A 217,115-nucleotide genomic window follows, 5' to 3' on the forward strand; every position below is an offset into this window, starting at 1 on the left:
CTCCCCAGGTACACTCGTGTGCTCCCCAGGTACACTCGTGTGCTCCCCAGGTACACTCGTGTGCTCCCAGGTACACTCGTGTGCTCCCCAGGTACACTCGTGTGCTCCCCAGGTACACTCGTGTGCTCCCCAGGTACACTCGTGTGCTCCCCAGGTACACTCGTGTGCTCCCCAGGTACACTCGTGTGCTCCCCAGGTACACTCGTGTGCTCCCCAGGTACACTCGTGTGCTCCCCAGGTACACTCGTGGGCTCCCCAGGTACACTCATGTGCTCCCCAGGTACACTCGTGTGCTCCCCAGGTACACTCGTGTGCTCCCAAGGTACACTCATGTGCTCCCCAGGTACACTCGTGGGCTCCCCAGATACACTCGTGGGCTCCCCAGGTACACTCGTGTGCTCCCCAGGTACACTCGTGTGCTCCCAGGTACACTCGTGTGCTCCCCTGATACACTCGTGTGCTCCCCAGGTACACTCGTGTGCTCCCCAGATACACTCGTGGGCTCCCCAGGTACACTCGTGGGCTCCCCAGGTACACTCGTGTGCTCCCCAGGTACACTCGTGTGCTCCCCAGGTACACTTGTGTGCTCCCCAGGTACACTCGTGTGCTCCCCAGATACACTCGTGTGCTCCCCTGATACACTCGTGTGCTCCCCAGATACACTCGTGTGCTCCCCAGGTACACTCGTGGGCTCCCCAGGTACACTCGTGGGCTCCCCAGGTACACTCGTGTGCTCCCCAGGTACACTCGTGTGCTCCCCAGGTACACTCGTGTGCTCCCCAGGTACACTCGTGTGCTCCCCAGGTACACTCGTGTGCTCCCCAGGTACACTCGTGTGCTCCCCAGGTACACTCGTGTGCTCCCCAGGTACACTCGTGTGCTCCCCAGGTACACTCGTGTGCTCCCCAGGTACACTCGTGTGCTCCCCAGGTACACTCGTGTGCTCCCCAGGTACACTCGTGTGCTCCCCAGGTACACTCGTGTGCTCCCCAGGTACACTCGTGTGCTCCCCAGGTACACTCGTGTGCTCCCCAGGTACACTCGTGTGCTCCCCTGATACACTCGTGTGCTCCCCAGGTACACTCGTGGGCTCCCCAGGTACACTCGTGTGCTCCCCTGATACACTCGTGTGCTCCCCAGGTACACTCGTGTGCTCCCCTGATACACTCGTGGGCTCCCCAGGTACACTCGTGTGCTCCCCAGGTACACTCGTGTGCTCCCCAGGTACACTCGTGTGCTCCCCAGGTACACTCGTGTGCTCCCAGGTACACTCGTGTGCTCCCCAGGTACACTCGTGTGCTCCCCAGGTACACTCGTGTGCTCCCCAGGTACACTCGTGTGCTCCCCAGGTACACTCGTGTGCTCCCCAGGTACACTCGTGTGCTCCCCAGGTACACTCGTGTGCTCCCCAGGTACACTCGTGTGCTCCCCAGGTACACTCGTGTGCTCCCCAGGTACACTCGTGTGCTCCCCAGGTACACTCGTGGGCTCCCCAGATACACTCGTGTGCTCCCCAGGTACACTCGTGTGCTCCCCAGATACACTCGTGTGCTCCCCAGTACACTCGTGTGCTCCCAGGTACACTCGTGTGGCTCCCCAGATACACTCGTGTGCTCCCCAGGTACACTCGTGTGCTCCCCAGCTACACTCGTGGGCTCCCCAGGTACACTCGTGGGCTCCCCAGATACACTCGTGTGCTCCCCAGATACACTCGTGTGCTCCCCAGGTACACTCGTGTGCTCCCAGGTACACTCGTGTGCTCCCAGGTACACTCGTGGGCACCCCAGGTACACTCGTGGGCACCCCAGGTACACTCGTGTGCTCCCCAGGTACACTCGTGTGCTCCCAGGTACACTCGTGGGCACCCCAGGTACACTCGTGGGCACCCCAGGTACACTCGTGTGCTCCCCAGGTACACTCGTGTGCTCCCCAGATACACTCGTGTGCTCCCAGGTACACTCGTGGCACCCCAGGTACACTCGTGTGCTCCCCAGGTACACTCGTGTGCTCCCCAGGTACACTCGTGTGCTCCCCAGGTACACTCGTGTGCTCCCCAGGTACACTCGTGGGCACCCCAGGTACACTCGTGTGCTCCCCAGGTACACTCGTGTGCTCCCCAGGTACACTCGTGGGCTCCCCAGGTACACTCGTGGCTCACCTCCGGTACACTCGTGGGCTCCCAGGTACACTCGTGTGCTCCCCAGGTACACTCGTGGGCACCCAGGTACTCGTGGGCTCCCCAGGTACACTCGTGTGCTCCCCAGGTACACTCGTGTGCTCCCAGGTACACTCGTGTGCTCCCCAGGTACACTCGTGGGCTCCCCAGGTACACTCGTGGGCTCCCCAGGTACACTCGTGTGCTCCCCTGATACACTCGTGTGCTCCCAGGTACACTCGTGTGCTCCCCAGGTACACTCGTGTGCTCCCCAGGTACACTCGTGTGCTCCCCAGGTACACTCGTGGGCTCCCCAGGTACACTCGTGGGCTCCCCAGGTACACTCGTGGGCTCCCCAGGTACACTCGTGTGCTCCCAGGTACACTCGTGTGCTCCCCAGGTACACTCGTGTGCTCCCCAGGTACACTCGTGTGCTCCCCAGGTACACTCGTGTGCTCCCCAGGTACACTCGTGTGCTCCCCAGGTACACTCGTGTGCTCCCCAGGTACACTCGTGTGCTCCCAGGTACACTCGTGTGCTCCCCAGGTACACTCGTGTGCTCCCCAGGTACACTCGTGTGTTCCCCAGGTACACTCGTGTGCTCCACCAGGTACACTCGTGGGCTCCCCAGGTACACTCCCCAGGTACACTCGTGGGCTCCCCAGGTACACTCGTGTGCTCCCCAGATACACTCGTGTGCTCCCCAGGTACACTCGTGTGCTCCCCAGATACACTCGTGGGCTCCCCAGGTACACTCGTGTGCTCCCCAGGTACACTCGTGTGCTCCCCAGGTACACTCGTGGGCTCCCCAGGTACACTCGTGTGCTCCCCAGGTACACTCATGTGCTCCCCAGGTACACTCATGTGCTCCCCAGGTACACTCGTGTGCTCCCCAGGTACACTCGTGTGCTCCCCAGGTACACTCATGTGCTCCCCAGGTACACTCATGTGCTCCCCAGGTACACTCGTGTGCTCCCCAGGTACACTAGTGTGCTCCCCAGGTACACTCGTGTGCTCCCCAGGTACACTCGTGTGCTCCCCAGGTACACTCGTGTGCTCCCCAGGTACACTCGTGTGCTCCCCAGGTACACTCGTGTGCTCCCCAGGTACACTCGTGTGCTCCCCAGGTACACTCGTGTGCTCCCCAGGTACACTCGTGGGCTCCCCAGGTACACTCATGTGCTCCCCAGGTACACTCGTGTGCTCCCCAGGTACACTCGTGTGCTCCCCAGGTACACTCGTGTGCTCCCCAGGTACACTCGTGTGCTCCCCAGGTACACTCGTGGGCTCCCCAGGTACACTCGTGTGCTCCCCAGATACACTCGTGTGCTCCCCAGGTACACTCGTGTGCTCCCCAGGTACACTCGTGCTCCCCAGGTACACTCGTGGGCTCCCCAGGTACACTCGTGGGCTCCCCAGGTACACTCGTGTGCTCCCCAGGTACACTCGTGTGCTCCCCAGATACACTCGTGTGCTCCCCAGATACACTCGTGTGCTCCCCAGGTACACTCGTGTGCTCCCCAGGTACACTCGTGTGCTCCCCAGGTACACTCGTGGGCTCCCCAGGTACACTCGTGGGCTCCCCAGGTACACTCGTGTGCTCCCCAGGTACACTCGTGTGCTCCCCAGGTATACTCGTGTGCTCCCCAGGTACACTCGTGGGCTCCCCAGGTACACTCGTGTGCTCCCCAGATACACTCGTGTGCTCCCCAGGTACACTCGTGTGCTCCCCAGGTACACTCGTGTGCTCCCCAGGTACACTCGTGTGCTCCCCAGGTACACTCGTGGGCTCCCCAGGTACACTCGTGGGCTCCCCAGGTACACTCGTGTGCTCCCCAGGTACACTCGTGTGCTCCCCAGGTATACTCGTGTGCTCCCCAGGTACACTCGTGGGCTCCCCAGGTACACTCGTGTGCTCCCCAGGTACACTCGTGTGCTCCCCAGATACACGCGTGTGCTCCCCAGGTACACTCGTGGGCTCCCCAGGTACACTCGTGTGCTCCCCAGGTACACTCGTGTGCTCCCCAGGTACACTCATGTGCTCCCCAGGTACACTCGTGTGCTCCCCAGGTACACTCGTGTGCTCCCCAGGTACACTCGTGCGCTCCCCAGGTACACTCGTGTGTGTGTGTGTGTGTGTGTGTGTATGTGTGTGTGTGTGTGTGTGTGTGTGTGTGTGTGTGTGCAGAGAGTGCAGGTCAATTCAAGTAACATTCACTCAAGAACAATACGAGAGATTGCAATGTAGAAACATCATTAATTCCCCCCTAACTACCTACGTAATTACGACAGAGAGCACATTAATCTTAATTATATAACCAAGATCATAAATTCAAAAGCATGCATATATGTACAGTTAATAAATATCAATAAATTACTAGGAATTATCAATATTGAACACTTGATAATTTTGCACATATCCATTTACAGGCTCTAGGGAATAATAATGTCTTACACTCGGGAGTATTTCAATAAAGCATAATTTTACCTAAAATATATATATATTTTATTATACTAAATAAAGTTTTTAACAAGTCAAAAAGGAACTACATGTTTACCACCCACCTGGATACATATTTCATATCTATTATATGTGTGTGTGTGTGTGTGTGTGTGTGTGTGTGAGAGAGAGAGAGAGAGAGAGAGAGAGAGAGAGAGTCTATAGTTGTATCCTTACCTAAACGTAAAATGTGTGTTCACCATATTGTGTGTTACTGAAATTCTGACCACTTAAAATTTTAAACAATTAAAACAACTATTAGATTGCAAGCCAATATGACTTCCTCAAAACAACTTTAAATTGGTATAAAATAATTTTCTTAAATTTGAACATAAATATATATGTAAAATCAACTTTTTAGTAGGTGGTTTCCCATTTTCTTTATGCACGATCGACAGGCTATAATGTATTAATTTCTGGATTTATCAATGTTAATACAAATGTACAATTATAGTGACATTCCAAGACTGGAATGGAGAGTACATATTTTGTACTATCTCTCTCTCTCTCTCTCTCTCTCTCTCTCTCTCTCTCTCTCTCTCTCTCTCTCTCTCTCTCTCTCTCTCTCTCTCTCTCTCTCTCTAGGAAACCCCAAGAGTTGATATGCTGGCCTTCTGTTCCATATGTGACCATACATCACCTCCTTCCCAATACCCTTGCCTCAAATATATATATATATATACATATATATATATATATATATATATATATATATATATATATATATATTGGAAAACTTTGCATGGTTTGCCTCAGACGCTTCAAATGCCCTGATTCAATCCATTGACAGCACGTCGACCCCGGTATACCAAATCGTTCCAATTCACTCTCTTCGTTGCACGCCTTTCACCCTCCTGCATGTTCAGGCCCCGATCACTCAAAATCTTTTTCACTCCATCTTTCCACCTCCAATTAGGTCTCCCACTTCTCCTCGTTCCCTCCACCTCTGACACTTATATCCTCTTTATATATATATATATATATATATATATATATATATATATATATATATATATATATATATATATATATTCCTATGAGTCCACGTGGAAAATGAAACACGATAAGTTGCCAAGTGTACTTTCGTGTAATAACCACATCATCAGGGGAGATGTGATTATTACACGAAAGCGCACTTGGGAACTTATCGTGTTTCATTTTCCCGTGGAACTCTTAGGAATATACTTGATCACGTGCAATGCATATGTGCGTATGTGGACGTGTATGTATATACATGTGTATGTGGGTGGGTTGGGCCATTCTTTCGTCTGTTTCCTTGCGCTACCTCGCTAACGCGGGAGACAGCGACAAAGCATAATAATAATGAAAAATAAATATATATGTATATACAGAAGTCATTAAATCTTTAAGGTCAACAGCATTTACGACGGCAATCATACGAACACACACACACACAACACACACACACACAACACACACATACACACACACACACAATAAACACACACACACACACACACACACACACACACACACAATAAACACACACACACATAACACACACACACACATACACACACACACACACACACACACACACACATACACACACAACACACACACACACATAACACACACACACACAACACAAACACACACACAACCTAACCAAATCTTTTGTGGCAGCTGGTGGTGGAAGAGAGTTCTACAATTTTTAGGAATCTATAAATGAATCTCTTTGATACATAATATCCTACATATAAGAACACATTTACAGGAATTTAACAACATACCAGCCAGAGTTCGCCTTTGACCTTATAATTTATGTTCCATGGTACAACCTGCGCTTATTTCTGGGTCAGAGTGGGACACTTAAATACGACTAATGAATGAAAAAAAAATAACAATATGGTCATTCAAGCACTTCACCTCATTCAAACATAACCAACCATACTACATAGTTATCTACAACACAGGAAGAGAAATATAACACCGGGCAGATAATAATGTTGTGTTTATATCAACCAGTGTCATGTAGTGTTCATTCATTAGACCAATATAGTATGACCTTGCCCTGCCTTCATTTGTCCACCTTCCGCCATATTGTGTGACCTTGCATCATTCCCAGAAACCATTACAATCATGAAAAAAGAAAAATAATGAGAGTGTTTCTGCGAACCCGCTGATAAAGTTCATGTCTGATGTGTTCCATCAAAACAAAGCCAGACTGCCTTCATACATATCTCATGACATAATAACCTAAGTACCCCATGACGAAGACAGCGACTGGGACGTTTTCTGTTATCAAATTGAATGAAACGTTTTCTTTCAGCAAGGGGACTTACACGTTTTCTATATCAGGTTTGGCCACTCTAACTCCTAACTTACTGACCTAAATTTTTTCCCCCAAATCTTTTTTTTTAGGTTATCAAGGTAGATGAAAAATACCACAGAGGAGTGTTGTCAACCGTAGGGACATATTCCTAAACCTTGGGACTTTTGACTTATTTTCAAAGAAGTAGGGACGCCTAGGCAACATTCTTAAAAACCTGGGGACTTTAAACTTTCATTGATAATTAGCATATTTTTCTGTAAAAGAAAAAAAAGTAGCAAATAAAAGAAATTTCATTTACTTTATGCAATTATAAAGTCCCTCCTTCACTTACTCGTTTTCTTTGACGAAAAATCCAGAACATTCTGTCTCAATCATATAAATGCGTTATTTCAAGTGTATAAGCACATTGATTACTGCCCTACAAGATGAATATATCAGAATAACAAGATTAATTATGAAATAATTTCATCCAGCCAGAGTTTGTATATTTAACAAAGACTGAACATGATAATACAAGCCATCTTCTTCCTCTTTAGCAAGTTGGTTTGGGAAGCGTGTGAATGAATCCATTTTGTTTTCACTTGATGATGAAAATAATAATAATAATAATAGCCATTTCAGGATGAGATGTCTTATCTTTATCAAACAGTATTTGTTGAGCTAAAAAAAAATATAAAGATAAAAAGGCTGCCTCTCTTTGATCCTTTGTTAAATGAAATGAAATTCATATATCTAAGATTGAATTGGATTTTGAGGCGAAAGGAAGAAAACTCAAAGCTGAACAAATTGACGTAGAATCTCAAGAATATGATAATTAGAAAATGGGAGGAATTACCAGCATAACTCAATGCTGATGAACGTGATAATCTGTGTCTTAGGAAAAGTTATGAAGAACTTTACTTTTATCTTTCCAAACTAAGAAACTTTTCAGCCCAGTATGTTTTTTAGGAACCTCGCCCCTCGAGCAAAGTTCAACCTAACTTTGCCACACTCCAATGGCAGAAACTGAGAGGGAATGAGTTATTAAATTCCTTAATATTAATCAATTCTAAAATGAAATCCAAGGATAAAAAAACTGCCTTGATTTTGCAAAGGGACCAACCAATGTAGGATCACAAAGAGCAAAGTTTTTCCTATTATCTTTCCATTTAGGTCTTACGTTAGACATATTGCTATGTTGATTAAATATGAATGAAATCTGATTATTAAATGCTACAAGTGTTATTATAAATTGGATAAATATCCACATCCATTATCGTGGCAGAAAATATGGCATCGCTCTATCTATTAACTATCTATCAACTATTTCATAAAACATATACCATGTATTTTCCCGCTGGTATGATCATTATGAATAATTAATAGACTTACCTAAGCAATGAAATATATTATTGAAAACAAGCTATGTGAACTTTATATATTTTCCTAAATCAATTCATGAATAAAATTTAGAAAACTGAATGTTAAAAAAAAAAAAATATATAAACTTTTCTGATAAAAAATAAATGTCATTACGTTCATTATTTGGTTCTTCTCCATAAAGCTTATTAATTACTTAAGAGACATTTTAAGTTAAATTCATGTTGGGACAGGCAAAGGGACTTTGATTATGTACATAGGCACATAGGAACATTATGTACATAGGAACTTCTCATAACTTCTTTCGGGATATTTGGATCAAAAACTAAATCTTCTGAAAAACCCACCAAACCTTGCATATATATATATCAGCTAACTACACATTTAGACAAAATTACTGAAATTTTATATGAAATTTGAAGATAAGAAGTTACCAATAATATTATTATGTGTCCACAGACGTGAGTTGGTTGACAAGAGGCACAAACATGGCGACAATACACTCAGCAGAAGTGTCCACACAGGTCAAAAAAAACATGTCAAGTTTACCTTATCTGATGATGGTCCCAGCTCGCGGGGCGCTACGCGCACTCCTTCCCGACCAACTTCTTCGTTGACACACTGCCAAGAAATGTTGACGCACTTCCATGACGAAATTAGTCACAAAATCAAGAGTAAACAACCAGCGACCTCTCCTCCTGACGGGCCATGTTCTTCTGAGTGACAATTGTCCCTCCAAAAGCATGACGGGAAATGCACTGCATGACAGTGCGATAATTACAATTATTGCAATATTGAAAAATTAATCATTGTAAACATGAACATATTAAAACTTGTAGATTTTGCCGATATAAAACCACTGCTTTATGTGTCGTCAACGCGTGTGTAGTTACGAAGGTGTATTAACATGTTTTTGAAGGTTCATCATGGCGGCATTTGGAATAAATTTGAGGTGGGAGGAGCAGAGATGGGAGCGCTTCATTCGCTGCCTTTTAGATAATGTAATGAAGAAATTTACTCCTTATAATTGAAAAATATATAGATTGATTTGTAATAATGGTATTACAATGAAAACATTTTTTAATTCCAGAACAAAGGTTACATCTAAAAATTTAATTCTACTTTCAATGCACCAAAGATTCCACTTCATTATTCATACAAAGGCATATGCCTGACTAAATTTAGTACGATAATCTTTTCCTCATCCCCAAAATGGAAAAGTTCCACATAACTGGAAAGTAAATAAATGATACAGGGCTTGTTTTGTTAGCTACTTAATAGCAGCAATCTTGAAGTACACATTTCCATATCTTCTACACTATACCTTGACCAATGCCCTGGGATATTTCTGACCTGTCATATCTGATGATGAAGCCCATACCTTATGACCTTACCTAACATTACCCTCATCTACTGGCTTCACCATCATTCATGGACCTGACTTGTTTTTCGTTAATTTTGTTTTACTAAATAACAACTTTATTAAGTACTCTACCTACCCATGCTGTAATAACACTGTTTACATGCACGCCATCCCTACCAAGCAGGTTCCTATCATAATCAAAGCCATCCCATATTTATTTACTTTACCTCCTGACTCTTCCAAATACCCTTACCTCTACCGTATATTCCTGACACTCTGCTTAAAACTACAGATCCCACATCATATCTATATGATAGTCCCACTTCCAGGACCTTCTTGTAAGGTCTCTTTGAGGTCCTTCTTGCTCCAAATGTGTCTTATCATTTCCCTGTTTCTGCATGGAGTGTAGCCTTCAAGCTAAAGGATCCCATAAAACTGGTCCTAGGGATATAATGTATCAAATCGTCGAGCTTAGCTCCTAGGCACCATAGGCTCTTCCTATTGACGTTCATAATGCAAAACAGAAGCAAGACCCATCCTCGATTGGTGTCTTTCATTAACTGGAACATATTTCTAGTAATTGTCATCATATCTTTACTAACTGGATTCTTTACTCCTATCAACTTGAAAACTGTTCCTTCTTTCTTGTGTCATTTCTGCTTTAACCATCTTAATTTTCCTTAGTCTTATTCTGAGGATGAGACAGTTGAATGTCTTGTTGATCAGTTAGGATTTTCAATATATAGTGAGGTTAGGCGCCTAAGGATTGTAGGAATGCACATTGTACAAAGGCACGAAAAATAGAAAAGTGTTCGAACTACAAAGGTATGAAATTTTTTAAATGTACCTGGTAAGTTGTATGAAAGGATAGTGATTGAGAGGGTGAAGGGATGTATAGAGAATCAGAATGCAGAGGAACAGTGTGGTATCAGAAGTGGTAGAGGATGTGTGATTAGGTGTTTGCTTTGAGGAATGAGCGAGAAATAATTTTTGAGAAACAAATGTATTTGTATGTGGCATATATGGATCTGTGAAAGCATATGACAGGAATGACAGAGATGCTTTGCAGAAGGTCTTAAGAATATATGGTGTGGGAGGAAAGCAACTAGAAGCAGAGAAGTTTTTAGCAAAGGTGTCAGGCATATCTACAAATAGAGATAGGAGAGAGAATGGTTTCAAGTGAAGGTTGGTCTGTGGTTGTTTAATTTGTTTATGGATGGGATGGTGAGGAAGGTAAATGCAAGAGTCTTGGGAGAGAGGGGTGAGTATGTAGTGTGTGGGGGATGAGAGGGCCTAGAAAAAGCATCAGTTTTTGTTTGCTGATGATAAAGCACACGGAAGATTCGAATGAGCAACTGCAGAAGTTGGTGACTGAGTTTGGAAAGGTGAGTGAAAGAACAAAATCGAGAGTAAATGTGAATAAAAGCAAGGTTATTTGGTTTAGCAGAGTTGAGGGGCCATGGGAGTGGAAGCAAGTCTTATAATGGAGGGGGAAGCAAAGGTTAAAGGAGCAATGAAGAATGTGTTGGGTTACATAAATACACAGATCATATAGACCCAAGGTCCAAGCGAAATGCTCTGGCCTAAAAAAGTCTTTAAAACAGTAAAAGAAAATAATAGAAAAGCAAAGGCTCTCTCCCCACCCTCTGGCAACACACTGGACAGAAAACAGGTAGAAAAAATGTATTGCAGGATTGATATTCCTAAAGCAAATTTTTGTGGTAAAGTCATAAGGTAGAATGAACATGAATATATCATGCATCCCATCACCAACAATGTGCATCCCTTCGTTTTTTGTTATAAAGACAATGGTAAGGATAATCTTGAGCTTTTTTCTTGACTTACTATGTCTAGATTATTCTTGATGTTGAAGAATGATAGTCATTCTTACTTGCTCAAAGCAGATGACACAGGTTAATCAATTTTGGTATGTTACCACAGCATGACCAGGGACATAGCGGAGGTTGAGAAGGTAGCATAATATACGACATTATGTTGACATTAAATGAATTATTCAATACTGGAGATTAACAAGTGATGACGATGCCTGATTTTGAAGAAATGAAGGGTATTGCACTGAATGGTATTTTCTAGGAGCTTTTTCCTCACCAACAATGTCATTGATAAAGAAATATTTTCCACAGTTCACTTCCCCTTGTCAGTGGTGCTGGCACCACTGTGTAGAAAGTTTAAATATAGATTTTGTTGAACTCTTTATTCTAAAACATTCTATTAATTTGCCTCAGAGATGTCTCTTGCTTAGGTAAAACATGTTTTATTCTCAATGTGTCATCATATGGTTTATAAAAGAAATGAATTAGTTTAGTTGCTTTTCTCTGTACTGCTTACAACTTAAAGAATATCCTTGCTTCAGTATTGGACCTAAAACTACAATCCATGTTCATGATGGTCATTCTTACTTGCTCAATCCTAATATCCTAATTGCTTTCTTGGCAGCTTCTTTAGAGAATTTGAAGTTGTTGGAGACAGTAACCCCTTAGACCCTCACACGAGGGGTCTTTTATATTGAGGCCAGTCTGTTCATAAAAATTTGTTGAGGTTTCCTACATGTAACATCTGACATTTGTTTTTTGTTAAATTGCATTTGCTATTTTCTAGACCACTTAGAATTTTATCTAGATCCTTTTGTAATCTTAGCCTAACTTCTTCACTTAATGTGGCATTGCCAATCTTTATGTTATCTGCAAATTTGAACACCTAAGTTATTCACCCCTGCATCAATATTGTTAGTATGAACAAAGAGAGGTAATTATCTGGGGGGAGGGGGGGGGGATGGATGTTTAAAGGTACAGTTTTCTATCTATATCTCTGATTCCTGTTCCACCTGGAACTCCCTCAAGAAGGTAACCCTCTCCATGACCAGTGATCTTCAGTGCAGCTTCTTAGCATTTAGTGCCTCATCCTTAACAGGCCACTGGCAGATGGCAGTGTCTGAAGAGGCTCCTATGTAATGTTCCTACTACTTCTACCTAATGCTCCTGCCTAAATGTTCCCAACTATTGCTGCTATTCATTGCTCCTACCATCTTGCCAAAAGTCAGGACTAACACATAGTTCTCATCACAAGAAAATCTAGTTACAAAGAATAAACTCTGTTACATGCTGTCAAGTGTTACATATGACAAGGAGACATTGAAATTTTTTTGATGTTGAAGGCTCCAGTCATGGACAAAAATCCACATCAAGGCCAGGACTTAATTGAAATACAGAGAAATATGACACTTCTACATAATGCTCGTACCTAAATGTTCCTAACTACTACTGCTGCTATCTATTGCACCTACCATTTTGCCAAAAGGCAGTGCTAACACATAGTCTAGTTACGAAGAACAAACTGTATTTGAAAAGTGTTGTCAAGTGTTACGTAAGCAAAAGAAATGACAGCTAGTTGGGTCAGAGGAATGCAACTTGACAACCACTAAAGTGCTGGCTCACTACACAGCCATCACTAACCCTTCCGATACCCAGGTGGGTGGCGCTGATAATATACATCCTTGGACAGTGGCTGCCTACCAACTACTACCTACCACAGTTGTCCCGGCATTATCATTTATATGTGAGGCATGGACTGTAGACAAGACTGTAGAGGAGGGTGGGTGTGCTGGAAATTAAATGTTTGAAGACAATATGTGGTACGAGGTGGTTTGATCAAGTAATGTAAAGTTATGAGAGGCAAAGTAAAAAAAAAAAAAAAAATGTTGAGAACTGAAGAGGGTGTGCTGAAATGATTTGGAACTATGGAAAGAATAAGTGAGAAAAGGTTGACAAAGGATATATGTCAGAGGTGGAAGGAAGAAGCAGAATGAGGAGATTAAATTGGCAACAGAAGGATGGAGTGAAAAAGATTTTGAGTGACTGGAGCCTGAACATACAAGAGGGTGCAAGGCTTGCTGGGGATAGAATGAATCAGGACAACGTGGTATACAGGGGTCAATGTGCTGTCAAGGGAATGAACTAGGGCAAGTGGAGTGTTGGGAAAAAAGCATTTACTGGGCCTGGTTGTTGACAGGGAGCTTAGGTTTCAGTATGTTATTCATAACAAGTAGTGCTATCTTACTAACACAGAAAATGGCATTCAAGTATGAAAAAAATAACTGCTGAGATGGCATGGGCAACTGAAGCCTTAACAAAGGCTATCTCATTAATGCTCTATACATATACATACACACACAAAGGCTATCTCATTAATTCTCTATATATATACATGCACAAACAAAGGCTATCTCATTAATGTTCTACACATATACATGCACACACACAAAAGGTAAGAGCAAATGATGTGAGGGGAGTGAGTGAGGAATGGGACATATTCAGGGAAGCAGTGACGGCATGGGCAAGAAATGCATGTGGTAAGCAAAAGGAAGGAGGTAGGCAGATTAGAAAGGGTAGTGAGTGGTGGGATGAAGAAGTAAAGTTGTTAGTAAAAGAGAGGCATTTGAATGATACTCACAAGGAAGGAGTGCAAATGACTGGGAGATGTATAAAAGAAAGTGGCAAGAGTTCATGAGGAAGGTGCAAGGGTTGAAAAAGAGGGCAAATGAGAGCTGGGGTGAGAGAGTATCATTAAACTTTAGGGAAAATAAAAAGATGTTTTGGAAGGAGGTGAATAACATGCATAATACGAGAACAATTGGGAACTTCAATGAAGGGGGCAAGGGGGAAGTAATAACAAGTATTGATGAGGTGAGGAGATGGAGTGAGTATTTTGAAGGTTTGTTGAATATGTCTGATGATAAACTGACAGATGTAGGGTGTTTTGGTTGGGGTGGTGTGCAAAGCAAGAGGGTCAGGGAGAGTGGTATGGTTAAGAGAGAAAAGGTGGTGAAAGCTTTGCAGATGAAATTTGCAAGACAGTGGGTTTGGATGGTATTGCAGTGGAATTTATTAGGGAAGGGGATGGCAGTGTTGTTGATTGGTTGGTAAGGATATTCAATGTATGTATGGATCATGGTGAAGTGCCTGAGGATTGGTGGAGTGCCATTGTACAAAGGCAAACAGGATAAAGGTGAGTATTCAAACTACAGAGGCATAAGTCTGTTGAGTATTCCTGGGAGATTATATGGAAAGGTGCTGATTGAGGCTGAAGGTATGTACAGAACATCAGACTGGGGAAGAGCAGTGTGGTTTCAGAAGTTGTAGAGGATGTGTGGATCAGGTATTTGCTTTGAAGAATGTGTGAGAAATACTTAGAAAAACAGATGGATTTGTATGTAGCATTTATGGATCTGGAGAAGGCATATGATAGAGTTGATAGAGATGCTTTGTGGAAAATCTTATGAGTATATGGTGTGGGAGGTTAGCTGCTAGAAGCAGTGAAATGTTTTTACCAAGGATGTAGGGCATGTGCACAAGTGATTGGTTCCCAGTGAAGGTCGGTTTGTGGCAGGGGATGTGATGTCCCAGTGGTTGTTTAACTTGTTTATGGATGGGGTGGTTAGGGGGGTAAATGCAAAATTTTAGAGAGAGGGGAGAGGTTGCAGTCTGTTGGGGACAAGAGGGCCTGGACAGTGAGTCAGTTGTTGCTGTTTGGCGATGATACAGCTTTGGTGGCTGATTCGAGTGAGAAACTGCAGAAGTTGGTGACTGAGTTTGGAATAGTGTGTGAAAGGAGAAAGTTGAGAGTAAATGTGAATAAGAGCAAGGTATTAGGTTCAGTAGGGTTGAGGAGCAAGTTAACTGGGATATAAGTTTGAATGGAGAAAAATTGGATGAAGTGGTGTTTAATATATCTGAGATAGGGCTTAGCAGCAGAGGGTGGGGGAGGGAACAAAGGTTTTGGGGAGCAATGAAGAATGTAAGGATGGAGAGAACATTATCTCGGAGAGCAAAATGGGTGTTTGAAGGAACAGTGGTTCCAACAATGTTATATGGTTGTGTGGAGGAGGGTGGATGTGTTGAAAATGAAATGTTTGCCGATACACTTTACCACACTCAGTCACGAACCTCTGCAGTTTCTCACCTGAATCAGCCACCAGTGCCTTATCATCAGCAAACAACAACTGACTCACTTCCCAAGCCCTCTCATCCACAACAGACTGCATACTTGCACCTCTCTCCAAAACTCATGTATTCACTTCCCTAACCATCCCATTTTTAAACAAATTAAACAATCATGGAGACATCACATACATACATATATAATTTTTTTCATACATATTTGACAATTCCCACACCAGCAAGGTAGCTCCAAGAACAGAGGACTGAGGCTTAAAGGGAAAATCCTCACTTAGCCCCCTTCTTTGTTCCTTCTTTTGGAAAAGTAAAAACTGAAGGGGAGGACTTCCAGCCCCCTGCTTCCACCCTTTTAGTTGCCCTCTACAACACACAGGGAATACATGGGAAGTATTCTTTCTCCCCTAGCCTAAGCCAGGTACCCATTCTACTGACCAAACCTTAGGAGTTGATGAACAGCTTGGTTGAATGTAGACTGATTACTGCTACCAAGATTCAAACATAAGCATTTCAGGTTTCCCATCTTTTTCTTACAGCCTGTGAGACATTTACAGTAGCATCAAAGCTATATTCTGTTGGCAAAGGGATAGCATGCTGAAATTTAACATTCTTTTTACAGATATCTGACAGTGTACCCTAAGTCTAACCGTAAGAGTACTGTGGTTTTTTTTTTTTTTTTTTTTTTTTTATACCTCGTCGCTGTCTCCCGCGGTTGCGAGGTAGCGCAAGGAAACAGACGAAAGAAATGGCCCAACCCCCCCCATACACATGTACATACACACGTCCACACACGCAAATATACATACCTACACAGCTTTCCATGGTTTACCCCGGACGCTTCACATGCCTTGATTCAATCCACTGACAGCACGTCAACCCCTGTATACCACATCGCTCCAATTCACTCTATTCCTTGCCCTCCTTTCACCCTCCTGCATGTTCAGGCCCCGATCACACAAAATCCTTTTCACTCCATCTTTCCACTTCCAATTTGGTCTCCCTCTTCTCCTCGTTCCCTCCACCTCCGACACATATATCCTCTTGGTCAATCTTTCCTCACTCATTCTCTCCATGTGCCCAAACCATTTCAAAACACCCTCTTCTGCTCTCTCAACCACGCTCTTTTACTGTGGTATTCGTATATTACCTAAACCTCTATCTTTTCCCTGGGCCTTATAACATCTTCACTTCGCAACCATGTCAACACGATCTATTCACAGATACATTTAATGTGTGCATGAAAGCTTATACACCGAAATATAAGTATCAAGATTGTAATTGTGAGAGAAAAACACTGTCACAGCATAGTTTATTTTGAATTGCATCATGTACAAAGAACAATAATTGGCTGACTCTGATCTTTCATCACAAACTTCATTCAAACAGCCAAATCTGAAAATCATGCTGATTGAAATACCTTCCCTCACAATCTGAAGTAGAAAAAACAGTAACTCTACCTACTGTCTAAATCTTGTGTGCATTTCTGTTTGTTCTTAATAAAATACTTCTTTCATCAGAAGTAAATGTATCCCTAACACAATTAGCCTAGTTGTTTTACAAAGATAAATTTGTCATGAGTTGTAGTACATTGAAAGTACTGTAGTATGTCCAAGGGTCAATATCAATTTGAAAAATGTACCGTGCAACATCCCAGGATTGATAGAAATTTGAAAAATACTATTGGGTACCATAATGGGTGGTTAATTCACCTTCAACCTGTTTAAATTCCTAATAGATTTATAAAACTCTGATATCCAAACTTTAAAACATTAAAGTTTTTAACCTAAAAAAATATAGTAATTGGGACTCGGTGATTAAAGAATTTTTTCTATCAGCTGGATGAACGCTGTCAAGACAAGAATCTTTATAATTCTTTTTCTTTTACTACTTTCAAACTTACTGAAATTAAGATTTAAACATTGCAACTTACATTTCAGCATGTCTCCCTTGCACTCCTCTTCCCACATCTGAAAATTACATGACCAGCACAATTCTGATCAACTACACAAAAATATCAAAATTCATTATATCTCAACAAATAACGTTTCCCTATTTCTCATCTTTTTTCATTCCTAATATCTTCCTTATTTCCTTTGTGGACATTACTCACGTCACAAGATATTACAACTCTTTTTCTTTTAGCACAAAGGATCAACTTGCAATGCAAGCACCTAACTATTTCATTTATTCACCTTCACTTATCAAACAGCCAAAATGAAAAAAAAGTTTTTGGCATATATATATTAGGCATTTCATTGGTCTTTAACACTTGAAGCTGTGGATATGGTCAACAAAGGAAGTGTTAAGAAAAGGTTCTCCTTATACTGCCCAGCTCTGAATGGTAAACACAATATAGTCTACTTTCTGACATAAATGTGTCTGTTGACAGAAACCAATTCCAGACTGCAGTCTGAAACTCACATCAATAAGCGAATCTCTTCTTCCTTCACACAATCAAGCACTGATGAATATCAGCAGCTATAAAACTGCCTGTTAATGAGTACTAAACATTATCTTAATATTCACAGCTTTAGTGTACTTACAAGCATCTACTAAAAGTCATATAATGGTCCCAAGAATATTCCATCATATACAAACAAACCATTAAACAAAACAGCACATACACCAACTTCTATAGAAGATCATCCAGTATAATGAATTTAGGTATTGCTACAAAGAGATACAAGTTTATGACCCAAGTTGCTCTATAAGAATGCAATGCATCAAAATAATTAGGAATACTATGGAAGATTTACATTATTTTAATACAAATTATGCTTATCCAGTGTTATGCTTAAAAACCATACAATCAACATTGGTTTGTTTAAACCTAGGTTATCACAAAGACTTGTGTCCTGATGAGATTAAATCAGCAATAATCTCAGATTCACAAATCAAAGCTTTGTATCTGAATATTTCTGATACAACCTGCTTGTTGAGGTATCATTTCATATCTAAGAAAAGTTGATTGTAACTGTTTTGACTGATGTAAGTACAAATATCACATTATAACAAAGGGAAAAATTTTGAAAGAAATACTTAAGTACATCACAATTATTCTCAATGCAAAAGAGAAATTCACTTTTTCTTTAATCAAATATGCCAGAAAAAAAAAAGCTAATGGGTACAGCAAAGCATGTTGATCACCACCAGTACATTCAGTGTATTATTCATTTTTGGTTTACATTATTCTACATATGTCTGATTGACTAAGATCTTCACCTGGTATCAGTTAATATCTTTTGATATCTTGGTATGTGAATCTTAGTTTTGCAATGCCAGATTCTGGTTTAGGCTAGTCTTTGAAAGGATATAAAGATCAGTCTAAATCTATTTGTGACCAACATCTTAAAACCTTTCAGAAGAGAAATTCTCACCACTCTCTCGTTAAGAAACTTGGTTGCATGACTTGTCAAATTTGTTCATAGAGAAAGACTACCATCTGAATATTTATAATATCAGCTATGAGAACTGTTCTGGCCATAGAGCCAGTGATTCATTTCAGTGCTTGCAACTTGATGTGTTGTTGAACACTTTAAAAATCTTACACTGGATGTTTGGCTCAGAATAAATGAATCTTTTTTTTACTGTGGTATGGGTATAAAATACACTTGATACACTTTCTTAGGTTATGATCAGTAGGATCTATTTTTTAGAAACTCTTTTGTAGAGATACTGCACTCCTCTGTAGCTGCATGAGCTATGGTAATGTTTATAAAAAAAAGTATATTAAGCAAAACTTTGCCTATGATCACACTGTTCTAAATGTACCTCTAGAACATTGTACTGATACAATCAGGCAGCTGATTAAAGTGTAGCATACCCAATGATGAAAGGACATACTACGATTCAAAAATTACCATTTCAGATATAATTAAAGATGGGAATCATAAATACTAGTGTACTCATGCAAGGCTGTTTTTCTATCAAAATAACTCATGGTAATGCAATCTTTCTGTGCTATACCTCAGAACAGCCATTCTATGATATTCAGTTAAACATAATTTCTGTGAATCATGTACAAATGAAAACATGAAATGGAAACATTAGGCACCAAAACAGAAATAATACTACGGTTAAATCAGCAACATATGGTGATGTACAAAAATAAAAGCAGAAAGTACCATCAAAAGTTTTCAAATTATCTTATTACTTGCAAATAACTTTGTCCATATCCACGACACTTTTTTGTGTCATCACTTAAAACAAGACTATCACTACTGGCACTAAAAATATTTTTTGTCTTCCAACACAGCATGCCAGGCACTGGCATAACATTTCATGTTAAGCTTGAGAACAGACAAAGTATTATAAGGAACAGCTGATGGTGACATTAATGCACCCAAAAATTTCAATGCCTCCTGAATGTTAATAAAAAAAAAAGGACAAACACAAAATATCTATTCAGGGAGTTTTAATTATATATCTATTGCAGTTTGCTTAATATTTGCAATGTTAAAACTGCATCTGTGCATATATGCTTTTTCAAAAATATTTCTTTGTAATATAGATAAAGTATCATGATGATTGAATTTTCTATTCCTGACAGTATGTAGTTACAAAACTGACAAAATATGATCAGAGCCAAGGAATGTCTTAAGCCACCTCAATACAGGTATGTAATCTTTTTTGCTATCAAGTGTGTTTGGGGAAAATAGTTTAATAACCATACCACTAAATTGTAAAAACAAACCCAGATTTCCATCTTCAATATGGATTAAATTCTGCTAACTGATAAACTTCTCACTTCACACCCTCTAATCTTATATTACAAAAGTAAACTAAAAGATCATATTGAAATACAACCTTTCTAATGAATGGAATGGCAGGTTCCTAAGTGGATAGGGAAGGTCTTCTGGTAGGGACTGAAACAACAGGCATGTCCTGCACCAGATTAAGGAACATCTAGCCGACACAGCCTGCTTCCAGGACTGAGCCTAAGTACTTCGAACAGACTAGAAATGCTTCATAGTGTATCCAGCTACACAAACAAGGGTAAAATTATGTCAACCCTTCAAACATGAATAGCACAAAGTTGGTAATGAAAACAGATGTGGTTATTTAACCATATGAACAAAAAAATCTGACCTAATACATATCCAAGAGGGTGTCCTCTACAAAAGCACTCCAGCACTGAAGATTATCATGTTTGTAGGGAGTTTTCATAAAGCAGTCATACTGAGTTATAACTGTACTTTAATTAAAAATACACAGAACTCTTTAGAAATGAAGACAAACTGCATATCAGTACACTGATGCCAATAACATCACCTGACTAGAATACAATATTGAAAATATTAAATGTTCCGAGAAAAAATGCAATGAACAAATAATTGAGCATAATCTTGTGACATATATTATGCCATGCATCAATTCAACAAAATGCAAGAATAAGTACCTCTCTGGGTGTAATCTTTATGCACATCAAGACTAATCAAGTATAAAAGTTCTATCAAAACAGGTTACTTTTAACAACAGGAATTTGTCTAGCAAGGGAGAATGGATCACTACTGATAATTTCTCTTTAACATAAATATCTATGATAATATTTCATTGGGTAGTTGTGGAGAAACAAAAAAAATATAAATAAAGATCTTAGGTGGGGTGGGAGGAAAAGTGACATGTGAAAACTGAAAGAGAAATGTCCTGAAATGTGTAAAGACTGTTTTGTTTTATAAGGTTCTATATGATATGTCCTCCATTAAAGCAAGGAAAGTACTAAGGACTCAGACAAATATCTACACAGATAGATGTAGAAAGACAGTTAAACAAATAGTCAGAATCAAAAGTCATCACACTATCAAGTGTTCTCATTCAAAGGAGTGTGAACTTTAGTGCACTCAACATGAAGATATGTAAGACTTTTATTTGTGAGTATAATTTACCTTAGCTAAGTCTTAATCTGATGAATACAAAGTTACAGGTGAATCTATTTTATTGCATTTAAGGTTAAACCATTTTGTGCAGATAATCCATCCTACAGAAAAGGAGTAAGAAAAAAAGAAAGAAACTCTAATGTCTTACAAAGAATATGAATGGAGTAAACATTAGATTTTCACCTGAGATTTGACTCCAGAGGGATTTCCCTCCTCCTGAAATCCTATTCAGAACATATACTAAAAAACAACAAAAAAAAGATACACATCTGGCAATAAGTCCAGCTCCTGTTCTAAGCAGGAATAATACACAGGAATTTGGGACACATAAGTCAAATGCTGCTCAAAGGTGATAGATTTCCTGAATAATATGCTCCGTTAGGAAATCAATACCACACTATGAACATGTTTAAATGTAAAGGAAAAGGAAGAGGAGAAAACAAAAGAGAACGAAGAAAACAAAGCTTCCCACTATCTGAAGGTGGTAGCCTACAGGCTGTCTGAAAAAAAAGTCTGAGTTTGATTATTAAGAAAATTTCAAAATAAAAATTGGCAACTTAACTTCTATCATTTAAGTTCTTTTTAATGTACAAAAGACTGCAATATTAAATCTTAAAGAGACCTCTTTCTCCAGGATCTGTAAGAGACATTGACTTTCTAATTAACAAGAAAAATTCATTTCTGCATTCTTGTACCATAGGAACTAACCTGGTACAAGAGGTAAGTCTCTGCAAGTGGTAAAAAATATATCTATATGACTGATCTTTGTTAAATAAAGTACATGAGATGCAACAAATTCAACTATCAGTTTTTAACCCATTCACCTTTGCCTACCTAAGTCTAGGTCATATTCAACCTGAAGGTTGATAAATGCAGTCACACTAAAAAAGAAAGAAAAAAATATTTCAAGGTAAAGTTTAAACAAGATTTACCTAATTATAGGTATAATGCTAAACACAACAAATCTAGGATAAATATAACTTATCAAATAAATACTATACATAATTAAAAAAAATGTAATATAGCATACAGTATAAAAATAAAGAAATCCTCAGAACCACCTAGCTAAATAATCCACACATTTCTGATTTATACAATGAAATATGTAATGTATGTACATAAGATACCACAGTCATGAATATCAAGAGAAAATATAACTGATGGTGCCTATATTTATATAGACACTAATGTGACCTTTACAAAGTAACCTCAAGTAATGTAACAAACATTTACTTTAGTACTGTTACTTCATTTACATCATCACAGCCCAATTTTTGAAAAATGATCTACAAACATTATATAAGGTATCTTCAGAATAATATCAAACAAAATCAAGACCGAAGTTTCAGTTATTACAAGGATTCAAATACATTCCTTAGAAAACTTTCTGTCTTCCCAACAGCAGGCTAAATTTGCTGCATGCTAAACACCAGAAATAAAGTATGAAGCTCCACAAATTTAAGATATTAATTCCCTTTAGCTAGTGCTCTGCACACAATAAACCTCAAAACTATGAAAAATGGATCATTCATACTACAATGGGTGCACATTTTGATGATGAAATGTAATAAAATGTTAAGTGGCGTTCAGGAGTGAAATCATGTGATCTTATACAATATTCATCCTATGTTTTAATGCTGACAGCTGGGAAAGATTCCAAATCTAAGGCTAGAATTAGTCTTGGAAAAGCTAGAAGTCAAGAAATACAGTATGTAAAGTAATTCAGATGTTAGCAATGCGTCAATTATGAATAAAAGCATATATGGCTCCCTGTTGGGTCATGCTGTGTTGCTTCCATTTTCACTATTCCTTACTCATCCCCTAACATAAATATTTCCCATTCTCAATAAGGATCACTGTGATGTGGCATCATATGCTCATTAAAATTCAGCATGCTTTAATCTTCCTCTGTCACTTAGCTGCTCATCATTTTTTGACCTATTCTACAAACGTTCAGTACAAATGCATATAAGAATTTTTTGAGTTGAAGCAAGCTATAAATTCACAGCTACTCAGGTTTAAACATCCAAATAAATTATGTTAAATTAAAGCTGCATAACAAATAAAAAATACAGTATTTTACAATAAAAACCCTTCATTAAAAACACATCACTGCAACACTTCAACTAAATGCTCAGCTCCTTGTATCCCATCAAGGCAAATTAGATGATTTCTAATTTGGCTACGTTGAGGATGAGGAAATCCAACGAGAGCAGCATGCAAATTCAGAACGTGTCTCCCTTGTTGGTGGAAGAGTGACATTTGACACGTCTTGTGGTGAGAGATCTCCAACCTTGCTATCCTGTACATCAGAAAAATACAAAATTAAATGACAGAGGGAAACAAAGTGGATATGCAACTGAAATAGAGAAATGATAAATGATACTTGCAACATCTGTAACCATGCTATCCTAAATCTTTTGTATCCATCCATAAGTGAAAAGAATTCATGGAAGAACAGAAATGGAAATCAAAGGATGCCCTTCCTAGATAGTTTAACTACTATATGACTTTTGGTTTAATTTTTCAATCAAAAAGCAAAGTGAAAGAATAAATATAGTGATAAGACAACACAGTTCAACATATACCAAGTGAGTTAACATTTAATGGTGTTTATGTCTGTTAATAGTTACCAGCCAATACCCTACACCTTCCTACCCACTAAAGTACTTGGATAATCTGTACACAGATGTCAGCGTTCATCACTTCCAGAAAAACTAGCAGATAACTGCAATGAATTAAAAAACAATGATCCTAAATATGAAGGCAAAAAAGGGGTTCCCATTCATAATACATCTTATTTCTATATTTGTTTATGGATGGGGTTGTTAGGGAGGTGAATGCAAGAGTTTTGGAAAGAGGGGCAAGTATGAAGTCTGTTGGGGATGAGAGAGCTTGGGAAGTGAGTCAGTTGTTGTTCGCTGATGATACAGCGCTGGTGGCTGATTCATGTGAGAAACTGCAGGTGACTGGTGACTGAGTTTGGTAAAGTGTGTGAAAGAAGAAAGTTAAGAGTAAATGTGAATAAGAGCAAGGTTATTAGGTACAGTAGGGTTGAGGGTCAAGTCAATTGGGAGGTAAGTTTGAATGGAGAAAAACTGGAGGAAGTAAAGTGTTTTAGATATCTGGGAGTGGATCTGGCAGCGGATGGAACCATGGAAGCGGAAGTGGATCATAGGGTGGGGGAGGGGGCGAAAATTCTGGGAGCCTTGAAGAATGTGTGGAAGTCGAGAACATTATCTCGGAAAGCAAAAATGGGTATGTTTGAAGGAACAGTGGTTCCAACAATGTTGTATGGGTACGAGGCGTGGGCTATGGATAGAGTTGTGCGCAGGAGGATGGATGTGCTGGAAATGAGATGTTTGAGGACAATGTGTGGTGTGAGGTGGTTTTATCGAGTAAGTAACGTAAGGGTAAGAGAGATGTGTGGAAATAAAAAGAGCGTGGTTGAGAGAGCAGAAGAGGGTGTTCTGAAATGGTTTGGGCACATGGAGAGAATGAGTGAGGAAAGATTGAGCAAGAGGATATATGTGTCGGAGGTGGAGGGAACGAGGAGAAGTGGGAGACCAAATTGGAGGTGGAAAGATGGAGTGAAAAAGATTTTGAGTGATCGGGGCCTGAACATGCAGGAGGGTGAAAGGAGGGCAAGGAATAGAGTGAATTGGATCGATGTGGTATACTGGGGTTGACGTGCTGTCAGTGGATTGAATCAGGGCATGTGAAGCGTCTGGGGTAAACCATGGAAAGCTGTGTAGGTATGTATATTTGCGTGTGTGGACGTATGTATATACATGTGTATGGGGGTGGGTTGGGCCATTTCTTTCGTCTGTTTCCTTGCGCTACCTTGCAAACGCGGGAGACAGCGATAAAGCAAAAAAAAAAAAAAATAAATAAATAAATTTCTATATCATACATAATCACAAATTCTTCCATTTTTAATGGTAAGGAAAAGACTGTAAAAGAGTATGAAATCAAAATACCCATAAATATCAATTTTTAACCATACTACAAACTGAGAAACCAGGTTTAAATAGCTTAAATATTCTTTTACAATATTTCAAATATCATCCATAATCCTTAACCTGGGAAGACAACTTCAGCATGTCTAAGACTGAAAGAGTCAATACTACAACAGGACCATGAAAAACTTTTACTAATGGAATGAAGACATCAAAACTGGAAATATATAACTGCCAACATAAAGTGACACCACAAAAGCTGTTGTACCTCTAGTCTAACATCAAAGTAAAATTCCTTTATATAATGTAGTTTACTTAACACATTGCTAAATCAAAACATTCTTAAAAGAGAGCAAAATAAAGATATCTGACACAGGCTGATAAGGTTTTCACACCAATGTTCTGACTATAAGGTACAACACTGCCATACATTTATGTAAACATTTTCAGCAAGACTTTAATATCATACTGTATCACAATACCAGTAAACATCCTTCAGAAATGACATCACCTTAAATATTGACTTTTAAACTTCTGAAGGGTATAATATATTAACTTTTAAACTTCTGAAGGATATAAAGTCAGTTTGAGATTGTTATAAGAATATCTTTGAGCCAAAACCACCATGGCTGATTCGGGTGAGAAACTGCAGAAGCTGGTGACTGAGTTTGGTAAAGTGTGTGAAAAAAGAAAGTTGAGAGTAAATGTGAATAATAGCAAGATTAGGGACAATAGGATTGAGGGACAAGTCAATTGGGAGGTAAGTTTGAATGGAGAAAAACTGGAGGAAGTGAAGTGTTTTAGATATCTGGCAGCAGATGGAACCATGGAAGCAGAAGTGAATCATAGGGTGGGGGAGGGGGCGAAAGTTCTGAGGGCGTTGAAGAATGTGTTGAAGTCGACAACATTATCTTAGAAAGCAAAAATGGGTATGTTTGAAGGAATAGTGGTTCCAACAATGTTATATGGTTGCGAGGTGTGGGCTATAGATGGAGTTGTGCGGAGGAGGGTGGATGTGCTGGACATGAGATGTTTCAGGACAATATGTGGTGTGAGGTGGTCTGATCGAGTAAGTAATGAAAGGGTAAGAGAGATGTGTGGTAATAAAAAGAGTGTGGTTGAGAGAGCAGAAGAGGGTGTTTTGAAATGGTTTGGTCACGTGAAGTGAATGAGTGAGGAAAGATTAACAAAGAGGATATATGTGTCAGAGGTGGAGGGAACGAGAAGTGGGAGACCAAATTGGAGGTGGAAAGATGGAGTGAAAAAGATTTTGAGTGATCGGGGCCTGAACATGCAGGGGATGAAAGGCGTGGAAGGAAAGTTTTGTGGGGCCTGGATGTGGAAAGGGAGCTGTAGTTTCGGTGCATTATACATGACAGCTAGAGACTGAGTGTGAATGAATGTGGCCTTTGTTGTCTTTCCCTAGTGCTACCTCGCGCACATGCAGGAAGAGTGGGTTGTTATTTCATGTGTGCTAGATGCCTCACATGCCCTGGTTCAATCCATTGACAACACATCGACCCCAGTATACCACATCATTCCAATTCACTTTATTCCTTGCACACCTTTCACCCTCCTGCATGTTCAGGCCCCAATCACTCAAAATCTTTTTCACTCCATCTTTCCACCTTCAATTTGGTCTCCCACTTCTCCTCGTTCCCTCCGCCTCTGAAACATATATCCTCTTTGTCAATCTTTCCTCACTCATTCTCTCCATGTGCCCAAACCATTTCAATACACCCTCTTCTGCTCTCTCAGCCACACTCATTTTATTACCATACATCTCTCTTACCCTTTCATTACTTACAAGATCATACCACCTCACACCACATATTGTCCTCAAACATCTCATTTCCAGCACATCCACTCTCCTCCACACAACTCTATCCATAGCCCACGCCTCGCAACCATAACATTTATGGAACCACTATTCCTTCAAACATATCCATTTTTGCTTTCCAAGATAACGTTATTGACTTCCACACATTCTTCAACGCTCTCAGAGCTTTTGCCCCCTCCCCCACCCTATGATTCACTTCCACTTCCATGGTTCCATCCGCTGCCAAATCCACTCCCAGATATATAAAACACTTCACTTCCTCCAGTTTTTCTCCATTCAAACTTACCTTCCAAATGACTTGTCCCTCAACCCTACTGTGCCTAATAACCTTGCTCTTATTCACATTTATTCTCAGCTTTCTTCTTTCACACACTTTACCAAACTCAGTCACCAGCTTCAGCAGTTTCTCACATGAATCAGCCACCAGCACGGTATCATCAGCGAACAACAACTGACTTCCCAAGCTCTCTCATCCACAACAGACTGCATACTTGCCCCTCTTTCCAAAACTCTTACATTCACCTCCCTAACAACCCCATCCATAAACAAATTAAACAACCATGGAGACATCACACAACCCTGCCACAAACCTACATTCACTGAGAACCAATCACTTTCCTCTCTTCCTACACGTACACATGCCTTACATCCTCGATAAAAACTTTTCACTGCTTCTAACAACTTGCCTCCCACACCATATATTCTTAATACCTTCCACAGAGCATCTCTATCAACTCTATCATATGCCTTCTCCAGATCCATAAATGCTACATACAAATCCATTTGCTTTTCTAAGTATTTCTCACATACATTCTTCAAAGCAAACACATGATCCACACATCCTCTACCACTTCTGAAACCACACTGCTCTTCCCCAGTCTGATGCTCTGTACATGCCTCCACCCTCTCAATCAATACCCTCCCATATAATTTCCTAGGAATACTCAACAAACTTATACCTCTGTAATTTGAGCACTCACTCTTATCCCCTTTGCCTTTGTACAATGGCACTATGCAAGCATTTCGCCAATCCTCAGGCACCTTACCATGAGTCATACATACATTAAATAACCTTACGAACCAGTCAACAATATACTCACCCCCTTTTTCAATAAATTCCACTGCAATACCATCCAAACCCGCTGCCTTGCCGGCTTTCATCTTCTGCAAAGCTTTTATTACCTCTTCTCTGTTTACCAAATCATTTTCCCTAACCCTCTCACTTTGCACACTACCTCCACCAAAACATCGTATATCTGCCACTCTATCATCTAACACATTCAACAAACCTTCAAAATACTCACTCCATCTCCTCACATCACCACTACTTGTTATCACCTCCCCATTAGCCCCCTTCACTGATGTTCCCATTTGTTCCCTTGTCTTATGCACTTTATTTACCTCCTTCCAAAACATCTTTTTATTCTCCCTAAAATTTAATGATACTCTCTCACCCCAACTCTCATTTGCCCTCTTTTTCACCTCTTGCACCTTTCTCTTGACCTCCTACCTCTTTCTTTTATACATCTCCCACTCATTTGCATTATTTCCCTGCAAAAATCGTCTAAATGCTTCTCTCTTATCTTTCACTAATAAACTTACTTCTTCATCCCACCACTCACTACCCTATCTAATCTGCCCACCTCCCACGCTTCTCATGCCACAAGCATCTTTTGTGCAAGCCATCACTACTTCCCTAAATACATCCCATTCCTCCCCCACTCCCCTTACCTGCTTTGTTCTCACCTCTTTCCATTCTGTACTCAGTCTCTCCTGGTACTTCCTCACGCAAGTCTTCTTCCCAAGCTCACTTACTCTCACCACTCTCTTCACCCCAACATTCTCTCTTCTTTTCTGAAAACCTCTACAAATCTTCACCTTCGCCTCCACAAAATAATGATCAGACATCCCTCTAGTTGCACCTCTCAGCACGTTAACATCCAAAAGTCTCTCTTTCGCAAGCCTATCAATTAATACGTAATCCAATAACGTTCTCTGGCCTTCTCTCCTTACATACGTATACTTATGTATGTCTCTCTTTTTAAACCAGGTATTCCCAATCACCAGTCCTTTTTCAGCACATAAATCTACAAGCTCTTCACCATTTCCATTTACAACACTGAACACCCCATGTATACCAATTATTCCCTCAACTGCCACATTACTCACCTTTGCATTCAAATCATCCATCACTATAACCTGATCTCGTGCTATCAAAACCACTAACACACTCATTCAGCTGCTCCCAAAACACTTGCCTCTCATGATCTTTCCTCTCATGCCCAGGTGCATATGCACCAATAATCACCCATCTCTCTCCATCAACTTTCAGTTTTACCCATATCAATCTCGAGTTTACTTTCTTACACTCTATCACATACTTCCACCACTCCATCCCTTGCTCTTGTCCCCTCACTAACCCCTGACTTTACTCCCAAGACATTCCCAAACCACTCTTCCCGTTTACCCTTGAGCTTCGTTTCACTCAGAGCCAAAACATCCAGGTTCCTTTCCTCAAACATACTACCTATCTCTCCTTTTTTCTGATCTTGGTTACATCCACACACATTTAGACATCCCAATCTGAGCCTTCAAGGAGGATGAGCACACATATATATACATATATACACATGTACATAATTCATAGCTGTCTCTAGCTGTCATGTATAATGCACTGAAACCACAGCTCCCTTTCCACATCCAGGCCCCACAAAACTTTAAATTATACTTAATCGCTGTCCCCCATGTCAACAAGGTAGTGCTAGGAAACAAATGAAGAAAGGCCCATTCACTCATATACACATATATATACATAAATGCCCATACACGTGTATATACTTTAATATACATATCAATATATACACATATACATACACATGCACAGACATATACACACATGTACATATTCATACTTGCTCCCTGCCCTAGGAGACCCTCTTTTACTTCTTATGAGTCTACCAGTTGGGACCACAGGTCATAAAGCATTGTAATGTTAGGCATACATCTGTATGCAGAAAGAGCAGGGCAAATGAGTATTTAGTGTGCAAATATACCCTAGCTTCAATCAGGTGCTTAGATTACAGACCAGTCCTAAAAGGTGGATGAACAGCTGGGTGAACTGTGGGTCAATTGCTGCACCCATGCTTTGAACCCTAGAAGGCCTGTGTGTGAAATCACAGGCAGTAATGTTGACCATAACACTGAGGAAGGCCATAAAATCATCTTGCTTGTTGAATTATAAAGTTTCCTTCTGCTGCCACTTACTTTCTGTAATTGTCAATTCTAAGTTTATCTGGGTTTGACTTAACCAATGAATTAGATCTTCTTTTAAATGTTTTACAGTCTTTCCATGCATATTGCACCTAATATCAAATCTCTTAGGCTCATTTGCTGTATATCCATTATTTCTGTCTGATATCTTTTTGTATTATCCCAATAGACGGGAGAAAGAATATCGCTCCTGCATCTATTGCACGTTGTAGCAGGTAACTAAGAGGGGATATGTCTGGCTAGAAATCCTCCCATCCTGTATTACTTTCCAAAACAAAGAAGAGAGCAAGGAACCAAGTGAGGGATTTTCCTTCTATGGCTCAGTCATCTGTTCTTGACACTACCTTGCTCACGTGGGAAATGACCAGCCTGAATGAAAAAATCTTATGTTCCCTGAAATCGCTCCCAATTTCATAGTCCTGAATTTTCCTTACTGAGATGCTTTTAGATTTAATGTGCTTTTCTTTATGCCTTCTATTTACTGACATGCATACATCACCACATATCTTTCTTAATTCTTGGATATATAATTCAAGTTCTTTATGCCTCACAAATTCTTGATCATTAATTTTATAGAAGTGTCTGTATTCTTTCCAACTTGTTTATTTCTGTCTGCATAAAGCTGGCAAAACAACACAGTATTTCATATTGCTTCTTATGTATCCTCTGAACATTGTCATCATTTGCTTTGTTTCTCATTGTGAAAGTGCTCATCATTGTACTACTTTGAAAGCATCACCACATCAAGGTGTTCCTTGAATTCAAGTCTCTCACTTATGGTAACTCCAAAGTGTTTGGCATTGTTCTTACTCTATTTCATTCCTTTTAGGGCCTTTCCAGAAGGGAAGTGACATATTGTTAATTGTTCCAAGAACCATTTGTTCAGAGTACCTACCAATAGCAAGATTTTGTCAGAATGGCAGTGCTTGTGCATACTGCTCACTGCAAGTTTAGCTTGCTGAATTATGTTGTTTCTCTTCAATGCCACACCTTTATTGCTGTTACTGATTCAGGGGTTCACCAAGCACTGACTTCCATTCAATATGCGTTTTTTAGTTCTCATGGTAGTCCATTTACATAATTACAGCTACAACCATACTGGTAGGCTCAGCATGGTAAATACAAGTGAATTCTTATGGGTTGCCTCTTGCCACCCTCACTGAAATCCAAAGGTGAGCTCTTTTGATATGCAGAAATGCCTTAAGTCAAAAGCCACTATAATTAACATAAAAATATTATGCTGTGTGAGCTAACCATATAACACAGGAGAAAAACTCTCCCGAGCATGTAAGCTTGCTACTTTCTGCAACAGCCATGAAGGTAATTCTAATCATGATAGGAAAATTATCTTACGGCATGTATGCTTGCTAATTTCTGCAACAGCCATGAAAGTAATTTTAATCATAACAGGAAAATGATCTCATGATGTAAAAGAAAAAATCACTGAAATATCCAAGAGCAAGTGAGAGCACGGACAGATGTAGTTGACTCGGTTCATTATGCAGTGAATAAAAATTCTGCATGCAAAACTATGAATAATGTATATATACGAAAATTATGTTCATGAAATGTAATGAATAAGTGGAGTACCTAAACACTATGCAAATAAGTCAAGTCTAAAAACTCTATGGTGCATTATGAAACATTTTATGTTATCATTATCTTCAAAATTGTAAAGTGTAAATCATTACAAAATTAAAACAAATATATGAGTAAATAAAGTGCGTAAGACAAGGGAACAAATGGGAACTTCAGTGAAGGGGGCTAATGGGGAAGTGATAACAAGTAGTGGTGATGTGAGAAGGAGATGGAGTGAGTATTTTAAAGGTTTGTTGAATGTGTTTGATGATAGAGTGGCAGATATAGGGTGTTTTGGTCGAGGTGGTGTGCAAAGTGAGAGGGTTAGGGAAAATGATTTGGTTAACAGAGAAGAGGTAGTAAAAAGCTTTGTGAAAGATGAAAGCCAGCAAGGCAGTGGGTTTGGATGGTATTGCAGTGGAATTTATTAAAAAAGGGGGTGAGTATATTGTTGACTGGTTGGTAAGGTTATTTAATGTATGTATGATTCATGGTGAGGTGCCTGAGGATTGGTGGAATGCTTGCATAGTGCCATTGTACAATGGCAAAGGGGATAAGAGTGAGTGCTCAAATTACAGAGGTATAAGTTTGTTGAGTATTCCTGGGAAATTATATGGGAGGGTATTGATTGAGAGGGTGAAGGCATGTACAGAGCATCAGACTGGGGAAGAGCAGTGTGGTTTCAGAAGTGGTAGAGGATGTGTGGATCAGGTGTTTGCTTTGAAGAATGTATGTGAGAAATACTTAGAAAAGCAAATGGATCTGTGTGTAGCATTTATGGATCTGGAGAAGACATATGATAGAGTTGATAGAGATGCTCTGTGGAAGGTATTGAGAATATATGGTGTGGGAGGCAAGGTGCTAGAAGCAGTGAAAAGTTTTTATCCAGGATGTAAGGCATGTGTACGTGTAGGAAGAGAGGAAAGTGATTGGTTCTCAGTGAATGTAGGTTTGTCGCAGGGGTGTGTGATGTCTCCATGGTTGTTTAATTTGTTTATGGATGGGGCTGTTAGGGAGGTGAATGCAAGAGTTTTGGAAAGAGGGGGAAGTATGCAGTCTGTTGTGGATGAGAGAGCTTGGGAAGTGAGTCAGTTGTTGTTCGCTGATGATACAGCGCTGGTGGCTGATTCATGTGAGAAACTGCAGAAGCTGGTGACTGAGTTTGGTAAAGTGTGTGAAAGAAGAAAGTTGAGAGTAAATGTGAATAAGAGTAAGGTTATTAGGTACAGTAGGGTTGAGGGTTAAGTCAAGTGGGAGGTAAGTTTGAATGGAGAAAAACTGGAGGAAGTGAAGTGTTTTAGATATCTGGGAGTGGATTTGGCAGCGGATGGAAACGGAAGTGAATCATAGGGTGGGGGAGGGGGCAAAAATTCTGGGAGCCTTGAAGAATGTGTGGGAGTCAAGAACATTATCTCGGAAAGCAAAAATGGGTATGTTTGAAGGAATAGTGGTTCCAACAATGTTGTATGGTTGCAAGGCATGGGCTATGGATAGAGTTGTGCACAGGAGGGTGGATGTGCTGGAAATGAGATGTTTGAGGACAATATGTGGTGTGAGGTGGTTTGATCGAGTAAGTAATAATAGGGTAAGAGAGATGTGTGGTAATAAAAAGTGTGTGGTTGAGAGAGCAGAAGAGGGTGTTTTGAAATGGTTTGGTCACATGGAAAGAATGAGTGAGGAAAGATTGACAAAGAGGATATATGTGTCAGAGGTGGAGGGACCAAGGAGAAGTGGGAGACCAAATTGGAGGTGGAAAGATGGAGTGAAAAAGATTTTGAGTGGTTGGGGCCTGAACATGCAGGAGGGTGAAAGGCGTGCAAGAAATAGAGTGAATTGGAACGATGTGGTATACCAGGGTCGATGTGCTGTCAATGAATTGAACCAGGGCATGTGAAGCATCTGGGGTAAACCATGGAAAGTTCTGTGGGGCCTGGATGTGGAAAGGGAGCTGTGGTTTCGGTGCATTATTTACATGACAGCTAGAGACTGAGTGTGAACGAATGTGGCTTTTGTTGTCTTTCCTAGCGCTACCTCGCACACATGAGGGGGGAGGGGGTTGTTATTTCATGTGTGGCGAGGTGGCAATGGGAATGAATAGAGGCACTCAGTATGAATTATGTACATGTGTATATATGTATATGTCTGTGTGTGTATATGTATGTATACGTTGAGATGTATAGGTATGTATATTTGCGTGTGTGGACGTGTATGTATATACATGTGTATGTGGGTGGGTTGGGCCATTCTTTCGTCTGTTTCCTTGCGCTACCTCACTAATGTGGGAGACAGCAACAAAGCAAAATAAATAAATAAATATATACCTTAAAATACTTAGTATGATGAAGGTTAGGCACCAAGGGCAATGAAAGAATCTGTTTAGTCTGCTTTGATAAACCAGCAAACACACAACCAGCTGGTAGAAAGCCTTTAAATGTCTGCTCAGCACTAAGCAAGACAAATCTACACAATTTTTAAAAAAATTATAGTTATTTCCCACTTCAAGTTAACTGTTTGAATTCATATACAAAACCACCATACTGAGGACTACCTAAATATATTACACTTCTCTGTTTGAGGGTTAAAAGCCATTCAGGTTTTCTTGTCAGATATTCATGTTTGTCTATCTTTTTATTATGTTCCTAAGTATTACTCCTGATATGACATTTCAGTATCTTCCTAGCTAAGTAGATGCCTTCTCTTCACTGTCAGGCATACCATGTTTCTCTTCCTCATTCTAGATTGCAGAGTTTAAGCTTTTTCCACTGATTTCAGTAGCTCATGTGCTCTAAGCCATCGACTGTTTGTAAAGTGTTTCTATGTTCTTTCTAATATGCTAATTTCTATCTACTTGGCTGGTGACCACATAACACAGCAGCCTTCAATTTTTCTTCCATACATTCCATCCTCTAAATATTCAAAATATATTCTTTCCACTCTTTCTTCTATATATTCTATTTTTCTTCAATATATATTGTGATCATCATTAGCTTTCTTTCTTGTTCTCTTATCAATGTGTTCCTTAAATTCAATTTTTTTACTTAAAGTAATTCCTAAATCTTATATGTTTACTTCACTCTCTATTTCCTTCTCCTGGAGAACCACCGTATGAAGGTGATATATCATTAATTGTTCCACAACTTATTTGCTTAAATTTCTCCATACAGAGTTCCATTAGGTTCTCTTCTGCCCATTTGTATGAAGTACATTTCCTGGTCTTGTACAATCTTCAGAGTTCTTCAATACCTACCATTTTGCTTACTCTCACTTATTCTGCAGTATACCTGATCATACTCTTTGGTACATCCTTAACTATGTCTGATATCAATATTAAAAAAAGAGTATTGAAGCTAACTACTGTTCCTTGTAGGACACCTGAAAGCACATCTTAATCAGACATGGCTTCTGTCAGAAATCTTAATTGACTTTCCAAACAGACAGAGAGAAACTACTGGTATCCATGACGAGATTTTGGCATGATGACAAGTCTAGCACACAACATTCATCACCTGTCTTGCTAGTGGATGGCACTGTCTCTCTTGACTGCCACTCAAATTAATTCTCTTTTCTTTAAGCACTTGTAAAACATGAAAACTATCATTTTCTGTGGCTGTTTATTCTAAGGTTATTTTCATTCCTTCAGGCACTGTTTTGAACTGCATGATCATTCACTCATTTTTCATATTATCACCCATTATTTTTCATTTCAATATTACCATTCAATTTGTATGTAATATGGTATTTCATGAAGCCTGTAAGACACATACCTGTCTTAAATATGAAATATTTAGAAAATGTTTATATCTACTTAAATCTTTTTCAACTCAGTCTCTTTCAAATAACCATTAGAGGGAGAGAGAGAGAGAGAGAGAGAGAGAGAGAGAGAGAGAGAGAGAGAGAGAGAGAGAGAGAGATAGAGAGAGAGAGAGAGAGAGAATGTGTGCATGTGTGAGAGGTATATCATGACTGACAAATGTTAACACAACTCTTTTTGTTATCCAAGATCATCCAGTATTCTTTAGCTTAAGAGATGTACTGTGCAGGTGTCTTTACTTGAATGTATCATTAATTACAACTGTGCTCAACGTGGTTATTATATTCCATGGCTCTCTTACATTTCCCCTCCCTTTCTTACCCAACTGTCTGTTCCTAATTTTCTCTAGAGAATTTCATTCTCATTCTTTTCTTCTTCACTAGATATTTACACATTTTAAACACCTCTTTTCACTGATTCATCATTCATTAATAGAAAAAAAATATATAACATTTATCAAATGATAAAATTTGCTCACCTTGTCAAAATGTCCACTACGAACAAGCTGCATTTCCATAGTGAAAAGAGGAGATACCATTAGCCAAGAAGTTATTAGTTGAATGCATGCATTAGAAAGAACACCTGTGAAGAGCATCTGTAACAACTAAAACAAGAAAAAAAGTATGGAAAAAGGTTAGCTAAAGCAAACAAAAGTGTGTGTGTGTGTGTGTGTGTGTGTGTACTCCACCTGCCTGAGGTCACACCACAAGAAGGAAGAGTGGCTAATGGGTGCACCCAGCTGTGACATACCAAGGACAAACTGCATGGAAAAATATGTCAGTAACCAGCTCCACCAAAACCAAAAGAAGCTGTGGCAATTGCCAGCCATCAAGGGACCCCATCCTACATCAGGCTTCTGCCCCAAAGCAGCCCTTTATTCCTAGCTCCTAAGTGAAGTGCACCCTTGATATGTCCCCAGGCACTGTGCTGGGCCAAGTGTCCCCAAAATATCTTACATGTTCACAAACTTTTTTTGCTACTGAAAGATGATGGCCTAATCATCATCTCACAACTACTAATGCACACAAGTGACATTAATCCTATCCCTGGACCACCAGTATACTTGTACTCAGTGCTAAACGCCCATCACTAAAAAGTAATACTCCATCAGAGGCTACACAGGCCTTCAGTGGCACCACCTCCATCGCAAATCACTTCTGTCCATAGAAGACTACTCGGAAAAGTGAGAGTGAAACAGCCACTCAGAGCAGAAAGTTACAAAGCCTCTTCACAGACCATCACACTCCTAGCCCAAACTCAGAACAGTGAGCATGAAACAGCCACCCAGAGCAGGAATTTACAAAGCATATTCACAAACCATCACACTCCTAGTCCAAACACCCAACAAACAACAGCACACAGCATATAATCTAACTTTTCACAAACAAATTCTACATCTTTACAGAACCCTAATCACAAACTAAACATTCTACAACTCTACACCTATAACATCAAAAACAAACGCACAAAAATATTCAACCAACCCAACAACATAACATCCATAAAACCCTCATTCAAAACACTTCACTCACATATGGATCCACCCCTAAAGAAAAATGGACGACATAAATACGAAGGAACTCTTTCTTAACACATCCTCCAACCCATACCATTTTCTGACACCAAATAAAGTACAAAACAGTTTACAGACATAAAAACACCAGAGAAGTACAATTCATAAGAATAAAACTTTACTAACTACATCTAAGCACCTGTACATATTTTTTACCACCATATGTCCTTCCAGATATACTTCCTAGCAGCAAAACCTGACCAACATACCCAATACCTACTGCTATGATTTCAATGTCTACCATACCACTTGGCTTAACACTCACTCCTAAGATTTCTAAGATAGACTATGTACTCATACATAAACTGCATCCTTTCAATATCCTCAACCGATGCAACCATCCAACCCATTACCTCCAGTAGGCAGCCTGTCCAGACATTACATCAGCACTGCACACAAAGGTCAGCTGAAGCATGCTACATACATTGTCCTCCACCTGGCCCATTCAACCACCAAAAAGACTTATACACACTAAGGGAAGCAGACTGGCTATCCTTCATGCAGTACAACCAATAAAAGATAGTGAACATTTCCCTTCCCTAAATCATGCATTCTCAATCTACATCAACATCAACAATGAATCCAGGAAATCTGACAGGCATATGGAAGAAATAAAATCAAACTTCTCCTCACAATGTGCAGGCCTCATGAAAAATAGAAAAAATCAAAAAATAATTTACATAAAGAAGTATCATAAATAAGAAATACTAAAAAAAAATCACATAAAATCACAGAGCAAATCTGAACTCTAAATAACACAATCACTAACCTAACCACTGAAAGGCAAACTGCAAAAAGGCATTCCAGTAAACAAAAAGGCCCACAACAACCAATTATGGAGCACATTAAAGATCGACACCTATCACATCAATCTAGCACCCATTCATAAAGCAACTTTGACCAAATCCAATGGAATTCCTTTTCTCAATGAACATACAAAATTACTGACAAGGAACTACTCAAGAATCAGGCTTGAACCAACCAAACCCCTGAACAGGAAAGGCTCAAAAAACCTACACAACATTTACGAAGAAACAAAGTCTCACCCATCTTTCAATTCCACTGATACAACCTTATTTATTTTATCTTATACTTTGTCGCTGTCTCCTGCGTTGGCGAGGTAGCACAAGGAAACAGACAAAAGAATGGCCCAACCCACCCACATACACATGTATATACATAAATGTCCACATATGCACACCTATACATTTCAACATATACATACACAGACATGTACATATATACATATGTACATATTCATACATGCTACCTTCATCCATTTCTGATGCCATCCTGCCACACATGAAATGACACCCCCCTCCCCCGCATGCGTGCGAGGTAGCACCAGGAAAAGACAACAAAGGCCACGTTCGCTCACACTCAGTCTCTAGCTGTCATGTATAATGCACCGAAACCACACCTCCCTTTCCACATCCAGGCCCCACAGAACTTTCCATGGTTTACCCCAGATGCTTCACACGCCCTGGTTCAATCCATTGACAGCGCGTCGACCCCAGTATACCACATCATTCCAATTCACTCTATTTCTTGCACACCTTTCACCCTCCTGCATGTTCAGGCCCCAATCACTCAAAATCTTTTTCACTCCATCTTTCCACCTCCAATTTGGTCTCCCACTTCTCGTTCCCTCCACCTCTGACACATATATCCTCTTGGTCAATCTTTCCTTGCTCATTCTCTCCATGTGACCAAAACCATTTCAAAACACCCTCTTCTGCTCTCTCAACCACACTCTTTTTATTACCACACATCTCTCTTACCCTTTCATTACTTACTCGATCAAACCACCTCACACCACATATTGCCCTCAAACATCTCATTTCCAGCACATCCACCCTCCTCTGCATAACTCTATCTATAGCCTACGCCTCGCAACCATATAACATTGTCGGAACCACTATTCCTTCAAACATATCCATTTTTGCTTTCCGAGATAACGTTCTCAACTTTCACACATTTTTTCAACGCTCCCAGAACTTGAGCCCCCTCCCCCACCCTATGATTCACTCCCGCTTCCATTGTTCCATCCACTGCCAAATCCATTCCCAGATATCTAAAACACTTCACTTCCTCCAGTTTTTCTCCATTCAAACTTACCTCCCAATTGACCTGTCCCTCAACCCTACTGTACCTAATAACCTTGCTCTTATTCACATTTACTCTCAGCTTTCTTCTTTCACACACTTTACCAAACTCAGTCACCAGCTCCTGCAGTTTCTCACGTGAATCAGCCACCAGCGCTGTATCATCAGCGAACAACAACTGACTTACTTCCCAAGCTCTCTTATCCACAACAGACTGCATACTTGCCCCTCTTTCAAAACCTCTTGCATTCACATCCCTAACAACCCCATCCATAAACAAATTAAACAACCATGGAGACATCATGCACCCCTGCCGCAAACCTACATTCACTGAGAACCAATTACTTTCCTCTCTTCCTACTCGTACACATGCCTTACATCCTGGATAAAAACTTTTCACTGCTTCTAACAACTTGCCTCCCACACCATCTATCCTAAATACCTTCCACAGAGCATCTCAATCAACTCTATCATATGCCTTCTCCAGATCCATAAATGCTACATACAAATCCATTTGCTTTTCTAAGTATTTCTCACATACATTCTTCAAAGCAAACACCTGATCTACACATCCTCTACCACTTCTGAAACCACAATGCTCTTCCCCTCTGATGCTCTGTACATGCCTTCACCCTCTCAATCAATACCCTCCTATATAATTTACCAGGAATACTCAACAAACTTATACCTCTGTAATTTGAGCACTCACTTTTATCCCCTTTGCCTTTGTACAATGGCACTATGCAAGCATTTCGCCAATCCTCAGGCACCTCACCATGAGTCATACATACATTAAATAACCTTACCAACCAGTCAACAATACAGTCACTCCCTTTTTTAATAAATTCCACTGCAATACTATCCAAACCCGCTGCCTTGCCGGCTTTCATCTTCTGCAAAGCTTTTACTACCTCTTCTCTGTTTACCAAATCATTCTCCCTAACCCTCTCACTTTGCACACCACCTCGACCAAAACACCGTATATCTGCCACTCTATCATCAAACACATTCAACAAACCTTCAAAATACTCACTCCATCTCATATCACCACTACTTGTTATCACCTCCCCATTAGCCCCCTTCACTGATGTTCCTATTTGTTCCCTTGTCTTATGCACTTTATTTACCTCCTTCCAAAACATCTTTTTATTCTCCCTAAAATTTAATGATACTCTCTCACCCCAACTTTCATTTGCCCTCTTTTTCACCTCTTGCACCTTTCTCTTGACCTCCTACCTCTTTCTTTTATACATTTCCCAGTCATTTTCATTATTTCCCTGCAAAAATCGTCCAAATGCCTCTCTCTTCTCTTTCACTAATAATCTTACTTATTCATCTCACCACTCACTACCCTTTCTAACATCCCACGCTTCTCATGCCACAAGCATCTTTTGCACAAGACATCACAGCTTCCATAAACACATCCCATTCCTCCCCACTCCCCTTACGTCCGTTGTTCTCACCTTTTTCCATTCTGTACTCAGTCTCTCCTGGTACTTCCTCACACAAGTCTCCTTCCCAAGCTTCATCCCAACCTATACAATTAAAACCTTAAGGAATTCTCCTCCAACAGGCCCTGACAAACAATAAAACTTTCATATAAAATACTTTGGCCATATATTAAACAAGTGCCCTCCTAACTCAAGTCTAATACTCCATTCCACCAGACATACCCCCGTCAGAAGCCACACTGCACATACAAGTCACCCATTCCAAAAACACTACAAACTCTATTTCAACATATCCTATGACCATTCCCACAATGCACCTACCATAATATGGATACAAAACTTGTAACTTCCTGCCCTATAATCTCTTCACATAGACACACGCACATCACTACACTTAATGACCTATGGTTCTGCAGGAACCTCATAAAGAGAAGAAACTCCTGGTGAGGAAGTTAGTGAATATACATACCTACATATATATATATATATATATATATATATATATATATATATATATATATATATATATATATATTCTTTTCTTTCTTTTAAACTATTCGCCATTTCCCGCGTTAGCGAGGTAGCGCTAAGAACAGAGGACTGGGCCTTTTTTGGAATATCCTCAACTGGCCCCCTCTGTTCCTTCTTTTGTCGACCCCGGTATACCACAGTGTTCCAATTCACTCTATTCCTTACACGCCTTTCACCCTCCTGTATGTTCAGGCTCTAATCGCACAAAATCTTTTCACTCCATCCTTCCACCTCCAATTTGGCCTCCCGCTTCTCCTTATTCCCTCCACCTCTGACACATATATCCTATTTGTCAATCTTTCCTCACTCATTCTCTCCATATGTCCAAACCACTTCAACATACCCTCTTCTGCTCTCTCAACTACACTCTTTATTTCCATACATCTCTCTTACCCTTTCATTACTTACCCAATCAAACCATCTCACACTGCTTAGTCCTCAAACATTTCATTTCCAACACATCCACCCTCCTCTGTACAACTGTATCTATAGCCCATGCCTTGCAACCATATAATACTGTTGGAACTACTATTCCTTCAAACATACCCATTTCTGTTCTCCGAGGTAATGTTCTCTAATACCACACATTCTTCACTGCTCCCAGAACCTTCACCCCCTCCCCGACCCTGGGACTCACTTTTGCTTCCATGGTTCCATCTGCTGCTAGGTCCACTCCTAAATATCTAAAACACTTCACTTGCTCCAATTTTTCTCCATTTAAACTTACATCCCAATTAACTTATCCCTTAACCCTACAGAACCTAATAACCTTGCTCATATTCACATTTACTTTCAACTTCCTCCTTTCACACACTTTTCTAAACTTAGAAACCAACTTCTGCAGTTTCTCATTCGAATCAGCAGCCAGATTTGTATCATCAGCGAACAACAAATAATTCACTTCCAAGGCCCTCTCATCCCTGACAGAATGGATACTCTCCCCTAGCTCCAAAACTCTTGCACTTACCTCCCTAACCACCCCATCTATTAACAAATTAAACAACAAGCATCAGCAAGGTAGCACCAGGAAACAGATGAAAAAAGACCCATCCACTCATATACATACAAGCCCATGCACATATATATACAAATACACAACCATATACATATATATACTTGCATGTATTCATGCCTGCCTCCATCCATTCCTGGAGCCGCCACACCCTGCGTCAGCGAGGTAGTGCCAGGAAAATTAAAAAAAAAACTACATTCTTTCCCACTCAGCTATTTTCCCCATTAGTGAGGTAGTGCCAGGAACAAATGAAGAAAGGCCAAACTTGCTCACATCCATTCCCCCAGCTGTCATGTAATGCACCAAAACCACAGCTCCCTAACCCAAAGACTTTCCCATGGTTTACCCTAGATGCTTCACATGCCCTGATTTAGTTCACTGACAGCAAATCATCCCAATTAACATATATATACAAATACACAACCATATACATATATATACATGCATGTATTCATGCCTGCATTCATCCATTCCTGGAGCCGCCACCCTCTGCGTCAGCGAGGTAGTGCCAGGAAAATTAAAAAAAAAAAAAAACTACATTTGTTCACACTCAGCTATTTTCCCCATTAGTGAGGTAGTGCCAGGAACAAATGAAGAAAGGCCAAACTTGCTCACATCCATTCCCCAGCAGTCATGTAATGCACCAAAACCACAGCTCCCTAACCCACAGACCTTTCCGTGGTTTACCCCAGACGTTTCACATGCACTGGTTCAGGTCACTGACAATACATCGACCCCAGTATAACACATCGTTCCAGTTCACCCTATTCCTTGCATGCCTCTCACCCTACTGTAAGTTCAGGCCCTGATTGCTCAAAATCTTTTTCACTCCATCCTTCCACCTCCAATTTGCCCTCATGCTTCTCTTTGTTCCCTCCACCTCTGACACATATATCTTCTTTGTCAATCTTTCCTCATTCATTCTCTCCATATGCCCAAACCATTTCAACACATCCTCCTCTGCTCTCTCTACCACACTCTTTCTACCACCACACATCTCTTACTTTTTCATTACTTACTCGATCAAACCACCTCACACCACATATTGTCCACAAACATTTAATTTCCAATACATCCACCCTCCTCCGTACAACCCTATCAATACCCCATGCTATATATGTGTATTTCATCCTTGTGGTATTGGAGAAAGAATTCTAAAGAATTCTACCTCCATATTCCCTGCATGTCGTGGAAGGTGAATAAATGAGGCTGGAAACATACCTTCTCGTATTTCAATTTTTAAAAAATGGAACTGAATGAGCCAAGTAGGGGATTGTTCATCCTCCTCAAAGGCTCAGGCTGGCATGTATAAATGTGTGGGGATGTAACCAAGTTGAATAGAGAGGAGATATACATATTATGTTTGAGGAGAGATACCTGAAATGTTCTGGTTCTGAGTAAAACAAAGCTTAAGGATAAAGGGGAAGAATAGTCTGGAAATTTCTAAAGGGTAAAGTCAGCGGTTGGTGGGAAGACAAGAGCTAAGGAGGAAGCAGCATTACTCCTGAAGCAGGAGTTGTGGGATTGTGTGAAAAGAGTGTAAGGACATAAATTCTAGACTGATATGGGTAAAAATGAGAGGAAAGTGAAAGACAGGTGACTGTTAGTGCATATGCAATTGGCCCTGAGAAGAAAAATGATGAGGCAATTGTTATGGAAGCACCTGAGAGTGTGTGTCAGCAGTTTTGATGTAAAAGACCAGTTATTAGCAATGGATGATTTGAATGTGAAGGTGAGTAGTGTGACAGTTGAAGGTATTCAATGTTATAAATGGAAATGGTGAACAGCTTGTGGAGCTGTGTGCTAAAATGGACTGGTAATTTGGAATAACTGGTTTAAAAAGAGGGACATACACAAGTATATGTATGTGCATGGGAGAGATGGTGAGCAGGCATTACTGGATTACATATTGATAGGCATGTAAAAGAGACACTTTTGGATGTAAATGTGCTGAGTGGGGCAGCTGGTCAGATGTCTGATCACTATCTTGAGAAGGTGAGGGTGTAAATTTGTAGAGGCTTTTGGAAATCAGGAAACAATGTTGGTGACAAGTGAGTAGAGAGAGTAAATGAGCTTAGAAAAAAGATTTGTATGAAGAAATAACAAGAGATTGAGTGTAGAATGGCAAAAGGCGAGAGTAAATGAAGTATGATGAGTGGGTGAGGAATGGAAGGTATTTGGGGAAGCAGTGTTGGCATGTGCAAGAGTTGTATGAGGAATGCAAAAGGTGGGGAGATTAAGAAGGGTAGTGGGTGGTGGGATTAAGTTGCTTGTGAAAAAGATGTTTGGGCAGTACTCACAGGTAAAGAGTACAATTGCTTGGGGGATATATAAGAAACAAGTCAAAGGCCACGGGAGTTGAAGAAGACGGCAAATGAGACTTGGGGTGAGCAAGTATTCGTAAACTTTGGGGAGAATAAGATGTTTTGAAAGGAGGTTAGTAATGTGCAAAAAAACAAGAGAACAAATAGGGACAATGATGAAAGGGGCAAAAGGGAAAGTGGTAACAGGTAGCGATGAAGTGAGTATTCTGAAGAACTGTTGAATGTGTTTATGGTAAAATGGAAGATGTAAGGTGTTTCAGTGAGAGAGAGTAAGAAGGTGGTGAAAGCCTTACTTAAGATGAAATGTGCTAGGTGGCTAAAGAGCATGTTACTGTAATTGAAGTCATTAAGAAAAAGGTGACTGTGTTGATTGGATGGTAAGGATTTTCAATCTACGTATGGATCATGGTGGGGTGTGTGAGGACTGTTAGAATGCATGTACAAAGGCAAGGGGAATAATGGTGAGTGTTGAAACTACAGAAGCATAAGTCTGTTGAGTGTACCTCTTAAGCTGTAAGGGTAGGGTACTGACTGAGAGGGTGAATGTATGTACAGAGCATCAAATTAGGGAGGAGCAGTGTGGTTTCTGAAGTGGTAGGGGATGTGTGAATTTGGTGTTTGCTTTAAAGAATGTTTATAAGAAATACAAAGAGAATGAGATGGATTTGTATGTGGCATTTATGGATCTGGAGAAGTGGGAGGGAAGGTGATACAAGCAGGGATAAGTATTATCAAGGTTTAAGGCATACGTATGAGTAGGATAAGAGGATAGTGAATGGTTCCAAGTAAAGGTTGGTCTGCAGCAGGGATGTGTGATGTCACCATGGTTGTTTAATTTGCTTATGGATGGGACAGTAAGGGAGGTAAAAGCAAATGCCTTGGAAAAAGGGGAAAGCACGCAGTCTGTGTGGGATGAGAAGTCCTGGAAAGTGAGTCAGTTGTTGTTTCCTGAGAATACAGCACTGGTGGCAGATTCGAGAGAAACTGCAGAACTAAGTGACTGAATTGGAAGAGTGTGTGAAAGCAGGAAGTTGACAGTAAATGTGAATAAACGCAAGATTATTAGGTCTTAGCAGGGTTGAGGGACAAGTAAGATGGGGTTGTGAGTTTGAATGAAATAAATTTGGAGGAAGTGAAGTGTTTTACATACCTGAAAGTGGACATGGCAACAAATGGAACCATGGAAACAGAAGCAAGTCATATCGAGGTGAAGGGGCAAAGGTTTTCGTTGCACTGAAGAATGTGTGTAAAGAGAGAATGTAATCTAGGAGGGCAAAAATAGGTATATCTGAAGACATAGTAGTCCCAATAATATCATACGGACGTAAAGCAAGGACTATAGGTAAAGATGTGAGGAGGAGGAGGATGGATGTGTTGGAATTGAAATATTTGAGGACAATACTGGTGAGAGGTGGTTTGATCATGATTAAAAGGTAAGAGAAATGTGTGGTAATGAGTGTGGCTGAGAAAGCAGGTGTGTTGATATGTTTGGACATATGAAGAGAATAAGTGAGGAAAGCTTGACAAATAGCTATTGATACATGTGTTAGAAATAGAGGAAACAAGGAGGGCAGGGAGACCACATTAGAGATGGAAGGATGAAGATAAAATGATTTTCAGTAACTGGGGTCTGAACATGCAAAAGGGTGAAAGCGTGCAAGGGATAGAGTGAACTGGAATGATATGGCATAATGTGGTTGGAGTGCTGTCAATGGACTGAACCAGGGCATATGAAGCATCTGAGGTAAACCATGGAAAGGTATGTGGGGACTAATTGTGGATAGGGAGCTGTGGTTTCGGTGCATTACACATAACAGAAAATGGTTGAGAGCCGATATGGCCTTTCTTCATCTGTTCCAGTCACTCTGTTGCTAACGCAGGAAATGGCAATCAAGTATGAAGAAAAAATATATTGCATTCGCACAATAAAACTTGGATGACTGTACTTTCAAACATGCCCCTCTTCAACTTCCTCTTTCCACATATTCCTCAAAGCTCCCTCGGCACCCTCACCCACCCTATAACTCACTTAGGCTTCTATGGTTTCATTCGCTGCCATGGCCACTCCCAGGTATCTGAAACACAATTCACTTTCTCCAAGTTCTGTCCACTCAAACTCACACCCTACTAACCTGTTCTGCACTGCTAAACCTAACCTTGCTGTTACTCAAATTTAGTCTCAATATTCTTTCACACACTCTCCCAAACTCACTCATCAACTTCACCAGTTCTTCCCTTGAATCTGCCATCAATGCAGAGTCATCAGCATACAACAAGTGACTCACCACAATCTCCTTTCCAAAAGGCTCCTACAGCCTAGTAAGTCCTTTGACGAGATATAGCCTCTCTAAAGTTAACTTTCCATTCATAGTGTAACCTTAAGCAGGTGTAGTCCAATAACACCTATCTATATCTACTAATTCATTTCAAATATATATATATGTGTGTGCGTATGTGTGTGTGCGTGTGTGTGTGTGTGTGTGTGTGTGTGTGTGTGTGTGTGTGTGTAAGACAACATTAAAAACACTGCTTTTTGGTAACTGTCTTAATTCATCTATCATAAACATAAATATATACATGCATAAATGAACACTTGATCTTTACATATATTTCTCTTTCCTAAATACTAGATTACTTAACAAATATGAGAAAAATTTACTTTTCTTAGAAACTTTACCCAAAGGAGTAGTGTAATAAATCTAAAATCTTACAGAAGAGCACCTCCAAATATATATGCTTAAACAGTTGTCATAACAATATAAAATCTACTTTACTGCAAAACTATGGATAATAAAAAAACAAGAAAATAGGGCATTGTTGAGTCTATCATCAAACTTGTTTGCAAATGAGCAAGTATCAAAAGCTAAATTACATAAAAAATAATCAATGGACTGCTCTTTGTAAAAGAATTCTATTTCAAAATCTTCAGCACACTAACACAAAGTTAACCATAAAAAATCTGGGTATCTAACAATAATACAGGTAATAAAAATGTCAATATGAACAATTCTGTTCTCCAAATAATGTTATAAGTGTTCAAAAGTGTACATAAAGTGAGTGTATGCAAGATTTAGCAGCAGACTCTGTGGACACAACGCAACTATGACTGCCATGTGCATGAGAGGATATGAAGGTATCAATCAAATTATATATGTAGGTGCTATTAATCATAAGGGAAAAAACATACAACCATGGGGCTCAGGGTGGAAGTTCTCCTGAAGAGGTGAATAAGAATAAGGTGGCAAAAACGCCAAGAGGAGTAACTAGAGGAAAAATGTCATAACTCCAAATTTTATCAGGTATGAAGCATTATAGTTACAGTAGAAATAATACACTCATATGAATGAAAATGTCTATGACAACAGATAAGGAAGCCTGCATAATTAGCTGAACTTCTTTCTTCTGAATTCACAATAAAAACTTTCATGGCATTTTAAAGTTTGTGGCAAGGTACAATTCAGTGAAATACATAATATAATTTCTATTTACTGTTTCAAGTCGTCAAGATTGATATTTTTCTGCTAACAATTCTCCAAATTTCTCCACTAAATAGCTGTAGAGAGGTACAGTATATAATCCTGAAGGCTTGATAATCTTAAGTCACCCTAAATAACATAAGTTCCCACCTTTATTTAAGAATATATCATAATAAACATGCATGGTTGCAATAATTACCAACTAACAAGTACCTATGATGAGATTTTGTCAAATGACAGGGCTACTGCAGCATCAAATATCATTCCTGATTGGACCTATTAACTTATAACTCAACACAAGAGTGTTTTCCTCCAATGAATTTGATTGTGAAAGATATACAAATTAGAAACCTTTACCAGTGAAATAGTGAACTCAAAATGTTGGAGATGTGGTCATGTCAGTTTAAATAATGGGTTAGGTCCCCTGACTGTTGGAGTTGTGACCCAGCTGACCACAGGAACTCCATAATGGCTTAAGTCCCCTGACTGTTCGTGTTGTGACCCAGCTGACCACAGGAACTCCATAATGACTTAGGTCCCCTGACTGTTGGAGTTGTGACCCAGCTGACCACAGGAACTCCATAATGGGTTAGGTCCCTTGACTGTTGGACTTGTGACCCAGCTGACCACAGGAACTCCATAATGGGTTAGGTCCCCTGACTGTTGGACTTGTGACCCACCTGACCACAGGAACTCCATAAATTTCCATGAGGGTCAGAGAGGCAATCTCCTGACTGATGTCCGTCACCACAATCTCCTTGTACCAACAGTGCTCGTACAGATACAAGAATTGTCCTATACCTACTTCCATAAATGTCATAAACAATCCATGAACAAGTGCAGAGGTAAGCAAGCAAACAGCTTAGTTCCCCTATATTATGTAACACAACCATGAAAATATTCATCACTTAATCTTCACCATTAAATATATATGTCAACAGAGTATTACTGCAGTTCAACAAGTATGTAACTTTAGATCACTTACTGTTCACCATTAAATACATAATGTGTGTAAACACAATACTACTACAACTCAACTGGTATGTAACCTTAAATGCATAATATCAACACAACAATACAGCAATTCAACCAGTATGTAACTTTAAATCAAGTAATGCTCAATGAATAAACACTAAATAAATAATGTATAATAAAATTTGCTCTGCCCAACTTTCTGTACTATGTAATGTAGACAGACTTCACTTATGTGCTTATCCAAAGTGTAGAAGTACCCAACACTACCTTGATCTTAAGTTCTTTTGTGATTAATTAAAGTTACTATTATGATCACCAACTATGTAATTCCTCAACTGTGTATCTTCGGCCGAATTGCTGCTTGAATCAATTAAACCGTTCTTTATTTATTTAGTTATTTCTTTATCTACCACATTTTTAAGAGGAAATTACACGGTAGTTACCACTCATCAAACAATTCTAATGAAAATAATAGGGAACAGAGCCATTCATCTGATAAACTATCCAAAACATTTTGTATATATTAAAAAAAATTCGTCAATATAATTCATGTTCCTGGCACTACATCACTAAGGTGAGAAAAGGCAAGTACGAGTGGATATAAAAAATACAAATAATGGAAGGCAAAGCAACACTAGCGTTGATTTCCCTTTGAACTACATAATGTGAACTTCTAATAGAGTAATACAAAGTGAAAGTTTATCACATTACAAATACATTTAAATAAATGATGATAATAATAACATCTGATAATCAAAATGGGATTATAAAGAATGGAGTTCTACTTCTTTAAAGCTAGAAAAGAATGGAAAATTTTGTTTTGAGACAAGGAGCTTCTTCTTGTGTGTATATGGTTAAATAAGTCAGAGCAAAGATACACTAAATGTAATTTCCCTTTCAAATATATACAATGTAAACTCTAAAGGCATATCCACAAATAGCTTGAGATAGATTTTTGAAATGTGCCTAAGTATCAAAGAAAGAAAACACATTTGAAAATTTAAGACAAATAGAAACAAATACAATAGGAATAATTACTAAAAGCACAGATGGGAAAAATAAACAGGATGATAATGATATCTAATAAACAAAGTGGATGACAAACAATGGAACTCTAATCACTAGAAGCTGTATGAGATGAAAAGATATAGTTCTGAGATGTACAGCCTCTTTTATTGTACAAACTCTACCATTTACATGTTTATTTAAATAACATTTTACATAAGGCTCTTGTTACAGCAACCATAAAAGGAGTTCATTTCAATAACATTTAGTTGTTTCATCTCACTATGAATCTATATCATCAATGAGCTAGTACCAGGTCCCCCCCTCTCATTTGAGATACAGTACTGCATTGCTTTTGAAATCCATCTTGCAGCTTGTGTCTTCGAAAAACTGCTGTTAATATGCCCTTTTCTGAATTTCAATTTTTTTGTTTTTTGCTAACAAACTTCAGATAAATAAATATCAAAATCACCCAAGATAACAGCAATGCAAGTGGACACCAGTGTATATGCATTATCTTCACAAATCTTAGGTAGAGTATACTGAGACTCACTAGCAAAATGCCTACCTACTCATTAATGTATGCTGCCAAATGTTATTGGGACCATTAAACAATGGATAAGTAAATTACCAAATCATACAACAGATTAAATAATGAGATAAATGTGGGAGGGTGCACATGTTGGCCACAGAGAAGAGTATGCCTGTGTAGTAGCAAGATATTCATATCAAGCTGAAACTCACCTAAGATTCCTTACATGGTGCTGCTGCTTTCTTGACACTTGTGAGATGTATGTCTTTAACTTTTAAATTTTTCATTACCTTCAATGATCTTTTCAAAAATTAATGAAAATCATACCACAGGGTCCACTTTAAAAATAAACCTTTCCCAAATTTTGTATGGGCCCAGAGTACATGGCTTCACTATGCATGATTCATCTTTTGACACCGACAAGTTCAAAAGTAAACTACATTTTGGCAATATTTACAGACCTCCTAAGCAAAAAGATGATGATAAGATGTTAAACAATGAAATCAATACTATACTAAATAGTAAAGAGGTTATAGTGGTAGGAGACTTCAACACTACAAACATAAACTGGAATATGTTAACAGGTGACCAAGAAGGAACAAGACTAACAGAGCTGATTGAAAATGCTTTTCTAAAACAGTTAAGTAAAAAAACAACTAAAGTAAAAACATTCTTGATCTTGTCCTCACCAGTGACACAACCTTAATCAACTCTTGCAAAATATGCGAGGGCTTCTCAAACAATGATCACAGCTTCATAAGATTAGAGATAAATTTAGATTATGAAATAAATAACAAACTTCTGATCCAAGATTACAGGCAAGCAAATTTTGAAAAAATTAGACAAGAAATTTGCAGTACCAATTGGACAAAATTTCTAGACATTTACACAATAGGGGAAATGTGAAAAAATTCTAAAAACACACTACTCAAGATTGAAAATGAACATATTCCATGAATTATGAAGAGAATATGCAGTATTTCAAAAACCTTCATGGATAATAGGAGAATAGAAGGACTAATATGCCAAAAGAAGAGTACATATAAGAAATTCAAATCAATGGGAACCAATGAAAATCACCAGGAATTGATCAAATCCAAAGAGAGTGTAAGAAGGTCATGAAACAGAGTAAACACGAGGAAGAAAACAGAATTTCCTAGAAAGTTAAGAATAATCTTAAGGAATTCTTCAAATATATAAGACAAAGGAAGACAGTAAAAGAAGGAAATGGACCATTATGAAACTAACATGACACACTAACTACTGATGATAAGGAAATGGCTACCAAACTAAATTATTCTTTTAATTCTATATTCACAATTGAAGAAACATCTTGAATACCACAACCAATGAACATGTTTCAAGGATCTGATGAAGAAGAGTTGAAAGTTAGGGAAATAAAGAGCTGAAGTACTTAAATACCTGGACCAATTAAATCCTAACAAATCCAATGGCCCAGATAACTTAGCTCCAAGATTCTTAAAAAGGGTCAGGCAACAGCTGATATAGCCAATAACAAAAATATTCAACAAATCTCTATTGAGTGGTGAGGTGCCAACAGACTGGAAACAGCATTTCTAGAACACAAAATCATATCAGACAACCAGCATGGTTTCCACAATAGAGGATCCTGCCTGACGAATTCGCTAGAATCTTTTAAGGTTATTTCTCAGAATTGGGACGATAAATTACCACCATAAGGCTTTCGATAAAGAACTTCACAAGAGACTTTTACATACTCTCAAAGCACAAGAACTGGTGAAGAACTGTATATAGATCAGAGACTGGCTTAGTGGAAGAAAGCAGCATGCAGTATTGACCGGCAAAGCCTCAGATTGGCTAGACATAACAAGTGGTGTGCCACAGGGGTCAGTCCTAAGCCCAATTCTATTCATAATATACATTAATGACCTAGAATTTGGTCTCATATCTAAGATTTCCAAATCTGCTGATGATACTAAAGTTAGAGGTAGAGCTGTAAACAGGTGGGACTGCGAAATGAATCAAAAAGATCTTAACTTACCAGCAGAGAGATCAGGCAGATGGCAAATGAAGTTTAATGTACACAAGTGAAAATTATGCACTTTGGATACAAGAATATAAATCATGACTACAAACTATTCAGAAACTCTCTAACTAAAGTAAATGAAGAAAAGGAGCTTAGAGTTGTCATTAGCAACAATTCGAAATACACTAAACAGTGTCAAAGAGCAAGCAAAAAAGACAACCAAATGTTAAGTTTCATAGCAAGAAATACAGATTACAAAAAACCAGAAACAATGCTCACACTTTATAATTGCAATCCAGTTTTGGTCACTAAACTATGAAAAAGAGAAGGAAAAATTATAGCAAAGACATGCAACAAAATTGATCCCATCCCTTAGAAGCCTGGCATATGAAGAGGCTAAAACAATTGGATTTCTCCCTTAAAACATGCAGACTTCGCAGAAACTTAATCCAAGAGTTCAAAGTTCTGAACACGTTTGATAAAGTAAATCACAAACATCTTTTCGAAATACAAGAAAATACAACTCCCAGTCCAGTTCTGGTCACCAAACTATAAAAAGAGACAAGGAAAACCAAAGCAAGTATAAAGATGTGCGACAAAATTGATCCCATCCCTTAGAAATCTGGCATTTAAAAAGAGGCTAAAACAACTGGATTTCTTCTCTCTTAAAAATGTAGACTTTGCAGCAACTTAATCCAAGTGTTCAAAATTCTGAACAAGTTTGATAAAGTAAATCACGAACATCTTTTCGAAATACAAGAAAATACAGTTACCAGGATAAATGGAATAAAACTCAAAGCGAAAAGATGTAGAACTGAAGTGGGAAAAGCTTTTTTTTCCTATAGGTGTACTGAGCACTGGAATAAGTTACCATCAGACGTAGTGAATGCTGAGACAATAAATACCTTCAAAAGTTGTTTAGACAAATATTTTACAAATTCAGGTATAATCTAAGAAAAATACCAGAAATAAACTGTATAAACAACAGCAGTAACGGGGACACTCAAAAGATAATGTGCAGCAGCAGGGAGTCAGTGATAGCTTAAAAAACTGCTGAACGGAAACAAATATTCTTTTCAAGCTTTTTTTTTTCTTTTTTTAATCAGACAGCCAAGTCATGGGCCAATCAGGCCTCCTGTTGTCTCTTTCTAATGTAAACCAGTTTCAAGAAATGGAGGATGGATTTCTCTTGTGCGTAGTTGCCTGCAAAGTAGACTGGATAAACAAGACAATTAATGGCCAGGTAAGCACAAGCCAGGAGAGGTGGAACACACTGCTCCAGCCTATGGTCCACCATAAAGACCAGGGAGAGGCATCTTAGGCCCTGCAGCTATTTTTGATTCCAGGCTCCATAGTCATTCCCTTCAGTTAACTCTTCTCCCATCCCTATACCCAATATATTCTTCCAATAAACTGTCCCCGTTTTCACACTTTGACTGCCATTCGAGTTCCGCCTAATTCTTCTACATGCCGAGGCCTACAACAATAGTCAAAACACCTGAGCGCAAGATGTCTTTCTTTCAAATCAAAATGGTTACATAAAAAGAGATAGTTATTTTGGCAAAAGTGAATTCAATCAAGAAAATAAAATTCTCTGGGTATAATTCAAGCAACTGAGATATGATATCTTGAAAAAATTAAAAAGTATGATTCATTTCTTGAAATGTTATTCTCAACATCTGCTTTTGGAGGCTCCAGTCATGGACAAAAGTCTACATCGAGGCCAGGCCTTAACTGCAATATAGAGGTAAATGAAAGGGAGAAAGAAGAGACAAGGAAAAGTATTGACAAATTTTGAAGAAATTGAAAAACCTGTCTTTTAAAATGTGCAGATATGAGAGGGTTGAGAATTCTAAAGTTTTGAGGCATAAGGAAAAAAGTTATAGACATGATACAAAACTACATGACTAGCAATTGTAGATCTGATCTGCTGTTCACTTGTCAGCAAAGAAACCAGGCTAAAAGGAAAATTATAATCATAGAAGTTCCATAAATTCATTAAGAGAAAACTTTCAGTTATTGAGCAGCTTCAGGATTCAGACAGAAGAGCTGTAGAGGATGATGTAGTGACCTCTGAGGAACTAAATAAATCTAAAAGTGTTTTAGCTCCAACATAAGCAAGATGAAATAAAGAACATGTTTTAGGAAGCAATGAAATACAGGGTAAAGACAAAAACATAATACAAAAGTGTCTTCACTCATACATGATTCAGGGTCCTGATAAAAGTTCTTCAAATATGCTGAGGATGTGTGCAGATACACAGTCAATTATCTGAAATTTTGTTCGCGATGCTGCTGGAGGAAGGTAAAATGTGAAAGAAGAGGGCAAGCATAATATAAGAAAGATTTTATCCCTAGGGATGGGGGAAAAAAATACTTCCGACCTATTCCCTGCATGTAACAAAAGACAACTAAAAGGGGTGGGAGCAGGAGGCTGGAAATCCCTCCAAATCCCTCCTGTTTGACTTTTCCAAAAGAAGGTACAGAAAACGGGGTCAAGTGAGGATTTTTTTTCCCTCTAAGGCTCAGTCATCTGTTCTTCATGCTACCTCACTGTTCTGGGGAATGGAGAGAGAGAGAGAGAGAGAGAGAGAGAGAGAGAGAGAGAGAGAGAGAGAGAGAGAGAGAGAGAGAGAGACTGGGTGGATGCACTGAACTGCAGACTATTTTCTCTGATAAGTATTATGTGTAAAGTACAGGAATAGAAAATCAGAAAGCAAATGAATGACTTCTTGCAAAGGAGAAACTACCTATGTGAGAGACAGCACAGATTCATGGAAAGGTCATGTGCAACAAACCTCTTACATTTCTATGAAAAAGTGAGCTCCATTATAGATAAAACAGAATGCTGTCTGTATCAGGACTGCCAGGAAGCATTTTGATGTTGTATAGCACGGGAGGCTCTTTAAAAGTTGGATTATAAGGCAGAATTAAGGGAGAGAGTACTTAAGCTTAATGAACAAGGACAGAGCCTTTTTGAAATGGGTTTAGGTTACCAGTGGTGTGCCACATGGGTCTCTACTGGGATTACTGCTCATCTTGATATATGCAAATGACTTGTTAGAAGGACTGGAATCCTACCTGAATATGTCTGCAATGATGTTAAAGTTGTAAGGGAAGTTAAAAGGAAGGAAGACTGCATCCATTTAGAAAGGGGCCTAGACAAGTTCCATAGTTGGTCTGACGTATGGTTGACAAATTCAAATAAAGTAAATGTAAGCTAACGTTGAAGAGATAAAATGAAAGAGGGCCTTCATCTCATATGAAATAAGCAGCATGAATCTTTATGTGACAAGAATTTGGGAGGTGAAAGTGTTCCCAACTTGTCATCAGGGTCCTACATTAGGAACAGTAAAGGAGATAATATACTTGCTCGCAAATCCCAGAATACCATTCAAATACATACATATATGGAAAAGCAAAGTATTCAGCCAACTATTCACATACTAAACTAAACCAAAATGAAAACATATTCCTCAACTTTGTTTATCTTACCTAAAGCAACACAGAGAACTAACAGAGAAGGTCCAGAAAAGGAAAAGAAAGATGATACTAGAATACAGAGCTCTGAGTTAGAGGGAAATGTTAGGTGCCTTAATTCTGTTCAAAATGAAAATAGAGCAAAGGGTAACCTTATTACACCTTTAAGTTTTTAAATCCAGCCTGATAATGGATACTGACAGTGAATAATTCTTTGAGAGATGCAGAGATACAACAACTTGAGGCCAAAATCTAAAACCAAAAGAGAAACTTATCAAAAAGGATGTAAAGAAGCATTTAAATTACCTGTAAATAATTTTGGTATATATCATTAATTGTTCCATGAAGTGGCCAGGATAAACCTGAGGGGGCTTGGTTGAGGATAGGGAACCATGGTTTCGTTGCATTACACGTGAAAGCTATAGAATGAATGCCAGTGAATGAGATCTTTCTTCATTTGTTCTTGGCACTATCAAGCTAACATGGGAAACAGTGATCAAGAACAGAAAAACAAAATATTCACATATTTTGAAAACAAATATAATCTGAACCTGCATTAAATATACACAACACTTAATATGTTTACACCATAAACTATAATCCATGTATTTCTAGAGTTCATAACATTCCAAAATTAGACAAACAACTAATCCTGAGGATTGTGGATATTAGACATTTCACCTATGCTACTTTTATTGTTTACAAGATCTGCAGTCTGCCATACTGTGCTTGTCTATTGGTAATTCATATTACTCATTAGTTTTGTCACTAACTTTTGTTCCTTTTCTTTTCAATTCTCAGGCAAAGATTACAGTTTTCATGTTTTGGATATTGTTACGAACCTGTGTTGTTCCATGTGTTGGTGGTCATAGGTAATCTTCATGTTGTAGGTAATGTTTGTGTAGGTTGGGTGGCACGTAATAGCCAGCGGTAGAAAAGTTGGGCTGAGCAAGCATTCCCCTTTCGCAACAATGGTATGGGCTCTCTCAACACTTCCTTGTCCTGTGCCAGGTCAGCCTTCCAAGCAAGGCCTCCGTTATCTTGGCTTGGAATTCATCACCCCTCACCACATTGTCCCTCAAGTTATGCCCAGCATTTAGGCCTGTCATTTTCCCCCTCATCTGCAGTGCCCAATGGCCAGAGTGGGCCAAGAGGTAATGCCTGGGAAAAATTGCCTCCTGAGTATCATTGTTTCACCGGTGAGATGGGGGCCGGGCCTTAGGCATCCAGCTAATCTGGAGTGGCACTATGGGTCACCCTCCTCCAATCAGAGTCACTATAAGGGTGTGTTCAATTTGGCCTTTGGCCAATCAGGACTAATTGTACATGGTCATTTCTACCAATCAAAGTTGAGATGAGGCAGGTCAGGGTGGGGCTAGCCGCTCCTGGCTGGCTCCCCCCTTAAATAAACGGCCCTAGCGACTGCATGGCCTTGATCCCTCTAGCTATCACGTGCCCAGCAGGTAATGTGGGTTTTCCTCATCTCAACCCCTTAGCCACTATAATCACTGTATTCGCACTGAGTGTTGTGGCACTACACTACACTCTACGGTGTTGGCCTGTGTCGTTTCGGTTCTGAGTGTAACAGTGTATTGTAACTTGTCTTATAGAATTGCCCACCAATAAAATGATTTTTGTGTTATGTTTTCATAGCTGAGTTTTGTAGAGGAAGAAATCTCATGGTTTGAAATCTCACCTGGGCCATTAAGTGTTAACATAAATATTTGTACCTGAGTAATGTGCTTCTTTTGCTTAGTATTCTTTGTTTCTTTTAATATAAGTAGTTTTAATCCTTCTGTTTAATTTCATCCCTTAACTTGAAAATAGTGTTATCTGCATTGCATAACAAGAAGCACTACACTGTACTGTATATCGAATGCTACCTCACTAATGGAGGAAACGGTGAATATGGATAAAAAAAAATTAGTATCATCATTATCATTGAAATACAAATTCACTATCATTACTTCTATTTGTCTTATTTCTAGCTTTTTTCATACTTGATTGCCAGGCTGCATTCGCTCAAATCCATTTTCTAGCTGTCATGTGCAATGCACTAAAACCCCAGCCCCCTATCCACAACTGCATACCACAGACCTTTCCCTGGTTTCCCCAGGTTGTATCACATGCACTGGTTCAGTCCACTGAAAGCATGTTAATCCCTGTAAGCCATGTCATTCCAGTTCACTGTATCCCATGCAAGCCTTTCACCTTTCTGCATGTTCAGGCCCCAATAGCTCAAAATCTTTTTCACTTCATCCTTCCATCTCCATTTTAGTCTAGCCCTTCTATTTGTCCCCTCCATTTCTGACATATATATCCTCTGTCAATCTCTCCTCACTCTCTCTCTCCATACGTCCAAACCATTTCAACACAGCTCTTCAGCTCTCTCAACCACACTCTTTTATTTACCAAACCTCTCTCTAACTCTTTTATCACTTACTTGATCAAACCATCTCACCACATATTGTCCTCAAACATTACACTTCCAACAAACTCAACCTCCTTCACACATCCTCATCCATAGCCAAAGCCTTACTTTCCTACATACATTGTTGGGATTACTATACCTTCAAAAATTCCCATTTTCACCCTCACTGATAATGATCTCTCTTTACATTCTTCAATGCTCCCAGAACTTTCACCCCCCCTCACCCACCCTGCTTCCTTGGTTCCATTTGCTGCCATATCCATTCCCAGGTATCTAAAACACTTCACTTTCTCCAAACTTTCTCCATTCAAACTCAAATCCCACTTAACTTGTCCCTCTACCCTTCTGAACATCACACTCATAACTTTACTTTTATTCTCATCTACTCTTAACTTCCTACTTTCACACACTCTTCCTAACTCAGCTACCAACTTCTGCACTTTCTCACTTGAATCTGCCACAAGTGCTGTGGCATCAGCAAACAACTGACTCACTTCCAAGGCCCCTTCATCCCCTATAGTCTGCATACACACTCTTCCTTCCGAAACCTTGGTATTTACCTCCCTCACCATATCATCCTATACACACAAATTAAGCAGCCATGGTGACATCCCATGCCCTTGCCACAGACCAAGCTTCATTTGAAACCATTTTCTCTCCTCTCTTCCTACTCGCAAACATACCCTAGACTGCTGACAAAAACTTCTCACAGCTTCAACCAGCTTTCCTCCGACACCAAATATTGTTAAGACCTTCCGTAAGGCATCTCTATCAACCCTTTCATAAAACACACATAAAAATCCTTGTTTCTCAAAGTATTCCTCAAACAAATTCTTTATAGTAAACACCTGATCCACACATCCTCATATCATTACTTGTACTATTTTCAATATTTCATTGTAACATCATTGTGGGTTTTCTATAATCTAAAGTTATTTCCTTCATATTTTGGGGCCACATTTCTTTTGCAGGAATACATTTCTAGCAACGTAATATGAGTATGTGGGAAAATGGGTTTCGTTACAAAGATTCCACTCATCAGACAACTTTTCTGAACTGCATTTATTGACTGGATTGTTACATTTTGCTGCAAAAGGCTTTGTACAGCTGTCAAATTTGGGATCATACAGAACTGTAGCTATTCATGTAATCCTCTTTTATGTGCTTTCTAAACTCACTCCAGGTATTTCTTCTATTTTGCTGGGCAGATCACTGGACTCTCACATATCATTGTTTGATGCCTGTCCAACATATTTCACATTTTTTTTGAGGAATTTATTACTCTTGTTTCTTCCCTATTATGAAATTTTTAGTCCTGGTGATCTCAAATCCTTCTACTGAATTTGTTGCTATGCATATATATTTCTCTTCTTTCTATGTAATCTATCTCAGGTTCTCTCAACCTTCTGGGATAGCCCACACGTGCCATTCCTTTAATCTACTTTGTAAAGGGATTCTGTATTTGTTCGTTTACTTTATGTATTGATCTACTACACACTTCTATAATTGCCTTCTGTCTATTGAAGTGAAAGTTCTTATCACACAATCACTCCACTAATTATTTGAATCACTAAAACTTGTTTTGCTATGTGGTCTCCAAATTCCAACTTTTCATTCATCATTACCCCATGGGCTTTTACTTTCTCTTTACTACCAGTTTCTTTTCCTACAATCCCCTTCTACAATGGAACCACTGTATTGTTATTCTTTAACTTAGGATTTCAGATTTTTCTTCATTAAATTCCCTTAGGTTCTCCTCTACCCATTTATACACACCTTATTCCGCAATTCTTTCTAATTTCTTTTAATCTTATCATTTCACTCTAGGATCATCAGTAATCCGCAATTCTTTCTAATTTCTTCTAATCTTATCATTTCACTCTTGGATCATCAGTAAAGTCTTTTAATATGCATTCTTAAACCTCCTGTATGTGTTGGACAATATCATCATAAACTGTACCGAAGCTAATGCCATTCTCTGAGTTACCTCCAGAAAGAACATCATCATACACAGTTCCCTTAACCAATATTTTGAACTTTCTGTTTATCAAAAATTCTTAGATACATCCTCCTTGCTTACTTCAAAAGTTGTTTAGCAACTTTAACAAAATTCTTTAGTTTACCTTGTCAGGTGCCTTCTCCAAGAAAAACAGTATCCTTTCTCAATAATTCATAAGTTATGAAACCGTAGGGTTTCTTTCATGAGACTCCTGCAGATTCAAGACTGCATTCTATGCAGGAGCAAGGTAAGGTGGGCTCCTTCAATCTGAGAAGATCCTCACAGTCACTCTACTCTTTTCCAGCTACTAATGATGGTATAACATCAATAAAGGTGACTTCTTGCATGCACTGGAACTACTTGTGAGCAGAGTCTACTAATACCAGTATTTCAAAGGTGTCCTTGTAGCACAATAACAGATGTGTTTGTGAAATTTCCTGGTACAAATACATGCTAACTCTTGTTAATACAGTCATATATATAGAGGTGTTTTAGTGAGTTTATTGATTACTCTCTTTCACACTTTTAGAACATATGGCATCAAACTTATATGGAGGTGTTCTAGTGTTTCTTGATTACTCTCTTGTACACTTTTAGCACATATGGCATCAAACTTATCAAGTTACGAAAGTGACAATCATTATGTCAGTGCAAAACATTATGCATGGAATATAACTGCTTTACAAGAAAATATTGATCAGTGAATGAGTTTCAAAGATGTACAATACTACAAAACTGAATTAAAATAAATCTAAGATCTTGAATTAACCTATAAAGAATACAGAACTTAGAGACATACTGATCCTTATAAATCTACGTACAGAATACTGGGCTTTACATAGCTTCCAGTACTTTTGTTAATATGGCTAAAATATAGAAAAAACTACTTAAAAAACTGTACATTTAACAAAGTAAAGACGATGTCATATCTATGGTGTCCATGAGACTGCTGCTGAAACTCAGAAGGATAGAGTTATAATGAGCAAGCTGCTAAGGAGATAAAGCATTTCTTTCAGGTGTCTCCCAGGCCAATTCAGTCTGACATGCAAATGGAGTCACAGATTTTTTTATATTCATTTAAGATACCATGGGAATGTTCAGGACCCAAAAGAACCTGTTAAGATCACTGAATTTCAGAATTTTCATGCTCTAGCCCTGATACATATGAATAATGACTGACAACACAGGCCTAAACTATTCTGTCTTTGAGATGGACATCATTAGAATAACTAACGAGTCAATGTTCGGTCATTTCAGAAGTGGTCTGCATAGGAATATGGCATGTGGACAGCTCTGCAGGACATATAGCGAAGAACTTGGGGCAGCTTCCTTTCTTCCTTACTAAAGAAAACAGTCCAGATAGCCTCTACAATGTACTAATAAGGACATCAGTTTTGACATAAATCACAAACAGGACAGACACTAGACCTGAAAGTGATGGTCTCTAAGAAGCTGTAAGATACTAAAAGGGAATGGGTATCTTTAACAGGCAATTTGCAAAGGAAATGGAATACAGATGAAAAGAGAGAAACAATTCTGCAGGTAGATAAAGCACCTGAGAAAAAAAAATGAGATGAAATGATTTGGTACATAAATACCTTATAGTGCAAGTTCTTGCATAAATTCTTAAATCAAAATGAAAGGGACACTATCAACATTCACAACTTGGTCTTGGACAAGCATCTAGAGATTAACATGGAGGGGGGGGAAAAGGGGGGGTTGGGGGCAAATATCCAATCATATGGTCTTCTACTCCAACCTGATATTTCTAGGTCCAATTCTTTGAAACATTTTGCAAAAAAAAAAAAAATTACTTTGCTTGTACAGAAAAAAATTAATGGCTGCAATTAGTGCGATTACCTGCGTAAGTTCCTTGGCGATTTCAATAAACAGTTTTTCTACATTGTCAGCTTCTTTAGCAGAAGTCTCAATGAAATACATGTTGTGGCGATGGGCAAATTCTTCACCTACATGTGTGGGAAGTTCTCGATCTTCCCGATCTGTTTTGTTTCCTAGTTTTGAGGAAATGTTAGTTGGTTAATAAGCTGATGTAAATTAAGCATTCCCTAGGTTATATAAAAACTTTACAGGATTTTCATCTCTGGAATAACTCAAGGTTTGAGCCCCCATAAAATTGTTACTACAAGCAAATGTCTACTATCCATACATTAACTTTCCACATAGGTATATTATCAAGGAGTAAAGGAGATGCTGGGGTATCTGACCCTGAACATCCAGATGGGAATAAGACATGCTGTGGATAAGTCTAATTGCATCAGTGTGGTATACAAGGAGGAACATGGTCATTAGGCTGAACAAGAGCATATGAAGCAATCTAGTTGAACTATGGAATACTGTGCGAGGATCATAAGCGGTAAGCCCAGGTTTTCTTACATAACCCATGATAGCTAAAGAATGAGCAATTTGACTTCAGGGGAGGTCAATGATGAGTGGACCATGTGCTTGCTAGGAAGAATCTGTGTGAGAAATATTTGGAAAAACTGGGGACTTGTATATGGCAATTACAGAGTAAAGATAGTATGAGAGGGTTGAGAGAGATGCCTGATTTTCATTCTCCAGCTCCTATCCTCTTAGTCACCTTTAACCAACATCTGCAGAGCCCTAAAAAATTTGTACTATCTTTTTCTTTTACTTTTTCCTTTCATCTAAGATGGCATTGATTGGGGCATGTTTCTGTCCATGCCATGTTGGTCACTGGAAATTTTTTTTTATTGTAACAAAGACCAGTATTGCTTCACCAGCCAGGGTGCCTCCAACTGTGCTGACCAAATAGCAGACACTATCTTGGTTGGAGAGGGGTCCCTTGTCTCTTTTTCTTTTAAATCTTTATCCCTCAATATTACTCTTGCTCTGATGTATAACACATCTGAGACACAGCTTTTCTGTCATAGTAATCTTTCTTTCTAACTTTTACAATGCTTTCAAGTTTGCTCAGAGTTGCTGCAAAACTGCTAACAATAGTCAAGCATACCTTCATAAAGAGGAATGCTAAAATGCCTCTCCACTTGAGTATACTGGTTATAGAGACTAGAGACTCTTTTGCCTTGGTCACCCCCTTGAGAGAGTTCCCAGAGGGAACAGGATTTAGAGATACAGGTATAGATAGACAGAATTTCCCTGTTTCCTCTGAAGATATATTTTTCTGATCATTACCCAAAAATGTCTCTAACAACTTCTGTAACTCAACCTTTCCTCCTCTCAACCTCATCAATTTACAGCTAGCTCTCCTATAGGCAACTCTAGCCGAGTGTTTTCAGAGGCTCCTAGCTAGAGTTCCTACAAACTACTTCTACCTAATGTGTCTATCTAACGTTCGAAACTATTACTTATACCTAATGCTCCCACCTAATATTCCTACTTACTACTACCTAATGCTCCTGAGTAATGCTCCATCTACTACTTCTATCTATACCTCCCAAACTTTGCTAAAAGGCAGGGCTAATGCACAGCACTCATCACAGGAATATCTAGAGTTATGAAGAATGAGCAGTGTGAGTTTGGTATTCTAAAAGGCAGGGATAATGCACAGCACCCACCACAGGAATAATCTAGAGTTATGAAGAATGAGCTGCAATAGTTTGGAGCTCTCAAGTGTTATGTGTGACAAGGAGAGATTGCATGTTTGTGGACAGAATGCCAGCAGTCTATGTATGGGTGAGGCAGAAAGAAACAACAGCTAACTAGGTCAGAGGAGTGCAACCTGACAACCACTGAAGTGCTAGCTCACCATGCAGCTGTCCGTAACCCTCCTGATACCCAGGCAAGTAGTATTGGTGATATATCTCCCTGGTTCATGGCTGCCTAACAACTAAAGCCTACTGATGGCATAACTCTTCATGTAATAGAGGAATGTGCCTCTGAACTAGCTCTAATCCATTCTAGCCTAATTAGTCTGTCAACAAACCTACTTGGTCTCTCAAAAAACTAAAAACTTTTCATCATTCTTGGAGGCATGCCTTGGTTCAGCCCATCCTTAAGAAAGCAAACAATTCGAACTCTTCCAGCTATTGTCTCTGCTTTCTGTTCTACTATCTTCATAGTTTTTGAAACAATCTTCAAGTCTCATTTTTGTAACAAAACACTTAGAATTCCATTACCTTCTTTCTCATCACCAATGAAACTCTTGCAATGCAAGGGCTACTGCTCACCTCTCCTTTATGACTCATCTCTGATTCTCCTACCTCAGGGACTCATGAATCTTGTCACTGCCCTCAATATCTTCAAAGCTTTGCATAAGTTTTTGCTTTCTAAATTCCTCTCCACTGAGCTTAATGATGGAAGAATCCTTCCACTAATCATAACAACATTGGTGTTCCTCAAGGTTCTGTTCCACTGCCTACTTTCCTCCTCTTCATTTACATTCTTCTTTTTCAATCTCTTATGTTGTTCAACAAATTTTCTCTACCTTCCCCATTCTAATACTTGTTCTTCCTTTCATACTAAGTGTACTTCCTCTCCACTACATAAAATTGCTCAGAATTCTGGAGTGGATAAGCAGTAACCTGGTCAAATTCAGTATTGCAAAAACCCAATTTCTCCCTATGTTCCTCTAAAGATATCACTCATTTCCCACTGTTAAGGTTCTAGCCACTAAATACCAACCCTGCAATAAACATCCAGAACAGGCATAACCTTATCCCACACTCTGTCTGGACACAACACTTCATGAATGTTACAAAACTTGCTTCCAGAAAGATGAGGATGCCTTTATCAATTCCCTTCAGAGCAGCTATTCTATATTCACTGGGGTTTTATTCATGCCAGGATGATGTACAGTTTACAAAACAGAGTGGACTTTTGCTCAACCTCTATCTTATCCAAAGATAAATCAAAAGCTATCGACCTTATCAATACTGCAGCTATCATTTCTCTTCAGCCATCCCTTTCTGTCTGTTGAAATCCTGCTGCCCTCTCCCTGTTCTACTGGTATCATTCAGCCAGTGTTATAGTGATCTGTCTGCATTAACCCCTGCTACTAAGGATTGGACTTGCAATTTATTCCAGGATGTTGTTTCCCAAAAATTGTGACAATAATGATACCTATTTCTCCCCAAAATTGTGGAATTCTCCTCTTTCATTTGTCTTTCCTTCTTCTCACAATGTTTCCATCTCTAAAAGCCAGGTCTACAAACACCAATATAGCTCTGCTCAATTTCCTACTTCTCTTTTATGCACTCTAATCTTCTTTCAACTGAGATTGTTTCAGGTCATGCCATGTTAATTACTATAGAAAAACTAACCAAATATTGCAGTTTAACATATCAAGCTGCTAAATCTCGAAAGATTAGTAAAGATGATGACTTTTTTCATATTTGATTGCTGTTTCCTATGTTAGCAAGGTAGCATCAGTGACAAACGAAGAAAGGCCGCATCTGCTCACATCCATTCTCTAGCTATCATGAGCAATGCACCAAACCACAGCTCCCTATCTACAACCAGGCCCAACAAACCTTTCCATGCTCTGATTCAGTCCCCTGACAGTACATTGACACATGTATACCATATTGTTCCAATCACTCTAACCCATGCATGCCTTTCACCCTCCTGCATATTCTGGCCCTGATGGTTCAAAATCTTTTTCACTACATCTTTCTATCTCCAATTTGCTATCCCTATTCTCCTTGCTCCCTCTACTTCGGACACAATTATCCTCTTTGTCAACCTTTCCTCTCTCTCTCTCTCTCTCTCTCTCTCTCCATAAGTCCAAACCATTCTAGTACACACTCTTCAGCTCACTCAACCACACACTTTATACCATCACACTTCACTCTTACCCTTTCATTACTTACTCGATCAAACCATCTCACACCACATATCGTCCTCAAACATTTTAATTCCGACACACTCACCCTCCTCCGTATGGTCTTATCAACGGTCCATGCCTTGCATCCATATAATAACATTGGAACATATCTTTAAACATACCCATTGTTGCCCGCCCAGATAACAATTTCTTTTTCCACACGTTCTTCAATACTCCCAGAACCTTTGCCCCCCTGCCCACCCTATGACTCATTTTCACAGTTACATTCATTGCCATGTCACTCCCAGGTATGCAAAACATTTCACTCCAATTTTTCTCCATTCAAACTCACAGTCCAACTAACCTGTCAACTCTGCTCAACCTAATAATCTTGCTTTTATTCACATTTACTCTCACCTACCTCCTATCACATACCCTTCCTAACTCAGTCACCAACTTCTGCAGTTTCTCAATTGAATCTGCCAACAGAGTGGTATCATTAACAAACAACAACAGACTCACATCCCAGGCCTCCTTATCCCTTACAGACTGCATCCTCGCCTGTCTCTCCAAGACTCGCATTTTTCTCCCTCACCACCCCATCCAGAAACAAATTAACAACTATGGTGACAGCCCACATCTCTGCTGCAGGCCAATCTTCACTTGGAAACATTCACTCTCCTCTTCCTACTCATTCACATGCCTTACACCCTTGATAAAAACTTCTCTGCTTTTTGCAGCTTTCCTCTCACATCGTATATTCTGAAGACCATTCAAAAGGCATCTCTACCAAACTCATCATGTGCTCTCTCCAGATCCATAAACGCCACATATGAATCCATCCATATATCTAAGTAATTCTCACACACATTCCTCAAAGCAAACACTTGATTCACACATCCTACACCATTTCTGAAACCAATAAGTACCCTCCCATACAACTTACCAGCTACACTCAACACACTTTTACCTCTACAGTTTGAGTACTCACCATTATACGCCTTGCCTTTATATAATGCCACTATACATGCATTCTGCCAATCCTCAGGTACCTCACCATGATCCATACATACAGTGAAAATCCTAAATAACCAATCAACACAGTCACTCCCTTTCTTATTAATTCAACAGCAATGCCATCCACTCCAGCTGTCTTGCCACATTTCATTCTATGTAAGTCTTTCACCACCTCATTTTTCTCCATAAAAAAACTCTCCTTGACTCTCTCACTTCCCATACCACCTCGACCTAAACATCCTACATCTGCCAACTTACATCAAACACGTTCAACATTCCTTTAAAATACTCACCCCTCTCCTCCTCACTTCATCAGTACTTGTTATCACTTCACCTTTTGCCTCCATCACTGACATTCCTATATGTTCTTTTGTCTTTCACAAATGCTTAAACTCCTTCCAATACATCTTATTCCCCCTAAGTTTACTGATAATCACTCATCCCAACTCTCATCTGCCATCTTTTCAACCGCTGTACCTTCCTCTTGACCTCCTACCACTTTTTCATATACATCTCCCAGTTATTTGCACTCCTTCCCGGTAAGTTCCATCTAAATGCCTCCCTTTTCTCCTTAACTAACAACTTTTTTCTTCATCCCGCCACACTGCCCTTTCTAATGTGCCCATTTTCTACGTCTCACATGCCAGCATTGCTTCCTTAAATACCTTCCAATCTTCACCCATTCTATATCTCTGATGCCCATTACCTTTGGTGTTTCCCTCAAAGAAAGATTATGGCAAAAGTCTCCATAACTGGTGAACTCCAGTGCTGCTTCTTAGCCTTTTAGTGCCTCACCCTTGACAGGCCACTAGCAGAAGGAAACTAGCAGTGTTTCCACAGCCTACTACCTAATTGTCCAACCTACTCCTACCTAATGCTCCCGACTAAATGTTCCTATCTACTACTTCTACCGTATTTCTTAAGTAGAAACCTGATTGCTACAACTTCTATGCACCTCCATTATGTTAGCATATGCACATGGCTATGGAGTGATGGAAAGTACATAAACAGAATATCCTTGATTAACAGGGAGTCACTGGCATAATTTTCTTGGTATACCTAAATTGTTATCCCTGGGGATAAGGGAGAAAGATAGCTTGCCACATAATCCCTGAGTGTCGTAGAAGGCGACTAAAAGGGGAGGGAGCGGGGAGCTGGAATTCCTCCCCTCTCATTTTTAATCTTCCAAAAGAAGGACCAGAGAAAGGGGCCAAGTGAACATATTTCCTCAAAGGCTCAGTTCTCTGTCCTTAACACTACCTCGCTAACAAAGAAAATGGCGGATAGTATGAAAAAAAAAATTACTTTGTATCTCTTACAATATGTTACACAGTTCAGGTGCATAATTCAGTTATATGGTGAAACAATTAATGCATGAAACTGACAAAGCATGGTGTAGACCTAAAGTTTAATACTCTCCATTTTCATATAATATACTTTGTGAATTCTTCTTTGCTGCTCTGTCCTTCATTTTAATTTAATGTTATCAGTTATCGTAACAATCCCAAAAATAGAAACTGAGAACATATAACTATTTCTGATCCATTCAGTACCATTCTGGAATCACACCCAGAAGATGGAATAATTGGGATAATGGCTAAGTTGTGACTGAATTTTTTAGTTTTTCTGAAAAATGCACATAAGACCAGCAGTAATGGACACAATAAATCGAACTGTATTTTCTCATACCACAGAGAATCCACTGAAAGAAGGATTATCTGTTCAATATGACGATACACCAATGATCAAGCTAGCCAGCTACCCGTCCAGCATCAAACCTCCAAGACTCATCTTCTGTGCTTCTAGGCAAATTTCCTTGCCAATCTTGTCACTCTAAATTTTTGGTTAAACTAATTGCTGAATAATGTATCCAATTCCAACACGTCTACTTCTTGAGTCTGGATTACTGGGGAGGGTGGCAATGGTTAGTACGTACATAATACAAAAATTAATCAACTCACTGATAAATAATTTCCTGCCAGCCATGACCTTCACATCATAATATGCCGTATATACACACTATGGTTTGGCCCTTTTGAATGTGGTGTTTTAATTAGTTAGTGCTGTTAATGCTCTGCAAGATGCCTGTACTACATATAAACTAAAGTGCTGTACTGTGGTAACCAAATGTCACAACAATATTATACAGTTGCGAGGCATAGGCTATAGATAAGGTTGTGTAGAGTGGGAGGATGTATTGGGGTGGAAATGATATATCTGAAGCAAATATGTAGCAGTTTGGTCAAACAAGTAATATAAAGGTATGAGAGAGGCGCTGTAATATAAAGAGTGTGGTTGAGAGAGGTGAAGAGGGTGTGCTGTAATGGCTTGGACATATGGAAAGAATGAGTGAGGAAAGGCTGGCAAAAAGAATGTATATGTCAAAAGTAGAGAGAACAGGAAAATGGGGGACCAAACTGGAGACTGAAGTTTGGAGTGAAAAAGATTTTGAGCATTGGAGGTCTGAACATGCAGGTGGATGAAATGCGTGCACAGGATTGAGTGAATTGGAGCGATGTGGTATCTGGGGACAACACGCTGTCAATGGACTGAACCAGGGAATGTGAAGCATCTGGAGTAAACCATAAGAAAGTCTGTGGGGCCTGTTTGTGTGGATAGGGAGCTGTGGTTTCAGTGCATTACACATGACAGCTAGAGAATGGATGACAGCAGATGCCACATTTCTTCATCTGTTCTTCGAGTGAACTCACTAATGCACAAAATGGCAGTCAAGTAAGAAAAAAATGAATAAATCATCATAATCAAAATGACAAACAACTTTAGCTTTAAATTCTAATGTTTGTATTTTAAGATTACAATAACTGTTAAAAGATACATATATCTTCACTGCATTTTAAATTTTCAGCATGGAACCAAGGTATAACCTGTGCATAGGGACTGGAGGGATGCGAGGAGGGGAAGTCTACAATAACTGGGAATGTGGTGCAGCAGAAAATCAGTATATGATGCTGAGGAAAAGACTAAAGGAGATATTAGCTAGAAAAGAATAATTTTTTATATAGTAACATGCATTCAAACCCCACCATAATGTGTAAACTCATTTGTACACAAACTATGCAGCTTGTAGGAAAAATCCAGTTATAGTCCATGGTAGTTTGAACTTACATGAACATAATATAATGATGCTCCTTCATACTGCTCAGCCTTAATTTTTTTGATATATTCGGGATAGGGTTGATGATCTATTATTTGTAAAACTGAACCATCTAGACAGGGTTTAAAACACAAGTGTGCAGACAGTTGACATTTGCCTGTGTAACCAAAACCAAAGACAGTTATTCTCTGTAATGGACCCTTGCAAGTTAAAGATCAGGTGGTCTTTTATCTTATGCTGCCATCTTTGGGGTAAAGCTAATCAGATGAACACATTGATATAAGTACAATATAAGTAATTTCTTTCCACTCATCTCTCTGGCTCACACATATCATTTCTGTATGCTTTAAACCCTTACACAGAAGACAAAATCATATAATGTTTCTTATCAGGTTAGAGGCCAGCAACATCCAGTTAAGGATGGAGGTGAACATTTTATGGTAATTAGGGATGGTAGCCAAGATAATGATGTTCAACTCGTCCTCTTTTTGGTCTTAGAACAAAGGCGAAGGAGTCTCTACAATACACCTGCTGTGTAAGGGTTAACAATCAATGTACCTTTCATTTATGAATTTCATTTCCTTACAATCCAACTCTTGCACAGTATTCAATCACAATACAATTATCACTAACAAAGGTTTTCAAGCACATTCGTTTAGCAGTTTAGAACAACAAGAACAAGTAAAAGATGGAATATGATTTTAAGGTCTGATACTAGTTCTATTACCTGTCTTTCTTTTCTGATTCATCATTTCCATGTATGCTCTCAGGGAGGATTATGTGAAACCATTTGTGAGGAAACAATGTACGGTAATTTGATTTATTCAATGTTACCAAATATAATCCTTTGATGAAATAAAAAGCATTACAAAATTGATCGTTTGCAAGACAATACCACTAAATGCAGAGAATGTACCATGCCCTAATAAATCTATAATTCAAAAAGATAGGAAAAAAAAGGGCTGGTAAATATTCATGATGATCCCAATTTGTTCCAGGTTTCTTTTGTACAAAAACCCATTTCATTAAAAAAGGTGCAATAATAGTGCATAAAACAAATAATGAAAAATATCAATATAGCAGACTAACAAAACTTTGAGGCAAGCTCTAATAATGGATCTCAGTAACATACTATACATGAGATTTTGGCTTATCTTAGAAATACATAATGTATTTCAAAGTACTGAGTGGAAAAAGCAGTTTTCTCTATACATAATCATATCTCCTGCCTTAACATCCTATAATCTGGAACAAATTAAATAACCTAAATGCACAGATTGCCTCTCTATTTCTTGTGTAAAATGAACTGAAACCAGAGTGTACTGTCTAGGCCAAGCAGCACAGTCTAGTCCAGAGTTTTATTTCACCCCTTAAGATGCCCAGGTTCAGCCCAATGATATTTACTATGACTGCCACTACACATGCCACCTCATCCCAAACAAACCACATCAGCCAACTTATCACCTAACATGTTCAACACTAATTCAAAATACTCATTCCATCTCATTTTGATTTCTTCTTTGCTTATCATCACTTCCCAATCTACTCTCCTCACTGTTAAACCCCATTCTCTTACTCTCCCCAAACTACTGACCTCCTCCCAAAACATTTTCTCATTCTCTTGAGTTTATTAATACATACAATATCTCATCTGCCCACTTTTTAAATGCTTGTCCTCTTCTCTTAACCTCCTCTCAGTTTCTCACGAACTTGTCTCAATCACTCGAAGTCCTCTGCAAATACTGTCCATTAATCTCCCTTCTCTCTTTCACTAGCAAATTGCTTTCATCATTCCCACACTCACTACCCACAAATTCATATCCCACCTTCAACATACCACACACTTCACTTGCCCACATTAGTACAACATCTAACATACCTCACACTATCCTTCTTTCATTTACTTTAAACCTAAGGTGATCTTAACTCAATCTCGCTTGGTATCTCTGCACCAAGCTTTTCACCAAGTTCATTCACTTTCACAATTTCTCTCAGACTTGTTATTTCCTCTTTTTCTACAACCACCTTAAACTTTCATAACCACCTCCAATGAGAAATGAGCAACCCATCCACCCCCTACTCTCAGGATGCACACATTCGACCTCTCTTTAGCACACATGTCAATTAGCATGTAATCCAACAATAGCCATTGACCCTAATCTCACTCACATAAGTATACCATTGTATGCACAACTAGACAAGCTCTTCCTCCATTTTCATTTACACAAGGATCCCCATGCTCTCCAATCATACTCGCATTTGCCAAAAAATTCAATCTTACAATCATATATAACAACTTCATGATTCAATCCATAGCATCATAAATGCCAAAGCACCTACTGAACACCTATAAAGCACTCCTTTCTTCACTCCTCTCACAGCAGGTATATGCTCATGACTTATTCTTAGTACGATAAAAATCTGGTTTTATGAAAAGCCTGTGCACTACAAAAGACCATGATATATACTTTAATCAAAAGACTTATTAATTCTGAGTTTCCTATTGACAAAGTATACTGTCCATATATTTCTAATATCATATACAACTAGGGGAATGCATAAGATTGAAAATCCTTCTCCCTAAATTATCACTTCCAAAACTGTGAAAAACAGTAGCTAAAAGAGAATGCTTTCCTGAAACTAGGTAATCTGTTCTTAATACAATCAAGACAAAAAGGCAAGGAGGAATAAATATGCAAAAATACTGTGCAGATTTTGATACTGAGTGCAAAGGTGTACCTTTCAAGGAAAGTATCATGACTTGATCAGTCATTCATTTATCTATATTCACATGATATGCCTTGTCCTGTAGATGGTGAGACTTAATTAACTTAGTGATTGAAGCAAACCCTTCTTATATCACTGAAATGCACAAACTACTGAAGGCATTACTTAAGTGTAAATGTGATTAAACTATAAAAAGAAAAGTTGCAAATAGTTTTTCAAATTTTCATTATAACATCTCACACTACTGCAGCACTATATTCACTCTATCTTTTCCATAAAATGTATGAAATAAAAGACAAAACTGATATACTAGGAATGGAAAATGCCATAAAAAATATGAACTGGTAAGGTTGCATAGCATGTTTATGTATATCAAAATCAATATCTGACGAGTGTTTCTTCACAACACTTATCAAACTATCTAAATTCTATGTACCTATATCTCTGATGCCCATTCCCTCCAGAGACTCTTTCACTATGTGATGGCCACAGCAAGTCTTCATAGCTCATGAACACCAGAGCCACTTCTTAGCCTTTAGTGCCTCACCATCAACAGGCCTAATGTTCAAGCTTATAGCTCCTACTTAATGCTTCTGCCTAATGTTCCTACTTACTAATTCTATCTAAAGTTATCACTGCTAAGAACAATTCATTGAGAACTTACAATGTAATGATTCCGGGAAAAGAAGGGCACATTTTCTATAATATCTACCATTTGTAAATTAACCAAAAAATCTATCATTCTACTTGCAATCTACAATTCTCTGCAACAGGTGTTGGTGAATGCCCATCTTACATTATGGTTGTTATCTGCTGACCTTTTTTATAGCACACAGGAAATCATAAGAAGGAAAGACAACACAGCTTCTCTTCACAATTCTGGTGACCCAGGCACACAAATGAACCCAATCACTCAAAATCACAAAATCAATTCTTGAAAACTTTGACATCTGAAGCTTTACTCCTTTACGAATCAAAAAACATTTCTTATGACTGTAAGTGCAAGGATCCAAAAGAACAGAGTAAAAGCAGATCAATACATCTAAAGTTAATGATACAGATAAGATATCTATATTAGTATATCATTATATAAAGTTAATGCTACAGATATCTATATTAGTATATCATTATAATCTTCCAAAGGATTATACCTGAAAAACATCAATTATTAGTAGTTCATTATTCACCATGAATGCTAATTGGTTTACTAATACTGACATTCATAGGCATTTCCAGCAACTAATGAAAAAAGGCATACTACATTTAATGTGCAGAAAGTAAATGAAAAGAAAATTCTATAAGTACTGTATTTTTTTTTTTTTTTTTTTTTTTTTTTTTTTTTTTTATACTTTGTCGCTGTCTCCCGCGTTTGCGAGGTAGCGCAAGGAAACAGACGAAAGAAATGGCCCAACCCCCCCCCCCCCATACACATGTACATACACACGTCCAGACACGCAAATATACATACCTACACAGCTTTCCATGGTTTACCCCAGACGCTTCACATGCCTTGCTTCAATCCACTGACAGCACGTCAACCCCTGTATACCACATGACTCCAATTCACTCTATTTCTTGCCCTCCTTTCACCCTCCTGCATGTTCAGGCCCCGATCACACAAAATCTTTTTCACTCCATCTTTCCACCTCCAATTTGGTCTCCCTCTTCTCCTCGTTCCCTCCACCTCCGACACATATATCCTCTTGGTCAATCTCTCCTCACTCATTCTCTCCATGTGCCCAAACCATTTCAAAACACCCTCTTCTGCTCTCTCGACCACGCTCTTTTTATTTCCACACATCTCTCTCACCCTTACGTTACTTACTCGATCAAACCACCTCACACCACACATTGTCCTCAAACATCTCATTTCCAGCACATCCATCCTCCTGCGCACAACTCTATCCATAGCCCACGCCTCGCAACCATACAGCATTGTTGGAACCACTATTCCCTCAAACATACCCATTTTTGCTTTCCGAGATAATGTTCTCGACTTCCACACATTTTTCAAGGCTCCCAAAATTTTCGCCCCCTCCCCCACCCTATGATCCACTTCCGCTTCCATGGTTCCATCCGCTGACAGATCCACTCCCAGATATCTAAAACACTTCACTTCCTCCAGTTTTTCTCCATTCAAACTCACCTCCCAATTGACTTGACCCTCACCCCTACTGTACCTAATAACCTTGCTCTTATTCACATTTACTCTCAACTTTCTTCTTCCACACACTTTACCAAACTCAGTCACCAGCTTCTGCAGTTTCTCACATGAATCAGCCACCAGCGCTGTATCATCAGCGAACAACAATTGACTCACTTCCCAAGCTCTCTCATCCCCAACAGACTTCATACTTGCCCCTCTTTCCAGGACTCTTGCATTTACCTCCTTTACAACCCCATCCATAAACAAATTAAACAACCATGGAGACATCACACACCCCTGCCGCAAACCTACATTCACTGAGAACCAATCACTTTCCTCTCTTCCTACACGTACACATGCCTTACATCCTCGATAAAAACTTTTCACTGCTTCTAACAACTTGCCTCCCACACCATATATTCTTAATACCTTCCACAGAGCATCTCTATCAACTCTATCATATGCCTTCTCCAGATCCATAAATGCTACATACAAATCCATTTGCTTTTCTAAGTATTTCTCACATACATTCTTCAAAGCAAACACCTGATCCACACATCCTCTACCACTTCTGAAACCGCACTGCTCTTCCCCAATCTGATGCTCTGTACATGCCTTCACCCTCTCAATCAATACCCTCCCATATAATTTACCAGGAATACTCAACAAACTTATACCTCTGTAATTTGAGCACTCACTCTTATCCCCTTTGCCTTTGTACAATGGCACTATGCACGCATTCCGCCAATCCTCAGGCACCTCACCATGAGTCATACATACATTAAATAACCTTACCAACCAGTCAACAATACAGCCACCCCCTTTCTTAATAAATTCCACTGCAATACCATCCAAACCTGCTGCCTTGCCGGCTTTCATCTTCCGCAAAGCTTTTACTACCTCTTCTCTGTTTATCAAATCATTTTCCCCAACCCTCTCACTTTGCACACCACCTCGACCAAAACACCCTATATCTGCCACTCTGTCATCAGACACATTCAACAAACCTTCAAAATACTCATTCCATCTCCTGTATATGTATCCCTAATGAAAGGCCATACTGCAAGACAATAGAAAAAGGAAGGCAAAATAATATAAAGTTTTGGTGGTCCCTTAAGTCCATACCTCTGCTGACTATACTAATTGTATGAATAATATAATTAGAATACTAAGGAAAAATATGGGCATAACAAGATCACCAATATGTGAATATATGTACCACTATTTCTGAACCAAAACAAAGGAGTAAACTGCCAGAATGGCACATTACTCTAATGTGCTTATGATGAGGATATGAAGAGTCTTTTATGGAGATGGGCGGCTGCACAGTCATATCAGTTTTATGGATGAAAGAATCTAAACTCTTAACAAGTTTTAGTATTTAGAAGTAACATAAAGATGGAAGTGGGAAAGCATAGTCTCAGGTTAAATTCATGCAAAGGAAAAAAAATTGAAATACACTGAAAGCTCCAGTAAATGGGGAGAATCTAAATATATTCTATGCAATTTTGCACAATGTTTAGTCAGTGTCTTGTGCATGGAAGTGAATCTTTACTTTATAAAGGTCCATAGATGTAAAAAAATACTAGGAGCATAAATAACTAACTTACTGCTTGTGTAGTACAATTAGAATTAGGAGAACAGATAGAGCAAAATACCATGTGAGGACACATGGTGATGCAAGAAATAAAATATTTAGTTGACAGTATGACAAAATGTGATGCAATGAACATAATATGTTGGTGAGGATAATATATAATATAATGGTTAAATGTAAACAGAGATGACAGCAAAACATATGGAATGATACTATTAAAGAACTTTTAATAAGTTTTTCAGATAAGGCGGTCAAAGGACTGGTCCCTCATCATGTACAGGTACACCATCAAATTTCCGGCCACTAATGGTTTGGCACCTTCTTTAGTCTGGACAAAATTACATAAGGGAACTTGAAATTACCACGGCCACTAGACTAGTTTACTGGGTGGCCACAGATGGCGTTGTGTGTACGGCAAGCTTACCTAAATTCTTTACACTGCACATGTTGGTGGTGATACCGCAATTCTGTGAGATTCTTAGCTTATTTTGCTTAAATTTTCCCTAGCTATGGCTTCTAAGACATATGAGAGTGTCAGTCATGGCATCAAATGTAAACACCAGTCCATATTGATCCAAGATAAATTAGAACTGTTGAAAAAAATGGACCGTGGTGTTTCGGTGTGTAAGCTGTAAGATATCTACAGTATTGACTCAACTGTTTATGATATAAAAAAGCAAAGGGAGAAAATATTGAAATTCTATGCAGACAGCGATTCCAAGAAGCAAAAGATGATTTAGAAAAACTATGAAAGATGGTAAGAGTACTGAGCACAATCAAGTGATGATGGAATGGTTTCGACAACATCGGAGTGATGGAGTGGACTTGTCAGGTAGCATGATAATGGACCAGGCTAAGTTGTTCCATAAAGAGCTTAAATAACAACATGAGCATGCCTATAGTGAAGGATGGCTTCAAAGATTCAAGATGCGTCATGAAATTTCCATGAATAAAGTGTGCGGAGAAAAGTGGTCTGCAAACCATGAAGGAGCTACCAAATATGTGGACAAATCTGCAAAACCTGTAGCTGACAAGCACCTCAGTCCTGAGCAGGAGTGTAATGCAGACAAAACTGCATTATTCTGGCGATGCATACCTAGGAAAACACTAACAACGGAAGACGAAGAAGATCCCACAGGATTCAAACAATCTAAGGCCAGATTTCCCAACTTAGGGTGCTCAAACATTTAATATTTGTTTAATCTAAATTTCCAGCAGTCCATGGTATACTATATACACATGGGAGATGTATAATTAGTGGGTTAGGGGTGTGTTGAATTATCATTAAGTGACCATGGTAGGTCCAGCAAAATGGATAATCTGGCAAGGCTTTGGAACCAAGTGTGCCGGAAAATCGGTGGTGTACCTGTATAATGATGCTTTAAGTATTTGGGTGGTGTGAATGAAAATGTTATGACAGTTTGATCCAAAGAATTAATATAGTCTACAGTGGGAAAAATCAAGGGGTGCTTAAATTTGACAGGAGGTCCTTTTTCACTTTATGTCACATTACAGGAGATGCTACATTTAAATGCTGTGAAAATATGGTACTTAAAAAACACAAAATCTATGATGGGTATTACCATAGTAAGAGATGTTAATTCCAATTCAATTAAACATCCACCAAAACATAAAGTCTGTGGATCACTAGTATGATTAAAGAACTTTTTCCATATGTTATTCCTATTTACCGCATTAGCGAGGTAGTACCAATGACAGAAGAAAGGCTACAATCGATCACATTCATTCTCTAGCTGTCATAAAAAATGCAGCAACACCACAGCTCCCTATTCACCAGGCTCCAAAGACCTTTCAATGATCCATCCTGGCCACTTCACATGTTCTGGTTCAGTCCAATTGCACTGAGTCAACCCCTGAATAGCACACCATTCTAATCCATTCTATCCTATGCACACTTATCACCCTCATACACGTTTAGGCACCATTCACTCAAAATCTTTTTCACTCCACTTCCATCTCCAGTTTAGTCCCCAATTTCTTTTCCCTATCACTTCTGACACATAAATCCTTTCTGACAACCCCTCCTCTTATTCTCTCCACCTATCTAGTTTCAAGTAAGAAGTTTCAAATTTATGAAATAGCGCATATATCACAGCAATTTAGCTCCATTTTCAAATCAGTGCTTAGCATTAATGCAATGAGCAATATCACAAAGTTTATCAAAATATCAGCACTCAAAAGAAGTCAAATATATCAAGCAAAATCAAATGACTGTTTGGCATGGATGCATAAATTCAGACTGGCTTGAAAACTAAGCCAGGTGTTGAAATAATTAATCTTAGTTAATCTGTATAAATTCAATGTAATTAATAAAGCTATTGATCATAAACTGCAGTGGTAGTTACAATGTTCACACCTTTCCTCTTCACTAACATACTAATTCTGATAGTAGCTACACTCTATGAGTGACAGAGAAGGATATAACTATACACGTCCTCACAAATCAAAGCACCTAAGTGACACTCTAGAGTCTATAAGCAGAATAAATGTCAGCAGTTATAGTATCATAAAAAAGTACATACTGTATGCAAAGGAAAGATGTTTATAAGTTTAATGGGAACACACAGAAAAGAATAAGAAATATAGCTGTGGAATCATCAGCTATGAAAAAAATTACTGTCTGTAAGTTGTAAATGAAAATACTAAGCTATGTAAGTTTTACTACACTAAACTATATACGTTTTATTACATTTAAAGCATGCTTTACACATACCAACAAGTACTCGAAGAACCTTGCAGCTAGCATACTGTTCAATTTCTCGCAGCCAGTCTGGTAAACAGTCAAACGTGGGCTGTGATGATATGTCATACACTAAAATTAGAGCATGAGCTGAACGATAATATGACTGTGTTATGGAACGAAATCTCTCCTGTCCAGCAGTATCCCAAATCTGAAGCTGGAAAAAAAGATCTTCATTACAACAAAATCTGAAAATGCAAATTAATCAGACAGAAATCCAACTATCAGAATGCACAGATCCATATTCAATACAGACACGAAAGCACTGCATATGTAAGTCAGGGGCAATGATGACAAGACTTTAAGAAAAGTCAATAAACTTATTCCAATATATGAATATCACTATATACACACCATATGAGTCATTCACATTCAGAGGAATGCAACCAATCATTGTACATGTCATCAAAATTTTCAGCCAATTGGAGAATGATTAAATTTTGCCATTATCAGCATCTAGTTTCTTGTGCACCCCAAGCTCATCCTGTGGATGGTAGCACAAATGGGTAGATAATCTCAAAAAAAATAAAGTTGGTTCATCACAAAAGTTTAAAATCTTTCCATGTAGCAACTCAGGTATATTACATTAACAATAAGGTGATTTGCCATTTCTTGATAGGTTAATTTAAACCAATCCATAAGGTTCTATTCATTTCACAACCAATGACAGTCCTTTAATGCATGTCCATACTTCTAACCACATATTTCATAATCAATAGAATTAACATAAAATATGTGCCAACAGCATCCACAGCCAAGCATTAATCTAGCTGTGACATCATGCTGTCCAATGATCTTCATAACTTTCTAAATAAATGTCTGTCTTACAAATTTCGTTATGATGGAAAAGTTATCTGCTCACGTCAATTTGCATAAATCTATTTGCTTTGGATTGATCTGTCAGTTCCTCCCTGATTACATTATTAGACTTCTAACTGACAACCCAATGATATGTGAGAGATCAGTTCACAACAGTTTGATCTGAATAGCTTTGTGATTTATGCACACATCTCCATCCTGCCTCAGATATAAGCATGTTACATTCTGGTCCCATTACATTCAGGGTAAGTAGTATGGACAGAGAATAAAAGACAACCAAACTGTTTGTATTTGTTGTTTTTGCATGCTTAAGAGCAATTAGTATGGTGAACATTCATTCTGATTTTGTTCTCTATCATCAACAAATGCTGCCATTCTAACATTCTTGTTTATCATCATTACAAAGGGCTAAAATGTCAGAATTATGAAAACCATCAAACCACATACACTAAGCAATCTTATCTTTAGGCTGGAGATTCTGCATGTGCTTAAGAGTACCGACTTTGGCAATACACTGAGGTGAAGATCATGAGTACTTAGTTTCTTGAGTGGATGAGTATGTACAACAATATCAAAGGGGGTTTTCTAAAATGTTGCCAGGAAATGCTGTCGATTCCAAATTTTGTATAACTGATGTACAGGAAGTCCTTGATTAACATCATTTTGAATATGATAAAAATGTCTAGCAATTATGTCATTACACAATTATAAACAATCCCTGATTGATGTTCTGTTGAGATTAAAGTATTTTAAAAAATGGCAGCTGCTTCACCTACTCATTTTCAGCCACTATTTTGAAATTAGGTCATTTCTATTATGAAGAGCTGATGCTGCACATTAATGTATTTACAATGGCAGATGAAACAAAAAGCAGTGCCTCTGAAATCATTTGAAAAAAAACTTTAGAAGCGTAATCAGACAGAATCAAATGTTCAGAAGCTGGCAAATGTGATGCCAACATTGTTGAAGCATACTCAATTCAAGCTACAATGGTAACAACCACATCAAATTTTTAAAGAGTAAAGACCTTTCAAATACTGCAGCTACTCTGCCTACTAATATGACTAGAAACAGAAGCAGATTAGCAACTAATATGGAAAAGCTATTTCACTACTGGATTAGTATCAACAATGGGTGCCTGTGAGTATGCCCTTTATCATGAAGCACACAAAGACTACTATATTTCAGGATGTGAAGGAAGATTTTGGAGAAAATTCATCGAAGAAGCCTTTTAATCACATTTGTTTTACTGTTATGTGTTATTAAGAAGCCTTCTATTTACATTTGTTTTACTAGTGTGGTATTATCATTATCATTCTAAAATCTATACAAGTTTTCAGGCTTGTTTGTTCACAAAATATGCCTCCAATCTGCTGTCCCCAATTCAAAATACTATAAGTGGAAACACTTATACTGATTTCAGTAATGTTATTCTGATTATAGGTGCATCTTCCAGGAACACAGAATGTGATCATGGACTCCATATACTAGTCATTGTCAAGTGAGTGGCTGTAATTTGGATCCACTTTTGATTAACATGCTTTATGGCACTGATGGTTTAAAAACTCAGTGAAAACAAGATTATCTGGATTACAATGCAAAAACTTCAGCATTACAACAGGTCTCAAGTATTCCATTCTTGACACTACTTACAGGGCTACTAGTTCTTTCTACATGTTGAGTAATCTAATGGTCTTAGGACAATCAAGTATAATTAATCATTTAGGTTTCATTTTACATTCTGTGAATGTTTGGAACACATTACATGCTGAGTAATGTCAAACTTGATACAAAGACAAATATGTTAGACTGTAAAATATTAAAAAAAACATGTATTTTCAAAAACAGTAAACTCCCCAAATCCATGGCTAAGCACATTCAAGATTACCACCAACTTGGAACATGAATTTCAAAAAAGAATTTCAGTGAATAATGATTCAATGTTTCATATAGTATATATTTGCATATATAAAAAAAAATCAAACCTGCACAAGGTATATAAAACACTTATAATAGGTCAAGATGTTCAGTTCAAAATCCATGGCACATGTATTTCTAAAATCAGTAAAATCCCCAGGATTATAGATTTTGAATATCCTACCTATATTTCGACTTACCTTTATCTTTTCACCCTCAATCTCCACAGTTTTGATCATGAAGTCCACTCCAATAGTTGCTCCTTGTCCAGGGGGAAAAAGTCCCTAAAAAAACAACATGCATGAATCATAGTGTACAAGATATATTTCACTTTTCTATTCAGGCACAATACATCCTTTCTCTATCTCTAATGAAGTCTTCAATAAAATGAAAGTAGTTTATCCTCCATGGATTTTTTTCTAAACATAGCTAGCACTACACCACAAACAGCTTTGTCAGATACCTAACATACAAGTAATTTTCCAAATTACCAAAAGAGAGCCCCTTGCTTCTTGCATGGCTTACTACTATGGAAAGGAGAAATGGACAAGAAGAAGAAGAAGAAGAAGAAGAAGAAGAAGAAGAAGAAGAAGAGGAAGAAGAAGAAGAAGAAGAGGAAGAAGAAGATTTCATAGGAATATGAAAAAATCAATATGGAAACAAAGTGCTTAATTTTAGGAGTCACTGAAAAAGCTTGAAGGGCATACCCAACTCAGTCTATCCAATCAAACCAACAGAAGCCTGGCCTAATAATCTGGAGCACACCAACAATAAATTCACCACTCCCAACATGTGTCCCCACTGGCCCAACATATCATGGACCTCAAGAACAAATGAAACAACCAGGGTCTTAGTATTCACACCAAAAGTTGGCTAACCATGAGAGAGAGAGAGAGAGAGAGAGAGAGAGAGAGAGAGAGAGAGAGAGAGAGAGAGAGAGAGAGAGAGAGAGAGAGAGAGAGAGAGAGAGAGAGAGAGAGAGAGAGAGAGAGAGAGAGAGAGAGAGAGAGAGAGAGAGAGAGAGAGAGAGAGAGAGAGAGAGAGAGAGAGAGAGAGAGAGAGAGAGAGAGAGAGAGAGAGAGAGAGAGAGAGAGAGAGAGAGAGAGAGAGAGAGAGAGAGAGAGAGAGAGAGAGAGAGAGAGAGAGAGAGAGAGAGAGAGAGAGAGAGAGAGAGAGAGAGAGAGAGAGAGAGAGAGAGAGAGAGAGAGAGAGAGAGAGAGAGAGAGAGAGAGAGAGAGAGAGAGAGAGAGAGAGAGAGAGAGAGAGAGAGAGAGAGAGAGAGAGAGAGAGAGAGAGAGAGAGAGAGAGAGAGAGAGAGAGAGAGAGAGAGAGAGAGAGAGAGAGAGAGAGAGAGAGAGAGAGAGAGAGAGAGAGAGAGAGAGAGAGAGAGAGAGAGAGAGAGAGAGAGAGAGAGAGAGAGAGAGAGAGAGAGAGAGAGAGAGAGAGAGAGAGAGATAATGTACCTAATATCAAGACAAGCCATGAGGACAGGCAAGCATGGACTACTCACTGCAAAACAGAGTAATTACAAATTTTTTAATATGCTAAGACCAATGCAAAGCACTCACTATATATACCACTCATTTCACAATACTGTCATTCTTTGCTACCAGACACATCTGCATGACTGTCAGTCTTGTTCATCCACAACAATTGAGCCATTTGTCTAGGCTTAAAGATTTTAAATCTTACACCATGCAGGTTTTCTGCTTCATTTTGTCATTGCTTGAGCTTTAGTATTATCAACAGCTAGGTCACTAAAGCTGTCATCGTCCAGCTATTTCCAAATATATATCATTTATCATAAATATATCATTTATCTATTTCACTTAACCACTGTTTCCCATGTCAAGGAGGTAGCACAAGGAAACAGATGAAGAATGGCCTAACCACTCATATACACATATAAAAACATAAACGCCCATAAATGCACATATACAAACATATACATATCAAAGTATACATACAAAGACACATACATATATACAAATGTACATATTCATACTTGCTGATTTCATCCATTACCATCACTACCCCGCCACACAGGAACCCCCCCACTCTACAGCAAGGTAGCACCATTCACTCACACTCAATCTCTAGTTGTCATGTGTCATGCACCGAAACCACAGCTCCCTTTCCACATCCAGGCTCCACAGAACTTACTATGGCTTACCCCAGACTCTTCACATGCCCTGGTTCAGTCCACTGACAGCACATTGACCCCAGTATACCACATCGTTCCAATTCACTCTATTCCCTGCACGCCTTTCACCCTCCTGTGTGTTCAGGCCCTGATCGCTGAAAATCTTTTTCTCCATCCTTCCACAGCTAATTTGGTCTCCTGCTTCACCTTGTTCCCTACACCTGTGGCACAAATATCCAGTTTCTCAACTGAATCAGCCAGCAGAGCAGTATCATCATCAAACAACAAATGACTCAAGGCCCTCATCCACAACACACTGCATATTTGCCTCTCTCTCCAAAACTCTTGCATTTACCTCCCTAACAACCCCATCCATAAACAAATTAAACAACTATGGGGCCATCACACACCTCTGCTGCAGACCAATATTCACTGGGAACCAATCACTTTCCTCTCTTCCTACTCGTACACATGCCTTACTTGGTAAAAACATTTCACTACATCTCGCAGCCTACCTCCCACACCATATATTCTTACACCTTATGCAAAGCATCTCTATCAACCCTATCATATGCCTTCTATATATCCATAAATGCTACATACAAATCCATTTGTTTTTCTAAGTATTTCTCACATACATTCTTCAAAGCAAACACCTGATCTACACATCCTCTATCACTTCTGGAACCACACTGCTCTTCCCCAATCTGATGCTCTGTACATGCATTCACCTTCTCAATCACTGCCCTCCCATATAAATTCCCAGGGATGCTCAACGAACTTATGCCTCCGTAGTTTGATCACTCACCTTTATCCTCTTTGCCTTTGTACAATGGCACTGTGCATGCATTCCACCAATCCTCAGGCACTTCATCATGGTCCATTCATACACTGAATATCCTTACCAACCAATCAACAACACAGTCACCCCCCCCTTTTTTCAATAATTTCCGCTGTAATACCTTCCAAACCCACTGCTTTTCCGGATTTCATCTTCCGCAAATCTTTCACTATCTCATCTCTCTTCACTAAATCATTCTCCCTGACCCTCTCACTTTGTACAACACCCTGACCAAAACACCCTATTTCTGCCACTCTATCATCAAATACATTCCCATCTCCTCACTCCATCACTATCTGTTATCACCTCCCCACTTGCCCCCTTCACCCATGTTCCCATTTGTTCTCATCTTACATATGTTATTTACCTCCTTCCAAAACATCTTTTTACTCTCTCTCATCCCAACTCTCATTTGCCCTCTTTTTCAACTCTTGCACCTTTCTCTTGACCTCTTCCTGGTTTCTTTTATATATCTCTGAGTCATTTGCATTACTTCCCTACAAATATCATCCAAACACCTCTCTCTTCTCTTTCACTAACAATCTTACTTCTTCATCCCACCACTCACTCCCTGAAATAAAATAATATACATACACAAACACAGACATATACAGATATACACATGTACATATTCATACTAGCTTGTCTTCATCCATTCCCGGCGCTACCCTGCCCCACAGGAAACAGCATCACTACCATCTGCCTCAGCTAGGTAGCACCAGGAAAACAGACAAAAAGGCCACATTTGTTCACACTCAGTCTCTAGCTGTCTATCCAAATCCAGGCCCCACAGACCTTTCCATGATTTACCCCCAACACTTCACATGCCACTGACAGCACGTTGACCCTGGTATACCACATCTTTCCAATTCACTCTATTCCTTACATAACTCTCACCCTCCTGTATGTTCAGGCCCTAATTGCTCAAAACCTTTTTCAATCCATCCTTCCAAGGTGGTCTCCTACTTCTTGTTTCCTACGTCTCTGACATACATTCTCTTTATCACCCTTTCCTCACTCATTCTCTCCATATGTCCAAACCATTTCAACACACCCTCTTTTGCTCTCTCTACCATACTCTTTTTATTTCCACACATCTCTCTTACCCTTACATTACTTACTCGATCAAACCACTTCACACCACATACTGTCCTCAAACATCTAATTTCCAACAGATCCACACTCCTCCATACAACACTATCAATAGCCCATGCCTCACAACCATGTAATATTGTCAGAACTGCTATTTCTTCAAACATACCCATTTTTGCTATACAAGATAATTTTCTCTCCTTCCACACATTCTTCATCACTCCCAGAACCTTCAACCCCTCCCCCACCCTGTGACTCACTTCTGTTTCCATGGTTCCATTCACTGCTAAGTCCACTCCAAGATTTCTGAAGCACTTCACTTCCTCCATCTTTTCTCCATTTAAACTTACATCCCAACTAACTTGTTTCTCATCCCTGCTAAACCAAATAACCTTGCTCTAATTCACAAGTCAAATTTCTCCTTTCACACACTTTTCCAAACTCAGTCACCAATTTCTGCAGTTTTTCACTTGAATCAGCCACCAGTGCTGTATCACTGGCACACATCTGACTCTTCCCCGGCCCTCTCTCATCCAAAACAGACTTCATACTTGCCCCTCTCTCCAAAACTCTTACATCTACCTCCCTAACCATCCCATCCATAAACAAATTAAACAACCAAGGAGACACCACACACCCCTCCTGCAGACTGACCTTCATTAGGAACCATCACTCTCCTCTCTTCCTACTCATACACATGCCTTACACCCTTGATAAAAATTTTTCACTGCTTCTAGCAGCTTACCTCCCACACCCTATATTCTTTAAGACCTTCCACAATGCATCTTTACCAACTCTTTAGAATATGCCTTCTCCAGATCCATAAGTGCTACATACAAATCCATCTGTTTTTCTAAGTATTTCTCTCACAAAGTCTTCAGAGCAGACAGCTGATCCACACAACCTTTGCCACTTCTGAAACCACACTGCTCCTCCTCAATCTGATGCTCTGCACATGCCTTCATCACCTCAATCAATACCCTCCCATACAAAGTCCCAGGAATACTCAGCAAACCTATGCCTCTGTAGTTTGAACACTCACCTTTATCCCCTTTGCCTTCATACAATGGCAATATGCATGCATTCCACTAATCCTCAGGCAATTCATCAAAATCCATATATACAATGAATATTCTTGCCTGCCAATCAACAACACACTGAACCCCTTTCTTAATATACATATATCTATTCATCATATTTTATCATCCTTAATTGCTGTTTCCCATGTCAGCAAGGTAGTGCTAAACCACAGATGAAGAATAGCCCATCCACTCATACATACACACACACACACATATAGATTTCTATTTTTAATATACTTTGTCACTGTCTCCTGCGTTAGTGAGGTAGCGCAAGGAAACAGACGAAAGAATAGCCCAACCCACCCACATACACATGTATATACATACAAGTCCACACACACACATATACATACCTATTCATCTCAACGTATACATATAAATACACACACTAACATGTACATATGTACATAATTCATACTGTCTGCCCTTATTCATTCCTGTCGCCACCCCACCACACATGAAATGACAACCCCCTCCCTCCAAATGTGCGCGAGGTAGCACTAGGAAAAGACAACAAAGGCCACAATCGTTCACAATCAGTCTCTAGCTGTCAGGCATAATGCATCGAAACCACAGCTCCCTTTCCACATCCAGGCCCAACAAAACTTTCCATGCTTTACCCCAAACGCTTCACATGCCCTGGTTCAATCCCTTGACAGCACGTCGACCCCGGTGTACCACATCGTTCCAATTCACTCTATTCCTTGCACGCCTTTCACCCTCTTGCATGTTCAGGCCCCAATCGCTCAAAATCTTTTTCACTCCATCCTTCCACGTCCAATTTGGTCTTCCACTTCTCGTTCCCTCCACCTCTGACACATATATCCTCTTGGTCAATCTTTCCTCTCATTCTCTCCATGTGACCAAACCATTTCAAAACACCCTCTTCTGCTCTCTCAACCACACTCTTTTTATTACCACAAATCTCTCTTACCCTTTCATTACTTACTCGATCAAACCACTTCACACATGTTGTCCTCAAACATCTCATTTCCAGCATATCCACCCTCCTCCGCACAACTCTATCTACAGCCCACGCCTCACAACCATATATCATTGTTGGAACCACTATTCCTTCAAACATACCCATTTTTTGCTTTCCAAGATAATGGTCTCGACTTCCACACATTTTTCAACGCTCCCAGAACTTTCGCCCCCTCCCCCACCCTGTGATTCACTTCCACTTCCATGGTTCCATCCGCTGCCAAATCCACTCCCAGATATCTAAAACACTTTACTTCCTCCAGTATTTCTCCATTCAAACTTACCTCCCAATTGACTTGTCCCTCAACCCTACTGTACCTAATAACCTTGCTCTTATTCACATTTACTCTCAGCTTTCTTCTTTCACACACTTTACCAAACTCAGTCACCAGCTTCTGCAGTTTCTCACACGAATCAGCCACCAGCACTGTATCATCAGCAAACAACAACTGACTCACTTCCCAAGCTCTCTCATCCACAACAGACTGCATACTTGCCCCTCTTTCCAAAACTTTTGCATTCACCTCCCTAACAAACCCATCCATAAACAAATTAAACAACCATGGAGACATCACGTACCCTTGCCGCAAACCATCATTATCTATCTTTATTTATCTTATTATACTTTATCTTTATTTATCTTATTATACTTTGTCGCTGTCTCCCACGTTAGCGAGGCAGAGCAAGGAAACAGATGAAAGAATGGCCCAACCCACCCACATACAAATGTATATACATACACTTCCACACACACACATATACATACCTATACATCTCAACGTATACATATATATACACAAACACAGACATATACATAATTCATACTGTCTGCCCTTATTCATTCCTGTCACCACCCTCCACACATGAAATGAAAACCCCCTCCCCCCGCATGTGAGTAAGGTAGCACTAGGAAAAGACAACAAAATCCACATTCGTTCACACTCAGTCCCTTTCTAAATCCAGGCCCCACAAAACTTTCCATGCTTTACCCCAGACGCTTCACATGCCCTGGTTCAATCCATTGACAGCATGTCGACCTCAGTATACCACATCGTTCCAATTCACTCTATTCCTTGCATGCCTTTCATCCTCCTGCATGTTCAGGCTCCAATCACTCAACATCTTTTTCATTCCATCTTCCCACCTCCAATTTGGTCTCCCACTTCTCCTTGTTCCCTCTGCCTCTGACATATATAACCTCTTTGTAATTCTCTCCTCTCTCATTCTCTCCATGTGGCCAAACAATTTCAAAACACCCTCTTCGGCTCTCTCAACCACACTCTTTTTATTACCACACATCTCTCTTACCCTTTCATTACTTACTCGGTCAAACCACCTCACACCACATATTGTCCTCAAACATCTCATTTCCAGCACATCCACCCTCCTCTGCACAACTCTATCTTTAGCCCACGCCTTACAACCATATAACATTGTCGGAACCACTATTCCTTCAAACATATATATATATATATATGCACATATACTCATACCTGTTCGTTGAATTCGAGCAGATGTAATTACTCTTTTTCTTTCATACTGTAACGTTTTTAGTCGATACTTTTTCTAATTTCTTCAATCCAATGCTATGCATTAATTGATGCATATATCTCCTTTTCTGGACTATATAGTTGAAGTTCTGTCTTTCATCTTATTCTATGTGTTCCTTCCCTTTTGCTCATGTTTCTAAATCTTCAAATCTTCTTAAATTTGCTACAGCTTAAAAACATTACCTAAGCACACAACACAGCAGTATCTAGGTCTGTTTCTCACATGAACAGTGATTATTTTCCTCTTGTGTTAAAGTTTCCCTGACTCAGTAATATCATTTTTTGAATCTGGTCTTCGAATTCTAGCTTTCCATTTTTGATTACTTCTACTTTTTTTCTAACTTTCAACATCTTACCGTTCTACCCTTAGAAGATGGTTAATCTTTCATAAAAGTATTTGAGAATATATGGTGTGGGAGGCAAGTTGTTAGAAGCAGTGAAAAGTTTTTATCGAGGATGTAAGGCATGTGTACGTGTAGGAAGAGAGGAAAGTGATTGGTTCTCAGTGAATGTAGGTTTGCGGCAGGGGTGTGTGATGTCTCCATGGTTGTTTAATTTGTTTATGGATGGGGTTGTTAGGGAGGTGAATGCAAGAGTTTTGGAAAGAGGGGCAAGTATGAAGTCTGTTGGGGATGAGAGAGCTTGGGAAGTGAGTCAGTTGTTGTTCGCTGATGATACAGCGCTGGTGGCTGATTCATGTGAGAAACTGCAGAAGCTGGTGACTGAGTTTGGTAAAGTGTGTGAAAGAAGAAAGTTAAGAGTAAATGTGAATAAGAGCAAGGTAATTAGGTACAGTAGGGTTGAGGGTCAAGTCAATTGGGAGGTAAGTTTGAATGGAGAAAAACTGGAGGAAGTAAAGTGTTTTAGATATCTGGGAGTGGATCTGGCAGCGGATGGAACCATGGAAGTGGAAATGGATCATAGGGTGGGGGAGGGGGCGAAAATCCTGGGAGCCTTGAAGAATGTGTGGAAGTCGAGAACATTATCTCGGAAAGCAAAAATGGGTATGTTTGAAGGAATAGTGGTTCCAACCATGTTGTATGGTTGCAAAGCGTGGGCTATGGATAGAGTTGTGCGCAGGAGGATGGATGTGCTGGAAATGAGATGTTTGAGGACAATGTGTGGTGTGAGGTGGTTTGATCAAGTAAGTAACGTAAGGGTAAGAGAGATGTGTGGAAATAGAAAGAGCGTGGTTGAGAGAGCAGAAGAGGGTGTTTTGAAATGGTTTGGGCACATGGAGAGAATGAGTGAGGAAAGATTGACCAAGAGGATATATGTGTCGGAGGTGGAGGGAACGAGGAGAAGTGGGAGACCAAATTGGAGGTGGAAAGATGGAGTGAAAAAGATTTTGTGTGATCGGGGCCTGAACATGCAGGAGGGTGAAAGGAGGGCAAGGAATAGAGTGAATTGGATCGATGTGGTATACTGGGGTTGACGTGCTGTCAGTGGATTGAATCAGGGCATGTGAAGCGTCTGGGGTAAACCATGGAAAGCTGTGTAGGTATGTATATTTGCGTGTGTGGACGTATGTATATACATGTGTAAGGGGGTGGGTTGGGCCACTTCTTTCGTCTGTTTCCTTGCGCTACCTCGCAAACGCGGGAGACAGCGGAAAAAAAAAGTATTTACACAAAATTTTCTTCAAATTCCATCAAGTTCTGTTCTATTCATTCATGTGTCACATCTAATCACTGCATCTTCTATCAGTATTCTAACCCTGGTGTCATTTGCGAAATACGTAAGTGTACTTCCACTAATTTTTTATGTACATCAGATATCATCATTACCATACCAAGATTTATACAGTAAACTCTCATTCACCAAAGAATCATTAACTGGAAAATTCAAAACAAAATTACAGTTGACTTTTCCCCATATGGATAAAATTCCCAATGGCATCATTCAGTTTTTTCAAGTATTAATAAAATTATACAGAAAATTATATGTACACAGAATGCTCACTTAATCGCTGTTTAAGTAACAGCCAAACTGTTTAACTGTTCATTTCAGTGTGATAACTGTGACTCCTACATTTAACCACCTAATCCCCTTCCCCAAGCAGAATGTTATTCACAATATGGACGAATAAACATGGCCTTAATTTTTGTACTGTAAAGTGAAAGAAACACCTGCAAAAGTAAGATATACTGTACTAGGGTAAGGCCATCACCACCTTTAAAATCATAACACCAGGAGCTAACCCCACTTCCTTAACAGGAAAACTTACATTTCTAAATTCCTACAAAGGAAAAATGGTAATACAACTTCTACTACACTTGTTTATTACACTCACCACATATTATGCTCTCATGAAGCAGTCTATCCAGATGCTGTTCAGTTTGCAGTTTTACCTTGCACACTCCACTAATATCATCCAATACCACCACCATCCATGCCCCCCCGCTTACCTAGGCTGGATTTTATTCCTCCCAAATACTTGATAACTCCTAGGCCAGTGTCCTACCTACAAGGGTACTGCCCTGCTCTGGTTTTGCTGTTTTGCCCAATTCCCTTCTTGATACCATATCATATTCATGCTGTTTAGCTACCTCCTGTGAAGTCTGCTGCAAGTCTCAACCTTCTAATCCCCTGATAGTGGCTGTTTACTTCCTCCTCAATTCCCTGGTTGAATCTGTTCAGTGGCAAATGGGGCTCCACCCCAAACATTGAGTAATGCTGCAAAAACCCTATTATCAACAGATAAAGAGTACTGTTATAAATTGTGGTAAGACTATACAAGTAACTGGACCATTGTTCCTACTGCTCCCTCCTGAGGGTGGCCAAGTTCCCATGTAACATACAAGTAGATCTCTCACAGGTACTGTGGCCTTCTAGATAATATGGAGTAGTCTGATAGGTTGCCACAATAATCATGCAATGCTCATTGCAATTACTACACAGATTTCTGCCTTTTATCACCAAAATTTTTGCAACTGTAGTCGCTTTCCAATTCTTAGTTGGGAACACTAATGCAAATCTACTAAACACATCAGGCAGAATAAACACATTCACCTGACCATCCTGTGCTGAGTCCCTGACCATCACTTCCCACAACTTGCTAACGTCCACTGTCCCCAGTCTAGACTTGACTCACAATCTCTCCTCTTTAGCTTTAGCATAGCACAACTGAGCTATGTACCTCTTAATATCCTCTTATAACTTGGTTAAAGGAACTATTTGTGAAAAAGGATGGCAGTCCTTGCCACTCCCTGATGACCCTGATGTTCATGTGCCACTCGCAAAATTATCTACCATTGACCAAAGGATAATACTGGTATTCATTTTGTATGTCCTTTCAAAACCCTCACCAATAAATCATGCTCTTCCTCATAATTAGTGACTTTTTCACTATCCACAATTTTATAAGCTCCTCTGGTCACAGTTGTGCTTGCAAATCCCTCATACTTAATTACCTATTCACTTGTACCAATAACCTAACTACTATTGGACAGGCTAGTTGCTAATCCCTCATCTACTCCAAACTTATATTTCCCTATGCCTTCTTGTAACTTGCAGCAATTCCAACACACTTGCCAACCTCTCCAAGTGCTTATCCCTATCACAAGCAAAAACTAACATTGTCAAGGAACGTTAACAAGGTAAAAAAAAATTTGGATACTAAACAAAGACTTCATAAACCTGTGAAAAATAGCCAGGCCTTTACTCAATCCCAATGAGTACTGCACATACTGAAAGAGTCCAACTTGTGTTACAAACAATGTTTTAGTATGATCCTCTTGCCACATCTTGATCTAGCAATAATTCACCACCAGATCAAATAACAAAAAGTACTGCAACCCCGCTAGAGCATCTAAAGTGTCCTGGATTCATGATAATGGAAAGGCATCCTTTAACATCATACCATTCACCCATCTATGATATACACACAACCATAAGGTTCCAAACTTTTATCTCACCTGTATAACAGATGAAGCATAAGGCCTCAACTCGCTTCTATCACTCCTTGTACCAGCAAACCCCTCTACATGTGATTTCATCCTGTCATACTGATTGGTAGAGTGTCTCTATATGGTAACCTAAAGGGTACCTCACAGGTAAAGTGAATCTTATGTTCCACTCATGAAGCACAACCCAACTCATTCTCTGCATACATTCCTTAATACCAAAACAGCAGTTCATCTAATGTTGTACCCGAGTAGGATTCACACCATCTCTATATATATGAACCCCAATATATTGATGAAACACCAGAACCTCCTTCAGAAACCCCACCTTCTCAGCTGTATAGCTGTCAACTCTCACTCTTCTTACTTCCCACCCATATGACACATTAGCAACTTTCCACTACGGCTGGAACTCTATTCTCCCCATACTGGTCACTGACAACCACCCCTTCCCACTAACCACTTTGGTGTAGGGTAGAAGGATACTTAATAACCATCCCCCTCTCCATGGGCTACAGAAAGACACTCTCCAAATCAATTTCCTATAAACCACATAACCACCCCTCACCACCCATCTTGTCATGGTAGCTATATTGCCCTAATGACTATGGTATGATCATATTTTGTCCCTGTTGAACTTTAAGCACACCCAACTGACAACAGTTCTTATGAAGTGGAAATGCCAGGTCAGAGAGAGGGTAAAACAGATCTAAACAAAAACTATTAAAGATGTGAGGAAATATGTCTGTAGTAATTGAGGTAGAACAAGCTAAGAGAGAAAATGTACAAACTGACAGTATAAATAAGTTTAAAACACTAAGACCAAAAAGACAACATGAATGCCCTAGGGTATTACAGAGGAGGAACCTCTGTGGGCTTTCCAAACATAATCTGAGAACTGGAATCCAAGAGTTGGAGTGAGAAACTATTATAACAGGTTCAGTGAAGTACACAGTAAGCGAGTTATCAGAAGGGTACCTCTAATTGGTTATGGAAAAAAGGAGAGAAGAAAAACATTGTTGTAATTCAATGTTAGAAGTCCAAATAAGGCATACACATTGTATGGAGGTGATAAGTCATGACAGCTGGGTCTTCCCTGAAAGCTAAAGGAGAGCACGGAATGAGTATAAAATAATGAAGAAACAGGAATTAAAAAAAAAAGGGCACTGTGATAAGAAAAAGGAATGCTCTAAATTTTTCCATAAATTTAACAGACCAGATTATCATTTAAGGAATTAATAATTAGACTAAATGGACTTGGACAGAAGGTATTCTTCAACACCTATAAGTCAGGAAAATGTGCAAACTGTCAAGGTTGCTCTGTATATCTGCTTGAATTTGGGTTCTGGCTCTGCAGTCTCTTCCTCCAAGATAGCAACACTTAAAATTAGAAGGCAGATGATGCTCAAGTTGCATCCTAAGTAGGGAAGGGAAGAAATGATACCTCATTTAAGTATTATTCCAGGATAGCCCACATGAGATATATGGTAGGACCATGGAAACGTTCTTGGATTAAGTTGGCTTTCCAGATTATAGTCCAACTGCCTTGAGTAATAACAACATCCTACAATGCCTTTAAATTTTTATCTTGAGTAAATATAGGATAAACCAATGAATGATGTAATACTAAGGTTGCTAGTGAGCTTATACTTTTACCACATCCAAAACCAACATAAAATATTCAAATGAAATAAAAAGTTACAGAAAAATTATCTCTTGTTACAAATATAAAAGTTAACTTTAACGCCCTTCAGTCAGGTATGGGGATTACCCAATAACTGCTTACCAGGGAAAGTGTTACTTAGTTTGAACTTCATTAAGGTTTCTACTCTAAACTTTGAAAATACTGCAAACTACTGTACTAAAAGGACATCATACACAGTATAGTAGACTCTGCTAACAGTGATGCTGTCAATGTCAGTCATAAATATATAAGACTGGCCTAGTCCTGCCTTCTGAGGATAGCACAACCACTTTTTTATTTCAGATACTCCCCACCATGAATATATAAACTTGGAGTACTATATCTTCACATATTCCATGGTCTAACATCACTCTTCAAGCCCCTCCTGCCTCATGATGTTGCAGGATAGTATCAGTAAAATTTAGAGTGTAGTCTTTTCTACTGCTTAAGTGACCCACCTCCAGGAGCACAATCAAGTCATTAACTGTCATTGTTTACCAGAGTGGGTCATGCTTTATGTCACCCAGTTTGTTTGTTTTCTGGGAAATGTGTAATAGTTATCTTTCCTCTGTCATCCAATACCGACAGTGAAAGTAATCCCATAAAGATCAAAGTTATATGAGGAGTAAAATACTCAATAGATAAAAATATACAGCTCAACTGAAAAGTTAAGTCCAAGTGCTATTATTACTATTATTATTATACCTGATCACTGTTTCCCACATCAGCTAGGTAGTGCCAGGAAACAGATGAAGAATGGCCCATATACACCTATACATAAATGCCCATACATGCACATATACTTTTTTTTTTTTTTTTTTTTTTTATACTTTGTCGCTGTCTCCCGCGTTTGCGAGGTAGCGCAAGGAAACAGACGAAAGAAATGGCCCAACCCCCCCCCCCCATACACATGTACATACACACGTCCACACACGCAAATATACATACCTACACAGCTTTCCATGGTTTACCCCAGACGCTTCACATGCCTTGCTTCAATCCACTGACAGCACGTCAACCCCTGTATACCACATGACTCCAATTCACTCTATTTCTTGCCCTCCTTTCACCCTCCTGCATGTTCAGGCCCCGATCACACAAAATCTTTTTCACTCCATCTTTCCACCTCCAATTTGGTCTCCCTCTTCTCCTCGTTCCCTCCACCTCCGACACATATATCCTCTTGGTCAATCTCTCCTCACTCATTCTCTCCATGTGCCCAAACCATTTCAAAACACCCTCTTCTGCTCTCTCAACCACGCTCTTTTTATTTCCACACATCTCTCTTACCCTTACGTTACTTACTCGATCAAACCACCTCACACCACACATTGTCCTCAAACATCTCATTTCCAGCACATCCATCCTCCTGCGCACATCTCTATCCATAGCCCACGCCTCGCAACCATACAACATTGTTGGAACCACTATTCCCTCAAACATACCCATTTTTGCTTTCCGAGATAGTGTTCTCGACTTCCACACATTTTTCAAGGCTCCCAAAATTTTCGCCCCCTCCCCCACCCTATGATCCACTTCCGCTTCCATGGTTCCATCCGCTGACAGATCCACTCCCAGATATCTAAAACACTTCACTTCCTCCAGTTTTTCTCCATTCAAACTCACCTCCCAATTGACTTGACCCTCACCCCTACTGTACCTAATAACCTTGCTCTTATTCACATTTACTCTCAACTTTCTTCTTCCACACACTTTACCAAACTCAGTCACCAGCTTCTGCAGTTTCTCACATGAATCAGCCACCAGCGCTGTATCATCAGCGAACAACAACTGACTCACTTCCCAAGCTCTCTCATCCCCAACAGACTTCATACTTGCCCCTCTTTCCAGGACTCTTGCATTTACCTCCCTTACAACCCCATCCATAAACAAATTAAACAACCATGGAGACATCACACACCCCTGCCGCAAACCTACATTCACTGAGAACCAATCACTTTCCTCTCTTCCTACACGTACACATGCCTTACATCCTCGATAAAAACTTTTCACTGCTTCTAACAACTTGCCTCCCACACCATATATTCTTAATACCTTCCACAGAGCATCTCTATCAACTCTATCATATGCCTTCTCCAGATCCATAAATGCTACATACAAATCCATTTGCTTTTCTAAGTATTTCTCACATACATTCTTCAATGAGTATTTTGAAGGTTTGTTGAATGTGTCTGATGATAGAGTGGCAGATATAGGGTGTTTTGGTCGAGGTGGTGTGCAAAGTGAGAGGGTTAGGGAAAATGATTTGGTAAACAGAGAAGAGGTAGTAAAAGCTTTGCGGAAGATGAAAGCCGGCAAGGCAGCAGGTTTGGATGGTATTGCTTTGAGAATGCACATATACATATCAACAAATACATACATATACACAGGCATATACATATGCACACATGTACATATTCATACTTGCCTTCATCCATTCCTGACACTACCCCGCCCCACAGGAAACAGCATCGCTACCCCTCGCTTCTGTGAGGTAGCACCAGGAAAACAGACAAAAAGGCCACATTTGTTCAAACTGTCTCTTGCCATCATGTGTAATGCACCAAAACCACAGCCCCCTATCCACATCCAGGCCTCAGGGACCTTTCCATGGTTTACCCCAGATGTTTCACATGCTCTATCTCAATCCATTGACAGCACGTCGACAACGATATACCGCATCGTTCCAATTCAATTTATTCCTTGCACACCTCTTACCCTCCTGTATGTTCAAGCTCCAATAGCTCAAAATCTTTTTCACTCCATCCTTCCACCTCCAATTTGGTCTCCTGCTTTTCCTTGTTCCCTCCACCTCCAACACATATATCCTCTTTGTTAACCTTTCCTCACTTGTATTTAGTTCAGTCCCAATCTCCCTTAATATTTTTAGGTTAACTGAGCAAATGATCTTCCCATCTGATAAACTTGGCCAAAAGGTTATATCCTTGAGCTATCTATCTCTCTGTCTATATCTCTGATGCTCTTTGCCTCTGGGAAACCCAATCAAGGGGATGGCCAAAGCGAAAGCATCTCCATTTATTCTTGAGCTCCATGGTATAAAAGCACACCATAAGGGAGGGATAGATACAGCAAAACTGTAAAGCTACTGCAGCTATATTACATTATGACACTACCAACCTACCCAACTACACCTTACATATCTATCTTATGATACAACAACAGCAACCTGGGTGACTACTTCAGATTTGCTGTAAAAGTGCTTTCTGTATTGTAACTATTCAAATAAAATAAAGAATAACTTACACAAGTGAAAAATTTCTTATGTGAGAATCCATATTCTTATTCCCATCAGTTTTTAAGATTTCATGATGCTATCCCTGCAAGTGGTGAATTTAATACATAATGAACAATAAAATGCCACTCTGTCATACAAATTATGTGCATATAATAAGCTATCAATAAAAGTAATGAAAAACTGTTTTAGAGCTATGATTATTGCTCAGCAGGACCAAATTATGTTTCCATGTCTTTTTTCATGGAAGACTGCCATACTTTTTCTAGCATTGCAGAGCATTTAATCTCTTACTTCTCACAAAACATATCTAACTACATGATTTCAAAGACTCATAAAAGGTAACCTTATCATTAAATCAGTTTATCAAGAGAACAAATATATAACAGTATCTTGTACTCATCTCACAAGAGTGATCATCAACATAATATCTATGTGAATATATGCTCCTTTTCTGTTTCATAACTGCACAGCACGCATCTAATATCTCTCAGCAACTGAAGCACCAAATCAAGTACTGTACCAAGCTATCATCCAAGCCAAGTATGAATTTCATCTCCTTCAAAAACAACTATTTTTATTGTGGCCATTTTCCAAATACATGTTATATATGGAGTTTGAAGTCACTTTGCACTAATAAATTATTGCCTTCCCTAACTAGATTCCATACTGACACTAAACTGTTTGATGAGTTTCTTCTCAAAGTCCTTAGTCTTTTTGTCATTCACTTACTTCATTACCATAAAACATAATCTCAGTAGTTCACAAGAACACTTTTCATTTTAGCTGCTAATTCACAGGAGGGAAACTTGCTAAAAAAAATGTATTGACTACCACCCTTAAGTTTGGGGTTCTTGCAAAATGCTGGCATTTGCCATATCTATTTTTCCTAGTTTTTTTTTTGCTCTTACCTTACTCCTTTTTTCCTTTCCCAAATACCCTGATTATTTTTGTCTTTCAGGACCTCTTTATGAAGTGAGAGACATTAGTAATAATAAGAATAAATATGCCAATTTACCCCTTTCACATAGCATAGTTTCAAATTATAACCCATTTATCCATAACCACAGTCTTCTCATTCCTTCAGTGCATTATTTCTCTCTGTCCCCACAGTGGCTCTTTAGTCTTCTGGCTGCCATTAAACATAGCAATCTAGGATTAAACCACATTTACTTGTTTTTGCTTATCAATGACTAACTCCTCACTACACTTTTGTTTTCTGCTCAACTGATCTGTCTGTGATGCATCTATTTTCTACCTAACTCCTAAGCCATATCATTCACTGCAACTAAATCAACCTTCACTGTGTCCTCCTCACCTCAGCTTTCATGTGTTGATGTAGATACTGACAGAACTTAACTCCATCTTGCTCTTTAACACTATCTCTGGTATTTTCATGTTCTGCTACAATCCTGACAATTTGAGGGATCATCTAAAAGAGCTTATGCCTGCTACCCTAGAACTCATCCCAAGGGATCTCTATGATTTTGCCACAGCAATGCAGACACACTGTTATAACAAAAATCATACCATCATGACTATTACCACAATGCTTGTCACTCCCATGATAATATTCACACAAACACACATATACAAATTAAAAAGAAGAGCAATGGTAGAGCACTCAAGAAGGTATGTAGCATGTGATTTTGGATGGCACTCTAAATATTTAGGTTTTGAAAACAAAATCCTTTCCTCTCCAAGGTGTTGCCCTCAAGCTTGAGTCATATTCCTGGGAATATTGTAGTCAGGACTCCTCCTACCCTTATGATCTAGCGAGGGGGCACTAACCTTCACTCACCCTTTATGAATGATCCAAAGTTAACTGTAGCAGCTAACCTACTATATGGACCTGCCTTAATTCAATAACTGCCAGTGAGCTGACATTATTCACCCACTATATACCAGTTGCTCTGAGCTGACAATATAAAGATCAAGGGTGGCAACTCAAGGTGGTCAAGGAAGGTACAGAGAAAAGGTATTTAATAAAAAAAAAAGGGGGGGGGGAGAGAGAGCAGGCAGGTTAGGATGAAAAAAAAACAAGAAAAATTTATCTTGAGACACTTGAATAGGCAATTGCTACTGGCCTAGTTGTGTCATGATGAAGGCTAAAGAAGGACTCTACTCTTATATACAGTAAGACATCAAAACCCTCAAGGAAGACAAATGTTTTTCAGAATGATCAATATTGACTCATGCAAGGGTCAGTGTAACCATCAAGGAAGACAAATGTTTTCCAGAATGATCAATAATGACTTAAGTGCAAGGGTCAGTGTCATGTAAAAGGAGACAAGATGGCATACTCCAAGCCTCAGCCAAGAGAGGGTCTGAAAAATCCATACATATAAATTCTAGAATCCATGATTTCAGGTTAAGGCCCTGCTAAGCTGTGGTGGCCCAGAAAAATGATGAGGCATAAACCAAGGGACCTAGCATAGATGAAGGAGCCTGTTGCAACAAGGATTTGTCCCATTTAGGGATACTAGCAGAAAGAAACTCCAAAAACCAGTTAAGTGAGAAGAATCTTTATCATAAGAATAACTTGGGTAAAAGAAAAATATAGTTTCAGTAATTCCAAGCCAAGGACAGAGCTTGTTTCAACTATACCTCCACCTAAAACTGGTGAAACATAAACTGGAAGTAATGCACTGTTACTGGTGACAAATTTATCAAGGAACCACTCTTGAGGATAGGAAACCAAATAAGAGCCCCTTCCATATCACTATCTCAGCTAACAGACATATCTAATCTTGATAATGCATCTGCAGCAAAGACATAGCATACTCCCTGGAGATAAGAAACTTGGAGAAAAGGCCTCTGGATATGTAAACTGAGAATATTTCCAAATACTCCAAAAGGGGAAGGGATATCCAAGAGTCTTGTGCATTAGGCATTTAACGGTCATAGCACTATATGTCAGAAAAGAAAAAACATTTGCACCCCAAATTCAGAATGTTCAGAGGGATGAAAATCTAATGGGATCAACAGCTCCATTATGTGGAAATGACAATTCTTCAGTACCCCGTCTAAGGGTCTCTGCACATCTCAAGATCCACATCTGCCACGCTCTGATGTAATACATTTAAGTCTTAAAGTATTCACTCTATCTTCTCTTCACCTCTTCTTTACCTGTTGCCACTTCCCAATTTTCTCTCTTCATAAATGCTTCCATTTGTTCTCAAGCTATTTATTTACTTCCAAGACATTTTCTTATTCACCCTGAAGTCTGACAGTAGTCACTCTATCTCTTAATTGCTCTCTTTTTCAGCCCCTGCACCTTCTTCTTGACCTTCAGCCACTTTTATACATCTTCCTTACAGGTAAAGCCCATACACCTCTCTTTCCCTTTCATCAAAAACATTTTCTCATCCCACTATTCACAACCCTCTCTCAAATCTCATGTCTCACACTTCACATATACAAGTGAGCATTTCTTTCCTAAATACCTTACAACACCATGCCTACTCTTGTTTCTTGTCATCTTTCTTTTTTCCCTCAACTTAAACCATTCTCCAAATCTCTCTTGTTACCTTCACACACAAGCATCTTCTTAGCTAACTCACTTCACCACCCTTTTCTCTCCCATGCTATTTCCTCTTTTCCTTAAGACACAACAAACTTTCACATCTGCCTCCACCAACAAGTGATTGGACATCACACCTACTGCCACATTCACATCCAACAGTCTCCCCTTTCCATGCCTATCATTTAATACATTATCCAACAATGCTCTTTCACCATTACATCGAACCACACACATTTGTATCATTCTTAAGCCAGGTATTCCCAATCACCAGCTCTAGCCCATGACAAAGCATTCAGCATTTTCATTTACACTGGGTACTTCATGCCCCTCAGTTATACCCTCAACTTTCACATCACCTAATTTTGCTTTCAAACCTCCCATGGATACTGATACATCAAAAAGCCAGCTGACAACAGCAGCAGCATATAGAAAATGTAGCCACATGTATGAGCTCTAAGTAGCTGGTAATTAGTGGGGTAATGGCATCCTTCTGCTGATTGGCCAAGAATGGGCCCATACAACGGGGGAGCTGTGATGATCAGCTTTCAGTTGCTCATAAAGGGTGATCAAAGACTCATCCTCACTGGTTCATGAAGGTGGGAGAGTTCTGACTCTGTATGTTCCCTGGGAAAATATTTCATGTTAACAAAGACTGCAGAGGAGAGAAATAGCATCTCCTGTACCTGTGGAACCATTTATAGGCAATATAATCTCTTTCCTGAAAGGATACCATCAAGAGAGCTTACAACATTCTAACATAGTCAAATGAAGCCTCAGTTGTGAAGCAGACACAGTTAGGGTGACTGATGGAGGGATAGGAGTAAGTGAATGAGGACTTAAGATAGATGGGGTGTAAGCAGAAATTACACATCATGAAAGGGGGCAAACAGGCCTCTTTACCTTAATTATTAATAAGTGTCCCATACAGTCTGCAGAGTTCCACCCTCAGATGTACAAAGTCTTTTCTGCTCAAACTATATTTCCAAAGGGTGGTCACAGATGACACAGCCCAGTAGTGTGAAATTGTTTAAAAATGTTTCACACTGCTGTTATATCTTTTGCACATTACTCGTTAAAACAGTCAATAACAAAAATCATGGAGAAAGACTATATGTCTAACCATATTCCAAATGTCAAAGAAGACTGTATGACAAAAACAGGAAGCAGGTAACTGAAACAATTAAACTAGAGGGATATTTGTTTCTAATAAAGGGTCCCTTAGTGCATTCAGTGATTCTATACCCTAATATATACAACAAAAAACAATTATTTAGTTATCATTGGTATGTCAGTAAAATAACAAAATTTGTTGGGGAATTTTGCAAATTACTCAGGTGCCAAAACATTTAAGAATTTGCCTTACGACTACAACTTTGTCCTAGTAATGTATACAATCTAACTGATTTACAATCTGTAACCCTGAATATCATTATAACAAAGAAAATAAAAAGTTTTGGACACCATATAGAGGTTCCAAACCTAATTTCCTTTTTTATGTTAGCTTAGATGGCATGGGCAACTGAAGCTACCTCATAAACACTAAAATTTCTATTCAAACTTCTCAAAAGGGAAACAGAAGTCGAAAGGGGAGTGCTCATCCTCCTCGAAGGCTCAGATTGGGGTGTCTGAATGTGTGGATATAACCAAGATGAGAAAAAAGGAGAGACAGGTAGTATGTCTGAGGAAAGAAACCTGGATGTTCTGGCTCAGAGTGAAACAAAGCTCAAGGGTAAAAGGGAAGAGTGGTTTGGGAAAGTCTTGAGAGTAAAGTCAAGGGGTAGTGAGAGGACAAGAGATAAGGAAGGAGTAGCACAACTCCTGAGGCAGTTGTCAGCATATGTAACAGAGTGAAGAAAATAAATTCTGGATTGATGTGGGTAAAACTGAAAGTGGATGGAGAGAAAGGGGTGATTATTGGTGCCTATGCGCCTGGTCGTGAGAAGAAAGATCATGAGAGGCAAGTGTTTTGGGAGCAGCTGAGTGAGTGTCTTAGCAGCTTTGACGCACAAGACTGGGTAACAGTGATGAGGGATTTAAATGCAAAGGTCAGTAATAAGACAGTTGAAGGTATAATGGGTGTACATGAGGTGTTCAGTGTTGTAAATGGAAATGGTGAAGAGCTTGTGGATTTGCATGCTAAAAAAGACTGGTGACTGGGAATAAGTGGTTTAAAAACAGAGATATGCACAAGTATACATATGTGAGAAGGAGAGATGGTCAAAGGGTATTATTGGATTGTGTTAACTGACAGGCATGTAAAAGAGAGACTGTTGGATGTTAATGTTCTGAGAGGGGCAGCTTGTAGGATGTCTGTTCACTATCTTCCAGAGGTGAAGGTGAAGATTTGTAGAGGTTTTCAGAAAATAAGAGAGAATGTTCGGAAGAAGAGAGTGATGAGGGCAAGTGAGCTAGGAAAGGAGACTTGTGTGAAGAAGAGACTGTGCGTAGTGAGAGCAAATGATGTGAGGGGAGTGGGTGAGAAATGGGATGTATTTAACGAAGCAGTGATGGCTTGTGAAAAAGATGCATGTGACAAGAGAAAGGTGAAGGTGGGCAGATTAGAAAGGGTAGTGAGTGGTGGGATGAAAAAGTAAGCTTGTTAACGAGAAAGGAGAGGCATTTGCACAATACTTGCAGGGAAGTAGTGCAAATGACTGGGAGATGTATAAAAGAAAGCAGCAGGAGGTTAAGAGAAAGGTGAAAGGGTTGAAAAAGAGGGCAAATGAGAGAAGGGATGAGAGAGTATCATTAAATTTTAAGGAGAATAAAATTATGTTTTGGAAGATAAATAATCCAAACCTGCAGCCTTGCTGGATTTCATCTTCCACAAAGTTTTCACTGCCTCTTTTCTCTTAACCAAACCATTCTCCCTGACCCTCTCACTTCGCACATCATCCCTGACAACACATATCTGCCACACTATCATCAAACAAATCTAACAAACCTTCAAAATACTCATTCCATCTCCTCACTTCATTACTACCTGTTATTACTTCCCCACTTGCCCCTTCACTGATGTTCCCATTTGTTCTCTTGTCTTACACATATTATTTACCTCCTTCCAAAATATCTTTTTATTCTCCCTAAAATTTAATGATACTCTCACCCAAACTCTCATGTGCCCTCTTTTTCAACCCTTGCACCTTTCTCTTAACCTCCTGTCACTCTTTTTTATACATCTCCCAGTCATTTACACTCCTTCCTTGCAAGTGTCACTGTACAAAGGCAAAGAGGATAAAGGCGAGTGTGCAAACTATGAAGGCTTACATTTGTTGAGTATTCCTGGAAAATTGTATGGGAAGGTATTGACTGAGAGGGTGAAGGCATGTACAAAGCATCAGATTGGGGAGGAGCAGTTTGGTTTCAGAAGTGGTAGAGGATGTGTGGATCAGGCACCTGCTTTGAAGAATGTGTGAGAAATACTTAAAGAAACATGGATTTGTATGTGGCATTTATGGATCTGGAAAAGGCATATGATAGGGTGGATATAGATGCTTTGTGGAATGGCCCAAGAGTATATGGTGAGGGAGGTAAGCTGCTACAAGCAGTGAAGTTTTTATCAAGGATGTAAGGCATGTGTATTGAGTAGGAAGAGAAGAGAGTGATTGGTTCCCTGTGAAGGCCGGTCTGCAGCAGAGGTATGTGAAGACCCCATGGTTGTTAAATTACTTTATGGATGGGGTCGTCAGGGAGGTAAGTGCAAGAGTTTTGGAGAGAGGGTTGAGTATGCAGTCAGTTTGGGATAAGCAGGCCTAGATAGTGAGTCAGTTGTTTGCTGATAATTCAGCACTGGTGGCTGATTCAAGTGAGAACTGCAAAAGTTGGTGACTGAGTTTCAAAATGTGTGTAAAAGGAGAAAGTTGGGAGTAAATCTGAATATGAGCAATGTTATTGGGTTCAGCAGGGTTGAGGGACAAGTTAGTTGGGAGTAAGTATGAATGAAGAAAAATAGGATGAAGTGAAGTGTTTTAGATATCTAGGAGTGGACTTAGCAGCTAATGGAACCATGGAAGTGGAAGTGAGACGTAGGGTGGGGAAGGGACGAAGGGTCTGGGAATGGTGAAGAATGAGAGGAGAGAACGTTATCTTGGAGAGCAAAAATGGGCATGTTTGAAGGAATAGTAATTCCAACAATATGATATGGTTACGAGGCATGGGCTATAGATGGGGTTGTACAGAGTAAGGTGGATGTGTTGGAAATGAAATGTTTGAGGACAATATGTGGTTCGATTGAGTTAGTAATGAAAGGATAAGAGAGATGTGTGGTAACAAAAAGTGCGGTTGAGAGAGCAGAAGAGAGTGTGCTGAAATGGTTTGGGCAGATGGAGAGAATGAGTTAGGAAAGGTTGACAAAGAGGTTATATATGTGTCAGAAGTGGACAGAACAAGAAGCAGCAGACCAAATTGGAGGTGGAAGGATGAAGTGAAAAAGATCTAGAGCAATCAGGGCCTGAACATACAAGAGGGTGAGAGGTGTGCAAGGTATACAGTGAATTGGAACGATGTGGTATACCAGGGTCAATGTGCTCTCAACGGACTTAACCAGGGGATGGGAAACATCTGACTAAGCAATGGAAAGGTCTGCAGGGCCTGGATGTGAATAGGGAGCTGTAGTTTCAGTGCATTACAAATGACAGGTAGAGACTGAGTGTGAACGAATGTGGCCCTTTTTAGTGGTGAGGTAACAATGCTGTTATCTGTGGGGTGGGGTGTCACTAGGAATGGATGAGGGGAAGTATGAATATGTACAAGTGTATATATGTCTGTGTATGTGCATGTATGTAAATGTTGACATGTATATGTATATGTATGGGTGTTTATGTATATATGTGTGTATATGAGTGGATGGGCTGTTCTTTGTCTGTTTTCTGGCACTAGCTGATGTGGGAAATGGCAATCAAGCGTAATAAACAACTAAATATAATTTTATAGATGTGGTCTACCAGGGTCAACATGCTGTCAATGGATTGAACCAGGGCATGTGAAGCATCTATGGTAAAGCAAGGAAAGTTTTGGGGGGCCTGGATGTGGAAAGGGAGCTGTGGTTTCAGTGCATTACACATGAAAGCTAGAGACTGAGTGTGAATGAATGTGGCCTTTGGTATCTTTTCCTAGCGCTACCTCACACACACATGGGGGGAAGGGGATGCTATTTCATGTGTGGCGGGGTGGCAACGGGAATGGATGAAGGCAGTAAGTATGAATATGTACATGTGTATATATGTTTATGTCTGTAAACATCGAAATGTATAGATATGTATATGTGCATGTGCGGGCATTTATGTATACATGCGTATGTTGGTGGGTTGGGCCGTTCTTTCCTCTGTTTCCTTGTGCTACCTTGCTAATGCGGGAGACAGCGACTAAGTATGATAAATAAAAAATAAATACATATATATATACAATCAATTGGGAGGTGAGTTTGAATGGAGAAAAACTGGAGGAAGTGAAGTGTTTTAGATATCTGGGAGTGGATCTGTCAGCGGATGGAACCATGGAAGCGGAAGTGGATCATAGGGTGGGGGAGGGGGCGAAAATTTTGGGAGCCTTGAAAAATGTGTGGAAGTCGAGAACATTATCTCGGAAAGCAAAAATGGGTATGTTTGAGGGAATAGTGGTTCCAACAATGTTGTATGGTTGCGGGGCGTGGGCTATGGATAGAGATGTGCGCAGGAGGATGGATGTGCTGGAAATGAGATGTTTGAGGACAATGTGTGGTGTGAGGTGGTTTGATCGAGTAAGTAACGTAAGGGTAAGAGAGTTGTGTGGAAATAAAAAGAGCGTGGTTGAGAGAGCAGAAGAGGGTGTTTTGAAATGGTTTGGGCACATGGAGAGAATGAGTGAGGAGAGATTGACCAAGAGGATATATGTGTCGGAGGTGGAGGGAACGAGGAGAAGAGGGAGACCAAATTGGAGGTGGAAAGATGGAGTGAAAAAGATTTTGTGTGATCGGGGCCTGAACATGCAGGAGGGTGAAAGGAGGGCAAGGAATAGAGTGAATTGGAGTCATGTGGTATACAGGGGTTGACGTGCTGTCAGTGGATTGAATCAAGGCATGTGAAGCGTCTGGGGTAAACCATGGAAAGCTGTGTAGGTATGTATATTTGCGTGTGTGGACGTGTGTATGTACATGTGTATGGGGGGGGGTTGGGCCATTTCTTTCGTCTGTTTCCTTGCGCTACCTCGCAAACGCGGGAGACAGCGACAAAGTATAAAAAAAAAAAAAAAAAAAAAAAATATATACAATCAAGCATGAGCTAGATACCAATTTCATTGACTAGCCCCTACTATTAATTTTTTTAAAAAGTTATTGACATACTGACTAGGCAGAAAGTTTTTATATATGACAATTTTCAGCTCATGCTTCTCTAAATAAACTTTTAGCCTCAAAATAAACAATGAATTACTGATACTCACCTGCGTGAAGCGACGCACGAGACAAGTTTTTCCAACACCAGCATTACCAATTAGCACCACCTTAAAGAGAAATTTGTAATCCTCCATAGTAAAGGCTGCTTCCACTCCTGAAATTAAGAAATGTTTTGATATGAATTAAAGTGAAAAAAATTTATACACACATATGCATGAACACCCTCTACTAAAGTTTGACACCATTATATATAGATTTGTAAGTAAAAGCATTATATCTCTCTCCATACCATCCCCCACCATCATGTTCGCTATGGATAAAAATACCGCAAAAAAAATCATTATGCATTTAATACACTTCAAGAACAAAATATTACTCTACCCTTGACAAACACATCTCTTTATATATAAGTGATGCAGCTAAATTCACTTCACCCAAAACAAATGCATCTTCTATATTTTCATCTTTACTAAACCCTCATCTTCAATACATCTTTGACATCACTGTTTCCTGAATAAGCCTTACAAGTCAGGTCTAAAGCCATTTTCACTAAACCTTCAATACACCCTTGACACCTCAGGTATTTTGCCCTGATGTTCACTATTCAGGTCAGTTTCATCTAAAGTACATCCTCAACACTGCTGATAGTTGTCTTGACCCTTATAGGTCAAGTTAAAGGCCAGGGTAAAAGTAATCTGCTGATTTGTAACTATATTAATAATAATCCAAAAGCATCTTCGACTGGTAAACATCTGTACAGTTACTATAAACTAGTTATTTTCCGCCTGAGGAAAGCTGAACATGTCCACCGGGGGTACTGTTGTGATGTTTTGTGTCTGTCCGAGTGAGATAAATGCAAAATAAGAGAGGAATGTCAGTGTCTTCAGACTGTAAGTTATATTCCTGGTCGTTTGATATGATGACTCCATGTTTGTAGTGTTGCAGAGATGAGTGGGGTCCCAAATGCAATGAGAAAGTGTCATTCTTACATCCCTGAGGAGTGTATTTTAAGATGAGGGTATGTCTGGTAGGAAAGAATTGAAAACTAGGTTGGTATGGTGGTTAGGGCTTTTCAAGTTATTTAAGTGTTTTGTCAGTGTCATTCGTGATTGGGAGGGGAGATCTGTGATTACAGCTTATGAAAGTGTGAAGCACAGGTAAGGTTATTGTTTTTACCATGGGCTAATGGCTACTTATGTTGTGGTTTAGTTGGGATGTATCTAGTACCATTGCAAACAATTACCTGATCAGCATACTGAGCCTGTAAAGAAGGTATCTTTTGTTTCATTGTACAAATTTTGAGTATGTGGTTGCTCAGCAGCCAGAGATTACTCTAAGGGTCTGCCTTTGTATGGTTTATAGCTTTTCTATATCTGCTTTCATCAGGGTCAGATTAGGCATAGTCTAAAGAGTAGATGAAATACTTGAGGATGCAAAGGGATTCTTTTCCTTGTTCTACACTAGTGTTGTTAACTTTTCTAAAGACATTTTGTTTGTTCTTAGCCCCAGTGTTGATGATGATATTAGAAGTAAATTTCATGCGTGTGCATTTGTTATACTTAGTACTATATGGCTGGAGCTCCACTGAGAGGAAGTGGTTAGCTATTCAGACTACAGAATTCTGGGAGAGTGCAGGTTAGATTTGCATCTTTTTAGGGTTAACAAGGTAGTGGTTGATTTCCGTGGAGATGCAGACATTTTGAGGTGAGTGAGCTAATTTTCTTACTTCCTGCCCCAGGAGTACCTTCTGTCTTTATGAGGCTGCTTCAACACTCGAGAAGCTGGCCATGTCCACCACTCTGGATCATGGGTCATAAAGCATTGTGATGTTGTGTGTGTGTCTCTGTGGAGAAAGTGCAAATGCATTTGAGTTGTAAGTGCTTGATGCCTTCTTAGTAGTTGTATCTTGGATGTGAAGGATCTGTGGATATGTTGAAAAGTGTTTGTAGAGTTGAAGTGATGGGTGACATCCACAGTGTAGCTTAGCATGACAGTGTGGTTTTTGTTGGTGTATGTTTTGTGGGTTGGAATTTTAAGACTGATTTGGGTGGTTAAGTTGTTATGTGCTAGTTGGGTTATTTCAGTGTGTGTATATGTTTTGTTTGTGTTATATTTGTTGAGCATGGGGAAGTGTAAGTAGAGGTTACTAAAGTGTGAGGCAGGGTTAAGATTTATACTTCTACTTGGGGTTTGGTGGTTAGGTATATAATGGCTAAGGTGGGAAGGGTCTGGTACTGTTGCATACAACTGAGTGTTGAGCATATGGAGGTGGGATTTTATTGGGAAGATATTTGTTTTATGTGGTGTTGAGTGTTTGTCATTGCTTAGCAACTGGTGATTTTTTCCAGTGCATTATTGTGTGGTTTATAGCTTTGTGATATTTGCTTTTGAACTGATTGAAGATCAGGCAGGTGAGGCATAGTTTAGATTAGGGCAGATGAATAGTATAGTGATAATGATGAGGGTTTCTTTTTTTCTTGCTAGATCTGGCGCTAATTTTCAATTGTGATAAAAATGTTACATGGTTGTTCCTGTGTTCCTTAAAGCACTGGAATAAACGGTGAACCATTCTCTGAAAGTTGCAAGGCAGGATTAACATGCTCACAACAACAAACCTGTTGAAAAAGACTTAAAGACGTACTTTTATGACTAGGGAGAAGTGGATGAATGGAAAACATTATAATATGGTGAAACTGTCAATAATGTCGGTATTACTAATTCTCCAAAGTTGCATGAAAGTAAACAAGTTTAAGAAATAAAGCCTCCACAAATGCATTAACATACAAATTGGTTATTACAAACATAAATGCTCATAAAAACATGTTGCCAGTACCAACAGCCTGGGCTGAGCATGGGCTGTGGGGATAGAAGAACCTGAAGACTTCACCAGGTATTAAGAAAGCCGAGTTACAGTGAGAAGTGAAAAGGACATAAGCTTGTCCACCATGGAGGAGAGAGGAGCAAGAGGTGACTGCAACCTAAAGTATTTAAACCATATGATGATATCAATATTGAACAGATCTTTGAGGATACAAAGGAAGAATTGGAGGCGATACTATTAAATTAAGCAAGCAACTTGTCAGAAATGATATAAAGAGGTACAATACAAGAGCAGAGGATGAATGAAATAAACTGAGTACTGAAATTGTGAATGATGAGAGCATACAAAAAGCATAAAAAGTAGTATGAAGAGAAAGTTCAAGATATGGGAACCCACAAGTGTTCCCATATTGCACTAATAATTACACAAGAGTGTAGACCTCCCCTCTTGCACCGTGCTCCATGAGTGTAAAACTCCCTTCCTTTATGGTATAACTAGGTATGCAATCACACATAACACTTGGGGTGTGAGTAAGTGTATCCTCAGCAACAAAGTTGTCAAACGAGCCATGTGAAGGAGAAATAGATGTAAGTACCATTGGAGAATTCAAAATCTTATGTGACAGAAGTCCAGGGAAAGTGTAAAGCTACCTCTTCTTATAAAAAACAGATGTTCACACACACACACACACACACACACACAACACACACACACACACACTGACTTGTAGAAACTCTTATTGTTTTGAATTTCTTTGATAAAGGATTCAACTACATGTCTGTATGTATATGTACAGAGAAGGGAAAAATCTTTTCATGCTTTTAAAGTGTATTTCTTTCCAACAGATAAGCCATATGAAGAGGATATCTTTAGTGAAATCTGACTGGATGACAGAGTGTTTATGTGAGAAGCCTAATGCTCAGCTGGTGAGTTTCCTCAGAGCTGTGGTTGAAATTTCTAATCTTCCTCTCAAAACATAAGTACTCCCAAGCAGTAATAGGAAAACAAGAAGGAAGAAAATTAGAGTGACAGTAAGTACAAAACAAAAAAGTATGATTTTAACAAGGTAACACTAACAAACATTTTAAGGTAGCAGCCACTGCCAGGGATTTATTCATGTTTTTAACCACTTCCAAGAGTTCATGGTTTAATTTATGAGAAATACAAGTATAGAATACTACATATGAACACGCAAGAGAGAGCACTAAACAAGTACAGATCAACAACCTCATGGCATATGCTGCTACAGTGGGTACGTGTAATCATAAACCGCTTCAAGAATCAAGATACGTACAGGATTATGAAAGCTGTAGGAATTTGTTCTTATCACTCCCTAACACCGTGAGCATCTTACATAAAATACATCAAACATGTATCACCTTTTGACATTATTTTTTGATATTTTTTTCAATATTACTTTGGAAATTATCATCCTGAGTCAATTGTTGTATATCATTTATTGTTTTAATTTCATATTTTTCCTCATTTTCAGATATCAGACTATCCTGTGCAGTATAAATATGGTAATCTTTATATGAATTAATTTTTGAGCGTATGTTACACTTAGTGAAATTTTCATTCAGAAATATTCATTTCATCACCTACAAAGCTATTTCTTAACTTCATATTTCACAAAGTTATTAAGGCTTGATAGATTGCAACACCTAGTTATCATATGTGAAGTTAAATTCATCATTCTGGCATTGCTAGAGTACTCATCAGTACATCATCAAGCATAACTTCTTGAATCCAATGAATGAAATCGTAACTTATAACTTAAGAGGTACAGTGGTTAACCCACAACCCAATATGAAAAAAAAAAAATGGCTTTACTGTCATTGACTGATCAACATTGCACAGAAGAATCTGTAATTCACCGTTGCACCAAATGTAACTATATGACTAATATTCATTAATAAGGTTGAATACATTATGTACTTAACGACCATCATACTCTACAATGGAACCAGCATAATAGATTGACAGGCCAGAATATAATGCTGTTATAAACATTTATAAAATGAATGCCTTATAATTAGAGTCAGGTAATACAGCATTTATATATTTCTTCTGCCATAAAAGCGGCTCATATAAGACCAAAGACCAATTAGAAATTAAAGTGAGATCATGCAATACCCCGAGATCGTTCTAGAGGGGTAGAGTTCCTCAGTACTGCGTCTAGTACAAATCTCTATATCTAGGATTAAGTGAAATATACCTGTAATTCATAGGGTAAAGTGAGAGCAGGGGCAGGAACCAGGGTAGTGACAGACCTCACATGATTGTGGGTGTGGGTGTGGGCGTATGGGCGTCCGGAGATGCTGCCTCCGCCCCGTCCAGACGTCGTCTGCTCCACCGATCGATCCTCAACCCACAAAATCTCTACATTGACTAATGTGACCAAAATAATATGCTTTTTCCAACCCATTTTGCTTTATCTTAAAAATCTATATTAATATGATCAATAAACTATCATATACTAGATCTGGTGGTATTATCCTTAATATTTTTGGTACCAGCAAATGACATTTCCTATGTCTTATTCATACTAACTAAACTGTATTTTTTTCTTCCTTTGTTATCACTATTAAATAATTTTCTTGATTTTATTGTTACCAATGAAACACTTTTTCGTGAGAATTGTTATCCGGTAAATGTCTTTTTATCTGATTATATTGTTACCAAGTGAATAGTGTTACATCGTTTCATAGCAACCAACTGAATTTCATTTCCCTTAGGAAATTGTTGTCTTGTTATTATTATATACTTTATATCATGAATCTTATGCATTAATCAGGAGGATGATAAGTTGTTTTGATACAATCTTGCAATTGCTTCGGTTGTAAATGTTGCCTGGCAAACAGTATTTTATTTCTTTTTTAATTTTCTGTGATCTTTTGTATTTAATAAAAGTTAATCATTTTACTTCTATAAGAATTTTCTTATTCATCACTGTTTCCTTGAACAAAATCCCAATTGAAATTCATTGCAATATAAATTTATGTAAAATTGTATCAGATGGAGCTTAATGTATTACGAAATATAAATAATGTTCTAAAATTTCACCTTATATTCATATCATTAGCGTGATGAAGAGACGGTAATGAGTGTTACTTTAATATCCATTAATGGCTGGCTAATTAGGATGTAGCACTGGATGGAGGGGGGGGGGTGTCATGGGATGTGTTACAGTGTGTTATCAGGAGGATAACATGTGTTACACTTATCAGGGGAAGGGAGGGGGGGGGGGTTGTCTCGGGATGTTACACGGTGTTACAAAGGGGGAGGGTGTGGCATAGGATGTGTTACACTTATCATATGGGAGGAAGTGTCAAGGGATGTGTTACGATGTGTTATCAGGGGGAGAGGGTGTCATGGGATGTGTTATCAGGGGTAAAGGGTGTCAAGGAATGTGTTACGATGTGTTATCAGGGGGAGAGGGTGTCATGGGATGTGTTATCAGGGGTAAAGGGTGTCAAGGAATGTGTTACGATGTGTTATCAGGGGGAAAGGGTGTCATGGGATGTGTTATCAGGGGCAAAGGGTGTCAAGGAATGTGTTACGATGTGTTATCAGGGGAAGGGGTGTCATGGGATGTGTTATCAGGGGCAAAGGGTGTCAAGGAATGTGTTACGATGTGTTATCAGGGGAAGGGGTGTCATGGGATGTGTTATCAGGGGAAGGAGGTGTCAGGGAATGTGTTACGATGTGCTGTCAGGGGAAGGGGTGTCATGGGATGTGTTATTAGGGGAAGGGGGTGTCAGGGAATGTGTTACGATGTGCTGTCAGGGGAAGGGGTGTCATGGGATGTGTTATTAGGGGAAGGGGGTGTCAGGGAATGTGTTAAACTGTGTATCGGGGGAATGGGTGTTATGATGTGTTACACCGTATTATTACGGGTAAGGGGTGTCATGGGATGTGTTAGTGTTGTCAAAGGGAGGGAATATCAGGGGATGTGTTACACTGTGTTATAAGGGAAGTGTCATGGGATGTGTTACACTGTGTTACAAGGGGAAGTGTCACGGGATGTCATACACTGTTACGAGGGGAAGTCATGGAACGTGTTACAGTGTTGCAAGGGGGAAATGTCATGGCACGTGCTACACTGTATTACAGGGGGGGGGGGTGTCATGGGACGTCTTACACTGTGTTATAAGTGGGAAGTGTCACGGGACGTGTTACACTATGTTACTAGGGAGAAGTGTCGTAGGCCGTCTGTCACTGTGTTACTGGGGGGGTCATGGGATGTGTTACACTGTGTTATTAGACGTGACCAGGTGTCATAGGAAGTGTTGCATTATTATCAGGAGCGGGGGTGTGTCATGAGATGTGTTACAGTGTGTTACTGGAGGTGTCATGTGTTACACTGTGGTATTAGGATTGAGAGGGGTGTTAGCAAGTATTGCACAATAGAGAGGGTGTGTGTGTCATGAGATGTGTTATCAGAGGTGAGGAGGTGTCATGAGATGTGTTATCAGAGGTGAGGAGGTGTCATGAGATGTGTTATCAGAGGTGAGGAGGTGTCATGAGATGTGTTACACAGTTATCAAGGAATGTCATGGAATCTATTAGATTGTGTTATCAGGGGAGGAGGTATCATGGGATGTATTCCATTGTGTTATCAGGGGGAGGGTGTCATGTAATGTGTTACACTGTTATCAAGTGGAGTGTCATGGGATGTGTTATGCTGTGTTATTAGGGTGAGGGGATGTCATGGGATGTGTTATACTGTGTTATCAGGGAGAAGGGTATCATGGAATGTTTAAAACTGTTATCAGGGGGAGTAAGGTGACATGGGGTGTGTTACCCTCTGCTATCAAGAATGAGGTGTCATGGGATGTGTCATTAGGGAGAGGGAGTATTATGACATGTGTAACAGGAGGAGGAGGTGTCTCAGAATGTGCTTGTGTATTACCAAGGGGAAGGAGTGTCATGCAATGTGTTACATTCTTATAAGCAAGAGGGGGTTTAGTTGAGACTAATTTGTAACATAACAGTTTTAATGACAATAAAAGTTGATATGCCTATGCAGTTTAATCAGAAACATGTTAGTGTGTATGCATTACTGTACTACACAATCTTCACATAATATTCATACTTAACATATACTAATTCATAAAGTTCATTCTTCCTCCCACACAGGAGCACTTACAGTTCCTGACATTACATTTGTGTCTTCTTCATCAGGTGAATTTGGTGGGAGTGAACGTCATCTTCATGATGCCATCCAGACCCTTCTAACCAACTTGTGTGTATGCAGTGGCAAACATTATTTTCCTTTGATGTCTTGCAGACTAGCACAATGAGGAGCATTTCACATGAGGTAATCTTGTTTACAGTGATAAGTGTTGATGTAGACTGTTTTGAGCAATTTTTTGCTTGCTGGTTAAGTAATGTGACATAGAGGCATAGCATAGTTCATACTTCATACCCATCCTGTTTTGGAGTTCACTGTGAAGACTTCATTGACTAAAGTTTTATGACCTTGACTTTTCATATTTATCAGCTTGTTTTTGGGAAGGTGGACTCTTTTCCAACGGCTGTAGTTGTGAAAAAAGATGTTAATGGTTGTTGTCCAATGTCAGTCATCAAATAATCATCACACTGTGCCACTGGAATTAGGGTTGGCAGATGTTCAAAGATCAATTTGCCATGTGAATTGCTTGGAACAAAACAACATTCCCTCTCACTCACTTAACAATCTGGACTTTTTCTCTCTATGCCATGTTCTTATCCATGATCTGTTCCAAAACCACCTGAGCATTTTCCAGATCAATATGTTCAACTGTAACAGGTTGTAATTGATAACAGTCATTGATCATATGTCAACCATATGGGATAGCTTGTTCTTCAGTTCCCTTTTGTTGTGTACTGACTGGCCCTGATTATCCAGGTGAATTCCATAATGATCATGAGGGAAAATGATACTCGCCATATCATGGCTCATTGGTGCCATTCTTCTGTTCGATTGAATGCACTCCTCCAAGGTGGATTAATTACATGCAGAGTCCAGTCAAGTTGTATGAGCAAAAATAGTCATGCACTTTTGTTGGGTTTCTGGTAGTATGGATTTTCACGAGTCCCCACAGTCACATGACAATCATCACTGGTTTAGCCATGCCCTTGGATGTTTGCATAACCTCCTTGAACTAGGGTACCTCATGCACACCTTGCATATCCTTTAAGTGGCTGAAAGCCATTGAAAAATGTGTATCTTGTTCTATGGATTCCAACATACATTAGTCCTATATATCTGACAGCATTGGTAGTGAAAAAGTTCTTTATTTCAACAGCAATAATCACTGATGGCACCAGCTTTTGTGCTTTGGCTACTTTCATGATCAGGCAGTGATACTTTACATTTCATATGCCAGAGCATTGGTGTTTGTTTATCAGCAACTTTCTATCCAGTTGCAACTCTGCATTTGTCATTTTATGAGTGAAATATGACTTCATATGACCCAAGTATTGATGTTAGCTTCTCCAAAATATTGATGGTTGCTTGTAGGCAAATTTTTGGGCAAAATGATTGTCATTCATATATAAAATCTAAAATGAGAGTTTAGAACATACATATTCTCAGAATTGCATACATACCTCCATAATAACTTCAGTCAGGATACTAACTCATTGCTTGTGTATTGTAAGGTGCTTTGTGGTATCTAATTAATTCACGTATGTAGAATGTATATGATTGATTAAAGGTGCAGAACAGCAAATTAGAATTGGTACAAATAAGTACAAATTTTCAGCAGTGATTAGTCCTAGGTTCTAAAAAGCATGAGGTCCTAAAGCCCTCATCCAACTGAAAAGTCAGGGGTGGGTAGGCACAACCAGCTTTCACATATTTCAAAGAGCGCGTAACTGTAAAAAAAAAAAAAGTATAACAAGTGGAGGTGGGACGTTAGAATTGTCCCAAAAAATGGCTACATAGTATTTGAATGTTCAGTCTAATTGAAGTGTAAACCACTCGTTAACATTATTTACTTTTACATTAAAAGGTGTAGAAGACTTTGGATGGTGATCAAATGCCTCTATCCGTTCAGTGGGAAAAGTGTATTTTAATGTAGGGTTAGCTTTGTGTATATATAAAGTCTTAATGGACAATTTAAGCCAGGTTCTTTGTGACTTACAGAGCTCACCATAGTATGCATATAGACTTTCAGTTTTAGAAGACTTGAATGCTTCTGTGCATATTCTCCTGAGCAAGGCCGTAGACAATGTCAACCATTTTCTGGATGTTATCGGTGGCCAGTGAGTGTATCTGGCAACTTTAGTCTAGTTTCATTTTAAATAGTGAATCATTTAACCTCAGCATGGTTTTCCTAGAGAAGTGAAATACTACCTTCATAAAGTTTTATGACTGTCACTTTACTTGTAAGGTATTTAGTATGAGGGGCCACTGTCAATCTTCTGTCAAAAATTATGCCAAAAGATTTTGCTTTTTCAAATAGAATGAGAATACCTTTCAGTAATATATATTGAACTGCTAATCTTTTGGTTGATCTTGTAAAATCTATAGCTATTGATTTTTGTTCAGAGTAATTAAAACCCGAGTTCTCTGACCACTTGGTAATCTTATCACAGCAGTGTGCAAGCTGCTCACAGCAACTTCAGATGATGATATACAATAGATAGCCAGATCATTAATAAGATGTAATTATTTAACATCTCATGGAATGGTGTTTACAAAGCTGTTTATGCTGTCTTGTGCACAACTTCCTGTGAGAATTCTCTTGGATAGTCACTACTAATCCTCTTCTTAAATTTTTCACTCCATCCTTTCACCTCCAATTTGGTCTCCTGCTTCTCCTTGTTCCATCCATCTCTGCCACATATATCCTCTCTGTCATTCTTTCCTCACTCATTTTTTCCATATGTCCAAATCATTTCAACACACCCTCTTCAGCTCTCACAACCACACTCTCTTTATTACCCTTTCATTACTTACTCGATCAAACCACCTTACACCACATATTGTCATCATACATTTCATTTCCAACACATCCACCCTCTTCCATACAACCCTATCTGTAGCCCATGCCTTGCAGCCATATAATATTGTTGGAACTACTATTCCTTCATCCATTTTTTGCACTCTGAGATAAAGTTCTCTCTTTCAACACATTCTTCATTGCTCCCAGAACCTTTACTCCCTCCCCCATGACTCATTTCCACTTCCATGGTTCCATTTGCTATTAAGTCCACTCCCAGATATCTAAAACACTTCATATTCCTCCATTTTTTCTCCATTCAAACTCACATCCTAACTAATTTGACCCTCAACTCTGCTGAACCAAATAACTTTACTCTTATTCACATTTACTATCAACTTTCTCCTTTCATACATTTTTTTTTTCAAACTCTGTCACCAACTTATGCAGTTTCTCACTCGAATCAGCCAACAGTGCTGTATCATCGGTTAACAACTGACTCACTTCCCAGGCCCTCTCATCCCCAACAGACTGCATCCTTGCCCCTCTCTCCAAAACTCATGCATTTACCTCCCTAACCATCCCATCCATAAACAAATTAAACAGCCTTGGGGACTGCACACACCCCTGCCACAGGCTGACCTTCACTGGGAACCAGTCACTCTCCTCTCCTCCTACTCATACACTCTTGATAAAATCTTTTCACTGCTTCTAGCGGCTTACCCCCCACACTGTATACTCTTAAGACTTTCCACAAAGCATCTCTGACCACCATGTCACATGCCTTCTCCAAATCCATAAATGCCACATACAAATCCAGTTTTCTTGAGTATTTCTCGCACACATTCTTCAAAGCAAACACCTGATCCACGCATCCTCTACCACTTATGAAACCACACTGGTCCTCTCCAATTTGATGCTCTGTACATGCCTTCACCCTCTCAATCAATACCTTCTTATACAATTTCCCAAGAACACAAAAAACTTTTGCTTGTGTGTTTAAACACTCACCTTTATCCCCTTTCCCTTTGTACACTGGCACTATACATGCATTCCAACAATCCTTAGGCACTTCACCATGCTCCACACACACAGTGAATATCCTTACCAACCAATAAACAACACAGTCACCCCCTTTCTTAAGAAATTCAACTGCAATACCATCCCAACCCGCTGTCTTGCCAGATTTCTTTTTTCACAAGGCTTTCACCACCTCTCACTTCACCGAACCAATCTCCCTAATTCTCTTACTTTGCACACCAACCTGACCAAAACACCCCACATTTACCACTCTATCTTTGAACACATATAACAAACCTTTAAGATACTCACTTCATCCCTACCTTTGATCACCTCCCCCCTTGCCCCCTTCACTGACGTTCCCATTTGTTATCTTGTCTTACACACGTTATTTACTTCTTTTCAAAACATTTTTTATTCTCATTTGCCCTCTTTTTCAGCCCTTGCACACTCCTCTTGACCTCCTGCCTCTTTCTTTTATACATCACCTGGTCATTTGCCTTTCTTCCTCGCCAGTGTCATCCAAGTGCCTCTTTTCTCTTTCACTCTCAACTTTACTTCTTCATCCCACCACTCACTACACTTTCTAATCAGCCTACCTCCCACCTTTCTCATGCCACACGCATCTTTTGCACATGCCATTACTGCTTTCCTAAATACATCCCTTTCCTCACCCACTCATCTCACTTCATTTGCTCTCACTTCTTGCCATTCTACTCTCAATCTGTCCTGGTACTTCCTCTCACAAGTCTCCTTTCCAAGCTCACTTACTCTCTTCTCCCAAACATTCTCTCTTTTTTTTTTGAAAACCTCTAAAAATCTTCACCTTTGCCTCCACTAGATAGTGAACAGACATCCCATGAGCTGCCCCTTTCAGCACATTCAACATCCAAAAGTCTCTCTTTTACATGCCTATCAGTTTACACGTAATCTAATAATGCCCTTTGACCATCTCTCCTATAGGTATTCCCAATCACCATTTTTTTTTTTCAGCATACAAATCCACAAGCTCATCACCATTTCCGTTCACAACACTGAATACCCCATGTGCACCAGTCATACCCTCAACTGCCACATTACTCACCTTTGCTTTTAAATTGCCCATCACTGATACCTTGTCTCATGCACTAAAACTGCTGACAAACTCACTCAGCTGCTCCCAAAACACTTGCCTCTCATGATCTTTCTTCTCATGCCCAGGTGCATAAGCACCAATAATTACCCATTTCTGTCCATCCACTTTCAGTTTTACCCACATCAGTCTAGAATTCACTTCCTTAAACTCTATCACACACTTCCACAACTCCTGCTTCAGGAGTAGTGCTACTCCTTCCTTTACTTTTGTCCTCTCACCAACCCCTGACTTTACTCCCAAGACTTTTCCAAACCATTCTTTCCCCTTACCCTTGAGCTTTGTCTCAATCAGAGCCAGAGTATCCAGGTGTCTTTCCTCTAACATACTGCTTATCCCTCCTTTCTTCTCATTTTGGTTACATCCACACATATTTAGACACCCCAGTCTGAACCTTCGAAGAGGATGAGCACTCCCAGCTTCAATCCTTCTGTTTCCTCCTTCAGAAATTTAGATAAAAGTAGGGGAGTGTTTGTAGCCCCCCTTCTCCTACCCCCTTTAATTGCCTTCTACAAAATGCTGGGAATACGTGGGAAGTATTTGTCGCATGTCATATATGGCGACTAAAGGGGTCAGGAGCAGAGGGCTGGAAACCCTCCTCTTCTTGTATTTAAATTTCTGAGAGAATTGAGTGTAAAATGGCAAAAGGTGAGAGCAAACAAAGTGAGGGGAGTGGGTGAGGAATGGGATGTATTTAGGGAAACTGTGATGGAATGTGCAAGAGATGCATGTGGAATGAGAAAGGTGGTATTATTTATTTTTATTATACTTTGTCGCTGTCTCCCGCGTTTGCGAGGTAGCGCAAGGAAACAGACGAAAGAAATGGCCCAACCCCCCCCCATACACATGTATATACATACGTCCACACACGCAAATATACATACCTACACAGCTTTCCATGGTTTACCCCAGACGCTTCACATGCCTTGATTCAATCCACTGACAGCACGTCAACCCCGGTATACCACATCGCTCCAATTCACTCTATTCCTTGCCCTCCTTTCACCCTCCTGCATGTTCAGGCCCCGATCACACAAAATCTTTTTCACTCCATCTTTCCACCTCCAATTTGGTCTCCCTCTTCTCCTTGTTCCCTCCACCTCTGACACATATATCCTCTTGGTCAATCTTTCCTCACTCATCCTCTCCATGTGCCCAAACCACTTCAAAACACCCTCTTCTGCTCTCTCAACCACGCTCTTTCTATTTCCACACATCTCTCTTACCCTTACGTTACTCACTCGATCAAACCACCTCACACCACACATTGTCCTCAAACATCTCATTTCCAGCACATCCATCCTCCTGCGCACAACTCTATCCATAGCCCACGCCTCGCAACCATACAACATTGTTGGAACCACTATTCCTTCAAACATACCCATTTTTGCTTTCCGAGATAATGTTCTCGACTTCCACACATTCTTCAAGGCCCCCAGAATTTTCGCCCCCTCCCCCACCCTATGATCCACTTCCGCTTCCATGGTTCCATCCGCTGCCAGATCCACTCCCAGATATCTAAAACACTTCACTTCCTCCAGTTTTTCTCCATTCAAACTCACCTCCCAATTGACGACCCTCAACCCTACTGTACCTAATAACCTTGCTCTTATTCACATTTACTCTTAACTTTCTTCTTCCACACACTTTACCAAACTCAGTCACCAGTTTCTGCAGTTTCTCACATGAATCAGCCACCAGTGCTGTATCATCAGCGAACAACAACTGACTCACTTCCCAAGCTCTCTCATCCCCAACAGACTTCATACTTGCCCCTCTTTCCAAAACTCTTGCATTTACCTCCCTAACAACCCCATCCATAAACAAATTAAACAACCATGGAGACATCACACACCCCTGCCGCAAACCTACATTCACTGAGAACCAATCACTTTCCTCTCTTCCTACACGTACACATGCCTTACATCCTCGATAAAAACTTTTCACTGCTTCTAACAACTTTCCTCCCACACCATATATTCTTAATACCTTCCACAGAGCATCTCTATCAACTCTATCATATGCCTTCTCCAGATCCATAAATGCTACATACAAATCCATTTGCTTTTCTAAGTATTTCTCACATACATTCTTCAAAGCAAACACCTGATCCACACATCCTCTACCACTTCTGAAACCACACTGCTCTTCCCCAATCTGAGAAAGGTGGTAGGTTTGTAGATTAGAAAAGGTAGTGAGTGGTACGATAAAGTAAAGTTGTTAGTGAAAGAGGAGTGGTTTTTGGACAGTACTTACAAGGAAGGAGTGCAAATGACTGGGAGGAAAGTGCAGGGGTTGAAAAAGAGGGGAAATGAGAGTTGGGGTGAGAGAGTATCATTAAATTTTAGGGAGAATAAAAAGATGTTTTGGTTGGAGGTACATAATGTGCATAAGACGAGAACAAATGGGAGCTTTGGCGAAGGGAGGGAGTGAAAACAGGTAGTGATGGAGTGAGTATTTTGAATGATTGTTGAATGTGTTTGATAATAGAGTGGCAGATATAAGGTGTTTTGATTAGGGTGGTGTGCAAAGCGAAAGAGTCAGGGAGTGTGGTTTGGTGAAGACAGAAGAGGTGGTGAAAGCCTTGCAGAAGATGAAATCCAGCAAGACAGTAAGATTGGATGGTATTACAGTTGAATTTACCAAGAGAAGGGCTGACTTTTTGACTGGTTGGTATGGATATTCAGTCAATTTATGGATCATGGTGAAGTGCCTGAAGATTGGCGGAATGCATGTATAGTGCCATCATATAAAGGCAAAGGGGTTAAAGGTGAGTGTTCAAACTACAGAGGCATAAATTTGTATAGCATACCTGGAGAAGGTGAATGCATGTACAGAGCATCAGATTGGGGAAGAGCAGTGTGGTTTCAAAACAGGTAGAAAATGTGTGGATTAGGTGTTTTCTTCAAAGAATGTGAGAAATACTTAGAAAAACAAATGGATTTGTATGTTGTATTTATGGATCTGAAGAAGACATATGATGTGGTTGATAGAGATGGTTTGTGGAAGGTCTTAAGAATATATGGTGTGGGAGGTAAGCTGCTAGAAGCAATGAGAAATTTTTATCAAGGGTGTAAGGCATGTGTATGAGTAGGAAGAGAGGAGAGTGATTGGTTCCCAGTGAAGTTTCATCTGCAGCAAGGGTGTATAATCTCACCATGGTTGTTTGATATGTTTACAAATTGGGTGGTTAGGGAGGTAAATGCAAGAGGTTTGGAGAAAGGAACGAGTGTGCATTCTGTTGTGGATGAGAGGGCCTAGGGAGTGAGTCAGTTGTTCGCTGATAATACAGCACTGGTGGCTTATTAAAGTGAGAAACAGCAGAAGTTGGTACTGAGTTAGGAAGAGTGTGTGAAAGGAAAAAGTATAGAGTAAATGTGAATAAGAGCAAGGTTATTAAATTAAGTTCAGCGGGGTTGAGAGACAAGTTAGTTGGGGTGTCAGTTTGAACAGAGAAAAATTGGAGGAAGTGAAGTGTTTCACATATCTGGGAGTGGACTTGGCAGCCAAATGGAACCAGAAGCGAGTCATAGAGAGAAAGAGAGGGGGGAGGGATGAAGAATGTGTGGAAAGAGAGAATGTTATCTTGTAGAGCAAAAATGGGTATGTTTGAAGAAATAGTAGTTCCAATAATATTATATGGTTGCGAGGGATGGGCTACAGATAGGGTTATGCAGAGGGTGGATGTGTTGGAAATGAAATGTTTAAGGACAGTATGTGGTTTGAGGTGGTTTGATTAAGTAAGTAGTGAAAGGATAAGAAAGATGTGTGTAATAAAAATGGAGAGTTTAAGAGAGCAGAATAGTGTGTTTAAGTGGTTTGGACATATAGAGAGAATGAGTGAGGGATGGTTGACAAAGAGGGTATCCGTATCAGAGATGGGAGGAATGGAGAACTGGAAGACCAAATTAGAGGTGGAAGGATGAAGTGAATAAGATTTTGAACAAACGGGACCTCAGCATGCAGAAAAGTGAAAGGCATGCATGGAATAGAGTCACAGACAGTGGTTTGGTGAGAAGTGGTGAAAATCTTACTGAAGATGAAATGTGACAAGACAGCTGGATTGGATGATATTTTAGTAGAATTTCTTATTTTCTGAGAAAGGCGGTAACTGTGTTGTTGACTGGTTCGTCAGGATTTTCAGTGTATGTATGGATCATGGTGAGGTGCCTAAGGATTGGTAGAATGCATGTATGGTGCCATTCTATAAAGGTAAGGGGGAAAAGCTGTGTTCACACTACAGTATAAGCTTACTGAGTGATCTTGGTGAGTTGAATGGGAAAGCAGTGATTGAGAGGGTGAAGGCATGTACAGAGCATCATATTGAAAGGAAACAGTGTAGTTTTAGAAGTGGTAGAATATACATGGATTAGGTGTTTTCTTTAAAAAAAAAAGTATTTGAGAAATACTTAGAGAAACAGAGGGATTTGTATGTGACATTTGTGGATCTGGAGAAAACATATTGTAGCGTTGATAGAGATGCCTTATGGAAGATCATAAGAATATATGAAGTGGGAGGGAAGCTAGTAGAAAGTTAAAAAAAAATTTATGGGTTTAAGGTATGTGCGCAAGTAGGAAGAAAGGAGAATAAGGGGTTCCAAGTGAAGGTCAGTCTGTATTAGGAGTCTTTGATGTCACTATGGCTGTTTAATTTGCTTATGGATGGGGTGGTGAGGGAGTATCCTTGAGAGTCTTGGAGAAAGGGGCACGTTTGTAGTCTTTATGTAGTCTAGGAATTGAGTCAGTTGTTGTTTGGTGATGATACAGCATTGGTGGCAGATTCGAAGGAAAAACTACAGAAGTTAGTGTCTGAGTTTGGAAGGGTGTGTGAAAAGAGGAATTTTGGTGTAAGTGTGAATAAAAGCAGGTTATTAAGTTTAGCCAGGTTGAGGTTTAGTAATGGTGTGAGTTTGAGGGGAGAAGACTGATGGACAGTGTAGTGTTGTAACTACCTGGGAGTGGACATGGCAATGACTGTGATGATGTAAGCAGAAGTGAGTCATAAGGTAGGTGAGGGGGGCAAAGATTCTGGGAGCATTGAAGAATGTGTGGAAAGAGAGAACATTATTTAGGAGGGAAAAATTGGATGTGTTGGAAATGAAATGTTTGTAGACAGCAAGTGGTGTGAGGTGGTTGATCTAGTCAGTAACAAAAGGGTAGGAGAGATGTGTGGTAGTAAAAAGTGTGGTTGAGAGAGCTGTGCACACCATTCCCCATCCTGCATGTTCAGCCTCAAAACCTTTCTTCCCTTTAACCCTTGAGCTTTGTTCACTCAGAACTAGAACGTGCCGGTTTCTTTCCTTAGACAGATTACCTGGCTCTCCTCTCGTCTCACCTTGGTTACATCCACACACATTACTACACGTAAGCAGTAAAAAGGAACAAATTTCCTGATTTCAATTGTAGAGCCTTTAAGTTTAATAAGTCCAAGGAATTCATACTTACTCTTTACAGTTCATTGGTTTATTCACATCTTAAATATTGTGTTCAGTTTTGGTCACCTTTCCTAAAAAAATAAAGACAGACAGATTGGATTAGAGTACAGCATAAAGCTACCAAGATGGTTCCAGGACAGAGAAACAAATCGAACGAGATGAGATTAAACAACTTACATCTATTTAGCTTTGAAATGAGAAGGTTAAGAGGTGATCTAATGCAAGTATTCAAAATGATCAAAGTCTTTGATAATCTTGATCTATTAAGTTACCTAAGACTTGATTCATTCGAGTTTACTCATAGCAAATACAAACTCGTGGGTAAACAATTTACCTCAAATGAGGCGAAATACTTTTTCTTCAAAAATATGGAAACATTTGCCAAGTAGACTGGTTGAAAGCAGTACTATTGAAGTATTTAAGAACAGGCTTGATAAATACTTTGCTTTAAGTTCTGATCTTTCATTATTTGTGCCTCCATAGTCAAAATGAAAAATTTTAGGTTATTCTCTTTGAATTATCTATATGCCTTTAAGTTTTACAGCACTATTCTGTGAGTTTCTTGTATCTTCCACTACACAAACAGCCTCAGATGAGGACCCAGTGCAGCAGTCTGTTGCTGTTTGAATCTCAGTGTATTCCTTTGTATGATAACACACAGAGGATGAGCACTCCTCATTTAACTCGTTCTTCAGTTTCAAAAGTTAGAAATTGAAGTACAAGAAGGGAGGTTTTCCAGCCGCCCATTCCTGCCCCTCTTAGTTGCCTTCCATGAACCATAGGGAAAATATGGTTAGAATTCACTCCTATTCCCTGGATGTACTGATGCAAAAAGATTTTAATTATTTTTTTTTTATATTTTTTCTTTTGCTTTGTCGCTGTCTCCCACATCTGTGAGGTAGCACATGGAAACAGACGAAAGAAATGGCCCAACCCACCCCCATACACATGTATATACATACATGTCCACACAAGCAAATATACATACCTATACATCTCAATAAACACATATATATACACACACAGACATATACATATATACACATGTACATAATTCATACTGTCTGCCTTTATTTATTTATGTGTTGTTAAAAAATCAATCATGAACAAAAGTTTATTTTTGCTCTTGCAAATTACCATGCATAGCTTAGACAACAACATTGGTATTGTTTTCTGTGCTAGTTTTAATGAGTCAAAAATTCACTTGTGCTTTTAAGAGACAAAGGAAACAAAGTATTTATTAGCTTCTATTAAATCTTTGTATAGCTTTTGCAAAGGTAACCATAGACATATCTAAGAATTTTACCTTACACATATTAATGATTCTTATTCTTCTTTCCCTAAGTATTTATTTATTATCTTATTTTGCTTTTTTCGCTGTCTTCCGCGTTTGCGAGGTAGCGCAAGGAAACAGACGAAAGAAATGGCCCTACCCACCCCCCTACAATGTATATACATACACGTCCACACACGCAAATATACATACCCATACATCTCAATGTACACATATATATACACACACAGACACATACATATATACCCATGCACACAATTCACACTGTCTGCCTTTATTCATTCCCATCGCCACCTCGCCACACATGGAATAACATCCCCCTCCCCCCTCATGTGTGTGAGGTAGCGCTAGGAAAAGACAACAAAGGCCCCATTTGTTCACACTCAGTCTCTAGCCGTCATGCAATAATGCAACACTTTCCTGGTTTACCCCAGACGCTTCACATGCCTGATTCAATCCACTGACAGCACGTCAACCCCGGTATACCACATCGCTCCAATTCACTCTATTCCTTGCCCTCCTTTCACCCTCCTGCATGTTCAGGCCCCGATCACACAAAATCTTTTTCACTCCATCTTTCCACCTCCAATTTGGTCTCCCTCTTCTCCTTGTTCCCTCCACCTCCGACACATATATCCTCTTGGTCAATCTTTCCTCACTCATCCTCTCCATGTGCCCAAACCACTTCAAAACACCCTCTTCTGCTCTCTCAACCACGCTCTTTTATTTCCACACATCTCTCTTACCCTTACGTTACTCACTCGATCAAACCACCTCACACCACACATTGTCCTCAAACATCTCATTTCCAGCACATCCATCCTCCTGCGCACAACTCTATCCATAGCCCACGCCTCGCAACCATACAACATTGTTGGAACCACTATTCCTTCAAACATACCCATTTTTGCTTTCCGAGATAATGTTCTCGACTTCCACACATTCTTCAAGGCCCCCAGAATTTTCGCCCCCTCCCCCACCCTATGATCCACTTCCGCTTCCATGGTTCCATCCGCTGCCAGATCCACTCCCAGATATCTAAAACACTTCACTTCCTCCAGTTTTTCTCCATTCAAACTCACCTCCCAATTGACGACCCTCAACCCTACTGTACCTAATAACCTTGCTCTTATTCACATTTACTCTTAACTTTCTTCTTCCACACACTTTACCAAACTCAGTCACCAGTTTCTGCAGTTTCTCACATGAATCAGCCACCAGTGCTGTATCATCAGCGAACAACAACTGACTCACTTCCCAAGCTCTCTCATCCCCAACAGACTTCATACTTGCCCCTCTTTCCAAAACTCTTGCATTTACCTCCCTAACAACCCCATCCATAAACAAATTAAACAACCATGGAGACATCACACACCCCTGCCGCAAACCTACATTCACTGAGAACCAATCACTTTCCTCTCTTCCTACACGTACACATGCCTTACATCCTCGATAAAAACTTTTCACTGCTTCTAACAACTTTCCTCCCACACCATATATTCTTAATACCTTCCACAGAGCATCTCTATCAACTCTATCATATGCCTTCTCCAGATCCATAAATGCTACATACAAATCCATTTGCTTTTCTAAGTATTTCTCACATACATTCTTCAAAGCAAACACCTGATCCACACATCCTCTACCACTTCTGAAACCACACTGCTCTTCCCCAATCTGAGAAAGGTGGTAGGTTTGTAGATTAGAAAAGGTAGTGAGTGGTACGATAAAGTAAAGTTGTTAGTGAAAGAGGAGTGGTTTTTGGACAGTACTTACAAGGAAGGAGTGCAAATGACTGGGAGGAAAGTGCAGGGGTTGAAAAAGAGGGGAAATGAGAGTTGGGGTGAGAGAGTATCATTAAATTTTAGGGAGAATAAAAAGATGTTTTGGTTGGAGGTACATAATGTGCATAAGACGAGAACAAATGGGAGCTTTGGCGAAGGGAGGGAGTGAAAACAGGTAGTGATGGAGTGAGTATTTTGAATGATTGTTGAATGTGTTTGATAATAGAGTGGCAGATATAAGGTGTTTTGATTAGGGTGGTGTGCAAAGCGAAAGAGTCAGGGAGTGTGGTTTGGTGAAGACAGAAGAGGTGGTGAAAGCCTTGCAGAAGATGAAATCCAGCAAGACAGTAAGATTGGATGGTATTACAGTTGAATTTACCAAGAGAAGGGCTGACTTTTTGACTGGTTGGTATGGATATTCAGTCAATTTATGGATCATGGTGAAGTGCCTGAAGATTGGCGGAATGCATGTATAGTGCCATCATATAAAGGCAAAGGGGTTAAAGGTGAGTGTTCAAACTACAGAGGCATAAATTTGTATAGCATACCTGGAGAAGGTGAATGCATGTACAGAGCATCAGATTGGGGAAGAGCAGTGTGGTTTCAAAACAGGTAGAAAATGTGTGGATTAGGTGTTTTCTTCAAAGAATGTGAGAAATACTTAGAAAAACAAATGGATTTGTATGTTGTATTTATGGATCTGAAGAAGACATATGATGTGGTTGATAGAGATGGTTTGTGGAAGGTCTTAAGAATATATGGTGTGGGAGGTAAGCTGCTAGAAGCAATGAGAAATTTTTATCAAGGGTGTAAGGCATGTGTATGAGTAGGAAGAGAGGAGAGTGATTGGTTCCCAGTGAAGTTTCATCTGCAGCAAGGGTGTATAATCTCACCATGGTTGTTTGATATGTTTACAAATTGGGTGGTTAGGGAGGTAAATGCAAGAGTTTTGGAGAAAGGAACGAGTGTGCATTCTGTTGTGGATGAGAGGGCCTAGGGAGTGAGTCAGTTGTTCGCTGATAATACAGCACTGGTGGCTTATTAAAGTGAGAAACAGCAGAAGTTGGTACTGAGTTAGGAAGAGTGTGTGAAAGGAAAAAGTATAGAGTAAATGTGAATAAGAGCAAGGTTATTAAATTAAGTTCAGCGGGGTTGAGAGACAAGTTAGTTGGGGTGTCAGTTTGAACAGAGAAAAATTGGAGGAAGTGAAGTGTTTCACATATCTGGGAGTGGACTTGGCAGCCAAATGGAACCAGAAGCGAGTCATAGAGAGAAAGAGAGGGGGGGAGGGGGATGAAGAATGTGTGGAAAGAGAGAATGTTATCTTGTAGAGCAAAAATGGGTATGTTTGAAGAAATAGTAGTTCCAATAATATTATATGGTTGCGAGGGATGGGCTACAGATAGGGTTATGCAGAGGGTGGATGTGTTGGAAATGAAATGTTTAAGGACAGTATGTGGTTTGAGGTGGTTTGATTAAGTAAGTAGTGAAAGGATAAGAAAGATGTGTGTAATAAAAATGGAGAGTTTAAGAGAGCAGAATAGTGTGTTTAAGTGGTTTGGACATATAGAGAGAATGAGTGAGGGATGGTTGACAAAGAGGGTATCCGTGTCAGAGATGGGAGGAATGGAGAACTGGAAGACCAAATTAGAGGTGGAAGGATGAAGTGAATAAGATTTTGAACAAACGGGACCTCAGCATGCAGAAAAGTGAAAGGCATGCATGGAATAGAGTCACAGACAGTGGTTTGGTGAGAAGTGGTGAAAATCTTACTGAAGATGAAATGTGACAAGACAGCTGGATTGGATGATATTTTAGTAGAATTTCTTATTTTCTGAGAAAGGTGGTAACTGTGTTGTTGACTGGTTCATCAGGATTTTCAGTGTATGTATGGATCATGGTGAGGTGCCTAAGGATTGGTAGAATGCATGTATGGTGCCATTCTATAAAGGTAAGGGGGGAAAAGCTGTGTTCACACTACAGTATAAGCTTACTGAGTGATCTTGGTGAGTTGAATGGGAAAGCAGTGATTGAGAGGGTGAAGGCATGTACAGAGCATCATATTGAAAGGAAACAGTGTAGTTTTAGAAGTGGTAGAATATACATGGATTAGGTGTTTTCTTTAAAAAAAAAGTATTTGAGAAATACTTAGAGAAACAGAGGGCTTTGTATGTGACATTTGTGGATCTGGAGAAAACATATTGTAGCGTTGATAGAGATGCCTTATGGAAGATCATAAGAATATATGAAGTGGGAGGGAAGCTAGTAGAAAGTTAAAAAAAAATTTATGGGTTTAAGGTATGTGCGCAAGTAGGAAGAAAGGAGAATAAGGGGTTCCAAGTGAAGGTCAGTCTGTATTAGGAGTCTTTGATGTCACTATGGCTGTTAAATTTGCTTATGGATGGGGTGGTGAGGGAGTATCCTTGAGAGTCTTGGAGAAAGGGGCACGTTTGTAGTCTTTATGTAGTCTAGGAATTGAGTCAGTTGTTGTTTGGTGATGATACAGCATTGGTGGCAGATTCGAAGGAAAAACTACAGAAGTTAGTGTCTGAGTTTGGAAGGGTGTGTGAAAAGAGGAATTTTGGTGTAAGTGTGAATAAAAGCAAGGTTATTAAGTTTAGCCAGGTTGAGGTTTAGTAATGGTGTGAGTTTGAGGGGAGAAGACTGATGGACAGTGTAGTGTTGTAACTACCTGGGAGTGGACATGGCAATGACTGTGATGATGTAAGCAGAAGTGAGTCATAAGGTAGGTGAGGGGGCAAAGATTCTGGGAGCATTGAAGAATGTGTGGAAAGAGAGAACATTATTTAGGAGGGAAAAATTGGATGTGTTGGAAATGAAATGTTTGTAGACAGCAAGTGGTGTGAGGTGGTTGATCTAGTCAGTAACAAAAGGGTAGGAGAGATGTGTGGTAGTAAAAAGTGTGGTTGAGAGAGCTGTGCACACCATTCCCCATCCTGCATGTTCAGCCTCAAAACCTTTCTTCCCTTTAACCCTTGAGCTTTGTTCACTCAGAACTAGAACGTGCCGGTTTCTTTCCTTAGACAGATTACCTGGCTCTCCTCTCGTCTCACCTTGGTTACATCCACACACATTACTACACGTAAGCAGTAAAAAGGAACAAATTTCCTGATTTCACTTGTAGAGCCTTTAAGTTTAATAAGTCCAAGGAATTCATACTTACTCTTTACAGTTCATTGGTTTATTCACATCTTAAATATTGTGTTCAGTTTTGGTCACCTTTCCTAAAAAAATAAAGACAGACAGATTGGATTAGAGTACAGCATAAAGCTACCAAGATGGTTCCAGGACAGAGAAACAAATCGAACGAGATGAGATTAAACAACTTACATCTATTTAGCTTTGAAATGAGAAGGTTAAGAGGTGATCTAATGCAAGTATTCAAAATGATCAAAGTCTTTGATAATCTTGATCTATTAAGTTACCTAAGACTTGATTCATTCGAGTTTACTCATAGCAAATACAAACTCGTGGGTAAACAATTTACCTCAAATGAGGCGAAATACTTTTTCTTCAAAAATATGGAAACATTTGCCAAGTAGACTGGTTGAAAGCAGTACTATTGAAGTATTTAAGAACAGGCTTGATAAATACTTTGCTTTAAGTTCTGATCTTTCATTGTTTGTGCCTCCATAGTCAAAATGAAAAATTTTAGGTTATTCTCTTTGAATTATCTATATGCCTTTAAGTTTTACAGCACTATTCTGTGAGTTTCTTGTATCTTCCACTACACAAACAGCCTCAGATGAGGACCCAGTGCAGCAGTCTGTTGCTGTTTGAATCTCAGTGTATTCCTTTGTATGATAACACACAGAGGATGAGCACTCCTCATTTAACTCGTTCTTCAGTTCAAAAGTTAGAAATTGAAGTACAAGAAGGGAGGTTTTCCAGCCGCCCATTCCTGCCCCTCTTAGTTGCCTTCCATGAAACATAGGGAAAATATGGTTAGAATTCACTCCTATTCCCTGGATGTACTGATGCAAAAAGATTTTAATTATTTTTTTTTCATTATTTTTTCTTTTGCTTTGTCGCTGTCTCCCACATCTGTGAGGTAGCACATGGAAACAGACGAAAGAAATGGCCCAACCCACCCCCATACACATGTATATACATACATGTCCACACAAGCAAATATACATACCTATACATCTCAATAAACACATATATATACACACACAGACATATACATATATACACATGTACATAATTCATACTGTCTGCCTTTATTTATTTAAGTGTTGTTAAAAAATCAATCATGAACAAAAGTTTATTTTTGCTCTTGCAAATTACCATGCATAGCTTAGACAACAACACTGGTATTGTTTTCTGTGCTAGTTTTAATGAGTCAAAAATTCACTTGTGCTTTTAAGAGACAAAGGAAACAAAGTATTTATTAGCTTCTATTAAATCTTTGTATAGCTTTTGCAAAGGTAACCATAGACATATCTAAGAATTTTACCTTACACATATTAATGATTCTTATTCTTCTTTCCCTAAGTATTTATTTATTATCTTATTTTGCTTTGTCGCTGTCTTCCGCGTTTGCGAGGTAGCGCAAGGAAACAGACGAAAGAAATGGCCCTACCCACCCCCCTACATATGTATATACATACACGTCCACACACGCAAATATACATACCCATACATCTCAATGTACACATATATATACACACACAGACACATACATATATACCCATGCACACAATTCACACTGTCTGCCTTTATTCATTCCCATCGCCACCTCGCCACACATGGAATAACATCCCCCTCCCCCCTCATGTGTGTGAGGTAGCGCTAGGAAAAGACAACAAAGGCCCCATTTGTTCACACTCAGTCTCTAGCCGTCATGCAATAATGCCCGAAACCACAGCTCCCTTTCCACATCCAGGTCCCACAGAACTTTCCTTGGTTTACCCCAGACGCTTCACATGCCCTGATTCAATCCATTGACAGCACGTCGACCCCGGTATACCACATTGGTCCAATTCACTCTATTCCTTGCCCGCCTTTCACCCTCCTGCATGTTCAGGCCCCGATCACTCAAAATCTTTTTCACTCCATCTTTCCACCTCCAATTTGGTCTCCCACTTCTCCTCGTTCCCTCCACCTCCGACACATATATCCTCTTGGTCAATCTTTCCTCACTCATTCTCTCCGTGTGCCCAAACCATTTCAAAACACCCTCTTCTGCTCTCTCAACCATGCTCTTTTTATTTCCACACATCTCTCTTACCCTTACATTACTTACTTGATCAAACCACCTCACACCACACATTGTCCTCAAACATCTCATTTCCAGCATATCCACCCTCCTGCACACAACTCTATCCATAGCCCATGCCTCGCAACCATACAAAATTGTTGGAACCACTATTCCTTCAAAGATACCCATTTTTGTTTCCGAGATAATGTTCTCGACTTCCACACACTCTTCAACGCTCCCAGAATTTTCGCCCCCTCCCCCACCCTATGATTTACTTCCACTTCCATGGTTCCATCTGCTGCCAGATCCACTCCCAGATATCTAAAACACTTTACTTCCTCCAGTTTTTCTCCATTCAAACTTACCTCCCAATTGACTTGACCCTCAACCCTACTGTACCTAATAACCTTGCTCTTATTCACATTTACTCTTAACTTTCTTCTTTCACACACTTTACCAAACTCAGTCACCAGCTTCTGCAGTTTCTCACATGAATCAGCCACCAGCGCTGTATCATCAGCGAACAACAACTGACTCACTTCCCAAGCTCTCTCATCCCAACAGACTTCATACTTGCCCCTCTTTCCAAAACTCTTGCATTCACCTCCCTAACAACCCCATCCATAAACAAATTACACAACCATGGAGACATCACACACCCCTGCCGCAAACCCACATTCACTGAGAACCAATCGCTTTCCTCTCTTCCTACACGTACACATGCCTTACATCCTCGATAAAAACTTTTCACTGCTTCTAACAACTTGCCTCCCACACCATATATTCTTAATACCTTCCACAGAGCATCTCTATCAACTCTATCATATGCCTTCTCCAGATCCATAAATGCTACATACAAATCCATTTGCTTTTCTAAGTATTTCTTTCCCTAAGTATATGTACAAATTTAAGTCCTTTGTTTCACTATATGTACATTCTTAAAAAAAATGAACATATTCAAAGATGGCTTTCAATTTTATCTTTATCTTGGTGGGATATATGATCATTTCCTGACAGAAGTGTGGGTAAAAATTCGAAGAGGCTGTTGGAAAAGAAGTAGTATGGGTTAGAAGAGGGTGGTGAAAGTGAATGAGCTTGGAGAAGAGGCTTGTGTGAAAAGACACGAGGAGAGGTTGAGTGTAGAACAGCAGAGGTTAGATTAACTGAAGCCAGGGGAGTTGGTAAGAAATGGGAGGTTTTTAGGTAAGCAGTGCTAGCACACATGTAAGAAGTGTATGAGATGGGAAGGTAAGAAGTGAGAAAGGGTATTGAGTGGTGGGATGATGAAATTCAGTTGAGTGTAGAATAGCAGAGTTTATATTAACTGAAGCCAGGGGAGTGGGTGAGGAATGGGAGGTTTTTAGGTAAGCAGTGCTAGCACATATGTGGGTAAGAAGTGTATGAAGTGGGAAGGTAAGAAGTGAGAACGGGTATTGAGTAGTGGGATGATGAAATTCAGTTGTTAGTGAAAGAGGAAAGGTAAGAAGTGTGAGCTACTAGATGTACATGAGAGGGTGTCAAGAGGCCAAGAGGAAGGTGGAGGGGCTGAACAAGAGGGCAAATGAGAGTTGGGATGAGCAAGTATCAGCAAACTTTAGAAAGAATGAGAATTTTTCTTCAGGAGGTTAATAGAGTGAGAAAAACAAGAATAAATGATGAAGGGGGGCAAATGGGGTAGGGAAGTGGTAACAGGCAGAGATGAAGGGAAGAGAAGATGGAGTGAGTACTATGAAGGATAGTTAAATGTGTTTGATGATAGGATGGCAGATGTGAGATTTTTGGGTCAAGAATGAAGGCAACACTAGAGAGTTTTGGGAAGTAGTGTGGTGAAAAGAGAAGAGTTGATGAAACCCTTGTGTAATATAATGTGACTGGAGTGGATGACAGTGCTGTTGAATTTCTTAAGAGAGGGGGTGACCATGTTGTTGACAGGTTAGCTAGGATTTTCTGAGTGTGTATGGATCATGGCTACGTACCTGAGTTTTGGCAAGACATCTGTACAGTGCCACTGTATACAGGCAGAGAGGACAAAGATGAGCTTTCCAATTGCAAAATTATAAGTTTGGGAGTGTACCTTGTAAGTTGCATGATAGAATAATGATTGAGAGGCTGGTGACATGCACAGAGCAGCAGACTCGGGAGGGACAGCATGGCTTTAGGGGTGGTAGAGGGTGTGTGGATCAGGTGTTTGCTTTCAAAACTGTGTACAAGAAATACATAGAGAAGTAGAAGGCCTTGTATGTGGCATTTATGGAATTGGTGAAAAATTATAGGGTTGATAGGAGTGCTTTCTGGAAGGTGTTGGAAATATATGGTTTGGGAGGGAGGCTATTGGAAGCAGAGGGAAGTTTTTATCAAAAGAGTATGGGAAACAGGAAGAGCTTAGTGGTTCCACATGATGATGGTTCTGCAACAGGAGTATGTGATGGAAACACAACTGTAATCTGTCAATGGATGGTGTGGTGAGGGAGGTAAATGTAAGAGACTTGGAGAGAAGGGCAGTAATGCAATCTGTTGGGGTTCAGGGTGCCTGGGAGATGAGTCAATTGTTGTTTGCTGATGACATGGTGCTGGTGGCAGATGTTGGTGACTAAGTTTGGGAGAGTGTGTGAAAGAAAAGAGTTGAGAGTAAATCTGGATAAAAGCAGGGTTGTTAGGTTTAGCACTGTAGAGAAAGACAGGTTAGTTGACGTGTAAGTTTGAATGGAGAAAACCTAAAGGAAAAGTAGTGTTTTAGATACCTGGGAGTGGACATGGCAGCAAATAGAACTTGAAAGCAGAAGTGAGCTGTAGAGTGGGGAAGAAAGTGAAGGTCCTGGTAGCACTGAGGAATGTTTGGAAAGAAGTTCAGTACCTGGGTGGGTGAAGGTGAGCATGGCTGAAGGTTGATTTGTCTCAACAGCAGTGTCAGGATGCGATCGTGGGCTACGGATGTGAATATATGGAAGACAGTGAATGTGCTGGAAATGAAATGTTTGAGGATAATATGTGGTCTGAGGGGGTTAAGTAACAGGTAATGGGGTAACAGAGAGGCTTGGCAATAAGAAGAGTATCGTAAAGAGAGTTGGAAAGTGTGTCCTAAAAAGGTGTGGATTTATGAAGAGAATAAATGAGAACAGGTTAACAAAAGGATATCTGTTAGAGAAGGAGGGGATGAGAAGAAAGGGGAGACTGCACTGGAGATAGAAGAATGGAGTGAATAAAGTTCAGAGTGGTTAGAGCCAGAATATGGAGGAGGATTTAAGGATGACCAGGAAAGAGTGAAGTGGAGGGATGTGGTATACAAGGGACAATGTGCTGTGCAAGAGGGTGTAAGGTATGCACAGGATAGAGTGCATGAGAGAGATATGGTATACAGGGGGTAACATGATGTCAATGGACTGAATGAGGGCATATGAAGTGGCTAGGAGAAAACACAAAAAGATCTGTGGGGCCTGGTTGTGGATAGGGAGCTGTGTTTCAGTGCATTACACATGACAGCTAGAAAATGGATATGAGTAAATGAGGCCACTTTTTCATTTATACCTTACACTGCCTCACTAATGCAGAAAATGACAAACAATCATGAAAAAATCTTCAAGCATTATAACACATAACACACACTTACACACAATATTTTGACATTATAATGTCCATAAATTTCCTAATAATTGTGAAAGCAAAGTAAAACAAGATGAAAGGATCACCACATAGGTGGAAGCAGCTAACTGCAAGCCTTTATATACATGAGGTTTAAGTCAGTCACAGTGTAAAGACAGCACTTTACAGGATCGTGGCTTCTTGGTTGAGGAAGGGTCAGTGATATACTCAGGCCCAGTGAGACAGTAGGTCAGAGGGGATCAAATCCTATGGGTCTGAGGTTCCTAAGCCTAACCTTTCTTTCTTCCTTTCTTTCTTTTTTTTTCCACCATAAAATGGATACCCTTTTCTGAACTTCATCATAATACATGCATTTTGCTTTGTATGTGTTCACATACTCTTTTTTTTGGAGAGAAAGAGAGAGAGAGAACAGGTTCCTAAGTTCCCTTTCAAAGGGAGGTAGGGTGAAGATGTTTGCCCCAGTGCCTGTGTTGGGTCTTGACACCCTTAGATAAACAAACTGTATTTTGGTAGCCATGCACTCATCTTGTAATTTGTGGAGAAGGAAAATTGTTTAGTACAAGTATCATCATATATTGTTGCCAAATGATCAAGGAGGATCAGAGGGTAAGAACCTTTACAAGATATCCCAATGTACATCTGTGGTAAAGTTTCCTCCTGGAAGCTTTGGATTATTCCTTTTTGCTGTGAAGAATCAATTACTTTTCAGTATGGGTATGCTGTGTACAATGAGATGAAAGTTACTTTTAATGTTTCACTTTAATATACAATGAGTATATTTCAAACACAAACCTGAATCATCATGTCTTCTCTTAGTACCTAATAATTAGGCATATTGTATCAGTTTAGCTAAACAGGCTGAGGTCTTTTATTCGTGATATATTAATTATCATCGCAATTTTCCTCACTTTATCCTTTATTTTACAGTGAAGTTGTAGCTCTACTGTTAAAGATTACTTATTGCACCCACAACATATTAGTACTCTCATTCATTTTTGATAGTGAAGGTTTATGAATGCAGAAGTGTCCCTTGACATGGATGTTGTAGCACAGGCACGTTCTGCAGAGTACTGTCTTTAAATGAGCTGTTATCACAATAATCAGATGAACAAATAGCTAGGCAAATTTTCCTTAGTTGGGTAGCTGCTCTGTGTTCCTGGGGCCTGTACAGAAATAGAGGCCACTTTGCAGGACCTTTGCATCATTTCCTCCATAGTGAGTTGCGGGTGGTATGCTAAGTAATATGCCATGGCTCCCACAAAGGCATCACCAGCACCCTGAAAGAAAACCTGATGTGAGGCAATATAAATTTTTCATATTTGCAGAATAATTACTCCCAAATTGTCCAAAAGTCCTTAGCTTGGAGTTTTCTGGAGTTCACTTTCTGAAATTTTGAAGGAAACAGCCAGATTTGCATAATAATAAATGGAGAAACTTCTTGTAACCATAGATTCCATGGAACTCCATCACCAATTCAAAACAGAAGGCAATCTAGAGAAGGTTCCTAAAGATAAGACAGACAGTATTTAGGCACAAAGGCACTGAAAATATTTCTTAATAACCATGTGTGACAGTCCCTTACTTGCTAGATGTTGAAAATTTCTTGTTTAGAATGAACTACATGGAAAAATAACTGCTTTTGAGAATGATTTAGACATATGCAAAGAATTTTTATTGATCTTGCTTTTTAGTAGTGGAGATCAGGTAAATGCTTTTTGCAAAATCCCATATAAGAAAGATAAGGAAATACAAAAAATTTTGAAAGTGGTAACAGACACAGATAGAGAAAAAGGAGACAATGATGTACAATAACAGACACTCAGAAAGAAAAACAACAGTGCAGAGCCTAAAATATGCAAGTGCTACTTGCTGGTAAAATGGCTGGTAAAACGAAAGTTTGGCAAGTCTACTACATCATTAGACATGCTTAACAAAGGCAAATACCACTTCAGGAATAAGTGTAGATCTTTCATCCAGAACTGTGCAAATCACTCTGAAAAAGTTATAGAATTGTGCAAATCATTGTGAAAAAGGTGTTTAAACCAATAAGGGCATGATACTAAGAATATTTTGCTCACACTCAGTCTCCAGCTGTCATGCAATAATGCCCGAAACCACAGCTCCCTTTCCACATCTAGGCCCCACAGAACTTTCCATGGTTTACCCCAGATGCTTCACATGCCCTGATTCAATCCACTGTAGCACGTCTACCCCGGTATACCACATCGATCCAATTCACTCTATTCCTTGCCCACCTTTCACCCTCCTGCATGTTCAGGCCCCGATTACTCAAAATCTTTTTCACTCCATCTTTCCACCTCCAATTTGGTCTCCCACTTCTCCTCGTTCCCTCCACCTCCGACACATATATCCTCTTGGTCAATCTTTCCTCACTCATTCTCTCCATGTGCCCAAACCATTTCAAAACACCCTCTTCTGCTCTCTCAACCACGCTCTTTTTATTTCCACACATCTCTCTTACCCTTACATTACTTACTCGATCAAACCACCTCACACCACATATTGTCCTCAAACATCTCATTTCCAGCACATCCACCCTCCTGCGCACAACTCTATCCATAGCCCACGCCTCGCAACCATACAACATTGTTGGAACCACTATTCCTTCAAACAAACCCATTTTTGCTTTCCGAGATAATGTTCTCGACTTCCACACATTCTTCAAGGCTCCCGGGATTTTCGCCCCCTCCCCCACCCTATGATTTACTTCCACTTCCATGGTTCCATCCGCTGCCAGATCCACTCCCAGATATCTAAAACACTTTACTTCCTCCAGTTTTTCTCCATTCAAGTATACCTCCCAATTGACTTGACCCTCAACCCTACTGTACCTAATAACCTTGCTCTTATTCACATTTACTCTTAACTTTCTTCTTTCACACACTTTACCAAACTCAGTCACCAGCTTCTGCAGTTTCTCACACGAATCAGCCACCAGCGCTGTATCATCAGCGAACAACAACTGACTCACTTCCCAAGCTCTCTCATCCCCAACAGACTGCATACTTGCCCCTCTTTCCAAAACTCTTGCATTCACCTCCCTAACAACCCCATCCATAAACAAATTAAACAACCATGGAGACATCACACACCCCTGCCGCAAACCTACATTCACTCAGAACCAATCACTTTCCTCTCTTCCTACACGTACACACGCCTTACATCCTCGATAAAAACTTTTCACTGCTTCTAACAACTTGCCTCCCACACCATATGTTCTTAATACCTTCCAGAGAGCATCTCTATCAACTCTGTCATATGCCTTCTCCAGATCCATAAATGCTACATACAAATCCATTTGCTTTTCTAAGTATTTCTCACATACATTCTTCAAAGCAAACACCTGATCCACACATCCTCTACCACTTCTGAAACCACACTGCTCTTCCCCAATCTGATGCTCTGTACATGCCTTCACCCCCTCAATCAATACCCTCTCATATAATTTCCCAGGAATACTCAACAAACTTATACCTCTGTAATTTGAGCACTCACCTTTGTCCCCTTTGCCTTTGTACAATGGCACTATGCAAGCATTCCACCAAGCCTCAGGCACCTCACCATGAATCATTCTTTTTTTTTTTTTTTTTTTTTTTTGCTTTGTCGCTGTCTCCCGCGTTTGCGAGGTAGCGCAAGGAAACAGACGAAAGAAATGGCCCAACCCACCCCCATACACATGTATATACATACGTCCACACACGCAAAATATACATACCTACACAGCTTTCCATGGTTTACCCCAGACGCTTCATATGCCCCGATTCAATCCACTGACAGCACGTCAACCCCGGTATACCACATCGCTCGAATTCACTCTATTCCTTGCCCTCCTTTCACCCTCCTGCATGTTCAGGCCCCGATCACACAAAATCTTTTTCACTCCATCTTTCCACCTCCAATTTGGTCTCCCTCTTCTCCTCGTTCCCTCCACCTCCGACACATATATCCTCTTGGTCAATCTTTCCTCACTCATTCTCTCCATGTGCCCAAACCATTTCAAAACACCCTCTTCTGCTCTCTCAACCACGCTCTTTTTATTTCCACACATCTCTCTTACCCTTACATTACTTACTCGATCAAACCACCTCACACCACACATTGTCCTCAAACATCTCATTTCCAGCACATCCATCCTCCTGCGCACAACTCTATCCATAGCCCACGCCTCGCAACCATACAACATTGTTGGAACCACTATTCCTTCAAACATACCCATTTTTGCTTTCCAAGATAATGTTCTCGACTTCCACACATTCTTCAAGGCTCCCAGAATTTTCGCTCCCTCCCCCACCCTATGATCCACTTCCACTTCCATGGTTCCATCCGCTGCCAGATCTACTCCCAGATATCTAAAACACTTCACTTCCTCCAGTTTTTCTCCATTCAAACTCACCTCCCAATTGACTTGACCCTCAACCCTACTGTACCTAATAACCTTGCTCTTATTCACATTTACTCTTAACTTTCTTCTTTCACACACTTTACCAAAGTCAGTCACCAGCTTCTGCAGTTTCTCACATGAATCAGCCACCCGCGCTGTATCATCAGCGAACAACAACTGACTCACTTCCCAAGCTCTCTCATCCCCAACAGACTTCATACTTGCCCCTCTTTCCAAAACTCTTGCATTCACCTCCCTAACAGCCCCATCCATAAACAAATTAAACAACCATGGAGACGTCACACACCCCTGCCGCAAACCTACATTCACTGAGAACCAATCACTTTCCTCTCTTCCTACACGTACACATGCCTTACATCCTCGATAAAAACTTTTCACTGCTTCTAACAACTTTCCTCCCACACCATATATTCTTAATACCTTCCAGAGAGCATCTCTATCAACTCTATCATATGCCTTCTCCAGATCCATAAATGCTACATACAAATCCATTTGCTTTTCTAAGTATTTCTCACATACATTCTTCAAAGCAAACACCTGATCCACACATCCTCTACCACTTCTGAAACCACACTGCTCTTCCCCAATCTGATGCTCTGTACATGCCTTCACCCTCTCAATCAATACCCTCCCATATAATTTACCAGGAATACTCAACAAACTTATACCTCTGTAATTTGAGCACTCACTCTTATCCCCTTTGCCTTTGTACAATGGCACTATGCACGCATTCCGCCAATCCTCAGGCACCTCACCGTGAGTCATACATACATTAAATAACCTTACCAACCAGTCAACAATACAGTCATCCCCTTCTTTAATAAATTCCACTGCAATACCATCCAAACCTGCTGCCTTGCCGGCTTTCATCTTCCGCAAAGCTTTTACTACCTCTTCTCTGTTTACCAAATCATTTTCCCTAACCCTCTCACTTTGCACACCACCTCGACCAAAACACCCTATATCTGCCACTCTATCATCAAACACATTCAACAAACCTTCAAAATACTCACTCCATCTCCTTCTCACATCACCACTACTTGTTATCACCTCCCCATTTGCGCCCTTCACTGAAGTTCCCATTTGCTCCCTTGTCTTACGCACTTTATTTACCTCCTTCCAGAACATCTTTTTATTCTCCCTAAAATTTAATGATACTCTCTCACCCCAACTCTCATTTGCCCTTTTTTTCACCTCTTGCACCTTTCTCTTGACCTCCTGTCTCTTTCTTTTATACGTCTCCCACTCAACTGCATTTTTTCCCTGCAAAAATCGTCCAAATGCCTCTCTCTTCTCTTTCACTAATACTCTTACTTCTTCATCCCACCACTCACTACCCTTTCTAATCAACCCACCTCCCACTCTTCTCATGCCACAAGCATCTTTTGCGCAATCCATCACTGATTCCCTAAATACATCCCATTCCTCCCCCACTCCCCTTACTTCCATTGTTCTCACCTTTTTCCATTCTGTACTCAGTCTCTCCTGGTACTTCCTCACACAAGTCTCCTTCCCAAGCTCACTTACTCTCACCACCCTCTTCACCCCAACATTCACTCTTTTTTTCTGAAAACCCATACAAATCTTCACCTTAGCCTCCACAAGATAATGATCAGACATCCCTCCAGTTGCACCTCTCAGCACATTAACATCCAAAAGTCTCTCTTTCGCGCGCCTGTCAATTAACACGTAATCCAATAACGCTCTCTGGCCATCTCTCCTACTTACATAAGTATACTTACGTCTTCATCCCACCACTCACACCCTTTCTAATCTGCCCACCTTCCACGCTTCTCACGCCACAAGCATCTTTTGCGCAAGCCATCACTGCTTCCCTAAATACATCCCATTCCTCCCCCACTCCCCTTACCTCCTTTGTTCTCACCTTTTTCCATTCTGTACTCAGTCTCTCCTGGTACTTCCTCAAACAAGTCTCTTTCCAAAGCTCACTTACTCTCACCACTCTCTTCACCCCAACATTCTCTCTTCTTTTCTGAAAACCTCTACAAATCTTCACCTTTGCCTCCACAAGATAATGATCAGACATCCCTCCAGTTGCACCTCTCAGCACATTAACATCCAAAAATCCCTCTTTTGTGCCCCTATCAATTAACACGTAATCCAATAATGCTCTCTGGTCATCTCTCCTACTTACATACGTATACTTCCCAATCACCAGTCCTTTTTCAGCACATGAATCTACAAGCTCTTCACCATTTCCATTTACAACATGGAACACCCCATGTATACCAATTATTCCCTCAACTGCTACATTACTCACCTTTGCATTCAAATCACCCATCACTATAACCTGGTCTCGTGCATCAAAACCATTAACACACTCATTCAGCTGCTCCCAAAACACTTGCCTCTCATGATCTTTCTTCTCATGCCCAGGTGCATATGCACCAATAATCACCCATCTCTCTCCATCAACTTTCAGTTTTACCCATATCAATCTTGAGTTTACTTTCTTACACTCTATCACATACTCCCACCACTCCTGTTTCAGGAGTAGTGCTACTCCTTCCCTTGCTCTTGTCCTCTCACTAACCCCTGACTTTAGTCCCAAGACATTCCCAAACCACTCTTCCCCTTTACCCTTGAGCTTCGTTTCATTCAGAGCCAAAACATCCAGGTTCCTTTCCTCAAACATACTACCTATCTCTCCTTTTTTTTTTTTCTCTCTCATCTTGGTTACATCCACACACATTTAGACACCCCAATCTGAGCATTCGAGGAGGCATTGTAAAGTGTGCATTGTACCCAAGCACAATGCACACTTTATAATTACTTTTCAGGCATTATTCTATACCCTAAATACTTAAGCATGCTTCAAAAATATGTATTTATCACTGCAATTTTACATATTCACTAATTGAAAATTTCACTTCACGGAAATAAAGAGGGAAAAAAATCTTGTTACATAAGCATGCTACAAATAATTTCATTTTTAGTGCTAGGAAAATGAAGAAAGGCTGTATCTGTTCACATCCAATCTCTAAATGTAATGTGTAATGCACTGAAACCACAGCTTCCAGTCCTCAACCAGGCCCCACAGACCTTTTCATGGATTACCCTGACCACTTCATATGCCCTGGGTCAATGCAATGACAGCATGTCAACGGTCAGAATTTTTTCATTCCATCCTTCTATCTCCCTGTTCTCCTTGTTTTCTCCTCTTCTGACATATATGTCCTCACTCCTCTTCTGACATAAATGTCCTCATTGTCAACCTTACCTTACTCATTCTCTCCATGTGTCTAAACCATTGTAGCACACCCTCTTCAGTAGTCCTCCCTTAACCACACACTTCTTATTATCACATCTCTCTCTTAATGTTTCATTACTTAGGCAATTAAACCACCTCACACCACATACTGTCCCAACACATTTTATTTCCAACATATCTACTCTCCTCTGTAGGGCCTTATCTATAGCCCATGCCTCGCATCCATACAATATTGTTGGGACTACAATACCTTTAAACATACCCATTTTTGTCCTCCCATATAGCGATGCTTCTTTTCACAAATTCTTCAGCACTCCCAGAACCTTCGCCCCCTTCCCATGACTCACTTCTGCTACCATGGCTCCATTCATTGCCATGTCCCCTTCAAGGTATCTGAAAGACTTCCCTGTCTCCAATTTTCTCCATTCAAATTCACATCCCAACTCACCTGTCCTTTAACCCTACTAAACCTAATAACCTTGCTTTTACTCACATTAACTCTCAACTTCTCCCTTCACACACTCTTCCAAACTCAGCCACCAACTTCAGTTTCTAACCTGAATCTGCCATCAGCACAGTATCATTAGCAAACAACAACTAACTCACTTCCTAGGCCCCTCTCATACCTTACATGCTACTTACTCATCCCTTTCTTCAAGACTCTTACATTTACATCCCTCACCACCCCATTCATATGCAAATTAAACAAGCATGGTGACATCAGACACCCTTGCTGCAGAACCTTCACTTTGAGGTGGTTTGGGCATGTGAAAAGAATACAAGACTGGGAGTTTACAGGATAGTGTATGATAGTACAATTAAAGAGGTTCATCTGAGAGGGAGGTCACCCATCACATGGGCAGATAGAATGGAGTACTGGAGGGAGAGAAATGGTGGATGAATGTGTGGAATGATGTATTTGAGAGAGGTATGTAAGAACATGGATAAGTGGAGATTTTTACTGGAAAGAACGGGCATTGGAGACAGAGATAGACATTTCTTTAACCTAATACCAAATTTTCATTTGCTGGTATTTTCCTTGTAGGCAATGAGTGGGAGCTTGCATAATATACACCACTTATAATGGTGTATATGGATGACTTATGAAATTGAAGAATATAACATCTATGGATTAAGTGGTGGGATCAAATACTACATGAGAATTCAGATGAGGGTAGGAACCATTAAATTGTCAATTGTGATCATTAATAGAGAACTGTGCATCATCAGTTGACAATTTTGATGGCTTTAAAGTACGTCTATTACATCTAACATCAATCATGTTACACAATAAATTACATAACATATGGAAACAATAACAGAGTATTCACCTTCAAAGTAAACAAACAGTGAGCTAGCGGCAGCATTTCTTTACAGAGACATTACTTACATTTTTTCTCAACATTATTCTAACATTAGTACTTTTAAGGAGGCAAATCAGTTATAATAATAGTATAATAAATAATACTTACAGTAGTATCAACAGGAGTCACTTCATATGCAGGGACATGAATATTTTCACTGCTAGTGGAGTAGAGAGCCCCAGCTGCTCCAAGTGTGATGATGACGCTACTGCATCCCTTACTTAACAGTATCTTAGCTGCATGCTGGGCATCTTGAACTGTCTTTACTCCAACCTTAGTGAAAACTTCAGCCTAACATTAGAAAGTGAATTGTCATTATTTTCTGATCAGTAATGGTAATAGAAGTCATCAAACTCCAGCCTAAAATTAGAAAATGAATTGTCACTGTTTTCTGATCAGTAATGGTAATAGAAAAGTCATCAAACTACAGCCTAAAAGTAGAAAATAGATCATCGTAAAGATGCTTTTTGATCTGTAATTGCTATAGAAGTTATAAAACTTCAGCTTAAGATTAGAAAACAGATCATCATAAAGATGCTTCTTGAACTGTAATGGTTACAGATTAGAAAACAGAGTATCATTAATGGTTATAGATTAGAAAATAGAGTAACATAAAGAGTATTTATGATCTGCAATAGTTATAGTTATCCATAAGGTAGGGGAAAAAGAATTTAACTCTGTATTCCCGTGTTGTAGAAGGCAACTGAAGGGAGCTGGATATCCTGCCATTCTTGTATCGAAATTTCTAAAAAGGAAACGGAAGAAGGAACCAGGCAGACAGTGCTCATCCTCCTAGATGGCTCTGACTGGGGTGTCTGAATGTGTGTGGAAGTAACCAAGATGAGAAGAGAGGAGAGATAGGTAATATCTTTGAGGAAAGAAACCTGGAGGTTCCAGCTTTAAGTGAAATGAAACTAAAGGGTAAAGGGTAAGAATGGTTTGGGAAATGTCTTACGAGTAAAGTTTTACTGACAAGATGCAAAAAGTGAATACAACATAATGTTCATTTATTCATTTATTTATCATACTTAATTGCTGTTTCTCGTGTTAGTGAGGTAGCACCAGGAAACAACAAACAATGACCCATCCACACATATATGTACATAAATGCCCATACACGCACATATATATACATATACATATCAACATACACATACATATACATATATACACATGTACATATTTGTATTTGCTTGCCTTCATTCAATCCTGTCGTTATCCTGCCACACAAGAAATAGGGTCGCTACCCCCCGCTTCAGCGAGGTAGTGCCAGAAAAACAGACAAAAAAGGCCACATTCATTCAAACTCAGTCTCTAGCTGTCATGCGTAATGCAGTGAAACCACAGTTCCCTATCCACATCCAGGCCCTACAGACCTCTCCATGGTTTACCCTAGATGCTTCACGTGCCCTGGTTCAGTCCACTGACAGCACGTCAATTCCAGTAACGTAATGTATGTACTGAAATACAAATTGTAACATCTCATGTAACATCAACCCACTAGGGTCTGAGTAAGACCCTTTGTGACCCCTGTAATCCTTTTGCACTACTGCTTACAGGATGAGCATGGGGTGCACAATAACTTTGCCAGGGACACTGGCACAAATCAATTAGGAGTAAAGTCAGGGGTTGGTGAGAGGACAATAGCTAAGGAAGGAGTAGTACTGCCATTGAAGCAGAAGTTGTGAAAGTATGTGATGGAATGTAAGGAAGTAAACTTTAGTGATGTGAGTAAAACTGAAAGTGAATGGAAAGAGATGGTGGGTTATTGGTTATCTTGCACCTGCCAATGAGAAAAAAGATCAAGAGACGAAAGTTTTTTGGGAGCAGCAGAGAGATTGTTTCTCCAGTTTTGGTGCATGAGACCGGGCATTAGTGATGAGGGGATTGAAATGTGAAGGTAAGTAATGAGCCAGTTGAGGGTATAACTGGTGCACATAAGGGTATTCAGTGTTCTGAATCAAAATGATGAAGAGCTTCTGGAGTTGTGTGCTCAAGAAAGACTGATGATTGGGAATACTTGGTTTAAAAAGAAAGATATGCACAAGTATACATATGTGAGTAGGAGAGATGGTCATTGGGCATTACTGGATCATGTATCAATTGAGAGGTGTGTAAAAAAGAGAATTTTGGATGTAAATGTGCTGAGAGGGGCAGCTGGTGGGATGTGATGAGAGTAAGAGAGCTCAGAAGAGACTTGTGTGAAGAAATACCAGCAGAGATTGAGTGTAGAATGGCAAAAGGTGAGAGAAAATGAAGTAAGGAGAGTTGAGCAGTGGGAGGTATTTAGGGAAGCAGTGTTTGCATGCACAAGAGATTCATGTGCCATGTGAAAGGTGGGAGGTGGGTAGATTAGAAAGGGTAGTGAGTGACAGGATGAAAAAGTAAACTTGCAAGTGAAAAAGAAGAGAGAGGATTTGAGTGGTACTTACAGGGAAGGAGTGCAAAAGATTGAGAGATATATAAGAGAAAATGACAGGAGGTCACAAGGAAGGTGCAGGGGTTGAAAAAGAGGACAAATGAGAGTAAGGATAAGAGAGTATCATTGAACTTTAGGGAGAATAATAAGATGTTTTGGAAGGAGGTAAATAATGTTTAAAAAACAATAGAAAAAATGGGAACATTGGTGAAGGGGACAAAAGGGGAAGTGATAACAGTTACTAATGAAGTCAGGAGATAGAGTGAGTATTTTGAAGCCCATTCCCATACATCTAAGACACTTCACTTCCTCCAATTTTTCTCCTTTCAAACTTACATCCCAATTAACTTGTCCCTCAAACCTACTGAACCTAATAACCTTGCTCTTATTCACATTTACTCTCAACTTTCTCCTTTCAAACACTTTTCCAAACTCAGTCACCAACCTCTGCAGTTTCTCACCAGAATCAACCACTAGAGCAGTATCATCAGCGAACAACAACTGACTCACTTCCCAGTCCCTCTCATCCACAACAGACTGCATACTCACCCCTCTCTCCAAAACTCATGCACTTACCTCCCTAACCACCCCATCCATAAGCAAATTAAATCCCTGCGGACATCACCCACCTCTGCCGCAAACTGACATTCACTGGGAACCAATCACTCTCCTCTCTTCTTACTTGCACACATACCTTACTTAATTGGTAAAACTTGTCACTGCTTCTAGCATTTTACCTCCCACTCCATATACTCATTAAACCTTCCACAAAGCATCATATGCCTTCTCCAGATCCCTAAATGCTACATACAAATCCATCTGTTTTTCTAAGTATTTCTCACATACATTCTTTAAAGCAAGCACCTGATCCAATACATATAAATATATCATTATTTATATTTATTTAAAGGGGAAGTAAATGTTTATAGTTGTGTTAATGGAGTGATAGTTTTCATGCATGGTGTTTTTTTGACAAGAAAATAGTGAAGTTGGAGAAAAATGTAGCTTAGACATTGAAGCTTATTGATACAGTGGTGAAATTGATGAGAACTGCTATTGACGTTTGTGTGAATAAATTGTACATTTCCTTTTCCATAGCCAGAGGTTGAACCATTATGTGACATTCTTTTTTTTCATTCATTTCAATCTAAAAGTTTGTTTTCTAAATTGTTTCTTACATTTTTCATATGTATATATATGTATGTGTGTGTGTGTGTGTGTATGTGCGTATGTGTGTGTATGTGTGTGTGTGTGTATATGTATATATATATGTATATTATCCCTGGGGATAGGGGTGAAAGAATACTTCCCACGTATTCCTCGCGTGTCGTAGAAAGCGACTAGAGGGGACGGGAGCGGGGGGCCGGAAATCCTCCCCTCCTTGTATTAACTTTCTAAAATGGGAAACAGAAGAAGGAGTCACGCGGGGAGTGATCATCCTCCTCGAAGGCTCAGAGTGGGGTGCCTAAATGTGTGTGGATGTAACCAAGATGTGAAAAAAGGAGAGATAGGTAGTATGTTTGAGGAAAGGAACCTGGATGTTTTGGCTCTGAGTGAAACGAAGCTCAAGGGTAAAGGGGAAGAGTGGTTTGGAAATGTCTGGGGAGTGAAGTCAGGGGTTAGTGAGAGGACAAGAGCAAGGGAAGGAGTAGCAATACTCCTGAAACAGGAGTTGTGGGAGTATGTGATAGAATGTAAGAAAGTAAATTCTCGATTAATATGGGTAAAATTGAAAGTTGATGGAGAGAGGTGGGTGATTATTGGTGCATATGCACCTGGGCATGAGAAGAAAGATCATGAGAGGCAAGTGTTTTGGGAGCAGCTGAATGAGTGTGTTAGCGGTTTTGATGCACGAGACCGGGTTATAGTGATGGGTGATTTGAATGCAAAGGTGAGTAATGTGGCAGTTGAGGGAATAATTGGTATGCATGGGGTGTTCAGTGTTGTAAATGGAAATGGTGAAGAGCTTGTAGATTTATGTGCTGAAAAAGGACTGATGATTGGGAATACCTGGTTTAAAAAGCGAGATATACATAAGTATACTTATGTAAGTAGGAGAGATGGCCAGAGAGCGTTATTGGATTACGTGTTAATTGACAGGCGTGCGAAAGAGAGACTTTTGGATGTTAATGTGCTGAGAGGTGCAACTGGAGGGATGTCTGATCATTATCTTGTGGAGGCTAAGGTGAAGATTAGTATGGGTTTTCAGAAAAGAGGAGTGAATGTTGGGGTGAAGAAGGTGGTGAGAGTGAGTGAGCTTGGGAAGGAGACCTGTGTGGGGAAGTACCAGGAGAGACTGTGTACAGAATGGAAAAAGGTGAGAACAATGGAAGTAAGGGGAGTGGGGGAGGAATGGGATGTATTTAGGGAATCAGTGATGGATTGCGCAAAAGATGCTTGTGGCATGAGAAGAGTGGGAGGTGGGCTGTTTAGAAAGGGTAGTGAGTGGTGGGATGAAGAAGTAAGAGTATTGGTGAAAGAGAAGAGAGAGGCATTTGGACGATTTTTGCAGGGAAAAAATGCAATTGAGTGGGAGAAGTATAAAAGAAAGAGACAGGAGGTCAAGAGAAAGGTGCAAGAGGTGAAAAAAAGGGCAAATGAGAGTTGGGGTGAGAGACTATCAGTAAATTTTAGGGAGAATAAAAAGATGTTCTGGAAGGAGGTAAATAAAGTGCGTAAGACAAGGGAGCAAATGGGAACTTCAGTGAAGGGCGTAAATGGGGAGGTGATAACAAGTAGCGGTGATGTGAGAAGGAGATGGAATGAGTATTTTGAAGGTTTGTTGAATGTGTCTGATGACAGAGTGGCAGATATAGGGTGTTTTGGTCGAGGTGGTGTGCAAAGTGAGAGGGTTAGGGAAAATGATTTGGTAAACAGAGAAGAGGTAGTAAAAGCTTTGCGGAAGATGAAAGCCGGCAAGGCAGCAGGTTTGGATGGTATTGCAGTGGAATTTATTAAAAAGGGGGGTGACTGTATTGTTGACTGGTTGGTAAGGTTATTTAATGTATGTATGACTCATGGTGAGGTGCCTGAGGATTGGCGGAATGCGTGCATAGTGCCATTGTACAAAGGCAAAGGGGATAAGAGTGAGTGCTCAAATTACAGAGGTATAAGTTTGTTGAGTATTCCTGGTAAATTATATGGGAGGGTATTGATTGAGAGGGTGAAGGCATGTACAGAGCATCAGATTGGGGAAGAGCAGTGCGGTTTCAGAAGTGGTAGAGGATGTGTGGATCAGGTGTTTGCTTTGAAGAATGTATGTGAGAAATACTTAGAAAAGCAAATGGATTTGTACGTAGCATTTATGGATCTGGAGAAGGCATATGATAGAGTTGATAGAGATGCTCTGTGGAAGGTATTAAGAATATATGGTGTGGGAGGCAAGTTGTTAGAAGCAGTGAAAAGTTTTTATCGAGGATGTAAGGCATGTGTACGTGTAGGAAGAGAGGAAAGTGATTGGTTCTCAGTGAATGTAGGTTTGCAGCAGGGGTGTGTGATGTCTCCATGGTTGTTTAATTTGTTTATGGATGGGGTTGTTAGGGAGGTAAATGCAAGAGTCCTGGAAAGAGGGGCAAGTATGAAGTCTGTTGGGGATGAGAGAGCTTGGGAAGTGAGTCAGTTGTTGTTCGCTGATGATACAGCGCTGGTGGCTGATTCATGTGAGAAACTGCAGAAGCTGGTGACTGAGTTTGGTAAAGTGTGTGGAAGAAGAAAGTTAAGAGTAAATGTGAATAAGAGCAAGGTTATTAGGTACAGTAGGGGTGAGGGTCAAGTCAATTGGGAGGTGAGTTTGAATGGAGAAAAACTGGAGGAAGTGAAGTGTTTTAGATATCTGGGAGTGGATCTGTCAGCGGATGGAACCATGGAAGCGGAAGTGGATCATAGGGTGGGGGAGGGGGCGAAAATTTTGGGAGCCTTGAAAAATGTGTGGAAGTCGAGAACATTATCTCGGAAAGCAAAAATGGGTATGTTTGAAGGAATAGTGGTTCCAACAATGTTGTATGGTTGCGAGGCGTGGGCTATGGATAGAGATGTGCGCAGGAGGATGGATGTGCTGGAAATGAGATGTTTGAGGACAATGTGTGGTGTGAGGTGGTTTGAGCGAGTGAGTAACGTAAGGGTAAGAGAGATGTGTGGAAATAAAAAGAGCGTGGTTGAGAGAGCAGAAGAGGGTGTTTTGAAATGGTTTGGGCACATGGAGAGAATGAGTGAGGAAAGATTGACCAAGAGGATATATGTGTCGGAGGTGGAGGGAACGAGGAGAAGAGGGAGACCAAATTGGAGGTGGAAAGATGGAGTGAAAAAGATTTTGTGTGATCGGGGCCTGAACATGCAGGAGGGTGAAAGGAGGGCAAGGAATAGAGTGAATTGGAGCGATGTGGTATACAGGGGTTGACGTGCTGTCAGTGGATTGAAGCAAGGCATGTGAAGCGTCTGGGGTAAACCATGGAAAGCTGTGTAGGTATGTATATTTGCGTGTGTGGACGTATGTACATGTGTATGGGGGGGGGTTGGGCCATTTCTTTCGTCTGTTTCCTTGCGCTACCTCGCAAACGCGGGAGACAGCGACAAAGTATAAAAAAAAAAAAAAAAAAAAAAAAAAAAAAAAAAATATTTATTATACTTTGTCGCTGTCTCTCATGTTAGCACATGGAAACAGATGAAAGAATGGCCCAACCCACCCACATACACATGTATATACATTCATGTCCGCACATGCACATATACATACCTATACATTTCAACGTATACATACACAGACATATACATATATACACATGTACATAATTCATACTTGCTGCCTTTATTCATTCCTGTCACTACCCCACCACACATGAAATGATAACCCCCTCCCCCCCGCAAGCGAGCTAGGAAAAGATTTATTTAATCAACCTACTTACCTCACTTTCATTGACACAAAAAATATCTGAGTTTTTTATGACAGCCGGATCCAGACCAGCATCAGCTGGAGCAGCATTCATCAAAGTCTTAACTGAGAATAAAAACATTGTATTAATAACTAAGTGTTCCTTTACTTTTCATGTATTTTTTAAGTGAAGGAGAATTAGTAAAGTATGTTACATTACTTTGGAACAGGATAGGAAGAACCGTACATTAACTTTATACAGTGATACATTATTATTATCATTTTCCTTTATATTTTTCTATTTCTATCCCTGGGGATAGGGGAGAAAGAATACTTCCCACTTATTCCCTGCATGTCGTAGAAGGCGACTAAAAGGTGGAGGGAGCAGGGGGTCGGAAATCTTTCCCTCTTGTTTTTAATTTTCCAAAAGAAGGAACAGAGAAGGGGGCCAAGTGAGAATTTCCCTCAAAGGCTCAATCCTCTGTTCTTAACGCTACCTTGCTGGTGCAGAAAAAGGCGAATAGTATGAAAAAAAAATTCCAATATACTTAATCACTGCTTCCCACATCATCAAGGTAGCACCAGGAAACAGATGAAGAATGGCCCATCCACTCATATACATATCTGCCCAAATATGCATATACACATATAAAAACAGATGCATACACATACACAGACATATACATATATATACACATGTACATACTCATATTTGATTGCCTTCATCCATTCCTGTCGGTACCCCTTCCCACAGGAAACACCATCGCTACCCCCCTCTTCAGCAAGGTAGCGCCAGGAAAAACAGACAAAAGAGGCCACATTTGTTCACACTCAGTCTCTAGCTCTCATGTGTAATGCACTAAAACAACTCCCTATCCAGATCCAGGCCCTACAGACTTTTCCATGGTTTAACCCAGACACTTCACATGCCCTGGTTAAGTCCACTGACAGCATGTCGACCCCAGTATACCACATATTTTCAATTCATTCTATTCCTTGCATGCATCTCACCCTCCTGTATGTTCAGGCCCCAATTGCTCAAAATCTTTTTCACTCCATCCCTCCACTTCCAATTTGGTCTCCCAATTCTCATTCCCTCCACCCCTAACACAAATATCCTCTTTGTTAGTCTTTCCTCACTCATTCTCTCCATATGTCCAAACCATTTCAACACACCCTCTTCTGCTCTCTCAACCACACTTTTTATTTCCACACACCTCTCTTACCCTTTCATTACTTACTCAATCAAACCACCTCACACCACATTTCATTTCCAACACATCCACCCTCCTCCATACAACCCTATCTATAGCCCATGCCTTGCAACCATATAACATTGTTGGAACTGCTATTCATTCAAACACCCATTTTTGCTCTCCGATGTAACATTCTCTCCTTCCACCCATTCTTCATTGCTAACGGAGCCTTCACCCTCCCCAACCCTGTGACTCACTTTCGCTTCCATGGTTCCATCCACTGCTAAATCTATTCCAAGACATTTAAAACATTTCACTTCCTCCAGTTTCTCTTGCATCCCAATTAACTTGTCCCTCAACTCTACTGAACCTAATAACGTTGCTCTTATTCACATTTACTCTCGACTTTCTCCTTTTACACACTTCAAAACTCAGTCACCAACTTTTGCAGTTTCTCACTAGAATCAGCCATTAGAGCTGTATCATCGTCAAACAACAACTGACTCACTTCCCAGGACCTCTATCCAAAAAAAACTGTATACTCACCCCTCTCTCCAAAACTCTTGCATTTACCTCCCTAACCACCCCATCCATGGACAAATCAAACAACCATAGGGACATCACACACCCCTGTCATAGACCGACATTCACTGGGAACCAATCACTCTCCTCTCTTCCTACTCATACACATGCCTTACATCCTTGATAAAAACTTTTCACTTCTAGCAACTTACCACCCACACTATATACTCTTAAGGCCTTCTACAAAGCATCTCTATCAACCCTATCATATATCCTCTCCAGATCCATAAATGCTACATACAAATCCATCTGTTTTTCTAAGTATTTCTCATACATTCTTCATAGCAAACACCTGATCCACATATCCTCTACCACTTCTGAAATGACACTGCTCTTCCCCAATCTGATGCTTTGTAAATGCCTTCACCCTCTCAATCAATACCCTCCCATATAATTTCCCAGGAATACTCAACAAACTTATGTCTCTCTAATTTGAACACACCTTTATCCCCTTTGCCTTTGTACAATGATACTATACATGCATTCTGCCAATCTTCAGGCACTTCATGATCCATACATTTACTGAATATCCTTACCAACCAATCAACAACACAGTCACCCCCTTTTTTAATAAATTCCACTGTAATGACATCTAAACTTGCTGCCTTGCCGGACTTCATCTTCCACAAACCTTCCACTACCTCTTCACTCTTAACCAAATCATTCTCCCTGACCATCTCACTTCGCACACCACCCCGACCAAATCACCCTGTATCTGGCACTCTCTCTTCAAACACATTCAGCAAACCTTCAAAATACTCACTCCGTCTCCTCACTTCAACTCTACCTGTTATTACTTCCCCCACTTGCCCCCTTCACCGATGTCCCATTTGTTCTCTTGTCTTATGCACTTTCTTTACCTCCTTCCAAAACATCTTTTTCTTCTCCCTGAAATTTAACGATACTCCCTCACCTCAACTCTCATTAGCCCGCTTTTTCAACCCTTGCACCTTCCTCATGACCTCCTGCTGCTTTCTTTTATACATCTCCCAGTCATTTGCACTCCTTCATTGTAAGTATCGTACATATGCCTCTCTTTTGTCTTTCACTAACAATTTTACTTCTTCATCCCACCACTCACTACCCTTTCTAATCTCCCCATCTCCCACCTTTCTCATGCAACATGCATCTTTTGTGCAAGCCATCACTGCTCCCCTAAATGTATCCCATTCCTCACCCACTCCCCTCACGTCATTTACTCTCACCTTTTGCCATTCTACACTTAATCTCTCCTGGTACTTCCTCACACAAGTCTCCTTTCCAAACTCACTCACTTTCACCACTCTCTTCTCCCCAACATTTTCTCTTCTTTTTGGAAAACCTCTACAAATCTTCACCTTCACCTCCACAAGATAGTGATCGGACATACCTCCAGCTGCCCCGCTCAGCACATTAACATCCAAAGGTCTCTCTTTTACACACCTATCAATCAACACTTAATCCAGTAATGCCCTCTGACCATCTCTGCTACTCACATACATATACTTATGTATATCTCTCTTTTTAAACCAGGTATTCCTAATCACCAGTCTTTTTTCAGCACACAAATCCACAAGCTCTTCACCATTTCCATTTACAACACTGAACACCCCACGTACATTAATTATACCCTCAACTGCCACATTACTCACTTTCACATTTAAATCATCCATCACTAAAACCCGTTCTTGTGCATCAAATCGGCTGACACACCCACTCAGTTGCTCCCAAAACACTTGCCTCTCATGATCTTTTTTCTCATGACCAAGTGCATATACACCAATAATCACCCACCTCTCTCCATCCACTTTCAGTTTTACCCACATCAATCTAGAATTTACTTTCTTACACTCTTACCACATACTCCCACATCTCCTGCCCTCTGACCATCTCTGCTACTCACATACATATACTTATGTATATCTCTCTTTTTAAACCAGGTATTCCTAATCACCAGTCTTTTTTCAGCACACAAATCCACAAGCTCTTCACCATTTCCATTTACAACACTGAACACCCCACGTACATTAATTATACCCTCAACTGCCACATTACTCACTTTCACATTTAAATCATCCATCACTAAAACCCGTTCTTGTGCATCAAATCGGCTGACACACCCACTCAGTTGCTCCCAAAACACTTGCCTCTCATGATCTTTTTTCTCATGACCAAGTGCATATACACCAATAATCACCCACCTCTCTCCATCCACTTTCAGTTTTACCCACATCAATCTAGAATTTACTTTCTTACACTCTTACCACATACTCCCACATCTCCTGCTTCAGGAGTAATGCTACTTCTTCCTTAGCTCTTGCCCTCTCACCAACCTCTGACTTTACTCCCAAGACTTTCCCAAACCATTCTACCCCTTTACCCTTGAGCTTTGTTTCACTCAGAGCTGGAACATCCAGGTTTCTTTCCTCAAAAATACTACCTATCTCTCCTTTCTTCTCATCTTGGTTACAGCCACAGACATTCAGACACCCCAATCTGAGCCCTAAAGGAGGATAACCGACTCCCCACTTGACTCCCTCTTCTGTTTCCCTTTTTAGAAATTGAAATACAAGGAGGGGAGGGTTTCCTGACCCCCGCTCCTGCCCCTTTTAGTGATAAAATGACATAAAATTTTAATATGCCTGCCAAAAGAGTGAAAATTGGTTTTGTTATTAAAAGGAAAGTATGCTGTCTTTTTCATTAAAGGTTAGTCATAATGACACGAACTTTGACTGATTTATCCCATACAGGACTTGATCAAAGTCATTCAAACAACTTAAAAACCCAATAATCATATATTAAAAAAGTCAATTAATCAACAAATATATCCATCTAATAAGTAAGCAGTTACCATGACCTTCACCTTACTGCTGTAACTATGGTCCTTCCCACATTCTACATATTAAATTTGTAGAACATAGAAAGCTAGTCCATAAGAACAAATGACAACTCTTTGTCCCTACAGCTAATCCATGTCAAGGCAGATTTTATATATAGCACTTAGAGTTTCTTGTTTCTCCATTCTTTTTCCCTCCACTCCCAACATGTTTACCATATAACTCTTACTCTTTTCTCTCAAACTAAATAAATCCAAACAATTTCAGCATATTCTCTTCAGCTCTCTCATTCACTCCCTTTTTACTTCCACACCTCTCTTTCTCTCTCTTACCCAATCAATTATTTGATCAACCCTCCTCACACCTCATATTGTGTTCACTCATTTAATTTCCAATACATTCATCTTCTTCCACACTTTTCATCTAAGGCCCATGTCTTGCATCCATACAACACCATCACAACTACAATATCAAACATATCAATTTTTGTCCTCACTGAGAGTGGCCTTTCTTTCCCCACACTTCTCAGTGCACCCAAGACCTTCACACCCTCACACACCCAATGGCTCATTTCAGCTCCCATGGTTCCATCGCTGCCATGTCTACTCCCAGCTATTCAAAACATTCCATTTTCTCCATGTTCTCTCCATTCAAATTCACACTCCAACTGACATGTTTCTCTCCACTGCTAAACTTAACAAAAAAAAAATTTATTCACATAAACTCAATTTTTCCCTTTAGACACTTACCCTAATGGAGAAACTAGCTTCTGCAGTTTATCTCCCAAATCTTCCAACAGTGCCATATCATAAACAAACTTGCCTCCCAGGCCCCACTACTCCAAGGTGTAGACCTATCCATCTCTCCAAGACCCCCCATATTTATCCACCTCATCATCCCAGTCATGAACAGATTAAACACCCATGATGATGTAATACACCCTTACCACAAACCCACCTTTACCTAGACCCACTCACCCTCTTCTATACCTACTTGCACACAGGCCTTACACACAATCTTTACTTTCTTGACAGAAACTATTCACTCCTTATAGTTGCTTTCATCCCATACCAAATACTCATAACACCTTCTACAGAGCATCTCTATTACCCCTATTATACACTTTCTCCCAATCTATGAAGGCTACATGCAGTTCCCTCATTCTCTATTTCTCACACAGTCTTCAACCACCTGACCCATACATCATCTACCATTCCTGAAGTCACATTATTCCTCTCCAATCTGATTCTTTGTGCACGTTACCACCCTCAAAATCAGTACTCTACCAGACAACTTACCAGATATACTTATCAGAGTTTGTGCATTCAGATTTGACTCCCCTCCCTTAAATAAGGTACCTTACCTTGGGCCATCCATACATCAAAAATCCAAACGAACAAAAACATTACTAGATGGAATTACTACATTCCATCTACTTCAACTTCTTCATCATGCTTAATCTTCCACAAGGCTTTCACAACATCTTTTTTAACAAACCACTTGCCATAATTCTCTCGCTTTACTTACTTCCACTCCCAAAGCCCAGCATCTACCACTGTATCATCTAATGTACTCAATATATTGTCTTTCAAAATACTCACTTGTCCCCTCTTTACCTCTTCTTTGACTGCTACCACTTCATCATCAGCTCTTGTTACTGATATTCCCATTAGTTCTCTTGTTCCACTCACACTATTCTCCTTCCATAGCACTTTTTTGTTCTTTAACTTTGTCATTACTCTCTTACCCTTTTTTACCCCAAATTTGTTTGCCATTATTGCATTAGTGAGGTAGTGTGGGGAACATAGAAAGAACAGCCCCACTTGCTCACATCCACTCACTATCTGTCGAGTTTAATGCACAGAAACCAAATCCCCCATCCACAGCCAAGCACCACAAAAAGCAAAATGGAACATTCCTATGTTACAGTGTTGCCATCTGGATGTTTTCTTTAATTCTTATCTGTTTTCATGCAAAGATTATATATTTCAGCCTGCTGAAATTGGCAAGCTGGAGAGAAATAAAAAGCACTTTATAACTGAGAGAACAGAACATAACTATCAAGAAAGGGCTTTAACTATACAGTCTGGAAAGAAAAAAATATATAATCTATGTATATGAAAATAGATAAGAATTAAAGAAAATATCCACAGATTAAGAACTTCAAAAACAGAGAAACAGAGCAATTTAATCTTTGAGAGTTCCATGAAGATGTGCAAAAACAGAGAAACAGAGCAATTCAATCTTTGAGAGTTCCATGAAGCACATCAAAAAGGCACCAAACAAAAATATTCATGGGCACTAAAGAACAATGAAGAGATTCTTCTATATTTTACCTAATAAAATTAGAAACGTGAAGATAGAGTACAGAAACCTATAAAAGGATGACTGGAGAAGTGGCTACAATCTGTTCCAGATGAACCTAAGACAGACATATATCCAGTGTATGTGGCAACAGAAAATTAACAGTATTGCAAACTAGCCCTGCCACATGACAAAATCTAGCTGTACGTATTCAAAGGTGCACACTCAAATTTATATTTTGCTTGACTTTTCATGACTTTCAGAGGAAGGACTAAGGTTAAATAGCATTCAAGTTAGGCATTCAAATATTGTAAAATGAATTACAGAAGCCCGTTAACTCCTTTTTCTCTACCATTGTGTTTTCTTGCCATTTTAAGGGCAGCAAGAGTGGCCTCCATGGTGATCTCTCCCTGGCAGACAAGGACTGAACACTTTTCTATTGCTTCTTCTGCTTCCTCTACTTTCGATGATGTCATCTTCAAATTTGCTCCTTGAACTACGATGATACTATTTTCACCTGACATTGGGAATGAAGAGAATTCATTGGAAAAGAGAACAATCATTATTAGGAATTATTTTTTCTTTACTATATACAGCAGTCTGTGAGGATAATCTATGAAATTCAATCCTGTACATCCATTTATGGAAAAAGAATACTAAAAAACTTTAGTTCAGTCTTTTCAACAATTTAGAATCATATCATATATAAGAACGGAGTAAAATGCCTACTTTTCATCCCCGTACCTTCAGTCATACTAATATGTATATCCCCGATCAGTCTATCATTCTGCCATGCATTCTATATTACCATGTGCCTTCTAATAATTCCTTTATACTTGGCTTTATAATCAGTTCATCAGCTTAAACATTTTACCTAATAAAATTAGAAACATGAAGATAGAGTAGAGAAACCTTGCATACCAAATGCTAAAATTTTTCTCATTCACCAGAGCTGAAACACTGAAGCTTTCATTGCACTTCCAATTTTCCTCCCTTGCATGACTCTACATACAACTTCAGCTACCCTAATTCCTTTCATACTAAACCTTACTCCCAAATATCTAAAGATACACATTTTCTTTCTCAAAAATTTATATTATGCTTTGATCTCCTACCCAATTTAAAAATTCCTTACTTTTATTCTCATTCACTCAGCATTTTCCACATATTAACATCACTAAATAGACCACCATTTGTTCTAACTTTGACTTTTGAATTAGTTAAAAACATAACACCATCTACACATTAGTTGTGGCTTAATCCCATTATATATCACAGTGCATAAAACAAATTTAAGTGAATACATTACAGAACTTATGATACCTTCATCATTGACTATTATGGGTGCCACACCAGTTGCTGCTTCATTTGTCACTCCAATGTGGGAGACATCCACATCATTGTCCCGAAAGTTTTGTATAAAATCACGGCCAAAAGAATCATTTCCAACCTTAAATACAGAAAAGGAAAATCATGCTGTTTGTAGATAACCCTCTTTAGAGTCACTGTGTTCTTGTGTTCTTTGAAATGCAAGGTGGGTATGTTACAGTTCTGTAAAATGAGGGAAAGGAATATTTTTTTTTTTTCGCTGTCTCCTGCGTTTGCGAGGTAGCGCAAGGAAACAGACGAAAGAAATGGCCCAACCCACCCCCATACACATGTATATACATACGTCCACACACACAAAATATACATACCTACACAGCTTTCCATGGTTTACCCCAGACGCTTCACATGCCCTGATTCAATCCACTGACAGCACGTCAACCCCGGTATACCACATCGATCCAATTCACTCTATTCCTTGCCCTCCTTTCACCCTCCTGCATGTTCAGGCCCCGATCACACAAAATCTTTTTCACTCCATCTTTCCACCTCCAATTTGGTCTCCCACTTCTCCTCGCTCCCTCCACCTCCGACACATATATCCTCTTGGTCAATCTTTCCTCACTCATTCTCTCCATGTGCCCAAACCACTTCAAAACACCCTCTTCTGCTCTCTCAACCACGCTCTTTTTGTTTCCACATATTTCTCTTACCCTTACGTTACTTACTCGATCAAACCACCTCACCACACATTGTCCTCAAACATCTCATTTCCAGCACATCCATCCTCCTGCGCACAACTCTATCCATAGCCCACGCCTCGCAACCATACAACATTGTTGGAACCACTATTCCTTCAAACATACCCATTTTTGCTTTCCGAGATAATGTTCTCGACTTCCACACATTCTTCAAGGATCCCAGAATTTTTGCCCCCTCCCCCACCCTATGATCCACTTCCGCTTCCATGGTTCCATCTGCTGCCAGATCCACTCCCAGATATCTAAAACACTTCACCTCCTCCAATTTTTCTCCATTCAAACTTACCTCCTAATTGACTTGACCCTCAACCCTACTGTACCTAATAACCTTGCTCTTATTCACATTTACTCTTAACTTTCTTCTTTCGCACACTTTACTAAACTTTGTCACCAGCTTCTGCAGTTTCTCACATGAATCAGCCACCAGCGCTGTATATTATGAAATATTATGAAAAATTGGGAAAGCCACATAAGTGATTGGTTGGTTACTTGAGCATTATGCCTGTCAGTTGCCAAGATCACTCAGGCTTTTAAGGTAAAGTTATGACCACCATTCAGAGACTCTTAATACCTATTTAGGTGTTCAAGATGATTCCAAGACCACATACACTTACAATGTATATGGCTCCTAGCCCTTGAAACTCTAAAGGCTGTATAATGACATAAGCATTAACAGAGAGTGAGCAAAAGGCAAATGGTAAGAACGTCCTAACAATTTCTTAAGGAGTGATGTAAAGAGAAACTTCAAGAATAAGATGTGATAAGTTTTAGACTGGTTTGAGTAAGACTCAAAAAATAGGCATAGATAAAGTTGGATCTAAAGTGAAATCCTGTATGCTCTTGAAGGTATGAAAAAATAGGAATTGAAAGAAATTATTTTTGGATGGAGCACATATTTATGAGGAATTTAGACACTGTAAATATCTAAAGCAGTAGTCTGAGGATCTGAATTCTAAAGCTGCTGTAAGCAGAGGTGAAATACAGTACAAATTTGAGGAGTACTCGACACATGGGGAGAGGAAAGAAATTATAGAAGTTCTGAATTTGGTGTGTACATTAAAAACAAGCACTTTATATAACATGATAAGGGGTACTTTAAAACTTCAGCCATTCAAAGAACAAATAATCAGACTGAGGCACTCACAGAAAATGGTTGTCAAAGTAGAAAAGGAAATGTGAGGCCAAAAGTTAAGTTATACAATACAGTGTTTTCATGGTGGAAGTCATATTATAGGCACAATTACTAGACAGACCATGGAAAATCATAAGATAGGCAAAAGATAAATAGGTTAATGATAGGTCTAGATCTATCTTAAGGCATGAAATCTTGCCCTATGTTCTCATGTATGTATGTTAAGAAGAAAGCAGAAATTTTTGACAGGCCATTTCTGAGACCAATGTCAAGGAGGAAATGAAGCAAAACTGCCTGCTTTTATGTAAACTGAAAGGGAAAATATTCTGAACTGTATGATGGTATTATTGGCAATCATGGTCTATGAAGAGTGGTTAATGAAAAGCAAAGTCTTGCAGAGGGGCAGAATGCCTTTTAAGTCATTCATATTGAATGGATATTTGATAATATAACAAGAGATGAGTGGGTTAACTATTTGTTTTTGGATTACCTTACAAAATAAGATCTCTTGTTCCCAAAAGAACAAGGGAAAAATGTAAATTATAAAAATTGAAAATATTTCCTGTAAGGCAATGTCCGGTGAGCCTGAAAGACATTCTTTAAGATTTTTTTTTTTTTTGCTTTGTTGCTGTCTCACAGCATTTGCGAGGTAGCGCAAGGAAACAGACGAAAGAAATGGCCCAACCCCCCCCCCATACACATGTATATACATACGTCCACACACGCAAATATACATAGCTACACAGCTTTCCATGGTTTACCCCAGATGCTTCACATGCCCTGATTCAATCCACTGACAGCACGTCAACCCCGGTATACCACATCGATCCAATTCACTCTATTCCTTGCCCTCCTTTCACCCTCCTGCATGTTCAGGCCCCGATCACACAAAATCTTTTTCACTCCATCTTTCCACCTCCAATTTGGTCTCCCACTTCTCGTTCCCTCCACCTCCGACACATATATCCTCTTGGTCAATCTTTCCTCACTCATTCTCTCCATGTGCCCAAACCATTTCAAAACACCCTCTTCTGCTCTCTCAACCACGCTCTTTTTATTTCCACACATCTCTCTTACCCTTACGTTACTTACTCGATCAAACCATCTCACACCACACATTGTCCTCAAACATCTCATTTCCAGCACATCCACCCTCCTGCGCACAACTCTATCCATAGCCCACGCCTCGCAACAATACAACATTGTTGGAACCACTATTCCTTCAAACATACCCATTTTTGCTTTCCGAGATAATGTTCTCGACTTACACACATTCTTCAAGGCTCCCAGAATTTTTGCCCCCTCCCCCACCCTATGATCCACTTCCGCTTCCATGGTTCCATCCACTGCCAGATCCACTCCCAGACATCTAAAACACTTTACTTCCTCCAGTTTTTCTCCATTCAAACTTACCTCCCAATTGACTTGACCCTCAACCCTACTGTACCTAATAACCTTGCTCTTATTCACATTTACTCTTAACTTTCTTCCTTCACACACTTTACCAAACTCAGTCACCAGCTTCTGCAGTTTCTCACATGAACCAGCCACCAGCGCTGTATCATCAGCGAACAACAACTGACTCACTTCCCAAGCTCTCTCATCCCCAACAGACTTCATACTTGCCCCTCTTTCCAAAACTCTTGCATTCACCTCCCTAACAACCCCATCCATAAACAAATTAAACAACCATGGAGACATCACACACCCCTGCCGCAAACCTACATTCACTGAGAACCAATCACTTTCATCTCTTCCTACACGTACACATGTCTTACATCCTTGATAAAAACTTTTCACTGCTTCTAACAACTTGCCTCCCACACCATATATTCTTAATACCTTCCACAGAGCAACTCTATCATATGCCTTCTCCAGATCCATAAATGCTACATACAAATCCATTTGCTTTTCTAAGTATTTCTCACATACATTCTTCAAAGCAAACACCTGATCCACACATCCTCTACCACTTCTGAAACCACACTGCTCTTCCCCAATCTGATGCTCTGTACATGCCTTCACCCTCTCAATCAATACCCTCCCATATAATTTACCAGGAATACTCAACAAACTTATACCTCTGTAATTTGAGCACTCACTCTTATCCCCTATGCCTTTGTACAATGGCACTATGCACGCATTCCACCAATCCTCAGGCACCTCACCATGAGTCATACATACATTAAATAACCTTACCAACCAGTCAATAATACAATCACCCCCTTTTTTAATAAATTCCACTGCAATACTATCCAAACCTGCTGCCTTGCCGCCTTTCATCTTCTGCAAAGCTTTTACTACCTCTTCTCTGTTTACCAAATCATTTTCCCTAACCCTCTCACTTTGCACACCACCTCGACCAAAACACTCTATATCTGCCACTCTATCATCAAACACATTCAACAAACCTTCAAAATACTCACTCCATCTCCCTCTCACATCACCACTACTTGTTATCACCTCCCCATTTGCGCCCTTCACTGAAGTTCCCATTTGCTCCCTTGTCTTACACACTTTATTTACCTCCTTCCAGAACATCTTTTTATTCTCCCTAAAATTTAATGATACTCTCTCACCCCAACTCTCATTTGCCCTCTTTTTCACCTCAGATTTAGAACTTTTCAGTCATCAGCACTAAACCACGTGTAAGAAAGCAGTAGCCTTTCTTATCCTTCATTAATCAGTCAACAATCACAAAGGCAGCTTGCTCATTTCAGTACCACTGTTGGCCAATCAAAGACTACCACTGAGATGATGTTAACCTACTACTCCAGGGCACCTTATAGCTCAAAATCTGAAGAACATAGGCATCAACCAAAAACTCTTAAAAATTAAAAGAGAGGAAAAGGCAGGATGGTAAGAAGGCCAAGAAAAAAATGCTTTTGGGACACCACCTTAAAAAGACTTTCCAATTCTCAAAACTGTAAGCATGAAATCATGATCACATGAAGGATGAGTATTTCAAAAAAAATTTCAGAGGACTAAACTCAAAACTAAAAACATGCTGGAATCTGTCCACCCTGAAGGTGGAATCCAGAGTCACACACAACACATCCACAATGTCTGGACTAAGGAAACATCTGACGGTGGTAGATGAGTGCTGAAGACTCATTTTCTTGCTTTCTCCTAATGGAAGGTCTCTGAGGAAGGCTAAAGTAGGGGCCACCTTCTTCATGCTTTAGTGGAAAGCCAAAGCTTAAGCTGATAAAACAGGTTTCTTTATCTACACAGATGTTCCTCACTGAATGGGGTGTCAGGGTTCCAGCATGCACATATACATGCTTCTGATAATCTCTAGTGGTCCAAAAAATTTCTCAGAGATTAACTGGGAATAAGCATGATGCTCTCTTGATGAAGTTTTCCAAGAGTAGATAACATTAATGCTATTTCTATATCTAAGCTTCAACCTTAGCCAGAAATCTAAGATATGACTTAAACTTATTCCATTAGATAAAATCAAAGAGAAGATTCTTGAGTCTGGACATAGCATGTATTTCACTAACTCTCCTCTTAAATCCAAGGCTTATTAAAAGAAAAAGATTTTTATGAGACTGAGGAACTTAACTGCCAGAAAACTAATAGATTTCACAAGATTTAGGACTTTTTATTGCTCCTACTTCAGCTATGGAGAAGCAATCCGTCTCCTCAGAAAAACTTAAGAAGTTCATTCCATGCAGGGCCTACCTGATTAATACCAAAACAAGATATAAGGGTTCACAAAGAGCATTCTTATGAGACATAATGGTGCCACTAAACTTATGATGAAAAAAGCTAAAGAAAAAGTAAACCCAAGGTTCAGTCATTTCAAAGACATAAGTTAATTCAGGGAATTAATGAAAGACATTTTAGACTGACTGGTACTGTCTTTGAGTTGAAGGTGAATGTTATGAAAAAGGCTATCAGTTACACTCTCCATACCTCTGCCTGAAAAAGTGTTTGAGAATATCCAAATGGAATTTCCTGAATCCTAGCTCCAGCCAGGTTCTTATAGAAAAGCTGAGGTGGTCTATAAGAAAATGTGGTGTCATCAAAGTATATTATTGCTGAAGGAATCTGGTATCAAGGCTGTGTGTCCCACTTCGGGGCTTCTAGCATTAAAAAAGAGCCATGGTGACAGCACACATCTTTCTCACTCCAAAAGAGACCATCACTTCCCTGCTACTGAAAGTAGCACTGTCTTGGATCTATAGGAGCTCCTGGAAAAGGGTCCTGGATTAATCCAGGACCATTTCAAGAAAATGCTCCTGGGGCAATTATGATAATGAATTTTTTCATATTTGATTGCCAATTTCCTCATTAGTGAGGTAGCACCGCGAATAGATGAAGAATGGCCAGATTCACTCATATCCATTCTCTAGCTACCATGTGTAATGCAACGAAACCAGAGCTTCCTATCCGTGACCAGGCCCCACATACCTTTCCATGCTTTATCCTAGTCACTTCACAGGCCCTCCTGGTTCAGTAAAACTAACAGCTTGTTGAGCCCTGTATACCACATCATTCCAGTTCACTCTATCCCATGCATGCTTTTCACCCTTCTGCATGTTCAGGCCCCAATTACTTAAAATCTTTTTCACTCCATCCTTCCATTTCCAATTTGGTCAAACCCTTCTTGTTTCCTCCACATATGTCCTCTTTGATAACCTCCACCCACTCATTCTCTCCATATGTCCAAATGATAATGATGATCTATACATATTTTTTCAAACTTCATTGCGGTTTCCTGCATTTGTGATGTAGCGCTATAAAACAAAGGCCCCAATTACTTAAAAACTTTTTCACTCTATCCCTCCTTTTCCAATTTTGTCAAACCCTACTCCTTGTTCCCTCTCCTTCTTACACATATGTCCTCTTTGTTGACATCCCCTTACACATTCTCTCCGTATGTCCAGATGATAATGATGATCTATACATATTTCTTCAAACTTCAATGCCATCCATTCATTCACATTTATTCTCTAGCTTTATGTGTAATGTGGTGAAAGAACAGCTTCCTATCCACAACCAGGCTCCAAAGATCTTTCCATATTTGTCCTGCCACTTCTCATGCCCTGGTCCTTGACATATGTTTTTTCATAAATATTTGCCATCTCCCATATCAGCAAGGTAGTGTCAAATACAGATGACTGAGCCTTAAGAGGGAAATATCTTTACTTGGCTTCTTTCTCTGTTCCTTCTTTTGGAAAAGTAAAACATGAGGGGAGGATTTCCAGCCCCCAGCTCCCTCTCTCTCACCCCCAACCTTTTAGTTGCCTTCTGCAACATGCAGGGAATGTGTGGGAAGTATTCTTTCTCCCCTATATATATATATATATATATATATATATATATATATATATATATATATATATATATATATATATATATATTTCTTTCTTTTAAACTATTTGCCATTTCCCGTGTTAGCGAGGTTGCGTTAAGAACAGAGGACTGGGCCTCTTTTGGAATATCCTCACCTGGCCCCCTCTGTTCCTTCTTTTGGAAAATTAAAAAAAAACGAGAGGGGAGGATTTCCAGCCCCCCGCTCCCTCCCCTCTTAGTTGCCTTCTACGACACGCAGGGAATACGTGGGAAGTATTCTTAATCCCCTATCCCCAGGAATATATTTATTATTATTATTATTATTATTTTGCTTTGTCGCTGTCTCCCACGTTTGCAAGGTAGCGCAAGGAAACAGAAGAAAGAAATGGCCCAACCCACCCCCATACACATGTATATACACACACGTCCACACACGCAAATATACATACCTATACATCTCAATGTACACATATATATACACACACAGACACATATATATATACCCATGCACATAATTCACACTGTCTGCCTTTATTCATTTCCAATCGCCACCTCGCCACACATGGAATACCATCCCCCTCCCCCCTCATGTGTGCGGGGTAGCGCTAGGAAAAGACAACAAAGGCCTCATTCGTTCACACTCAGTCTCTAGCTGTCATGCAATAATGCCGAAACCACAGCTCCCTATCCACATCCAGGCCCCACACAGCTTTCCATGGTTTAGCCCCAGACGCTTCACATGCCCTGATTCAATCCACTGACAGCACGTCAACCCCGGTATACCACATCGATCCAATTCACTCTATTCCTTGCCCGCCTTTCACTCTCTTGCATGTTCAGGCCCCGATCACTCAAAATCTTTTTCACTCCATCTTTCCACCTCCAATTTGGTCTCCCACTTCTCCTCGTTCCCTCCACCCCTGACACATATATCCTCTTGGTCAATCTTTCCTCACTCATTCTCTCCATGTGCCCAAACCATTTCAAAACACCCTCTTCTGCTCTCTCAACCACGCTCTTTTTATTTCCACACATCTCTCTTACCCTTACATTACTTACTCGATCAAACCACCTCACACCACACATTGTCCTCAAACATCTCATTTCCAGCACATCCACCCTCCTGCGCATAACTCTATCCATACCCATTTTTGCTTTCCGAGATAATGTTCTCGACTTCCACACATTCTTCAAGGCTCCCAGGATTTTCGTCCCCTCCCCCACCCTATGATTCACTTCTGCTTCCATGGTTCCATCCACTGCCAGATCCACTCCTAGATATCTAGAACACTTTACTTCCTCCAGTTTTTCTCCATTCAAACTTACCTCCCAGTTGACTTGACCCTCAACCCTACTGTACCTAATAACATTGCTCTTATTCACATTTACTCTTACCTTTCTTCTTTCACACACTTTACCAAACTCAGTCACCAGCTTCTGCAGTTTCTCACATGAATCAGCCACCAGCGCTGTATCATCAGCGAACAACAACTGACTCACTTCCCAAGCTCTCTCATCCACAACAGACTTCATTTTTGCCCCTCTTTCCAAAACTCTTGCATTCACCTCCCTAACAACCCAATCCATAAACAAATTAAACAACCACGGAGACATCACACACCCCTGCCGCTAACCTACATTCACTGAGAACCAATCACTTTCCTCTCTTTCTACACGTACACATGCCTTACATCCTCAATAAAAACTTTTCACTGCTTCTAACAACTTGCCACCCACACCATATATTCTTAATACCTTCCACAGAGCATCTCTATCAACTCTATCATATGCCTACATATATATATATATATATATATATATATATATATATATATATATATATATATATATATATATATATATATATTTATTTAATTTGCTTTGTTGCTGTCTCCCGCGTTAGCAAGGTAGCGCAAGGAAACAAACGAAAGAATGGCCCAACCCACCCACATACACATGTATGTACATACACCTCCACACGCATATATACATACCTATACATCTCAACATATACATATATATACACACACAGATATATACATATATACACATGTACATAATTCATACTGTCTGCTCTTATTCATTTCCGTCATCACCCCGCCACACATGAAATAACAACCCCCTCCCCCGCATGTGCGCGAGGTAGCACTAGGAAAAGACAACAAAGGCCACATTCGTTCACAATCAGTCTCTAGCTGTCATGTATAATGCACCGGAACCACAGCTCCCTTTCCACATCCAGGCCCCACAGAACTTTCCATGGTTTACCCCAGACACTTCACATGCCCTGGTTCAATCCATTGACAGCACATTGACCCCGGTATACCACATTGTTCCAATTCACTCTATTCCTTGCACGCTTTTCACCCTCCTACATGTTCAGGTCCCAATCACTCAAAATCCTTTTCACTCCATCTTTCCACCTTCAATTTGGTCTCCCACTTCTCCTTGTTCCATCCACCTCTGACACATATATCCTCTTTGTCAATCTTTCCTCACTCATTCTCTCCATGTGTCCAAACCATTTCAACACACCCTCTACTGCTCTCGAAACCACACTTTTTTTATTACTACAAACCTGTCTTACTCTTTCATTACTTACTTACTCAAACAACCTCACACCACATACTGTCCACGAACATTTCATTTCCAACACATCAGCCCTTCTACACGCAACCCTATCTATAGCCCACGCCTCGCAACCATATAACATTGTTGGAACCACTATTCCTTCAAGCATACCCATTTTTGCTTTCTGAGATAGTGTTCTCGCCTTCCATGCATTCTTCACCACTCCCAGAACCTTCGCCCACTCCCCCACCCTGTGACTCACTTCCACTTCCATGGTTCCATCCACTGCTAAATCCACTCCCAGACATCTAAAACACTTCACTTCCTCCAGTTTTTCTCCATTCAAACTTACATCCTAACTAACTTTTCCCTTAACCCTACTGAACCTAATAACTTTGCTCTCATTCACATTTACTCTCTACTTTCTTCTTTCACACACTTTATACCAAACTCAATCACCAACTTCTGCTGTTTCTCTCCTGAATCAGCCACTAGCGCTGTATCATCAGCAAACAACAACTGACTCACTTTCCAAGGTCTCTCATCCACAACAGACTGCATACTTGCCCCTCTCTCCAAAACTCTTGTACTCACCTCCCTTACCACCCCATCCACTAACAAATTAAACAGCCATGGAGGCATCACGCACCCCTGCCACAAACCGACATTCACTGGGAACCAATCATGCCCATATACATACATATACATATCAACATATACATATATGTACATACACATAAGGAAGAGGCACTAAAGGCTAAGAAGGGGCACTGGAGTTATTTAGTTATGGAGACCCCTTTGAAGGAGTTCCAATTGGAACTGGCGTCAGAGACATAGATGGATAGATCAGCACTCAGCTGCTCTCAAAATACTTGCCTTTCATGAAATTTGTTCTTATGGCTTGGTGCATAAGCACCAGTAATCACCCATCTCTCTCCATCCACTTTCAGTTTTACCCACATCAGTTTAGAATTCATTTCCACAACTCCTGTTTCATGAGTAGTGCTAATCCTTCCTACAATAGCATACAAAGTGAAACAAAATGAAACAAAGCTCAAGGGTATGGGGGAAGAATGGTCTGGAAATGTCATATTTGTAAAGTTAGGGGCTGGTGATAGAACAAAACACCCTGACACCACAGTAGTAACATCAGACTTGCAGTGCAACATTACACAGGTGGAACAGTGGCTCACCCAGAACAGAATGTCTGCATTTTCACAGGAATCTTCACCCTTTTAACCTCAGACAGACACAAATCCAGTTCACACCTTTCAGTCACCTTGCATGAGGAGTCTTTCCCACTTAGCAACAACCCACAGGACATTCACTCCCCACACCAATAACATCAGTGCAAAAGCAACACACAAACTAAATACCCTAAGGACATTAACTAGCACCAGATCTGGACAAGGAGAATCCTTCAACATCCTCGACAAACAATTCATCTGCTTCACTTTAAACAATGCCTCACCCACCTGGTCTTCCACCCTGTCAAACACAAATATAACAAAGCTGCAAACCACAAAATAGTGCACTCAGAACAATCACTCGCTGCCTTGCAACCAAAAAAATTAAACACCTTCACAATGAAACAAAGATCTTCCCAATAAAGTCCTACCTCAACAAGTTCAGCTGTCGTTTGTTTGCAAAAGCACTAGACCCCCTCCCATTGAAACTATATAACTAACCATAAACACCCATGTAGAAATAAAAAGCTTTCCCCTGACTCACACTTTGGTAACCTCTACTCACAGATTCCCTCACCCCAACAAATATATCGTCAAAACACTCAAATTACCCGACAAGCACTAAACAACCAACCTCCAAACTCAGGCTTATATTCCAAACCACCATGAATATGCCTATCAGATGCCCAACTCCCCAAACAAACATGTCACAATATCCTGCTTATGCTCTGGACTCACCCATCACTACAACACTGCAAACGCCATTCCAACATATTCCAAGACCTCTCATTCCTATGATGCAACTTGCATAAAGAAGCCATCAAGCACTTACTACTCAGTTGCCTTGCATTTTCTGCATATAGATACACACACATCACACTTTATGACCTGTGGTCCCAATCAGTGGACATGTCCAGCTTCCTTCGTGCTGCACGAGCCAGATAGACAGGATTCCTTGGGCAGAAAGGTAAGGAACATAAAATAAGTAGCCTAAACCAGTGATCACAGCATACATACAATAACCATTCCTTTAATAAACTAAATAATGAATAAGATAAAGGAGAAAAATAGACAATAATCCTTAGGACAGTAAAAGTCAGTTTTGGGGCAAGTGAGAGGCACGTTGATAGCACAGGATCCTATAGAATGCTGAGCTACATATGGCTAGTACTGAGTAGGTTGATGACATCATCTGTGGTGGTCCCTGATTTGTTAAGGGTGGACCCCAAATTGAGCAAGCTCCTGCAACCATGAGTGAATGATCATTAAAGTGTAAGGAAGGCCAGTGCTCCCTTACTGATAATTTTGAAGGTTGGAAGATCTTAACCTTGGTTTCGTAGATACCCTACAGCATACCTTTTGTGACCATGACACAGACAGTACCAATATGGAGAGGCAGGTGCCATTTCAAATGAACTTAAGTGACTGGTGGTGTCTCACTGAGCTCATTCCTGTCCTAAGGACACAATTATTTCTAGTTTGTGTCTGATTTGCCACATGGATTAAAATCAAATCTTCATGTGTTTGGAGATGCCTGACTTATAAGAGAAATAATTGGCATTCTGGAATGTTACAAATTATGAGACTTAGCTTTCATCCAGTTTTGATTAGATACTTGATAAATGAAATTCAACCTATCTAATGTACAGTGATGAAGATGGAACACAAACAAATAAGCTCAGTTATGACTGTCACCCTACTAAGGATAAATAACATTTATCTGTGAACTTATTCTAAGAGGCACATCACATGTCATTTATTAAATCATAAAGAGTTAATCTCACTAATTTGGGGATTTATGAATGGTAAATAGGTGCTGATTTCAAACTTCATCCTTTTCTATCATATACACAGGATTTTCCGTAATCTTTCTTCACAGTATGATCTTTCATCTTTACCAAGAAGAGAAATAAGAATCCATCATACCATAGCAACCATTGCTGTCTTGGCTCCAAGTCTAGCAGCTGCGACGCACTGATTTGCACCTTTACCACCAAAGCCAATAGAAAAGCGGTGACCATTGATTGTTTCACCTGGTTTTGGCAGCCGGGGAGTATAACTGTAATGGTATAAATAATTTCTTAATGGATTTAAGCAAGAATTCTAGGAAAGCCAAAACAAAAGTATTCTAAGGTAGAGTTTTCACAGAGATATATCTATAAGAAACACTGTATAGTTCTATGATCTTAGGAATGTAAAAACTGTGGTAGGATCTCAATACATGATAACAATACTCACTCAAACATTCCTAACAAACACTTTCCGTAAGTACTTTAATCATTATGTCACAATGTCTGTAGCTGGAATTAACCCAAGAACACTATGAACACTATCTTTCGTCTGTCAAACTTGACTCTTCTCAAAGCTTGTTCTTCCTAGAGTTCCCATCTGTGTGTGACCATATGGGTCCCTTTACTTTCAGTTCCTACTCAAACCACCAAGGAGGGGTGCATCTGCACTCTTATTTCTTCATGTTTTATGGAGGTTTGGGTCTAGTAAACCCATGGACAGTGATAGTGTAAGGAACATTTTAATTAAGAATAATCATTGGCCTACAATTCATAGTAATTCAAGGATATTCTCCATCTGTCAAGAGGAAGCCATAGATTCCTCTAATATTAAGTGTTAAGTCGATTTTATTATCATTTTATATTATACTTTGTCGCTGTCTCCTGCATTAGCAAGGTAGCACAAGGAAACAGACGAAAGAATGGCCCAACCCACCCACATACACATGTATATACATACACACCCACACATGCACATATACATACCTATACATTTCAATGTATACATACATATACATACACAAATTCATATATACACATGTACATATTCATACTTGCTGCCCTCAGCCATTCCCGTCACCACCCCGCCACACATGAAATGGCACCCCCTCCCCCCGGCACACATGTGAGGTAGCACTAGGAAAAGACAACAAAGGCCACATTCATTCACACTTAGTCTCTAGCTGTCATGTGTAATGCACCAAAACCACATCTCCCTTTCCACATTCTAGGCCCCACAAAAATTTCCATGGTTTACCCCAGACACTTCACATGCCCTGGTTCAATCCACTGACAGCACATCGACCTCAGTATACTACATAGTTCCAATTCACTTTATTCCTTGCACACCTTTCACCTTCCTGCATGTTCAGGCCCTGATCACTCAAAATCTTTTTCACTCTATCCTTCAACCTCCAATTTGGTCTCCCATTTCTCCTTGTTCCCTCCACCTTAGACACATATATCCTCTTTGTCAGCCTTTCCTCACTCATTCTCTCAATGTGACCAAACCATTTCAATACATCCTCTTCTGCTGTCTCAACCACACTCTTTTTATTACCACACATCTCTCTTACTCTTTCATTACTTACTCGATCAAACCACCTCACACCACATATTGTCTTCAATCATCTCATTTCCAACACATCCACCCTCCTCCACACAACCTTATCTACAGCCCACGCCTTGCAACCATATAACATTATCAGAACGACTATTCCTTCAAACATACCCATTTTTGCTCTCTGAGATAATGTTCTCGCCTTCCACACATTCTTAAGTGCTCCCAGAACCTTCGCCCTCCCCCACCCTGTGACTCACTTCCACTTCCATGGTTCCATCCATTGTTAAATCCACTCCCAGATATCTAAAACACTTCACTTCCTTCAGTTTTTCTCTATTCAAACTTACCTCCCAATTGACTTGTTCCTCAATCCTACTGTACCTAATAACCTTGCTCTTAGTCACATTTACTCTCAGTTTTCTTCTTTCACACACTTTACCAAACTCATTCACCAGCTTCTGCAGTTTCTCACCCGAATCAGCCACCAGCGCTGTATCATAAGCGAACAACAACTGACTCACTTCCCAAGCCCTCTCATCCACAGCAGACTGCATATTTGCCCCTCCCTCCAAAACTCTTCAATTCACCTCCCTAACAACCCCATCCATAAACAAATTAAACCACCATGGAGACATCACGCACCCTTGCCGCAAACTGACATTCACTGGGAACCAATCCCTTTCCTCTCTTTCTACTCATATACATGCCTTACATCCACGATAAAAACTTTTTACTGCTTCAAGCCACTTGCCTCCTGCACCATATACTCTTAATACCTTCCACAGAGCATCTCTATCAACTCTATCATATGCCATCTCCAGATCCATAAATGCTACATAAAAATCCATTTCTTTTTCTAAGTATTTCTCACATACATTCTTCAAAGCAAACACCTGATCCACACATCCTCTACCACTTCTGAAACCACACAGCTCTTCCCCAATCTGATGCTCTGTACATACATGCCTTCACCGTCTCAATCAATACCCTCCCATATAATTTCCCAGGAATACTCAACAAACTTATATCTCTGTAATTTGAGCACTTACCTTTATCCCCTTTACCTTTGTACAGTGGCACTATGCATGCATTCCACCAATCCTCAGGTACTTCACCATGAACCTTACATACACTGAATATCCTCACCAACCAGTCAACAACACAGTCACCCCCCTTTTTAATAAGTTCCGCTGTAGTACCATGCAAACCTGCCACCTTGCCGGCTTTCATCTTCTGCAAAGTTTCACTACCTCACCTCTGTTTACCGAACCATTCTCCCTGATCTTCTCATTTCGCACACCACCTCAACCAAAACACCCTATATCTGCCACTATATCATCTAAAACATTCAACAAACCTTCAAAATACTCACTCCATCTCCTCACTTCATCACTACTTGTTACTACCTCCCCATTAGCCCCCTTCACCGATGTTCCCATGTTCCCATTTGTTCTTTTGTCTTATGCACTTTATTTACCTCCTTCCAAAACTTTTTATTCTCCCTAAAATTTAATGATACTCTCTCACCCCAACTCTCATTTGCCCTCTTTTTCACCTCTTGCACCTTTCTCTTGACCTCCTGCCTCTTTCTTTTATACATCTCCCACTTAATTGCATTTTTTCCCTGCAAAAATCATCCAAATGCCTCTCTCTTCTCTTTCACTAATAATCTTACTTCTTCATCCCATCACTCACTACCCTTTCTAATCTGCCCACCTCCCACGTTTCTCATGCCTCAAGCATCTTTTGCACAAGCCATCACTGCTTCCCTAAATACATCCCAGTCCTCCCCCACTCCCCTCACATCCTTTGCTCTCACCTTTTTCCATTCTGCAGCCAGTCTCTCCTGGTACTTCCTCACACATGTCTCCTTCCCGAGCTCACTTAGCCTAACTACTCTCTTCACCCCAACATTCTCTCTTCTTTTCTGAAAACCTCTACAAATCTTCACCTTCACAAGGTAATGATCAGACATCCCTCCAGTTGCACCTCTCAGCATATTAACATCCAAAATTCTCTCTCTCATGCGCCTATCAATAAACACGTAATCCAATAACATTCTCTGGCCATCTCTCCTACTCACATAAGTATACTTATGTATATCTCTCTTTTTAAACCAGGTATTCCCAATCACCAGTCCTTTTTCAGCAAACAAATCTACAAGCTCTTCACCATTTCCATTTACAGCACTGAACACCCCATGTACACCAATTCCCTCAACTGCCACATTACTGACTTTTGCATTCAAATCACTCATCATTATAACCTGGTCTCGTTCATCAAAGCTGCTAACACACTTACTCAGCTGCTCCCAAAACACTTGCCTTTCATGATCTTTCTTCTCATGTCCTGGTGCATAGGCACCAATAATCACCCATCTCTTTCCATCCACTTCCACTTTTACCCATATCAAACTAGTCTACTTTCTTACACTCTATCACACTCCCGCAACTCCTGTTTCAGGAGTAGTGCTACTCTTTCCTTTGCTCTTGTTCTCTCACCAATCCCTGACTTTACTCCCAAAACATTCCCAAACCACTCTTCCCTTTTCCCTTTGAGCTTCGTTTCACTAAGAGCCAAAACATCCAGGTTCCTTTCCTCGACCATACTACCTATCTCCTTTTTTCTCATCTTGGTTACATCCACACACATTTAGACACCCAAATCTGAGCCTTCAAGGAGGATGAGCACTCCCCGCGTGACTCCTTCTTCTGTTTCCCCTTTTAGAAAGTTAAAATACAAGGGGGGTTCCATCTCTCTGCTCCTGTCCCCTTTAGTCGCCTTCTATGACACGCAGGTAATGCATGGGAAGCATTCTTTCCCCCCCAATTCCCAGGGATATGTTAAGTCAATAAGTGTATTAATTTTTTTCATATAAATTTTCAAATTTTTTCCCCCAATAACCTCTTCCATTTTTTATTTTCATATAATAATAAGGTAAAGCTTAAAGTTTATATATATTTTTTGCTTTTAATGAACTGCAATTAAAACTTTTTTTTAACTCATAGGGTCTGCTAGACCTAAGGGTAGTGAAACTGTTGTTCCACATGACAATAGTGTTCTATGGCTTATACCAGAATACAACAGTGAAAAAATATTGCAGTGTTTGGCTTCTGGAATATACAGATGAATAGCAACAGGCCATGAAAAGTCACTGATGTTAAGGCTGGAGCATAGAGGAGGGTCCCTGTAGACTAGGTAGGTGGAAGTTCCACTGCAGAGTAACACCTACAATACACTGGATGATGGAGCCTGGATCATGACGAACACCTCTAACAAACTGACAAAGGAGGGCATCAGCAATCATGTTGTCAGCTTCCTTGACATGGCATATATCCACACTTAACTGCAAGATGTAACCAAGGTAACGGGTGACACATACATTGTAAGTTTACCTTGCAATGACTCCAAGGATCCTCTTATTCCATTGTTTGGGCTGAGTCCAAGCTGCTGAGTATGTTCATTGGTCATCTAAAGTGTTTAAGGATCTTCATACTCCAATGTATGGACTGAGTTTGGTCACTAGTCATCTAAATAATTGGAGGCAACAGCCTGCAGACCCACATGATTACCAAAGCTTGGGTGGTCTGGTACACTTAGTAGATACTTATCCAGGGCCTTCTTAAGCCTCTCCACTCTCTATGCCTCAGAGTATTTCTGATGGCTGCAGGCAATGTGCTGAACATTCTGGGGGCCCTAGATGTTCAACATGTTTTCTCATGTACTTACTGCACATTTTGATGCCTGTTGTGCCAGAAGGGCATTATCCTTGAGTTTAGGCTGGGAGCCATGCCTTTAGGGAGTTTCTAAGTGTTGTTCTCAGTCAATGTGGCACAAGTCAGTGATGACTTTTAATCCTATCAGGGATATTGTCCTCAATCAGGGTAAGCATTGTATCGGATGCTATTGTGTTTAACCAAGGCAACAAGCTTTCCCACCATAAGATAAATTCTGTGCAAACTGTACATATGGCAACCCAAACATACGAGGTACCTGAATGTCTCAGTAACCCTTTTATGGCTGTGGAGGGCATCTGTAGCACCCACCACTGTCCACAGTACCCACTCCCAGCCTACACCACCCATACTTAGGATTGACCAATCTGGTAATTAATCTCTTCTAAAAACAAATGCACAGCTCTTAAGTCATGAGAAAAAATATTATTTTATTGTTTGCACAACTAATCATATAAATAAGAAAAAAGTGTGGTTTCAGAAGTGGTAGAGGATGTGTGGATCAGGTGTTTGCTATGAAGAATGTATGTGAGAAATACTTAGAAAAGCAAATGGATTTGTATGTAGCATTTATGGATCTGGAGAAGGCATATGATAGAGTTGATAGAGATGCTCTGTGAAAGGTACTAAGAATATATGGTGTGGGAGGCAAGTTGTTAGAAGCAGTGAAAAGTTTTTATCGAGGATGTAAGGCATGTGTACGTGTAGGAAGAGAGGAAAGTGATTGGTTCTCAGTGAATGTAGGTTTGCGGCAGGGGTGTGTGATGTCTCCATGGTTATTTAATTTGTTTATGGATGGGGTTGTTAGGGAGGTGAATGCAAGCTTTTGGAAAGAGGGGCAAGTATGCAGTCTGTTGGGGATGAGAGAGCTTGGGAAGTGAGTCAGTTGTTGTTCGCTGATGATACAGCGCTGGTGGCTGATTCATGTGAGAAACTGCAGAAGCTGGTGACTGAGTTTGGTAAAGTGTGTGAAAGAAGAAATTAAGAATAAATGCGAATAAGAGCGAAGTTATTAGGTACAGTAGGGTTGAGGGTCAAGTCAATTGGGAGGTAAGTTTGAATGGAGAAAAACTGGAGGAAGTAAAGTGTTTTAGATATCTGGGAGTGGATCTGGCAGTGGATGGAACCATGGAAGTGGAAGTGAATCATAGGGTGGGGGAGGGGGAGAAAATCCTGGGAGCCTTGAAGAATGTTTGGAAGTCGAGAACATTATCTCGGAAAGCAAAAATGGGTATGTTTGAAGGAATAGTGGTTCCAACAATGTTGTATGGTTGCGAGACGTGGGCTATGGATAGAGTTGTGCGCAGGAGGGTGGATGTGCTGGAAATGAGATGTTTGAGGACAATATGTGGTGTGAGGTGGTTTGATCGAGTAAGTAATGTAAGGGCAAGAGAGATGTGTGGAAATAAAAAAAGCGTGGTTGAGAGAGCAGAAGAAGGTGTTTTGAAATGGTTTGGGCACATGGAGAGAATGAGTGAGGAAAGATTGACCAAGAGGATATATGTGTCGGAGGTGGAGGGAACGAGAAGAGGGAGACCAAATAGGAGGTGGAAAGATGGAGTGAAAAAGATTTTGAGTGATCGGGGCCTGAACATGCATGAGGGTGAAAAGCGGGCAAGGAATAGAGTGAATTGGATCGATGTGCTATACCGGGGTCGACGTGCTGTCAATGGATTGAATCAGGGCATGTGAAGCGTCTGGGGTAAACCATGGAAAGTTCTGTGGGGCCTGGATGTGGAAAGGGAGCTGTGGTTTCGGGCATTATTACATGACAGCTAGAGACTGAGTGTGAACGAATGGGGCCTTTGTTGTCTTTTCCTAGCGCTACCTCACACACATGAGGGAGGAGGGGGATGTTATTCCATGTGTGGCAAGGTGGCGATGGGAATAAATAAAGGCAGACAGTATGAATTATGTATATGTGTATATATATGTACATGTCTGTGTGTGTATATATATGTGTACACTGAGATGTATAGGTATGTATATTTGCGTGTGTGGACGTGTATGTATATACATGTGTATGGGGGTGGGTTGGGCCATTTCTTTCGTCTGTTTCCTTGTGCTACCTCGCACACGCGGGAGACAGCGACAAAGCAAAATAAAAAAATAATAAATAAAAAATATTTTTCCAGTAAATAATTTATCCTCACCTAGAAAAGGTTAAGTCTTAACTCATAAGAAAAATAATTTAAAATTTGCCCAAATTTTCATAAGAAATATTACCTTGATTTTTGTGCATGGGGGGGGGGATATCAACTGCATACCAAAAGATTTAAACGGGAATAAAGCCTTAAACAGATTTCTTTCTTTCATCTGTGAAAAAAGTAAATGAGTGCAGACTTTCTTCATCATTAACAGTTAAGGAGGCTTATCAGTATAATAAAAGTAAAACTACACCAAGTTAAGTTCTTGGGTATACTTCATATATATACAGTAAACCCTTGATTTAATGGATTGTGATATAATGGATTTTGGATTTAACGGATCCAGCAAGGAATAATACATTAATCAATAAGTCAAGAAATAGAAAAAGATTAAAAATCTCAAACTCCGCACCATGTGCATTTCTTGTCACGCTTGTTTTTGGTAGCATGGGGTATACTCGCTTTGTTTCAGTTTCATTCTTCCTCAAACTGTCATGCAGTCAGGTTGTATACTGAGAATTGTGCCTTTAATTATTACATACTTTTGCAATCCATACAATTCAAAATGGCATCAAATGATAGAGGAGTTAAAAGAAAGCATGTGAACTGTATATTGTATTAAAAAATGGCACATAGGTTTAGCATATTAACCCTTAAATGTGAGGTTACTTACAAGTTTTGCAATCACAGTATAGAAAATATATTCAAATTTTGTTTGTAATAAAACTATAAAATTACGTGCAAATGAAATTCACGTGTATAAATAAGTGAGCTAATATAACTTTGTTGGCTTTGGTTTAATGTAGAGGTTATTAAGTAAATACCCAGGAGGAGGGATGGAGCTGGAGCAGAGGATGAGTTTTGTGCCACAAATTCATTTATGACACCATTGTTGAAAGAAATAAAGCAAGATCATGTACAAAAAACTGAGTTACAGTATCAAAAGTTACACAGCTGTGGTGAAGCCCTGAAGTTACTGCATGAATGCACCTAGAGTAGGGAAGGATATCTAGGGGTTGGCAAACCTCCTGATGCAAATTATTAAAATAAGACTTACCACAATCTTATTTCATTTATTCACTTATATTTAGGTAAGGACCTCTTTCTAGAGGCTTATGCAGCCCAAAGCTCTGCTACTTACTTCCAGTAACAGGGACATATGGACTAGTTTGAAGTGAGAAATTCTTTGACAAAACTATACTTACAATGATACAGCCTAACCATAGCGACTTTCCAGGCAGAGTCCAGTAACATCACTGTTTATGGTTATTCACATACATATTTACACATACTCTCATAAATCTAAAATTTTAAACTGATTTACACATGAACTTAAAAACTGCTTCCAAGGCATGGTAGTCTTTCAAGAAAGCATCTATAGTCACCAAGGTGACATTTAACAGCCATACAAATGTCAAAATATTGGTGAGGATTTTAAACAAAGCCTGTAACACCTAGTACTAAACAAAGACTCCCAGCACCTGCTACAGAAGCCTTCATATAAAGACTCCCAGTGTTTAACCCCTTACCTGCTCAACAGAGGTATTTACTCGAGCTGCAGAAGTTCTTCAGATGTGATTTTATGTAATGAGTTTCACTTCTCTATTTCAAGGCTGCACCATGCTTCTGAGGTGGCAGTATGGGATAATTTCTCCCCATAGTCATTTATCTTCCAGCCATGCCAATGACCACACACTTTTGTAAGATTTCTAAGAAAGAAAATGAGTGACTTGGTCGTCACAAAGGACTAGGTGGATGATCCTGAATTACCTACGATGATGATCTGTTTTGGAGAATAATTCTGTGGACAGTGACTCTTCCCAGCAGTGAAAGTTGACCAGGAAAAGGTCTGTCTAGCAAAAGTGGAGGCAGTTTTCCCAGGGCCTACCTGACTGACAACAGCGAATATGGTTGGTGTAGCTAGTGATTTTGCAGACTTTCAGAATTTTCCTATTTTGAAAAAAATGATCAGTGGATGACACTTATCATAATAACAAGGTAAGATTTATTACGTATGATAAAACAAAATTAATTGGTATTAAATTTTTGGGTATAGATAAAACAAATCATAAAATATGGACCCACAGATGCAAGTCTCTTGACATTCAGGTTTTACTCCTGCACTTTTTAGCATGTTGTGTTGAAACATCTACAAGACTTCTGAGCATCATCATGGTTGAAGTAGTGGACAAATATACTTCTTATTTTTCATTGTTATATAATGAAGTTACATACGTCTTTTATACAATTTGAAAAACTCAAAAATCACAGCGTTGGAAAGGAAACCTAACTGAGGATATGATAGATTGACAATGAGGATATATAGTAATGATACTTTCTTACCCTAACTCTCATTTGCCCTCTTTTTCAACCCTGTACCTTCCTCTTGACCTCCTACTGCTTTCTATTATACATCTTCCAATCATTTGAACTCTTTCATTGTAAGTAATGCCAAATGCCTCTCTTATCTTTCATGAGCAACTTTACTTCTTTCCACCACTCACTACCTTTTTTAATCTACCCACCTCACACTTTTTGCATGCCATCAGTGCTTCTCTAAATACCTCCCATTCCAACCCAATTCCCTCATTTCATTTGCTCTCATCTTTTGACATTCCACACTCAACCTCTCCTGGTATTTTTTTACACAAGTCTCCTTTCCAAGCTCATTTATTCTCACCACTCTCTTCTCCCTGCCATTGTCTCCCCTTTTTCGAAAACCCCTACAAATCTTCACCCTCACTTCCATAAGACAGTGATCAGACATCCCAACAGCTGCCTCTCTCAGCACATGTACATCCAAAAGTCACTCTTTTACATACCAATCAGTTAATATGTAATCTAATAATGTTTGTTGACCATCTCTCCTTCTCATATAGATATATTTGTGCATCTCTCTCTTTTTAAACCAGATATTCCCAGTCACCAGTCTTTTTTCAGTTGACAAATCCACAAGCTCTTCAACATTTCCACTCACAACAATGAACACCACATGTGCATCATTTATACCTTCTACTGCCACCTGACTGACTTTCATATTTAAATCACCCTTCACTAATACCTGGTCTCATGCACCAAAACTGCTGACACACTCAACTGCTCCCAAAACACTTGCCTCTCAGGATCTTTCTTCTCATGGCCAGATGCATAAGCACAAATACTGAGCCATCTCTTGCCATCCACTTTCAATTTTACCCACTTATACTCTTTCAAACACTCCCATAACTCTTGCTTCAGGAGTAGTGCTACTCCTTCCTTAGCTCTTGTCCTCTCACCAACCCCTGACTTTATTCCTAAGAAATTTCCAAACCATTCTTCCCCTTCACTCTTGAGCTTCATTTCACTCAGAACCAGAATGTCCAGGTTTCTTTCCTCAAACATACTATCTGTCTCTCCTTTCTTCTCATCTTGGTTACATCTACACACATTGAGACACCCCAGTCTAAGCCTTCGAGGAGGATGAGCACTACCCACTTAACTCCTTTTTCTGTTTCCTCCTTTAGAAATTTCATTTATGACTGAAAATAACATCGCAAATATGAATAGTTTGTAAGCATTAACTGGTCGGTGAGCAACATCAGCAGCCATCCAGTTCACCTTAAGTGTGGATCCAGGTTATGCTATTTTAGCTAAAGTGTTCACGTCTCCTTACCCAAGCTTAATGTGGTTCAGATTAGAAATATGTAAAAGAGTATAAATTCAAGATTTTATGTGTAAGTCAGCATTGTTCCTAACCTGCTACCAGAGTCCTAAACAAGGGAAATCGTTAATGAGACAGGTTGTCTTCTAGCAAATATCAGTATAGCTTTCAAGTATATCATTAAGGAAATACATCAGTAAGCTGTTCATATCCTACACACAGTCAAAACTAGAATATGCTTCTCAAGTTTGATCACTGTACCTAAAGATACACAAAGTGCTAATAGAGAAGGTCCAGAAAAGAGCAAAAAAGATGGCACCAGAATTAAGAGTGCTAAGTTGCCCATAAAGAAGAGAGAAGGGTGAGGGATGACTCGATCTCAACTTTTAAGGTTTGAAATTACATGGATAGCGCTTCAAGAAATATCATGATAAAGTAGCCAGAGGTTTTAACAAGAAATTAAGAGGGAAACCTGTATGGAAGTACTTTTATAATAAAAGTGGTGAATGAATTGAATAGAATGACTGAGGACATGGTTGAAGGGCTTACATAAATCAAAGGTTTATGATAGTAGAGTACATTCAAGAGATGGGGCCTCATAAGTGCAAAACTGCCTCCCCATACAGTACAAACAGGTAGTTACAGTATTCTAAATGTAGAAAACAAAAGTAAAATTTTGTGCAGCATACCTCTGCTTCAACACCTCCACAAAGAAAACATACCTGATGAGATCTGTATTACAAGAGCCCACAACAACAACTTTGGGAGAAGCCATTTCTCCAGATGCTTGAGTACAAGGCAGTTATCAGAACCTGAAACCAGAGACCACTTAATTATATAAGGCTAATACCATCATTTGCACAAACTGTAAATAACAGTACTGTGTTTGAAAAGCCATGCCAAAACAGTGAGACTGAAGAGATAAACATACAACTATTTTCAAATTAAATGTAATTGGTCCAATAAATCTGCTGATGGGCTAAAACAACCCATGCTTGGAACCACCATTGACAACTTTATTAAGTACAATACAGTTTTATAGAGGAGAAGACTGATTGTGTTGTATTATTGAAGTGTACATACAGGTCTGTAAATACACATATACAGATACTTCATTATATTACTCATATAACCCAGGCTGAACGACTTTCAATAGCAGGGAAACAATAGGCTCCTTGGGAGTGAGAAGTTCATCAAGGAGACGGTGTTACCTTTTGTCAGCTGATGGTGGTACATCCACAATGAAGGGGACTTTTCACACATGGCATAACCACAGAGGCAGATTCCATTATCACTTTTACAAGTACATAGAGCATTGAAAAATATTTTTTGAGTGTCCTGACCCATGTGGCTGCTTATCATCAGATTTATTGGATTAAAAGTCCAATTCAGTATAAACCTTACCTAACTTCACCTAGTAACTAAGATATCTCAATCTATTGTTTTTCTTTGAAAGACAAGTTTAATCTTGTCCTTTTATTCAGTTACTGGATAGTCATTGTGCAAAATATCTGTTTTCACAGTCTTGTCCTTGTACATGCAACCATTTCTTGCAGATATTCTTTACCAAATGGCAGGAGAAAGAATACAGTAATGCCAAAGGTATACTTCATGTGTAACCATGAAATCTAAGATAAATCTAAGCCCTCTGGTGAAATTCAGTTGTTTTCATAGGTTCTGTTGATTTCTACAGTTTTTCCCCACTGACACATTAAACGACAATAAATTTTCCCTGATTTTTTCATGGCTTTCACCACTACCAATAATTGCAGATTTGAGTGAGGAACTACAGAAACTGGTTTCTGAGTTTAGGAGAATGTGTAAATGGAGAAAGTTGACAATGAATATGAATGAAAGCAAGGTTATTATATTTTGCAGTGGAGAGACAGGATAGTTGGAGAGTAAGTTTTCATTAGAGAGAAGCTGGAGGATATGGAGGATTTCAGATACCTAGGTGTGAACATGACAGTGATTGGAACCACAGGAGTTGAAGTGTATTATGTGACTCCAAAAATGGGAATGTTTCATGGTGTATTAGTCCTGACGATGTTATATAGATGGATGGCATGGTGCCTAGATAAAAGAAAAAAAAAAGTACAGGTAATGATGAATATGTTGGAAATGAAATGTTTGAGCAAAATGTGTGGTACGAGGAGGTATGACCAATTAAGAAATGATGGGGCAATAGAGAGGAGGAGGCATATGAATATGTATGAGAGTTGAAAAGGGTGCTAAAATGGTTTGGATATGTCGGAAGTGGAGGGAACAAGGGGGTAAAAGAATGGAGTGAAAGATACTTTGAGATGTTAGGACTTTAACATGCATGTTGTACTATCAGTAAGCTGAACCAGGACATATGAAGCAGTCAGGGAAAACCATGAAAAGGTCTGTGGGGCCTGGTGGTAGACAGGGGGAGCTTTGTTTTCAGTGCATTATACAGGAGAGCTGGAGAGATGTGAGCAAGTGAGGTTGATCTTCATCTTTTCCTGGCACTACCTCATTCATGCAGTTAATGACAAAAAAATATGTAAATACATAGGGTTTTGATAAACATTCATATCAATCTTACCAAGTCTGATTCACTTCTACTGTGTCAAAAATCTAGAGTATTTGTATGCTTTTCTTTCAATTTCATAAGTTACCTCTGAGATACCCTTACCTTTAAGACTTCACTTACATTCTAACCACTCAATTATGGTGGACTAGGATATGATTTTTCTTACCTGGAAATGGTATAACCTCGAAATATGGATAAAATAAAAGTTACAGGGTTACGTCAATCTATGGCCTTGCTTTCCAATAGAACTGTGTGGTGTGAACAGACTCAAGTGGTATTGTATATATAATTCAGGTGATTTTCATGTTATCATCCAACATCAGTGGTTCTCAGCCTGGGACTTTCACCCCTGACTAGGTGTTTTTGAAACAGGGAGTGGTAAACACAAGAGAGGTGGCATGGGGTGGGGTGCTCATAAAATCTAAATGTGCTTGATTTATAGACAGAGCAACAGTAAAGAAGCATTACTTCCAGAAACAAAAGCATCAGCTTTTCTTTTGCTTAAATTGCAATATTATACTGACACCTTGGTGGGCATGGGTGTTTCTTCTGTCCTCTACTGTACTAAAATTCTATTTCATTATGAATCATTATGGTACTGTAAAAATGTTCAACGTTTGAAAACTACTCATAAAATTGCCTTTCCATCACCAGAACACAGAAGAGGATCCAAGCTAGTAAAAAAAAAATATTAGGTATTAGCTCAGATCCTTCTTTGTATTTTGGTGATATTTATGCCAGAGTACAAAAATGCAAAGGAGTACAGTGAAATTCAAAAAGCAATATACAATCAGGTCTTTTCAAGCTGTTTGTAATAGCAGAAAATGTCAGTAACTCGTAGATATAGTGTGGTAAGATCACGATTCAAGGAGAAAAAAAGACAAAATTTTCACGTAACTGTGGAGGTGCAAATACTGTCAATCATAAACTTTAACATATATATGGTCTTTCAACCATTTCAATTGGTAAATCATCTCATGTTTTAATGACCCTGCTGAAAAAAAAGTACTTCCCCTCATTCATTGTAAAATATTTGCCTATGAGTCCGTATCCATTTCTATGAATGAAATCAGATAATTCAAGCAATTCTTGAAGCAGAATTTATTTCAATTTCTTTGAAGGTAGCATAAGCCGTCATTGTTTCCTATCAGGGAGAACTAGGTTTGGAGAACTACAGTTCAACAAAAATGAATTGATAGTGGGGGAGGGCTATGAGGATCAGGGAAAATGTAGATTTACTTAATGCAAACTTCACACAACTTATCGTTGCAATCGACATTCAACTCATTTCCACTACTGTTTGAAAAATATGTGATTGTGCTAAGTCTTGTGTTTACATGTGTACAACAGCTGAGCAATTATGTCCATTCCAGTGAACATACTGGGGATTACAGATTTGTTCCAATGTACACTTTGTATAATATGGCAAGATGCAGTAGATGACATTTTTCGTATTTCGACAGTTTGGTAAATCCTGGATCCTTCAAGAAGTATGGTAAGGTTTTCTTGAATTTTGTGGATTTCTAGAAGTATCTTCCCAATTTGTACATTAACTTCACACTTTCCCTGACCTTCAGAGCCTTCTATATCGCTTTAATTACTACTTATCCTGTAGCAGCAAGCGAAAATAAATTCAATTCTTGCCCTATCAGTCATCATATTCTTCTCCATGTAGTACAATACAGTTGTACGTGACTCCACCTTCACTGCGAATGAAAAATCTTGTTAAGGAATTAGCTTCAATAGGTGGGCATCCTTCCCCCACGACTCAGGGTAGCACAGCCATGGAGATGTATAAGCCCCAGAAAAAGTCGATTTTTGAAGGACCATAAGCTCCCTTTCAGAAAGGAGTTCTGGGGTAATTACATTGCCATGCTATAATATGAGTTTGTCTCCTGGTGCCCCTCAACTGGCATTTTACCAACAAGCGGTCTAACACAGTGCAGTAGTAACTTATGAAATACAGTTTAACCTACACATGTATAGTATAACCCTTATATTATGGCCTTACCTACTCAAGTATAGTATAATGTATGCTAATGGGTCATTTCTAGCTCTATTCATGTATCAATTTTTTTTAATGTAATACCAAACCTTTTGGAGTGAGGAAGGTGGTTAGACACCCACAGCACTGCTATTAAATGAGGAGTATTGAGTGACAATCTTATCTGTCGGTTCTATTAATTATTTCTGTACAACGCGATAAAGTTACTATCTTACTATTATCTTACACTGTCACGCAATGACTGATATTTCTATTTAAGTATGGGTAATGACTACGTACATCCAATGTTTGATTAGTTATTTAGTGACCTCTTAACGACCTTATATGGCTTACCTATCTCTTGTGCCAATCAAATATGGAATGATAAATGGTTAAGTAGCACCATCAGGGTTCAGAGTCCAGCTCTGTTATATTGTCTTATTAAAGCAGCGTCAAGTCTACATCTGAATGATATAGTCAAATTGACTTTGACCGACGTTAAATGTTCATTTTGACCTCGTGTCATCTGAGGGAAAGTGTACCTTTTCATGGTGGAGTCATGTGAAACATGGTCAGGTCACTCATGTGTCATGCTTCTGGTCGCTAGAAACTGTAGAGTTAGGATGACTGGTCACGTTTGCCTGACACCATGACACAAACACCTCCAGCGAACTCTCTCTCTCTCTCTCTCTCTCTCTCTCTCTCTCTCTCTCTCTCTCTCTCTCTCTCTCTCTCTCTATCTATCTATCTATCTATCTGTCTACATCTATCTATTTACATGTATAAAGAGCGGAGGGTTATCAGTGCGTGTAAACTTGGGATAATAACGAAGCCTCTCTCTCTCTCTCTCTCTCTCTCTCTCTCTCTCTCTCTCTCTCTCTCTACCTATCTATCTATATCTATATCTATCTATCTATCTATATAAAGAGCGGAGGGTTATCAGTGCGTGTAAACCTCGGATAATACCGAAGCCCCTTTAGATAACATTCATTCCAGCATCTTTTCTATGACAATAAGACGATATCACCCTCACTAACTGCACTTGATATATAACGATTACCACTTAATTACACCCTTAAATCACCCTGAGTCGAACAGCAGTAGAAGCAGCCTCAAAATAATCCATCAGTTACGAGCCTCGACCTCTATGCTCTCTTTTACAGCTTCCTATTACATAGGTTTCTATTTCTTACTTATAAGACAAGATCTCCCTCAATATGTGGTTTTTACTTACACTTAAGTGTTGTTAAGTACATGAGTTACACATAACTCTCCTCCCCCCCCCCTCCTCCTCGCTATGGCCTGTAAAATTGTAATTCAATTGAAATGTAAAATCAATTACAGAAATATTGTAATTGAAAATAAAATTGAAGTAATTGTGATCAAGTTCATCGTGAAAAGGTGGAGGAAAGTGGCACAGGTAACGTTGTAAATGCAGACATGGGCAGGCGGTACTTGTCTGAAAAAATGGCGGAAGCGTCAGCGGTGTAATTTTTTATTTCATCAAAAGTTTTTCCGAAATTTGGCAAATTTTAATAATAAATTTATGGTAATATCAATGTAATTGTTATTGTCAAATGCATTTGTAATTATGATTGTAATCTAATAAATGGGAAGTGCTTGTAATTGTAATTAATTTTTGAAGCGTAATTGCTCCAACACTTTCCTGTAACCAACACATTCAGAATATGTACAATCCCGTGATCCTCATTACAAATCTCCCTGTGTTTTCTCTTAGACTGTTGTATACAATCTTGTGTAAACTCAAATTGCATTTCTGGACCAAATGAGACTCAAGTATCCATGAACATACCTACAGAGGAGGCACCGTGACGCGTCTTTCCTGGCCTCCCTCGTCCTGCTTTCTGAACCAGTTTTCCCGGGCGGGTCGCCGTGGTCAGGGTCACGGACGAACAAGAGAGCATCGAGTTGCGTCCCTCATGGGCTCTTTAAACAGGTATTTTACAGTTGCATTTCTTTATATATATATATATATATATATATATATATATATATATATATATATATATATATATATATATATATTTTTTTTTTTTTTTTGCTTTGTCGCTGTCTCCCGCGTTTGCGAGGTAGCGCAAGGAAACAGACGAAAGAAATGGCCCAACCCACCCCCATACACATATATATACATACGTCCACACACGCAAATATACATACCTACACAGCTTTCCATGGTTTACCCCAGACGCTTCACATGCCTTGATTCAATCCACTGACAGCACGTCAACCCCGGTATACCACATCGCTCCAATTCACTCTATTCCTTGCCCTCCTTTCACCCTCCTGCATGTTCAGGCCCCGATCACACAAAATCTTTTTCACTCCATCTTTCCACCTCCAATTTGGTCTTCCTCTTCTCCTCGTTCCCTCCACCTCCGACACATATATCCTCTTGGTCAATCTTTCCTCACTTATTCTCTCCATGTGCCCAAACCATTTCAAAACACCCTCTTCTCCACACACTGTCCTCAAACATCTCATTTCCAGCACATCCATCCTCCTGCGCACAACTCTATCCATAGCCCACGCCTCGCAACCATACAACATTGTTGGAACCACTATTCCTTCAAACATACACATTTTTGCTTTCCGAGATAATGTTCTCGACTTCCACACATTCTTCAAGGCTCCCAGAATTTTCGCCCCCTCCCCCACCCTATGATCCACTTCCGCTTCCATGGTTCCATCCGCTGCCAGATCCACTCCCAGATATCTAAAACACTTCACTTCCTCCAGTTTTTCTCCATTCAAACTCACCTCCCAATTGACTTGACCCTCAACCCTACTGTACCTAATAACCTTGCTCTTATTCACATTTACTCTTAACTTTCTCCTTTCACACACTTTACCAAACTTTTTTTTTTTCTTATTATACATTGTCGCTGTCTCCCGCGTTAGCGAGGTAGCGCAAGGAAACAGACGAAAGAATAGCCCAACCCACCCACATACACATGTATATACATACACATCCACACACGCAAATATACATGCCTATACATCACAACGTATACATATATATACACACACAGACACATACATATATACCCATGTACATAATTCATACTCTCTGCCTTTATTCATTCCCATCGCCGCCCCGCCACACATGAAATAACATCCCCCTCCCCCCTCATGTGTGCGAGGTAGCACTAGGAAAAGACAACAAAGGCCCCATTCGTTCACACTCAGTCTCTAGCTGTCATGTAATAATGCACCGAAACCACAGCTCCCTTTCCACATCCAAGCCCCACAGAACTTTCTGTGGTTTACCCCAGACGCTTCACATGCCCTGGTTCAATCCATTGACAGCACGTCGATCCCGGTACACCACATCGTTCCAATTCACTCTATTCCTTGCACACCTCTCATCCTCTTGCATGTTCAGGCCCCGATCACTCAAAATCTTTTTCGCTCCATCTTTCCACCTCCAATTTGGTCTCCCACTTCTCGTTCCCTCCACCTCTGACACATATATCCTCTTGGTCAATCTTTCCTCACTCATTCTCTCCATATGACCAGACCATTTCAAAACACCCTCTTCTGCTCTCTCAACCACACTCTTTTTATTACCACACATCTCTCTTACCCTATTATTACTTACTCGATCAAACCACCTCACACCACATATTGTCCTCAAACACCTCATTTCCAGCACATCCACCCTCCTGCGCGCATCTCTGTCCATAGCTCACACCTCACAACCATATAACATTGTTGGAACCACTATTCCTTCAAACATACCCACCTTTGCTTTCCGAGATAATGTTCTCGACTTCCACACATTCTTCAAGGCTCCCAGAATTTTTGCCCCCTCCCCCAACCTATGATTCACTTCCACTTCCATGGTTCCATCCGCTGCCAAATCCACTCCTAGATATCTAAAACACTTTACTTCCTCCAGTTTTTCTCCATTTAAACTTATCTCCCAAATGACTTGACCCCCAACCCTACTGTACCTTATAACCTTGCTCTTATTCACATTTAATCTCAACTTTCTTCTTTCACACACTTTACCAAACTCAGTCTCCAGCTTCTGCAGTATCTCACATGAATCAGCCACCAGCGCTGTATCATCAGCAAACAACAACTGACTCACTTCCCAAGCTCTCTCATCCCCAACAGACTGCATACTTGCCCCTCTTTCCAAAACTCTTGCATTCACCTCCCTAACAACCCCATCCATAAACAAATTAAACAACCATGGAGACATCACACACCCCTTCCGCAAACCTACATTCACTGAGAACCAATCACTTTCCTCTCTTCCTACATGTACACATGCCTTACATCCTCGATAAAAATTTTTCACTGCTTTTCACTGCTGCCTCCCGCATTAGCGAGGTAGTGCAAGGAAACAGACGAAAGAATGGCCCAACCCACCCACATACACATGTATATACATACACGTCCACACGCACATACCTATACATTTCAACGTATACATATACATACATACACAGACATATACATATATATACATATGTACATAATTCATACTTGCTGCCTTTATTCATTCCCATCGCCACCCTGCCACACATGAAATGTATGGCGTTACCGCATTCCATGGGATGTATAAGGTATACACTCGTCCCTCAGAAATCTTACTATTACATCCTCAACCTATACTGAGTGTATAATACATTGACTAGACTCCCACACTGTGCTCTTTTCATTATACATTCTTCAAAACCAACGTTTCATCAAAGACACTACTGAAATAGAAAATGCTTGTAGAGTCATGTCAAATGTACGATCTTTGTTGAAATATTTATATGTACACTGTACATGTATTTTGCCAGGATAAACTTAGGTCATGTGAGGTCATGTGTAACTTGTAAGGCGTGGCACAATGAGTGATTTCATCGTCCTGGTAGCTAGCGGTGTGGTGTCAATCAAAACTAAGTTTATTCTAGAAAGGAGAACAGCGGAAATGAGCTTGGCAGTCTAAATTGTCACTGACCCTTCTTGAGTCACAGAGTTTCACCTGCAAAAATGAGGTCAGAGCTTGTCACGTTTGACCTAAGGGACAGTAGTTCTGCATCCTTGTCTCCAGCCAACCAGCCAGACCTTGTATACCATCTCCAGACAATCTAACGTGCTGAGGGGGGACCTGTTGTATATGCTGGGAGGGCCCCTCAGGCCATACCCCATAACCACCTGCAGGGTAGAGCGACCTGGTTTCAAATGAATATTAAGACAGCCAAGACAATGATGCAGATCAAGACATGCAAGCTCACCAGTTACAGCCATGACCTCTCTTGCTTAAAAAAAGTGAATAATTCCAATTTTCAATGCCACTCCTTGATAAAATGAATTATGGTTAACCCTGTTGTGGAAGTTATCTGTAATGTAAATCTTACCATTTTATTTGATGAGCATTTTTTTTGTGCATTTAGATAATAGGGTGGACGTGGTTCTTGAAGTAACTTGTGCTATACTTGCATATCGAATTATATTCCCTGCTGTTGAATATTATTGTTAGTTTATTATATGCTTTTTACCGTCTGTTATGAACTGGTGCAGCTTGCTGAACCCAGCTTTGAACTGGGCATTAATCCTGATTTTCTGGTCATACATGCAACACAATATTCACAGACTTCGTAGTTTTCTTACGAGCAAACTGCTGCCTAGAACAAAGAAAAATATATAGAAAGTCTATTATGTCTGGGATTGCTCCATGGAGAAAGATTTCTCAACAGAGCCTCATCGCCACACTAGCTCTTGGTTCAAAATTTCTTGTTTTATTCTTTTATGCAAATAACCTTTCGGTATATGGGTTGGAAGGACAACACCTACTTTGGATTGATGTTAATGTGGTATAATGAAGGATTATTCTACAAAAAAACAAAGGTGCATGGAAAAATTCAACAATGGGTGAGTGGCAACATTTCCCCGTCGCTGGAGCAGTTAACACATTCTCATGATATGAGTTAAACAATAGAGGGCAAATGTGTTCCTGTATATTGATAGTATATATACTGATTTCTTATTCAAGATGTAATAAAGAGAGTTTTCTAATGGACAAAGTTGAACTGTTAGTGTTTGACGTGGATTTCATTTCAGAAGAATGATGGTTTGGTTAGAAACTTTTCTCTGGTTTATATAGTTTGGATAGAGTTTTAATAGTTTTGTAAAAGCATTTGGGCGTTCGGAGGAGCAGACTTTACCTTAATGGTTTTGTTTCTTGACTGCTTGATTAACTTTCGATGGTGTGAAAATAAAAATTTATATGTGCAAATTTCCATATGCTTCGGTAGTTATCTTTCATATTCTTAACTATTAAGCTACTCAAAGTTTCGAATTGTACAAAAATTGGTTAATAAAGTATAGCAACTCACTGTCACCTTAATGACATTGCCATTGACTGGTTGGCAGATGACAGCTTGTGACCTCACCTGACCCAACAATCCTCGGAAAAATGTATTTGGTAACCCAACCAATAGCTGCACCTACAGTATTAATCCTGACACCCACACTCGATGTACGGTGGCAGCAGATCGAAAGCTGCCACTGTAAGCATGGATAATTATTTCAACGAGAGGCTCTGCTCTTGCGGACCTAAACTCCAAGTCCAACAGGTTGGAGGAAGGTCAGAAGCTTGCAACATTCGACTTTGACATCTCAAATTCCCGTTGTGATTATCTACCCCTCCGAAACCTGACCTCGCCACCTCATAAATACTCAGGTATCACCACAATAAGTCAAACAGGAAGTCGACACCACTAGATAATAAGTGTACCACTCCAGTACCTGAAATCTTGGCATTGGACTCAGACTCAAGCCGCCCTTAGAGCATATCCTTCATCAGTAGATCTCACCGTGACTCCTGACGTTTCATCTTCCTGGCAGGTTGCATCATGGTGCCTCATCTCGGATGTCCACCTTCAGCAAGACTCGTATGGGCCATTGTCTCTGCCTGTCACTAGGAGTATTTGTAACAAGTGACCTACGGTCATTCCTGCGACACTCCTGCATCCATTACACAACTCCAGGTGTGGCACTTATTGCAGCTCCAAGAGTGTGCGGTGGCTGCCGGTTAGTGCTTGGGTTGCAGGAGACTCCTGGAGTTGTGCTAAGAATGCAAGAAAATCATGGGCGTGACAGTAGGGCACCTTGTTATTACAGATACTGCTAGTGACAGGTGGAGGTGATATCCCTTATGAGTCCAGCCAAAGATGGACAAAGATGAGACATCGCAATGCAATCTGCCAGGAAGATGAAATGTCAGAAGTCATGCTGGAAAATCCACTGATGGAGGAGACACCCTAAGGGCATCTTGAGTCTGGTGTCTGTTGCCAAGAGTTAATTGCCTGACTGACTTGCTGCAGTGATACTTGGGTTAATTAAGAGGCAGCAAGGCTAGGTCTTGGAAAGGAAGCTATTCTCATAGAGAATTAAGAGACATAGAAGCCAAATGTCACAAGCTTCAGACTTCTCTGTAAGAGCAGCGACTGTCAGGGAAATAGTCAGGCCATCTATGATTGCAGAGGCAGCTTGTGACCAGTTGCTGAAAATCAAGTGTGGGTGTGAGGGATTAATACTGCAGGTGCAGCTGTAGGTTGGACAACCAAACATATTTTCCGAGGATTATCAGGTCAGGTTTGGTTGCAAACTGTCATTTGCTACCCAGTCTATAGCAACCTCATTAGGATGACACTTTGTGGGGTGACATGAGTCGCTGTAAAAGTAATGCTTTCATACTATTTTACGAAATTATAAGGTGCCTTAAAAAAAAAGAGATAGTTTGGCAGGGGTTCTGATGGAACATAATAAGAAGGAACAATGATCATTTGCATGTGTCTAAGGCAATGGACAAGATGCTCTTGCCTGTGCACCAACTCTAGGAAAAGTCAGAGACTTTCCAGTATCATGTGAATTTTTAATATTAATTATGGTATCATAGTTGCTGTATGTTGATAATTAAGAATCGTACATTTTTTTTTACTGAATGATAGTCTGTCAAGGCAAAGTCTATTGTCTCTGCCTTTCGTTTAAGGATCAAAATAGAAAACAAGTCATAGTATGAGAATAGATGTTTTACAAAGATCTCTTGCCTACCTCAGTTTTTAGTATACATGCTTAGAACAGTATATATCGTTCTACTAAACCATGGCATCAAGTTTTGATTATCCATGGGTTTCCACTGAGGCACAAGAATTGTAGTTATGCATTGGGTTAGTGTCATGTTGCCATGAAATGCTTGTAGCCCAATTGGCCTGGCCACTATTTCAAGGGAAAGGCAGGAGGGATGTCACAACCAGGCGGTGTTGCAAGGGTGAGGATCAAGATAGTCGTTAGTGTGGCATAGCTGTTTATTTGCTACATGGGAGTATGGAGGCACAGCATCAAAAGTGACATACAGCAATCATATTAACTTAAAGTCTTGCACATTTGTCCTTTTATAGAATTAGTGTCTTGTTTATGTATAACATACTTATGTTGAACCATGAAGTACTTAGTATAGGACTTATTAAATGAATCTCAAGGATCACTCACCCTAAATCCCCATTTCCAATAATATCTGTCTCCTGCCAACTACAGTTTTGCCACCGATGGGGTCTTCCAAGAACTTAATTGTATTAACTATTAGTGCTCTGTACTCCTATTTCACTTGTTTAGCTAAAATGAACACATAATTCTTTGGTTAATATTCAGGTATGCCTACTTTGAATTCTTTAGTATTAAGTCTTGTAAAACCATTTTGTTTTCTGCTATTGTAAGACAGCTGTCACATGATGCTCGGCTTTATGTTAGGAAAATACAATTTTATTTTTGTAGAAAAAATTTAAGGATGAAATTTAAAGCCATCTTTTCTGAAAATATTCATTGTTCGAAGAATGTACATATAAATAGTAAAACAAAAAGCTTTTTATCTGTACAAATGCTGAGGAAAAAATGAGTCTGAATCAGTAGTACAAGTGACAAAAATTCACAGATATGTCTGTGGTTACTTTTGTAAAAGCTTTTTCAAGGGTGATTGCAGCAAATAAATATTTCGTTTCCTTTGGGTCATTTAAAAGCACCTGTGAACTTAATTCACAAAAACTAGCACTAGAAAACAATACCTGCATTTGTGTTGTATGACTGTAAGCTATACTGCACTTGGCAACATGCTAGAGCAGCACTTATTCTTTTTTATTAGATTAATTCATTACACAACACATATGAGTAACATATTTTTGCATTACAAAAGAACATGTTGGCTAAGGGATGGGGGGCCTTTGATATAGCCGACATTTGTAAATTCAATGTGTTTTGGTCACATTTACAATGTCTAATACCCTCAACATCTTGATGTAATAATGATTAAAAAATTTTCTCACAATATGAGGTTCTATTCTCCTATTTCCTATACTTCTCATTTAAAATTTTTTTTCCACAGACTGACTGCTCAAAGCCTGATATACACAGCCTAGCTTACTATCCAAAGTCTAATAATTTTTGGAGACAATTAACAAATATAATATCTGGCCATAGCTAGTATGAAATTTAGCATTTAACAGTGAAATTTGGAATGTGAATGGAGTGGGTAAAATGATGGACGGACACCATTGCTACTGCTAACTTTAAAGCTCCTCTCTTAGAAAAAAAAGATAATTATATGGAAATAAAAAGTAATAAAACTATTCTTGGAATGCAAGTCAAGTGAAATCAAACTATTCTTGGAATGCAAGTCAAATGAAAGCATGTAGCATACTGTATTTCCAAATCTTTTTAGCATAATACTAAAAACTGTTAGAGAAATGTTAGACAGTAAATTCTGTTCTACACAAAAATGTAAGCATATCCAGAAAGTAGTTCACATGCAGGTTTCCTCAGTAGTCACTTTAAAGCAAATCTGCTCATTCACATTCACTTTCATTAAAGACTTCACAACAAATTTTCTAGTTAACCTGTATTAAGATGAATATATAAATGATCACAAGGTACCAAGGTAGTAACAACTTTCTTATCATTGTAAATAACATATGGCACATACTTTATATAATTCTGGCCAAGAACATATCCAAACAACTGAAAACATACAGATAAGCATACACAAATATGAACAATTCATCTAAAAGCATTTAATTTTATCTTAAGGATTTCAACATATTCTGTAATTACTGAAGAAATATTTTCCCTAAATCATGAGATGCATGATCTATGGTTACTTATGGAAGGACTGCTAAGGAAGATGTAAAAGGACTGTCGGAAGGAAGATGGTTCTTCCATCCTCCTTTCAGTTATCAAAAATTTTCTATCACTCCATATACTCTGTAGCTGTTGATACTATTTTTTCATTTATTTATTATGTTAGATGATATGGCAAGGGTAACAAGCCTTAATTAAGGCCATCTCATTAAGGTTTGGACACATGGAGAGAATGAGTGAGGAAAAGTTGATAAAGAGGATATATGTGTCAGAGGTGGAGGAACAGGGAGGGAGATGCGGGATACCAAATTGGAGGTGAAAGGATGGAGTGATCGGGGTCTGAACACACAGAAGGGTGAGAGGCATGTAAGAAATAGAGTGAATAGAAACAATGTGGTAAGCTGGAATTGACATGTCGTTGATGGATTGATCCAGGGCATGTGAAACATCTGGGGTAAACCATGGAAAAGTCTGTGGGGCCTGGATGTGGACAGAGAGCTGTGGTTTCAGTGCATTACACATGACAGCTAGACTGAGTGTGAACAAATGTGGCCTTTTTTGTATGTGTTCCTGGCACTACCCCACTGAAGCAGAGGGCAGTGATGCTATTTCCTATGGGGTGAGGTGGTGCCAGAAATGGCAAGTATGAACATGTACATGTGTATGTGTATATGTTGGTATGTATATGCATGTATGTATATTTACATGTATGGGCATTCATATATATATATATATATATATATATATATATATATATATATATATATATATATATATATATATTTTTTATTTTTATTTATTATACTTTGTCGCTGTCTCCCGCGTTTGCGAGGTAGCGCAAGGAAACAGACGAAAGAAATGGCCCAACCCCCCCCCCCCATACACATGTATATACATACGTCCACACACGCAAATATACATACCGACACAGCTTTCCATGGTTTACCCCAGACGCTTCACATGCCTTGATTCAATCCACTGACAGCACGTCAACCCCGGTATACCACATCGCTCCAATTCACTCTATTCCTTGCCCTCCTTTCACCCTCCTGCATGTTCAGGCCCCGATCACACAAAATCTTTTTCACTCCATCTTTCCACCTCCAATTTGGTCTCCCTCTTCTCCTCGTTCCCTCCACCTCCGACACATATATCCTCTTGGTCGATCTTCCCTCACTCATTCTCTCCATGTGCCCAAACCACTTCAAAACACCCTCTTCTGCTCTCTCAACCACGCTCTTTTTATTTCCACACATCTCTCTTACCCTTACGTTACTCACTCGATCAAACCACCTCACACCACACATTGTCCTCAAACATCTCATTTCCAGCACATCCATCCTCCTGCGCACAACTCTATCCATAGCCCACGCCTCGCAACCATACAACATTGTTGGAACCACTATTCCTTCAAACATACCCATTTTTGCTTTCCGAGATAATGTTCTCGACTTCCACACATTCTTCAAGGCCCCCAGAATTTTCGCCCCCTCCCCCACCCTATGATCCACTTCCGCTTCCATGGTTCCATCCGCTGCCAGATCCACTCCCAGATATCTAAAACACTTCACTTCCTCCAGTTTTTCTCCATTCAAACTCACCTCCCAATTGACTTGACCCTCAACCCTACTGTACCTAATAACCTTGCTCTTATTCACATTTACTCTTAACTTTCTTCTTCCACACACTTTACCAAACTCAGTCACCAGCTTCTGCAGTTTCTCACATGAATCAGCCACCAGCGTGGTATCATCAGCGAACAACAACTGACTCACTTCCCAAGCTCTCTCATCCCCAACAGACTTCATACTTGCCCCTCTTTCCAAAACTCTTGCATTTACCTCCCTAACAACCCCATCCATAAACAAATTAAACAACCATGGAGACATCACACACCCCTGCCGCAAACCTACATTCACTGAGAACCAATCACTTTCCTCTCTTCCTACACGTACACATGCCTTACATCCTCGATAAAAACTTTTCACTGCTTCTAACAACTTTCCTCCCACACCATATATTCTTAATACCTTCCACAGAGCATCTCTATCAACTCCATCATATGCCTTCTCCAGATCCATAAATGCTACATACAAATCCATTTGCTTTTCTAAGTATTTCTCACATACATTCTTCAAAGCAAACACCTGATTCACACATCCTCTACCACTTCTGAAACCACACTGCTCTTCCCCAATCTGATGCTCTGTACATGCCTTCACCCTCTCAATCAATACCCTCCCATATAATTTACCAGGAATACTCAACAAACTTATACCTCTGTAATTTGAGCACTCACTCTTATCCCCTTTGCCTTTGTACAATGGCACTATGCACGCATTCCGCCAATCCTCAGGCACCTCACCATGAGTCATACATACATTAAATAACCTTACCAACCAGTCAACAATACAGTCACCCCCTTTTTTAATAAATTCCACTGCAATACCATCCAAACCTGCTGCCTTGCCGGCTTTCATCTTCCGCAAAGCTTTCACTACCTCTTCTCTGTTTACCAAATCATTTTCCCTAACCCTCTCACTTTGCACACCACCTCGACCAAAACACCCTATATCTGCCACTCTATCATCAAACACATTCAACAAACCTTCAAAATACTCACTCCATCGCCTTCTCACATCACCACTACTTGTTATCACCTCCCCATTTGCGCCCTTCACTGAAGTTCCCATTTGCTCCCTTGTCTTACGCACTTTATTTACCTCCTTCCAGAACATCTTTTTATTCTCCCTAAAATTTAATGATACTCTCTCACCCCAACTCTCATTTGCCCTTTTTTTCACCTCTTGCACCTTTCTCTTGACCTCCTGTCTCTTTCTTTTATACATCTCCCACTCAATTGCATTTTTTCCCTGCAAAAATCGTCCAAATGCCTCTCTCTTCTCTTTCACTAATACTCTTACTTTTTCATCCCACCACTCACTACCCTTTCTAATCAACCCACCTCCCACTCTTCTCATGCCACAAGCATCTTTTGCGCAATCCATCACTGATTCCCTAAATACATCCCATTCCTCCCCCACTCCCCTTACTTCCATTGTTCTCACCTTTTTCCATTCTGTACTCAGTCTTTCCTGGTACTTCCTCACACAGGACTCCTTCCCAAGCTCACTTACTCTCACCACCCTCTTCACCCCAACATTCACTCTTCTTTTCTGAAAACCCATACAAATCTTCACCTTAGCCTCGACAAGATAATGATCAGACATCCCTCCAGTTGCACCTCTCAGCACATTAACATCCAAAAGTCTCTCTTTCGCACGCCTGTCAATTAACACGTAATCCAATAACGCTCTCTGGCCATCTCTCCTACTTACATAAGTATACTTATGTATATCTCGCTTTTTAAACCAGGTATTCCCAATCATCAGTCCTTTTTCAGCACATAAATCTACAAGCTCTTCACCATTTCCATTTACAACACTGAACACCCCATGTATACCAATTATTCCCTCAACTGCCACATTACTCACCTTTGCATTCAAATCACCCATCACTATAACCCGGTCTCGTGCATCAAAACCACTAACACACTCATTCAGCTGCTCCCAAAACACTTGCCTCTCATGATCTTTCTTCTCATGCCCGGGTGCATATGCACCAATTATATATATATATATATATATATATATATATATATATTTATATATATATATATATATATATATATATATATATATGTAGGTTTGTGGCAGGGGTGTGTGATGTCTCCATGGTTGTTTAATTTGTTTATGGATTGGGTTGTTAGGGAGGTGAATGCAAGAGTTTTGGAAAGAGGGGCTAGTATGAAGTCTGCTGGGATGAGAGCTTGGGAAGTGAGTCAGTTGTTGTTTGCTGATGATACAGCGCTGGTGGCTGATTCATGTGAGAAACTGCAGAAGCTGGTGACTGAGTTTGGTAAAGTGTGTGAAAGAAGAAAGTTAAGAGTAAATGTGAATAAGAGCAAGGTTATTAGGTACAGTAGGGTTGAGGGTCAAGTCAACTGGGAGGTAAGTTTGAATGGAGAAAAACTGGAGGAAGTAAAGTGTTTTAGATATCTGGGAGTGGATCCGGCAGCGGATGGAACCATGGAAGCGGAAGTGGATCATAGGGTGGGGGAGGGGGCGAAAATCCTGGGAGCTTTGAAGAATGTGTGGAAGTTGAGAACATTATCTCGAAAAGCAAAAATGGGTATGTTTGAAGGAATAGTGGTTCCAACAATGTTGTATGGTTGCGAGGCGTGGGCTATGGATAGAGTTGTGCGCAGGAGGATGGATGTGCTGGAAATGAGATGTTTGAGGACAATGTGTGGTGTGAGGTGGTTTGATCGAGTAAGTAATGTAAGGGTAAGAGAGATGTGTGGAAATAAAAAGAGCGTGGTTGAGAGAGCAGAAGAGGGTGTTTTGAAATGGTTTGGGCACATGGAGAGAATGAGTGAGGAAAGATTGACCAAGAGGATATATATGTCGGAGGTGGAGGGAACGAGGAGAAGAGGGAGACCAAATTGGAGGTGGAAAGATGGAGTGAAGAAGATTTTGTGTGATCGGGGCCTGAACATGCAGGAGGGTGAAAGGAGGGCAAGGAATAGAGTGAATTGGAGCGATGTGATATACCGGGGTTGACGTGCTGTTGGTGGATTGAATCAGGGCATGTGAAGCGTCTGGGGTAAACCATGGAAAGCTGTGTAGGTATGTATATTTGCGTGTGTGGACGTATGTTTATACATGTGTATGGGGGTGGGTTGGGCCATTTCTTTCGTCTGTTTCCTTGCGCTACCTCGCAAACGCGGGAGACAGCGACAAAGCCAAAAAAAAAAAAAAAAAAAAAAATATGAGTGGATGGGTCGTTCTTCATCTGTTTTCTGGTGCCGCCCTGCTGACGCAGGAAAAGGGGGAGGGAACAGGGGGCTGGAAATCCTTCCCTCCCATTTTTAATTTTCCAGGCACCCCAGCCAAATCTGAAGAAATTGGGAGTGTTTTAGATAGATGGGAGTGGACATGACAGCGAATGGAAGCTATGAAAGATGGAGTAAGTAATAGGGTGGCTGATGAGACTAAGCTCTGAGGAAACCAAGTGAGGATATTCCCTCTAAGGCTCAGTCCTCTGTTCTTAACGCTACCTCACTAACGCGGGAAATGGCAAATATGTATGTATGTGTGAACGTATGTGGCCTTTGTTGTCTTTTCCTAGCGCTACCTAGCACGCGCGTGGGAGGAAGGGGGTGCCATTTCATGTGTGGCGGGGTGGCGACTGGAATGGATGAAGGCAGAAAGTATGAATATGTACATGTGTATATATGTATATGTCTGTGTATGTATATGTATGTATACACTGAAATGTATAAGTATGTATATGTGTGTGTGTGGGCGTGTATGGATATACATGTGTATGTGGGTGGGTTGGGCCATTCTTTCGTCTGTTTCCTTGTGCCACCTCGCTAACGCAGGAGACAGTGATAAAGTATAATAAATGAATAAATGTGAATAAGAGCATGGTTATTAGGTACAGTAGGGTTGAGGGACAAGTCAGTTGGGAGGTAAGTTTGAATGGAGAAAACTGGAGGAAGTGAAGTGTTTTAGATATCTGGGAGTGGATTTGGCAGCAGATGGAACCATGAAAGTGGAAGTGAATCATAGGGTGGGGGAGGGGGCGAAAGTTCTGGGAGCCTTGAAGAATGTGTGGAAGTCGAGAACATTATCTCGGAAAGCGAAAATGGGTATGTTTGAAGGAATGGTGGTTCCAACAATTTTATATGGTTGCGAGGCGTGGGCTATAGATAGAGTTGTGCGGAGGAGGGTGGATGTGCTGGAAATGAAATGTTTGAGGACAATATGTGGTGTGAGGTGGTTTGATCGAGTAAGTAATGAAAGGGTAAGAGAGATGTGTGGTAATAAAAAGAGTGTGGTTGAGAGAGCAGAAGAGGGTATTTTGAAATGGTTTGGTCACATGGAGAGAATGAGTGAGGAAAGATTGACCAAGAGGATATATGTGTCAGAGGTGGAGGGAATGAGGAGAAGTGGGAGACCAAATTGGAGGTGGAAAGATGGATTGAAAAAGATTTTGAGTGATCGGGGCCTGAACATGCAGGAGGGTGAAAGGCATGTAAGGAATAGAGTGAATTGGAACGATGTGGTATACTGGGGTCGACGTGCTGTCAATGGATTGAACCAGGGCATGCGAAGTGTCTGGGGAAAACCATGGAAAGTTGTGTGGGGCCTGGATGTGCAAAGGGAGCTGTGGTTTTGGTGCATTATACATGACAGCTAGAGAGTGAATGTGAAAGAATGTGGCCTTTGTTGTCTTTTTCTCGTGCTACCTTGCGCACATGCGGGGGAGGGGGTTGTCATTTCATGTGTGGCGGGGTGGCGATGGGAATGAATAAGGGCAGACAGTATGAATTATGTATATGTGTATATATGTATATGTCTGTGTGTGTATATATATATTTACATATATATATATATATATATATATATATATATATATATATATATATATATATATATATATATTTTTTTTTTTTTATTTATTATACTTTGTCGCTGTCTCCCGCGTTTGCGAGGTAGCGCAAGGAAACAGACGAAAGAAATGGCCCAACCCCCCCCCCCATACACATGTATATACATACGTCCACACACGCAAATATACATACCTACACAGCTTTCCATGGTTTACCCCAGACGCTTCACATGCCTTGATTCAATCCACTGACAGCACGTCAACCCCGGTATACCACATCGCTCCAATTCACTCTATTCCTTGCCCTCCTTTCACCCTCCTGCATGTTCAGGCCCCGATCACACAAAATCTTTTTCACTCCATCTTTCCACCTCTAATTTGGTCTCCCTCTTCTCCTCGTTCCCTCCACCTCCGACACATATATCCTCTTGGTCGATCTTCCCTCACTCATTCTCTCCATGTGCCCAAACCACTTCAAAACACCCTCTTCTGCTCTCTCAACCACGCTCTTTTTATTTCCACACATCTCTCTTACCCTTACGTTACTCACTCGATCAAACCACCTCACACCACACATTGTCCTCAAACATCTCATTTCCAGCACATCCATCCTCCTGCGCACAACTCTATCCATAGCCCACGCCTCGCAACCATACAACATTGTTGGAACCACTATTCCTTCAAACATACCCATTTTTGCTTTCCGAGATAATGTTCTCGACTTCCACACATTCTTCAAGGCCCCCAGAATTTTCGCCCCCTCCCCCACCCTATGATCCACTTCCGCTTCCATGGTTCCATCCGCTGCCAGATCCACTCCCAGATATCTAAAACACTTCACTTCCTCCAGTTTTTCTCCATTCAAACTCACCTCCCAATTGACTTGACCCTCAACCCTACTGTACCTAATAACCTTGCTCTTATTCACATTTACTCTTAACTTTCTTCTTCCACACACTTTACCAAACTCAGTCACCAGCTTCTGCAGTTTCTCACATGAATCAGCCACCAGCGTGGTATCATCAGCGAACAACAACTGACTCACTTCCCAAGCTCTCTCATCCCCAACAGACTTCATACTTGCCCCTCTTTCCAAAACTCTTGCATTTACCTCCCTAACAACCCCATCCATAAACAAATTAAACAACCATGGAGACATCACACACCCCTGCCGCAAACCTACATTCACTGAGAACCAATCACTTTCCTCTCTTCCTACACGTACACATGCCTTACATCCTCGATAAAAACTTTTCACTGCTTCTAACAACTTTCCTCCCACACCATATATTCTTAATACCTTCCACAGAGCATCTCTATCAACTCCATCATATGCCTTCTCCAGATCCATAAATGCTACATACAAATCCATTTGCTTTTCTAAGTATTTCTCACATACATTCTTCAAAGCAAACACCTGATTCACACATCCTCTACCACTTCTGAAACCACACTGCTCTTCCCCAATCTGATGCTCTGTACATGCCTTCACCCTCTCAATCAATACCCTCCCATATAATTTACCAGGAATACTCAACAAACTTATACCTCTGTAATTTGAGCACTCACTCTTATCCCCTTTGCCTTTGTACAATGGCACTATGCACGCATTCCGCCAATCCTCAGGCACCTCACCATGAGTCATACATACATTAAATAACCTTACCAACCAGTCAACAATACAGTCACCCCCTTTTTTAATAAATTCCACTGCAATACCATCCAAACCTGCTGCCTTGCCGGCTTTCATCTTCCGCAAAGCTTTCACTACCTCTTCTCTGTTTACCAAATCATTTTCCCTAACCCTCTCACTTTGCACACCACCTCGACCAAAACACCCTATATCTGCCACTCTATCATCAAACACATTCAACAAACCTTCAAAATACTCACTCCATCGCCTTCTCACATCACCACTACTTGTTATCACCTCCCCATTTGCGCCCTTCACTGAAGTTCCCATTTGCTCCCTTGTCTTACGCACTTTATTTACCTCCTTCCAGAACATCTTTTTATTCTCCCTAAAATTTAATGATACTCTCTCACCCCAACTCTCATTTGCCCTTTTTTTCACCTCTTGCACCTTTCTCTTGACCTCCTGTCTCTTTCTTTTATACATCTCCCACTCAATTGCATTTTTTCCCTGCAAAAATCGTCCAAATGCCTCTCTCTTCTCTTTCACTAATACTCTTACTTTTTCATCCCACCACTCACTACCCTTTCTAATCAACCCACCTCCCACTCTTCTCATGCCACAAGCATCTTTTGCGCAATCCATCACTGATTCCCTAAATACATCCCATTCCTCCCCCACTCCCCTTACTTCCATTGTTCTCACCTTTTTCCATTCTGTACTCAGTCTTTCCTGGTACTTCCTCACACAGGACTCCTTCCCAAGCTCACTTACTCTCACCACCCTCTTCACCCCAACATTCACTCTTCTTTTCTGAAAACCCATACAAATCTTCACCTTAGCCTCGACAAGATAATGATCAGACATCCCTCCAGTTGCACCTCTCAGCACATTAACATCCAAAAGTCTCTCTTTCGCACGCCTGTCAATTAACACGTAATCCAATAACGCTCTCTGGCCATCTCTCCTACTTACATAAGTATACTTATGTATATCTCGCTTTTTAAACCAGGTATTCCCAATCATCAGTCCTTTTTCAGCACATAAATCTACAAGCTCTTCACCATTTCCATTTACAACACTGAACACCCCATGTATACCAATTATTCCCTCAACTGCCACATTACTCACCTTTGCATTCAAATCACCCATCACTATAACCCGGTCTCGTGCATCAAAACCACTAACACACTCATTCAGCTGCTCCCAAAACACTTGCCTCTCATGATCTTTCTTCTCATGCCCGGGTGCATATGCACCAATTATATATATATATATATATATATATATATATATATTTATATATATATATATATATATATATATATATATATATGTAGGTTTGTGGCAGGGGTGTGTGATGTCTCCATGGTTGTTTAATTTGTTTATGGATGGGGTTGTTAGGGAGGTGAATGCAAGAGTTTTGGAAAGAGGGGCTAGTATGAAGTCTGCTGGGATGAGAGCTTGGGAAGTGAGTCAGTTGTTGTTCGCTGATGATACAGCGCTGGTGGCTGATTCATGTGAGAAACTGCAGAAGCTGGTGACTGAGTTTGGTAAAGTGTGTGAAAGAAGAAAGTTAAGAGTAAATGTGAATAAGAGCAAGGTTATTAGGTACAGTAGGGTTGAGGGTCAAGTCAATTGGGAGGTGAGTTTGAATGGAGAAAAACTGGAGGAAGTAAAGTGTTTTAGATATCTGGGAGTGGATCCGGCAGCGGATCGAACCATGGAAGCGGAAGTGGATCATAGGGTGGGGGAGGGGGTGAAAATCCTGGGAGCTTTGAAGAATGTGTGGAAGTTGAGAACATTATCTCGAAAAGCAAAAATGGGTATGTTTGAAGGAATAGTGGTTCCAACAATGTTGTATGGTTGCGAGGCGTGGGCTATGGATAGAGTGGAGCACAGGAGGATGGATGTGCTGGAAATGAGATGTTTGAGGACAATGTGTGGTGTGAGGTGGTTTGATCGAGTAAGTAACGTAAGGGTAAGAGAGATGTGTGGAAATAAAAAGAGCGTGGTTGAGAGAGCAGAAGAGGGTGTTTTGAAATGGTTTGGGCACATGGAGAGAATGAGTGAGGAAAGATTGACCAAGAGGATATATGTGTCGGAGGTGGAGGGAACGAGGAGAAGAGGGAGACCAAATTGGAGGTGGAAAGATGGAGTGAAGAAGATTTTGTGTGATCGGGGCCTGAACATGCAGGAGGGTGAAAGGAGGGCAAGGAATAGAGTGAATTGGAGCGATGTGGTATACTGGGGTTGACGTGTTGTCGGTGGATTGAATCAGGGCATGTGAAGCGTCTGGGGTAAACCATCGAAAGCTGTGTAGGTATGTATATTTGCGTGTATGGACGTATGTATATACATGTGTATGGGGGTGGGTTGGGCCATTTCTTTCGTCTGTTTCCTTGCGCTACCTCGCAAACGCGGGAGACAGCAAAAAAAAAAAAAAAAAAAAAAAAAAAAAAAAAAAAAATGAGTGGATGGATCGTTCTTCATCTGTTTTCTGGTGCCGCCCTGCTGACGCAGGAAAAGGGGGAGGGAACAGGGGGCTGGAAATCCTTCCCTCCCATTTTTAATTTTCCAGGCACCCCAGCCAAATCTGAAGAAATTGGGAGTGTTTTAGACAGATGGGAGTGGACATGACAGCGAATGGAAGCTATGAAAGATGGAGTAAGTAATAGGGTGGCTGATGAGACTAAGCTCTGAGGAAACCAAGTGAGGATATTCCCTCTAAGGCTCAGTCCTCTGTTCTTAACGCTACCTCACTAATGCGGGAAATGGCAAATATGTATGTATGTGTGAACGTATGTGGCCTTTGTTGTCTTTTCCTAGCGCTACCTAGCACGCGCGTGGGAGGAAGGGGGTGCCATTTCATGTGTGGCGGGGTGGCGACTGGAATGGATGAAGGCAGAAAGTATGAATATGTACATGTGTATATATGTATATGTCTGTGTATGTATATGTATGTATACACTGAAATGTATAAGTATGTATATGTGTGTGTGTGGGCGTGTATGGATATACATGTGTATGTGGGTGGGTTGGGCCATTCTTTCGTCTGTTTCCTTGTGCCACCTCGCTAACGCAGGAAACAGTGACAAAGTATAATAAATGAATAAATGTGAATAAGAGCATGGTTATTAGGTACAGTAGGGTTGAGGGACAAGTCAGTTGGGAGGTAAGTTTGAATGGAGAAAACTGGAGGAAGTGAAGTGTTTTAGATATCTGGGAGTGGATTTGGCAGCAGATGGAACCATGAAAGTGGAAGTGAATCATAGGGTGGGGGAGGGGGCGAAAGTTCTGGGAGCCTTGAAGAATGTGTGGAAGTCGAGAACATTATCTCGGAAAGCGAAAATGGGTATGTTTGAAGGAATGGTGGTTCCAACAATTTTATATGGTTGCGAGGCGTGGGCTATAGATAGAGTTGTGCGGAGGAGGGTGGATGTGCTGGAAATGAAATGTTTGAGGACAATATGTGGTGTGAGGTGGTTTGATTGAGTAAGTAATGAAAGGGTAAGAGAGATGTGTGGTAATAAAAAGAGTGTGGTTGAGAGAACAGAAGAGGGTGTTTTGAAATGGTTTGGTCACATGGAGAGAATGAGTGAGGAAAGATTGACCAAGAGGATATATGTGTCAGAGGTGGAGGGAATGAGGAGAAGTGGGAGACCAAATTGGAGGTGGAGAGATGGATTGAAAAAGATTTTGAGTGATCGGGGCCTGAACATGCAGGAGGGTGAAAGGCATGCAAGGAATTGAGTGAATTGGAACGATGTGTTATACTGGGGTCGACGTGCTGTCAATGGATTGAACCAGGGCATGTGAAGTGTCTGGGGAAAACCATGGAAAGTTGTGTGGGGCCTGGATGTGGAAAGGGAGCTGTGGTTTTGGTGCATTATACATGACAGCTAGAGAGTGAATGTGAACGAATGTGGCCTTTGTTGTCTTTTTCTCGTGCTACCTTGCGCACATGCGGGGGAGGGGGTTGTCATTTCATGTGTGGCGGGGTGGCGATGGGAATGAATAAGGGCAGACAGTAAGAATTATGTATATGTGTATATATGTATATGTCTGTGTGTGTATATATATATTTATATATACATATATATATATATATATATATATATATATATATATATATATATATATATATATATATATATATCTTTTTTTTTTTTTTTTTTGCTTTGTCGCTGTCTCCCACGTTTGCGAGGTAGCGCAAGGAAACAGACGAAAGAAATGGCCCAACCCACCCCCATACACATGTATATACATACGTCCACACACGCAAGTATACATACCTATACAGCTTTCCATGGTTTACCCCAGACGCTTCACATGCCCTGATTCAATCCACTGACAGCATGTCAACCCCGGTATACCACATCGATCCAATTCACTCTATTCCTTGCCCTCCTTTCACCCTCCTGCATGTTCAGGCCCCGATCACACAAAATCTTTTTCACTCCATCTTTCCACCTCCAATTTGGTCTCCCACTTCTCCTCGTTCCCTCCACCTCCGACACATATATCCTCTTGGTCAATCTTTCCTCACTCATTCTCTCCATGTGCCCAAACCATTTCAAAACACCCTCTTCTGCTCTCTCAACCACACTCTTTTTATTTCCACACATCTCTCTTACCCTTACGTTACTTACTCGATCAAAGCACCTCACACCACACATTGTCCTCAAACATCTCATTTCCAGCACATCCATCCTCCTGCGCACAACTCTATCCATAGCCCACGCCTCGCAACCATACAACATTGTTGGGACCACTATTCCTTCAAACATACCCATTTTTGCTTTCCGAGATAATATATATATATATATATATGTATACGTTGAGATGTACAGATATGTATATGTGTGTGTGAGGACATGTATGTGTGTACATGTGTATATGGGTGGGTTGGGCCATTCTTACTTCTGTTGCCTTGCGCTACCTCGCTAATGCAGGAGACAGCGACAAAGTATAATAAAAAATAATAATCAATAAATCTTTTTTTTTCTTTCATACTATTCGCCATTTCCCGCGTCAGCGAGGTAGCGTTAAGAACAGAGGACTGGGCCTCTGAGGAAACATCCTCACCTGGCCCCCTCCTCTGTTCCTTCCTTTGGAAAATTAAAAAAAAAAACAAGAGGGGAGGATTTCCAGCCCCCCGCTCCCTTCCCTTTTAGTCGCCTTCTACGACACGCAGGGAATACGTGGGAAGTATTCTTTCTCCCCTATCCCCTATAAAATGAATAGAATGTGTGTGTGTGTGGAATGCAAGGGGGATAAAGGTAAGAGTTCATACAACAGAGGTATAAGTTTGTTGAGTATACCTGGTACATTGTATTGGAGGGTATTGATTGAGAGGGTGAAGGCATGTATACAGCATCAGACTAGGGAGGAGCAGTGTGGTTTCAGAAGTAGTAGAGGATGTGTGCATCAGGTGTTTCCTTTAAAGAATGTGTGTGAGAAATGTATAGAAATACAGATGGATTTGTATGTGGCATTTATGGATCTGGAGAAGGCATGATAAGGGTGATAGAGATGCTTGGTGGAAGGAAAGCTGCTAGAAGCAGAGAAGTTTTTATAAAGCGTGTAAGGTTTGTGTACAAGTTGGAAGAGAGAAGAGTGATTAGTTCCTTGTGAAGGTTGGTGGTGTGGGAGGGGTGTGTGATGTCACCATGGTTGTTCAGTTTGTTTATGGATGGGGTGGTGAAGGGGGTAAATGTGAGAGCCTTGGGGGGAAGGGGCAAGTATACAGCCTAAGAGGGATGAGTGAGCCTGGTAAGTGAGTCAGTTGTTGTTTGCTGATGATGCAGCAGTGGTAGCAGATTAGAATGAGAAACTACAGAAGTTAGTGACTGAGTTTGGAAGAGTGTATGAAAGGAGAAAACTGAGAGGGTTGAGAGATAAGTTACTTGGGCTGTGAGTTTGAATGAAGAAAAATTGAAGGAAGTGAAGTGTTTTAGATATCTGGGAGTGGACTTGGCAGCAAATGGAACCACAGGAACAGAAGTGACTCGTAGGGTAGGGCAGTGGCGAAGGTTCTTAGGAGGACAAAAATAGGTATGTTTGGTATGAGATGGATGCCAAGTATGGCCTAAAGATAAGGTTGTGCAGAGAAGGGTATGTTTGATGGAAATGAATTCTTTGAAGACAGCATGTGGTGTGAGGTGGTTTAATCAAGTAGGTAATATAAGGGCAATAAAGAGAGTGTGGTTGAGAGAACAGAAAAGGGTTTGTTGAAAGGGTGTAGAAATGTTGAGAGAATGAGCAAGGAAAGGTTTCACATGCCCTGGTTCAGTCCATTGACAGCAAATCGACCCCAGTATACCACATCATTCCAAGTCACTCTATTCCTTGCATGCCTCTCACACTCCTGTATGTTCAGGCCCCAATCACTCTAAATCTTTTTTACTACATCCTTCCACCTCCAATTCGGTCTCCTGCTTCTTGTTCCCTTCACCTCTACACATATATCCTCTTTGTCAACCTTTCCTCACTCATTCTCTCCATGTGACCAAACCATTTCAAAACACCCTTTTCTGCTCTCTCAACCACATTC

General features: G+C 40.0%; 2 protein-coding genes across 7 annotated transcripts; both read right to left on the reverse strand.

The window, feature by feature from the left end:
- Positions 1-16,942: 16,942 nt before the first annotated feature.
- Positions 16,943-114,373, reverse strand: Rab30 (RAS oncogene family member Rab30). Of its 3 annotated transcripts, none has more exons than XM_071656262.1 (7): positions 114,269-114,373; positions 109,222-109,328; positions 82,945-83,028; positions 79,982-80,165; positions 62,742-62,893; positions 36,458-36,484; positions 16,943-23,823 (listed from the first exon to the last, which is right to left on the reverse strand). In XM_071656262.1, the coding sequence occupies exons 2-7, from the start codon at positions 109,306-109,308 to the stop codon at positions 23,704-23,706; spliced, it is 654 nt and encodes a 217-aa protein (XP_071512363.1). In that variant the 5' UTR covers positions 109,309-109,328; positions 114,269-114,373; the 3' UTR covers positions 16,943-23,703. The 3 variants fall into 3 exon arrangements, with proteins under 3 accessions (XP_071512363.1, XP_071512364.1, XP_071512365.1); XM_071656263.1 differs by having other exon boundaries at positions 114,214-114,343; XM_071656264.1 differs by lacking the exon at positions 36,458-36,484.
- Positions 114,374-134,868: 20,495 nt separating this feature from the next.
- On the reverse strand, positions 134,869-194,156 carry LOC139745766 (ribokinase-like). Of its 4 annotated transcripts, none has more exons than XM_071656303.1 (8): positions 194,129-194,156; positions 188,497-188,586; positions 176,829-176,961; positions 163,945-164,071; positions 162,974-163,138; positions 155,758-155,849; positions 148,546-148,728; positions 134,869-140,695 (listed from the first exon to the last, which is right to left on the reverse strand). In XM_071656303.1, exons 2-8 carry the CDS (start codon positions 188,547-188,549, stop codon positions 140,519-140,521), a joined length of 930 nt encoding a protein of 309 aa, XP_071512404.1. In that variant the 5' UTR covers positions 188,550-188,586; positions 194,129-194,156; the 3' UTR covers positions 134,869-140,518. The 4 variants fall into 4 exon arrangements, with proteins under 4 accessions (XP_071512404.1, XP_071512402.1, XP_071512403.1 ...); XM_071656301.1 differs by lacking the exon at positions 194,129-194,156 and adding an exon at positions 192,858-192,992; XM_071656302.1 differs by lacking the exon at positions 194,129-194,156 and adding an exon at positions 192,670-192,771.
- Between the last annotated feature and the right edge of the window lie 22,959 nt (positions 194,157-217,115).

This window comes from Panulirus ornatus, chromosome 62, assembly GCF_036320965.1.
Source record: "Panulirus ornatus isolate Po-2019 chromosome 62, ASM3632096v1, whole genome shotgun sequence".
NCBI classification, from domain to species: Eukaryota; Metazoa; Arthropoda; class Malacostraca; order Decapoda; family Palinuridae; genus Panulirus; species Panulirus ornatus.

What these genes read in the sequence shown, in the direction of transcription:
- Rab30 (XM_071656262.1), bottom strand. Translation starts at nt 109,308, where the DNA reads ATGGAGGATTACAAATTTCTCTTTAAGGTGGTGCTAATTGGTAATGCT. An exon ending in TCGCCAAGGAACTTACGCAG is followed by an intron (nt 36,485 to 62,741) that starts GTAATCGCACTA and finishes ATGGAAATGCAG; the next exon opens with CTTGTTCGTAGTGGACATTT. An exon ending in GTAGTGGACATTTTGACAAG is followed by an intron (nt 23,824 to 36,457) that starts GTGAGCAAATTT and finishes TCTGATGTACAG; the next exon opens with GATAGCAAGGTTGGAGATCT.
- LOC139745766 (XM_071656303.1), bottom strand. Translation starts at nt 188,549, where the DNA reads ATGGCTTCTCCCAAAGTTGTTGTTGTGGGCTCTTGTAATACAGATCTC. An exon ending in AGACAGCAATGGTTGCTATG is followed by an intron (nt 164,072 to 176,828) that starts GTATGATGGATT and finishes TCTGTATTTAAG; the next exon opens with GTTGGAAATGATTCTTTTGG. An exon ending in TTTGTGTCAATGAAAGTGAG is followed by an intron (nt 148,729 to 155,757) that starts GTAAGTAGGTTG and finishes TTCTAATGTTAG; the next exon opens with GCTGAAGTTTTCACTAAGGT.